Source organism: Cloeon dipterum, chromosome 3 (assembly GCF_949628265.1).
Source record: "Cloeon dipterum chromosome 3, ieCloDipt1.1, whole genome shotgun sequence".
Lineage (NCBI taxonomy): Eukaryota > Metazoa > Arthropoda > Insecta > Ephemeroptera > Baetidae > Cloeon > Cloeon dipterum.
This window is the reverse complement of record NC_088788.1, coordinates 7,144,341-7,428,017: the sequence shown is the minus strand read 5'-3', so window position 1 is coordinate 7,428,017 and position 283,677 is coordinate 7,144,341. Positions and strand designations below refer to the sequence as shown.

General features: G+C 38.8%; 14 protein-coding genes and 10 long non-coding RNA genes across 37 annotated transcripts; 14 read left to right on the top strand and 10 right to left on the bottom strand.

The window, feature by feature from the left end:
• Positions 1-36,438: 36,438 nt before the first annotated feature.
• On the bottom strand, positions 36,439-37,100 carry LOC135940155 (uncharacterized). The gene is made up of 3 exons (XR_010574825.1): positions 37,004-37,100; positions 36,879-36,936; positions 36,439-36,825 (listed from the first exon to the last, which is right to left on the bottom strand). It is a non-coding gene; the product is annotated as an uncharacterized LOC135940155 (long non-coding RNA).
• A 3,515-nt stretch (positions 37,101-40,615) lies between these two features.
• LOC135940985 (uncharacterized) lies at positions 40,616-41,080 on the top strand. The gene is made up of 2 exons (XR_010574939.1): positions 40,616-40,889; positions 41,011-41,080. It is a non-coding gene; the product is annotated as an uncharacterized LOC135940985 (long non-coding RNA).
• A 4,094-nt stretch (positions 41,081-45,174) lies between these two features.
• On the bottom strand, positions 45,175-48,346 carry LOC135939532 (uncharacterized). 2 transcript variants are annotated; one of them, XM_065483993.1, is made up of 7 exons: positions 48,204-48,346; positions 47,329-47,408; positions 47,180-47,261; positions 47,044-47,110; positions 46,774-46,982; positions 46,291-46,387; positions 45,175-45,864 (listed from the first exon to the last, which is right to left on the bottom strand). In XM_065483993.1, exons 1-7 carry the CDS (start codon positions 48,204-48,206, stop codon positions 45,407-45,409), a joined length of 996 nt encoding a protein of 331 aa, XP_065340065.1. In that variant the 5' UTR covers positions 48,207-48,346; the 3' UTR covers positions 45,175-45,406. The 2 variants fall into 2 exon arrangements, with proteins under 2 accessions (XP_065340065.1, XP_065340066.1); XM_065483994.1 differs by lacking the exon at positions 48,204-48,346 and adding an exon at positions 48,016-48,130.
• Positions 48,347-48,583: 237 nt separating this feature from the next.
• LOC135938535 (uncharacterized) lies at positions 48,584-49,818 on the top strand. Its single transcript, XR_010574665.1, has 3 exons — positions 48,584-48,730; positions 49,200-49,335; positions 49,413-49,818. It is a non-coding gene; the product is annotated as an uncharacterized LOC135938535 (long non-coding RNA).
• A 3,844-nt stretch (positions 49,819-53,662) lies between these two features.
• LOC135941188 (protein argonaute-2-like) lies at positions 53,663-58,131 on the top strand. Its single transcript, XM_065486519.1, has 9 exons — positions 53,663-53,786; positions 53,881-54,145; positions 54,275-54,403; positions 54,463-54,672; positions 54,728-54,836; positions 55,922-56,139; positions 56,206-56,387; positions 56,446-56,523; positions 58,022-58,131. The coding sequence occupies exons 1-9, from the start codon at positions 53,735-53,737 to the stop codon at positions 58,129-58,131; spliced, it is 1,353 nt and encodes a 450-aa protein (XP_065342591.1). The 5' UTR covers positions 53,663-53,734.
• Positions 58,132-58,748: 617 nt separating this feature from the next.
• LOC135939455 (protein argonaute-2-like) lies at positions 58,749-63,614 on the top strand. 2 transcript variants are annotated; one of them, XM_065483859.1, is made up of 9 exons: positions 58,749-59,008; positions 59,061-59,236; positions 59,883-60,069; positions 60,131-60,215; positions 60,599-60,793; positions 60,857-60,957; positions 61,266-61,374; positions 61,433-61,656; positions 63,442-63,614. In XM_065483859.1, exons 1-9 carry the CDS (start codon positions 58,812-58,814, stop codon positions 63,482-63,484), a joined length of 1,317 nt encoding a protein of 438 aa, XP_065339931.1. In that variant the 5' UTR covers positions 58,749-58,811; the 3' UTR covers positions 63,485-63,614. The 2 variants fall into 2 exon arrangements, with proteins under 2 accessions (XP_065339931.1, XP_065339929.1); XM_065483857.1 differs by lacking the exon at positions 63,442-63,614 and adding an exon at positions 61,789-62,085.
• LOC135939454 (protein argonaute-1-like) lies at positions 63,499-70,120 on the top strand. Its single transcript, XM_065483856.1, has 20 exons — positions 63,499-63,635; positions 64,216-64,295; positions 64,367-64,694; positions 64,816-65,139; positions 65,201-65,309; positions 65,430-65,632; positions 65,689-65,855; positions 66,174-66,269; positions 66,334-66,421; positions 66,484-66,598; positions 66,651-66,779; positions 66,949-67,220; positions 67,273-67,460; positions 67,526-67,718; positions 67,775-67,859; positions 68,374-68,568; positions 68,624-68,727; positions 69,046-69,190; positions 69,497-69,708; positions 69,767-70,120. The coding sequence occupies exons 2-20, from the start codon at positions 64,238-64,240 to the stop codon at positions 69,873-69,875; spliced, it is 3,120 nt and encodes a 1,039-aa protein (XP_065339928.1). The 5' UTR covers positions 63,499-63,635; positions 64,216-64,237; the 3' UTR covers positions 69,876-70,120.
• A 13,818-nt stretch (positions 70,121-83,938) lies between these two features.
• On the top strand, positions 83,939-87,409 carry LOC135940646 (uncharacterized). The gene is made up of 3 exons (XR_010574908.1): positions 83,939-84,160; positions 84,342-86,241; positions 86,398-87,409. It is a non-coding gene; the product is annotated as an uncharacterized LOC135940646 (long non-coding RNA).
• A 950-nt stretch (positions 87,410-88,359) lies between these two features.
• LOC135940645 (chymotrypsin-1-like) lies at positions 88,360-91,392 on the bottom strand. The gene is made up of 6 exons (XM_065485615.1): positions 91,270-91,392; positions 89,802-89,955; positions 89,583-89,730; positions 89,418-89,531; positions 88,594-88,740; positions 88,360-88,536 (listed from the first exon to the last, which is right to left on the bottom strand). Exons 1-6 carry the CDS (start codon positions 91,334-91,336, stop codon positions 88,375-88,377), a joined length of 792 nt encoding a protein of 263 aa, XP_065341687.1. The 5' UTR covers positions 91,337-91,392; the 3' UTR covers positions 88,360-88,374.
• A 23,297-nt stretch (positions 91,393-114,689) lies between these two features.
• LOC135939042 (uncharacterized) lies at positions 114,690-115,769 on the bottom strand. The gene is made up of 2 exons (XR_010574709.1): positions 115,557-115,769; positions 114,690-115,309 (listed from the first exon to the last, which is right to left on the bottom strand). It is a non-coding gene; the product is annotated as an uncharacterized LOC135939042 (long non-coding RNA).
• Positions 115,770-116,369: 600 nt separating this feature from the next.
• Positions 116,370-125,264, top strand: LOC135940863 (uncharacterized). The gene is made up of 6 exons (XR_010574924.1): positions 116,370-116,513; positions 116,964-117,099; positions 117,529-117,611; positions 118,547-118,834; positions 123,549-123,659; positions 123,825-125,264. It is a non-coding gene; the product is annotated as an uncharacterized LOC135940863 (long non-coding RNA).
• Positions 125,265-125,862: 598 nt separating this feature from the next.
• Positions 125,863-159,268, bottom strand: LOC135939092 (serine/threonine-protein phosphatase 4 regulatory subunit 1-like). 2 transcript variants are annotated; one of them, XM_065483274.1, is made up of 13 exons: positions 158,917-159,268; positions 158,799-158,843; positions 147,579-147,723; positions 136,052-136,158; positions 133,528-133,682; positions 133,051-133,194; positions 131,660-131,830; positions 131,492-131,598; positions 130,182-130,725; positions 129,565-129,670; positions 127,162-127,796; positions 126,732-127,008; positions 125,863-126,482 (listed from the first exon to the last, which is right to left on the bottom strand). In XM_065483274.1, exons 1-13 carry the CDS (start codon positions 158,921-158,923, stop codon positions 126,295-126,297), a joined length of 2,631 nt encoding a protein of 876 aa, XP_065339346.1. In that variant the 5' UTR covers positions 158,924-159,268; the 3' UTR covers positions 125,863-126,294. The 2 variants fall into 2 exon arrangements, with proteins under 2 accessions (XP_065339346.1, XP_065339347.1); XM_065483275.1 differs by lacking the exons at positions 147,579-147,723; positions 158,799-158,843; positions 158,917-159,268 and adding an exon at positions 137,582-137,708.
• A 5,129-nt stretch (positions 159,269-164,397) lies between these two features.
• Positions 164,398-171,784, bottom strand: LOC135939698 (RING finger and SPRY domain-containing protein 1-like). 4 transcript variants are annotated; one of them, XM_065484207.1, is made up of 13 exons: positions 171,684-171,784; positions 171,180-171,469; positions 170,906-171,071; positions 169,579-169,764; positions 169,449-169,527; positions 169,253-169,393; positions 167,565-167,680; positions 167,359-167,502; positions 167,065-167,297; positions 166,304-166,459; positions 166,052-166,156; positions 164,961-165,104; positions 164,398-164,895 (listed from the first exon to the last, which is right to left on the bottom strand). In XM_065484207.1, exons 2-12 carry the CDS (start codon positions 171,443-171,445, stop codon positions 164,984-164,986), a joined length of 1,713 nt encoding a protein of 570 aa, XP_065340279.1. In that variant the 5' UTR covers positions 171,446-171,469; positions 171,684-171,784; the 3' UTR covers positions 164,398-164,895; positions 164,961-164,983. The 4 variants fall into 4 exon arrangements, with proteins under 4 accessions (XP_065340279.1, XP_065340282.1, XP_065340281.1 ...); XM_065484210.1 differs by having other exon boundaries at positions 169,449-169,515; XM_065484209.1 differs by having other exon boundaries at positions 171,572-171,690.
• A 508-nt stretch (positions 171,785-172,292) lies between these two features.
• Ptp61F (Protein tyrosine phosphatase 61F) lies at positions 172,293-202,253 on the bottom strand. 2 transcript variants are annotated; one of them, XM_065483328.1, is made up of 9 exons: positions 202,114-202,251; positions 179,153-179,481; positions 178,868-179,050; positions 178,655-178,789; positions 177,495-177,622; positions 177,216-177,441; positions 176,369-176,630; positions 176,061-176,193; positions 172,293-172,564 (listed from the first exon to the last, which is right to left on the bottom strand). In XM_065483328.1, the coding sequence occupies exons 2-9, from the start codon at positions 179,258-179,260 to the stop codon at positions 172,486-172,488; spliced, it is 1,254 nt and encodes a 417-aa protein (XP_065339400.1). In that variant the 5' UTR covers positions 179,261-179,481; positions 202,114-202,251; the 3' UTR covers positions 172,293-172,485. The 2 variants fall into 2 exon arrangements, with proteins under 2 accessions (XP_065339400.1, XP_065339401.1); XM_065483329.1 differs by lacking the exon at positions 172,293-172,564 and adding an exon at positions 172,607-174,578 and having other exon boundaries at positions 176,057-176,193; positions 202,114-202,253.
• Positions 179,477-181,984, top strand: LOC135939126 (uncharacterized). The gene is made up of 4 exons (XM_065483330.1): positions 179,477-180,062; positions 180,596-180,939; positions 180,995-181,109; positions 181,699-181,984. Exons 1-4 carry the CDS (start codon positions 180,060-180,062, stop codon positions 181,780-181,782), a joined length of 546 nt encoding a protein of 181 aa, XP_065339402.1. The 5' UTR covers positions 179,477-180,059; the 3' UTR covers positions 181,783-181,984.
• LOC135940901 (uncharacterized) lies at positions 182,268-187,496 on the bottom strand. The gene is made up of 4 exons (XR_010574927.1): positions 186,218-187,496; positions 185,471-185,546; positions 184,912-184,991; positions 182,268-182,969 (listed from the first exon to the last, which is right to left on the bottom strand). It is a non-coding gene; the product is annotated as an uncharacterized LOC135940901 (long non-coding RNA).
• LOC135941556 (uncharacterized) lies at positions 189,574-190,779 on the top strand. The gene is made up of 6 exons (XM_065487175.1): positions 189,574-189,699; positions 189,815-190,057; positions 190,199-190,344; positions 190,403-190,484; positions 190,542-190,596; positions 190,652-190,779. Exons 1-6 carry the CDS (start codon positions 189,697-189,699, stop codon positions 190,702-190,704), a joined length of 582 nt encoding a protein of 193 aa, XP_065343247.1. The 5' UTR covers positions 189,574-189,696; the 3' UTR covers positions 190,705-190,779.
• Positions 191,587-193,771, top strand: LOC135940586 (uncharacterized). Its single transcript, XR_010574898.1, has 3 exons — positions 191,587-191,839; positions 192,555-192,640; positions 193,436-193,771. It is a non-coding gene; the product is annotated as an uncharacterized LOC135940586 (long non-coding RNA).
• Positions 200,711-201,964, top strand: LOC135940589 (uncharacterized). Its single transcript, XR_010574899.1, has 4 exons — positions 200,711-200,964; positions 201,054-201,143; positions 201,207-201,273; positions 201,332-201,964. It is a non-coding gene; the product is annotated as an uncharacterized LOC135940589 (long non-coding RNA).
• Positions 202,254-202,454: 201 nt separating the features above from the next.
• Positions 202,455-204,261, top strand: LOC135939127 (uncharacterized). 2 transcript variants are annotated; one of them, XR_010574718.1, is made up of 3 exons: positions 202,455-202,709; positions 203,064-203,579; positions 204,029-204,261. It is a non-coding gene; the product is annotated as an uncharacterized LOC135939127 (long non-coding RNA). The 2 variants fall into 2 exon arrangements; XR_010574717.1 differs by having other exon boundaries at positions 202,457-202,709; positions 203,064-203,554.
• A 587-nt stretch (positions 204,262-204,848) lies between these two features.
• Positions 204,849-207,320, top strand: LOC135941277 (transmembrane protein 70 homolog, mitochondrial). Its single transcript, XM_065486644.1, has 3 exons — positions 204,849-205,063; positions 205,133-205,486; positions 207,102-207,320. The coding sequence occupies exons 1-3, from the start codon at positions 204,920-204,922 to the stop codon at positions 207,288-207,290; spliced, it is 687 nt and encodes a 228-aa protein (XP_065342716.1). The 5' UTR covers positions 204,849-204,919; the 3' UTR covers positions 207,291-207,320.
• On the bottom strand, positions 207,305-271,495 carry LOC135941273 (ankyrin repeat domain-containing protein 11). Of its 5 annotated transcripts, none has more exons than XM_065486636.1 (12): positions 271,318-271,495; positions 263,865-264,047; positions 232,238-232,380; positions 228,319-228,499; positions 214,076-214,327; positions 213,665-213,770; positions 211,954-212,261; positions 210,857-211,308; positions 209,196-209,522; positions 208,769-208,975; positions 208,253-208,504; positions 207,305-207,932 (listed from the first exon to the last, which is right to left on the bottom strand). In XM_065486636.1, exons 1-12 carry the CDS (start codon positions 271,454-271,456, stop codon positions 207,753-207,755), a joined length of 2,730 nt encoding a protein of 909 aa, XP_065342708.1. In that variant the 5' UTR covers positions 271,457-271,495; the 3' UTR covers positions 207,305-207,752. The 5 variants fall into 5 exon arrangements, with proteins under 5 accessions (XP_065342708.1, XP_065342707.1, XP_065342709.1 ...); XM_065486635.1 differs by having other exon boundaries at positions 209,196-209,537; positions 271,318-271,493; XM_065486637.1 differs by lacking the exons at positions 263,865-264,047; positions 271,318-271,495 and adding an exon at positions 262,964-263,051 and having other exon boundaries at positions 209,196-209,537.
• Positions 271,496-271,962: 467 nt separating this feature from the next.
• On the top strand, positions 271,963-274,724 carry ND-30 (NADH:ubiquinone oxidoreductase core subunit S3). The gene is made up of 5 exons (XM_065486643.1): positions 271,963-272,112; positions 272,255-272,332; positions 272,394-272,641; positions 272,858-273,103; positions 274,505-274,724. Exons 1-5 carry the CDS (start codon positions 272,043-272,045, stop codon positions 274,658-274,660), a joined length of 798 nt encoding a protein of 265 aa, XP_065342715.1. The 5' UTR covers positions 271,963-272,042; the 3' UTR covers positions 274,661-274,724.
• Positions 274,725-274,781: 57 nt separating this feature from the next.
• Positions 274,782-278,553, bottom strand: LOC135941275 (uncharacterized). Of its 2 annotated transcripts, none has more exons than XM_065486641.1 (8): positions 278,392-278,553; positions 278,132-278,313; positions 277,829-278,066; positions 276,964-277,226; positions 276,762-276,907; positions 275,204-275,400; positions 275,090-275,150; positions 274,782-275,037 (listed from the first exon to the last, which is right to left on the bottom strand). In XM_065486641.1, exons 1-8 carry the CDS (start codon positions 278,409-278,411, stop codon positions 274,909-274,911), a joined length of 1,236 nt encoding a protein of 411 aa, XP_065342713.1. In that variant the 5' UTR covers positions 278,412-278,553; the 3' UTR covers positions 274,782-274,908. The 2 variants fall into 2 exon arrangements, with proteins under 2 accessions (XP_065342713.1, XP_065342714.1); XM_065486642.1 differs by having other exon boundaries at positions 274,782-275,034.
• Between the last annotated feature and the right edge of the window lie 5,124 nt (positions 278,554-283,677).

Sequence of the window (283,677 nt, the reverse complement as noted above, 5' to 3'; positions counted from 1 at the left end):
TAGCACGCATGTTGATTCGTGTCCAGGAAACTAGTTGCAATAAAGCTGCACTTGCACTTCACCTCCGACTCGTCTCGGCTTCCAAAGCTCAATAACCTTTTTCCTATTTTCATCCCTTATTTATGCTTTTTCTCCTCCTACCCACGCCACCACGCTAAAAACGCTTCCTTTCACAATCGACAATATGTTTTTACCCTGAAGAGGGTACATGTGTGCATCCCGCTTTGTCTTTTGCTGAAGTAAAAATAACGAATTCCCCAGATGCTTGGTTTTTACAATTTGTTGACAATAAATTTGAACGCCCAAGACGCTTGGTCCTGTCGACAATAGATTTAAAGTCGCCTGCCACCCTCGAAGTCACGCGCATAATTTCTTTTATCTCTCGCCTGTTGTGCTGCGCTGGACTTGCTCCACATGTGGCTCGATTCCTCCTCGTTCTCACGCCGCTCTGTAGGGCTCGCAAACACATTTTTGACTTGACCTTTGCTGTTCACCTAAGTAATTTCCCAGCAATATTAGAATTAGAAGTAGTCTCTCTGATCTCGCAGCATAATTTTATTCAACATAAAGTTAACAGCCAGTACTCAATATTCCCCTTTCATCTGTATTTCCTAAATTAAAACTAGATATATACGATGAGTGCAGATTAATCTTGCTTTAAAGACGATTCTTTTCTCTACAGGTGAAAAACTGTGCCGCGGAAAACGAAGAGTGCCGAAGCTGAAATAAATTGTATGTACAATGGTTAAAATCTCAACTGCTGAAATACAAAAATGAAAATCATGAATTGTTTTGCCAGGAGAAAATGTTAATGCACAGCAAGAGAAAATTATTGACAAAACCACTTCATTTTTGAAAAATTTCACTGAATCCTGATTTGATTTCTGCTCAAAATGTCTAATCGAAAAAAAAACATGAAATTCAAATTATTAAATTAGATTTTTATTCACACGCTCATTTGAAACACATTTTATGATGAAATGCAGGCATTTAAAGTAAAAATAATTTACTATCACAAGACGTTTTAATTAATTGCTCCAATAACAGATCAAACTAAATTTATTGTTAAGCTCATATAATGATATCATTTTCCGACCTGGAATGACTACACTGACGTCCTGACGCGCTCGCTCTCTCTTGTTTGTCGTCGCGGCGTCGCAGCGGCTGCTCCTCACGTTCGTCCGTCTCTTTTATTTAATTATTGCTATTTCTCATAAATTCCCTCAGCGGCCAGAAGGGCCCAAACAAGATCTATTATACAAAGGTTTGCCACAACCAGTTGATAAATCCCGGAGCCAATCTTAATTATTCAACGTCGAGAGCCACGCGAGGCCGCAAGCCGAGAATAATCAGGATTATGCCGCGGCAATGTTACTTTAAATAATTCAATTGGTTTAAAGTGCCAAAAATTGTTACTCCTCAGCGAGCCTTTAATATTCAGATTACTTTATCTTTGATTTAGTTACATATCACGAAAGAGGACAAAAATAGTGAAACAACGTGTATTTAGAAATTGAGTTGGGTTTGGTTTATTTTGCTCGAAGTGACTCTAACAGAGAAAAAGACTTTCCGTCGCGAAATTGGCCGTAAATTACGTTGAGAAGATTAAAGAAAAAAAGGAAAGCCATATTTAAGCATAAAATAGTGGTTCTTCGTTAGCGGCCAGCGGCCACACGTTGAGGCAGATCGGGCAGAGGATTATAATTCCTAATAATCAGCCGGTATGGGTTCGCCGCGGTCAAACTCTTTCTTTTTCTTTTGATCCTCTTCGATCATTTCATTCTGGTAATTTATTAAACGACGAATCCGATTTGACAGGTTCTCGTAATCCCTGAATGTCCAGCGGAAGGCGTTAACAGGGACGTTTAATCGGGGATCCGAAATCATCAAAGCTCTATATTTCTCAACTGTAACGTCCCGAGCCAATTTATGAAGAACTGTCAGCAGGAATTCATCGAGGGTCTGCGAATCCTCAGGAGGAGCGAAGGTCGGTTTCTCCGTGACGCGGGGGACTTGCCACATTACTGACGCACTCTCCTGAGCGACAGGATAGGCCATGCACTGAAATCAAACACGATCAACAATTAGTTTTTCAGGTTTTGAAAATTAAAAAGGCTAATTTATAAAGTTGTTTACTTGACTTCGCGGACAATTATATATAATTTTCTCTGTGAAAAAAGGTTTAGATCCATTTTAAATCTTCTAAAAGTCGTCTTTTACTGTCAAAACAATTTTCACGTGGATTTGAAGGTTCGAAATTTGATATTGATTTTATTGAATTTTAAGTTTTTAGTAGTCTTTAAGTATTTTTTTTTTATTGATAAAACCCGCTATGCTCAAAGAAATAGGCCTCTTTTGTTTATTACGATTTTTTAGATTAATTAAAAATAAATATTGGTTTCCGTTATTTCGTACGATTCGCTGCTCAAGGAAATTACAAATATTTTAAAATCTTGATAAAAACGTTAGGATTTTCGCTAAATTTTGTCTTAAATCGGCTCGAAAGCAAAATATAATTATGAAATCTTTTTAATACCTGGGCAAGGCCGATGAGGAGGAGGATGGCGATCGTAGCGCGCATGTTGATTCGTGTCCAGAAAATTAGTTGCAATATAGCTGCACTTGCACTTCACCTCCGACTCGTCTCGGCTCCCAAAGCTCTATTCCCTTTTTCCGATTTTCATCCCTTATTTATGCTTTTTCTCTTCCTACCCACGCCACCACGCCAAAAACGATTCCTTTTACAATCTACAATATGTTTTTGGCCCTGAAGAGAACACGTGTGCCTCCCGCTTTCTCAATTCCTCAAGCAAAAATTACGAACACCTAAAAGACGATTGGTTTTTACAATTTGTTGACAATAAATTTGAACATCGAAGACGCTCGGTCCTCACAATTTGTCGACCATAGATTTAAAGTCGCCTGCCACCCTAAATGTCACGCGCACAATTTCATTTATCTTTCGCTTATTGTGCTGCGCTGGACTTGCTCCACATGCGGCTCGATCTCACGCCGCTCTTTAGTGCTCGCAAACACATTTTTGACTTGACCTTTGCTGCGTACATTTCTTTCCCTAAGTAATTTCCTTGCCATATTAGAATTAGAAGTGGTCTCTCATAATTTTACTCAACATAAAGTTAACAGCTATAGTACTCAATATTCCCCTTTTATTTGTATTTCCTAAATTAAAACTAGATGTGTGATGAGTGCAGACTAATCTTACTTAAAAGACGATTCTTTTCTCCACAGGTGAAAAACTGTGCAGCGGAAAACGAAGAGTGCCGAAGCTGAAATGAATGAAATATTTATTAAACACCAAAAGGTGTACAACAGACATAATATACAGAGTAATTAAATCACATATCAATGCTCGTTTTTGCTTTGGCGGCTTGGCACAACGTCAGATTGTTCTTAACACATTAAAAAAAAATGGTAAAAGTTAATTTGTTTAATATCACAGAATTTGCACTCGCAGTCCTCACTCGCGCAGGAGTGATAGGTCAATTTATTACAGATCAAATAGTGAAAACCGTGACAAGCGTGTCTCGTGAACATATGTCTGTTAATAAACATGGCTCCCTTCCAATTTCGAAGCTGAAATAAATTATATATACGATGGTTAAAATCTCAACTGCTGAAATACAAAAATGGAAATCATAAATATTTTGTTTTGCCAGGAGAAAAAGTTAATGCATAATTCGAACAGTGCTTTGAAATCAAAAGAAAATTATTGACAAATTATTAATTCTTGAATAATTTAACTGTATCGTGATTTTATTTCTGCTCAAAACGACTATTCTGAAAATAAAACATGAAATTCAAAATAACATTAAATTTTTATTCACGCGCTCCTTTGAAACATATTCTTAAATGAAATGCAAGCAATAAATGGAAAAATAATGTGACTTTCATAATACATTATTCTTAATTAATTTCTCCAATAATAGATCAAACTAAAATTTATATTTAAACTTATATAATAATGTCATGTTGCGAATTTCTGCAACACAGCGAAACCAGAAAATATTATTAGTGCCTTCCAAGCCCTTAAAGTGGAATGTACAGTGATTTTTTATTTAAAAAAATGAAATTTCATGTAAATTTAATCCTAAACCGCCCTTTTTTCCATGCCTTTCAGACCTAATTGTGGCATAAAATCCAATTTTTCAAATTATACTAGTTTCGCCCTCTTTTTTGAGCAAAGGAAATTAATTGATTTCGGATAGAGGAAAATTATGAAAAAGTGTGCAGTACAAATAAATTTTTTATTTATTTTATTTTTTATTCATTGTTTACCATGTATGAAAATTTCAAATTTTTCTAATAATGAAAACGGAATTAAAATGATAATTGAGTGAAGTTAATAGGTTCCGCGCCGGTACCTTCTGTAATACAATCAGAAGCGACCGCGTGAACGCCCCCCTCTGTTTGCCGGCAGCGGCGGCAGCGCTGGCCTATCAGATTGTTTTTGCCAATTTTCTACGAAATTTTCAGTGCTTGACTATGTTTTCTCACATGATTTGGAATCCTCTCATCGAAATCTATCTGACAGCCAGAGTCTTTTTTGGGGGAAATGCGGAATTCCAGTGAAAATCACGATTGCACAATTTCTTTTAGAATTCTCCTTTTAAAACAATGCTAAGTTTGAGGCCGATTTTCTCGAAAATTTACAGTGCTGCATGTGCATTTTTTAACTGTAAATGATCGTCAGGACCTAATCTGTGTATGTGCGTTAAAGGATTTTGCGGGGAAATTCACTATCATTCCTCTTTAACTTACAGCTCGCAGTCCTGGAACGGCTCGCTGCTGCGGCGGCATCTCTCTTGTTCGTCGTCGCGGCGGCGCTCCTCACGTTCGTCCGTCTCTCTTATTTAATTATTGCTATTTGTCATAAATTCCCTCAGCGACCAGAAGGGACAAACAAGATCTATTGTAAAAAGGTTTGCCACAACTTATTGATGAATCCCGGAGCCAATCTTAATTATTCAATAGCCAGGATATGCGCCACGGTAATATTACTTTTAATAATTTAATTTGTTTTAAGTGCCAAAAAAGGTGTAATGTCTCTTTAATGTACCTTTAAAAATTAAAAAGTATCCTCTGGTGTCCTGGACTAATCCTGCTAAATCTGCTTTAATTAATTCTTCAATTATTAATCGGTGTTTGTCTCGATCAGTCAAGAACACCAGGGGATACCTTTTAATTTTTACAGGTACTTAATTAATTACCTTGCTAAAAATAGACATTCAGTGAGCCTTTAATATTCAGAGTACTTTATCTTTGACTTAATTATATATGTTGCTGGTCATGAAGGAGGACAAAAATAGTGAAACAACGTGTATTATGAGCTTTAGAAATTGAGTTGGGTTTGGTTTATTTTTTATCGAAGTGACTCTAACAGAGAAAAAGACTTTCGATCTCGAAATTGGCCGTAAATTACGTTAAGTCGATTAAGGAAAAAAGGAAAGCCAATTTTATACATAAAACAGTGGTTTTTCGATTAGCGGTCGACGGCCGCGCGTTGGGGCAGACCGGGCAGAGGAGTGTCATGCTGCCATATCATCATCCATTTTCCTTTTTTCATCTTCGATCTTCATTTTCATGTGAGCATACAAACGAACAATCCGATTTGACAGCCTCGCGTAATCATTGGATGTCCAGCGGAAGGCGTTAACAGGGACATCTAATTTGTGATTCGTAAACCTCCAACCTCTTTCGTCCTCCATTGAAACTTGCCGAATCCATTCAAGAAGAGCTTTCAGCAGGAATTCATCGGGGGTCGGCGAAACCTCAGCAGGAGCGTCGATCACTGCCCCATCAGTCGGTTTCTCCGTGACGCGGGGGACGAGTGGCAACATTACTGACGCACTCTCCTGAGCGACAGGATGGGCCATGCACTGAAATCAAACACGATCAACAATTAGTTTTTCAGGTTTTGAAAATTAAAAAGGCTAATTTATAAATTTGTTTACTTGACTTCGTGGACAATTATATAATTTTCTCTGTGAAAAAGGTTTAGATCCATTTTAACTCTTCTAAAAGTCGTCTTTTACTGTCAAAACCATTTTCATGTGGATTTTATAGTTCAAAATTTGATATTGATTTTATTGAATTTTAAGTGTTTAGTAGTTTAAGCGCTTTAAGTATTTTTTTTAAAGTCAGCAGCTCATTGATAAAAACCGCTATGCTCAAAGAAATAGGCCTCTTTTGTTTATTACGATTTTTTAGATTAATTAAAAATAAATAACGCAAAAATATTGGTTTCCGTTATTTTGTACAATTTGCTGCTCACGGAAATAACAAATATTTTAAAAATATTGATAAAAACGTTAGGATTTTCGCTAATTTTTCGCTTAAATCGGCTCGAAAGCAAAATATATGAAATCTTTTTAATACCTGGGCAAGGCCGATGAGGAGGAGGATGGCGATCGTAGCGCGCATGTTGATTCGTGTCCAGGAAACTAGTTGCAATAAAGCTGCACTTGCACTTCACCTCCGACTCGTCTCGGCTCCCAAAGCTCTATTCCCTTTTTCCTATTTTCATCCCTTATTTATACTTTTCTTCTCCTACACGCCACCACGCCAAAAAAACGATTCCTTTTACAATCTACAATATGTTTTTGCCCTGAAGAGTACACGTGTTCCACGCTTTCTCAATTCCTCAAGCAAAAATTACAAACACATAAAAGACGCTTGTTTTTTTTTCAATTTGTTGACAATAAATTTGAACACTCAAGACGCTTGGTCCCCACAATTTGTCGACAATAGATTTAAAGTCGCCTGCCACCCTAAATGTCACGCGCACAATTTCATTAATCTCTCGCCTCCTGCGGCTCGATTTCTCCTCGTATTTTCACGCCGCTCTGTAGGGCTCGCAAACACATATTCGACTTGACTTTTTCTTCGCACAATTGTTCACCTGAGTAATTTTCCTTGCAATACTAAAATCAGAAGTGTCTCTTTGCATTTTGCCTTTTAATTAGTTTTCAATAGTGTACCTTTTTCAAAAAATGATAATTAGCAAGTGAAAATATTTATGTTGATTTATGTGTAGCTATTTTTTAACCCCATCTATCGTATTTAAATAAACATTATTGTTTTTGTGACCACTTTTGAATTCCTCAGTTCACCAATCCACGCTCTACATCTTTTTTTTTTGCTCTCTTTATCCCTGTCCTCTCGGAGCGGGAAGGGCGCGCACTGCACTAGCACGAATGCTGAAACCCGGATCCCAATAACACTGCGAACGGATAACATGGGCGCACCAGGCCGCACAGGGACCCAGCCCACTCAAGGGCCACTTGCCTCCGCACCGAGGACTGCATTGAAACGCTAGACATTCGTCCCGTGAAGCCAAATCGCGTATGCTGGAAAGGTGCAAAGCAGCAAGTAGCGAGTCGCCTCCCAGCCCGTTGAGCAATTTGAGCATTTTGAACCACTAAACTAACCCCTTTTTGCCATTTCTGACATTGGGTAGCCAGTATTAGATCTCCCAACTGCTCAAATACCTCCCATTGCTTTGACACTCCTGAGAGTGCCTTAACAATGCGAGCCAACGGGCTCGCAGTCTTGCTAATAAACTATTTTTGCTTCCTCTGTGACAAAAGTAATTAGAATAAATGGTTTCTCGTCAGATTTTATTTTGAAGAGGCAAAGTGAATAATAAAAAAGTTATTGTTTTCATTTTCGTCTGCTCTTTTTAAAGTTTTAGGGAAATGGACTAAATTTTGTGAGAGAAATCTAAACAGAAACAATTAAAACAATTTAAAATAATGCTCCTCAAATTTTTTTATTTCTTACTATTGCTGCAAAATTACAATTATTTGGCTATAAATTGTAAATGCATGCAGCTATACATTTTATGAAATCACATCGGAAAATTAATCGAGACGGAGAATTAAAGCAGTGTTTTTCTGAATGATTTCTGATCTCGCAGCAAAAAGATAAATCTAGTACTCAAAATCCGCCTTCTAGCTTTATTTCCTAGATTAAAACTAGATGTGACGAGTGCAGACTAATCTTGCTTTAAAGAATATTTTCTCCATCTCCACAGGTGATAAACCGAGCCGATAACGAAGAGTGCCAAAGCTGAAATAAATTGCGATGGTTATTATCTCAGCTGTTGAAAAACAGATTCAAACAAAAGTACGTTTGTGTTGACATGATAAGAAAAATATTTCCTGTTTTTTAAATACCAAACAAACTATTGCACGGCTGCAAGAGATAAGTACATTTTTAGCTTTAGAAAAGTGAGATACTGACCAATATTGAGGTGCATATGCTCCTTTGAGGTAAGATCTGGGACATCAAAATGACATTCAGTAAAGGAGCAGATGTGGCAGATACGCAAAAAGACCAAGACGGACGCATTGAGAGCGGTGGCAAATCGCACCACGTACATGCCCGACAACAAGGGCAGCGCCGAAAGCAACATTTTCAAAATGCTTGAATCAGGATCTGTGCGGTGGCAAAAAAAAACCCATTAAAGCCATTTCTCTTTATTAATCAAAATTTTTACCAACGCTAGTCCAGTGAACGATGGAACACACTGTCGTGAATATCATTTTCATCAAGTTTGGTCCATGGATGAGAGACCTGCTTTGCTGAATTATTAAGTCTCAGCAAATTATTGCAAAAAAATTTACCTGTCATTTGTTTCTGCGGCTGGGTTTCCCGTCATCTTGCTGGCTTCTCTGCGGACCACCACACGCACATACACGTGTGTTGTATATATAAGGAATGTTTAATTTATGAGAAATATTATTCACTGATATTGATGTTTGTCCTGATAAGGTTTGAAATATTAATATTATTTTCAAGTCCTTCGGGCTCACGAACAATAACAAAAAATAAATTCTGTTATTAATAAAGATACAAAAAGTTTCAAAACATGTTTAGTTTTAAGGTATAGTTTGGTGACTGCAAATTAGTTTTACCCTGGTTGGCTCGCATTGTTAAGGCACTCTCAGGAGTGTCAAAGCAATGGGAGGTATTTGAGCAGTTCGGAGATCTAATACTGGCTACCCAATGTCAGAGATGGCAAAAGTGGTTAGTTTAGTGACTCGAATTGCTCAAATTGCTCAACGGGCTGGTTTGCACCTTTCCAGCATGCGTGGTTTGGCTTCACGGGACGAATGTCTAGCGTTTCAATGCAGTCCTCGGTGCGGAGGCAAGTGGCCCTTGAGTGGGCTGGTTCCCTGTGCGGCCTGGTGCGCCCATGTTATCCGTTCGCGGTGTTATTGGGACCCGGGTTTCAGCATTCGTGCTAGTGTAGTGCGCGCCCTTCCCGCTCCGAGAGGACAGGGATAAAAAGAGCAAAAAAAAGTCTTCGCTTCTCGCTTGAGATTTATTTTGCAATATCCAGCTTTAAAAGTTCCACAAACAGAATAAACAACTCTAAATTTCTTCATGCTTTAATTACACTTAGAATTAAGATATTTTCCTAAAATTTCCAATGCGTTTTTCATAAACATTGTTGTGATACTATTTTGACTCAAAAAGATCCATTAAACGCAAAATAAATTCATCTGCATAAATATCATCATCTTGATATCTTTCATGCACCATAAAAGGATCTGTCAATTTTTTTTTTAATGCGGTGTAACAGCCCCAAAGGTTCTTCTTGTATTTAGAAGAGTAAAATTTGATATTGGTAAGTTTAGGAAGAAAAGCACTTGAACTCTTCACAAGATCGAAAAGTAAATCCCTCAGCTCAACATCATCCTCAGCTCCCTCTCCTACTGGATGGTACGTGTGTAATTTCAAAGTGTGCAGCTGGGCCAGGATTTCATTATTTTGAATCATCGAGATCACCGTTCTAATGCCAGCCTTATCGAACTCCCAACAATCTATCGAAAGGATCTCTAACTTCGGTGCTACTAAGATGCTTGATAAGTCCATTTGTCTGTCACTCTCACTTTATCATTCAATTATTAAAAAATATTTTTCGTGCGTTTAAAATAGGTTTACCTTAAATCATAGGTACCCTCACGACACTTCCATTCCAATTCCTTCAGCTCAGCAAAACATTCAATTTTCTTCGGCTTGATGTTAACAATATTCAGCAATGCAATCTTCTCCAGGTTGGGACACTGTTTTAAAATAGAATTCAAATCTACAAAATTGTCGATGCATAATGTCTCTTCGGAAAGAACAAGAGTTCGAAGATTTCCGCCATATGTTTGCCACCACATCTGTTGATCTTCCAAATAGTGACTCGTCATATTGATGAGGTGCAGACAATTGATTTTAGAAAATCTGTACAGTGAATCCCTTGAACAAAATTTGAAATAGAAGTCAACCTTAAACATTAGAAAACATTAATTTTCAATTATTCTAATTTTTTCAATAGAGTTACCATGAGAACAGTAATGTTTGGAAACATATCATGAAGAGTGTCCGTGTCATAATCTGAATAATCGACGCACACATACAAATGTCGCAGATTTGAAGTTTCAGTGAATCTGAGCGAGGATTCATTTTCAAATGGTCTGGTAAATATACAGTGCAAGTCTCGTAGGGTGACATTGCAGTAAAGCTGCACAACCTCAATTTTCGGGAGATTTTGAATGCACAAAACCCTCAACCAAAAGTGATTGTCGTAATAGTTGTCTTGTGATTCAAAGATAAATTCCTTCACGTTGAACAAGCTGCTTTTAATTTCTTCTGCTGAAGGATGAATATCCGTATCTTCGAGTCTGACGTTGAGAAATTGCAGGTTCGGTAGATTTTTACACAGGTTCAAAATTTCGTCCACCTCAAATGAGTACAACTCGACGAAAAGCCGGTTTAAATTGAGCATTTTTCTCATCATTTCCAGCATTCTCGGGGTGCAACGCTTTCGTTCAATTTTAGTTTTGATCGCATGGTTTCTCTGGATAGTCAGCTCATTGATGTTTGGAGCCAGTGTTGTGGCGCTATTAAGCAATTCTTCGCAGTAAGGGAGTGTCTAGAATAATAAATAATTTTTATTTTCATTTGCTTTTGAAGAGAAAAATATTATCAAACCTTTTCGAATGAATCGTTCACATATCTATCAGGACAAAAGGATAAAATTCCATTCAGTTCGATGGAACGTGTTCTTGAACTAAGTAAAATTGGGAAGACCTCCATCATTATTTTAAATTTTTCCTCTTCCCTAAATTCCGCGTTACATTTTCCTCTCATCATCTCTTGCAGCAACTTTTCCCTCAAAACACGAGCTATGAATTATTCATTTACATGTAGAAAATATATCATTCATAACAGCTCACGCAATTTTTGCAGATTTTCCCTCTTATCTGGAAATTCAACGTAGTACATCAGATTTCCAATTATGTCTCGAACAGCCAGATTCTCCAACGATAAGCTATTTTTCCCTAGTTTCATCATTTGAAGCTTTCTTTTGGTCAAACGCAAAACCTCTTCATCATCCATCATCAATGAAAACTAGAGCTGAAAAAAGCAGGATTACAAATTTGATATGATATATGGGCTCAAAGCCAGCCGCATTTGGACAGTGGGTCAGTTTTCATCTGATTGTGAGAATGCGTTTCAAAGTATTTTAAAATAACTGTATTTTCCCCCGTTTTTCTGGCTCGTATTATAAACTTTTTTTAATAGAGAGTGCATCCGGCCCGGAGAACCAAAATCAGTTCATTCAGCGGGGGCCAGATGTGCGAAAAAATTGATTTGCACTGCGATGATCCAAGATGGCGTCTGAATGTGTGAAACAAATAGCACTCTTTTGATTCCTGTACGAGTGTCAAGAGATTGTTTTACGATCCAAAATCCAATATTGTTTTACGGTCTTGTTCTTGAAATACACTCATTAAAAGCAGGAAATCAAAAATATTGCAAGCAAATTTTTTTATTTTAAGTAGCATTACTTTTAGGCCACAACCACCCTTAAAATACCGTCCCTAAGAACGAAACCCTTTCCACCATTTTTACTTTGGGCACGATTGCCGCTAGTCAAGGTTGCCTGCTGTCACTCAAAATTATCCTAAGTGAAAACAGTTCTAATTTTTATATCAATATCAAATTAAAATAAGAAATGTTTTTGTGACATTAAGAGTAAATTAAAAATATTTTACCTTCTTGGTGGAGAACGAGCCTTTCGGTAGCAGAACAATGTCAAAAGTAAACTTGCAGGGCCGTCCTTCTACTTTTTTTTCTTGTTTTCTCGCTTTTCCCACAAATTCTTCTATAATTAGTGTGTGTTGTTGGTTTGAGCAGGAAAACTGGAATGAAAATATCTTTCCAATCCGAGGCGTTTATATGCAGTACCAGTTAACGAGCCTCTCTCTTATTAAAAAAAAATAATATGTCTTTAATTTCAACATTAACTGAGGTTTAAAATAAATAGCTTAATCAGTATATTTTCACTTGCTACATAATATACTAATTTGAAAATGGGTACATTATTAAAAACAAAGGATTATCTGAACTCAAATTATGAGGAAAAATACAAAGAGTCACTATAATACTATTAATTTGACTATATAAAGCTAAATAATCTGTCTTTTGAGTTACGATTATTAATTTAGATTAAAAAGTATTTTATAGCAGATCGGCAGCGCAACAAGGCATCCCCACATTGACAACAACAAAAATAACTGTGAGGGTTCGCCGCCGCTGCCAGCTGATCCGCGGGTCGGCGCCCCACTGGCTCCGCCGCTTACAATTAGTAGTGGTTCTAATTTACGCTTTAACCTTAATATTGCTAATCTGTTTCATTAAAAAGCGAAGCCCTATGTGGGGAAATACAGTTCAATATAAACAAACACGTTATAAAGCAAAACTAAACTTTATTGTCCATCTGCACATCACGGGCACACGGGCGTTGGCTGGACTTCAGTGTTGGAGAAAAAGGCAACCCCAGAAACCGCGAGATTCACGTGAGACTTATTTTTCCTTTTATCGAATGCATTTGATTATAGAATGTGTTTTGACTGAGCGGGGGGTAAACATCCGATATTAATTTGAACTTTGACATTTTGAGACAGTAACACGGTTAAATTCTCAAAAATTAAACGGTTATTTTGTCAATGGTTTGTTTCCAAAGCGCTCTTCAAATTATGAATTAAACAAAAGCCCTTAGCGCTTGCAGGTGGTTGTGAACAATAAACAGTCGGCGGAGTGGCAAAAGAGGCCGCAGCGTCGGCCTTGGGACTGATCTCAATTCAATTGAATTATTAGAAATTTAAAACCGTTTCGCAGTTGTTGAATAGTGCGCGTTGAGTGCGTTAAAATTGTCGGCGGCTTTGGAAAAATCGTGTTAAGCGGCCCCGGAAGAAATCTCACAGCTTCACACCTTGACGCGGCCCGTGCCGAGCCGGCGCTTGGACAGCGACGCCGCCTCGCACTCGAGGAAGCAGAATCCGCGGTTCTTCTTTTCGTCCAGCGACTTCTAGATGATCACTTTAATTGTCAGCCTCGGTGTGTGTTTTGTTCGGGGCGTCTCAGTTCCTTTGTCCCGCCGGTAGTGGATTTCTTGTCGACAAGCAACAATCACACAAATCCATGACTATAAATAGTTTTGGCTTTGATAGCGTTTGAAATTGCTAAGAATAGCTCGGCATTTAACATAACAGATTTTCATATTGTTAATCTCAGCTCCGCGGTTATTCACTTTACAATATTTTGCTGATGCGCCCGTTGTGCCAGCCGGTGCTGAACTTGAACGCGTGCGGTCCGATTACTCAGCACTAGTGCGTTCTTCGGGAGCAAATTTTTCTCCCTGGGAGTCCCGGTCCCGAAAAAATGTTTCCTCTGTTACCGGAATTTCCTGGTGCCCTTACCAAATATTTTTCCCGGGAATTCCCGCTCCCGACTCTTATTTCCCGATCCTTCCCGCTCCCGATTTCCCGCCAAAAATTTTAAAATCGAAAGTAGACACCAGCAATGTGCGTTGATAATTTTTAATTCTTAGCTCGCATATTTACAAATACAAACTTACTATGATCTTTTATTTTTCCGTGTTGAAGTTATAAATTATACTTTTCTTTGATAAAAAATCCACGGAGGCAATTTTTACTGGTCAACGTTAAATACTAAGTTTTAAATAAAATTCAATTTTCTGTAGATGCAGAAATTAGTAAAACTAAACCTAAAAAACTGCATTTTATTTAGATCAAGAACTTTTCTCCCGACTATTTTAAGTGGCGTGAATCATCAATGAAAGAAAATTCTGTATTCTGTAACATTTTTAGTTGTAGTGAATGACAAAAATGAAATATTACAGCTTGAACTCCGCAAATTGAAATTAGGACAGTTCATAAAGTTATCAAACCGTGAAAAATATCTAATATACAAAACATTCCTAGCAATTTTTTAATCATTCTAGGAAAATTAAAAGCGAGTTGTGAATGTGAATTTTGACTAGGTTCCCGGGAATTCCCGCTCCCGGCAAAACTTTCCCGCTCCCGTCCCGACCGTGGCTCCCGCCTAAAAATTTGGGTCCTGGCGCCGGGAATTCCCGGGAGATTCCGGGAGTCCTGAGACATTCCCGTCCCGGCGAACGCACTACTCAGCACTGCTGCTTGTGACATTAACCCATATTATATAGTTTTAAAACTCGACAAATTCCTTTTATGATGTACTCACATCAGCCTTGTGCATTTAATAAACATGTGAATCCCTTCTTGTATCAATACAGGATCAGCTTAATTTATTGTGTGTTAAATATTTTGATGGTGACTTTGGTGATCAGAGATGTGTGTTTTGACACTTTTGACCCTACTTATATAATACCCATCGACAGGGGGGGGGGCGGAGTTAAGGGACGGGGGCGGGGAGGGTGGCCGAGGGGATTTCGGGCCCGTGAGGTTTTTTGCCGCCGCATCATAGTGGCCCGGGGAGCCCCTTCGAAGCAGGTGGACTCCCTATGCTCCTGTGTAAATAAATCGCCAAAACGGGGCCGATCGGGCCGAAATCCGGATGGTCGACCGAGGGTCACTTCCAAATGCGTAAACAATGGAGAATCCCGAGATTCGTCCCATAGGCGAATTTAAAAAAAATAAAACCAAAAGAGGCATTTTGGAGGGTCTTTCTTGGGCAGCGGGGGGTGCGAGGGGGATGGGTGGTTTAAAATGGCGCCATCGCACGCAGAATTTAACCCCGAGTTCAGCCAACTCCGGTTTTGGCCCGCAGGTCCCATAGGGGCCGAGATATAAAATTCGAAAGGCCGAAAAACGTGGTTTGGACAATAATTATTTTTTGAGGAGCCCGCCGCGACCTCTCATTCGAAATAGGCTGCAATTAGCTTCATTTTGATATGTCGGTTCGCCATCCTGCTCGAACGGCGCCGGAGGTGGAAGGGCCGAAAGGGTTAAAAACAGGCAAAAGTCGAAGCTCCCATAAGGTTAACACGGCCGCAGACATGGAAAGCTAAAAATCTAAAAACCCCATCAAAAATCAATTTTGCCCATCCTAAGACCTCCCAGCGAGTTTTAGGCCTGTGCAACCTCCTCAGGGTCAAAGGTACAAAACGCGATTTTTCGGTACTCGCGGCCCCCCCGCGGAGGCCCTATGGGCGCTTCAACCTGGCGTGCCCAAACGACCTCCCCCAGGGTCCCCCGAAGTGATATTTTTTTTTTGCTCTTTTTATCCTTGGTCGTCCGAGGACCGGGAAGGGCGCGCACTGCACTAGCACGAATGCTGAAACCCGGGTCCCAATAACACCGCGAACGGATAACATGGGCGCACCAGGCCGCCCAGGGACCCAGCCCACTCAAGGGCCACTTGCCTCCGCACTGAAGACTGCATTGAAACTGCCGACATTCGTCCCGTGAAGCCAAATCACGCATGCTGGAAAGGTGCAAACCAGCAAGTAGCGAGTCGGCGCCGGTGCGCCTCCCAGCCCGTCGAGCAATTTGAGCAATTCGAGTCACTAAACTAACCACTTTTTGCCATCTCTGACATTGGGTAGCCAGTATTAGATCTCCGAACTGCTAAATAACTCCCATTGCTTTGACACTCCTGAGAGTGCCTTAACAATGCGAGCCAACGGGCTGGTTATTATTTAACAATATGGCAGTTAATTTTCTTGACTAAATTATGTTTCTTATTTAATTTTGTGTTTTTAATTTTAAGAAAAATATCTAAGCGTTCTTCTCATTTAGGGTTTTTTAAAGAAAATTCTAGGAACATTTAAAAAAATATTTTGAATTAATCTCAGAATGATCCATAGAATAATCTGGGCATAATCTATTAACTATATTCAAATTTCCCCTTTGGGATTATTCTAGGGATATTCTTGTAGATTAATCTCTAGATTGATTTTAGAACATTTTAAGGTTAATCTGAATTAATTCCAGAAATTAATTTTTTGGATTAATCTTAAATAGATCCAAAGAACAATCTGAGGATGTTTCCTGTAGATTAATCTCTAGATTGATCTTAAACTCTCTTAGGTTAATCTTGATTAATTCAGGATTAATCCTGGAACATTTTTTTGGATTAATTTTTTCAGTCAAATTTAGATTAATCTAGGATTAATCAGGATATTCCTGGGTTTTATTTTTTTATGCGGGGTGGAGGTGTTTTTACGCCACAATTTATTCTTTGTAATCCCTGATTGTAGAGTTTTCCGTGGCTCACTTAAAAAAGTATTCGACAGACACTTTGCCGCAATTGTTCTAGTGACGCTCTCGAAATCAATTCTCGTCAGAGAACCGTGACAAGACTTGGAGCTAATGGTCACCAAATCTTGGAAGGCGGGTCAAAACCGGGAGTAATAGTGTGGGACAGGACAGGAGCGGGAGCATTTTTGCTATCCCGCTGAACGCTCTATTCCAAAACAAAAAGCTTCGAGAGCGTATAGAAACGTGCCAATCTGCAGAAACGCGCCCTGGATCTCGATGCTTTTGAATGTCATTCGTATCATCGACAGAAGTTTAATTTTACCTTAGTATTACAAAACAAATGCGTTTGTTTAACAATTCCTGAATAGATTAGAGCTCTGCTGCATTGCAGACTATACGCGTTGTCTTGATTGAAGCACGCAGAGTCCTCGTATAAAGTTCGTTCTTCAGAGCTGGGATCTGGAAAGGTTGGTTAAAAAGCTTCGATGTAATGAGGATTTAAATTACGAGAGTGAAGTCAAATAACATTTTTTCGTTTGTTTAAGCTCGAAGATTTGAGTTAAAGCCCTTAGTGTTGGAGCCGCCGGTGGTTTCTTTCAATTTTAAGACAATTGTATTACTTCAAACCTGCTGATCAAATATGCAAGGGCTACCAGCTCTGATGTTTTTCTCCATGATTACGATTGGTGAGTGTGCAATAAATAAAAACAATAATTTGTGTTACAACCAAAATTCCAGATTCAAGTGTGGACAATAAAATTAATCTCTTAGCAGAAATGGCTAATAAATACAACTCTTACTAATGTTGATTAATTAAATTAAATTTTCTAACGTGGTTAACGATTTTAATTAGCAAACTCTGGTCTAGGGCCTTTGTTGGGTGCAGTTGGATCTCAGCGTGCCCCTCTCAAAATCAATCAAGGTAATTAAATTTATTTTAGCAAATGGATTCCTGAAATTTTTTAACCGATATAATAGCGTACCGTGTTACAATCAATTGTAAGTTGAAGCAATCACGATATTGTGTAAATTAATTAAATTATTTTTATTTTTTGAAATTCTTTCCTGTCTTTTCCCACTCTTATCGCTCTAAACGAGAAAAACCGGCGAAGGTGAACTGCTGCTTTTTGCTTTTTCCCATGAAATCCAGCTCGCTCATTCACGATTTTATACGGGTTTCCGTTCTCCGCCGACTTTGAAAAAGGAAGAGTGGGAACGAATTTTATTCAAAAATAAAAAAATAAAGATTTACACAATTGTACGTGCTAGCCAATTTTGTCAGTGCTTTTCAACATTAACAATTGATTGTACCAACCGAAAACACGCCAATTAATATGATTTAATTTGAGCAATAACCGATATCAATTTTAAAGTCCAAACCGCATGGTTTGGTTCAGTAAACCTAACCAACCCGGAAAATCAATTGAACCTTCTATTTAAGCTTGCCATTTTTTAATAGACTCTGATTTTGTGCATAGTAAACTCTGATGAATTTTTCGTATTTTAGACCCCCCGAATACTTGCCAAATCTCCCCGGAAAGAATGAGTGATGGGCCTGAACCTCTATATTTTACAACAAACGGTGACATGTATCAGACTGGTTCAGATTTTGAGGAAATCATGGCTATTTGCCCTGGAAACAACATAACATCCCCGATATTTATGGGTGAAAGCGAAATACTCAAATGCGAACCAGGGAACCAGTTGTTATTCAAGGGGACAGAAACAGCCTTTAATCATACGGAATTAAAATGCAAAAAAAAAACAGAAAGCAAGATGATAAATATCCAAAAAACATGCAATGGACAGGTATTTACTTTCGCTGTTTAACCTGATAATATTTTGCTTGATGATATCATTTTTGTGTTGCAGGACAGTGCGACCTATTCAATTGGATTCAACGCAAATACAGATTTCATACCGTTATATGAAGTCTGCATTAATACACTTACAAAAGAAACGCTTTTTACAAAACACAGATTATTTTCTTGTGCACATTTAAATCGTGCCCAAAGACGGAAGATGAAATTCGCTGGCGGTAGTTTCTATGGATATGACATAAAGGAAATGTAAGAAATACAGCTAAAAACTTGGAAAAAAAATAAGGAAAAATCTCTTGTTAACAGGTACACCCTCTGGAATAGCGCAACAAAAACTTATAACATGGATAAAGGACACCTAACACCGAACGGAGACTTCAACTTCAAGGCACATCAAGAGGCAACTTTCTTCTTTCAAAACGCTCCGCCGCAATTAAAATCTTTAAACAATGGACCGTGGAACGAAGTTGAGAATAATATTAGACGCGGTATGAGAAACGTCTTTTCAATGAAAAGAGCCAAAATGGCAAACATGTTTTATTTTTGTTTTTCCAGTTGCGCCTTTAAATACTCAAAAACGTTCGATGTATATACAGGAACGCACGCAGTTCAAACCAACATGGTCAACGGACAAGAAACGTATCTTTTCTCAAACACTACATTCCATTCTATAAGAATTCCAGAATTTTTCTGGAAAATTGTGTTAGACATTCCAGCGTCCGAGGGTATTGCTTTCATAGGAGTGAATACGCGCAATGCAAATGATCATGTAAAAATTTGTGATAGTAAATGTAACAATGCTCCTTGGCTGCAAAAAAGCGTGGTCACTAGACGTGACAACCGGATTTATTGCTGCACAGTAAAGGAACTTTTGGATGCTGTGCGTACCACTCCTCCAGATTTGCATGTAACTAACCTGCTTAACCCTCGAAACCCTTAACGCTATCAGAATTGTAGCGGTAGTGAGCGTGGGGTCAGTAGACGACCCCATTTTGGTTTTTTGCACGTAGCAGCGTAAATATTTGGATTTTTTTATGAAGAGGTTTTAATCTTAAATTTTATTAAGAGGTAGCTAAATATTTTAATCTTTCAACTCCAAATGACCCCTGCGCAACTCCCAAAATAGGGTTAATGCCATAGTTGATTACAAGTCAACATAATCTCACGCATTTTTAGGGTATGGGGTTCAAAATTTTAGTTTCATGTTGCACTCTTTACTTGTTCTATAATATCCAAAAGCAACATTCAACCCCATTACACCCTTTTCTACCCCCAAGATATAAGTTGTTTCCAATTCTATCAATTCTAATTATGTATGGTTTAGAATTATATTTTTAACTCTGATCATAGCCATGCCTAGCATATTTATATACCTTGATATTCGTTTCTTTAAATATACCTATCATTTTATGGAAATAATATATATTTTAATAGAGAAATTAAGACAAATTATCGTTTCAATTTTAGAGACAGTAAAATGTAACTTTTTATTGAAAAAAATTACTAACATACTAGCTGCGATTTTAATTAAATTATACTTGCATAACATATCGATTATATATAAAAAGTAAAATTATCAAACATCTTCTAAGTTATTGGAACGCTTTCTTTTACAATCTACAATATATGTTTTTGGCCCTGAAGAGTACACGTGTGCCTCCCGCTGTCTCATTTCCTCAAGTAAAAATTACGAACACCCAAAAGACGCTTGGTTTTTACAATTTGTCGACAATAGATTCAAAGTCGCCTGCCACCCTCGATGTCACGCGCACAATTTCATTTATCTCTCGCCTGTTGCGCTGCGCTGGACTTGCACCTCGTATTCTCACGCCGCTCTGTATAGGGCTCGCAAACACATATTCGACTTGACTTTTTCTGCGCGCATTTGTTCACCTAAGTAATTTCCTTGCAATACTCAAATCAAAAGTGTCTCTTTGCATTTTGCCTTTTAATTAGTTTTCAATAGTGTACCTTTTTCAAAAAATGATAATTAGCAAGTGAAAATATTTATGTTGATTTATGTGTAGCTATTTTTTAACCCCATCTATCGTTTTTAAATAAACATTATTGTTTTTGTGACCACTTTTGAATTTCTCAGTTCACCAATCCACACTCTACATCTTGCTAATAAACTATTTTTGCTTATTCTGGGACAAAAGTAATTAGAATAAATGGTTTCTCGTCAGATTTTATTTTGAAGATGCAAAGTGAATGATAAAAATTTATTGTTTTCATTTTCGTCTGCTCTTTTTAAAGTTTTAGGGAAATTGACTAAATTTTGTGAGAGAAATCCAAACAGAAACAATTAAAACAATTTAAAATAATGCTCCTCAAATTTTTTTATTTCTTACTATTGCTGCAAAATTACAATTATTTGGCTATAAATTGTAAATGCATGCAGCTATACATTTTACGAAAATTAATTGAGACGGAGAATTAAAGCAGTGTTTTTCTGAATGATCTCTGATCTCGCAGCAAAAAGATTAATCTTATTCATCATAAAATAACAGCTAGTACTCAAAATCCGCTTTCTATTTTTATTTCCTAGATTAAAACTAGATATGACGGGTGCAGACTAATCTTGCTTTAAAGAAGATTTTCTCCATCTCCACAGGTGATAAACCGAGCCGATAACGAAGAGTGCCGAAGCTGAAATAAATTGCGATGGTTATTATCTCAGCTGTTGAAAAACAAATTCAAACAAAAGTGCGTTTGTGTTGACATGATAAGAAAAATATTTCCTGTTTTTTAAATACCAAACAAACTATTGCACGGCTGCAAGAGATAAGTACATTTTTAGCTTTGTAGAAAAGTGAGATACTGACCAATATTGAGGTGCATATGCTCCTTTGAGGTAAGATCTGGGACATCAAAATGACATTCAGTAACGGAGCAGATGTGGCAGATGCGCAAAAAGACTAAGACGGACGCATTGAGAGCGGTGGCAAATCGCACCACGTACATGCCCGACAACAAGGGCAGCGCCGAAAGCAACATTTTCAAAATGCTTGAATCAGGATCTGTGCGGTGGCAAAAAAAAACCATTAAAGCAATTTCTCTTTATTAATCAAAATTTTTACCAACGCTAGTCCAGTGAACGATGGAACACACTGTCGTGAATATCATTTTCATCAAGTTTGGTCCATGGATTAGAGACCTGCTTTGCTGAATTATTAAGTCTCAGCAAATTATTGCAAAAAAATTTACCTGTCATTTGTTTCTGCGGCTGGGTTTCCCGTCATCTTGCTGGCTTCTCTGCGCGGACCACCACACGCACATACACGTGTGTTGTATTTTATAATAGGAATATTTAATTTATGAGAAATATTATTCACTGATATTGATGTTTGTCCTGATAAGGTTTGAAATATTAATATTATTTTCAAGTCCTTCGGGCTCACGAACAATAACAAAAAATAAAATATAAATATAAATAAATTCTGTTATTAATAAAGATACAAAAAGTTTCCAAACATGTTTAGTTTAAAGGTATGGTTTGGTGACTGCAAATTAGTTTTACCCTGGTTGGCTCGCATTGCTAAAGCATTTCTCAGGATTGTTAAAGCAATGGGAGGTATTTGAGCAGTTCGGAGATCTAATACTGGCTACCCAATGTCAGAGATGGCAAAAGTGGTTAGTTTAGAGACTCGAAATGCTCAAATTGCTCAACGGGCTGGGAGGCAACTCGCTACTTGCTGCTTTGCACCTTTCCAGCATGCGTGATTTGGCTTCACGGGACGAATGTCTTGCGTTTCAATGCAGTCCTCGGTGCGGAGGCAAAAGTGGCCCTTGAGTGGGCTGGTTCCCTGTGCGGCATGGTGCGCCCATGTTATCCGTTCGCGGTAATATTGGCACCAGGGTTTCAGCATTCGTGCTAGTGCAGTGCGCGCCCTTCCCGCTCCGAGAGGACAGGGATAAAAAGAGCAAAAAAAAGGTCTTCGCTTCTCGCTTGAGATTTATTTTGCAATATCCAGCTTTAAAAGTTCCACAAACAGAATAAACAACTCTAAATTTCTTCATGCTTTCATTACACTTAGAATTAAGATATTTTCCTAAAATTTCCAATGCGTTTTTCATAAATATTGTTGTGATACTATTTTGACTCAAAAAGATCCATTAAACGCAAAATAAATTCATCTGCATAAATATCATCATCTTGATATCTTTCATGCACCATAAAAGGATCTGTCAATTTGTGTTTTAATGCGGTGTAACAGCCCCAAAGGTTCTTTTTGTATTTAGACGAGTAAAATTTGACATTGGTAAGTTTAGGAAGAAAAGCACTTGAACTCTTCACAAGATCGAAAAGTAAATCCCTCAGCTCAACATCATCCTCAGCTCCCTCTCCTACTGGATGGTACGTGTGTAATTTCAAAGTGTGCAGCTGGGCCAGGATTTCATTTTTTTGAATCATCGAGATCACCTTTCTAATGCCAGCCTTATCGAACTCCCAACAATCTATCGAAAGGATCTCTAACTTCGGCGCTACTAAGATGCTTGATAAGTCCATTTGTCTGTCACTCTCACTTTATCATTCAATTATTAAAAAATATTTTTCGTGCGTTTAAAATAGGTTTACCTTAAATCATTGGTACCCTCACGACACTTCCATTCCAATTCCTTCAGCTCAGCAAAACATTCAATTTTCTTCGGCTTGATGTTAACAATATCCAGCAATGCAATCTTCTCCAGGTTGGGACACTGTTTTAAAATAGAATTCAAATCTACAAAATTATCGATGCATAATTCATCTTGGGAAAGAACAAGAGTTCGAAGATTTCCGCCATATGTTTGCCAATACATCTGTTGATCTTCCAAATAGTGACTCGTCATATTGATGAGGTGCAGACAATTCATTTTAGAAAATCTGTACAGTGAATCCGTTGAAAAGCATTTGAAATAGAAGTCAACCTTAACCATTAGAAAACATTAATTTTCAATTATTCTAATTTTTTCAATAGAGTTACCATGAGAACAGTAATGTTTGGAAACATATCATGAAGAGTGTCCGTGTCATAATCTGAATAATCGACGCACACATACAAATGTCGCAGATTTGAAGTTTCAGTGAATCTGAGCGAGGATTCATTTCCAAATGGTCTGGTTAATATACATTTCGAGTCTCGTAGGGTGACATTGCAGTAAAGCTGCACAACCTCAATTTTCGGGAGATTTTGAATGCACAAAACCCTCAACCAATAGTGATTGTCGTAATAGTTGTCTTGTGATTCAAAGATAAATTCCTTCACGTTGAACAAGCTGCTTTTAATTTCTTCTGCTGAAGGATGAATATCCGTATCTTCGAGTCTGACGTTGAGAAATTGCAGGTTCGGTAGATTTTTACACAGGTTCAAAATTTCGTCCACCTCAAATGAGTACAACTCGACGAAAAGCCGGTTTAAATTGAGCATTTTTTTCATCATTTCCAGCATTCTCGGGGTGCAACGCTTTCGTTCAATTTTATTTTTGATCGCATGGTTTCTCTGGATAGTCAGCTCATTGATGTTTGGAGCCAGTGTTGTGGCGCTATTAAGCAATTCTTCGCAGTAAGGGAGTGTCTAGAATAATAAATAAATTTTATTTTCATTTGCTTTTGAAGAGAAAAATATTATCAAACCTTATTGAATGAATCGTTCACATATCTATCAGGACAAAAGGATAAAATTCCATTCAGTTCGATGGAACGTGTTCTTGAACTAAGTAAAATTGGGAAGACCTCCATCATTATTTTAAATTTTTCCTCTTCCCTAAATTCCGCGTTACATTTTCCTCTCATCATCTCTTGCAGCAACTTTTCCCTCAAAACACGAGCTATGAATTATTCATTTACATGTAGAAAATATATCATTCATAACAGCTCACGCAATTTTTGCAGATTTTCCCTCTTATCTGGAAATTCAACGTAGTACATCAGATTTCCAATTATGTCTCGAACAGCCAGATTCTCCAACGATAAGCTATTTTTCCCTAGTTTCATCATTTGAAGCTTTCTTTTGGTCAAACGCAAAACCTCTTCATCATCCATCATCAATGAAAACTAGAGCTGAAAAAAGCAGGATTACAAATTTGATATGATATATGGGCTCAAAGCCAGCCGCATTTGGACAGTGGGTCAGTTTTCATCTGATTGTGAGAATGCGTTTCAAAGTATTTTAAAATAACTGTATTTTCCCCCGTTTTTCTGGCTCGTATTATAAACTTTTTTTAATAGAGAGTGCATCCGGCCCGGAGAACCAAAATCAGTTCATTCAGCGGGGGCCAGATGTGCGAAAAAATTGATTTGCACTGCGATGATCCAAGATTACGTCTGAATGTGTGAAACAAATAGCACTCTTTGGATTCCTGTACGAGTGTCAAGAGATTGTTTTACGATCCAAAATCCAATATTGTTTTTCGGTCTTGTTCTTGAAATACATTCATTTAAAAGCCCACAAGAGGTCAAGGTCAGCCGCTGCCCTTTTGGCATAATCAACGCTCTCGATCTAAATTAGCACCAAATTAAAGACGATTTTTCGTTCTTTCCAAAAATGTTACTCTGGTCGAAATCTTCACGAGTTTTATCAGAAAAAGAATTAATTCTTTGCAGCGGCTGATAAGCTCTGTGTGCTCGCTTCTCGAAGCTGCTGCGTGTCTATTGAGAGCCGTGTTATTCGCATTATTGTCCATTGCAATAAGTGTGTGACGCGCGGTCAATCTTTTTCGCAGATAGCAATAACCATATTTGGCAAAATAAAGACATAGCCGCATATGCTATTATTTTAGTGCAAATATATTTTTTTAATCTGGCCGTGCAGGCATATTTTCTGTAAAAAAATATATATACCAAGTAAATACTTCAGAGAATAAAAAAACATTATGAAGTAATCTAGGCATTGACCGTTTCTCACTCGTATATTCACCGAAACAGCCTGAAAATCTATAATTTAATATCATTTATATTTAAAAAAGAAATATACAAAATAAGTATTTCCACAAAATATCAAAATCATTTTTATTTCTAACGTAAGCGCAATGACCCTTAGTGACAATTGTTGTATATTTTTTAATATAGCTTCGTTTTCTTATCAATTTCTTCCATATTAAAAGTTTAACGTCATTATAAAAGAACGATGAAATCCCTCGAGTCCGGGAAAGCGTCTATTTATTAAAGGACGCCGCTGTCACTCTTATGGTTTTTCACCCTCCTAACTTTACAGCTGTGGAGCCAACGCGGCATGAAACTTGCTCCCTTTTTAACCAATACTATAGATACCCGTTTTAATTGTGTTTTGTTTCTAGGCTGCGAAGGAAAATTCTGACCTGCGAGCGACTGTTCGACTGTTTTAATTGTGAAGCAGCGCGCTTTCTATTGATGCACAGCCTAAATATGTGCACGGGCTAAACACCCTCGGAGGGTGCTGCGTTGCAGGCTCTTGGACCAGTTGAAGCGATAGCGCTTCAGCTCTAACAAATCGCGATGCATCGTTGTTAACTATCAGAATTTAACTAACTAAGAGGTGACTCGATTGTCATATTAATATCTTGATATTAACACTCATTTTAAATATATTCGATGCGAATTTAGCAGGAAATCAAGGAAATTGTTAGCCATTTTTTTATTTTTTAAGTAGCATTATACTTTTAGGCCACAACCACCCTCATAATACCGTCCCTAAGAACGAAACCCTGAGAATACAATCATCCCCTTCCCACCATTTTTACTTTGGGCGCGATTGCCGCTAGTCACAGTTGCCTGCTGTCACTCAAAATTATCCTAAGCGAAAATAGTTCTAATTTTTATATCAATATCAAATTAAAATAAGAAATGTTTTTGTGACATTAAGAGTAAATTAAAAATATTTTACCTTCTTGGTGGAGAACGAGCCTTTCGGTAGTAGAACAATGTCAAAAGTAAACTTGCAGGGCCGTGCCTTCTACTTTTTTTTCTTGTTTTCTCGCTTTTCCCACAAATTCTTCTATAATTAGTGTGTGTTGTAGGCTCGAGTAGAAAAACTGGAATGAAAATATCTTTCCAATCCGAGGCGTTTATATGCAGTGCCAGTTAACGAGCCTCTCTCTTATTAAAAAAATTATAATATGTATTTAATTTCTATATTAACTGAGGTTTAAAATAAATAGCTTAATCAGTATATTTTCGCTTGCTACATAAATATACTAATTTGAAAAGGGTACATTATTAAAAACAGAATGATTATCTGAACTCAAATTATGAGGAAAAATACAAAGAGTCACTACAATACTATTAATTTGACTATATAAAGCTAAATACTCTGTCTTTTGAGTTACGATTATTAATTTAGATTCAAAAGTATTTTATAGCAGCTCGGCAGAGCAACAATGCATCCCCACATTGACAACAACAAAAATAACTGTGAGGGTTCGCCGCCGCCGGCCGTTGATCCGCAGGTCGGCGCCCCTCTGGCTCCGCCGCTTACAATTAGTAGTGGTTCTGATTTACGCTTTAACCTTAATATTGCTAATCTGTTTCATTAAAAAGCGAAGCCCTATCTGGGGAAATACAGTTCAATATAAACAAACGTTATAAAGCGAAACTAAACTTTATTGTCCATCTGCACATCACGGGCACACGGGCGTTGGCTGGACTTCAGTGTTGGAGAAAAAGGCAACCCCAGAAACCGCGAGATTCAAGCGAGACTTATTTTTCATTTTATCGAATGCATTTGATTATAGAATGTGTTTTGACTGAGCGCGAGAGTAAACATCCGATATTAATTTGAACTTTGACATTTTGAGACAGTAAAACAGTTAAATTCTCAAAAATTAAACGGTTATTTTGTCAATGGTTTGTTTCCAAAGCGCTCTTCAAATTATGAATTAAACAAAAGCCCTTAGCGTTTGCAGGTGGTTGTGAACAATAAACAGTCAGCGGAGTGGCAAAAGAGGCCGCAGCGTCGGCCTTGGGACTGATCTCAATCCAATCGAATTATTAGAAAATTAAAACCGTGTCGCGGTTGTTGCATAGTGCGCCTTGAGTGCGTTAAAATTGTCGGCGGCGTTGGAAAAATCGTGTTAAGCGGCCCCGGAAGAAATCTCACAGCTTCACACCTTGACGCGGCCCGTGCCGAGCCGGCGCTTGGACAGCGACGCCGCCTCGCACTCGAGGAAGCAGAATCCGCGGTTCTTCTTTTCGTGCAGCGACTTCTAGATGATCACTTTAATTGTCAGCCCCGGTGCGTGTTTTGTTCGGGGCGTCTCAGTTCTTTTGTCCAGCCGGTAGTGGATTTCTTGTCGACAAGCAACAATCACACAAATCCATGACTATAAATAGCAAAGAATTTTCGTGAAAACCACAAAAACACTATTGTCATTTTTATCTATGTGGTTTAGATTTATTTTCTATACTTAATTGTCTAAGGTATGGGCAAGCTCAATTTCGAGAGAGAAAAAAATCAAATCCTGTGATTATCTTCTGTTAGGTGTAATATCTGTGCGATATCGCGACTCATTAAAAACAATAACAAAACTTCTAGAGCGTATAGAAACGTGCCAATCTGCATGCACGCGACCAGGATCTCGACGCTTTTGAAAGTCAATCGGTTCACCGACAGAAGTGTAATTTCATGCCAACTTTGCAAAACAATTCCTGGACAGTTTTTATGTTACGCACGCAATATAAAACAGCTTACTGCATTGCAGATAATATATTATGCTTAAGTAAGTCTTGTTTGGAGCACCGACAAGCACATATAGTCATTGAAAGCGTTCGTTCTTCAGAGCAGGGATCTGCAGGGGTTGAGGTTGGTTAAAATCCCGCATAAAAAATATCTAGGATTATATCGACTTCGCCCAGGATTAATCTAAAAAATTAATAATATTTGAATTTTTGTTACGCGTTTTCTTAATCCTGGATTATTTCTGTAGATTGTTTTAAGTTAATCTCCTCAGAATATTCCAAGATTAATCTGCCGGGGTTTGTTTCTAACAACTTTAAGGAATGATTCTAGAACATTCTCAGAATGTTCTTTGGTTTGATCTAGGATTAATATTTAGCGTAACGAATCTTAAATTAAAATTATTCTTTTAGGATAATTTTAGAACGTTCTTTGATTATTCTTATGTTAATTTCAGGTCAACATTAAGTGTGACAAAAATATCCCTGAATTGTTCTTTAAATTAACCCCAGATTGTTCCCAATTTTATTATTGCGTTTTATTTGGGAATTATTTAAATAATTATGAACTGTATTGAAATTTTAAACATTCGCAACATGTGCAAAATTTTCTTAGTTTTCAATCGTATTCCACAATAGAGTTTCGATGGAATTTGGGGCTTTAAATTAAGAGTGTGAAGTTGAATAACATTTTTTTTGTTTAATCACGACGATTTGTGTTAAAGCCCTTAGTGTTGGAGCCGCCAGTGGTTACTTTCGATTTTAAGGCACTAGTTCTGCCGCGATTTCTGACTCAATCCACAGCTGCTGTGAAATCAGCCCTTAAAATTATATCATTTGGGTTTCAACACATCGAAAGAAATCATTTTAATTAAGGGCTGAATGCAGAGATAGCAGGATTGAGTCTCAAATCGCAGTGGAAGTGCCTTTACCGCTGACGGCTTCGAACACCAAGCAAGGGCTTTCGCAAGTGGTCAACTTAATCTGCACTTCAGACGAATGAAGTGCACACTCTAGGCTGGTTGTTTAATTAGGGATTATCTATTAATAAATAGCGTACACACTTGTCAGATTTTTCATTTAATCTCTATTTAATGATTATTTTATTTTCTCTCAGAGTCCCGGACAGCGTTTTCGGGAAAATGGACATCCGCAACGCAGCTTGTTCACTACTCAAATCCAGGATGCTCATTCTGATGGCTATTGCGATGATTCCGCATGGTGAGAGTGGAATAAATAAAAAATTTATATATAATCGTATGAATTACACCCAAAATTCCAGATTCCAGTGCGGGCTGTAAAATCATCGGATTAAAATGGTCATCTCTTGAGGCCATTATTTCTTAATTCAGAAGGCGAAACTGTGTGTTTTGTATAAATTGTTTCTTCTTAATTTGATCTACGCAGACTTCATATATAAAGGTATGAAAATTGCGCTGTTTGTTTGGAATCCAATAGCATAGACCGGCATGTCCTGCAACAAAAAAAAATAAGGTTTGTCGGAATTACAAGCCTCATGAGCAAAAAAATTATTGATATTTTTTCTCTCGGTTGCATATTAAATAGTTGTACCGACACCACGCTACAAGTAGCAGTCCCTGGTAGATGTGAAATTAGTGATAAATTTATTGTACTTTTCCTTTAAATTACGTCATGATTTTAATTTTATTCAACTATGGCGCCTTATTTGTTAAAATATGCATTCAATTAATAGTTACTTTTGGTTTAAAAAGAATCATAAGACAATATAATGTTTTTCTTTATTAAAATTTTCGAAATTTTCACTGCGACACTCGACTGCTTAAATTTAAGTCCAAATATGCGCATTATTACACCCGCGCGGTCTGCACATCTTTTGGGCTGGCGTCTCCTTTCCGCAGAGCCTCGTTTCGCTGCACTTGACCCATTTATTATTTTTCCTCTCCTCATTCGGAGGTCGTCGTTCTCCGGCTTGCTGCGCCAACAAATGGACACGTTCACCGATTAAATGACAAATAATTTTATTATGGCGCTCTTTAATGATTTTTATCCAATAATTTTCTTACAGGAAATATCTATTTTCATAGAGCTGGAGTCGCGAAAATTAAAAATTAATTCATCATTAAACCAGCAAAGGATAGGTCCAATTATTGTATCATTTAAATTTACTTCCTCGAGTAAAAATTAATTAATTAATTTGTTGGCTTCATTAACAAGGAATACACGGCAGAAGGTTAACTTTGCTCGAAGGAACACATTTTTCAGCGTGCGAGAAAATGAAAATGTTAGGTTTTTTCCTCTCTTGTAAGAAATTAGAAACTTATATTCAGGAGCAAAGTGTCACTTTAATTAGTAAAAATTCTTTTAGTGATATTTTGTTCGCGTTACTTCTGAAGTTTTAAGCTTGTGGGCATTTAAAGGTCGGTAATTAACAACATTTTAATTCAAAAACGAACAGTTTTTAATTATTCATTTCTTCCAGCTCGAGTTGGCAATTTATTTTTTATTATTATTCATATTAATTAATCTGATACAGTATTTTAAAAAGCGTCATCAAACTCAAATGCATTAATACGATTTAGATTTACAAATGCTTTAGAATATACCGGGGAATTTTAAAAACATTAATTATCAGGGGAAACAGCGTTAGTTAAGAATACCTGTCCATTTTCTTCTTTGCAAGTGCTTGTTGTTTCTTTGAACATGTTTGATATTTTTTACTGCATTTCAAGCTTCCAAATTCATAAGCTTCTTCTTTTGTTTTTGTATCTTGAACTGGTTATTTGGGCCGCATTTCATCGGTGGGCTACCATGGATATGTCGTTGTTTTATAATCCACTTGTTTTGCCCAAGACAAGCAACCTTAAAGGCCGTAAAATCTGAACCAGCCTTAAGCAGTTCATCATTCGTTGTCAAAAAAAAAACAAGATACACTCTATCGGTTAAAAATTTCAGGAATCGAAATTCTTAAATGAATTTAATTACCATCATCGTTATTATATCGGGGCGCGGTGAGGTCCAACAGCGTACAACAATGGCCCTCGACCAAAGTTTGCTAATTACATCATTAATAATAATAATAATTGGCATTTTCAATTGAAATACCTTGTGGAACCATGAGTAGGGTTTACTTAAAGTGGAATGATACTGGGCAAAAATTGAAAATTATTTAAATTGTTGGATGCCTTAAACAATTGACCGATAAACAATTTGTTCAATAATTTGCAATAATAAAAAAATGACCGTTCCTTCAATAAAAATTCAAATTTTGCCGATTTTCGTTGCTTGAACATATTTTCTTGGCATATTCCGACTCCTCTCGTTGAGATCTGTTCAACGGTGTATGCCACTTATTGGGGAAACTCTTGGTTTTGAAATTAAATCGTATTTCAAGTAAGGAGACAGCCATTAACCATTTGAAAAGCACGCTAACTTTCCAGGCAATTTTCTCAAAAAATTACAGCGCTCCTTACGTCAATTTATGCTTTAACTGAATCCTAAGGGACGAGTTTATGCATTGGCAACAAGCATTTTCCAGGCTTTTCCAGTATCATTCCTCTTTAATTATTGTGAAATGAGCAATATTATTGAAAATAAAGTGTTTGGAATTTTTCACTGGTACCATAAGATTCACATCTATATACCATATAGTTATAAGAGTTGTCATTCATTTTTTATTTTGCTATATAACGGATTCAATTTAGTGTCCGCTCTTGAATCTGGAATTTTGGTTGTAAAACGATTATTGCTTTTATTTACTGCTCTTTGATCAAGCGTCATCATCGCAATAATCAGCACAGCGGGCAGCCCGTGCATTGTGGTTCGTCAAGTTTTAATTAATAAATAACCTTTTTTGCTAATAAAATTGCCTGCTAGACCATCTACATGGCGGATTTCCATTTTTCCGCAATGTAGATGGTTCACCTAGCAGGCAATTGAGAGTATTTGCATAAAAGCTAATTATTTATAAATTAAAACTTGACGAACCACGATGCAATGGCTGCTCATTCTGCTGAATCTTGCGAAGCTAACGCTTGGTGAAAGAGACATAAATAAAAACATTTTATCGTATTAATTACACCCAAAATTCCAGATTCCTGCTAATGATTTTAACTAGCAAACTTTGGTCGAGGGCCATTGTTGGATGCTGTTGTAACGCTTCGCGCCCCTATATTATATACATTGATGACGATGATGGTAGTTAAATTCATTTTAGAATTTTGATTCCTGAAAATTTGAAGCGATAGAGTACCGTGTTTTTTTGACAACTGACAATCAACTGCTGATGACTGACACAGATTTTACGGCCTTTAAGGATGCTTTTGTCTTGGGCAAAACCATAACTGGATAATTTAACAACGACATACCCACGGTATCCCAACCAAGAAATGTGGTGAAAATAATACGTTCAAGATGGAAAATGAAGATCAAGTTTATGAATTTGAAATGTTGAAATGCAGTCGAAACGTATTAAGCATAGTTCAAACAAACAACGAGGACTGTGAAAACGAAAATGGACAGGTATTTTTATACTCTCGATGTTTTCCCTTGATAATTAATTTAATATAATTAATTTTATCACTTAATTTAACATCTATCAGGCGTGGTATTACTCTATTTTAAATACAACCGCGAGAAAAACATGTCGATCGATTTCTTGCTTATGAGGTTCATAAAACGACGAAACTTTATTTGTGTTGCGTTGTAGGACTTGCCATTTTATGAAATTAGGTTCCAATGTAACAGCATACCTTTATATATCATGAAGTCTGCTCTGATCGTGATTAAGGAGGCACAATCTATCAAACACAAAGTATGACCTTCTGTATTAGGAAATTGTCGCAAGAAACGGACATTTAAATTCCGTGCCTGCGAAGAATATCATTACTAAAAGCGTAAGAGTTACAGCTAAACACTTTTGAAAAGAAAAATAATTGGAAAAATCACTTACTTGTTAACAGGTCTAAAGTAAAAAGGACTGTACTGGATATCCTACATACTGGACGCATCAAAGGGCAACTTACTGGCTTCCAAACATCGCACCACAACACAGAATTTTGAACAATGGAGCGTGGCGCATTATTGAAAACAATATCAGACGGTAAGACAAACGTCTTTTCGATGAAAAGAGCCAATAAAACAAAAACATGTTGTTTTTGTTCTTCCAGGGTGGTGGCGGCTGACGCAGCCCCGAAGGAAATGAAGGGATGGATGCCGTGCGTGCCGTTCCTCAAGACCTTCAAGTAACTGACCTACTTACACAATGAAATCTCTCAATTTATGTTTGTGGTCAAAATTATTTGTTTATTTTTTCAAATACGACCCCACTAGCGCCTTGATGCGTGCATGATTTTACAATTCATCTCTGTGATGTGCAAAAATAAAACCAATTAACCAAGTAAAATTCATATGACGAATTTTACCGAAACTCTTAAAAAATTTACCGCTTTTCAATGATATGCTTTTTTGCAAGCTAAATTTCACTACTTCAATAAACACTGCAGGATTTTAATAGGAATAAAGTTTAAAGAGGAATGATACTGCAAAAGCTTGGAAAATGCTTGTTGCCAATGCATAAATTCGTCCCTTAGGATTCAATTAAAGCCTAAATTGGCCAAAGAAGCACTGTATTTTTTTTAAAAAAATTGGCTGGAAAGTTACCGTGCTTTTCAAATGGCAATGGCTGTCTCCTTACTTGAAATCCGATTTAATTTCAAAACCAAGAGTTTCCCCAATAAGTGGCAAACACCGTCGGACAGATCTCGACCAGAGGAATCGGAATATGCCAAGAAAATATGTTCAAGCACTGTAAATTTTGGATAAATTTGGCAAAATTTGAATTTTTACTGTAGGAAGGACCTTTTTTATTATTGCAAATTGTTGAACAAATTGTTTATCGATCCATTGTTTATGGCATCCAACAATTCAAATAATTTTCAATTTTTGCCCTGTATCATTCCACTTTAATTAGCACTGCTTATTGTCTTGAAGTCAACTGCTCTAGGGAAGAGAATAGCATCGAAACTGGAAAGTTGGTGTTCGCCGTTTAATTAATTTGGTTAGCATGCAAATTTTGGAGACGATTTTCTCAAAAATTTTAACAGCAACCTGCAAAAGGTTCTCAACTCATTGGAGAAGCACAATCTTACAGGACTAAATTAGAGGCGAACCATCAAATGATGTTAATTAAATAAAGTACGAAGTTGCACACGCGAAACAGTTTCCCTTTTTCAAATCATGATGTGAATTGTGTCCCCATAGTCTGCAATTCAATCGCTGGCACTGCATAATAATTGTCTTGTGTAGTGAACTGCCCTTTATTAGAAGTTATAGCGTACGTTTGACGTGATTGTTGATATTATTTTGTTTGCCGTAATAATTACAAAATCATTATTGTTGTTCCTGATATTGTTAATGAATATTGAAAATTGTAACAGACGTTAATAATTAACGGATCCAAAGAATTTGGGTCCTGTTGATTAATTAAACTAGTCTGTCTAAAAAGAATAATTATTATTTGGTCAACCCTTCCCCTGCGACCAAAAAGTCAATTCCATCAAAACTGTAGAACAGTTGGTTTCGATGTCACAAGTTGCGCCACTCGCATGACAATCTTGCTGTGCCGGTTGCATATTTGAGCTCAATGCAGCCGTTTCTCGGCATAATATATAGGAAGTTGATTTTGTTGTTAGAATGAATAAAATCTAATATCGAATACATAGAATATGCATGGGCTTCCCCATCTTCCCGTGTAAAAATATGGCCAAATCCGTTAACTTCGCACTATCCTGAGCCAATTGAGATGCTCAAAATGTCTAATCTAAAAATAAAACAAAAAATTCAAATTAATATTATAGACGTTTTTAGCCTCACCTTCAGTCAAACCCTATTATTTAAAAATCAAATGCATGCGAGAAAAAGGCAAGGAAGATGGCGATCGTAGCGTGCATGTTGGTTCGTGTCCGGGAAACTCGTTTGTGATTTTAATAGAAAAATGTTTCACATTGTTGGCACGGCAGAAGTGAATTTTCAATGAGGACAATATCGTGAGAAAAATGGTCAAGTGAAAAGTTCGCAACTGGCTCTGCTTTTCAACGCCGCGGGTTGCCTACTTTCGTTTTATTCCAGTTTTCCTATTCGAACCAAAACTGTGCACTTTATAGAAGAATTTATTCTACTCTGAGAAAAGCGAGAAAACAAGAAAAATAGAGAGTACAGCCCTGCAAGTTTCGTGGTCAATGTGCCGATGAGGAATCTCAAAGAATTGGCCGATGCGTGGAAATGTCCTCGCGGATCCAAGAAGAACGACGTCTATACAGAAGCTCATGCATCTCCACGTTGCAGTTTTCTGGCATCTTTATTCTGGCCACTTAACTGGACTCTAAATTTGACGGGAAACCGTGAATTAATGTTTATTATAATAAATGGTTTTTCAGTTACAAAATTACAGTCAAAGTCATCAAATTAAAAAACATGAAGTTAAAAAAATGACCAGCAACTTCGGTTCTTAATTTAATTCCTGACGAATGAATAACTTTAGTTAATTTTAGTTAACAGCGACATTTTTTTAGAAAAACAGGGAACAGAGTCACGTTAAAAGTATAATTATTGCTTAAATAACACACAAGCACTGATAGAAAACGTAAAAATATCATAAATTTGTCTCTTCATACTAAATATCTATCTTTCACTATTTTAAATGAATGAAATTTGGACTGCAATTTAATTTTGTTAGTAAAATATTTTAGTTTGCACATATATGACTGTTATGAATTGATTTCCAAAACATTCTATACTATTATGATAGCTCACACCCTTAATTTAAACATAACCACGTAGGCTTTATATATATTCTTGTATAATGAAATAAAATAATTCTAAAAAATGCAGCCTGCGATGTTTTTGTGCTTCGCCAGTTGCATAATTAACACTATTGCAGGCGCTCTTCATTCAAAGGAAGGACTATAAAATAATGTATAAATAAAATTGTAAATGTTAACATTTTATTGGTTTTTAATATTTAAAGAATAAAAACGCATAAATAAGGGCTAAAAGCGAGTTGGCCATTTCAACTGGTTAATAAGCTTAAAAAATTGATTCCGCTTTAAAAATACAAATATTTTTTTTCCTTGGCCTTCTTCTCTGTCAAGAATTTATGCAAGATAATCAGCCGATCGGTCAGCTTCAAGTGTTCTTTGATAATCCAGTTGCATTCAGAATCTGGTGCGTCAAGGTCGTATCCTGATTCAATCCAATAATCATATCATTTCCTAAATCCCGGAGAGTGCGGCGCAGATGCTCGTCGGGGCTCTCCATAACCTCAACTCGCGCCTCGGTTGCCGTTTCCTCGGATGCCTCATCATCAGGGAAGCTGACGTCGGGATTGGATTTGATGTGCATTTGGAAATTTCTCCAAAAAAATACTTCTGGCGCAGCACTAAAATTCCGGACAAATAATTTTTTTTTTAGTCGTGTGTTTGCACGTTAAATGGAGCTGCTTTTTAAAATTAAAATGATAATTATTTATCATTCATTGGACTCAGAGGCCATTTAGTTGATTTGCAACCAAAAATATTTATTAAATATTACGAAATCCTGAAACCTGTATATAAATTATATTTAATTTAAGTTTGAAAAAACTCTTCGAGAGTTACCGATTAAAATTGAATTTAACAGCATATTTATGTTTGATTTGTCTGTTTTTCCAGTCTGTATTGTGCGTGATTACAATTTTTATGGGTCGTAGATTGTTTCCTCAAATTCCCTCTTGTTCATTGCTCGCATCGGGCTTTCGTTATCGAATCCTCTCGCTTGCCTGGCTGCTCCCTTTCTGCAAACGTCATAAAATTAGATCAAGGCGAAATATTTTTGAATAAAAATTACTTGGCATCATGAACAAGTCGACTGACCAAGTTATTCAGCAACTCAGATTTAACCGCCGCTATTAACAGAAATTAAAGTCTACTGTATTTTCAAAACGAATTCCGAATTTTAAAACAGCAGTGTACCTTTATCAACTTTATCTTGGGCCAAAACGGCAGTCATCAGCACGGTGCAAAGAATAAGACAGAGGATCGTTTTCGCCATTGTTGCTCTTTCGCAGACTATGTGGATTGAGTAATTAAATGAAGGACTGACAGGCTTTATATTATGTACCCCCACCTCTCCCTAGATGTATGATTAAAATGCAACAACAGATTAACTCATGTTGTGACAAACTCAATTTCCTCTCTCTCTCTCTCTGTGCGGTTTCTGATTTGTATTTTATCGATAGCAAAAATATGTATAAAATTAACCAACACAACAGAAGATATTTTCAAGAATCTGAACTGAGATCCAGAAATTGAAAGTGTTGGGAGAGTGTGTTTCTTAGTACATTTGTACCGCCCTTTCTTTCTAAAATCAGTGAAAACGTTGAATAAAAATATTTCGCGATTGATTGGCCTGACTGGAAACTATAACGGATATTATTTTTTAAATATTATCACCCTAGTAATAATGAATAAATTATTTCCAATTATAATTTTCTGTTCTATTCTAAAACAACAACAATATGTCTTGCAGAATTAAACTTCGATATGTAAGGAATGAGTTTTGGATGGTATCGCTTGTCATTATCATCAGATAAAACAAAAAGAGCATAATCCATTAGTGATAATTTATCTCAGCATTCATTCTTCCATTAAGTGCACCAGCCTGAGAATAGGTCCGGTAAAAATTTTCTCGAAGGTTAGATTATTATTTTCAATTTTTTTTTCCGTCATATTATTTCTTGTCCCTTTTCGTCAGGATTCATTTTTGAATACGCTGTTGAAGCAAGAAAAATGCAAATTTCGTTTATTGAGTTGCTTTTTCTTGTTATGACATTACAATTATACACTCTGTAAAGATGTGCCTAAATTAGAAAAGATATTTTCACATTTATTATGTTATTAAATATATTCAAAGCTCAAAATTCAAGATTTATTTGGCACGGTGAGTATACAGATACGATTGCTTCAACTATAATGTACAAAACGATGAAAAAATGCACAGGCATGATTGATTTCACACCTTTAAGATGGCTTTAGGTGCAAATGTCTGGCGTTTCAATCAAAGACCTCGTGCGAGGTGGCGAAAATATGGCCACATTGGGCCAAAGCTCCACTTGTTCCATGATTTCCGCACGGTGGTGTTATTGGGCCCTTCAATGTGCTGAGCGGAGGTTAAAAAATAACCACAAAAATCAATCAAAATCTGAATTGATTAATTTTACTTTTGAAATAACAGGATAAAAACAGGCAAAAACCGCAAAAACAGTTAAACCACTCTATCAAAATTTAAATTTAAAACACTGGGATATCAATTGACCTTTGAGTGAAATTTATAATGGAGCAAAACAAAAAGAAGTGATAAAAAATTATGGGACACATTAGCGAATTGACTGGTCAACATGGCCAATTCCAGCGAGAAAAAACACGTATGCACTTTGGAACTGTAAACAGAGTATATTTTTGTTTTCATTTGTAAGATCAAGGGAGCAAAGTATTTTACGATTAAATTCACGGGATGTTTTTCAATTAAAAATGAACCAGATAAGATCGTGGTATTTGATTTGCTCGGCAGGAAGCTCTCTCTCAGAGAGATATAAAAATGGTGAAGCGCGCAAGCTTCAAGCACACATCTGAAACATGGCCAAGGAACTAGCAATGCATTTCCTTCTCTTGCTGACCTTTGCCTTGGTCTTCCCAAAATACCGAGTTGCAATAGGTTTCATTTTTAACTTTTAAGGGATAAACGCGCCTTTCCTTGGCCTTACATTCCTCAACCAGGTTGGGAATCAATGAAAAAAACCTACATAAAAACCGCTGGATAAAGCAGGAACTATGAGATGAAGAGCTATAAGCTGACAAGATAACCCAACGTTTTGAACAAGTAGTATATTAATAATGCATTTTTGTGGAGTCAGCAAATAAATAAATAAATTGTTTTATCAATAAAATCACAAATTGTTTATTTTTGTAACACGAATCCTTGGGAATAGTTAAGCTATTTCAATTTAACCGAAGTAAAAACTGTGTTAAAAATTATGACACACACAACCAGAGGTCTCGGCCGCGAGATTTAAGGCGGCGGCTGGCGGGACAGGATTAGCCGAATTGGTTTGCCGGCGGCGGCGGCTGGTTTTAATTCTATATGAATTCAAATGAGAAATACTGATTGACTGATCGATTGTCTCTGGTTTTGAAAAGTCTTCGTCCAAAACACATTATGGGTTTGAAATATCAAGATTACATATTGTACTTAATTATTACAAATCTATATGGGGACTTTTTATATATTTGATTTGAATTCATTAATCTAATTTTGATACCATGAGGAAGATATTATTTCACCCTCGCTGCTTAACACTTTATACTTTATTTTATTCTTCCAACACATTAACCACGTGCCGAATGGAAGCAGTACGTTGATTGATAACCGTCAGTTCAAGGTTTTTAAATCTAAAGCAGCCACAAAATTAAGCTGCTGTTGAGACCTCTCTAATATAATAACACACAAGACGCATTTAAAGTTTTTAGATATTTTTTCAAGTAAAGAAAACATCCAGCCAGATTGAGCAATTTATCAAATATTTACAATCTAAAATATTCTAACAGCTATGCATGGATTTTAGAACTAACTTTGGGTGAGAAAAATTCTAAATTCACGGCATTTTTCATTCCGTTAGACGTCACGAGAGCCACCAGCAGTCGGAACAACTCGTTCAGACGCTAAAAGAACCCCAGAAAGCAAGAGGAAAATGGAGACAAAATGCTTTTTACTCATTTTAAATTTCATCGCATTGTCTTTGGCCTCTTCAATTCCACCAATGAATCTCAAAAATCATCTGGTTGATAAATCTTTTGATGGGGAACACGGCCACATGACGTTGACATCTGAGATGCAATGTACAGTCATTAGAAACCAAGCCGAGGCGGAAAGAATGTGGGTCGACATGGACAGTCAGGAAAACGTGAAAATCAGAGATGTGTTAGGAAGAAAAAAGGTAAAAAAATTGTGATTATTAGTAACGAAATAAAATTTTAAATTGTTTTATATATAGTTAACAGTTGGCTTGTCCTTCGCTTTTGATTTATTCGGCCACGAGATTAGGGAAGTGGCGCTGGCCAATTCCGGTGAAATCTCCTATCCAACTCTCCTCGACCAGGTTTGGGTGATAACCCCCTTGACGATAACCGAAACCACTAACAGACCGGGCTGGATCAAATATTTTGACAATGGTAATAATGAATTATTTGCGGTGCTGGAAATAATTTTTATGTGAGTAATTTTTAGGCTCCTCATTGACAGTCCAATGGAGTTTCGAGAAACGCAATTTTCGACGTGAAAAACATACAGACTGGGACAAAGAGCTGATTTTCCAAGCCACAATTCACTCGAGCGGAAGGATCGATTTTATCTACAAGAAAATCCCTCTAGGCAATCTGCGGAGCTTCCAAGCCAAATTTCCCTTTGTCAAGGACAACTTAGGCGTAAAATACTATTTTACAATTCCAAGTGAGTTTAAAAAAAATCAACTTGAACTGCTGGTAAATAAAATGGGCAAAATAATTTCAGACAATAACAGGCCATCTCAATATATTCTGGGGTCTCAAATCAGAGTCAATGAAACAGAAATCACGGAAGACACGGTGGTCATATTTGAGCCTCTGCCGTCATGCACGAATTTCCGTACCTGCAGCAGCTGCGTCAACGGCAGAAAGGAGACTTTGCTTCCCTGCAGCTGGTGCTCGGAGATCGGGGGTTGCTCAAGTAAAGCAGATTTTCTTAAAACGCTTTGGAACTACAGAGATTGCGACCTTCAGGAGGTTTCTGATGCACCCCTCTGTCAAGATTATAAAACGGTTCCAGGTAAAACACTTCGATTGCAATTTGTTTTAAAATTTTTTATTGACATGATTTAATTTCAAAACTCAAAGAGGAAAAAATTAAAATATTTAAACTCATAAACTTTTATACTAAAATAATATAGACCAAGCCCTTCCAGAGCATTCGGACACTAAACAAGAGGGGTCGGAGGATTATTCAACCCAAACATGGATCTTAGGCGCACTCGAAATAATCTCCGTTTCGCTCATTTTTTCGATCGTCTTCTACATTTTGAACAGCAGATTTGGGTTTTTGGCAGCGCTACGAAAACGTTTTGAACAAAACGACCTTCAGGTTCAGCTGAATTTGACGGAAGAAATTTCCTTACAAGAAGAGTAAACGGACACACACCATATAGATAAATTTTTCCGGATGCAAAAAAGCGACGCATTATTTATTTCTAAAGCGATTAGTAATGGTCAAAAACAGTCTTGAATGTCCTCGACACTATCATGACTGTATATTGTATTAATATTGTGTATGGTAAAATTTGATTTTAATGTTGATCTGACCATATAGGTGCGGTATATATAAAAGAAATGAATTTTAATAAAATGAAAAAAAGTACCAATTAGGAATGATCTCCTGCAAGGATTAAACAATGCCGGAATGTTGACGAGTATATTTAAAACTGCCGAGTTGGCTGCGCTCGCTCGACTATTGTTGAGCAGCGGCAGCCTCGTCAGTAAAATAAATTAACTTTAAAAGAGTACATTACGATTGAATTTTTTTTTCTTCTTTAAAAAAATCTTATTAAAAATCTCCCACATAAACTAATTTTTTTTTGTTTTGGATCGCAAAGAAAAACTTAAGTAGAGGGCATGAATTAGATTTAAACCAAAAATATAAAATATGTTAAAAGTTTCCAATTTTCGAAATAATTCCTATTTAAAGAATAAGAGGAATTTATATTGATTTTCCACATAATGATAATATCGTGAAATGTGGATGGTTGAAAAAACGAACCGGTTCATTGACAATTTTGAGAATTCTGTACCAAGACCTAGAAAGGGCTTGTCGAATATTCCCCAAGAAACCCACTTTTGAAATACCCACAAGACTGCAATAACGTTCACTTATTTGTAACTATCTGTTTTTCCTTGCTACGGAAAACATTTTAAAAGTGTAAATAAAGAGCACGTGATTTTCATTATAGGGACAGTGATAACAAATTGATAATAAAAGCTTTTCATTCTTATATCACATTTTTTATGGGGTTCACGCTGTCAGCAATACGGTGAGCATTTTATAACTTAGTTAAAAAACCTAATCAATTCCAAGCAAATTATACTGTCATTTTTATAACTTTGATTCAATATTTTTGTGAACTGTTTGATTTTGTCCGCAGTTTAAAGCTTCTCAGCGGTTGTCTACGTTTGAGGTAATTACTGACAAATCAGATAGTTAATAATTTATTATATACCATCACCTCTGTTCATTTCAGAGCATTTCTTCCATATTCTTAATGTGCAACTGACGTGTGGATCAGACGAAATAAAAATGGAATGTAATAACGGCGTGGAGTGGCAGACACATCGCTTTTTACACCGTGAAAATGTAATTAACGGCTTAAAAATTTTCTGCGGCATCTTTGTTGCTGACATTTACGTATTCTTCATGCAAACCTGTATGTATAAACCCATTTATATATTAATTCCTATGATTTATTGAATTTTTGACAATTCTAACGCAGTTCCTCATCTTAATTTTGTGAAGACACTCATCCTGGCGCTGATTTTCCCATCAATGATCCTTTTGTTTGACGTTTTGGTCTCCGTAGGCGCACATGTCACCATCGCCGTGTACATCTTGCATCAAGCTGTCACCACGCCTGGCTACAGTTACCGCTTCCCGACACTCGACGCATCCGACCTGGTCGTAATTGTGGCAGGTAAGATCAAGAAATCCACTTACAATAATTAGAATATTATATTTGGGGCTCTTAAATCTATACAATGGAATTGATCTTGAATTTCAGAAAAAGAATTAGTTTTATTTCTTGCGGTTGACTCGTTTCGTTATCGTGACTGAAAAAATACTAAAAAATTGTTTCAGAACTTAAATAATTGAAAACTCCCGCCGAAAACGTTAAGCGTTTGGTCAGATTTTTCTGACAATGAGATATTTTAAAATTAAATATCAATTTAGTATTATTTTGGCATAGGGTGTTTTACTAAAATAAAATCTTTGGTAATTCCAGTTTCCTTTGCCTACATCTTGGGACTATATCTGCATCTGGGGCGAAGGAAGAATGAAAATGATCCTAATTATTATATTCCCAGCAGCAGCAGAGTAAATAATCTAGAATACATTCGTGCAACCAGTGTCTAATTTTATTAGTGATTTAGTATAAAATCGATTATGTTTAATAATAAAACTTGCAAAATTATTATTGTGAGAAGAGGAAGAAAATTCAGCTTCAAAAGTCATGTGAATTTTCAAACCTATTTCTTTTGGAAAGTTTGTAAACAAACTAAAAATTAGATTTAAGAATCACCTATGTCTACAAATAATGTCGAAAATTTAATAATTTAGTCGCTCAGGTGCGCAAAGGTGGAACACCCGCAAAGCGAATATTCAGCTACAGTTTTCATCCCGCTTCAAGCGGTGTATGCGAGAGCACCGAGAACGTTTCTCGGGATGTATCAAATTATGAACGCCTTTTTAATAAATATGCCTTGAGTTTTATAAATTACCCATTCAATACAAATATATAAAAAAACTAAAAATATTTTGCACAAATTTCATTATTTTTAATACAAAGAGATATTACTTCTAATAGTTTTTGTGAGGGTAATTAAAATGTTTTTTTCTAACGTTGTTAGCTAATAGCTATGCTGAAATTTCAGCCACTCAAATCATCTTGTCCCGCCTTTCCTCCCTTCACAGACCACCCTGATTGGCTACGAGCTTAAGGGATGGATGCTCGGGCAAGAGGGGAGAGACGTACGTGTTGTGCGTGCGGGGTAAACTGGCGGATCGTTACTGCGTCCCCGCTGTCTCACTTGATATAAGACGAGGCCTGCATTTTGAAAAAAAGGGAAATAATCCATCCACAAACAACACAACATAAAATCAGGCGGATCGAAAGCTGACTAAATAAATTAAAGCTCCAAGTAAGCCATGCTGTACGTTAAATAACGCGTCCTACGTCATCATTGAGGCGGTTCCCATATTAACAGCCGACAAAGAGAGATCAAACCACGAAGGACCCCTTATAAACGCGGAGCAGCCACTCGCATAACAATTTTTTCTTTCCCATCAGGAGAGAAGAGCTTATAAGAGTGTATTTCTATACCTGCTCCCTCCAATAGCAGCAGTCTTTGTCCGCAAGGGTGCACAGTGGAGGAAGGGAGGGTTTTGGCCGCACACCTGCCTTTTAAGCGTGCATTATGTCACAATAGTCCGTCATTCTGCTGGGGCAGAAAATACCTCACTAAATTAGAAATAATATTTGAGAAAAATTAAATAATTATTGTGTTTGCTATTATTCCTGTAGAGACCAAGATATAAGCGTTTTAGCCTGAAGCGTTTTAGGTAGGCAAAAATAAAACGCAACAAATTTACCGAGGACTTTTACCACAACTCTCAAATGCACAGCAGATGAAAAATTAATAGAAAAAAAACCTACAAACCTCCGTCACCAGTCACCATTCAAACTGCTCTTGCAGTGTCGACCACGCGCCATCAATTTTTTCCCTTTCCTGCTTGCTTTTCCTGCCAAGCGCGCACGTGTATTTCCAGTTCCACAAAGGACTTAAATAAATAATATCCGCCCCGGCTGCAAAGATGTATTTTCTTGTTTGAAATGTGGATTCAAATTTCTTTTATATTTCACTGTGTTTTCATCCGTCGCAACTGCGCTTTTTAAAGTTGCTACTTGTCACAAAAACGAGGTTTAGCGTTTGAATGAGATCTGGAAAATCCACACTGACTTAGGTTTTGCAGGGTAAATCGGTAAAAACGATTAAAAGTTAATAATTTTTTACAATGCATAACAAATTGCAGTAATCAGATAGCGAATTTTATGCTTTTTAGTCAGCATTGAAAAAAATGCAAAAAAGAAGGTTGTCTTAAGACCAAAAGTCTCTCCTATAATGCGGCAGGAACATAATAAATTTCTGTGATGATCAATCGGTATTGCAGGAGATCGTTAAATGATACGAATATAATCCTATTTTAGCCTTAAGACCAAATTAAATGTACGAAGGTGCGTGTAATTGTGTTCCTCATGGTTTGACTGCTCAAACAACTAATAAATTAAATATTTTATAATTATAATACTTTTATTTCAGGCTCAAAGATATAAATCAATCAAATTGACCAGCCATCATTGACTTGACGAGCTTCGTGTTCAAATTCTTATGTAGAAAATCCATTCAAAACTAAAAAAGGGTGACAGTATAATGGACTTTTGCACAAGGCAGACTTCAATATAATCCCATGTAGAAAAAACTTGGTAAGAAAACAACAAACCTCGATAAGCGAGTGTTTCTTCATCAAACTTTAGCCGCCGCGTCTGCCTTTTCGTTGAATGAATCCCAAGCTCGGCCAGCACATGCTTTGGCATGCGATGACAAGTTCGAGCAGAGCCAGGCATCGCAGTATTCGCATTTCTTCATCTGGTGCAGCTGCCTGCGAGCTGCAGTGATCTGGGCAGGAATAATGTAGCCTGTGAAGCTGTCCAGGGCCTCATGGTTGTTGTGTTCCTCCGTGCCCTGCAAGGTGAGGTACCTCCAGGCTTTGTACCTGAAGCCGCTGATCTCCATCTGGTATGCCCTCTGCACGTCGCTCTCCATCAGATGCTTCTCCAGCATGTGCTCGCGCATGGTGGACGTCAGCTCCTCGCAAAAGAGACAGAAATCCTTGCGCGGCTCCCTGCCCAGGTCTTCCTTGCAGAGGAACTTCAGTGGGCCTTTGTAGTCATAGACCGATACTGGCTTACTCTTCTTGGGCCCTGAAAACACAATTTTATTAATTAATTAGCAACTTGAACCCACCAATAAGTTTCCAGATCAAGGTTGCAAAATCCTGCATTTATAAAAAATGGATTGTAGTGGTTAAAAATTCAGTATTCAAAAAATGGCGGCTTTTTAAAATTGTTTGGATCAAGACAGTTTAAATTAGGGAATGAACAAAATAAAATTTTTCAAGACTTACTGTAAATTAAATCTTTTCCACTTTGAATATTTAAATTTTAAGACTAAAAAGTGAACGGAAAAAGTGGAATATTTAATTTGCACAGTTTAGCCTTCATCAAATTAATCTCTGAACACTTTTAATACATTAATTTATCCTTTTGAACCGTTGGAGCTGAAATGCAGAACATCAATAGTTGCTTTTATATCAAGCCAATAATATTGCACTAACAATATAGGATTACCTTGGGCAGATTTCTCTTTAGGTTTTGGTGCAGAAGGTGAAGGCGACACCATGTAGAGAGCTTCCACCGAGTCATCAGAATTCAATGAGCATGCATCCTAAACAAGGATAAATTTAAATCAAATAGTAATAAGAAAAATGTTGACAAGAATAGCGTAAGGACTAGCACTAATCACCAAGCCATTCCAGCAGACGATAATAATTTACTAATAAGAAAAGAAATTTAATCAAAAAAGGAATTGCCCGTACTACCAGTAACCAACCAAGAACTTGAAAAAATTATAATTAGTTTTAATGTTAACCGATAATTTTAAACTTGAAGCTACCATAAATAAACTCGTCTAATCTTTACTGAAAATACATTCCAGAAATAAGATACAAAAGTTTAACGCTGACCTCCTCAATTTTCGATTAAGACGGCGTCGCACACTTCTTGATTCAGTCGAAAACGCAGAAATAGTGTACGGACGTAACTAGAATTTACCTCAAACTCATTTGGCTGAGTTTCAAACCCTTCCATTCTTGGCTCAGTTTTAACAACTGTCTGGTGGGCGGCGAGTGACACCCTTGATCTGCTGGCAACTGGCGAAGGAGACTCTGAGTGGGTGCAACGACAACACCGGCAGTGGCTGCCACGACGGCGATTGGCTGGTCTTGATTGACGAACCTCTCTCTCGCCTGGTCTGTCCGATACTTCAATGCAAACATAGGAAATTTTAAAATAATGAGCCGTTTTTAAGATGGGAATATTTACTCTGGCGTTTGTGATGGCCGTGCTGGCACGAGTGCCCACGTTTGCTTTCCTTCAGCTCGTGGTGACGCTGGAAATGTTTAAATTATTCATCCCTTTTATTTTCTATAATTTTTTAATTGCTATTCCGATTTTTTACCTTGAGTTTGCGAGAGAGTGCTTCTGTCTCTGAATTAGTGCTTTCTTCCTGACTGCTGCTGCTCCACGAATCCAAATAGTGTCTGCGGATCAATTTAATAGTATAGCGTCATTTCTTTAATGCAGGTTTGTTTTAAAATTAATTATTACCTTTTTCTTTGGTACTGCTTGACCCCATTTGGCAGCTTCTTTTTAGACTTCTCTTGCTTCTTGTGATTCATTTCTCGACCCTGTGGACATCAATATAATTATTCTGACTAGTGAGGACGTAAAAATTAAAAATGAAGAGGCCTAATGAATGTCAACTAATCAACTCTCAATAACGCGCAGTCAGGCAGTCGCTCATAATAATACATATGTATACATATTAGATTTTATTAAAAATGGAATTTCCTTAACTGAGAGACCAACCAAATTAGATGAGTTTTTAATCTATCGCAAAAATGAGTCTTCAAAATAAACTTTGCATTTAAATGTTGTCTCCAATATTTTCGGAGATCACCAAAACTGATTTAATTGAGTAATATTAATCTGTGATAATTGCGTGACAAAGATAATAATATGAATGTACAGATATTAACAAACATCCATGTACGATTCATAATGTATCTATGCAAACATTTTTTGCAGCGACTACCTTTTGAATGATGATTCATATTAATAATACATAGAAAAGCAGGCAAATTCATAAAAATCCTGGTTTTATTATATCTTGGGATCAGGGGTCGACGGTAACAGAAGGCATTAAATTTATCTCTAGTTTAATACATACATACGCGCATGAACAAAGAAAGTACAGACATACATATTATAATATTATGTATTTGTAAAATTTACCATATTTCATGCAATCCTGATGTCTGTAGTCTCCGTTCACCGCTTTTTAAAGCGTGCGCAGCATTAAAATATTGCGAGCGATTTAAGGGTTATCTAAATAAGACAAAATAACCTAATTCAACATCAATCTAACATGCTGACACTGAGACAGACAGCTTCTAGATTATAATAAAGTGCAATTCTTTTACCATCGAAAGCAATGCAGATGCAGAAGCACAGAAGCAGGGCAGAAGTCAAAAGGCAGACGGTCCAGGGACGGCGAAGGCAGATGAGAAGACTGCAGGCGTCAAGGCCAAGCAATGTACAATGTACAAGCAAGTTTGTGTTTGAAGCTGTTTGAAGCAATGCGGCCGTGCTTCGTGCTATATACGTGAACCAGACGTGAACGTGAACTGACGTGTGACGTGTAGGAGAAGAGTCCTGTGCCAATAAAATGGGTGAGGTGAGTGTGATTGAACGTTGCCTGCCTCGTCAAGAATCAGTTATGTATGTATTTGTAACACAACATTATGTTATTCACTGTTGCCATATTTGATTGCATTTTTCTTGTTGTTTTAGTTCTGCTCCAGTTCCAACATCAATCCACATTCCTGGTGGTGGTCATTTTGGGGCCACGATTAACTCATTCTGGAGCTACAATCATCCCACGTGGCCCCATGATGTTTCTTGGTACTTAAGACAGTTCGATCTGTTGCCACGCTACTCAGAAATTGTGGTGAGTACATAAATTCTCAAATCAGGGGAATTATGTTTTTTTTGTTAAATTTGCTTGCATATGGGTGGTTTGACTGTGTGTTTCACAAGCACGCAGTTTCATTTTAAGTAAAATTTGGCCACACTGATTGTGAGTAACCTAGCAGATGTAGGGTGTGTTATTCATTTTTATTTAAAAATATAGTGGCTCTCGTTGAGTACATAACATTCACTGCAAATTTGGTTGCTCAATGCTCAAAGTGATCTCAAGTGAAGAATTGAGGCGTGCCACGTACCAAATTGACGGAATAAAAATTCACAAATATGAGATGACATGTGTGTGGGAGGGTTGAAAAATGTTCCAAAACAAAATTTCCTTTTGGGGATTTCTTTTTATTGAAGGATGAATAGCATAAATTTATAGTTACATTGAATGAAATTCATCTAAAAAAGTGAATAGTTTGATAAACTGACGCTTTTGACCCTTTCAGATTCCCTAATGCGGCGCAGGCTTATGAAAATTTAGGAGCAGTTCTCACAGAAAAGCTGACGTAGCTGGTCTTCTGGTCTAGAGCGGTGTGTGCTCCTGGCGTGACTGGTGTGATTTGGAAAATTGCTGCTTAATGGGTCAAGTTCTTGATTATAATCTCTCATTTCTGATTGACTGCTTGAAAACTCATATTAAAATCCATATACTCCAACAGCGAGGTGCATTGTGCATTGTATCGTCCGTTGGTGGTTGAGCGAATCCAACTTAAAAGTGAAGAGAGTTTTGACACCTGACCACGTACAACTGACCATAGAGAGGAGGCATGATCAGTTAGCAGGCGCCTGGTAATCAAGCACTAATCTTATCAGAGGCTACCGGACACTTTTGGTTCTCACTGTACTGTGATGACCAAACGTTAGCTCTCATTGTCAGTTCAAGACGGAAGCGAGCATGAATTTCCTCATCTCAGTAAGTTCGAGAAGCGGCAGATCGCTTTTGATAATCAGTTGTGTTGACCAAACTACACTTCCCTTTTAAGTACTCACAGACTCTGAGTAAGAGGACAAGGAATTTAAATAGGACAAGCACGAGTCGTTTTAATGAACATTTTTATTCTTGTGTGGCCGGTATAAAAGTTGCCTCGTTTACGTACACTCACAGAAAATTTTTTCACTATGAGTATCAAAATGCGGCTCTTAAATTGATAATGCAACTTTGAGTCTCACAGTGAGTATCAAAGGCGTCCGGACGCTTCTCGTACTCACTGTGATGACCAAACACTAGTTCTCATTTGATAATGAAGCGAGCGAGCATTTTGGTCCTCACAGTGAGACTGAAAAGCGGCCGACCGCTTTTGATACTCACTGTGATGACCAAATCGCTCGCTCGCTTTTCAGTCTCAATCTGAGAGCGAGCGCACATCTCTTTTATGTACTCACAGACCCTGCAGATCATGGTTTCAGTCATTTTTAATCATTTTATAATTCATTTGGATAAGATCTCATAAATTTACACACTCGGCGGCTTCCATGTTTGATTTGATTGACATTCTCGAGAGTAGTGTCAAGGACGAGGAACTGCTTGTCCTAAGAAATGTGCTTGTCCTAAGTTCCTCGTCCTTGACACTACAAAGAAAAAAATTTGTATCACCATTTTGATAATTGCTTTTATAACTTCAACAGAAATCATTGGTAGCCCTGAAAAGGGCTGGTTTTGTGCTTGACTTTCTCCTCTTAGCAAAGCAGGATGACCGTAGGGTGTTCAGAGTCCAAACAAAGATGGCAGCTACACACGAAAATTTTCTCGGCGGCCTTCTTCCTCTTCATATTATTCTCTCGCGCTCTTTTGGCAGCGAGAGAGACAACCATAGTCAACCAGCGTGTAGGCCTTCGACGCTTCTTCGTCAAAAATGCTGACCGCTGCACCGATAGGACGAGAGTTGTTGCTGAAGATTTGGCCATTTTAATTCTGGGCGAAGTACGCGTGTTCATATACTGAACTGCTGAAGTGCTTGGAGTTTGGGAAAGTAATTCGTAACCTTTGGCGCTGCAGTCGTTTATGTTACGTTTCAAATCCTCCTTGCGGGAAGCAAAAATATGGTCGCCTCATTGTGACCCTGCGAGGTCATGGGATGGTAGTCACAGAGGTTAAAAAATGTTAATATTAATTTTAAATATAGGAATTGAGAAATAATTTGAATTAATGATTGGAAAATTAGTCTTGACTTCCAGAATGTGTGGATTTACTCTCCTTAGAGCGTGCGGAAGCAAGCTAAGAAGTTCAGCATCCACTGGCAGGTAGCAGGTCGATAGCTTTTTCAGCCAATCAGATGGCGTCTTGGAGTTTGTTGCCTGTTACGCCCACGTGCAGAGGGAGGCGAAGAGGGGCGTGTGTCAGAGTTTTTCGTGGGCGTAACAGGCAACAAACTCCAAGTCGCCATCTGATTGGCTGAAAAAGCTTTCGACCTGCTACCTGCCAGTGGATGCTGAACTTCTTAGCTGGCTCATTTACGCGCCATTTGAGTGAGCAGGGGCTCGTTGGCGCTGCAGATGCTGTTGATGCTTATACGTTGGAAGGCATGCGCAGAAGGTATTTCTTTTAAAAACAGCAAAATGGTTTGGAATAAATAATTATTGTTTTTAAATTTCGACCATTGTTGTAATAATATGTTGACTAAAAATTGGTACCTCCATGCTTTTTCATTAATAATTCGTCCTGGCCCCAGCAAAATCGCGCAACTTTCAACAACCAAACGCGAATTTAATTGTTGCAAGAAAAGGTCAACAATCAATTTGACAATGAAAATCTGGGTGTTTGTTGAACGTTGCGCAATTTTACCGGGACCAGGACGAATTGATGCTTTTCCCCGGCCTCTGACATGTCAATTTTTTTCTGCTAAAATTTTTCATTTGGCATGAAACCCTTCGAAAATGAGCTGGTCAATGTAATATTTAGAATATATAGTATGATCTCGCGTGTTGCAATGTAATACGTAATGCAGGCAACTATACGGATCAATAATTATTTTGGTCCGTGAACAATAAGATCAACTTTTGCCAAGTCATCTGTATAATATTATTCAAATATCTACAAAAATACTAACAATATATTTTACAAAATCAAACAAATTTTTGTATCAGTTTCGAAGGGTAGTTAAATAAAATATATATGCATCTCTTGATTAAACTATTTTTTTACCTTGCAGTAAAGGCCATGATAAATTCAAGCTCCAACCATAATTGCTCTGAAAATTGCGGAAATGAAAATAATTTAAGGCTAATCTGATTTTTCAGAGATTTTAGAGTTGGTTGTGGCAATAATAATTGCCAAAATGGTGTTGTGGGTCTAGTACATGCATGTTACAGGGAATCGGCTCTTTTGTTGTTAAGGGTACATATAATGCGATTGCCAGAGGAGAGTTAGCCTAACAAAAACTCCGACCACTCTACCCCAATAAACACGGCACAAAGGTGTAATGGTGGCCTGCCTGCTTACATGCAGTTGCTTCCAGATGAGATTATTACTGGTATTTTCATCTTAATTAATAAATAATAAACCCTGTATTTTAAGCATTGGTAACTTTCACCAGTTGCATAAAACCTAAGTGTTCGAAGCCGCCAACAGATAGCGCATCCGTAGACTATCGATTTTAAGGCACTTCCGCTGCGATTTCAGACTCAATCTAGCTACTGTGCATTCTTCAATTAATTTGCTAATTTTTGACTTGCTGAAAACCAAAATCGGTTCAGCCAATCGCCGAAGAATCGTGAAAAACTATTTTTTGAAATAAAAAAATCTTTTTGAACGTTTCTACGGCGAATGGCTGAACCGATTTTGGTTTTCAACACATCAAAGATTAGCAAATTAATTAAAAAAAAGCAAAATAGCTAGATTGAGTGTAAAATCGCAGCGGAAATGCCTTAAAACCGCTTCAAACAAAATTTTTAAGAAAGTCTGTGGTTGCGCCATCTTTTGGCGGCTTCAATAACTAAGGGTTTATGCAACTGGTCAATTTATTACTAATTTTTTCTGACACATTCTTCTGCCCTGAACAATAAATAATTATATATGAGGAGACTGGTAATTTCCTCAGGATGTTATATTAGATAAAATCCATAAAATCAAGTAGTTTCCCCTTAAACCATGAAACAGATCATCCAATTGAGTGACACTTCTTACCTGATTCCGCATAAGATTTGTTCACAGCTCATTGGTTCTGCCTACCCTTCCCTGACTAGCCTTTCGAGTTCAAATTTTCCCCTCTGCATCTCGGAACTTCATTAGCTTATCTTTCACTTGAGGATTAATAGGCGAGCAGCTAAATTGTAAGTTGACTGAAGCCGTCCTCTCATCTATTAGCAGTTTACTCTTGAACAGTAAGTCAGAATTATAAAATCTTTGCTTCATTTAGGAACTAGATGTTTGGGAAACTATCTTAACCTCTAGGTGCATTGATAATGATCCTATTATTGTAATTTGCAATGTATTGTTAGTTTAAAAAAATCCATGCAGACGGGAATGATATAATATATAGTCTTATATCTGGAAATCTTTTAAAATTATTTTGAGCTGATTGTGAGAGAGCTATTTATAAGATGAAATTGTTTTTTATATATTTAAACATGAAAATCAAGTAATTTAAACTGAAATCACATACTTGGAAATCAGCTAATGTATGATTGGAATTCAAAGCGTGGTGGGAAGTTCGGTGAATGCTGGATTGGAATTTTTACATTTGGTCTCAGAACGCACAACTGCTGTGTAAATTTATTTACAAGCCCTATACTCGATTATCTGACATTTTCTTTCATCTGCGGCCTACATTTTTGAAATGTATTGGATGATTTTTCTCTAGAGTTGCAATTTGCTCGCAAAGAACGCAAATTTTTTTAGATATTTGAAATGCCGAAGCCCTTAAATATTTCCTTCGTTTGGGATCGTAAATACTTGCCATGCCATTCCATTCCATCACTAATTCTTCCAGCTCAAACATTTTCATGTTTCTCTCCTTGTTTAGAAGATTGGTGAAACTTCGCGATGGTGAAGAAAAAGAAGCTTCTCAAGGTTAAAACCAAGAAGGAAGAAAGTGGTATAGTATTATTATGCAAAACATATGCTTAAATTTTCACATTAGAAAAAAATTCTTTCATGTCTATTAATCTGATTATTTTTTCTTTAAACAGGTACGGCTTCCTCTGCAAGCAATCAGGGCAGTGAATCCGACCTTGCCGGTGCGGTGGGAGGTATGAGAATTGGTGACAATCAAGGCGAGGCTTCCTCCTCATCGGCCTTGTCCCCTGAACAAGCGCTAGGTGGTACCCGTCGCTTGAGTGCTGCCTCTAGTAGATCAAGCCTCATGAGTCCGACGTCAGCCACCAGTGACGATTCGTCGTCAAGAAGCAGCGCCCAATCAGTGCTGAGTCCGGCCTCCACTTCCAGCGCTTACAGGTTGATGCCATATCATGAGAATTAATTCATGTGCTGGTCTTGAATATTGATAACTTAATATTTACCAACGTCGACCCTCTTAGGCAGCAAATTTATTATAAATCAATAAATTCATCATATCACTTTCAGCCATGCTGGACTTAGAGGAGTAGCAGGTTCAGTTGGTGCTGGAAGTGAGTCTGACGGTGCATGGGGGCCTGTGAATTCTCCTCTAGAAGGCGCTATCAGTCCCGATGTCTCTCAAAAAACCGCCAAAATGTATAAATCCTCTTAGGTGTTTGAATGAATGTTATGCGAGACGGTCCTTTTGCTTGCAGAATTGCCAAGGAAAATTTTTTGTTTAGAAGAAGGATATTCAATGAGACGAAGGAAAAGCAGGAAACAACTGATCCAGATTATGTGGCGTACGTGAACCACTTCGAAATCACCATAAATCCAAAGGTCAAAATCTACATGTATGATGTCAGGATGAATATTTTTCGTGATGACCGTACAGAAGGCAAAGAATGCCCCAGCAAATTCCGCAGGTTTGATTTACGATCTCGCTCTAATTTCATATTTTATATATTCTGCTAATCATAGGGATGCTTTAAAGGAATTTCTTATACAGCAGTCTATTACAAAGTTTCCTGCGTATGACGGCAGCCATATGTTGTACTGCAGCGCGAAATTGTCAGAGAATAAGACGGAGGTAAGAAAAACTCTTGACATGCATGTAAAAAACTATTAGTTTAAAAAGCAATGCACACTACTTCTGTTTATACTAATGCCCAGCTTGCAATATTTTCAATTTTTGCATCCTACTGGGTTCATATGGCTCTAAAATGCATTCTTTTCTAAAATGTTTACGCAATCTACAATTTTGTTGGAAAACATTAAAATAAATTTTAAAATAATATTCTTCTGCCATATAATTAAGACGATATCTTTCAAGTATCACGATATCTGTTGGTGCAAATACCTCCCATGACGACACAAGCCATTTTTTGCTGCTCAAATAATTCTCGCAGATTTTACTTGAAGAAGAAGTAGTAAAAGCAAAATAAGTCCCCAATTCTTGCAACTTCTGGTTGTTGGCGATGTTTCAAAATTTGCCTGAAATTTGGAGCTAATTTTGGGATATCTCACCTCCGTTAATTATTTCATCATTTAGATAATTTTGCTCTTGGTTGGAATTTTTATTTGATCTTTTCACTCTCAGAGGAAAACACAAACATTGTTCAAATTTGTGTGTCTCTAACCTAACCCGCAACTCAATTATTTAGTTGAAATTATCAGAAAATACCAAAAAATGCCACTTAGATTTTTGCAATGGTAAAATGTTGCCCCAAGTGTGCTGAATTAAATGGCGAAGAGAAATTGATGCTAGTAATTCAGCTTCTAAGCTTTTAAATGATGCGCTAGATTGAAATCATGGTCATGTTCTTATTTTTCATGATCATGAAAGTCTTCAAATTTATTGAGCCTAAAAGTATGCATGATTTAGCGGAAGGCACCCTGAGATGCGTTGTAAAGATTCGTTGGTGACTTCAAAAATATTGAAATAAATATTTTGCAGAAATGAGAGCAGATTAAAGATAATTTTCAAGCAGATTCATTTTCACCTGATGAAACAGCTAATTCTAGACACCAGGAATAAAATTAAAATATCATAATTATCTGGCGCTAAATTTGGCAAAGAAAGTTTATGAAAAAAAACTGGGTGGTATATCTTATGAGAAAACACAACCCGATAAACTCTGCCAGCCTGCTAGTAATTTCTGATTTTATTTTTAGTTAAGTGATGTTGTCCACGTTGAAGAGATTTTGCCTGGAAACTTAACCAAGACCATAGGAATCAAAGTCGTGGTGAAAGAATGCCAGAAGCCTTCAAGTGTGCAAATTGGTGATATCATTGAGTACGCCAAAATTCCATCAATATTCAATGGCAAGACTTATCCTCAAAAACCTATTCAAGCGCTTGAAGTGATTCTTCTCAGCGCTGGACTGGAGAGGTTATTCTACCTGCTCACATTTGACAAAGGTGTTTTACTGCATGGTTCTCTTTATTGTGCCAACAGAGACAATACGTTCAAAGTCGGGCGAAGCATTTTCAAGGTTCCTGCTGACAGACCCGAACCACAAGGTCTTACAGGTGGGGCCGAGCACTGGTCAGGCCTTTTCCAAACTATTGCTGTTGGTGAAATGCCCTACAATAGCATTAAATCAAAATGTCAGCCCCAATTCTTCCTGTGCTTGGATGGTAAACCTGCTTACAATTAGCCGTGACTAACACCTCGTAAATTATTCCTCTCTTATAGCTGCTCACTGTGCTTTCCGGAAGCCGCAACCAGTGACCGAATTGAAAAAGATTACTGCACTCCAAGACTTCTTGAGAGGTAGATATGTGAAATGGGTTGAATTAAGGTGGTCAGCATTATTTTAACGGCATAATAATATGAAATTTATGCCATTCTTAGCCATTTCATCCAACCTTAAACTTGGAAACTAACTGTCTTAAAAGGCTATTCAAATATTGCACTTAAAGTTTCCTTTTGAGTTAACTGCTGCAATTTTTCTCATAAAATATTCAATGAGATTTTTATAAAAAAAAAAAATAGTTGCTTGTGGCCACTGTGAATTGTTAATAGAATAAGAGGCAACCTGGATATTGATTTTTTATAATCACCTAGTCGCTCTGAGTTTAAACGTTATAAAATTAACTTAAAGGATTTTATCAAATGTATGACTTTATTTATTCATTACAACTGAGAATGAAAAAGTCTTAAGAAAAACTTGCGTGTTGGATTTGTTGAACTTTGACTGAGATGTGGTATGTGGTAAAATAATAGCCAATGCACTATGTGAGATTGCTTATTTTTAGCCTCAGAAAAACTTTCATTTTTATTGAAATGTAGTAAGTAAGTTGGCTCGCATTGTCAAGGCACTCAGGAGTGTCAAAGTAATGGGAGGTATTTGAGCAGTTCAGAGATCTAATACTGGCTACCCAATGTCAGAGATGGCAAAAAGTGGTTAGTTTAGGGACTCGAAATGCTCAAATTGCTCGACGGGCTGGTTTGCACCTTTCCAGCATGCGTATTGCGCGATTTGGCTTCACGTGACGAATATCTAGCGTTTCAATGCAGTCCTCGGTGCGGAGGCAAGTGGCCCTTGAGTGGGCTGGGTCCCTGTGCGGCCTGGTGCGCCCATGTTGTCCGTTCGCGGTGTTATTGGCCCCCGGGAGTTTCAGCATTCGTGCTAGTGCAGTGCGCGCCCTTCCCAGTCCTCGGACAGGGATAAAAAGAGCAAAAAAAAAATAAATCTCTTGAATATATTTAATACTTGAAACTCTCTTTCAGAACTTAAGTATAGTATAGGTGGGAGTTTAGGTCAGGAAATCGGATTTTGAAAAAGGTTTCTAGATTGTGTGATATGTTTTGTTCGTTTTGTATTTTTACTCTCCACTTGACCCTATATGGACAAGGCGAATTTGCACGGTATTAGATATTTATTCTGGCTTCAGATTTTCTTAGCTGATATTTTGGTTTTATTTATAAATATTTATACCAAAAAGGTAACCGTAAAAACTATAACATAATAATCGGGGTTTATTCCAAGAATTTGTTTATTTTGCGTCCTACACACTAAACAGATCATGTTTGATGTAAAAACCGAAATGATCAAGCTTGCAAAATTTGAATAATCTTTTGTCTAATGAAATTAATTCAGATTTAAATTAGTGTCCTTAAAAATAATAACGCGAGAAATGGTCATTTTACCCTGCACAGCAAGTCCATATATATATATGAAAATTGTTGTTACAAAAACCATGATCAGTGAATATTGCATATCGGGACACGCTACAAGTTTGAGTTTAATTAATAAGAAAAATTTCAGGTGCGAAGATTCAGTATGAAGTGCGTACCCCAAACGTGTCGCTAACCAGGCTATTGAATGCGACTGGGCTTGGTAGAGCTCCTAACAAAACCGAGTGCGTTTTCACTTGAAATATCTTATATATTATTAATTAATTTTTAAATTTTCCCAGATCATTTAAATTTGAAGTAAACCAACAGACTCATGAAGGAAACGTGGCAGAATACTTCGATAAAAAATATTCAATCAGGCTGTACAAAGATGAAGAGCCCTGTGTGAAATCTGATAAAGGTCTGTTGCCAATGAAAGTAAGTTTTTTTGTGTTTTTTGTTGTTGTTGTTGTAGGAACTTAAATAAATTTAATTTCAGTTTTGTACCATTGCGGCGCGAAGATATCAAACAGTGCCGATTCGAAATCTCAATAGATCTCAAATCAGCAAATTGTGTTCAGAAGCTGCTGCTAGTCCAGAGGTTAGGAAGCGCTACATTGAGGAAAATGTGAGTTTTCTTAGTTAAATTCTAAATTAATCACGACGACATACATATTCAAAGTTTATTCCACGGGGAATTTGATTTTCAAAGGTCCGCAATTTTTAAATTTTCATTGAAGCATATATTCCATTTAAATTTATTGGTTAATCTCTTGTGGATACTTACACCTGTGTAGTAAATAACTTGAATTGACATGAACTAGATTCAACATTTCAAAACTAAAAAGCGCTTTCTCTTCTATGTGTTGAAGATGGCCGAACTTAACCTGACGAGCCAATCTAATTGCCTTAAAGAGTTTGGCATCAGCGTCAACAAATCAATGGCTACGGTGTTTGGCAAAAAGGTTGATACTCCTATCCTCAAGTACGAAGAAATATGTATCACAGGAGGAGGCTCGTGGACTATCAATAGTAGTGTTAAGTTGCTAATGGCGGGAGAGCTGGACACCGCAAAACCTAAGTGGTTGTTACTTGCTCTTGATCCACGAGGAAAACCACTAGAAGGAAAATTGTTACGGTATAATCTAAATAGTTACTCTGTATATCAATCATACAATTCTTTTGTTAAGCGATGTGATTGAAAACATCGAACAATATGGGAATAACCTTAACATGAATATCCCAACGATTGATATGGAACAAAAATCAATGGATGAGCTGGCATCAGTTACAAAGAAAGAAATGATATTCTATCAGTTGGTCTTTGTTATCATGCCTGACAAGTTTACACCAGAAGACCCTTACCGTACGTTCATAATCACTATGCCCATTAGTTCTGTCTGTGTTGCAAGCTAGGTAAAGTTTAATATCTTGAAACGTATTTACATTACTTTGAACCCTAATTTTGCTCAGCTTAATATCATATTATGTTCGCCTCGAACGTGTACACTTTGATGTGACGTTAGCAATCTGTAGAAATTTTTTGATCATAATATATATATAGCTTTTTATTTTGGTTACAGAGAGAGGGAACTTTAAAATAAAATTGCGGGATGACATTTTGTTCAGATTCCTATTGATTAGAGACAGATTATCAGTTGACAGTGAACTTTTATACATACTGATATTTTCAGAGTTTATTGCTTAATAATTTTATATATGTTAATAAGATATTGGAATAAACTCAAAATTGATTTACACAACTTTTACCATTACATATATAATTACACCAGTTTTGCTTTTTAACAATTTTATTTAAAATATTTTTAAAATCATTCTGTGAATTAAAATTAATTTAAAAAATTGCTTCTGCCACTTCAAATTTTTAAATTCTCATTATATTTAACCTAATTGAGGAATTAAAGCCATTATCACCACTCCTAGTAAGTTATTTAGTATAAGTTCCTCGCTGACAACCAGAGCTGTCATATAATTTATATTTTTTTGTTCAGCGGAAATCAAGCAGATTTTTGAGCTAAATCTCAACATCTTGACTCAGTGCTTGAAGCGGTCAACATTGGAAACTACCTTGGATGTGAACAGAGAAAAATATATACAAAAAAAGGATCAATATTTCACTAATCTCCTCTTGAAGATCAACGCTAAGCTGAACGGAAAGAACCATGCTTTAAATAAACCGTAAAGAATTATCTTTTACATACATTATTGTTGATAAATAAACCCTACCCCATTCCAATAGACTCTGCGACAAGAAAGTCATGGTTATGGGCGCTGACGTGACTCATCCAGCACCAGGCTCAACAAATTCTCCTTCCATTGCTGCTGTAAGTTAGATGTATTTTCTCAAAATTTAATTCCGCAAGGTCGCTTTAATCTGACTTCTATGGAATAATATTAAATAATGCTTTAGTATTCACATGGATGAAGCCATGGGCGTTAATTTATCATAATTGGTAAATATATGCAAATTCCATTTTTCATTTAAACAATAGTGAGTTAATTCTTCTAAAGAACACTGCGAATATTATCTGCATCAGGTCATGCTACACAAATACAATAAATGTTCAGGCTGGAGTTTATTAATTACCATTGTGGCTGCACCTGTCACAATACAGGATCAAAAACAAAATTTTCTATGCTCGAATTTGTATCTAAAAGCGTCATGTGAAGTAACCATTAAGGACTGCGTGCATTTCTTCCTCTTCAGGTGACGGCCAGTCACGAAAATGACCTGTTCAACTACAATATGCAGTGGCGTGTGCAGTCGCCCAAGCAGGAAATAATCCAAGAAATGGAGAAAATGACGCAGGCACACCTTGAATACTACCACAAAAAGAATAAATCTTATCCAGAACGCATTATCTTCTACAGAGACGGTGTCGGCGATGGCCAGTTGGCTGCTGTAATAAATATTTTTAAGTCTTTCCCAGCTAGTGCATTCAATATTCAATTTCTTTGCTTTTAGGTCATGAACAAAGAATTGTTGGCCATACAGAAAGCGTGCAGCAATATCTCTACGGAGATTCAAATCACCTACCTTGTCGTGCAAAAGAGGAACCATACGAGGCAAGTTTTTAGTTTAATGTTTTTTTAAGTTGAAAACATGCAGCCTAAGTGGCCGCATAGGTGCTCAGGCCCTATCTTTCCGCCTCCACGCACCTAGGCCTTTTATTGAAACACCAGATATTAGTCCTTAAAAAGCCGCTAGAAAAGTGTTAAAACCCAAACCGTTGAGCTTTTTGTGAATTTAGAATCACCGAAATATCTACATTTGCCGCATCTTTGGCATTTGAGTAGTCATTATATTAGATCATTTTTACTGTAGAAATTTACACCAATCTAATCCCTGATTAATTGCTTTGAATTTCTTGCAGGTTCTTTTCTGAAAAAAATGGCAACGTGATACCAGGCTTCATGGTCAACTCGAAGATCACGCACCCATGGCACAGAGACTTTTACCTCGTGAGCCAACTATGCCCAAGAGTATGATTCTGTTTATTTTTGGCATTTGGAAATTGATTTGAATAAAAACTCCTTTTAGGGCACAGCCAGGCCTGCCCGTTATCGCTTGCTACACGACGACGCCAGTATGACCGACAATGATGTGCAGAATATGACCTACGCCTTGTGCATGTTGTACAGCAAGTGCGCCAAAAGCATTTCGTACCCTACCCCGACCTACTACGCTCATCTGGCCGCCGCCAGGGCTAAGGTTTACTTCTTCGCTATCATGCAAGACATGCCTACTGTGGACTTCACCGGCCTGTAAGTTTTCCTATTCAGGATTTCATTCGCTAACCTCCCAGTTTTTTCACCACCGGTTTTTGCCACTCAATTGATCAACTTTTGACGTGCTCTCTGTTCTCTGTTTATGCACAATTTTTTGCTTTGCTGTAGGACTGATGAGGAGATCACGATTAAATGGGAGGAAGTGAGCAAGTCAGTATTAGAAAAAGTCGACACCATGAAGGCACTCACCGATAAATACCCAATGTACTTTATCTGATTTGAGCTGCACAGTCCGTTCCTTGAGCCACTGCCTGTAGCCGCCTTCAAGGATTTTGGGATTCGGCTTAAAATCTGATTAAAAATGATATTGTTTTTTTTTCTTTGTTCATTATGATGTATCATCTAATTATTTCATTTTTGTTATGCTTTGGGAAAATCACCCTAAAATAAAACTGGATTATCATGCGAAAATGAAGGTTTTTTAATCAGAATTAAAATCGGAGTAAATCAAAATAATCTACCATAATTAAAGTTGGTAATTCAAGACGAGATCGACAGTTTTTGCTTTCGATTTTAATTTGGGCATGAAAGGTGACGCTAAATTCTCTTATTAATTTGGCTCCAAAACCTGCTAAACCACATTCATTTCTTTCGAACATAATCGTCTGACAATCCGGACAATCCCAACCCTGCCCAACATGATTTTCCAACAGTCAACTTCCTTTTCAAATAAAATTCCCACAAATTAATTAATTAATCGAATTACTTGATCAAATAAGCCTGAAATCGTTTTCTTTACGTCTTCAGTCGAGCTAATTTTCTCAGCGTTTACATTTGAGTTGATGTTGCTGACACGTACGCCTTGCTCAACAGAGGAAACTGTGCCGTAGAACGGCCTTTTCGTGCGGGTTGCATAACTGTCCACATTTAAACGTCGGTATTTAGGCCAAATTGCGTGGATTCACTAAATTTTAATCGATTCTCAGGTGTTAATTTAAATTTCCATAAAACAATTCCGTCGGAAATTTGGTACTAACTTTATTTTAGAATTTTGTTAACTGTTGCAACTGGCGCCAAACGGAACGAACGTAATGTATGTTAAAGCACTTATCAAACCTTCTTTTCCTCTGAACGCAGGAAAATTGTTTGAATTCCAGGAATATTTATCAAAGGTCCCCGGCGTATTTGGTTGAACGCTCAACTTATTAGTCGTGGTAAAATTTTCATCGAATTAACTATGTAGATTGCATAGCACAATTAAAGAATATTAAATTAAAATCTTGTATCTGATGGTTTTCAATAGTATGGCTCAACACAAAAACAAACGACTGCTTGCACAAATGAACAAAATCTATGCGCTGTATTGAAATTCTGGACATTTCCTCAAATGTTAATTTTCTTTATTTCGGCCTGCTTGGTCGTGCTTCTACACTGTTCATGAAACAAGAACATAAACTAGTACATAGGGTGAAATAGGAAAATTAGCTTCGAGTAATGGTCCTGAATAAAACGTGAAGAAACGGTTTTTTTTCAGTAACAGAAGTTTTCACAAACAAAGAAACTGTAGAAAAAAATTTGTTTGGAATTAAAATTGCCTGGTGATTGGCTGGACTAATATTAATTTTTAGAAATAATTTTATTGCTTTACATTGACTGTATTTACTCCAAAACAAAGTCTTAAAATCTCAATGCCGTGGCGGCTTTAAACTTTGAACACTGGGGGCTCGCACAAAAGTATTTTTCTTGGATTTAAATGCACTTTAAAGACAAGACTCTGGACAGAATTCTCACATTCTAACCATTCATTATTGCTATTTCCAGAAGCAACCGTCGCGACAAAAGGGCACCATCCACAGGTTTCTGATGCCGCACCTCTTGCCTCTCTCCCCCTGAAGTGTTCCCCACCCTATACAAACTTCACCTAAAGAGCTTATTTCCTCGCAGCTTTAGGTTCGGTTCAGAAGCAGTAAAGCAGCGCAGACTGTCCCAGCCAATTTCTCTACTCGGAGCAAACAGTAAGTAAATTGGAAAATATTTTCAGAAATTCTAATGGTTTTTTTTACAAACCAAGGCCTGAAACGCGGTTTTACCTCAAATTGATTTCATTTTCCTCATCATTCGGAATGAAGTAGAATCTGCCGAACACAACTTTAAAATTAATTAAATTGACGGGTTTTATGTATGGAAAAATTACAGTTTTCACCACCCCTACTTTTGTAAGGGGTTCTTATGAGAACTGGTGAAACGTGTAACCTGGCAGACATTAACTTTTCCATGCTGTACAAATTAAAAATTAAAACATAATGTCTCATTGGAATTTATGGAATTTAGTGGCTCAAATATTTGAATTATATTGTTCCTAACCACCACTATATGCGGGGAATCCGATGAATTTTCTCGGAATCTGTATTTTTCTGTCGCATGAGGAAAATAACTAGCAACTGGACAAATTTCTGTCATTCCTCAGCCCCGCTCAGACATTTTGCTGTTAAGGAATTCAAATTCCCCAAATGCTTCTACAAAATTAAGACACCGTTGGACAATAACATTTCCCTCTTGCCATTCCATTAAATTCTCAAATTCTTTTCTCTCCAGAATCTTTGCGAATGAGACAACAATGCCGCCGAAGAAACATAAAGGTTCGGGGAAAGATGGGAAAGACAGGAGAGACAGAGGTAAGGAAAAAAATCCGATGGTGGGTTCACCCGTACAGATCAGAAACTGAGAGAAAATATTTCCTTTTTAGATTCGAATCGTCCGCGGAATCGTCAGAGCAACCAGTCCAGCAATGTAGCCAGCGGCATGCAAAACCTGCAGATCAGTGCTCAAAACAGGGGTGCCTCGACGCCGAGCAGGATGCCCCCAGGCATGTTGAGCCCTGGGTCTTCTGCGCCGTCGAGCAGCGCGTGGGGCCCCGAGGCGAGCGACGCCTCCAGCAGGTCCAGCGTGGCGAGTCCAAGGACGCCTTCGTCGGTCACCAGCAACAGCTCATCACAATCAGCAGCCAGAAGCAGCGCCCGGTCGGTGCAGAGTCCGGAGTCCACCTCCAGCGCCGTCTCGTCCAACGCCGAAAGGTCTTTTTTTCGCTCCAGGATTTAAATTTAACTGTGCATCCGAAATTAATGGAACATTGGCGGAAATAATTTTTAAAAAAATTCTTTCAAGTAATCCCTTAAATAAATTTGACATGTGCAGATCAGATAAGAATGAGCCGAATTTGTATGAAGACTTCGCCAGGCGAATTCGAGACACGCAGGCTGCAGGACTTGGAACTCAGAAGGAGAATCCTCCTGACGACGGCTTCGTGACGATAAAACCCAAGAAAGAGCAAAAACAAGCCAAGCCTGCTGTAGAACCGGAAATACCTTGTGAAGCTCTCACTAACCACTTCAAAGTTGAAACCACCCTTCATAAAATGGCTGATATGGAGATAATTCAGTATGATGTTGATATGAAAATGAAAGTATTAAACAAAAAAAATGAAGAGAAGTGGGTGAACGTCCCAAGAATGTTTAAGAAGTACTTATTTATACTAGGATTTTTATTTTAAAATACAAATGCTTTAATTACTGATTTGCAGAGATGTCATGCGAACATTTTGTGAGTCACATTGGCCAAAACGATATCCTGCGTACGACGGCAACAAAATATTGTACGGCAACCAGCGCCTGTTGTTTAAGGAATCATTGGTAGATCTGATTAAACTAATTCAATAGTCGATTGACTGCTGCGTTTCGGCTTAAGCAACTATTTTTCAAAGCTGTGTACAACCTCTTTAAATGCAAATTATCTTTCTATCCTGTTTTCAGTTTTCTGAAACACTTCGTGTTGAAGGACTAGAACATGTGAGCTCTTTATTTAAAGTCATGGTGAAGGTGACCGAAAATCAGGAGCTGTTGAAGACTGAAAAAATATTGAAATACATCAAACTTGACGAGGGTGTCGTTGCTAGATCTCCCCGAACGGTTATGCAGGCACTCGACGTGATTCTTCGCCAGCCTGGAATGGATTGGTTGGAACTTAAATAGTTAGGATCTATTCCTCACTGAGACTCATGAATATTTTCAGTTTCGGTAGGACGGCTGGCCGATGCTTCTTTAACGCTGAGGCAGATGAAATTCCTTTTCGGAATAATATATTTCAAATCATTGATATTTGCACAGGCTGGTTCCAGGCTGGTTCTCTAGGAGAACCTAAGATAAATTTTGAGTTTCCTCTATACCTCAATGTTGATGGTAAGCGGTTTTAATTCACTGGCATTAAGCCCTTTTAGAGTTCAAAGCCACCAACAGACAGCCCCACAACATATGCTTGCTCTTATTGAAGCACTATCCTGTTACTGCACATGAATATGTTTATAACACGGCTATATAGGCTAGTAATTATTCAAAAACGTTAAAGCAAACTAATGCGGTTCGCTGAACCAATCTTTTATTTAAGCATATCAAAAGAAATCATTGGCGACGGAACACTAAGGGGCTACGTTTCTTTTTTTTTAATTTGCAATTTTGGCAATCAATTTAAAAATTGAATCCAAAATCTAATGCTTCCAGTGTCTCTAAAGGCCTTTCCAAAAGCAGATCTACCTGTGACTAAGACCATGAAAGAATTATCACCTAAGCCTGACCTTTTGAGAAACTTTTTCAGAGGTAAATTCTTATGGCTACACACTGTTCATTGTGTGAACACCTATCTAAAATCTCGTGTCTCCAGGTCTCCAGGTCATTTACAAATCACCCATTGCCGAAAATGAGATATATACCCAAATCACCGCACTTGCCGAAACACCAGACAAGCAAGAGTTAGTTTGCATTGCTACATTTTTGAAATATTAGAATGAAATATTTTTTTGTTTTGTCACAGGTTCATATATGAAAATAAGGAAATTTCTGTGCTAAACTATTTCAAGCGTAACAAAATTTCGATCAATGTCGATAATAAGTGCCTGAAATCTGGGAGCAGATACTATCCCATGGAGGTTACGAAACAACTCTAGATTCAAATAAAAAATTAATTATTTTTTGCTGCAGTATTGCACTTTGGCGCCAGCTAAATACCAACTGCCCCTGAGGAACGTTGATAAAACAGTAACAGATGTCATGGTCCGGATATCTAAACAGATGACACCAAAAATGCGCAAAGGAACAGTTGAATCTTTTGTGAGTTGGAAATCGTAAATACATTGTGTTATCAGTGTTCCATGCACTGTAAACATTTAATTTCATAGATAAAGAAGCCATAATGATGGAAATAGGAAATTGACTAATTAACCAGTTACAGACAGCTGTTTGTTATTTAAATTGCTAATGATGGTTTTCTTATTAACAGTTCAAACTTTTGGAAAGGAAATCAAATAGTGATGATCGCCTGAAACAGGAGTTTGGCTTGAAAGTCGATAAGAACATGACCAAAGTGAATGGAACGCTCCTAAAAGAACCCACTTTGTGTTACGGCAAGGAAGCTTCTTTAAAACCTCAAAATGGTGGAGTGTGGTTTATTTCCCCTAATAGCCAATACTTCAAATTCATGTCACCCATCAAAAAAATCACTCTGAGGATTATCGCCATCAATCTGACCAAAACTAAAAAATTAGATCTGAAGTAAACATAATTAAACTATTTTCCCAATGCTATATTGACTATATTTTTTCAGTTTAGTGAAAGAGAAGCTGTCTGATTTAGGCAAAAAGCTTGGCATCGACAATTTGTGTATACAAAGTGGGACTAACTATGAATATAAAAATATACCAGCTCTGGAACAATGGTTAGGAAATGCGGCTGGTAGTACTGATAAGCGCGATTTGGATTTAGTAATCATACCTGACAATAATTCAATCTATAGTAAAAGTTTTCAAATTATTTAACCAATGCATATTTAAGAATATATGTTATATTGTATATTTTAGAGCTTGTGAAGCAGACATTTGAGAAAAAATGTCTCTTGACTCAGTGCATGAAGGAAGGTAACGCTGTTCCTAAAAAACAATATACGGCAGAAGAAGATAGGAAAGAAACATTTAGAATAAAAACCATTTACGAAAATATTCTCATGAAGATCAATGCGAAACTGGGTGGACAAAATTATTCTCTAAAGTACAAGTAAATTATTTAAACTGGCCTTTAATTTCCACAATAATTTTATCATTAATGTCTAGCGTTTCCAAAGAGGACACCATGATCATGGGGGCTGACGTCACTCACCCACCTCCAGGATCGCAGCAAGAACCTTCAGTCGCAGCTGTAAGATATTTTGACTAATTTTCTCAAACAAATCGAGGACCGATTTAATTTTGGACTAATTTTAACTTGACGGTTAATTATTTGTAGATGGTCTTACTTGTAAAATTTCTAGATATTTCACAAGCAAATTATTTAAGATGTTTTTCCAGGTAGCTAAAGAGTGTGATTGAAGTTTTTCTGAATAACGTCATTGGTAATATTCTTAGAACAAAACATTTTATTGAATTTATATTATTTAGACTTCTAAAATTGGTTATTTTGACTAGATGTTGCTTGGAAAAATTGGAAATGTTTTATTCTTATCCCATGAAGTAGATGGAAAGCAGTGAAAATTCAGTTAGCCTTGAACCTTTTGGCCTATTTAAGTGGTTATAGTTGATTTTGCGTGTGCTTCAAATGACTTTAATAGAGCTCATTTGGTGATCCCGTAACGATTAGAAGCTTAGAAAAAACAATATAGCCCTATAATCTATTTGAAACCTGAAATTACCTGTATCAAATTTTCTGTTTTTAGGTGACAGCAAGCTTCGACCAGAACATGACCAAATATAGCATGCAGTGGCGTGTGCAGCAGCCCAAGCAGGAGATCATTTCGAATTTGAAGGAAATCACGGAGATTCTGGTCAAAAAATATCAAGCTAATGCTAAAAAGCTGCCGAAGCACATCATCTTCTACAGGGACGGCGTCAGCGACTCCCAGTTCGCCGATGTAAATATTGCTCAGTTGAAAACTCGTGCAGGGGAAACTCAAGTTGCTTTTTTAGGTTCTGAGGAAAGAACTGAGTGCCATAAAAGATGGATGCATGAAAGCTGGTGTAAATGAGCCACTCATCACGTTCATTGTTGTGCAGAAGAGACACCACACCAGGTCTTTATCTAAAATTGAAAAGAAAAAAATGTTTTTCAAACTTTATACGTTACTACTAGAGCATCCAGTCAATCTGACATCTTTTCCTCCAAATTGAAATTTTGAGACATTAACATGGAACGACAAGCAAACCGGGATCCCCAGAAATTTGATATCATATGTTGTGGTTTTTCCCTAAAAATAAAATAGAACTTTTTCCTGGGACCCTGTCAACTTTGGGAAATCGTTTTCTCTGGACATAAATTAAGCTTGATGGAAGCTCTAGTTGAAACGCGCACTTTTGGTTATGCTACTTTTAACTGCCCTGAAATTTTCCAGGTTTTTTGTGGAAACTAAATACACAGTTAGAGGAGGAGTAGAAACAGAAGTAAATAATGTGAAACCTGGCTTCGTCGTCGACTCCACGATCACCCACCCTTGGCAGAGGGACTTCTTTCTCGTCAGCCACGCACCCGTGGGCAAAGTAAGGCTTAATTGAGACATATTTTCTTTAACCTCTGCCCATGGTCCAAATTAACACGCTGGAAAAGGCCAAGTGGCAGTGTTATAATTTTACTTTTTCGAGGGAGGTGGGTTGATGAAGTATAGAATTTTAGGGGTGGAAAGTTAACACCCCTAAACCCTTCAGCTGATCAGGGGTGGTCGAGATGAGTCCAAGATTTAGCAATTCTGATTGTTAGAATTCTAGATTCGGAGTAGCCAAAATAGTTCAATTTTAAAAACGAAGTATTTTTTCGAGTTTGAAAAACATATTTTTTTGCTACCACAGACGGTAGTACGGCCGACAAGGTACAGAATCCTCCATGATGATTGTAATATGACGGACAAAGAAATTGAGAAGTTGACCTACTACTTGTGCCACCTCTGCATCAGGTGCACACGTAGCATCTCGTACCCTGCGCCGACCTACTACGCTCACCTCGCCGCGGCCAGAGCCAAACACTACTGCAAGGGCTCCAACTCCCCCGTTAAGAGAAACCTGTTAGTCCTCTCTACATATCCTTTCATTAGATGCTATTTTTATGATTGTTTCTTGCAGCTCTGAAAAGGACCTTGAGAGAGAATTGGAAAGAAAGATCTATGAATTCAATGCAAGCAGGAACAGCTACGTGGATATATCAACTAGATACCCTATGTACTTTGTCTAAAGGTCGCACACTTCTTTTGTTGCATGGGGTTTAACTTTTGTTATTAAATTTGCTGAAACGGGCAGATTCGTTCATTTCTTTATTTTTCTTTTGATTTTGAGAAGCTTTTTTGGGAATGTACGAGTTTCGACACATAAAATTAGATTCCAAAATCTGAATCCTAAGGCATTCAAACTATTTTTTTTAATTTGAGTTTTTGAGATCAATGGGAACAAGCTGTTACTCATTATATGAAATAAACTGGTCGTTAGTTAAAGAAGATATGTGTTTTTGTCCTGCTCTTATTCCCATCGCAACCACGCTGACATATAAATATCCTCAAACATAATTCTATAACAATTAATGAATTACTTTTAATGCATTTAGGTTTGAGGGGATAACTTATCAGAAATTTACAAAAAATATATCTTTTAAGCTGAGGAAAATTACAAATAAGAACTAGAGCACATTGAAGTCGCGAATTTTTATTCCTACAAAGCATTTTTATAATTAAGTTTTATTTTTGTGTTTGTTATAATAAGTCAAGTTTTATTTATACAGTAAATTATGAGCGTTTAACTTTATTTATTAATGGCAAAACTGGTCTATTTCGAGTTCTTTGGTGCAACAAACCGCACGAAACTGGTAAAAACACTGTTCTGCTTGTTTGGGAAACTCCCCAAGGAGATTTTAAGCCCTGCCATTAAATGGAATAACAAAAGACAGTAAATTTTAACTCTTTTCCACACCACAATTTTTTTATTTTAATAAATATACCTGTTGAAATTATGCATCAGAGAAGAAAAATCGCCCTATGCGGTAATAAAAGGATGCGAACGCCTGCAAAATTAGAAAGTTTGCAACTCCGCACAGCACAAAAGCTGTGCGGAACAGCTTAATAAACTTCATTCAGCAGTCGAGATTTCACTTTTAAAAAAAACCTCAGTTAACGCAAGAAAACAAAACGCTATTTTGAATTATATAAAGACCATTATGGGAAATCCCAGATAATTAACAAATAATTTTATTAGAGATTATGCAATGATGTGAGGCAAATAATGATTTTATCATAAGAGTTAAATTTGAAATAAAACACTTAAAGGGTTATATGGTGGTCAGCGTTAATTCAATTATTTTTTTATTTTTTGTTATTTCAAGAATCTTCATCTCTACATATGTAGTTGTCAGTTAGGCAGATGGGCATTTGAAAACCAGGCAGGCGCTATAACATTTGGGCCTTAATTGAAAGGGGACAGCCGCGGTCCCGTATTTACACTTTACGTCCGTGAACCAGCACACGAACGTCTCAAGCGAGTTAAAAAGGTCACCAAAGGACAAGTTTCGCAACCCTCTGAGGGACAATACTCGTATCTTAGTTCTAGACTTTTATCGATGTTTCCCGGATATAGAGTTTTGATCCTCGTCTCGCCTAGCGGGCCAATTGTATACGACTTGTTACTTTTGTGCACATGATGCCAATGCTGTTCGACATTTTCGCATCGCAATTGGCACAACAGACAATACTCGCTTCCCTTTCCCTGATCAATCGACTTCGCGTCAGGCAATTCAATGCAGTTGTGATTACGTTTGTCCACGCGATGATTGTAAAATATGCCTTTGCAAGTTGGGCATTGCGACACCTCGTTGCCATCCTCAACATCAACAGGCGCACAAATGTGTGTAGGCTCATCGCAGCTCTGGAATATGCTGTATGCATATAGTGCGCTAGTGGAATGACTGCCCTTTTTATGGTTGTAAGTTTGGGGGACACGTCTTTCGCACAAAACACAAAATCCTGGATCCTTTTTTTCTGTGTAATTTGTTTGAGTTAGGTACGGATCGATCCTTTTTTTCTCTCTCGCTACGCTCGGCATCTTAAGTTTGTCAGAATCAGATGGTAAGGCAGGTGGCACAGCAGGGGAGTGGGTAAAACCAGGGTAGAGGCCTGCAGCTGAAAATGTTCACAATTGACCAGTTGCATAAACCCTCAGTGTTCGAAGCCGACAACAGATGGCGCCACCGTAGACTTTCGATTTTAAGGCACTTCCGCTGCGATTTCAGACTCAATCTAGCTACTGTGCATTCTTTAATTAATTTGCTAATTTTTGACGTGCTGAAAACCAAAATCGGTTCAGCCAATCGCCGTAGAATCGTGAAAAACTATTTTTTGAAATAAAAAAATCTTTTCCAACGTTTCTACGGCGAATGGCTGAACCGATTTTGGTTTTCAGCACGTCAAAAATTAGCAAATTAATTGAAGAATGCACGGTAGCTAGATTGAGTCTGAAATCGCAGCGAAAATGCCTTAACACCGCTTAAAACAAATTTTTTAAGAAAGTCTGTGGTTGCGCCATCTGTTGGCGGCACCGTGTACTTTGGAAATAAATTTAATTTTAAGGTTCTTCCGCTGCGAATTTAGACTAAATCCTACCATAGTGCATTCTTCACTTAATATGTTCTCTTTTGACGTGCTGAAAACAAAGATCGGTTTAAGCCAATCGCCGTAAAACGTTGGAAAAGATTTTATATTTCAAAAAATAGATTTTCACGACTCTATGGTTATTGTATTAACTGATTTTGGTTTTCAGCACGTCAAAAGAAAGCATATTAAGTGAAGAATGCACAGAGGCTGGATTGAGCTTCGAAACGCAGCGGAAAAGTGCCTTAAAATTAAATTTATTACGAAAGTGTACGATGGCGCCATCTGTTGGCGGCTTTGAGCACTGAGGGTTTATACAACTGGTGAATATCGGTTAGAAATTCAATTTTTATCATTTTGTTAAGATGTAAGAAACGCACCTCCTGGATAAATTCCTCCTTGCTGTCCCATTTGTGATTCACGTCCAGGGCACGGGGCGCTTAAAACGTTACTGCCAATTTGGAGCGTCGGATTTCCCATTTGCTGCTGGTATAAACCAGCTGCTCCCTGATGAAAAATTCCCATTCTCTGGTGTGGCGGAAGAAGGGGATTAATAATCTGCTGATGCAAAGCGTTTTGTAGATATTGAAGGTTTTCCAAACTGAATTCTGGTCGAATCCCAGGCCAAAATCTAGCCGGCGGAAGGGCCAGGCCACATCTGGTTGGCCGATGTGCGAAGTATTCCGTGCCTTGATTTGGAGGGAAAGTGCCCATCATATAATTTGGGCCGGAAATCGGCCGTTGAAGACTATCTTGAAGAATACTTTGGGGTGCGTTGCTGCTGTATAAGGGCACGGCGGGGTTTAGGGATGGGTCGACGGCGGAAATAAAACCATGATGACTATGCAGTCCAAGCATTGGGTTGGGTTGAACAAGAAAGTTTCCAGCGCCAGGAGCGATTTGCGGTATTATCTGATGGCTGGCGGAGGGCATCGCGTTTTCAGATTGGTTCGATGGGAGATCGTTCAAGTTATCTCTTTGATGATCATCTACGCGTGCTTGGTCCGTCGTAACCAAATTCGGTTGGCCATCTGAAAATTCACATTAAAAAATAATTACATAACATTCTCCTCCTAGGCATATATATTTTTTATTTATAATCTTACGTATATCAGTTTCTTCGTTTTGTGTGGAAAATGGAGAACTAGATGGTTTGTTTTCTTCCATCTTTATTTCGCAGCTCAGAATTCCTCTGAAGTCACGCAAGCAAAATGTCGGTATATTCTCTGAAATATTTAAAATATTGCAATTGAGTAAAATTGGAGGAAAGAGAGAAAGACGCACAATGTGTTGCAAGGTGTTTTTGAATTCATGACATTTCTGTTGGCCTTGCTTTCTAGTGTCAAATATTTTATTTAATATAAAGTTAAGAAAACTAAACTAAATGTCATTAAAAACGTGTAAATTTTCTAAAAAAAAAATTCTATAATAATTACCTGCAGCTGACTACCTTCTTTCCAATGCTCTGCTATATTTGACTGGCTGCGTAGAAGCAATGTGATAAAATGACCGCTTTTGTCCCACCGTTCTCTGCATTGCAAACATTCTGGAAATTTCCTGGGATCTAAGTAATAAATAAAAATTGTTCTGGTGCATTTTTAAAATTCCATTCTTTGAAATGAATATATTAGCCGGTTATTTGGAATTATAATCCTCTGCCCGATCTGCCTCAACGCGCGGCCGCTAACGAAGAACCACTGTTTTATTTATAAATATGGCTTTCCTTTTTTTCCTTAAACTTCTCAACGTAATTTACGGCCAATTTCGCGACGGAAAGTCTTTTTCTCTGTTAGAGTCACTTCGAGCAAAATAAACCAAACCCAACTCAATTCCTAAATACACGTTGTTTCACTATTTTTGTCCTCCTTCATGATATATAACTAAATCAAAGATAAAGTAATCTAAATATTAAAGGCTCGCTGACAAAGAGGAATGGCCTTTTTCGGCACTGTAAACAAATCAAATTATTAAAAGAAATATTACCGCGGCGCATAATAATCCTGGTTATTGAATAATTAAGATTGGCTCCGGGATTTATCAACTGGTTGTGGCAAACCTTTTTACAATAGATCTAGTTTGGGCCCTTCTGGCCGCTGAGGGAATTTATGAGAAATAGCAATAATTAAATAAGAGAAACGGACGAACGTGAGGAGCGCCGCCGCGACGATGAACAAGAGAGCTGCCGCCGCAGCAGCGAGCCGTTCCAGGACTGCGAGCTGTAAGTTAAAGAGGAATGATAGTGAATTTTCCCGCAAAATCCTTTAACACACACACAGATTAGGTCCTGAGGATCATTTACAGTTAAAAAATGCACATTCAGCGCTGTAAATTTTCGAGAAAATCGGCCTCAAACTTAGCATTGTTTTAAAAGGAGAATTCTAAAAGAAATTGTGCAATCGTGATTTTCACTGGAATTCCGCATTTCCCCCCAAAAAGACTTTGGCTGTCAGATAGATCTCGATGAGAGGATTCCAAATCATGTGAGAAAACATAGTCTAGCAGTGAAAATTTCGGAGAAAATTGGCAAAAACAACCTGACTGGTCAGCGCACTGCGCTGCTGGCCAACAGAGGGGGGCGTTTCACGCCGTCGCTTCTGGTTGCATTACAGAAGGTGGCCGGCGCGCTACTCAATTATCATTTTAATTCCGTTTTCATTATCAGAAAAATTTGAAATTTTCATACATGGTAAACAATGAATAAAAAATAAAATAAATAAAAAATTTATTTGTACTGCACACTTTTTCATAATTTTCCTCTCTCCGAAATCAATTAATTTCCTTTGCTCAAAAAAGAGGGCGAAACTAGTTTAATTAGAAAAATTGGATTTTGGGCCACTTTAGGTCTGAAAGGCATGGAAGGGCGGTTTTGCATGAAATTTCATTTTTTAATAAAAAATCACTAACATTCCATTTTAAGGGCTTGGAAGGCACTAATAATATTTTCTGGTTTCGCTGTGTTGCAGAAATTCGCAACATGACATCATTATGTAAGTTTAAATATAAATTTTAGTTTGATCTATTATTGGAGAAATTAATTAAGAATAATGTATTGTGATTGTCACATTATTTTTCCATTTATTGCTTGCATTTCATTTTAGAATATGTTTCAAAGGAGTGCGTGAATAAAAATTTAATATTATTTTGAATTTCATGTTTTATTTTTAGATTAGACATTTTGAGCAGATATCAAATCAGGATTCAGTAAAATTTTTCAAAAATGAAGTGGTTTTGTCAATAATTTTCTCTTGCTGTGCATTAACATTTTCTCCTGGCAAAACAATTCATCATTTTCATTTTTGTATTTCAGCAGTTGAGATTTTAACCATCGCACATACAATTTATTTCAGCTTCGGCACTCTTCGTTTTCCGCGGCAGTTTTTCACCTGTGGAGAAAAGAATCGTCTTTAAAGCAAGATTAGTCTGCACTCATCAAACAACTAGTTTTAATTTAGGAAATACAGATGAAAGGGGAATATTGAGTACTAAAGCTGTTAACTTTATGTTGAGTAAAATTATGAGAGACCACTTCTAATTCTAATATGGCAAGGAAATTACTTAGGGAAAGAAATGTACGCAGCAAAGGTCAAGTCAAAAATGTGTTTGCGAGCACTAAAGAGCGGCGTGAAAACGAGGATCAATCGAGCCGCATGTGGAGCAAGTCCAGCGCCGCACAACAGGCGAGAGATAAATGAAATTGTGCACGTGACATCGAGGGTGGCAGGCGACTTTAAATCTATTGTCGACAAATTGTGAGGACCAAGCGTCTTGGATGTTCAAATTTACTGTCAACCAATTGTAAAAACCAAGCGTCTTTTGGGTGTTCGTAATTTTTGCTTGAAGAAATGAGAAAGCGGGAGGCACACGTGTTCTCTTCAGGGCCAAAAACATATTGTAGATTGTAAAAGGAGGCTTTTATGACGTAGTGGCGTGGGTAGGAAGAGAAAAAGCATAAATAAGGGATGAAAATAGGAAAAAGGTTATTAAGCTTTGGAAGCCGAGACGAGTCGAAGGTGAAGTGCAAGTGCAGCTTTATTGCAACTAGATTCCTGGACACGAATCAACATGCGCGCTACGATCGCCATCCTACTCCTCATCGGCCTTGCCCAGGTATTAAAAAGATTTCATTTATTTTGCCTTCGAGCCAATTTAAGCGAAAATTTAGCGAAAATCCTAACGTTTTTATCAAGATTTTTAAAATATTTGTAATTTCCTTGAGCAGCGAATTGTACGAAATAACGGAAACCAATATTTTTGCGTTATTTATTTTTAATTAATCTAAAAAATTGTAATAAACAAAACAGGCCTATTTCTTTGAGCATAGCAGGTTTTATCAATAAGCTGCTGACTTTAAAAAAAATACTTAAAGCGCTTAAACTACTAAACACTTAAAATTCAATAAAATCAATATCAAATTTTGAACTATAAAATCCACGTGAAAATGGTTTTGACAGTAAAAGATGACTTTTAGAAGAGTTAAAATGGATCTAAACCTTTTTTCACAAAGAAAATTAAATAATTGCCCCTGAAGTCAAGTAAACAAATTTATAAATTAGCCTATTTCATTTTCAAAACCTGAAAAACTAATTGTTGATCGTGTTTGATTTCAGTGCATGGCCCATCCTTTCGCTCAGGAGAGGAGGTTTGACGAGTATCCCGGCGTCCCCCGCGTCACGGAGAAACCGACTGATGGGGCAGTGACCGACGCTCCTTCTGTAAATTCGCTGACCACGGATGAATTCCTGCTGAGATCTCTTCATTATTTGGCTCGGGACGTTTCAACCGAGGAATTAAGAGCTTTGATGATTTCGGATCCCGATTTAAACGCCCCTCTTAACGCATTCCGCTGGACATCCAGGGATTACGCGAATCTGTCAAAAAGTATTGAACGTTTAATATATTACCAGTATAGAATGATCGAAGAGGCGGAATACAAGACAAAGAAAGAGTTGGACCGCGAACACAGTCGGGCTGAATATTAGGAATTATAATCCTCTGCCCGATCTGCCTCAACGCGCGACCGCTAACGAAGAACCACTGTTTTATGTTTAAATATGGCTTTGCTTTTTTTCCTTAATCTTCTCAACGTAAGTAACGGCCAATTTCGCGACGGAAAGTCTTTTTCTCTGTTAGAGTCACTTCGAGCAAAATAAACCAAACCCAAAACTCAATTCCTAAATACACGTTGTTTCACTATTTTTGTCCTCCTTCGTGATATGTAATTAAATCAAAGATAAAGTAATCTGAATATTAAAGGCTCGCTGAGGAGTAACAATTTTTGGCACTTTAAACCAGTTGAATTATTTAAAGTAACATTGCCGCGGCATAATCCTGATTATTCTCGGCTTGCGGCCTCGCGTGGCTCTCGACTTTGAATAGTTAAGATTGGCTCCGGGATTTATCAACTGGTTGTGGGAAACCTTTGTATATTAGATCCTGTTTGGGCCCTTCTGGGCTGAGGGAATTTATGAGAAGTAGCAAAAATTAAATAAAAGAGACGGACGAACGTGAGGAGCAGCCGCTGCGACGCCGCAACGACAAACAAGAGAGAGCGAGCTCTGCTTAAAGCGCGTCAGGACGTCAGTGTAGTCATTCCAGGTCGGAAAATGATATCATTATATAAGCTTAACAATAAATTTAGTTTGATCTGTTATTGGAGAAATTAATTAAAACGTCTTGTGATAGTAAAGTTATTTTTCCTTTTAATGCTTGCATTTCATCTTAAAATTAGTTTCAAATGAGCGTGTGAATAAAGATTTAATATTAATTTGAATTTTTTTTGCTCTTTTTATTCCTGTCCGCGGGGACCGGGAAGGGCGCGCACTGCACTAGCACGAATGCTGAAACCCGGGTCCCAATAACACCGCGAACGGATAACATGGGCGCACCAGGCCACACATTTCAGGGACCCAGCCCACTCAAGGACCTCTTGCCTCCGCACCGAGGACTGCATTTAAACGCTAGACATTTGTCCCATGAAGCCAAATCACGCATGCTGGAAAGATGCAAACCAGCAAGTAGCGAGTCGGCGCCGGTGCGCTTCCCAGCCCGTTGAGCAATTTGAGCAATTCGAGTCACTAAACAAACCACTTTTTGCCATCTCTGACATTGGATAGCCAGTATTAGATCTCCGAACTGCTCAAATACCTCTCATTGCTTTGACACTCCTGAGAGTGCCTTAACAATGCGAGCCAACGGGCTGTTTAATTTTTATTTTGCGATTAAACAATTTGAGCAGAAATCAAATCAGGATTCAGTAAAATTTTTCAAAAATGAAGTGGTTTTGTCAATAATTTTCTCTTGCTGTGCATTCACATTTTCTCATGGCAAAAAATTCATCATTTTCATTTTTGTATTTCAGCAGTTAGATTTTAACAACCGTATATACAATTTATTTCAGCTTCGGCACTCTTCGTTTTCCGCGGCACAGTTTTTCACCTGTGGAGAAAAGAATCGTCTTTAAAGCAAGATTAGTCAGCACTGATCAAACATCTAGTTTTAATTTAGGAAATACAGATGAAAGGGGAATATTGAGTACTGGCTGTTAACTTTATGTTGAATAAAATTAATATTTATGCTGCGAGATCAGAGAGACCAATTCTAATTCTGATATTGCTAGGAAATTATTTAGGTGAAGAAATGTACGCAGCAAAGGTCAAGTCGAAAATGTGTTTGCGAGCACTACAGAGCGAGCGGCGTGAGAACGAGGAGGAATCGAGCCACATGTGGAGCAAGTCCAGCGCAGCACAACAGGCGAGAGATAAATGAAATTGTGCACGTGACATCGAGGGTGGCAGGCGACTTTAAATTTATTGTCAACAAATTATAAAAACGTCTTTTGGGTGTTCGTAATTTTTGTTTGAGGAAATGAGAAAGCGGGAGGCACACGTGTACCCCCTTCAGGGCAAAAACATATTGTAGATTGTAAAAGGAATCGTTTATGACGTGGCGGTGTGTAGGAGAAGAAAAGTATAAATAAGGGATGAAAATAGGAAAAAGGTTATTGAGCTTTGGGAGCCGAGACGAGTCGGAGGTGAAGTGCAAGTGCAGCTTTATTGCAACTAGTTTCCTGGACACGAATCAACATGCGCGCTACGATCGCCATCCTCCCCCTCATCAGCCTTGCCCAGGTATTAAAAAGATTTTAAATATTTTGCTTTCGAGCCGATTTAAGCGAAAATTTAGCGAAAATCCTAACGTTTTTATCAATATTTTTAAAATATTTGTTATTTCCGTGAGCAGCAAATTGTACAAAATAACGGAAACCAATATTTTTGCGTTATTTATTTTTAATTAATCTAAAAAATCGTAATAAACAAAACAGGCCTACTTCTTTGAGCATAGCAGGTTTTATCAATAAGCTGCTGACTTTAAAAAAAATACTTAAAGCGCTTAAACTACTAAAAACTTAAAATTCAATAAAATCAATATCAAATTTTGAACTAAAATCCATGTGAAAATGGTTTTGACAGTAAAAGACGACTTTTCGAAGATTTAAAATGGATCTAAACCTTTTTTCACAAAGAAAATTAAATTATTGTCCACAAAGTCAAATAAATAACTTTTATAAATTAGCCTATTTAATTTTCAAAACCTGAAAAACTAACTGTTGATCGTGTTTGATTTCAGTGCATTGTCTATCCTGTCGCTCAGGAGAGTGCGTCAGCAATGTGGCAAGTCCCCCGCGTCACGGAGAAACCGACCTTCGCTCCTCCTGAGGATTCGCCGACCCCCCATGAATTCCTGATTAGAGCTCTTCATAAATTGGCTCGGGAAGTTGCAGCTGAGGAAATGAGAGCTTTGATGATTTCGGCTCCCGATTTAAACGTCCCTCTTAACGCCTTCCGCTGGACATTCAGGGATTACGCGAAGCTGTCAAATCGGATTCATCGTTTAATAAATTACCAGCATAGAATGACCGAAGAGGAATACAAGACAAAGAAAGAGTTGGACCGCGAACACAGTCGGGCTGAATATTAGGAATTATAATCCTCTGCCCGATCTGCCTCAACGCGCGGCCGCTCGCCGCTAACGAAGAACTACTGTTTTATTTATAAACATGGCTTTCCTTTTTTTTCCTTAAACTTCTCAACGTAAGTAACGGCCAATTTCTCGACGGAAAGTCTTTTTCTCTGTTAGAGTCACTTCGAGCAAAATAAACCAAACCCAAAACTCAATTTCTAAATACACGTTGTTTCACTAATTTTGTCCTCCTTCATGATATGTAATTAAATCAAAGATAACGTAATCTGAATATTAAAGGCTCGCTGAGGAGTAACCATTTTTGGCACTTTAAACCAGTTGAATTATTTAAAGTAACATTGCCGCGGCATAATCCTGATTATTCTCGGCTTGCGGCCTCGCGTGGCTCTCGACGTTGAATAAGTAAGATTGGCTCCGGGATTTATCAACTGGTTGTGGGAAAGCTTTGTATAATAGATCTTGTTTGGGCCCTTCTGGCCGCTGAGGGAATTTATGAGAAGTAGCAAAAATTAAATAAGAGAGACGGACGAACGTGAGGAACAGCCGCCGCCGCGACGACGAACAAAGAGAGAGCGAGCTCTGCTTAAAGCGCGTCAGGACGTCAGTGTAGTCATTCCAGGTCGGAAAATGATATCATTATATGAGCTTAAAAATAAATTTAGTTTGATCTGTTATTGGAGAAATTAATTAAAACGTCTTGTGATAGTAAAGTTATTTTTCCTTTTAATGCTTGCATTTCATCTTAAAATTAGTTTCAAATGAGCGTTTGAATAAAATTATAATTTAATAATTTGAATTTCATGTTTTATTTTTAGATTAGATACATTTTGAGCAGATATCAAATCAGGATTCAGTAAAATTTTTCAAAAATGAAGTGGTTTTGTCAATAATTTTCTCTTGCTGTGCATTAACATTTTCTCCTGGTAAAACAATTCATGATTTTCATTTGTTGAGCAGTTGAGATTTTAACCACCGTATATACAATTTATTTCAGCTTCGGCACCCTTTGTTTTCCGCGGCACAGTTTTTTACCTGTGGAGAAAAGAATCGTCTTTAAAGCAAGATTAGTCTGCACTCATCAAACAACTAGTTTTAATTTAGGAAATACAGATGAAAGGGGAATATTGAGTACTGGCTGTTATTTTATGTTGAATAAAATTAATATTTATGCTGCGAGATCAGAGAGACCAGTTTTAATTCTAATATTGCTGGGAAATTACTTAGGTGAAGAAATGTACGCAGCAAAGGTCAAGTCGAAAATGTGTTTGCGAGCACTACAGAGCGGCGTGAGAACGAGGAGGAATCGAGCCACATGTGGAGCAAGTCCAGCGCAGCACAATAAACGAAAGATAAAAGAAATTGTGCGCGTGACTTCGAGGGTGGCAGGCGACTTTAAATCTATTGTCGACAAATTGTAAAGACCAAGCATTTTGGGTGTTCAAATTTATTGTCAACCAATTGTAAAAACCAAGCGTCTTGGGAATTCGTTATTTTTACTTCGGCGAAAGACAAAGCGGGATGCACACATGTGCCCTCTTCAGGGTAAAAACATATTGTTGATTGTAAAAGGAAGCGTTTTTAGCGTGGTGGCGTGGGTAGGAGGAGAAAAAGCATAAATAAGGGATGAAAATAGGAAAAAGGTTATTGAGCTTTGGAAGCCGAGACGAGTCGGAGGTGAAGTGCAAGTGCAGCTTTATTGCAACTAGTTTCCTACAAACGATTCAACATGCGCGCTACGATCGCCATCTTCCTCCTCACCAGCCTTTCCCAGGTATTTAAAATAATTTAATTATATCTTTTTTTGGTCAATGGTATTGTAAATGATGTTTAACAAAATGTATTTTTAATTCTTTTAAAAAATTATAATAAACAAAACACAGGCCTACTTCTTTGAGCATAACGGGTTTTAACAATGAGCTGCTGACTTTAAAAAATGCGCCTAAACTAATAAAAACTGAATAAAATCAATATCAAATTTTGAGCCTTAAAATCGATGCGAAAAACATTTTCGACAGTAAAAGACGACTTTTATAAAAGAGTTAAAATGGATCTAAACCTTTTTTCACAAAGAAAATTAAATAGTTGTCCACGAAGTCAAGTAAATAACTTTTATAAATTAGCCTATTTTTTCAAAACTTGAAAAAAAAACATTAGAATACAACTAATTATTGATTGTGTTTGATTTCAGTGCATGGCCAAACCTGTCGCTCAGGAAAGTGCGTTAGACATGATTCCCGCCATCCCCCGCGTCACGGAGAAACCGCCTGAAGGGGCAGTGACGCCGACCGACGGCCCTGCTGAGGATAATATGCAGACCCCCGATACCTTCCTGCTGGACGCTCTTCTTCATTGGAATCAGGAAGTTTTCTATCAGGGAATTACTGGTTGGCTGAAAACGAATAAAAAAATGGACGTCCCTCTTAACGCCTATCGCTGGACGTTTAGGGAATACAATAAGCTCAACGAACGGATTCTTAGTTTATGTGAGATCCTGAATGAAATCATCGCCAAGAATAAAAATGGAAGTACTGAGTTTATCCCCTACGGGCCTCCGGGTGAAGATGAACCGTATTGACAATTCTCTGCCCTAACGCGTGACCGCCGGCCGCTACCAAAGAGCCGCTGTTTTATGTATAAAATTGGCTTTTCTCCTTTTATCCTTTATCATCCGGCGAGCACTGTTAAACTGCCTTTGTGTCTTCCACGTCCCAAAATGTATTTTTCCACCCCCATGAGCATCATCACTCCTGCGCGTCTTCTGCCTGCCAGTCACAGGAAGAATTTTCCTTTTAATTTCAAAGTCTCGCCTTCGCTAACTAATTTACGGCCAATTTCGCGATCGAAAGCCTTTTTCTCTATGTTAGAGTCGCTTCGAGCATAATAAACCAAAACCAACTCAGTTTCTAAAGCTCAACACACGCTGTTTCACTATTTTGTCCTCCTTATTTATTCTCACCATACAAAAATGTACATGTCAAAAAAAAAATAATAAATAAACTTCTTCTTGACCAGCAACATATATAATTAAATCAAAGATAAAGTAATCTGAATATTAAAGGCTCACTGAGGAATAGCCTTTTTTGGCGCTTAAAACAAATTAAATTATTAAAAGGAATATTACCACGGCGCATATCCTGGTTATTGAATAATTAAGATTGGCTCCTGGATTCATCAATAAGTTGTGGCAAACCTTTTTACATTAGATCTTGTTTGTCCCTTCTGGCCGCTGAGGGAATTTATGACATATAGCAATAATTAAATAAAAGAGAAGGACGGACGTGAGGGGCAGCCGCCGCGACGACCGACGAACAAGAGAGATGCCGCCGCAGCAGCGAGCTCTGCTTTTAGCCGCTCCAGGTCTGCGAGCAGAAAGTTAAGGGGTCGGAATATTAAGGCACTAATAGTATTCCGAGGTGGTAATTTCATTTCAAATATAAATAGCTATTACCCAAATTCGTACGCACATAGAACAAAAGCATTTTAATAATAAGCAATTTTAAAATTTCTCGCGTATTTTAATTCAAATTTTGTACAGCAAAAAAATTATTTCTAAAACTAAAACTAACTAACACACAAAACTATATACAATCAATGATGATTCATCAAATGTTATCAAGATTGTTATCACAAAATTGAGACGAACTCAAATTAAGCGACAGGATATCTGCGACAAACGCACGTTGGCTACGCTCCCAGGCAGTCACAAAGATTATTCAACTTCTAGAGAAATTGTAGCAGTGATGAGTTTAAATAATCATAAGCATTGTTTTAGCAGCTCAGAGAAAAAAATTATTGCGGGGAGACCAAAACAATGCGTTCTCAATTTTTGTTGATATTTAGCCTCTTGGTTAAAACTAACTTCGCCTTATTCATCGAGTTTCATTAGCGGCACTTCGCACCCTACATCGTAAGTATTATTTTTTCCTTTCTGGTTTTTTTCCGATAATGTATTTTACTTCAACCTCATGTGTGATATATATGTCGGCCAAGCTTTTTCTAAACTTTAAACGCCATAGAGTTCACATATATTACATGCATATATCATGGCAAACATCCCTGTCAACATAATATTTGTTTTCTGATTGAAGGTCAAAATCGAGGATTCATTCATGGAAGTATGAATTCGGACATTCCTAGTCGAAAAAGTCATCGTATGTAAGTATATATAAAGGCATAAATTAAAACGATGAATTTTTTCCATATTAATTTTGCCGGAAATAGCGTTTAGCCTATACGTCCTTTATAAACTGTTGCTCTACTAAGACTTGAAATCTGTAAGTATATGTTTTCGGGTTTTAAAAGACTGCGGTTCATTTTTTAATTATACCACCTTCAGTTGGAATTATGTGTAAGGGCCGCTATATTATATACTTTTTTCTGTTGTATTTATGAAACTTTCTTATTGCTAAAGTATATTTATTTCTATATATTAAACTAGATTTCAATTCCAATATTCACATTCAACAAAAGATACAGATTTTGTTACTAAATTTTTTATCTTATTTTCTTCAATTTTCAGCAATTCTAAAAATACTCTGAAACAAAGAAAGATACGCACACACAGGTTCACATTTTGTATTGAAGAAAAAACTTGGACTCTTGTGGAAAATTAAATCTCTCTTTAAACAACCTCATGACAGCGAACAACTCGCGAGAATTCCGAGTACCAAAAATGTGCCTTGCTGTTGATCTATTCAACTTGAGTAACTTTTGCATTTTGGAATGAAATAACGCAGTTGCTGAGCATATAGTAATCATTCCTTGCGAAAATGAGGGCACTTTTTTATTGATCGAGATTAATTGCGCACGTATGACAATGCCAAGTCTTATCTTAACTTTAAAATACAAAGGAATCATTGATGAAAGTAAACGCCAATCAAATAATATGCATATGTTCCATTGTCCACTCTCTCTGCGATATTTTGTGCGTCACACAGTTCGTACTTTCTGAATGTACAAGTATGTGTATACTCTAGATAATATCAAAAATGGGGGCTCATATTGGAGGAAGTCAAGTATTATTATCTGTGTTAATCTATTCAACTTGAGTATTCGGAATGAAATGACGCAAGTTGCTAATTGTAAGCATATATATAACGTTGAGCTGACCTTGCGAAAAAATAAGAGCATATTTTTTGTTGGGAAAAGAAATGATCGAGATTAACCGGGTACGCGTATACGCTTTAAATTTATTGCTATAAAGATAAGCAATGTGATAAAAGAAAACGTCATCAAACAATATGAAAACAATGTTCGATTTTCCTCTCTGTGCTGATAGTTTGTGGCACGCACAGTTCGTACTTTTTTAATATAAGTTTATATATAATCTATAGATGTATCTACTGGCTTGATATAATTTCGATAATTTCAAATGTCAAATAACCAGCCCGTTATTGGCACGCATTGTAAGGAGTGTTAAAGCTAGCAATGGGAAGATATTTGAGCATTTCTGGGATCTATTACTAGCTATTTAATGTCAGAGAGAGAGAGAGAGAGAGAGAGAGAGAGAGAGAGAGAGAGAGAGAGAGAGAGCGTCGGATAAGGCATCATCCTGGCCTTATCAGGCTTCTCTGCTGTGGCACCAAAAAATGAGGTCATATATTGCCTCAGGTTACGCAAAAACATCACGTTTTTCGGCTCTTGCAATTAAAGCTTCAATTAATTCTATAGTGTATATTTTTCGTCTCTTTCCGTTTTTTTTTTCAAATTTCCATTATTATCTAGGCAGTAAAAGCATTAGAAAATTTCCTAAATCCATTTAAGGAATGTTTTCATAATAATTAGGTTTTTAATCAATGTTTGCTCTGGTTTGCTTTCTACCTTTCAGCTCCTTACGTCGGTAAGAGATGATGAGGACGCACGAGAATGATAAATGATGTCCAAATCAACCCTGCGCTGGCAGCACAACAACATGCAGTGCGATCTTGAATTCACCTTTATATAAGCAGACAGAAAAGCAGAAAACTTTTATATGTCCCGTCTATATAGGTGAGTATTAATTAATTTTAATTCTATGCTCCCTTTCCATTCCAATCAATTCGACAATGAAAGATTGGGGTGTTTGTTAAACGATGCGCATTTTTACCACGACCTATGGACGTTATAAGTTTGATCAATTTAACAATAAATTATAACGCATTTCAGTTTGCAAAAATGAAGAACAAAGTTGCGATCATCAGGACTACCACCAGCCCGTTCGAAGAAAAGCCATCCACTATTAATAAAATAGTACTCTTACCAACGTCAGCAAGACCATTCAACCCTGATGCTGAAGAACCAAATCAATAGACGTTTTTTTTCATCAAAATTTTATTGATCACTATGCGGGCATTCTAAAACAAATTTATTGATATATGTAATTTATTTGATATAATTTGATATAAGTATATGTGAATCAATATTTGAGAAGTTAACAGAGCGCATATAGACGTGTTTTTGGCCGTAATCACTAGCAAGATTAATAAACCAAAAAAACTAGATTTTTTTTGCCGATTTAGGTCCCATCGGCTCCGAACATATTTGGGTTTGATTGGTGCGAAAAAATCGGCAAAAAATTTAGTTTTTTTTGGTTTATTAATCTTGCTAGCGATTTTTGCTGTAGGCCAAAAACACGTCTTCATGAAATTCACCTAGACCACCTTGACAATCAGGTTATTAAAGTGGAATGATACTGGGCAACAATTGAAAACTATTTAAATTGTTGGATGCCTTAAACAATTGACCGATAAACAATTTGTTCAAAAATTTGCAATAATAAAAAAATGACATTCCTACAATAAAAATTCAAATTTTGCCAATTTTCTCCAAAATTTACAGTGCTCGAACATATTTTCTTTTTTCTTGGCATATTTCGATTCCTCTCGTCGAGATTTACGGTGTATGCCACTTATTGGGGAAACTCTTGGTTTTGAAATTAAATCGGATTTCAAGTAAGGAAACAGCCATTGCCATTTGAAAAGCACGCTAACTTTCCAGCCAATTTTCTCAAAAATTTACAGCGCTCCTTAGGTCAATTTAGGCTTTAACTGAATCCTAAGGGATGAGTTTATGCATTGGCAACAAGCATTTTCCAGGCTTTTCCAGTATCATTCCTCTTTAAAAGAAGTGTTAGAAAAATGACTTTTGTATTTTCGTGAATAAACAGGATGAAAGTCAATTTTCGTGTCGTTTCAATTCCTGCAATTTCTAAATTAGTATAATACATATTATTTTACACATTTTGTGCGTCAACGCACAATAAGTACTATTTATTTTGTAATATTTCATGTTTTGGAGCTCTCATTGTAATAGATATAATTGTAATGGTTTCATGGTTTGTCTCAATTTTCACTGCCTTCGGCCTCAGTATCATGCACACACATACACATTGGAACAAGTGGAACGTTCACGCAGAACAGAACCTTATAGAATAGAATATTTTTTATTGAACACCAATGGCGTACAACTATATGAGGCTGCTTTGGTTAATGATGTGGGGTTCATGGTTCGAGCCAAGTGAAATGGAAAAAGCTTCATGTCCTTTGTACTAGCGTGTTTCATCCATAACAAAGACCGAAAAGATTACATAATAAATAACCACAATATTGGAGATAAAATTTCACAGGAAAGTCATTATAATGCGAGTGGAAAATAACAATTATTATCACAGTTAATAAACAATGCCTACCCTGGAATTGCCTACGATGCATAATTATATATTTTTACATTTCATCGAATAACTCATTGTCACCTGAACAAAAATGGTGAATTTTACAAGGCAGATAAGAAATTAGAGGCAATCTGCTTTCCATATCTGCTCAACCGGTTGCATACTGCTAGCTAACAAGAGCTGAACAAACCATTTCTCTTTTATTGACAACGAGGATGAAGCCTGGTTTTAATTATATTCAACATGAAAACAACCTCGACTGATTGCATTTTTCAAACATTCTAGAAAAGTTTAGTTTTTTTAAATAAAATTTATTTATGATATGAGACAAGGGCTAAATAATTTTTCTAAATGAAAAATACATTATAAAAAAAGTTGAACAAACTTCCTTGATATTCAATGCATATAGATTTAAAAATAAATCCAAAACAAATTTTACAATTTAAAGATTAAAAATTATTTTCGTTTCCACTTTATTTATTGCTATATATATTTATTTGGGATTGAATCCACTTGATGTAAGGCGAGACTTGAGTGAACACGCCTGGAAAGGGAGGAACGGCGCACGGCTTTCGAGACCAAGACACGATGCCAACCAGCTGTCCATCAACGACCAACGGACCGCCAGAATCCCCCTGAAAAATTATATATTCTTAAAAGAGCAACGCGCAGAATCAATCCGCAATAATTACGCTGCACTGTCCTCTTCCCCCGCCAGGCACGCCGGCGCAAATGTTGTTCGGGTAGACCATGTTGGAGCCGTGAATGTCGAAACACTCCTCGTCCGAGTACACCAACAGCTCGGCCTCCTGCAGCCGCCGCATTACCGACCCTCCAGACTGATGTCATAGGGTTGGAATTAAGGGATGATAAAAAGATAGTAAAGGTTTTTTACGGAATATTTGATAAATAACCGCCTTATTCTACAACATTGGTTTTTTAATAGCTTGTAAAAAAACTAAAACCCACTAAAAATTAGTAAAATGTTCAGAAATTAAGATGTAAGCTTTATAAGTATAAGAAAGAAGTAAAAATAACATATATTGAGCTTGAATTGCATAAAAAGGATAATTTTAACTCGTTGTTTTTTATTTTGCAAAAATATATATTTATATTTCAATCAATAATTGAATTAATCAAAGTTGAGTAATGGCGTGTTCTCAGGTGTCACTTTTTTACTACAATTAGAACTTTTTTAATGTTGCAAATATAGAGAGATTAAGAAATTTAAATAAAAAAGTGTAATTTTAAATTAAACCTATTGCAAATTATAGAATAGCCTAATCGAGACGTTTATATCTGTTTTGTAGTCAGCTCGAAATTTATTAATTTTTCCTCTGAGCTTTTCAGTAATTTTTATCGTTTTAGAGTTTAGAAAAAAAAATATAAAATAGCTTATCTGTTTGGAAAAAACATTTTTTGCTTTTTTATCAGAAAAAAAGAACGGAAAATTGTGCTAAGCATCAAATTAAAGATTTTTTATGATTTAATGTACATTTTTTGGTTGAATTTTTACCTTATCATATCCCCAGCCAACCACGGTGGCCGGCTCAGCCGCCATGGTTTGTTGGTAGGGAACCGGCAAGGAAATTGAGTCAATCAAATCGCCGAATTCAAAGGATGGACTAATCTGTTAGAAAAATATATAAAAGATTTTCTAGTTTTTTTTTCATCGGCGTACTTTCAAAAGTGCAATATCATGGCGGATGTACATGGAAGAGTAGTTTTCGTGCACGATGACCTCGGTGACCTGGTGAACTTTGCCCTCCTTCGCCTCGTCATAAACATCCAGGGTGCCAGCCAGGACACTCAGCGACTGTGCCGTCCGACTGGCAAGAAATTTAAAAATTAAGCCTCGAGTTATATTTTATACTGGTTTGTCTGTTAAAATTAAATATACTCGTCGACGCAGTGAGCGGCTGTGAGGACAAGGTTGTGGCCGATGATGCTGCCCCCGCACGTGTGCGAGTTTCTATATCGCAGAGACACTTGTGCCGGATATTTCCCTGCAGGGACGTCAGTTCCGTTAACCACTCGCACTTGGCCGCTGGAATCTAAAAGAATTTAAAATGTCACCTCTAAAATAAATATTTAAAGGGGCCGAAAAAATGAAGCAGCTGCCGTTTAAGTGTTTAACAAATTGAAGAATCAAAACAAATACAGCAATAATGAGGAAATCGCGGAAATTCTTAAATATTATTGTTATGTAGGTGCTCTATTTTTAACCAGCCGGTTAGTTGGGTCACATTTTAAGGTATTCTTCGCAGTGCCAACGCAATTGGAAGCATTATTTCGGGGATCTAATACTGTCAAGAGGTGGCAAAAGGTGGTTAAAGTGGAATGTTAGTGATTTTTTTATTTAAAAAAGTGATATTTCATGTAAAATTAACCCTAATCGACCTATTTTTTCCAAGTCCTTCAGTGCCCCAAAATCCAATTTTTCAAATTTTACTGGTTACGCCCTTTTTTAGCAAAGGAAATTAATTACTTTCTGGATGAGAAAAATTATGAAAATCTAATAGTGCGAGAAGATCAAAAATAGCACTTTTGAGTCTTGAAAGATGTTTATTATTTGTTCAAAAATTGCAAATTTTTGAAAAGGGTTTGTGTTTTGCCTAGTTAAAATTCACCATTTGATAGTAGCGTCAAAAACTGCCTAAATTCAGAAAGCTGATTAAATTTACAGTTTTTCCCTCTCAGCAAAATTTTCGCAAAAAAAAAATCGTCTGAAAATTTCAGCTGGCTGTTAGAGTACCTTAAAAACTTTTTGGGAAAAATCAAAATACCCAAAATTGAGTTAATTTATTCAAATTTATTCAAGAATCATCTCAGAAAAAAACATATTTAATAATTTCTATGATTTTCAGAGTCAATCTCGGACCTTAATGGCTATCAGAGACTGCGTTTTTGCCAATTTTCTCCGAAATTTTCAGGGCTACACTATGTTTTCTCACATGATTTGGAATCCTCTCATCGAGATCTATCTGACCGCCAGAGTCTTTTTTGGGGGAAATGCGGAATTTCAGTGAAAATCGCGATTGCAAAATTCCTTTGAGAATTCTCCATTTAATGCTAAGTTTGAAGCCGATTTTCTCGCAAATTTACAGTGCTTCCTATTAATTTTTTTAACTGTACATGATCCTTAGGACCTAATCTGTGTGTGTATGAAAGGATTTGGAGGGGAAATTCACAATCATTCCTCTTTAATTTATGTCTCGAACTGCTCAAATTTCTCAACGGGCTGGTAGGATGCTACACTACTACTTGCTAGTTCTCGCACCGTATCAGCGGCTTTATGTCTGGAATTTCATTTAAAAACCTCTGCTTGGGAAGGCAAAAAGAGGTTCAAAATAAATAAAAATACTGACCTGCCGACGTAGAAATTTGACAGGTGGCCACTTGCAGACTAAAACCAAGCACGAAAAGAGACCACATCGCTGCACAACCGTCGAGGGAAAACAAATTTAGCAGCGCGAAAGCAAACGTTTTTATCTTCCAGGCTAATGCACTTAAATAATTAATTCTTTATTTCAAGACAATTAGCTTTGCTAATTGTTGCGCACGCGGTTAGTTAGTTATCAAAGGAGGTCGTTCATTTTCATTGTGCTGCATGCGTTGAATACATATGTAGTTGATAAGATAATCGCACAACAACGAAAGCGGAAAACAACGAACGGAGGTTAGCAACAAAAAGAAATATTTCATGTCGAATAATTGAAATGCCGGAAAATTTTCTCCAAGTTAACGTCTTTTAATTGCGCTCTAATAGTCTCGGCTTCTATAAATATGTTTTAATTTCTACAATAAACTGATTATTTACTGAAGAAACTAATTTTTTTAAAGTCTCAGCCAGCCGCGCCAGCCGCTGGTGAAAATGGATCAAAAATTAAAGAGTGCAGGAGAAAAAAAATATCTTTTGCTCTATCAATAAACTTCACGTTTAAAATATTGCCACCTGCTGGAAGAATGGCCAGCCACCGGGCAAAAAAACTCGGCTAAAAGCCAGTCCACCAGCCGCGGCTGAGACCTCTAATGCATATTTAAGTCGCTATAAATTTCTATGCCCAAAGAAATATTGGATTAACAAATCTGCATTTTAGTATGAAGAGAAGAGGACATGAATAAATAAGACATTTATTCCACATCATTTTTATTTTTGGTATTAATGAACAACAATTAGAAAAATTGCTGAATATCTAAAATAATTTTCAAGAATTGACGGGAGGCATTGATCTCATTACAAGCATTCCTTGCTACGTTCCGATTTCCGAATTCCGTGTATCGGTGAGGTTGTCTGATACGTCTACGTGAGGGAGGCAGAATAGCATATTGCCTGGTTGCAAAACCTCCCATAATCCTCTCGAGTTAAGCAGTCGTTAGTTAGACTCTCAGGTCATTTCAAATCAAAATGGGAAGAAACCGCAGCCGCGCCAAAAAAGCCAACATGGCTACTTCTCTTCTTTCCGAGAGTGTAGAAATAGGACAAGGAATTTTTGGGTAAATTCACCTTTATCCCTCTTTTTAATTGAACTATAATTATATATCTGTCATTTTAGTAAAGTTTACAAAGCTCAAGAAATGTACGGGAAGTTTGTAGTCCTGAAAAGAGTGCCAATGAAGAATCACAAAGTAAGACATTTTTTACATCCTTGACATATTTAAGAGTCATGGAAGCAAATGATATAAATAGAGGCATTATTTAATGTGTTTCCAAAATTTATTGCAGTTTTTAAACGTCAACCAACAAGAGCTGGAAAATATCCACAAACTCATGAAGCATGAAAATATTGTGGACCTGATCGCTATGCACAACTTGCCGCGTTAGTATATTTGTGTAGCATTTAGTTGAATTGAATTAAATAATATTTTGGCTATTTTTCGTAGCTTCTAACTCCAATCCGTTCATCTACTTGGTTATGGAGTATTGTGACCATAGCCTTTTTTCTATGCTCCATTATTTCGAGCTTATAGAGGATATCAAGTGTGTGGTGCAGCAGATTTTCAGGGGGCTGCAATTTATTCATGAAAAAAATGTAACTGTGGAAATTAATTGTTTAAATTCCGGTACATTAAAGAGCCTTGAAAAACTGTAGATTGTCCACGGAGACCTGAAGACTAGGAGCGTCTTGATTACAAATACAGGATTGATCAAATTGGGAGACGTCGGTTTGGCGAGAGCATTGTCTGTTTCAGCTCAAGAGAATAAGAAGTATTGATATTAATTATATCATTATCCGTGTGCATTAAATTGTTTTGATTGGCAGGTGGCATTACTGTGCACCAGAAATCCTGCTCGGAGATGAAAGTCACGGTCCAAAAATTGATCTATGGGCAGCGGGATGTATTATGGCCGAAATGTGGATCAAATGCGCTATTTTACAGGTATGCGGTGTTGATTGTTAATTTTTGGATGAATTTGAAGCGTATGAAGCCTATACAGGAAAAATCCTTAATAGCGTTTGAGCCGTCAGCAAATGGCACCACCGTTTGATTTCAAATTTTCCGCAGCGATTTTCTGAAATCCTGCTTCTGCTGAGCTTAAACTATTTGACTTCCTAAAAATCGAAAGGGTCAGTCAATTGCGGTAAAAATGTTTAAAGACCATCTTTCACGAAGTTTCTGATCACACCAATCGATTCTTGAGGTTCGAATTAGGTTAAGTGGACATTTTTTCCGACCAAAAAGTGCAGCATGACGTGCTAAGCACCAGTAGAACGTTTTTCCCGCCAAAAATATGAACAAATATGCGAGAAGTGCGCATGCGTCAGAGCTGGCTGGATCTGACAAAAAAGTCATTCGTACAGGTGGTCTCTCTGCGATTGCTCACACGAGCTTTGACGCATGCGCAGTGTTCTCGCATATACGCTCACATTATTTTGGCGGGAAAAAAAGTTCGCTGGACTTTTCGGTCGGAAAACCCATCCACTTTACCAAATTCGACCCTCAAGAATCGATTGGTGTGCTCAGAAACTTTGTCAAAGACGGTCGTTTAGCTGTCAAATAAAATCTTACGCCACAATCTGAAATAACATAGTGTTACACGAAAAATTGTAATATTTTCAATAAATTCCGTCATCATATTACTAGGGCAAAAGTAAGGAAGAGCAACTAGTTCGCATCATCACGCTGTGTGGTTCTATCACCCCAGAAGTTTGGCCTACCGTTGAGACTCTGACAGGGTTCAACCAGCTGCAGCAGCTCCGCGACAAGAAGCAGCGCAGGGTCGTCGAACGTTTGAGCCGGTTTGTCGAGGACTACTACGCGTGCGACTTGATGGACAAATTGCTGACTCTCGATCCAGAGCAGCGAATAGACAGCAATGCTGCTCTTCAGCATTATTTCTTCGAGAAAAAGCCGACTGCATCAGTTAACGTGTCGGATGTTGTGGTTAAATATCAGTTTGAGAGCAGCGGGGAGTCTCTCAGCCATAAGGATACTAGCGATCCGGGAAATAAGACAAGTACATCAACGTCTGATCAGGGGAAGTTACTGCCTAAAAACAAGAAAGCCAAGAATAAGAAGTAGATGATATATTTGATTTTAGAATGACGCCAGATTATAGATAGATAGTTTTAAAATGTTAATTCATATAAAGACGACTTATTATTTGGACTGCTCATTCCCAACGACCAAATTTGGTCTGAAGAGGTCTATTTCGACCATTTGGATCCACGACAACTCCGCCGCGTCAGCTCATCGCCGATTTACCACGCTCTCACGAGAGACGCTATAGCCACCATGAAATCGGAGATCAAATTTGGTCGTTGGGGATAAGCAGACCAAATATAATAGGTAGTCTTCATGAATTAACAATATATTCACCATCTCAACCCGGGTATTCTCTATATTTGTGAAAATAGAGAAAATAAAATCAAATGCATATATCAAATCCTATTATTATGTTTCATTAATAAATTCGAATCATTTTATCTCATATATGGCCCCGCATCTTTACAAGTAAATTTTTAGTATCATTTCCCATTTAACATGCAAAAATGTTATTAAAATTTCTTGACTTTTTAAAGGCCCACACTTTGACGAAAATTTTGAGCACACGAATCGACTCCTGAGGGTCGAATTAGGTTAATTTGATATTTTTCCGACCAAAAAGTTCAGCGTGACGTGCGTAGCATTCGTGGAACTTTTTTTGCCGCCAAATAATATGAACCATTTGTGCGCGAACTACGCATGCGTCAAATCTGGTGGTGCGGCCGGCCAGCCGACGCACATCATTTTCTCTCGCCGCTCGCCTGCTGATAAGATGCGAAGCACATTTATTTCCCCCTCTCCATCTGCGTCCGCTGGCCGGCCGCCCCACCAGGTCTGACGCATGCGTAGTTCGCGCACAAAAGGTTCATATTATTTGGCGGCAAAAAAAGTTCCGTGAGTGCTACGCACACGTCACGCTGAAGTTTTTGGTCAGAAAAATATCAAATTTACCTAATTCGACCCTCAGGAATCTATTCGTGTACTCAAAATTTTCGTCAAAGTGGGCCTTTAAAAGAGGTTTTATCTTGTGTATTTTTCAAACAAGGCACGCCTTTCGTTGTGAGTGAAGTGACACCTGAGGGGGGTGCGGGGGTAGTGAGAGTGCCGAGGGGAAAACTCCCAATCCCAACCAGTCATCAGAGTGCAGGCAAGCGGCCCGTTAGGAAAATTAACTGAGAGATGTTTGCTGCTGCAGCTGCGATCCAAATGGAGGAGGGTGACGAAGTTACAACAATTATTCCTCATTTTGAGTCCACCAATTATGAATTGCATTCTTTAATCGCAGCTGGATCATTTGCGTGAGTTTGGCAATATTTTAAAACGCAATTGATTAATTCGTGTTTCATATTTTAGTGAGGTTCACAAGGCCAGAGACAAACAAACGAATTTTTTCGTGGCTATGAAAAAGGAAGTCGCACAGGTAACAAGAGATAGAGTATGAGGAGGAATTCATTCTTTAAATGCTTTACATACCCTGAATTTTTTAAATATATATCTGTCATGCATAAAGGTCTCTCAGCCGCCAAATTTAAAGACCGTCTTTGACGAAATTTCTGAGCAAACCTGATCGATCCTTGAGGGTCGAATTAGGAAAAGTGGACAATATTTTATTTTTCACCGGTGTGGCTGACTATACTTTAAACGTGAAGTTTGAGAGTGAATCTTTTCCTGGTGCACTTTTTAATTTTTTCCCTGACGCAGTTTACAAAGCCAGGTTCACAGCTGCTGGCGGCAGTGGCGGCTGTTTACATGACCCACAATTTAATTTGCTAGAGCAAAAAATAGAATGCATTTTCTCCTAAATTATTTTTCGGTTTAAATGTTGAGCGCGAGGACTTTTAAGTGTATTTGTTACAGGGTCAACATACAATCACTAATGAGTGTGAAATTTTGAAAAAAATGAGGCATGAAAATGTGGTGAAACTAATCGCGGTGTGCAGCGACCGTCATACAGGTAGAGTGCTTTTTGTTGGAAATCCTAAAATGTTGATAAATGAATTTTCCTGCAGGAAATCAAAGATCAGGCAACATTAATTTGATTCTCGAGTTGTGCGATTACGAACTTAAAAAACTTTTGAGAATTAAAGATTTTGAGATTAAGCCGGCGGAGATAAAACATGCGCTGCACCAGATATTCACAGCTCTGCATTATGTTCATTCCAAGAAGGTAGACTACTACTATTAATTTTTGTAAATATCGAGCGAGATGGTTGATTTTTTTCCTAGGTAATCCACAGAGACATCAAGCCCAATAATTTTCTGGTTAACAGAAATGGCATTCTGAAACTGGCCGACTTTGGTTTGGCGACGACAGTTTTCATTGCGACAGAACCAAGGTAAAAAAGGTCCCCGTAATTTCGGAAGATACTATAATAGCAAGATTTAAACAGGCCTTCAAGCAATTATTTGAATGAAATGTACCGTCCGCCTGAGCTTTTTCTCGGAGATCGATTTTACGGTGCTGCAATAGACATGTGGGCAGCAGGATGTGTTATGCCACAATTTTGGACTCGGAAGCAACTTTTTAAAGTAAGTTCACTGAATCAGGTTATTTAGACAGAGACTTTAATTTAGAGCAAAATTGTGGTTGAGAGGATGAAAAATATTTGTTGCGTTATTTGCTTTCACGGAATAATTTGGCAAAATTTTAGAACGCTATAATTTTCCCATCTCCTCGCGGTTTAATTAAAAAAAATAAGATCCCCACCCCTTTCATTCCAAGCTTAAAGACCGTCTTTGACGAAGTTTCTAAACACACCAATCGATTCTTGAAAGTGAATATTTTTGCCGACCGAAAAGTCCAGCGCGACATGATTGTGAACCCTTTTTTCTCGTCTAAACAATGTGAGCGTGTATGCGAGAACTGCGCATGCGTCAGAGCTGGTTTGAGCACTTGCAGAGAGACCGCCTGTACCATCCAGCCAGCTCTGACGCATGCGCGCAGTTCTCGCAAATATACGCTCACATTCAGAAACTTCGTCAAAGACGGGTTTGAATAAATATTTGGACTCTTCTCTACTTTAAAAATAATTAATCATCAATTAAAATCAATTCATTCAAATTTATGTGTAGAAAGAAGGTGAAGACCCATCCTTAGGCTTCTTCAAGGATCGTCTATATGCCATCTGCAGGTTGTGCGGTTTGATCACGCCACAAGTGTGGCCCGGTGTCGAGAATTTGGATTTGTACCACAAATTAATACCCGATCTTGGTCTTCCCCGTAGCCAGAAACGCGCAGTCAGGGGGATATTCACAAATGTCCTAGAAGATGAACACGCGACCGATCTTCTCGACAGGCTGCTGACACTCGATCCAAGGCAGCGAGCCAACAGTATAGAAGCTCTGAACCATGCCTATTTTCGCTCTAAACCTTATCCAACTCACTTGATGCTCGCTTTTCAACGCATTAATTATACTTTGAATATTGAATATAAACCACTAATGTTAATTTAGTGAACTGATTTGAAATTGAAAAATTAATTTCTTTGCGTGCAGCAAAATAATTGATTAAAAATATAGTTAAATGCAATGTCAACGTCAGTGTATTCTCATCTTATGAATAAACGGGTTAAAAACTGGGGATAGCGGCCATAAAAATTTAACTTCTGTCACTCAAACTGAACAAACTAAATCTCTCAAACAAATAAAGATGTCGCACTCAAACGTAGTGGATTTTTTGTTATTTTTCCTCCAAAATGTGATGAAGAGCATCTCTAGTTGGTCACTGTTTAAAAAAGGCTAGATTGTGTGCCTTTTTTGTCAACTTATTTCTCTGCACTTGTAGACCAGAGTGCGCAGTAGTAAATTCTCAGCTGTTAAAACAATAATTGTGATATAGTTGTCAGCCGCCTGTAAAAGAATTGCTTTCGACACCTTGATGTAAAATAAAGTAAATTTTAATATTGTTTTTCATCCGGGGACACTTCTTGCTGAAGGATTATTTTAGAGATTAACCAAAAACCTTGATTTTTATTTAAATTTCAGATTTTTACTTTGTGAAAATCGTTGCGCATGCAAATTTTAATTAGACCAAACGATGGTTATGTCAAATTTACACCAAAGGAAATTTTTAAAGGTCCGTGGTGTGTCTTTACAATTAGAAAAATTCATATTGGAGCAAAAAAAACTATCTTTTGCTCTGAAAAATGATTAATTTTCTTTATTTTATTAGAGCTCAAATTTCCTACCTTAAATTAAATTAATAAGAAATCGCATACTATCGTACATCCAATTTGAAAATCATGATTGCACGGAAATGGCTTTAAATTTTTACATTAAAAAACGATTCTCACTTCCCGCAGCATATCATTATGGATTTTTTTATTTAAAAGCTCTATAAATAATGCTGGCTATAACGTTTTAACACTCCTCGGCCTAATCTGCCAGCCGATAATTTTGCAGGGGCGTGAAAAAAATTGTACAGGAGTGGCTGCGGCACATATGCAACGGATTCGGTTACTTCTCCTGAGTAGTCCTAAACTGTCATGCATCAAAAAGAAAGGGACAAAAGCATCAAAGAAAGTTCCGTACGTCCTTCTATATTCATTGAATGGAAATTATATTCATTGCGCAGTAAAAAGCACCTAAATTCCTTTTAGTCTTCAAATTTAAATTAGAAAAAATCATCTCTGATACAAGATTTTCGTTATTTATTTAATAAAACTAATTAGATTCCAACTCAAAATTAATTTTGCATTGGAGATAATATCCTTAATTGTTTTACGAGCAAGACTTTTAGGCTGAGTATGTGGCGTGAAATTATTCATGCAACCCTTTTGATGGAGTTATTTCCTCCCCTTTCCCCCCTGAGCGGTCATCACACTTAACGCCATGCAGGGTCCTGTAAGATATTTTTTTATTCGTTCTGGACGAACAAGAAAAGTTTCAATATATTTATGCCGACCTGGTGGCTCTTCAATATTCGCATTGAAACGGTTCCTCTCCGCGGTCGCGGCCTTTAAATCGGCTGGCGCCTCCATTGAGGTAGGTCAGGCCTAAAAGTGTTAAACATTTTTTAACATATTAACTCGCGCCCCCCCATTTATTTCGAGTAACCCCTGCTGCAAGTGTCACAACGAATACAAAAACAAAGAGATTAAGATGAAGATTTACATTATTTCAACGCTCTTATGGTTTCAAATAGACCGTCACTGCATTCTCTCACAAATCAGTTATTTAACCAGCTCAGTTCCCGGCCGCCAAAAAGTCAACGGATTAACCCTCCGCCAGGTGGAGTGATGTGAAGGTGTTTTCCTAACCAGGTGTCTCACTCGTGAGGTGAATAAAACGTCGCATGCAACGTCTTACTGATCGGATAATCTATAGAAGGACTCTAGATTTCTATCGCCGCTATGCACCATCAGGTAAAATAGGACGTGTGTATTTGATTATTCAGTAATTATTTTCTGGCGCGTCTTAGAAATGGAGTAATGAGCACAAATCAAGTAGTTTTGAGTCAAAACAAACAAACAAAAATGGAATATATTCGGATTTTTATCCAATTTTTTATGTGTTTTATATTTTACATCACGTAACTTGATCGTAAAATAATTTTCAGCAGAAGAATGTTCTCTTATTTTTTTTAACTAAATATATAGTCATGAAACATTGATAGAATAATTGAATGAAAATCTTGCTCCCAAGTTTTTTTATGTTAATCATTTTTAAGTTTAATGGGAGGAAATAAATTTCACGGCACTTATTTGCAATTAAAATCCTCTTGATTGAGTGGCAGTAAAGAGTATTCAACAATGTACAAGAAATTTGTATTTTACGAGCAGTTTTTCACTCTTGAAATAGTTCGATTAAGAATGGGTGGAATTTTTGCTTAGTTGAATTTTTTAAGAGGTATTTCTATCACAAAAGGAGATGCGAGTTGCGGGTGGGTCTCCAATTTCGTTGCTAGTTTTTCTTTACGAGTGTTGGCGGACGCTTCCTACAATCGCTAATTCAAAAATTTCTGCAGCTAAAACTGAATTTTGTTTTGGAGGAAATAAAAGTACTGCAGATGAGAAATGCGGGACCAAAATGAACAGTTATTAAAAAAAAACCTCGGCGAAAAATTTAAAAATGTAACTCAAATAGATTATTGTTTAATTTCGTCAAAATCAAAAATAATATAGAGCGTTTGTAAATATACTAAATTATCAGATAAAATCCAAATTTGCCTGTCGTAAAATTACTTTATTTCTTTGATTTGATTCAGCACCTACATTACCACGATACGATGAAGCAGTTGCAGCATTATCGCGGACTGGACGTGTGTCTGCACGGCTTCGAGTGCGAGGAGATGGACTGCGAAGTGCCCAAGTGCCGCTTCATAAAATCGGTTATTCAGAACCACGCCAACTGCTCGGGCCGAGAAAAAAGTGGCGCGTGCAAAGATTGCGACACGATGACTGAATTAGTCAGGCAGCACAGCAAACGCTGCGACCTGAACGACTGTACAGTCCCTTACTGCCTACAGTTCCGGATAATGAGAGCTGGACAGCAGCCACAAAATCCACACAAGACGCCATGTATGATTTTTTAAAATAAGCTACACATGTTTTTGGATTAAAAGCAAAAGAAAAATGTTAAATCATCCTGAATCGCTATTATTTGTAAATAGTTCGTACTGTTTTAAGACACAAACCGGCCGTTCATTTACTACACTTTCTGCTAACTGCAATTTCAATTTAAATCAGCGGGTTCCAGATGTACGATAAAATTGGTTCGCACTGCGCAGATCCAAGATGGCGTCTGAATGTGGGAAACAAAAAGCCCTCTTTGGATTGCCGTACGAGTATCAAAAATTTGTTTTAACGATCCGAAGACTCAATTAGTGCAAGGAATGCAAATTATGTCACAATATTGACCAAAACTTGCTTCTTTTCGCGCATTTTCACACCATACTTCACGAAAGCCATATCCGCGCGTCGCACGAATTTGGACCCCGCTGAATCTTGCTTCGTTTGCAAATATTTTGTTCCAAGAGCTGAAAACGATTATAAATTCAGCCAATTGAGGTAGAAATATTAAAAAAAAAATCCAAGGTAAGAAACTGTTGCTGTCGTTTTAGCTCGCCGAGAATGAAGCAGGGTTGAACTTGAAATCAGTGCAGTTGTGCTAAATACCCTAAATACATAAAATACTTTCCCTAACCAAAATGACAAATTATTTTCAGCGATGATGCACCAGGCAGCGATTATTGAGAAGCAACAAAACCTGTGGCGGCTGCTGGACGAGCTCGCCGATAAAGCAACTGAAGTAGACCAATTGTAAGCAGGTTTAATTTAAAAATGAATACAATAATATAGGATCATCATGATATTCGAAACTGATTGTATAGGTTACAGTGCCAGGTTGTAATGCCTTATTTCCATCCAGTCTGGGAAGTATTGCCAAGGCTCGTACACCGAGCCAGGAGCATACAATTTCCTGCACCTTTAAATAATGTAGCTAACCCAGTGCAGGTAAATATATTCTGTATTATTTATTTGTTAACGAGAAGATCTAGGTGTAATTTTAATGGCGTGTCTTGATTTTATTTCAAATACTTGTGCTATTAAGAGGGAAGGGAAAATTCAAGTTTGAAGCCAAGTTTATAACCCGCGAAATAAAAGACTGAACAATAATTGTGATTGAGTTGAAGTATCATCCTGAAATTTTCGTCTTCCTAACCTTCTTTTTCATCCTATCATGACTTTTAAATTAACAAAAATGTCGTAGGTCAAAGGACAAGGCGACCTTTTTATAAATTTCGATTTTTAAGTATATTATCTCCCTTAATTTTTTTCAGTTCAGGGCCAAAATATAGCCTGTGAAATTTTGCACAAGCATTAAAAAGAATTTTAAAACCAGTTTAAATTGAAAATTGACCAGTTGTATAAACCCTTAAGTGTTCAAAGCCGCCACCGTATACTTTTGTTATAAATTTAGTTTTAAGGCACTTCCGCTGTGATTTCAGACTCAATCCTGCTACTATGCATTCTTCACTTAATTTATTTTCTTTTGACGTGCTGAAAACCAAAATCAGTCCAGCCATTCGCCGTTGAAACGCTGGAAAAGATTTTTTAATTCAAAAAATAGTGTTTCACGATTCTACTGCGATTGGCTTAACTGATTTTGGTTTTCAGCACGCCAAAAGAAAGCACATTAAGTGAAGAATGCACAGTAGCTAGATTGAGTCTGAAATCGCAGCGGAAGTACCATAAAACTAAATTTATTGAGAAAGTAAACGGTGGCGCCATCTATTGGCAGCTTCAAACACTAAGGGTTTATTATATGTACAACTGGTCAATTGCCTTAAATAAAATCTTTCGCGACCAATATCTTCTAATTAATCGTAGTTTTAACCAAAATGAACCATTTAAAATCAAATTAAACCTTCAGTTTAGTTAAAACACTAAAAATGGTAGACTAATTTCAATCATCCAGTTTGGTAAATTAAATTATTAATTTTCTTTGAAGTGTTTTTCTGGTTTCAGACGAAATTTAATTTAATTCTTTTTTTAAATTCAATTTTTGAAGGCTAGTTTTATGAACTTCAACCAAGCTGGCAGATTTGCGCCTGGACTACCTGCAGTCCCCGCAATGCCAAGCAGCAGCAGAAAGCGCCGCAAACAAGAGCGAAACAACATTCAGCAATTATGCAGGCAGATGCCGAATTTCCCAAATTTCACGCAAAGTAGTGCTCGCCAGATCAATTTCGCCACGCACACGCATTCCGCAAGTAATAATCCAGCACCAAATGGGAGGATATTGAATGAGGAATTTCCGAATTTGAAGAGAATGACGATCCAGGATAATCCAGCCCAAGAATCGTAAACCTTGTTTTGAAAGAAAAGCTTCTGTTGATCTCATAAAAATGGTGAAAATAAATTTTGGTAGATTTCAATTAGAAAATCTATGCGGTTTTTTATTTGATAAAGCCGTTTTGTAAGGAAGGAGGGAAGATGAAATAATTTTACGAGTATCAGTCTCGCTGCATTTGTTTAGGGGATCACCAATGGCTTTTGAACTCTGATCACATGAAATAATTTTAGAATGACAATACAAAATTAGACTTCCGAGACTTTCTGTGCATGAAAAACATATTTTTTATTTTAAAATTTAGCTAAGTGCGCGTACGTTAAAAATAGTGGTTTACATTCTGTTTTTTTTTCAGTTTCAACCATGGAGATTTTTAGCTTGTAAATCGCGAGTTTGAAAGCAAATAAATTTGTATACATACACTGCAAAAAATTAAAGTGGAATGATACTGGGCAACAATTGAAAATAATTTGAATTGTTGGATGCCATAAACAATTGATCGATAAACAATTTGTTCAACAATTTGCAATAAGAAAAAAGACCTTCCTACAGTAAAATTCAAATTTTGCCAATTTTCTCCAAAATTTACTGTGATTGAACATATTTTCTTGGCATATTCCGATTCCTCTCGTCGAGATCTGTCCAACGGTGTATGCCACTTATTGGGGAAACTCTTGCTTTTGAAATTAAATCGGATTTCAAGTAAGGAGACAGCCATTACCATTTGAAAAGCGTGCTAACTTTCCAGCCAATTTTCTCGAATTTAATCGAAAGTTTTCTACATGTGTCTGAAATAATGTGTTTAAAAACATTCAAATCTGTCTAAATCGCACTGAAAACTCAGTCTAATTTTTACAGCTTCATTTTATGTACCCAATATTTATTTTCTTTATTTAACGTGTGACTATAGAGAGCATGAAAGGCAAAAACTGTGAAAGTTCAGACAATTTATTACCGTCGAAGAGTTAAAAATGTAATTATAAATCTAATAAAAGCACATTTTTATTAATTTTGTATTTTACCCATTAGTGTGTTAGTGCGTTGTGCTGTACCGCAAGACGTTCTGTGGCTGTGTTCGTGGTAGCGTGCGCCACTTGTGGAGAAACTATTAACTATAACGAGGAAGTCACGCGAATGTTTACCGCGGGAATAATCCTGCAGAGCAGTTCTGCGCTGGTATAATCAGGGTTCGCCAATTTAGCAATGCGCAAAAATGCACCACTGGTTTTTTGCGCAAAAAACCGGCTGGAAAAAACCACCAGTTTTGGGTTTTTCCGCATATTTCCGAATTTATCCCAAAAATAGTCCATTTTTGCTCCAAATCAGTCTGAAATTTCATAAAATTACGTTGAGAGTTAAAATTTTCTGTCTCTTGAAGGAACCCGTGGCTCTAATACTGATTTTGGGGATTTTGAAAAATCCCTATTTTTGGTCATCCATCATGAGATTTTTTTATTTTCCATAAGAATGCATGTGTTTTGGAAAAATGTGCAAAATTGCAGAAACCCCCCCCCCCCCAAAAAAACAGTTTTTTGCAATGCAGTGGGTTTTTCCGGAAAAATGCGGGTTTTTGCGAACCCTGGGTATAATAATAATTATAAGAAAAAGACGCAACAGAACGCAAACAGGAGAAAAAAAACATATATTTTTATCAATATGCGGCACAGTTTGAGACACATGGGAAATTATAATTTCATGTTTATTTCAATTCGTCGCTGATATCAAATTACGAAGCTCTGCGAGGGACCAAAATAAATTATTTTCCTAGCGATTGGTTATTTAAAGACCTCCAGATATTTTAGATTCGGTTGAGCGAGGCGATTGGACTTATATCTTTTAAAAACGAATAATAGGAATATTGGAATTACCTTCCCACAAGTGCGCATTATGTAGAAAGTTTTTATTCTTTTATATTTGTAACAAAAACACGTTGGGATTAAAATTCTTGCCCAACGATTTCACACGCTTTCAAAAAAGCTGAATTAACCCTGCTTACCAGCTTAATGTGTTGTACGCCTATTTCAAAACGATTTTGTGCTTTTGTCATCTTCGAGAGAACGATTACACCCGCGCCGCGAAGGCGAATAGGCAGGCCTAAAGGCCGTTCATCCCTGAAAAGTCAGAAAATAAGGTGCTGACAGTATACAGCATTGACAAACATGTTGTTGTTTGGGCAGCACAATTATTTTGCTCAATGCCCTCACTCCTCACAAACATGATTAATGTCGTGTCTCTCTTTTCAATGAAAGACCGCAGATTTTTCTCAATCCAACGTGTTGCTTTATTGAGTTTTGAAATTTATCTTTTGTTTAATCTTCTATTCAATGAAATACAATATCTCCTTTCGTCCATGAACTCAACTATTATATAATTGTGGAACTTTTCTCGAATCCATTCAGGTGCACGCTCTGCAGGGTGGCATTCCATCGGCTACAAAAGAGTTTGAACAACACCATCGACATCGACACATTCACCTGAGAACAGAGAGCAGAGCGACGCAAAGGGGGTGACAGAGAACGTAGCAATTCTACCATTCTAAATTTGAAACTCAACATGCAGACTTCAGACAGAAAACACGATGGTATGGATTCTGCTTGCAAGAAGGTATTTGATGTGTTTTTATTTTAAAGCAAAATTGTCTGTTTGAGACAGATTTTAGTATAGGATTTTCTTGCGTACTCAAACTTTTACTATTTTTCATTTCGCTAGATGAATCTACATCAACCAAAACTGACATTTTCAATTGTAAAACCAAGGGTTGCATTTGCTTACTGCTGGTTATTAACAAGTTTTACTGCTTAATTTTGTGGAAGAAATGAATTTACACCTTTTTTTCCCTATGAAAATCTAAAATATGCGGTCGGAGTGGTCAAAATCTTCTCTAATGTGCAATTATTTTCTTTTAAATTGCTGTTATTTGCTACCTCAATTTTTTCAATTTGTGATTTTTTTAATTTAGGCAGAATTTAACGCTACTATGAGCTGGTGAATTTTAATTAAGCCAAACATAGACCCCTTTTTAAAATCTGCAATTTTTGAAAAAATAAAAAAACTCAAGACTCAAAAGTACTATTTTTTATTTTCTCGCTATTAAATTTGCTTAAATTTTCTCACCCCGGAAGCAATTAATTTCCTTTCCTAAAAAAAGAGGGCGTAAAACCAGTAAAATTCGAAAAATTAGATTTTGGGGCATGGACAAAATAGGCTTGAATCTTGATATATTTTGTTTTTCTGAAATCAAGAAATTTGAAGTTTTGTTTTTGCCCGCTGAAGGAGTTCCGTCCTCGGATCAACGTGCGGGACGTGTCGTTGGTGCACTACTTTCTCACCTTGTGCAACGAAGGCGGTTGCGGCCACCCTCACTGCTGCAGCCAGCTGAATGCCACTCTGCGCGAGCACAACGGCACAGACTGCGCCCGCGGATCCAACTGCTTCTATTGCAAGGCGGTGATGCTCTTGATCCAGGACCACTCCAGAGGCTGCACCCTTTTCGCCTGTCCTGTGCCGCGCTGCGTGGAGAGTGGCGAAAGGTCGACGTTCGAACGATTGTTCCTCGCAGTCTTGACTGATTATCATAAGAGAGGAATCATCATCCAAGGTGAGTTTTACAGGCCATAATAAAATAAAAAAATGGCAATTATTAATATATATTAGGTACGAAAGAATTGCATTTATTTGCTTAATATTTTCCGTTTCAAACCTAAATTAAAAAGTACGCCTTTTTTAAAGTATATTTTAACTTAAAACTGTTTAAAATTGAAATAATTCCTTTATTTTATTTATTTTGGACAAATCTGGAAACTATAAATTATTTTAAAATATTTTTTTCCAGCTGACGAGGATCATGTTGCGTGAAACCCTGAGCAGAAATTAAATATTTAAATTTAAGTTGAAGCCCAACTGCCGACGATGAGGAGACCCCTGTGGTACAGTTTTAAGGTTTAAATTTAATAAATTATTTGAAGCTAATCTCAAGCAAAAGTTCGCTGAACTGTCAAGACTGGAATAAATCGCGGGTCGATCAAAACCACAATTAAAGACTGATTTAACGGCTAAGCAATAAATTAATGAAGCTCAAACTGATGATGAGAATTTTCATTTACTGCACATATAAACACAAGCAAGCTAATCTTAATATTTCAAAACCATAAATTGGTAATAAGGCATTCTCGGTGAAGCCAACTGATAATAATTAAGCTTCAGGTATCGTAATTTTGCGGCTGTCAGAGTTGGTTAATTTAAGTGAATCAAAATGCTAAAATATATACATAGCTGGGAACTCGCCACTTGTTTGCTGGTTTTCGCACCTTTACAACAGTTTCAGGGACAAATTTCTGGCGTGTTTCAGAAAAAGACCTCGTTGTGGGGAAGAGAAAGATGATCACATTGGGCGCAAATTCCTCTCTGCGGTCACTCGCGGGCTCCTTGCCCTGGCCCACGGGATGTGCCGAGCAGATGAGGTTCGAGATGAAATTAATTAAAAACAATTGTTTTAACTAAACAATTAATCATCTCGTTTGATAGACCTGCTTTGAAAATAGGGATGGTTTAAAAAATCATATAATTAAATTTTTGAAACAATTTAAAGGAATGATACTGGAAAAGCCTGGAAAATGCTTGTTGCCAATGCATAAACTCATCCCTTAGGATTCAGTTAAAGCCTAAATTGACCTAGGAAGCCATGTAATTTTTTGAGAAAATTGGCTGGAAAGTTAGCGTGCTTTTCAAATGGAAATAGCTGTCTCCTTACTTGAAATCCGATTTAATTTCAAAACCAAGAGTTTCCCCAATAAGTGGTATACACCGTTGGACAGATCTCGACGAGAGGAATCGAAATATGCCACGAAAATATGTTCAAGCACAGTGAATTTTGAAGAAAAATGGCAAAATTTGAATTTTTATTGTAGGAAGGTCATTTTTTACTATTGCAAATTGTTGAACAAATTGTTTATCGGTCAATTGTTTAAGGCATCCAACAATTTAAATAATTTTCAATTGTTGCCCAGTATCAAAAAATGAATTAAGCACCAATTTTTTTCTATTGGTTGCATTTTGCATTTTTAAATTTTATTTCTTCGTTAGATTAATTTAACAATAATTCAATTGCTAAAACTATTATCAATTAATTTGCGCAGGTGAAGTATTTAATATTGATCTTTTCTATCATTGAAAATTTAAATTCCGAACGTTGCGTTACTCTAAATTCCCTAAATTCTGAGTTTTGTTGTTTTTAGCATGACACGGTTACATAGTGCAGATCTATCACAAAGAGTCATCACGTTTGTGCCGCGGAAAAATTCCGATCTCCAACTTGTCCCTTAAATGTAGCAAAATTCCGAATGTACTTGTAGGAAAGTAGCAATACACTCGATTCTAACCACAGTCACGTGATCAGCGACAGCGTGACGTCAGCTTCAATCCAAATAAAGTGAGAATTTTATTTAAAAGACCAGACTTTTTTCCGCGGCATGAACTAATCTGTCATTCGGGGTGAAATTTAAAGTGAGATAATAATGTGGAACGGTGGTGCGGAAGCCTCTATCAGGCTGGGGGAAAATATAGTATCCTCTCCCGATCTACACTAACGCCGTACAGCTGGCAACACCGCGAGTTGGGCCACAACAGACCAACAGTTGAACAGTTGTGACGCTCTTTAGTGCAGCCACTGCAACAGCATCCTCTGCCAGTGCCTACTGCCCACTTTCCGTAAAGGGAGAGCAGTGGATTTCATCCACACCATTAAAAACTGGCACGTTGCGACTGTTAAGTCCTCACTTCGCAGATTATTTTTAAGGAAAGCAGCATGATTTAAACGTAAGTTTATTTCTTAATTGTTTATCGGATTATTACAGAGGGATTATAATATTTGAATTAAATCGAAATCCATGCACAAACCGTAATATATTTTATATTAAAAAAGCTCCTATTTACATTGTGGCTTGGGGCACTTTTGCAATATTAAATTTAAGGGCCTTAAGGGGGGTTCACCGGGGGGCAGCTGACTGTGAGAAGCCATTTCGGCACTGAAGGCTGTATGCATAAATTTAAAATCTGGGTAATCAAGGTTGCTGGTTCTAATAATGGAAAATAATAACAACGCTTTTTCGGCTTTACATCCCTCACCCCAAAAAAGGGTTTCTCTTCGCCACCATACTTTAGGAATGTAAAATTGGTAAAATCAAACATAATGGAATAAAAAACGGAAACGTTGGAATGAAACTAAATAAATTTTCCTTAATTGACTATGTAATGTATACGCATGGAGCAAAAAATTCAAGATCAATGATATACATAAGCCTTTTTATTTTTTTAATTTACCATTAAAAAAATAATGCGCAAAAATGTACCACTGGTTTTTGCGCTAAAAACCGGCTGGAAAAACCCACTAGTATTGGGTTTTTTTTCCGCATTTTTCCGAATTTAACCCGTAAATAGTCAATTTTTGCTCCTAAAGAGTCTGAAATTATGGAAAAATTACGTTGATAGTTAAAATTGTCAGTTTCTTGGTGTAACCAGTGGTTCTAATACTGATTTTGGTGAGTTTGAAAAACCCTGATTCTCTTCCGCATCAAACGTGAACAATTTTTTGCTGTTAAGATCACCATGAGTCAAAATTTATATTTCTAGCATTGTTTTGGAGGTCACTCAAAGTTTGGAAAAATTTAAACAGCAATTTTAAGACGAAATCTCAAGGTGGAGATATTTTCCAAGATAAGAAAGCAGAATGACAGTTTGATTTTATTATTCTATTATGATTTTTTTTAATTTCCTGACTAAATTGTCTTTGAAATATGCATTCCTATTAATTTAACATCTTTTAAAACAAATTTTAAAAGCTTAGTTGAAAATCTCTAAAACATAAAATCATATGTGAAACTGGGAGCCAATTTTTTTTTTTTTGTTTTTAAGAAAACGTTAGAATTATTGCCGAGTCCATTAGTTACGTAAGTTTGGATCAAGTGCTTTAACTGGACGGCTACCTAATTAATGAACATTACTTGATAATTAATTTTAACAATTTCAGCTCCTCCCATCCAATGCCTGACGGCCCCGCTGGACCGCAATGGCCAGTTTCGTGGAAGAAAATGAGAAAGGGATGAAGAAAAAAGTGCTTGAGATGACGGCTTGACTCTGCAACTCGCCCACACAACCATGCTCTTCTCCAGCGTGAACATCGCCCAGGATCCGTCTTGTGGAGTTATTATTGCTGCTTTGTGTTTCGTGCCGAGTGTCTTTGTGTGTTTGTGGTTCGGATCACAAAAAATCGGATGAGCTTCGAGCCTGCTCAGTCCTTCGACAACGTTTCCTCTGCTGTGACTGGTGAGTGTGGCGATTTTCTTGACTGATTTTTTGCTGAAATGACTCGATTTTTAATTCGTACAATCGCGCTTGTTCAATTTATCGAAAAAAAAAACATTTCCCACGGTGTGCGATGGGGATCACTTGTCTTAAATAGTGTAAGAAAAGGAGTTAAAAGAAGATGCTCTCCTGTTAAGTACCTGAAGGAAGCTCCCCTACAGCGTTCCCTCAAACTTCAGTCGGTGGTGCGCAGAAACGATATCCGCGTCAAAAACGATATCCAATATCTGATATTGATATGATATTCTAAATATCTGCGATGATATTGATATTTTACACCAAAATATCAAGATATATCAGATATTTTTCCGAAATATCAGCTGATATTTTCTGATATTCAAAATATCAACGATGATATTGATATGATTATTTAAAATATCATATCAAAATTGATATATCAAAGTTGATATACCGAACCCTAGTGCGTAGGGTAGTTTGCGAGGTTGTCTCAGCGAGAGTGGCTGACAGAATAATTATTCTTGACCTCCTCAAACAAATACTTGTTGCTTGCTCTCTGCGCGCTGCAGGTTGACGTGCTTTCAGTCGGAGCGTACTGATTTATCAGGTATTATTATTTATTTTTCTTGACCCTTATTTTCCACCGCGACCCTCGCCGAGAATAGCGTGATTAAGAACTCTACGGTCGAGCGAGCGACCGGCGTTGGGTGCAAGTGCGAGATGAGTGAAAACGCCGGCGTTTAATTTTTCTTTGCCAAAAATTTGAAACCGCCAATCCTACCCCTTTTGGGGGACGCGACGGATGAGTCTTTAAATGAAAAATTTTAAACACCGCTCGGACGGACACACAGCCACAGGCATGGGGGGGGAAAAAGGTGGCTGCTGCAGTTTATGCGCTCGAGATTGATTTTTCTTACCTGCACATTCAAGAGGTTCAATATGTTGGGTGGTTTGGGGTGGGATGCGTTCCTAATCCCCCCGGCCTGCTCTGGATCACGGTGTGCCGGAAAAAAAATCTTTGCAACGCTGTACTTGATTGTGAGAGGAACACAATCTAGTTGTCTTTTTTTCTTATTAAATTTACGCTATTTATTTGATCTTGAGGCAAATATATGCCGAGCCGCTTCAATCAGATCGCCCCAGGGATTTTAAAAGAGCCTCGATGAAAAGGGTTTAAAGTGTTTCAAATTTACGAGAAAATCTGATTCGATAGTGTACACTGTACTGCCTTCCCTCTGACAGTCATGATTTATTTTTTTACATTGTGGCGCCGTCTCGCCATCTAATATCTTGCGGAGGGAGAACATTTTGTTTGATTGCTGTCGTGCGACCCTAAAGGTGCAGTGGAGAGAAGGCTAGTCGCACACCCTTTTGTTCTGCCACCTGCTTGCGATACAGGTTAAAATACAAATAGCTATTTGGACGGTAGGGGCGAGACGGCGCCACACTGCTTCCCTCCAAAGCATCACTTTTTACCGATCTCTTCATTAAGGAAGGAATGTATTAAGGTTGTAATTGTTTGATATTTTCCCTGCTTAATTCCAAAATTTGCCTCTCTACAGCCTCATTATTTGAAATTCAGGAAATTATTCCATGCATTACAATAATTTGGAAACTGGCGATCGGGACGAAATTTAATTGCGAAATAGTTTATGACTAGAGTTTGAGGTGGAAAAGAGTGGCATCCTCAAATTTTAAATTTTCCCTTGTTTGAGAAAATTGCTAGTTATATTGGTTCCAGTTGGGATTGGAATGGAAAAAGGCACGCTTTTCATTGCCAAGATATTTTTTACGGACTTGAAAGATTCCCTGTACTTAAAAAAAGCATCATTTGAAGAAGTGACCAAATTTTCTGCTGTTCTCTCTGTGGCCAATTGATTTATCACAATAAAAAATATTGTATTATTTGTTGCAGGAGATGGAGGCTCTGACTGAAACCATCAAGCTGACGATAACGATGATCGTCTGGAGGCTCCGGGAGGGCATTTTTGGATTTCTTATTTTGCCTGTCAGAGTGGTAAGAGCCTTTAGATTTTAACGATTAAATTAAAATAATCGATTAAAACTGCACAACAGTGAACAAATGTTCGTCAGTGTCAAATTTCTGCAACCTACTCATTAGGGAACTTACTTAATTGCGTTTTGTTGGTTTCAGCTCCGTCCCTTACGCTGTGAAACTTTCGGCGGCAACAGAGAATGCCAAAGAATAAAAGGGAACAAAGTAGCGCGTTCGCCCAGCACAACAACAACTTTCATCCCTTAGACGACTGACCTTCATTAATGTGATTTAGAGGGCTGCCAGCAATCTGGCATGTGGCCCTAAAATCAGTGTACAAAAATTTCGATTAAGCCGGTTTTTATCCGGCTAAAGTGGCAATAATTGGCTTAAATTAAGCTTCCTTAAACTGGAAGATGTAAATTAACAAGAAAATGTTTTCGCATCAAATATCATGATTTTAAATGAAAACTTATATTTTAAATCATAAATATCATGATATTTAAGCCAAATTAAAATTGTACTACGCATTTATTATTCATTTGAGCTCGTTTTGTGCCTTAAAATTCAACTAATTTAAAAAATGCCAATGTTAGCCTCGCAAAAATTGCTTTGGTTTCATCCGGTTTTAACCGCCCTGGCAAAACCCAGCTCGTCAAAATTGTGAACACTGCCTACAATTAATTTCTAATTGACCAGTTGCATAAACCCTTAGTTATTGAAGCCGCCAACAGATAGCGCAATCACAGACTTTCTTAAAAATTTTGTTTTAAGCGGATTTAAGGCATTTCCGCTGCGATTTCAGACTTAAATTAGCTATTTTGCATTCTTCAATTAATTTGCTTTTTTTGACGTGCTGAAAACAAAAATCGGTTCAGCCATTTTTGCCGTAGAAACGTTGGAAAATATTTTTGTATTTCAAAAAAATAGTTTTTCATGATTCTACGGTGATTGGCTGAACCTATTTTGGTTTTCAGCACGTCAAAAAATAGCAAATTAATTGAAGAATGCACAGTAGCTAGATTGAGTCTGAAATCGCAGCGGAAGTGCCTTAAAATCGAAAGTCTACGGTGGCGCCATCTGTTGGCGGCTTCGAACACTTACGGTTTATGCAACTGGTGAATTAGGGGGGATTTAAATTTTTGACTTGTATACTTGTATGTGGCTGTAACCTACTATTCATCTTGTAACTAATATTTGGATACTCGTATGACTTGTGATACTTATTCTTGTTTAACTAATACAGTCATGATACTCGTATCCAAATGCTCGTTGCAATGTGTTACCTTTTATAAATTTTTTAAATAAATATCCCTCTAATGAAGTCTCGTGACCATTATTTTCACAAGTTACCATTTTGGCGCCTACAGCACCTAATTTTGGATTTTATTACTTTCAAGTTGACTATCGGGTGTATGTTTTAACAAATAAAATTGTCAACTATTCAGTCAAACCAAATTCCATACTTAAAAGCTCTTATTTTTAATTAAATTAAATCTAAAAGACATGTCAAATTCATTGACATATCTCTCGTCTTTGCCATAAAACAATCGGACCAGCCCACTGGAGGGAGAAAGCAAGCGACGATGGACTTCTGTCGCCATCGAGAGAGACGAAAAAGGTTACCATCCTCCCGGACGCAGCTGACACTTGAGGAAGAGGCTGGCGTGAATCCTGGTGTAGTAAGGAGAATAAAGCTTTACCTTGTAACTTATTGTTAGTTGGCGCAGGCACGCCAGCTTAAGTTTTGCACCTCTTAATTCTTCGATGCAATATGTATGTAGCAGTTTTTGATCAATTTATTTTACATTTTGCAACAGTAAAAAAGAACTTTGCAACAGTCAAAATTGTTATTTTTGCAATTTTCTCCAAAATTTCCAGCAATTAACCACATATTCTTGGCGGATTTTCATTCCTCTTGTCGAGAAAATAAATAAATCTTTAAGGGAAACTCCTTGTTACGAATTAAAATCAGATTTCACTAAAGGAGAGTCCTCACTGTATGAAAATAATGCTAACTCTTCAGTCACTTTTATAAAAACTTGGCTTCAATTGAATCCTAGACGTGAGTTCACGCTTTTGCAAACCTCTTTAATTGTTAGGATTTTTATTTTTTCTGGAATCCCTACAGTAGTATTATTCCATTCCATAATATTAGTTTTGACCTGGTAAGAGAAAAATAACAGACCGGTGTTTAAGTAGTTATGAATTCTTTTATTGCAAATCCACAGCCCGAGTGAACCACACAATGCTTGCTTTCTCGGAGAATTGAGTAAAAACGCTGCAAAATGGTCCACCGACGTGTCTTCTCCTTCTCTCAGTACAAAAAGCACGTTAATCAATATTCGCATTGGCGCCGGGGCCGGACGACGCCGAGAGTAGCACCATGACAATTTAATTCATTCAACTCGCGATTAGTAAAAAAATGCGTCGTTGCGCTGTGGAGCTAGGGGACAGGCAACACGATGATTTTAATTAATTCTTCAGTCTGTCTCGCAGTGAGACCAGCTCACAAACAATAATATTCGCGAGCGGCAGTCGTGTCACAGCCAACTAACTGCACCTTCCGTCCTTTTTTAAATTCTTTGTTGCAGCAACAGAGTGAACACAAATCCAAATGCAGGCTCAGCTCGAAAAGGCCATGTGGTCCATCGTCGAGTCCTCGCTCAGAGGCGTCTCGTTCGACAGTTCGTAAGAGCTCTCGTGCATGCCGCCGGAAAAATAGCGCACATCGCGGTCCCGGTCCAGCTGTAAATCGTGTACAACTCCTTCAATCATGTAGTAACCTGGACCGCCGCTGGGAGAGAAGTACGCTGGAAAAATTGAAGAGAAAAAATTAATTTCTGGCACAATTTTAAATATTTGATGGTTTAAAAGAGAGCTATTAAGGTCTGAAATTTTTAATTAATGTCAATTTCTCCTTTTAATAATTAAAACCCCTTGAATGAGGTTGGTTCAGTCCATTTTTAAAAGTGAATATTATTTAAAAATACTGTTAAATATAACAGAAGCATTTCAGCCTAGATTTAATAAATAAAAAATTAAAAACAAAATTCTTACGATGTGCGAGGACGTCCTGGTTAACAGACTGTGCGACGGCGAGGCGAACGTTAGGCACAGGCAGGGTCCTTTGCCAGGTGTTCTAGCATGGGCAAAATGCGACTGGCGAAGGTCTCAGGGCTAACCGGCGGATTGGGCAGCCGGATCAGGTGACCGCAGAGCAGCGAAAAGCTCTGGCGGCGCATCCACCGCTCCGTCACCACGTAGAGCTCGTTCTAACTTCACAATCATCTTTCGTTTGATAGACCTTATTGTTAGAGAAAGGATATAATTATGTTTTTTAAAAAAAATCCGGATATCATAAAATTTTTGAAATAACAAAAATTAATTAAGAAGATGAACGCACGAATTTTTTTTGGCTGGTCCTATTTTTCAATTTCATTTCTTTATTAGTTTCATTCCATTCAACAATAATTCAACTGTAAAAATATCAATAATTAATGTTCGCAGTTCGCAGGTGTGTACTTTAGAGTGCTTTGCGCGGGTCGCGGGTTTGAGGGTTGAACCCGCAAAACCCGCACCAAACCCGCGGGCGCGGGTCCAGATTTTGCAAATCCAATATGGCGGATTGCGGGTGCGGGTTGGCGTAGTGCGGTTTGGTGCGGGTACGGGTTGAAATTTTGAAAAAAGATATGGGTTCGGTTTGGGTGCGGTACGAAATAAGCGGGTTCGGTGCGGGTTTGGGTTGAAAATTTGTTCCCGCGCAAAGCAAAGTTTGGCCGGCCGTGCAGTGTTGCCACGTTTAATTTGTAACACAACTTTCGACTTCCATTTCCATTCTGGCGATAGCGATTGCTTCACTCACAATCAGTCGCGTCGCCGAGTCGCCATCACTAATGCGTCACAACCAGTCACTACCAACGTTGATCTCTTGCCAGTTGGCAGATGAACATCGTCTTTTCGGGGGTTAGATATGGACCCGTTGAGCTACTAACCCACGGGATGTGCTGAGGAGAGGTGCAAAAATCACATTCTTTAATTCTGATCGATTGATGAAAGTGGATTCAACATTTGGTAGCCCCTCGCATTATGGCTTGGGCGAGTGTCATCAGTAGGCCAATTTTTTCTTTAAGTAGGCAGCCGAATCATTCCAGTGGACATTTCGGCAGTGCTTAACGCTCGTCTAGGGGAGATTTGTTAAAATTATTGCTTTTAGAAGAGCGTTTGGGGGCCTTTCCGGGTGATAGAGGGGGAAAAGGTAGTTGCTGCAACTGTAGGTCATTATTTATATTAACCCAAAAACCACTTAAGTTGCTGTTCCAGATAATGGGAACGGAAACGTTGGCAGAAACTAATTAAATTTTCGTTTATTATTATGCATGGAGTAAAAATGCTAGATCATTAATGAAGCTGCATACATTTATCGGCTTAATTCGCTAATATACATTTTTACAATTTGGGTTGCAGGTTTGAAGTCTCGACTCAAGATTCAGCCAGGTTCAGAGGGCCCCATACATTGTTTCGACATTCAAAATGAGAGTCATACAAGTGAAACGGAATTATTATGAGGCGTCAACAACCACACCCTACACTAGGAAACATAGTGAGAACTCTGATAACTTCAGAATTGATTTCTCATTATTTTATATATTTATTTGAGTACATACCATGCTTAAATTTGCAATGCCAGTGCGAGGATAAGTTTTCCTTGTTGCTTTTAGCTGAGGTTAAAATTGTTTGTGTACAGAAGAGGTGTGTGTCAGCCAGCAAAACCACGTTGATAATTAAGTATTTTTTTTAACATTTCCCTGAAATTCGTGCTATTTGTAGGTTGTAGGGTTTCACTCTTGGCCAATCAATCGTTATGCATCCAAATTTCTTATTTTACTAAAATGGAAAAAACTGATCCTGTTGGAATTTTTTCTTAACTTAAATCGTAGTTTAAATTTTTATCCGTCTCGCCTCAATAGAAAAGAATAAATTATGTTAGCATTTTTTAATCTGTTCTAATAATGTGCTTTATCCTCTTCAGATCAGATCATCTCTGCGTTAACAGGGACAACAATGCCAGCCCGAGCCCAAGCCCTGACCAAGTTTCTGAATATGCAGAATAAGGTGAATATTGACAAAATTATGAAAAAATTTGGGCTATAGGCTTTTTATTTCTAATATTCTCTCTCATGGGACTATCAAGCATACGCACTAATCTTATCTATGGAGGCTCATATGAAGACTTCTTATTTCTTTATCGCTAAGTAATGGTACTTACTAGGGCTGCCAAACTTAGGTTTTCAACCGGATAAATCTGGGTTTGGGGATTGTCTCCAGTTCTATATTTGAAAATTTAATACGGGTGGTATAGGGAGGGACCAGTCCCAAAATTTAACCTGGACTTTTAGGAGTGGTGGGAGAAATCACTGGTTTTTAACTTTGGCTAAACTGGCATCCCTAATTTGGACATGAGATACAAGGAGCTCATCCAATCTTATCAGGCAATCCCTCATCTTGGAGGGTGGGGGATAATTGATAAGAAAAGCATGCAGTGTTCGATTGCACCATATTTTGTCTAACAGAATCAAAAACTCGTGCGGCGCAGCGCTGCTGGCCGAGACATCTACTCTGACAGTATTCGCTTCCGCATCAAACATGAACACTTTTGTGTTGTTAACATGATGATGTTTTGGAGTTCAGGAGGTCACTCCAAGTTAGGAATATTCAAATAGAAATTTTAAGATTAAATCTCAAGATGGAATGATATACTTTCCATGACAAGGAAGCAGAATTACAATTTAATTATGAAAATTATTGTTTTAATTTCCTGACTGTATACTATCTTCGAAATTTACATCTCATTCCACCTTGAGATGAATTTCTATTAATATTATATCTTTTTATGACGTATAAAAAAATTTTAATACTAAAATAATATAATTAAAGAACTTAAAAAAATTATGAGAGCTATGCATGGCAAATCTATGATCTCCAAAACCTAAAATAAATTATGAAACTGCCATTCAACATTTTTTTATAATAAACTTTAACAATTTCAGCTCCTCACATCCAATGCCTGACGGCCCTGGTGGACAGCAATGGCCAGTTTTGTGAAACAATCTGCAGAAAATGAGAAAGGACGAAGACAAGAGTGCCTCAGGTGGCCAGCAGTGACGGCTTCAACTCTGCAACTCAGCCCCGCAACCATGCTCTTCTCCAGAGTGAACACCGTCCAGGGAGCCGTCTTGTGGCATTCTTCTTGCTGTTGTGTGTGTTTGGGATCAATAAGAATCAGATGAACTTCGTGCCTGCTCTGCTCTTCTAAAACGTAACTTCTGCTTTGACAGGTTAGTGTTGTGTTTCTTATGCTGAAATGGCTCATTTTAATCCGTGCAGCCGTGTTTGTCCAATTTGTTGAAAATTGTATTACGCGTTGTTAATTATTAGGATTGGGACTATTTGAAAGTAGCCACATAGTTAGGAAAGGAGTAGGGCTGCCACTCTCCGGGTTTCGACCAGATATCTCCGGGTTTGGAACTGAAAATTTAACACGGGAGTGTAGGGATCTCCGGGTTTTCGGGTCCAAAATTTAACATGGGCTCTTGGGAAATCTCCGGGTTTTAGCTTTGGAAGTCTGGCCCCCCTAGAAAGGAGTTAAGAGAAGCTGCTGTGATTGTGATTAGCCGCCAAAGTATATTCGCTGTGGCAGCGACCAATTCCAGTATCTATTCGGAATGTAGCAAAATTTGCGTGTTGGAAAAATCGCTCATATATTCATGCTAAAATCGAAAATCAACCTTTTTGTTGGTTAGGGACACTGGAAAAATGCGCTGCCACACCTTATACTTGAACTGAAGACACTCCCTTTCATATTAGTCGACTACTGTGCTGCCCTCTTCGAGTCCTACCGGTACTGAGGTCTCTGTTTGCAAAAAACACTGTCATTCCATTGGCTCGTACTCACGTCAGATTTGACTGCGACCAGCCCCTGCTCACTCATATGGTTAAATGCGCCAGCTAAGAAGTTCAGCATCCACTGGTAGGTGGCAGGTCGATAGCTTTTTCAGCCAATCAGATGGCGTCTTGGAGTTTGTTGCCTGTTACGCCCACGTGCAGAGGGAGGCGAAGAGTGGCGTGTGTCAGAGTTTTTCGTGGGCGTAACAGGCAACAAACTCCAAGACGCCATCTGATTGGCTGAAAAAGCTATCGACCTGCCACCTGCCAGTGGATGCTGAATAGACCCGTTGCGTTCGTAAAAAGGCCCTATTTTTATGATACCATGCAAAAGTTACGGATAATTGAGGCTTAATTAACCCCCGTGCCACTCGGCCCCTGGGACCCCAAGGAACCCTTCGCGAATATGAATTTTTGAGCTGACGTAACAAACCACGCATGCGTCAAGTCATGTTTTGTAGCAAAGCAGCGCGACGACCAATCAGATTCGCCAGCTCTCTAGGCCCCCTAGCGAGCAACACTAGAGAGCGGTTTTCTTTGCCCACGACGACCACGCCCACATTAGAGTGTAAGGAAAGGAGAGTAGATACTAGCAGGCGACAAAGGCATCAGAGCTGATACTCTACTACTCCTTAACTTACGCTAGAGTAGTCGTCGTGGGCTAAGAACTCCTCTCTCCAGAGTGTCTATTTCTTAGCTGCTGCGCATTTACGCTCCATATGAGTGAGCAGGGGCTGGTCGCAGTCAAATCTGACGTGAGTACGAGCCAATGGAATGACAGTGTTTTCTGCAAACAGAGACCTCAGTACCGGTAGGACTCGAAGAGGGCAGCTCAGTGGTCGCAGTAAAATCCGACTTTTCAAGAGACTATCCGACTTTTCTTATATTCAAGGTACATTTTATTTTTCTTGAACCTTTGCACAGCACAACATCCCGTGTGCAATGAGCTTACCTGGTCCCTGTAACATCACTCCATATACAGGGTGTACAAGAAATGAACGACCACTGATCCCGGGGCTCTATTTTGAGAACCCGGAGTCCGATCGGAAAAATTCCAACGGCGGCATAAACTTTGGCTGTGGAGGAAGAGACCAATAATTGGTGTCTACCCTCCCAGGTCGATTGTTGCGCCGGTACAATGCAAAATGCTCAGGCGAAAAAGGTGTCTTATGGAAAACTCAGGTTAAATTTTTCCGAGACACGAACCTTCGTTTTTCTATCGTGCAAACAGGTTTTCTAGGGTAAAATTTCCCGGGGATTCCGAATCCAGCGTTATTTTTTCGATTTGCAATGTTAAATTTTTCAGGAAAGCGAAATTTTGAATTTCAGGTCACCAAAAATTACGGCTTTCCCAAATTTTCTCACAAAATGTGAAGCACAACATCGATTCTGGCTGAAATTTTCCGGCGAAGCCATTGTTGATGTGAAACAATCGAAAAAATTATGATTTTTCATGAAAATCGGTGAAAATGTCTAGCTTCGGCAACACGTGTCGGGAAGCTCAGCTCGAAAGGAGAGTTAGGGGACAAATCTTGTCGAATAAAGTCGCAATTCGGTATGCTGCTAGAAAATGGCAAGTTGGTCCGGAAAAATTTTAGTTTTTGAAAATCAGACCAAAATTGTCCACTTTCATAAGGGGTCCGTGTTTGGCCTTGCAGCTCAACACCTATGGGTCTGAGAGTAAAAATAAGCACAGATTCTGAAAGCTGATAAAATTTGCAATCTTCTTTGTATGGAGCAAAAATTTCTTTCGCCTTCGACTTTCCCGGAACATTCCTTTGAAAATTCACTAAACTTCTTGGGAAAAGGAAAAATATCGAGAAAAAATTTTCAAGATAGCCAAAACCTAGCTGGGGTCTTTATTAACTTCTCGTAAAAAAATAAAAACATTCGTGCAAGCCGTTTTCATGCTGCGCGTGATTTCCCAAGTGTCCAACTTGAAAAAACCGAAAAAATCGAAAGTGTCCAAAAATGGTTAAATTGCACATTTTTGGACTCCACACGAAGTGCTGATTCCAAAAATGTTTGGTTTTTGAAAATCCGAGCATTATTAGAAAAGTTATGGAACTTTGAAACATTTAAGAAATTTTTGAAAATTTCAACTTTTTAAAAATGGTGTAACTTTTTGAAAAATTATCGGATTCTAAAAAACCAAACATTTTTGGAATCAGCATTTCATGACGAGTCCAAAAATGTGTAATTTGGCCATTTTTGGAAAATTTCATTTTTTTTTAATTTTTCAAGTTGGACACTTGGGAAAACGCGTGCTACAAGAAAACGGCTTGCACGAATGTTTTTATTTTTTTACGAGAAGTTAATAAAGACCCCAGCTAGGTTTTGGCTATCTTGAAAATTTTTTCTCGATATTTTTCCTTTTCCAAAGAAGTTTAGTGAATTTTCAAAGGAATGTTCCGGGAAAGTCGAAGGCGAAAGAAATTTTTGCTCCATACAAAGAAGATTGCAAATTTTATCAGCTTTCAGAATCTGTGCTTATTTTTACTCTCAGACCCATAGGTGTTGAGCTGCAAGGCCAAACACGGACCCCTTATGAAAGTGGACAATTTTGGTCTGATTTTCAAAAACTAAAATTTTTCCGGACCAACTTGCCATTTTCTAGCAGCATACCGAATTGCGACTTTATTCGACAAGATTTGTCCCCTAACTCTCCTTTCGAGCTGAGCTTCCCGACACGTGTTGCCGGAGCTAGACATTTTCACCGATTTTCATGAAAAATCATAATTTTTTCGATTGTTTCACATCAACAATGGCTTCGCCGGAAAATTTCAGCCAGAATCGATGTTGTGCTTCACATTTTGTGAGAAAATTTGGGAAAGCCGTAATTTTTGGTGACCTGAAATTCAAAATTTCGCTTTCCTGAAAAATTTAACATTGCAAATCGAAAAAATAACGCTGGATTCGGAATCCCCGGGAAATTTTACCCTAGAAAACCTGTTTGCACGATAGAAAAACGAAGGTTCGTGTCTCGGAAAAATTTAACCTGAGTTTTCCATAAGACACCTTTTTCGCCTGAGCATTTTGCATTGTACCGGCGCAACAATCGACCTGGGAGGGTAGACACCAATTATTGGTCTCTTCCTCCACAGCCAAAGTTTATGCCGCCGTTGGAATTTTTCCGATCGGACTCCGGGTTCTCAAAATAGAGCCCCGGGATCAGTGGTCGTTCATTTCTTGTACACCCTGTATTATCCCTGTGTGGATATGGAAAAATTACGGTTCCACCAAATAGTTCTTCCCATTATAAGAGATTACAGATATACAGATAGCAAAATTTTGCAAATTTTGCAATATATATATATATATATAATTTTTGGGGCTTGAAAATTAGACTGTTTAATCTTAACAGCAGTTAAAGAGGAATGATACTGCAAAAGCCTGTAAAATGCTTGTTGCCAATGCATAAATAATTCATCCCTTTAGGATTCAGTTAAAGCCTAAATTGATCTAATAAGCACTGCAATTTTGTGAAAAAATTGGCTGGAAAGTTACCTTGCTTTTCAAATGGTGTTGGCTGTCTCCTTACTTGAAATCCGATTTAATTTCAAAACCAAGAGTTTGCCCAATAAGTGGCATACACCGTTGAACAGATCTCGACGAGAGGAATCGGAATATGCCAAGAAAATATGTTCAAGCACTGTAAATTTTGGAGAAAATTGGCAAAATTTGAATTTTTACTGTCGGAAGGTAATTTTTTTATTATTGCAAATTGTTGAACAAATTTTTAATCGATCAATTTTTAATGGCATCTAACAATTCAAATAATTTTCAATTGTTGCCCAGTATCATTCCACTTTAATTACTTACATGACGAGAGTTTGAGTTTTTGGAAAAGTGGCAAAAATCGAAATCCTAAATTTGTTATTTTCTTCCTAATTTGAGGAACTTGAAGGATATTCCAGTCTTTAAAGTGATAATTTAGCGGGGGGAAAGGTTCGCCTTTATTTATCATGATACTGTTAAGAGACTTGAAATATTCTCTGTTCTTGAATAAAAATACATATTAGGAAGAAAGAGGCTATATTTTCCGTTTTCTGTGCGGCTCCGCATGAGATAATTGATTTTTTAAAATGAATTATGTATTTTTTGCAGGAGATGGAGAATCTATATGGAACCTTTGTGTATGTAAAGAACACCATTACGAGGACCCTCCAGAGCGCCTGGCACGGCACTTGTCGCTTTCTCACTCATCCAGTGAGATACGTAAGAGCCTTTTAATTTTCTCTATTTTGATGGTTCAATTAAAATCATGGATTGAAACTGTACAACAGTGAAAAAAGTTTCATTTAATGTAATTCGGTAAAGATCTTCTGCGTATTGGCAAACATATTCTTCAGAAAACTTAATTTATTGTGTTTTTGGTTTTAGTTTCTTCCATCAAATGCACACCCATTTGTTGGCGTCCAAGGAGGGCCCAATTGGAAAAAAGTGGTCAAACTTCCCGGCACCACCATTCCCTTCACCCCTACGAGGGCTGACGCTGATGTTGCCTTTCACATTGCTTAGTGGCCATCGCTCAGGGCGAATACCATTTGGTGCCATGAGCCAGGCTCATTCCAAAATTTCTTAAACTATAATGTTATTTCAGCAAAGAAAATAATTACAATTTTTAGAGGTGTTTTCAAATTTTGACTGGTATACAATATAAATTGGCTGTTCTACTTCTAATCAAATGTTAAGCTTTTTAAATTTTACAACATTTTGAATAATAAAAAACCTCTACATTAGTCTTATTGTCTTTATTTGCACAAGTCAACACTTAATAAGCACCTGCGGCACTCAAATTTGGAATTTTATTACTTTTGAGTGGGCCCTGAAGTCTGAAGTCAACGTTTTTGCAAATAATACTAGCAATAATTTCAAACCATTCAGTTAAACAAAATTCATACTTACAGCTCTGATGATTGGAACTTAGAGGTTGATTTACCATCGGCAAACAGACATCTAAAGAAAATTCTACAAAAAACCATCAATCGAGACTCAATAGTTATAGGATACAAATCCATTGGTACATCTTTTCTCTATCATCGTTGAGACGACTGGACCAGCCTACTGGACAATCCGCTCAAGCGTTCCAATGTGGAACTGCTGCCCTCAGTGAGCGGCCGGGGTCCGGCACATCATATGTCAACGGATGCCGAGATGCAGCAGCTCCAAATAAATCAGCAACGTTATACATGTTGGATCGCCCCAGTGGGTACCTTTCAATTGTCTTCTTTGGCGCAGGTCACACCAGCAGAAGTGTTGTACCTTTTACAATCAGCGGAGCGGCATCATTACGGATGGAAGTTGCCAACTGCAATGACCGAAGGATACTACTGCAGAACTACTCGTCAAATGCAAACAATAAGGCAAAATTGCGCTTCACTCAACAACCAAATGCGAATTTCCTTCTTGCAAGAGAAGGCCAAAATCAATTAAATTTTTAAATTAAAACTTGTGTATTTGTTGAGCGATGCGCAATTTTGCCACTACCACGACTGAAATAGCTGTAGTATCCAAGACGATTATCGTATCCTGTGTCTTAATCCTCAGGCTGTCAACTCAGTAGTTGCAACAATTCCCATCATTTAAAGTGAATACAGGGTGACAGTTAAAAATTATTTTTTGAATTGTTGGATGCGATAGCATTACTGTTGATTGATAAACAGTTTTACAATAATAAAAAAGGACGTTGCTACAGTAAAAATTCAAAATTTTCTATGTATTTTTCTCCAATATTTTCAGTGCTCGGTGTAGAGATCTTCCAAAAGCGTATGAAAACTATCTCTTCTGGAATAAAATAGGATTTCAAATAAAGTATTCAGTCCTTGCCAATTGAAAAGCATGCAAACCTGTCAGCCACTTTTCTCAAAAATACTTATTAGGTTAATATTTTGGCTTCAACTGAATCCTTAAGCAAGACTGGGAATCTTCTAGGGATTTTACCTAAATTGCAAAGCAGTGGGATTTTTTTGCGGTTTAATTGCACTCAAAAACTCTAAATTGACCATTTTGTCCATTAAAACAATGATAAACGTTGTCTGAAAAATCTAGGGTTCACATCATTTATGTAGTACTCATAATTAATTTTATAGAAAAAATATTTGAAACAAATATTGCCAAAATTTTGCCTTAACAAGTTGACAAGAGCAATAAAGGCAAATATCAATAGCTGCAAAATTTGTTTGCTGAAACCCGGGAGAAACTATAGCCGCAATAAAACCAGATTATGCAAGAGACAGATTTATTCCCATGCCCAGCCCTGGCCCTATGTGATAAATTTATGCATTGGCAACAAAGATTTTCCAGTCTTTTGCAGTATCAATTCTCTTTAATTGTGTTGCGATTGCAATTCTAAATGATGGAATTCCTAAATCCATATATGTTTGTTAATTCCTGGTAAGAGAAAAATAACAGACCGGTGTTTAAGTAGTTATGAATTCTTTTATTGCAAATCCACAGCCCGAGTGAACCACACAATGCTTGCTTTCTCGGAGAATTGAGTAAAAACGCTGCAAAATGGTCCACCGACGTGTCTTCTCCTTCTCTCAGTACAAAAAGCACGTTAATCAATATTCGCATTGGCGCCGGGGCCGGACGACGCCGAGAGTAGCACCATGACAATTTAATTCATTCAACTCGCGATTAGTAAAAAAATGCGTCGTTGCGCTGTGGAGCTAGGGGACAGGCAACACGATGATTTTAATTAATTCTTCAGTCTGTCTCGCAGTGAGACCAGCTCACAAACAATAATATTCGCGAGCGGCAGTCGTGTCACAGCCAACTAACTGCACCTTCCGTCCTTTTTTAAATTCTTTGTTGCAGCAACAGAGTGAACACAAATCCAAATGCAGGCTCAGCTCGAAAAGGCCATGTGGTCCATCGTCGAGTCCTCGCTCAGAGGCGTCTCGTTCGACAGTTCGTAAGAGCTCTCGTGCATGCCGCCAGAGAAATAGCGCACATCGCGGTCCCGGTCCAGCTGTAAATCGTGTACAACTCCTTCAATCATGTAGTAACCTGGACCGCCGCTGGGAGAGAAGTACGCTGGAAAAATTGAAGAGAAAAAAAATTAATTTCTGGCACAATTTTAAATATTTGATGATTTAAAAGAGAGCTATTAAGGTCTGAAATTTTTAATTAATGTCAATTTCTTCTTTTAATAATTAAAATCCCTTTAATGAGGTTGGTTCTGTCCATTTTTAAAAGTGAAAAATTATTTAAAATACCGGAAAATATGACAGAAGCATTTCAGCCTAGATTTAATAAATAAAAATTTAAAAACAAAATTCTTACGATGTGCGAGGACGTCCTGGTTAACAGACTGTGCGACGGCGAGACGTACGTTGGGCACAGGGTCCTTTGCCAGGTGTTCTAGCATGGGCAAAATGCGAGTGGCGAAGGTCTCAGGGCTAACCGGCGGATTGGGCAGCCGGATCAGGTGACCGCAGAGCAGAGAAAAGCTCTGGCGGCGCATCCACCGCTCTGTCACCACGTAGAGCTCGTGGTAGCGTGCCAGCAGACGGTCCAGCAGCTCGTGCTCTTCGCCCAACTTTGACGTCACCTTTGCCACCTGAGGAGGAATGGATAAATAAATTTTTTTGCTTGAACTAACCATTTAATTATTTAAATTTATTAATTTTTAAAAACAAAAAAATAATTTGTTTTGAACAGAATATTGATGTACACATTTTTTAAATGATTTATTTAATTTTTTAAAGCTAACCAGTGGCAATGCGGCTTCTCGGACGGCAGCGACGCGGTCGTCGAGCAGCGCTAGTGCGATGGGGGCAACGTGGGCCCTGGCATGTTCCGGAGTGCAGAGGTCGAGCACGCCGATGAGCTGGGTGGCGAGCTCCTCGCGGTACCGCCAGTTGGTGTGGTGGTCCATCTGCAGGAGGCGCGACAGCTCAGGCAGGAAGCGTTCGCACTCGTCGCGGCGCAGCATTTTGAGGAAGGAGGTGAGGTGCTTGAGGATGCCGATGCGCACCTCGTCCAGGTCCTTGACGAACTCGAGGAAGATGGGCATGAGGTCGGTGGAGGCGAGCTCCTCGCCCAGGATGCCGGCCACCTCGTGGATGCTCGAGGCCATCGTGCGGCGCACCTTCCACTGCATGTCCGACGCCAGACACTGGTACGTCTTGCGCAAGATGGGCCAGTTGTCGCGGCCCAGCGTCAGCACCACCGCCGGCAGGCTGAACGCGCAGTGGTGCGAGATTTCGTTGTCCACCGAACGCGCCAGCGGCGTCGCCATGTACACAAAGTGGTTGATCAGCATCGGCGGCACCACGTCCTGCTTGAAGCCCTCGCAGTTCGACAGCCACTCCGACGAGTCGCTGTCCAGACACTTTTCGTGCAGACCTAAACACAGATAGGAAAAAACGGTTAATATTTTAAATTGTATGGTTAATATTTTCAGGGTTGCATTTGCTTACCACCTGGTTTTTACCAATTTATTGCGCAAGAATAGCAAGAAATTAATTTATTCCATTTTTCTTCTGTGAAAATCTATAATTTGCGGTTGGAGTGCTCAAAATTTCCTCCACTGTGCAGATATTTTCTTTTAAAAAGCCATTTTGCTGCCTAAATTTCTCCAAAAGTTTATCTCTGACAATTTTTCAAGTCAAGGTTATTTGCTAATAATTAGTAAATTAATGAAAAATAAGGTGAAAACATTTCCTGCAAGAAACTGGTAAAAATTGAAAAAAAATATTTTACCATTACACTGCATTTTTTAAAATAAAAAATGCGGGTTTTTTGCAACCCTGAATATTTTAAAAGAAAAGAGAGTGAATGAACACGCAGGTTAAGAGAGTCACCAGGAATTTTCCATTTAAAAGCACTTCTGCTTCAAAACATTTTTGATGAAACCATAGAAAAATTTTTATTTATTAAATAAAAATTTTTGAAATCCCCTTCAGATTAAAAATTTGAGGAAAACTTGATTTACTATGTATCAATTTTTTAAATTACAGATAAGATTTTAGAAGAAATGCTTCATCTAGCGTGATTAATTTTTTTAATGATTTTAGGAAATTATTTTCAATAGAGCAAAACAAAATTATGAACTGTTGTGACATTTCAATAAAATTGAATATTTCATTTCGTATCCAAACAAAAAAATGGATGTTGAATATAATTAAAACCAGGCTTCATCCTCGTTGTCAAATTAAAGAGAAATTCGTCTTCTTTATTTCTCGACCAGTTTCGACGTCACCAAGTACGTCCTAATCATGAGTTACAATTACAATCAAATAACAAACAATACAATAATGTCACATCTAAAATCATATAAATTCCATACAATTCAACATGAAAACAACCTCGAGTGGTCGCACTTTTCAAATATTAAAAAAATGGATGTTGATCTCTGCTTGCAGTTAAATTAAAAAAATGGGTTGCAAAAAATACACATTTAAAAAAAATAGTGCAGTGTTTATTTTCTCAATTTATACCAGTTTCTTGCAGGCCATGTTTGCACCTGTTTTCAATAATTTTCTAATTATAAGCCTTGACTGAAAATTTATCAGAAAAACCTTTTGAGAAAATTAAGTCAGCAAATAGCAATTTTAAAGAAAAAAAAGCTGCGCAGTAGAGGACATTTTGACAACTCTGACTGCACAATTTAGAATTTCACAGGAAGAGGAAAAAATTCAGTGGTAAAAGAGTCGAGTGGTAAAACAAATATGCAACTCAGAAAAAATAATAAAAACTTGATTTATCTTTAAAGATTTGATATTAAAAAAAATGGAATTGGTATAATTATTGGTTAATCAGCTCAAAATAAAGCAATAGCTAAAAAGTAGACACAAATAATTGACAAGTTTTACAAAAGCGGCAAGATTTCAGTGTCCAGTTCTCAGAAAACCAGTCTCAAAACTCCAGGAAAACGAACAAAATTACAAAATTTGAATCATTTTGAATGTTTTAATAAAGTCGAAATGTTTTTAAACAAAATCCCTATGAAAGCTTTTAAGATGTTGTGTCCCTAATGGAATAAAAAGTCCACCTTTTGATAATAAAAGGCCATTTCAAAATAAGAGACTAGGGAAAACAAAGTTGCTCAATTGGAATGCATTAGCTACAAGGGGCGGTGTTGAAAATCGTGATTTATTGCTTTGTTCCTCACCTGAATCGACGCTTGGGACTGGTGGTAGAGCAATGTTTGGCGCTTGATTCTCCAAGCGATCCGGCATTAGAGATGCCAGTGGGGACAATGGCGGCGTTATATCACTCTGCAATCGAGGAAAAGGAGAACTTAGTGTTAAAATGGCACAAAGACCAAATATTTGGAAAATAAAGAGCTGGTAGAAACAGTGTTCCTAGTTTTATCCAGCCGGTTTAATCCATGGTGGTTTAAACCAGGTTTAAACCACCCTATTTTAGCCGGCTTTATTCTGACTTTTTTATTTTTTTGTTGTCAAAAATCCAAAAGTTAGTTTAAAGAATATTTTTTTGCTAAAAAAAAGCAGCCAAATAAAGCCGGATAAAACCACCTCGTTTTAGAAAAAGCCGGTTTTTTTGGAACACTGTTTAGAAATGATGAAAAAATCGCACTTTTCTATTAAAATATTGCAAAGTAGCCAAAAAACTAGTGAACAAATTTGAAATAATCTTGATTTCTTACAAAAATTTATAATAAATATTTCATTTACTCTCCAAGATCCCTAGATGGGCTATTATTTTTATCGCTATCTGTATCTGATCATTTTTTTTATTCATTAATATTTTCTCGGGCAGACGTACATTATAAAAAGCAGGCTCGTTGGGAGCCTTTGGCGGCTCGGTGGTGGGCAGCGGGGGCGCTGGCTCGTCTACCAGCTCCAATTCCGGGAGCGGCGTGCGCCAGTATTGGAACGTGTTGAAGCTTTCCTCTGCCACGACCAGCTGCTGCACCTGCGAGGTGATCGAGTCGACGAGCCTCGAGGCGGTCTCCTCGGCCTCCCTGCGCTTCTGCTCTTCAGCATCCTCGTGTTCCTCGGTGTGGTGTTCGAGGATCTCATCGCCAGCATCGCGTTCTTCGTCCTCGTCCTCATCGTCGTCGTCGTCACCGCCGCCGACGAGATTCAGGGTCTCATTTCTCGGCGCGTAGTGCATCATCGACTTGCAGTTGGCCTCGGCCCTGAGGGCCAGCACCACGCCTTCAGTGTCCAGCAGCACCTGGTGGTCGCTGGCGTGCTGCTGCTGCGTGAAGCTCGCGATGAAAGAGCCCAGCGACTGGAACGCCGCCACCTGCACCCACCGCGACTCGTCGCGCAGAAGGTGGTGGAATGTCGCAGCCAACGTCGACCTGAGGACACATCAAATTACTCAGTACAATGCGCAAGAGTTCTTTATCATAAAATTTTAAGAATAATTAGTTCCTTAGATTAATTTTCCTGACATAGAAATATAAAAAATATATATTTCTTCCATTTTTTAATGAAAAACTGCTGCAAAAATTAATAGTGTCGAAACAATTAATTTGTTTTGAGGCCATTGACCTTTATTAAATTTAAAATTAAAGAAAATAAATGATAATTCTTCAACCACATTGCTCATTAAGTATTTTACAGGCTGCTTACGGAGTAAAAACCTAATAATATACGAACCTAGCCCACCTGAAACGATTTTTAAAAAAATTGGTTTGAAAGCGTTTCACATGGTTGGTTAATCCTTAAAGAATTTAATTTAATCAGCAAATTACTAATTTTTCCTCTTAATTTTTTATACTATTTGAAGCCATTTAATTAAATTCGTACAAAAAACCTAACATATTGAGATTCCTTATTTTTTGTTTAATAATATAAATTAATTTTGTCAGAAAAATTTCAGTTTATTAATTTATTCGAAATTTAGAACATATTAATCTTTATTTATTTTATTAAATATGAGCAACGGTTTAGTTAAAAAATATATATCATTTATTTCATTTCATTTTTTATTATTTTTTTATTTTGTAAGTAACATAACGCCGCCATCTCCTTTATTAACAAATCATAATATCCTAACTCACTATCAGGTTTTATTTCATCACAGTAAAATATTTGGTTTCCAATTTGGTATTTATTGCTGACCTGCGTTTGGCGAGGCTGACTGCGTGCGAGACCGAGGTGAAGACCTCTGCGCAAGCCTTGCGCACGGCCCACTCGCTGTCTTGGCACAGCCGCAGGAAGCTGACCAGCTGCACAAAAAATACAGTGTAAATATATGAGATCGCGCTCGTAAGTCCGTGGCGGGCTTACGAGCATTTCTTCAGTCTTGGAGGGCCCGAACACGGCTGCGAACTCGCCAAAGTTGGTGGCGCACACTTTTCGCACGTATAATTGAGCGTTGTCGCACATGTCGCAGAACGGCTGCAGAAAGTGCTGCACGGTTGAGTCGCGGCCTATCACAGATGCCATCTTTGTCATTAACTGCAACACAAAAGGACAGAATCGCGGGCGTTAAAATCTTTTTCTTTCATTGCGTCGATTGGCTTAATTTAATTATATCAGACACAATACATGTAAAACGATAAACAAAATAAACATACAGCCGAAAAATCGATTTTAATTTTGAACTCCACAATTTGGCAGAGGAGGCGCGAATAACAGCGTCTTCGCGCTCATTAAAGCTGGCTGTGATAGGTCGGAAGTCGCCAGTCGTCAGCCACTTTAATGAGCACCAAAACGCCTGAAAATCAATTCCACTGCAATTTTTCTATTTTTATCAAAAATTGTGATGCGCTCGAGAGGGACGAATGTGTGGTCTGGACATTGCTCTTCAAAGCTGGCTGTGATATGAGTTCATTACATGTCACATCCACTTTGAAGAGTAGCGTTTACAGACCCATAGCTTTGTTGGCGAGCTCACGAAATTCCTTCTTCTCGGCAAGGTAGGCAGGCAGGCTGTTGCAAGGGTGAAACGTACTTGCAACTCGTCAAATATGGCTGTGATATGATTCGCACAGAACACACCCCAGCCAATTTGACGCGTTGCAAACGTTCTATCGGTCGGTCGGTCGGACGGTCACTCACGATGGCAAGTTGGCTCTTCTCTCGGCGAATTACGCCGGGCAAAGCTCATCAAAGTGGCTGTGATATGAGGGGAAAACACACATAAGTCACAGCCATTTTGACGGCTTTGCCACGGCCGTTGCTCTTCATCACTCCTAGAGGTGCTCGATGACGAAGTTCAAGACAAATTGCAGAGGTAAATTTTTTATTCGATAATTTAAGGAAAATTGGCTAATTTGATCAGGTTGAAATTTTAATAAAAATATTTATTTTATTTAAAAGACAAAATTTTTTTAAATGCAATTTTCAAAAATAAAAAACAAGCAAAAAATCTTTATTAATTTTTTGTAGACAGTGATGCAGTTTCTGGCCTTCGTGCTCATCAAAGCTGGCTGTGATAGGTTGAAAACGCTACGACAGGCCGACTTTGATAAGCAGGACCACACAGAAAATCGCTCCGCAGCCGCTGGTTCAGGCACAACCCGCATGAAAGACAAGATAGTGAGACGATGGCACAACTCACATCTCACTACCCATGTCTTTCACGCCGACGGCGCCACTTTCGCTGCAATTCTCCTCCGCTTTGCCGATCTGTTTTGATTTGGAAAGCGAGCAGAGATTTTAAAATAGAAACTCACCCCTATAGCACTAGTTTCCAGTTCTGAGTCGCCTCTGGAACACCAGCCGACGACCAGCGGCACCAACTTGTCCTCCACCACCGCCGAGGGAAGGAGACCCTGCTCGAGAAGGGCTAGCAACGCACTCTGCGCTGTTTTGTGTATCTGAAGGGAGAAAGAGACAAAAAAAAACAACATTGAATTTATTTGTGTTTTTAAATAGTTATTTCAAGTCGTAAACAGAACAGTTTTGGGTGTAGAAAAAATGTTTGTTTTTAAAATTTGTTATTATTCAAGAGTACTATTCCGATTGACAGAAACAACTTTTGTTTTCCCCCCAGCACGTAAAAATGATATCTTTAAAATAAAAATATTTAAAAAAATGTTGCGTAAATTTGAACCTGGGCCAAGAAAACGTAAACTTTAAAGGGTTACGAACGTCACTTCGAGATGAAAACTTTTATTTTACAATTTTCGTACAAATTTTGGAAGACTAACCATTTTGTTGGTGTCGATGAGGAGGTTGCTGACGATGGGCAGGATGTGCGACGAGATGAGGGAGTCCAGGGTGCGGCCGTCGGGCTCGTGGGCCGCGTGACACGCGAGCGCCAGGTGCGGAATCTGGTCGGCCACATCGCATCTGATGTCCTCAACTGCAAGTGGAAAAACAAATCGGCGTTAACTCGTGCGATTCGGGCCGATGGTGGGCCCTGCCGCCGCCACCGCCGCGAAAGCCGCCGCCGCCGCACGGTGGGCGTGGCGCCCCCCTCGACAAGCAGAAGCAGCAGTCGTTGCCGCTCTCTCGCTAGGTGTACGCGTTCATTGATACACACACACACACACCGCGGCCACACTCACTCACACTCGCGCGCGCCGAGAGGAGCAGCGGCGGCGGCGGCGGCCGTGCCGTGACGAGGGGGCGCCGTGGCACGACCACGATCAATACGCGGGCCCAGCCAGCCTGCCTGCCAGCCAGCGAAAGTATCTCTCTCTCTCACTTCGCTCGCGTCGTCGTCGACGGAGCAGCGCGCGCGCCATCCGACGCACAGGGAGAGTACGCCGTGGCCGGTGACGTCACCGCGCGCGAGCGAGGGGCAAGCAGCGGCGAGGGGTGATTGCAGATTAAAAACAAGAAAGAAGGACAAACACTCACTCTCTCGCTCTCTCTCTCACACACACACATACACTCACTCGCACGCATTTTACTACACCCCATTGAAAAGCAGCTCTTTGCCACTGAGACCGAGCGAGAGCAGAAGCAGCGCGAGTGAAAAAGCAAAAAGGCAAAGGCTGGCTGGCTTGGCTTGCTTCTTTTCCGGCCAAGGGGATTCCGGGAAGCCCGTGCGAGAGGTGAGCGCCCGATTCCGAGAAGCGCGGCCCAAAAGGAAGCGGGCTAATTACTCTGCTACCACCGGCACATGATGCGAAAAATGAAATAAAAGCGCCGTAGATTTAAGTAATTGTTCTGAACAGTGACGGAAGTTGCATCACGAAGCAATAAAATAGGGATTTTAAATGGTGGAAAAATTTTGTAAGAAAAAATTGGTTAACAAGATATTTCTTAAGGTACTTGACAAGTAAAAAAATTACTTTATTGCCCTTGTAATTTTTATATGGCCGATACAAACAATTTACAACCACTTAACTTTGAAGGCAACATAATATTTTGTAAGAAAAATAAAAGATTACTTGCCGCTCAAATATTTGATCAAGATTTCGTGAGCATTATTCGTGAGTAAAAGTTTTCCAACTGACACATATTTGACAATAAGACTGAATATCGACAAACACTTAGGAATTTTTTCGAAAAAAAAAAAATAAATAAAAATGCGCCAAGCAAAAGCATTTTTACCACGAATTCGTTAAAATATTTCCGAGCCGATTTTAGGGTTAACAGAAGGAAAATAGATTAAAGCTCACGAGATCGACGAAGAACTTAGAATTTCGAGCAGCTAAAAATTTCGTTCTAAGTTCCGAATTTATTAAGTTTGAATCAGCTCTGGGATTTTTTCAAAGCGGATAAATTAAGATTCGTTTCACGAATATTTTTCGTGGGAAAAAGTTTTCAGAGTGGCACATATATTTGTCAATGAGACTAAATTCCAACGATCACTTAGAAATTTTCTCGAAAAAAAAAGGAAAATTTAGAAATACGCCAACCAAAAAGAATTCCCTAAATACTTTCGAGCCGATTTAAGGATTAAAACATATATACTGAAGGGAAATAGATATAAGCTCGCGAGGTCGACGAAGAACTTAGAATTTCGAACAGCTAAAAATTGCGTTCTAAGTTCCGAATTTTTAAGTTTGAATCAGATCTGGGATCTTTTCAAAGCAAATAAATCAAGATTTATTTCATGAAAATTTTACGTGAGAAAAAGACACATATTTGTCAATGAGACTAAATTCCGACAAACTCTTAGGAATTTTTTCGAAAAAAATAAAATAAAATAGAAATGCGCCAAGCAAAAGCATTTTTACCACGAATTCGTTAAAATATTTCCGAGCCGATTTTAGGGTTAACAGAAGGAAAATAGATTAAAGCTCGCGAGATCGACGAAGAACTTAGAATTTCGAGCAGCTAAAAATTTCCTTCTAAGTTCCGAATTTATTAAGTTTGAATCAGCTCTGGAATTTTTAAAGCGAATAAATCAAGATTCAGTTCATGAATAATATAGATTTTCAGCTTTAGTGGGTCTTAAACAGCGAATTGAGGGACTTAAAAAAAATTCCGAGGTAGAGACGGTATCGGTAAGGCTCGGCGGCGTGCGATCGTTGTTTCTGCACAATCGATACGGTAACCATGGCGCTCGATGGCCGGCCGAAATCGCGTTTCAAGGAAGCAAGAGGCAGCATCCGAGGGAAAGAAAATCAGGGGCCGGAATCGCGCCAATTAATGCCGACTGTCGAAAATAGCAGGCGGCGGCGGCGGCGGCACAGCACGTGGGCCAGAAAAACACGTGGCCTAGGACTGGCGGCGTCGAGAGGAGGAAAAAAATGGTTCTATTTCTAGTGTACTCACCGACATCTTGCGAGAGCTGCGTTGCGACTGCGAGGATGCGTTCGGCCTCGTCTCTGGCGGCGCCGATCGCCCTGAGCGAACTCTGCAGCGTCCGTACCACGGCTTGCCTGAAAGCAAAAAGAGAAGATCGCAATGAAAAATCTGTTCCAGCACGTGCTTTTCCGGGGGAGGAGTTGCGTCCAAACTGGTTCCGCCTCTCCGCTAAACTGCATGAGTACTAACAAGTATTCCAGCAACGCCGAACGCGAGGCTGGAATTCAAAGCGAAAAATTTTCTATGTACCTAATGCTTCAGTCCATGCTGAAGAATTCTAAGTCCGCGGAATTCGGAGCGAAAAATTTTATAAGTACCTAATGCTTCAGTCCATGCTGAAAAATTCTAAGTCCGCGGGATTCGGAGCGAAAAATTTTATAAGTACCTAATGCTTCAGTCCATGCTGAAGAATTCTAAGTCCGCGGGATACGGAGCGAAAAATTGTAGAAGTACCTAATGCTTCAGTCCATGCTGAAGAATTCTAAGTCCGCATAATTCGGAGCGAAAAATTTTCTAAGTACCCAAAGCTTCCACCCCTGCTGAAAAATTCTAAGTCCGCGGGATTCGGAGTGAAAAATTTTCTAAGTACCTAATGCTTCAGTCCATGCTGAAGAATTCTGCAGTCCGCAGCCCAGTCAGCGAGGCAGGATGAGTGAGATCAGGTCCATTTGACCAGAAGAAGACAGCCATAGGAATGAGGCAAAATCTCTACTGTCGGGGGTTTTTATGCACCTTACCCCCATTACCCCCGATGCACATCCCACCAAAAGCTGGCCATGACCTACCCTCCTATTGGTCAATCCAGGAAACAAAGGCTTGCCGACACGGGTGTGGGGGTGCATCACGCCCCCTAGAAAAAATTGACAGAGAGGCTAGATTCGAAGAGCTCCTTGCGCTTCCATCTACTTGCGATGAAATTGCCGCATTTTCGGGACCTATGCTAATAGGCTGACGTCAGCGCGCGTCACTACACCACGCACGGGGCCGATTGAAAGAAAAAGAGCAGCCGCCGCGGCCGGCGTCGTCGTCGGCGCCGCGGCGGCCACCACCGCGAGAATAAAGAACAAATAAATAGCTCGGAAAATTTGGCGGGAAAAGGGGTCTATTTCAGGCCCTCGGCGGCCAATTTGGCGAGTGTCGCGCGGGCGGGCGGGCTCCACTGGACACAGCAGTGAGGCAGGTAAGTGGTGGGGTGGTGGGGGGCAATCAACGACGCGGGTGGGGGGCAATCACCACGAGTGCACTGCGTAGTAAGACAACGTGAACATGCCACCAGGAAGAACCTTCGACCACGCCAAAGGTGCACCAGAAACAATAACATGATGCAAGGCGAAAGAAAATCAAATCCGGTCAAGCACGACACTTGACAAAAAAAAATATAATGCGTTAAACTGAAAATTCGGGAAGGAATTTAAATTAAAGCCCACTTCTGCTGTGACCGATTTCCGATGTGAATGCCCCCAAATATTATTTGTCAAGAAATTCCAACAGCTTCACCTGTCAATCATCTCGCATCGGGTGCAACAGGCTCTGCAGTCGTGATGAGCGTGCCTCTCGGAAAACAAAAGCACGCGGAAAATTAGCACAATCCGCGGGAACCTGTTGCGGAGGTTGGCTGCCGGCGATGCACTTAAAAAGTGCAAAATTCGGAGCCGGTCAAACGAGGCTTGAGCAAGTGGCGGGGCGGCCGTGAGCCAGGAATTTTTGGGATAATGGCGGGAAAAGCATTTAAAATTCTTGTGTCGACATAGAGCAGCAGCGACGGCGTCTCTATCATAGACCGGGAAATGGTGGGGGGCGGCGCAGCATTATTTTTTCTGCTTGGCGTGTGCATCCTGACCATACCCACTAAAAACGATGCACCCGAATAAAAATGTCGAATTTTCAGGCGAAATAAAAGAGAAATCCACCGCCCACGGAGCCGAACTCGTAGAAGGAATGAAAAAAAAACGCGGCACCGACTTCCGGTCCTCATTGTGAGACACATGGTGCTGCGGCATATCGAGTAACGCCGACGATGTGTAAAATTCTCGCAGGGTGGCGGACGGGCGGAATTCGGCGAATTTTAGACGGCAGTGCATTGTCAAGAATTTACCTCAAAATCAAGCGGCATCATGCAGCAAGGATGAAGGTTCCCGCCAAACGTTGGGCAACCACGCGGTCGGCCGGCGAAAGAGTCGGGGCAGCGCACTCTTCGGCGAGTCGCGTTCGGCGGCTTCGGCGGGGCGAACCGGCACGGCGCGGGCCGCGTCCAGTCCCGTGGGAACGGCCGATCGGGCCGCCGGTGACGACGATGGCGCTTCTCCGTGCATCGCAAGCGGCTTCGACTCGGGCAATAATGGAGATTCTGCCGCTTCCCCGTCGTGCATCTTGGGGCCCGTGCCCCCACCCCGTAGCCCTCCCCCTCCTCCCGAGGGACAGCAGCAGAAGCGTCACATCCGGTCGGGCGGTGAGAAAAACCGGTACGGCCGGCGAAAACAACCGCGCGCTTGTTATAGGAGTGGGGAGCAGTGAACCGGTGCTGCCGCCAGTGTCACCGGTTGGCGGCGGGAGAAAACCGGGCACCCGTGGCGCCACCGTACACGCAGCGAGCATTCCGGCTGCTCGGTACGGCACAGCCCCCGTGCCGGTGCCATTCTGCACGGCGTGGAATAATGAAGGAGGCTTCCGAGGGGTGGGGCTGCCAGGCAGGGCCCAACACAAACCTGACCGACACCACGCAGCTTTCGGTGTCGGCCGCGCTGCCAAATTTTTTTCCTTCTTTTTCTTGCTCCCTTGCTAGCGCGCTCTTTCTTTCCAAAGGCACAAGGAGAGAAGAAAATATGGTCGTTATTTTTCGGACTGCTTCCATCCGCGTGCTCTCCCTCGGCCGCTTGCTCGGCCAGGCCACAGCCACACAAGAGAGCATGAATGGAATTTTTATTGACGAGAGAGTGAGAGAGACGCACTCTCGTACATCCACATCCAGCCAGGCTAAAAATAAAGTCGATCTCTCTTTCTCTATCTCTCTCCCTGCTGCACACGCGGAAGCGTAATTAAAAGCGAAATCAACCCTTGTAATAAAATGCGGCGGCAACACGACTACTATGAATATTTCGTGTTATTGGTCGCCGTGTGTGCTAGCGATGCAGGTGCAGAGAGCGAGCGAGCAAGCTACGCGGCAGCTGGACGCAAGGAAGCCTCTGACACGCGCCCCGAAGAGCCTCCGCGGCAAGCAGCACCTGGCGATCGAAGCAAAGGACGGCACAGGAAACGCCACATTGCACTGCACTCGCGCATTGTTGTGTTGACCACCACTAATTAAACTCAAGTAGTGCGGACAACTGTTTCATAAAGAGAAAAAGCGCCAAAATTGAGCGCAAATTCTAAATAATCTAAAATTTCGTCAAGGACTGGAGAAATTAAAATTTTATTTAATAATATTTAGGGGTGAACTTTTACTATTTTTACTTCCAGAGGAAATGAAATAAAATTCACTAGTATGTCGCGGAGAATATTCGTTAAATTTCGATCTGGAGCAACAATCGTGACGTGCTCCCCTCCGTACTACGCAGTTTCTCCCAATTTTCCACGGGGAAGCGCAGGCGTCGGGGGTGCGATGCACGCTCACGCTCTCTCCTCGTCAGCGCGATATGAGATTCCACGAGTCGGGGGCGGCGCGGCGGACGATATTAAAAAATCCGCCGGCCGTTTGCATGCACACTAATCGCCAGCGTTGGGCTTAATCAAAAAAAGCAGTCAAGTGGCAGGCTGGCGGCTGCGGCGGTGGCGGCAGGGAAAAGAGCGCACAAGACGTCCTGCCAGCCACGCCCAGCGCGCGGGTGGACCGAAATAGACCGGCGAAAAGAGTCCACTCGGGGGGCACAAGGGTGCTCCGAGTCGAACGACGACTTTTCCCGCCGCGCCGGCCACAAAATTGCGTGACGAGCGTGACCTCTGACCGGCCATGAGTCATGAACCAAGCAAGCCTCCTGACCACCGCAAAAGGCGAAAAACGCGATGAGGCGGAAAATTGGGCTGCTCTGACTCAACGGGGAAACAAGAGAAAATTAGATCAGTGAATAATAAAAGGTTCCGATTTCGTTTAAAATGAGTCACCTGTCTTTCCTGATAGGCAATTCCGTTGCTTTGTATAGAAGATTGATAAAGAAGCGGAATTCAGAATATTCTCTGCAGGATGCAGTGAAAATTTCGTGTCGAATTCGCGATGTGAAATATTTACAACAGAATCCACGCATTGTTGAACGAGAAATTTATTCAGACACAATAAAATATCCTCTAAAAATGCTGCTCTTATAATTAGTATTTCTAACAATTATTTATCCATTTTCAGGCCTGTAAAAGTCAGGGTTTATATTTTTTTTTAAATTATTATGTAGTTTGAATTTTTTAAATTTCCTTATAGCTTGGATCGATTTTTCTACATTCAGTAGCGAGTTTTCTTATGAAATTCACCATTTGAATGTGTCGAAATTTTCATCAATATTACGCAAGTAGTTTCAAAACCATTTACTCGCTTTTGAATGCATAAAAATCGATCCAAGCTATTGAGAATTTTTCTTCATTCAATAGCGAGTAAATGGTTTTGAAACTACTTGCGTAATATTGATGAAAATTTCGACATATTCATATGGTAAATTTAAGAAAAAAATTATTAAGTAAATTGAAAATAATATTTCGCCGATTTAAAAAGTTTCCAGCTTATTGGAGACAGAAAATTAATTTCAAAACATGGTTTAAGCGAAAAAATTATACACTGTCAAGCGAAAAAAATCATTTAATAATTTTTTAACACAAAAATACAATTATTTTGCAGGATAATAAATTTCCTTGTGATTTTTTAACCTTCTTAGGTTTGAATTTAGCGTTAAAAAATAGATCCAGCAAATTAGGGCCACGGAGCATAAAATTCCCGCTGGAAAAGTTAATCCCTGCATCGGCATGTGAGGCACGCGCAATTCCAACAATGCAAGAACGTGCGGCGCGACAACAATGCCGACTTACGCTCGCTCGCTCGCTCTAGCTCCCTCGCTGGCTGGCAGGCAGGCAGAGCGGAGCCAGGCAGGCGTGCTGAGCACGCTGCATGTGCGAAATGATCCGCGAAACGAGAGACAGCATGCATAAGACGAGCCAGCGAGAGAGAGCGAGAGAGAGAGAGAAGACGAGACGAGCTGCAGACGGGCCTGACGTCACGAGAGGTGTTTATGGTGCTCATTACACTGACTGTTCGCCGCCGCGACTGCCTCCGTGTGCCACCCCTCGCCACTCTAATTTTGATTCACGTGTGTCGTGTGCGAGCATCGGCCCAATGGGTCCTCGAGACACTTTTATTTTCGACTCGCGGCACCACGCTACACAAAACAACCGATTAACGATGACAAAGAGCGCGCCAATTCGTCTTAGAATGGATGGATAATAAAATAATTCATGAAAAAGCAGAGGGAAAGAATGAATGCAGGGGTGGCCAGGGAAAAGATATTAGGCTAATTATCATGAAATATTTAATTACCAAGTTTCTCGTTTTAGAGAAGAATAGTTCTTGATTAAGAAAAAAAAGTAAAATGATGTTTGTTTTTGTCCTGTTAATATACACTTTAATATTAATTCAGAATTAAAAGTTGGAAGCATTAAATCCTTCAGATTTTTTATTAATTTTCTGTACCACAAGATTAAAAAAATTATAAATATAAATGTAAGTCTCAGAGGTTTTTTTCTAGAATTATTTAAAGAGGAATGATACTGCAAAAGCCTGGAAAATGGTTGTTGCCAATGCATAAACTCGTCCCTTAGGATTCAGTTAAAGCCTAAATTGACCTAGGAAGCACTGTAATTTTGCGAGAAAATTGGCTGGAAAGTTAGCGTGCTTTTCAAATGGTAATGGCTGTCTCCTTACTTGAAATCCGATTTAATTTCAAAACCAAGAGTTTCCCCAATAAGTGGCATACACCGTTGAACAGATCTCGACGAGAGGAATCGGAATATGCCAAGAAAATGTTTTCGAGCACTGTAAATTTTGGAGAAAATTGGCAAAATTTGAATTTTCATTGTAGGAAGGTCATTTTTTTATTATTGCAAATTTTTGAACAAATTGTTTATCGGTCAATTGTTTATGGCATCCAACAATTTAAATAATTTTCAATTGTTGCCCAGTATCATTCCACTTTAACAATTTCAACCTTAAATCTCGCGGCTGTGAATTCTACATTGTTGTCATTTATCAATACACTCAACAAATTTATATTTCGTGTGCTTACACCGCGAGCAACAATGTTTGGCAATTGTTAAGAGTATAGGAAATAGAAATCCGTGCGTGTATCGGCAGGATCAATCGCGCACACAACAAAGAAACATAGGCTTTTGTCAATTCCCGACCGTTCCCATTCAGAAGCCCCCTCCTGAACTGCACACCTCTTCACGCTAAAATCCCTATGTATTAGTTAGAAAACCATGCGTTAGAAAACATTTTACAAACAAAACATAGTTTCAATTAAACTCGTGCTGGAGTAAACAATGCAATATGATGCTTATTTTTGTCCTGTTAATATACACTTTAATATTAATTCAGAATTAAATCTAAGAAGCAACAAGTCCTTCAGATTTTTTTAGCAATTTTCTGTACCATTAGCTTAAAAGTTTTTAAAAATACAAATGTCCGTCTTGGAGATTTTTTTCTGGAATTATTTAACAATTACGACCTTAAATCTCGCGGCTGGGAATTCTACACTGTTGCCATTTATCAATACACTCAACAAATTTATATTTCGTGTGTTTACACCTGGTTTACACCAAGCAGTTTATGTTTGTCAGTTGTTAAGAGCAGGAAATTGAAAGCCAGGTGCGTACAACATTCCAGCAAAATGGAATGATCGACCACACGCATAGTTGCATACCAACGAAAAATAAGCTTTTGTCAATCCCCAAGGACATATTTCCATTCCGAAAAACGCATCCTCTCAAATCCCTGCTTTGTTAGCAAAGTACATATCTCTCGAAAGAATTTTACAAACAGATTCAATTTAACACATGCTGGAGCCAACAAAGCAAAATGACGTTTATTTTTGCCGTGTTAAGATATACTTGAATATTAATTAAGAATTAAAACAAAGAAATATGCAGTGTACTCGAGTTTAGAAAAAAGGGAAGAGGGAGGCAAACCGACAATTTAGTAGTGAGAAATGAGGCCGTCGATTTCGTCACCGAATTTACCTACTTAGGCGTAACGTTTCAGTCCTCCGGAATCTCGTTTTATAAACACATTAAGAAAAAAGTTACAAGCATCAATTCTAGCCACGTCCAAATTAAACTCTCTCCCCAGGTCATTAGTCAACACAGCCCTTAAAATTTTTAATCTAGCAATAGCTCCGATCGCGAGCTACGGAGTAGAAGCGATTTGGCCATTTTTAAATCTCAAAGACTTTAATAAATTAGAATAATAAACTTCCAGAGAGATTCGGGGTGACCAGCAGTTAGACGAATACGAAAAGCAGTTAAAGATTTTTGTTTAGGCTAACCAATTTTATACTTGTGATGAATATCTCAATTTCAAAGCACCAAATGTAGCAAAACACGAACACTCGCTTGCGACACAAACATAACGAAATGTTTCTTCTATTTACTGTTATTAATATTTTGTTGTTTGAGACTTATTATTTGTAAATGCGCGGACGGAAATGGAGAAGCTTCGATTTTTGTACCGATGTGAAATACAAATAAAGGAAATTAAATTAAAATCATCCAAATCAAGATTCCTAAAAAGAGCTCTTTCCGGATCCAAAAGAATTGCAAACGAGATTTTCACTGCCGGAGAATGATTCGTTTAGAAAGTTCATGGCCAACCAGGATTTTAAGGCCTCCGAAATCGACCCGGGGTTTTCGTCACCCCCGCCATGGTCAACCAAAATTGGAAGGGAGCTATCTTTATTAACAGACACATGCTCACGAGACACGCTTGCCACGGTTTTCACCATTTCATCTGTAAAAAATTGAACTATCACTCTTGAGCGAGTGAGGACTGCGAGTGCAAATTCTGTGATAATAAACATTGATATGTGATTTAATTACTCTGTATATTGTATCTGTTGTACACCTTTTGGTGTCTAATAAATATTTAATTCAATCAATTAAAACTAAGAAGCAAAAAATCCTTCAGATTTTTTAGTAATTTACAGTAACATTAGCTTAAAAAATTTTAAAAATATAAATGTACGTCTTCGAGATTTTTTCTGGAATTATTTAACAATTACGACCTTATATCTCGCGGCAGGGAATTCTAAACTGTTGTCCTTAATCAATACACTCAACAAATTTAATATATTTTGTGTGTTTACACCCAGCAGTTAATTTAAAATTTAACAATGTTTGGCAGTTGCCAAGAGCAGAAAATTGAAAGCTATAGCATATATGTGCGCATTCCAGCATCCTGGAATGATCAATCACACGCATGCCAAAGAAAAATAGCCTTTTGTCAATTCCTAACAATAGGATAGTTCCCATTCGGAATCCTTTGAACTGCACACCTATTCACGCTTAAAATTCCCCATATACCTTCCCCTTTTTTTAAAAGTATCCATAGGAAAAAATTGTACAAATACAAACATATTCAATTAAACCCTTCCTGGAGCCACTTAAGCAAAATGATTTGTATTTCTGTCCTATAAAGATACAATTTAATATAAATTTAGCATTAAAACTACTTTTCCCCGAATCATTAGCTAAAAAAATAATTATGTGCGTCTTTTACAATTTTTTGTAATTTCATTTAAATTTGAACGGCCTCAAGTAAAAGGTTTTAAAACCCAATTTTCACCAGAGCTCTTTCTTAAAGAGGAATTATACTGGAAAAGCCTGGAAAATTATTGTTGCCAATGCATAAACTCGTCCCTTAGGATTCAGTTAAAGCCTAAATTGACCTAAGGAGCGCTGTAATTTTTTGAGAAAATTGGCTGGAAAGTTAGCGTGCTTTTCAAATGGTAATGGCTGTCTCCTTACTTGAAATCCGATTTAATTTCAAAAGCAAGAGTTTCCCCAATAAGTGGCATACACCGTTGGACAGATCTCGACGAGAGGAATCGGAATATGCGAAGAAAATATGTTCGAGCACTGTAAATTTTGGAGAAAATTGGCAAAATTTGAATTTTTATTGTAGGAAGGTCATTTTTTTATTATTGCAAATTGTTGAACAAATTGTTTATCGGTCAATTGTTTAAGGCATCCAACAATTTAAATAATTTTCAATTGTTGCCCAGTATCATTCCACTTTAAGAAAATGACTAATTTTTCCTTTAACTATATTTTATATTAGATTTCAAAATATTGATCATTTTTCGACTAAGCATTGTGAATCGGTTCAACTAACAGGTAAAATTGGTTCATTAACCTTCAGCTTGCTTGATAAAGAGCAATACCCACGCACAGCACATGGGTAGAAAATGTGCTGTGCTGCTGTGTTGTGTGGTACTAAAGTAAATCTCGTCGGTCTATGTTGGAGATGGGGAGAGAAAAAATACCTATGTCATTTTGTGTTGGCCTTGTCGGGCCATTCTTTGATACGTGCTCTGTTGCCTTTACAATACAGCCGCTACGCTACAGCCATTCAATCAGCCAGCAAACGCGCATTTTCGGTGAAAAATGATAATTTTGTCAATAATGCAGCAGCTTTAGCCATTCCATAATTATACACGCACCTTTGGACCACCTTGGTTTCAAAAGAAATACCTGCTAGGCTGTTTCATCTCTGCGTGTGTCCATCCCTGCGTGAAAAAGGGACCTTCCTACGGTAAAATTCAAATTTTGCCAATTTTCTCCAAAATTTACAGTGCTGGAACATATTTTCTTGCCATATTTAGATTCCTCTCGTCGAGATCTGTCCAACGGTATGCCACTTATTGGGGAAACTCTTTGTTTTGAAATTAAATCGGATTTCAAGTAAGGAGACAGCCATTACCATTTGGAAAGCACAGCAACTTTCCAGCTAATTTTCTCGAAAAATTACAGTGCTTCCTAGGTCAATTTAGGCTTTAACTGAACCCATCTCTAATACTGCAGCAGTGACTGTTGGTTTTTAGGTAAAGCAACGCTGAACCGAAACATCTGCCGCACGTACCAGAGCGTGTGATACATAAAATTTATTTTACAAATATTTTTCGACTAGTTAGATGTTTTGCTTGTGGAAGAAGCCATTTTAAAATCAGTAGAATTAAATTCACCCACACGATTGTTCTATTATAATCAAATTTTAATATAATAATTTTTTATATCAAAACAAAAACACCAATGAGTTTGCCTAAGAATCGATTCTTTAAATTAAACCCTGTGTGAACGGCTCTAATTATTTTCGAATCTCCTCCATCTCTGTCCCTAACACAATAATTTCCTGGGCACGCAGAAGACGACACTGCCGACAGTGCCGACTGACGGAGGATAAAAGGCAATCGAGCGAGGGGGCGAGAAACACATTTCCTCTCGCGCAGCCTAATTTTCAAAACAGCGAGATAGTTGGTTTTGTTCGGTGCAGCGCGAAATGAGCACTATACTTCTTGGCGGTTGCAGTGCAATGGCAAATAATTATTCTCAAACTGGCGACGGAGACCAGCGGGAGAAAAGCGAAATAAAAAAGAGAGAATTTCGGCGCAGGAAATAAAGGGGAGTGTGTGTGTGTACGTCGCTCCATTTCACCATCTGCCCTTGGACAATGGCTGCGAATATAATAATGGCTCCGTGCCGGCAGCTGCAGCCTCTCTCGCTGCTGCATGTGTTTCTGAAAAACGGCACACATGCGAGAACGCGCGGCAGTTGTAATTAGCAATCGCCAGACTGACGGCGCGGCGCGCACAGCGGCCCTTCAAAATTATTCGAGACAACACAGGTCACAGGTGGGCCGCCTTCAGAGGACTCCGATCGTCGGATTAATTCAACACCTCTGTTTTTATTGGTTTAACACCTCCTTCTCTCTCCTCTGGTTTAAAGGGAGAAATAGGAAGAAGATTATATGTATATAAAACGGTGTTATTCGGAGATAATTGATTCATGAGATGCGTCAGACAATCGAATGTGACGTCAGCCGTGACGTCACACACAGTTACAAACAGGACGATTATGGAAAGTTTGAGGATGTCAACAGATGGCGTCACTGTTTAATTTAATATATTAAGGCATTTTCAATGCGACTCTTCATACAATCTTGTTGCTCTGCATTTTAGAAGCAGAGATATTTATTTTAACATAGTTTAAACCGAAATTAATTCAGCCAGATACTGAAGAATAGGCAACAAAAATTCGTTTTGTCCTTGAAAAAATTTTTAGCGTTCACAGGAACACAATTTTGATTTTCCCCTGATCAAAATAATATTTTTTACCCTAGAGACGCAAAATCATAGCTAAAATTCGTAATTAAACAGTGGCGTCATCTGTTTGCGGCTTTCCTTTTTAAAAACGCAGCTTCAGTTTCACGAGGCGGAACCCGAACAGAAATGAAAACTGAAAATTTTCGACTCACCTATGGTAGGGGTTGTCGGAGTGCTGATGCGTCTCGAGCATGTCGAGCCTGGCGCCCTGGCAGATGTCGTCGAGGACGGACGAGGGGTCGTCGCAGAGTTCATCCTCGGCGTCGCCACTCATGCCCTCCGAGCCACTCCCCAGTCCTGTTCGAAAAGACAAGATAGCACAGAGTTAGTAATGGGCGCGGAAAATCGTGCCAAAAGGCAGATGAATGAAAATTTCGTGAAAAGTGTGGGATCGATTGCGGAGCACGGAGCACGAAGCACAGACGGCGGCAAACGCGATTTTCCGTCTCCGCGAAACTGGAAATAACGTCACGGCCAATGTCGGGGTAACTGGCGACTTTTCCGGCTCGCCGCACGCCCATTTTGTTCCCTAATCGCGTGGGGAACGGACGCAACAAGGCCTACGACAATGGTTAAACAGCGGGAAATCGTATTAGGGTGGAGAGAATGACGAGTTGCTGTGGTTTTTGGGATCAAATGGTTAGACTGTTGACCACAATATTTTTTAATAATAAAATCGACTGATAAGTTTATGTTGTTTAAAACGTTTAGCACAGTTTTTCTGAATAAAAAATCGTAATATATTTCCCTTCCTTAAAAGCCAGACGTTTTAGGACCGATTGCAATCAGAGCATCGTCATTAACCGCGAAAATATGTAGAAAATTGGCAACAAAGCGTCCGTCTCCCAACTTGAAAGTCGTGATTTATTTCGCAATAGGGAGCAGAATTCGCACATCGTTGGATAGATCTCGACGAGAGATGTCATAATCAAACAACAAAATTTGACCAGGAAATATAACAAGTCGCACTGTGGGTGGGCATCCCACGGGACGGGGGAGGATTGTACTCTTCCCCGGAACTGCCACTCAAAGATTTAAAATATCTTTATTGGATGATGGATCACTTTTTTTTCTTACAGACTTTAGAGCTTTGACCGCAGGTCGTAGGTGGTCCAGTGTGAACATTGTAAAAATAAATAATGTGAACAGTCATGTACAGAGGTGAATAGACGTGATGGTGTGTAGGGGATTCTGAGAAGATATAATATGTCCTTTGGGGTGCTCTTTCGGAAGCCACCATAATACTATTTTTCTGTGGGAAAAATGATGAATAAAATGGGCTTGCACGGATTTCTAAAACCACCACAAACATCGTTAAATTAGCGGCGGTGCATTTCAAACACTGGAATGCCAAATACTTCCTCAGTGCAATCACGCGAAGTTTCTTTTTTTTTTAATTGAATTGTTATACATAGGGCAACAGTTATAAATAATTCGAGTTTTCTGCTAAAATGAGGAGTTGACCAGACAAATTTTTAATCAAACGGAGGGACTTATAACTATTTAAATTAAAATTTTACCCGATTATTTTTATTAATCTTGTCCACTATAAATTGGCAAAACGTGCATTTTACTAGGTGCTTGGTCTGTTCTGACTGCAAATTGCAGATTAAAGTGGAATGATGATACTGGGCAACAATTGAAAATTATTTAAATTGTTGGATACCATAAACAATTGATCGATTAACAATTTGTTCAACAATTTACGATAATAAAAAGGACCTTCTTTCAATAAAAATTCAAATTTTGCCGATTTTCGTTGCTTGAACATATTTTCTTGGCATATTCCGATTCCTCTCGTCGAGATCTTTCCAATTGTGTATGCCACTTATTGGGGCCACCTTATTTGACGCGTGACAAATTGAATTATAGAGATGCATTTTAGTTTATTGACAAATATTTTGTGTTCCACAGTGTTTTTGTCGATGCTTACATCGCACTGCCTGCGATGCATTTGTTCACAAACAATGGTTTGATTGTGTGCTTGTGCGTAGGTCACACACCTTTCCTGGCATCGTTGTTTGCGCTGGGATCGGTGGGGACAATATTAATTCTTTTATTCTGTCCAGTAAGAAGTGCGTATATAATATGCTGTCTTTTTGACGCCAACGAAAAAGTGATTCAGACTAAAATACTATTTTAGAGCTGATTTTATTTTTCATCTTCAACCCATCTGCTAAATTTCACAAACAAATCAATTACTTGTTGTAGTCACCAAGACAAAATTCATACAAAGTGTTCAGATTTTTTGACCTGCTATGCTCTACTTTGTCTGTGCGGAATAAGCGTGTGAAAAATACAACTTTACTGGCAAAGATACTCTTGGGCCGATGAAAAATTATACTTAATGGCTATATTGCTACAGATTTTTAATTTGAATGGAAAAATTTATTACCTAATAGTTAAATTTTCCTGCGAAACATTAAAAATGAGAAAAAATTAGCTCGAATTCGTATTGTGATTTTGACGGTTCATCCGCAGTTGTTCTGTCAAATATTTCTAAATAATCCTCAAGCAAAATTGCCTATACAACAGCTAATTTGCATATTTTGCGTAACTTTCCCAGATTTCCGGTGCTTTTATTCAGAATTTCGCTGCCCACAGGATGTTTATACGCATTTTTCATATTATCTGCACGTTGGGCGAGGCGCCGGCGGCGCTTGGCGGCGCCATTAGCGCGAGCGAGTGAGCTCCGCAGTGCATGGATGGCATGAAAGGCGCGCGGCCGAGGCTGATCAATACGACGTACTCTCACACTCCATGCACTGAACTGACTCGCACACACTCACTCTCTCGCGCGGCCAAGAGTCAGTTCGGATGAGGACCACGCCCCACCCGCCCGCGCCTCCATCAATGGTCCAAATCAACAGATTTGTGCGCTCCGCGTGCCCCATTCCGCGGCCGACGACGACGGCCTCGCAAGGACGCCGCTCGCTCGCTCTCTCTCTCTCTCTCTCTCTCTCTCTGTCTCTCGCGCCACTTAATTATCGCGGCACAAAGATTTGTCGCCGCCGCCTCCGCTTTATTGCCGCCGCGACCCGTTATTGCATTCTCTACTGTGCTTTCCGCCAAAAGCGTGCTTGTGATTAAACTGTGTAGCTTTATTGTTAATTTAGTTGGCTGTAGATCTCAGCAATATTGCGAAATTGTTGTTCGCGAAAATTGAGGCTAAATTTGTGATTTTAATGGAGGAAAATTGAAGCACTAAACTTGTTTCTTAAATGGTTAACAGGAATGGAAGCAGTTTTTTTATATTTGAGTTAACTAGACCCAAAGGGTTTAATTAATTAAATTTTAATATAATTTTGAAACAGCGAAATTTGTTGATTCAGGAACGACCAAATCAGGACCAAGAAGCGATAGTTTGATTGTCTAAAAAAATATGATATATATAAAAAATGACAGGCTTGTCGATATTTGCTCGCTTTAATTCGTTTCCTCCGCTCGCGATCTATACAACAGTTCGCCTATTATGAGGGAAGTTTGGGAAGTTTCCCTTCTGAAGAAATAAATAATGAAAAAGCAAGACTGTGTGCTTCATTAGCATGAAAACTTTGTAGCATATTTTTTTTCGTAAATTTATCCGGTACTCTGGCCAAATTTTAGCTCGTTCCTGATAGCAGTTATAAAGTAATAATTGTGGAAAGGCAAAAAAGAATTTCAGGATTTTCAAGAAAGATCTGCTTTTGAATAATTTTATAGTCAGTTTCCCGGCCACTATTTCACAAGTGTTTGGTTTGTAGACAAAAATTTGTGCGAATTGGTAGATTTCTGGACAGAAAACACCGGTCTAGTATATGAAAAACATTGAAAAAATATTTGACAAAATAAAAAGGGTTCATTTGATAATCCTAAAAAGATAAATTAGATTTAAAACATTTTTTGCAATAAGTTTTGACACATCGCACCATTTCCTTAATATTCTTTGACGCATTTCTCAAATTGGACTATTTACCGGGGGCATAATTTACCCTTTAATATTTAACGAGGTCCAAATTTTCCTAATTATTATTTTAATTTTGTAATATACCTATGCTATATTAGCAAGTATAAAATAAATTTCGCTATAAATAGTGCAATAAAATAGGTAATTAAATCGAAGGAAAACCAATAATAAATGAACTCAATACTTGTGCAATGATAATTCTCCTTGGGTGACCAGGGATATATAAAACACCAGCTTTGGCAGCTAAGGTTTTATGTGGGTTTCCTTGTGTCCGAGCCAAGCCAAATGGGCAGAACCACTTTTCCTGTCCCACAGAGGAAAGGTACATTCAAGTGAAGCAGACAATCATTGTTTTCAACAATAAGCAACCACAAGAAAACTGCACTGAGAACAAGAGGTCACCAGCAGCACAGGTGATCAGAGCACTGTTTACAAAAGCAATGTCTTGTCAAACAGGTCGAGCACTCTCGCCCTTGTCATAAATCTATATTTTGTTATTATTCTATAAGCACACAAATGTGCATGTCGAATTTGCTTATCCTGTTCGTACACAATAATAGTTTTCTTAGAAAAAACACATCTGGACATCATACAGAGAGGGACCGCTTCTCATGGTCCTTTTTATGCTCAAGATAAATCAATTTCTTTTAGCTGTCAAAGCTGGTGGTGTTTTATATATCCCTGGTCACCCAAGGAGAATTATCATTGCACAAGTATTGAGTTCATTTATTATTGGTTTTCCTTCGATTTAATTACCTATTTTATTGCACTATTTATAGCGAAATTTATTTTATACTTGCTAATATAGCATAGGTATATTACAATTTTCCAGTTAAAATTTATTTCTGCAAAATACACCACGTCAGCTTTCAAAAACCAGGTTCAAAATCCTTAAATTTAAGTTTTTCAGCTATTTCGCGAGTTTGCAGTGCTTTAAAATCATCGTCCTCCATATTCTATACGGCTTTGAGGCGGGTCCAGCGGCCGGCAGTGTGAGAGAGAGTCGAACCGAGTACCCCGCTCCAATCGCAGATCGGCCGGCTGCTGGGGGCGTTGCGATCGCTCAACTGCCGCCGCTCTGCAGCCTCCGCCGCTCTGCCGCCTCCGGGTCGGAGGCCGCACATTCCTTGGAATTTTCCTACTCCCCTAGGGGCGAAGCGGCAACATCACTTGAGCAAAAGAGCGGAAGGCGCGCGCGAGAGAGATCGTCGGTTTGTACCCTCGGCGGCTGAAAAGCCGCCCCCCTAACCCCGACTGTGACAATAGGGTAAAACAAGGTCATGTCAGGTAGAACCTACGCAGCGGGGTTTCTTTGTACCGTGGAGAGCAAATGTCCTCAAAAGAGACCTTTTTTCGGATCAACAGGTTGCTCCCGCGGTTGGTTCGCAATTTCGACATGCAGCAGATCTTACTACAGCGATGCACATTTCAAGATGGCGGAATCGGTGCGGTTTGAAACTGAGTTTTCAGTCGTTTGCGTGTTTAATGAGGGTTCACTATTTTTTTTTTTAAAACATTTGAACTCTGGATCTCCTCTATTAAATTGGAGTGAGGGGATTGTTCTGAAGCCTAAATAAATAGAAAAATAAGTTGCTACCAGTTTTCATGTCCGTAAACTGCCTCCCTACAGGAAAATGTCGATTTTCTCGGGTAAAAACTTTAAAAATAACACACCAACGCACAGATTGACAGGAGAGGTCCACATTTGTTAAAAAAAAACGAAGCTAACACAAGTAAATTTCTGAGAGAATCGCCTACGAAACGAAAAAAAGTGCTGTGGACGAACTAAAAGCTGCGATTTAATCTGGTAAAGGAAGAATTTCGCATCTGTTTAAAAATGATTTTAAAATTGCTTCAAAAACACTAGAAAACAATAGCAGCCTGTTGGCTCGCATCTCGCATTGTTAAGGCATTCTCAGGAGTGTCAAAGCATTGGGAGGTATTTTTTGAGCAGTTCCGAGATCTAATACTGGCCACCCAATGTCAGAGATGGCAAAAAGTGGTTAGTTTAGTGACTCGAAATGCTCAAATATAGCTCAACGGGCTTGGGAGGCGCAGCGGCGCCGACTCGCTACTACTTGCTGGTTTGCACCTTTCCTGCACGCGTGATTTTGCTTCACGGGACGAATTTTAAAAACAAAATTGCGGAGGCAAATGGCCCTTGAGTGGGCTGGGTCCCTGAAATGTGCGCCCATGTTATCCGTTCGCGGTGTTATTGGGACTCGCCAGGGTGTCAGCATTCGTGCTAGTGCAGTGCACGCTCTTCCCGCTCCTCGGGCAGGGATATAAAGAGCAAAAAAAAAATCAAGAAAAAAATTTAAAATGTCACTTAATCTCAGTTTTGTTTCACATAAATCAAAATCTGTAAAAGCTCAACTCTAGCCAACGACATGAGAAAATTAAGCAACATGCAGAGGCGACGCGTATCAATTTTCGTTTGTTCCTTCCATCCTCTCGAAATTAAGTCGGTAGTCTTTTATTTAGTAATCGGATCTCGTCCTGACTCGTGCAGGGAGGGAGACGCTTTATTGCCGACCCTGAACGCTGAGCATCCCTTGTTTATCCCTGGGGGGTGTGCTCCGCTTTCTCTCCGCCTGACTCCGCCGTAATGCAGGTCAGAGACCTTCGCTGCATTATCTTTTTTTCCCTCCATGCGAGCTCTACACGAAAAATACGGAGTGTTGAGTGTGACGCGGCTTTTCCATCCAAGGCGACGCGTCTGCTCATTTCTTAATCAGCTAATTAGGCTAATTAATTAAGTGAATTGCGTTCGAACTGCTCTGTTAACTCCGCTCGTAAACTTTCCACTCGAGCGAGCGAGCGAACGAACGAACGAGCCAAGGTGCTGCACACACGCGGAATTAACGTAGGTAATCGGCTCGATTGAAATTTAAAATCAAAATGGCGGACCCGCAGAGCTGCTCTTTAATCTCAAACCGTGCGTTGAAATTTTATTCGGTTGCCCTTTGAGAGAGGATAGTTTAATGGTTGTTTGTTTAAAAAATCAGCAAGACGACAAAAATTGTTGTTGGAGAAGGTTTAGTTTCAAAATTAAGTTTATTATGGGCTGACAGGGCAACTCTGCCCCAAATCAGCACACATCCATAAAGTAATGAGACAATTATTTATAGAAACAACATTTTATCAACTTATCCTCGGACGGTGAGGATTTACCTCTCTGCTTTAAATCTGATTTTATTTCACGACAAAGGGGTTCTCCGAAAAGCAGTACGCTGTGCAATAAATCATGAAAAGCAATCGAGGTTCACCAAGAAAATCGACCGGATTTCGGGAACCTAAAGCAGAATAAAGCTTAATTTTAAAACTGCGAAGGTAAATATCACAGCGGTAGGTAGAGACAGGCATTATGTAGCAAAAATAAATGAGAAAAACGACACAAAAGTGTTTTTAGGGTCGAAAAATGGAAGGCGACAAGACAAGTCTTTTGTAACACAAGAGCGGAGATTTTAACAAAGAGAAAAAATGACGCATTCGTTTATCAACGCCCAGCGCCTTTTTGAAGAATCTGGATTTAGCACTTTTCTAATTTATTGAAATCATTTAAATTTAAATATGACCATATAGCTTCAATACCGTAGGATGCAACAGGCGAGATTGCTAAATTAAATAACTTTGTGGCCGTATCAATAGAATTCTTTACACAGATTTTTTATTTTTAATGTTGTGAAAATAGAGGCCTGAACCCTTCAATCAATAAGTTGACTAAAACAAGTGCCAGTTGTACGCCTTTGGCGTTTAAAAAATATTCTATTCTATTAATTTTCCTAATAGATGACCAGAAAAACCTTTTTCGCAGCTGCTCCTCGGAATTTTTTAATGAAATGAAGCAACACATTTATTTTCAAGCTCTTGAATGGACAACTTAAGAGTATTCCCAAAGAATTTCCATTTTTTCAACTGACCTGTCAACCCAGGCAGGGAAAAATGATACTAGAGTTTCTGGGTGGGAAAATAAATGGAAACCAGCATATTGGGAGTAGTAGGGAATATAGAGCGCAGCAAGATGTCTCCTCTACACAAAATATTTGTCCTTGAGCTGTTGAGGGATCCTCTGAGGGAGCCTCTGGTTTTGTAAAAAAAAATAAGAAGGAGCAGCAACGTGCGTTTTTCCCACTGACCATGGAAAAAATACATTAGAGTTTATGGGTGGGAAAATACTTGGAAACCAGCAACATCATATTGGGGGAGTAGGGAATTTAGCAAGGAACAAGGGAATGAATTAACAAAGACTGCAGTAGTCGCTGCAAGACCAACAAGCATTGTGTGTGTGTGCGCGCATTCTGTAGCCAGATCATCCAGAATCTATCCTTGACAGGTGTAACCTCCTTTAAAGGATATCGTAACATGTGCTCCAAGGCTTTATTATGTTTGAACGTGGGTCAGCGGGGATGCGAGTGAGGAAAAAAGGCTTAGTAAAACGTGGGATGACGTGCGGAACTTGGAAAGGAAAAATAATGTCGTTGGGATAGGTTAATGGGCAGATGATAATACTATTTTTCTGTGAGCTGAGCTGAGGGGTGAAAAGGGATGGACGGCGGAGCGCGGATGTCTCCAACCAACAAAAATCGTTGAATTAGCTGCGGTGCATTCCAAACACTGGAATGTCCAATTTTTCCTCAGTGCTCAATTGCTCAAAAAAACATAATATTTTGTTAAATAGCTAACTGAGCCATCCATTCGTCCTGAATTGGCTGGACTTGTAAAGTTTTTCCAATAAATATGATGTTGAAAAAAATTGGGTTTAACTGATTCCTAAAGGATAATTTTAAGCATTGGCAACAGTTGCAACACTCTTTAAAATAGTTTAAGAGACCATTCAAGGCATTCTATTGATGTTTCAATTTTTTTCGGTGCAGGGGGAAAAATATTTATATGTCAAATGATGAGGGCACACTTTAAAGAAGCGAAAAACATAAAAATTTAGGCGTAAATTGCAGGAACCTTGTCTTAAAATTCGTTTAAATAGTTAAAGACCGAAAATTAACAGGGTTGCATTTGCTCACCACCAGTTTTTTCAGCACTTATTTTTAACGGTTTTTACCACTCAAATTTCTCCAATTTCTTGCGCAAGAAATGAATTTATTCCCTATTTTCCTCGTGAAAATCTATAATTTGCGGTCAGAGTGCTCAAAATTTCCTCCACTGTGCACATCTTTGCCATTAAATAGCCATTTTGCTGCCTCAATATCTCCAAAAATATTTTTCTCTAACAATTTTTCAGTTTGAGGTTGTGTGCTAATAATTGGTAAATTATTTAAAAATAAGGTGAAAACATTGCCTGCAAGAAACTGGGAAAAATTGAACAAAAAAACGCATTTTACCACTGGACTGCATTTTTTTAAATGCGGGCTTTTGCAACCCGGAATTAAATTCCTTTAAAAAGGTTATTTTGAGCAAAACTGCTGCATTAAGAAAAATTGTAATAGCTTTAACATAAAACTGCGCTGCTTTAATAGTGTCATTGTTCACATTTAACTGACTTTGCTGAGTGTTCAAGATTATGCAATAAAAAAATTGACTTAAATCGAAATATAAAAAAAATCATCTAAGTGATAAAGACTTGAAAAATAAAAAAAAATCAAATCCTCTTCGGAACTTGGCAGATTTAAATTACAGAGGGAAAAAACTGATGATTTCTGAGCCACTGTGCTGTGGCTGAATTTTAGAGCAGTGAAAAGAGTGACAAGCGTTTATTTATAAAAAGATTTCATCATCCCACACGCAAGTCCTTTATAGCAGCGGGGACCAGATTCTCGCGACGCGCAGATATGGCGTCAGGTGGAGTATGGCGCGAAAAAACGGTCACGTGAAAATGCGCGAAAAGAAGCAAGTTTTGGTTAATATTGTGACGTATAATTTGCATTACTTGTTCTAATTAACCAGTTGCATAAACCCTTAGTTATTGAAGCCGCCAACAGATCGCGCAACCACAGACTTTCTTAAAAATTTTGTTTTGAGCGGATTTAAGGCATTTCCGCTGCGATTTCAGTCTCAATCTAGCTGTTTTGCTTTTTTTAATTAATTTGCTTTTTTTTACGTGCTGAAAACCAAAATCGGTTCAGCCATTCGCCGTAGAAACGTTGGAAAATATTTTTTTTCAAAAAATAGTTTTTCACGATTCTACGGCGATTGGCTGAACCGATTTTGGTTTACAGCACGTCAAAAAATAGCAAATTAATTGAAGAATGCACAGTAGCTAGATTTAGTCTGAAATCGCAGCGGAAGTGCCTTAAAATCGAAAGTCTACGGTGGCGCCATCTGTTGGCGGCTTCGAACACTTAGGGTTTATGCAACTGGTGAATTGTGTGTTTTGGATCGTAAAAACAGACGCTTGACACTCGAACGGCAATACAAAAAGGTTTTTGCTTCCCACATTCTGACGCCATCTTGCATCTGCGCAGTGCGAACCAATTCTATCGCACTTCTGGCCCTTGCTGCTTTTTAGGCAGTTCAATAAGGGTAATTTGGTAAGATTAGATCTTTCCAGATTCTAAAAAATCCTTTTAATCCATGATTAAATAGTGGAATTTTCAATTTTTCCTAAGTAAACTGATATCTCTAAAATTTCAATAGTTTTAAAAGTTATTCACCGATGACTCCACTGGGCACTTCCGGGAGTTAAAAATCCCGATCCAAACCTCTGAGTCATAAAATCAATTTTAAAACTATTTCTTCAGAATAAAAACGTTACTCATTCTCATCAGATGTGACTGAGCTTGTTGTGCTGAATGGAGCTCTCGATTATCTACGCAATGCGGAAAATGCTACAAAATGCGTCATTTCTCTCTTATCTGCGGCAAAAAAAACTGGTTTGCTAGCTCATTGTCAAAGAGAGCACATGCACTTGCACCTTTATCAATAAACCAATGGTTAACCTTATCACTTTCTCCGTCCGACAAATTGAATCGTAATACTTTAATTCGCGGCGGCATTGGTGTTGCACAAGGGGCATGGCCAAGCTTTAATAATTTTGGAGGATCTCGGAGCAAGGTCAGTGCGCTTCAGAACCACTTCCGCAACAAACATTGCACCCAACGGCACTTTCATTTCGGATTTTAGCTTAAATTGGCCCTTTTCGGGAGCCGGGCGGCCGGGGAGAGGGCCAGGCCGAACTGGGGCGGCGGCCGAATCGCCAATCGACCGCCGACGGACCAAAATAATGCGCAGAAGCGGCGCTGGGTCCGCAGTAGTTGTGGGTGCAGCGCGACCGGACGTCGCGTTCGATTCGAATGCATCGCGAACGTGTGTACGAATCACATGGTCTGCACATCGTCGGGGGGACAACAACAACGAACGCATTTTGGCAATACATAATAAAAAGTCTGAACGCCAGAGGACGGGGGCGACGGGGGCCGTGTTTGGGCAGCGGCCAGCCCGGCCGCCCGAGTCCCAGCGCGAAACTCACCCTCGTCCGAATTGGCCGTGTCTTCGCCATACTGAGAGAACAGATCTGAAAGCAGAATCGGCCGAATTGCAGCGATTAGCGCGTCGGTAAAGGGCGTCTCGGGACCAAACACACTCACCAGCCATGTTGGAAGAAACAAACAGCGCACTCCAAGTGCCCGTACTGTTGTCGATCCGTCACACCATTGGTCGACGCGCCGTGTCAAGCGCGCGCTGATTGGCTGAACGAGCGACTCGACTCGCAGCTTGCACCAGCCGCGCCGATCGCAATTGACTTTTTCACCAGTGTTCGCCGCGCCGAATCCGACCTTTTGCCGTCCTTTTACGTCCGCCGTGCCCTGCCGAGCCGCCTTTCTCTCGTCGCCGGCCGAATTTTTGTCTGAAATCGTCGGAAAAGTCGTTTCTACGACGCGGCCGACGCAATCTTGACGTAATTCGCAATCGGCGAAAAGCGGGAAACATTGACGGATGAGCAGATGGCAGCACCGTCTATCTGGGCCTGGTTGCTACCGATTTTAGTCACATTACCCGCGTAAAAATATAGTGACAGCTCCAGCTCTGCTAATTAATCTTCGTTATTTATGCAAATACAAGACACAAGAGTGTGATTAATGCAAATAAAGGATGACGGGTTGTAGCAATAATTTTATTACGACTTAATTAATCTGTTATTATTTGTCTAGTGCGTGCAGCTTGGTTAACCGCAATAAATGAACTAATTAAACCAAAGTAGGAAATATTAATTTTTTATCAAATTTTCTTATAATTTGTTTAATAATATATGAATTTTAATATGTTATCAACTTTTAGAAATTAAAATTATCATGATCTGTCACATTAAATATAAATCGTTTCAGGAAAAGTAGTTAGCCTTTTGAACCACAAATTATAAATTAATAATTTAGATAATTATATATATATATTATTATGATGCTGGGCTACTTGTAAATTTATTTATTTAGATAATCCTTTATGTAATATTTCTACAGCAGAAACTTATAATAATTAACGCTTTCTTTAATTGTAAGTAGTAGTAGTTTCAGAATGTTTATAATTTTAATTTTTGGTCTTAAATTAAATTTTAAGGACTTGACAATTTTTTAGAGGCTTTGAGGTTTTTAATTTTTTTGTAATTAGCTTTTTTTCATGTTTTTCCTCTTAAACATGATTAAATTTTGATCGTCAGTCAGTATAATTTCATCAGAAATCACAAACGACGAAAATTTTGACAAAGAAACAAATTCGACAAACTATATTTAATATAGAATTGGTTTGACTGTTTTTTATTTTCCTTTTTTATTTATTATTATTAATGGTTTATTAAACGCAAAATATGCGTGCAACACTCTACATCTGAAGGTTAATCAATTTTTACACATTTTCGCTGCTTCTCTCAAAGTAAGTTTTCTTGCTGTACACTTTTGGATATGATATTTTTCACAAGTCTCGCCACAGAACTTACATCTACAATCATAATTAGGCTCATAGTGAAACGTTGCATTATTACAGAAAATATAGTGATATCCATGACAAGCAAATCTTGCAAAAATATGTCTATCAGGAAAATCAGGGCCACGCCAGTTGTCATTAATCATAGTTTCAGTCTCAAAAAACTCAGAACAAATTAACAGTCTATTTGTTTTGTTTTCTTTACAGAACTTTATATACACATCAGTCTCTGGTAGATTAAATCTAACCTTTAAGTCAGTTACATATAAATTGGAGTCTTTCGCAATCAATTCATAAACATAACGAGATCTATTATACTTAGAAATTCCTTTTTTATTTAGCACGACTTTATTTTTTGCTCCTGGACAGAATTTTAAAATAATGGTGTGCTCAAATATCAAGGAAAAATAAAAATTGAATTTCAAAAAAATAGGAAAGGAACCAAGTTCGACAAATTTTAATTTTATATCATAATTGTTTCATTCCATTTCATGCAATTTATTGCCTGACCAGTTTATTAAATATTTAAGTTTGCAAAAACTGAATGTCAAATATTTTGAAGTGTCTTTAGGCGGGTTTTTATTATATTAATTCCCTGGAATATATCTAAGATGCATGAAAAATTAAGTAAAAAATTATCCAATAAATTTTATTTGACAAATTTTTTTCTAGACGGGGGGTTTTCTTTAAAAATAATACAAAAAGTGTTTCAATTTTCATTAATTTATTTACTGAGATTAGATATTTAACATTTAACCACAGGATAATTGTTTCCTCTCATTCTTGATTCACGAGAGACGAACAAACTGAAAGTAAAAAATTATTTATAAATTGTACTAAAAGACAATTAATTACTTTAACAAAATTTTAATATTACCAGAGGTATTTCCTGGTCAGAATTTTCAATAATAGATTCGCGCCTTAATTTTATGAATATGTTTGTTAGAATTTTAACTTATATATAATCTTATAAATTTCCCAAAATTCTTCACTTTGGAAAATATGAAAAGGAATTTGGCTTTAGCGTTGATTTCAAAATGTGAAATTAAATAGCAATCGAGATTCACCAAGAAAAATCGACCAGATGTGAACTTAAAGCAGAATAAAGCTTAATTTTAAAACTACGAAGGTAAACATTATCACAGCGGTAGGTAGAGACAGGCATTATGTAGCAAAAATAAATGAGAAAAACGACACAAAAGTGTTTTTAGGGTCGAAAAATGGAAGGCGACAAGACAAGTCTTTTGTAACACAAGAGCGGAGATTTTAACAAAGAGAAAAAAGGACGCATTCGTGTATTAACGAGCAGCGCCTTTTTGAAGAATCTGGATTTAGCACTTTTCTAATTGATTGAAATCATTTAAATCTCAATGTGACCAAATAGCTTCAATACCGTAGGATGCAACAGGCGAGATTGCTAAATTAAATAACTTTGTGGCCGTATCAATAGAGGTCTTACACAGATTTTTTATTTTTAATGTTGCGAAAATAGAGGCCTGAACCCTTCAATCAATAAGTTGACTAAAACAAGTGCCAGATGCTTGAAAAGTTACGCCTAGATAGTTGACTGAAGGGGAAAATTTTAAGTTATTTTCAGATTCCCATGATTTTTTAATTTTAATATATCTACCGAGACATTTATTTTTAAATTTTATAATCTGACATTTATCTCAATTTAAATATAGAGACATTTTGCCTGACTAGGTTTTAATATCGAATGCTGATCTGTATAATATGTACCATATTCTTGATTGTCCTCTAAAACCTTTGAATTTAACCAAAGCAGCCTCGTATAAATGCTGGAAATAGTTCAAAAAATATTCTATTCTATTAATTTTCCTAATAGATGACCAGAAAAACCTTTTTCGCAGCTGCTCCTCGGAATTTTTTAATGAAATGAAGCAACACATTTATTTTCAAGCTCCTGAATGGACAACTTAAGTTAAGAGTATTCCCAAAGAATTTCCGTTTTTCCAACTGACCTGTCAACCCAGGCAGGGAAAAATGACACTGAGTTTCCGCGTGGGAAAATACATGGAAACCAGCATATTGGGAGCAGTAGGGAATATAGAGCGCAGCAAGATGTCTCCTCTACACAAAATATTTGTCCTTGAGCTGTTGAGGGATCCTCTGAAGGAACCTCTGGCTTTTTAAAAGAAGAAGGAGCAGCAACGTGCTTTTTTCCTACTGACCAGGGAAAAAATACATTAGAGTTTCTGGGTGGGAAAATACTTGGAAACCAGCAACATCATATTGGGGGAGTAGGGAATACAGAGCGCAGATTTCTCCTGAACACAAAATATTTTGTCCTACATGTGGGGCGTCCAGTTTTGTAAAGGAAAGAAGAGGTAGCAGCAACCTGCCTGTTGTCGAGTCTCAGGCCGCATCTAGTAAAAAGGGACCAGAAAATGAACAAAGACCAAGTCGCATTGTGTGTGAGTTGGCATTCTGTAGCCAGGTCATCCTGATCTTTCCCTCAAAGGATCTAACCCTCAAAGGTGTAACATAAGTGAATGGATCGCAACATGTGCTTTTCCAGGGTTTTATATGTTTGTACGTGGGTCGGCGGTGCTGCGAATGTGGAAAAAAAAGCTTTATGAAACATGGGGGACGTGCGGAACGTGGAAAGGAAAAATATAATGTCGTTGGGATATTTATGTTCATGGGCAGATGATAATACTATTTTTCTATGAGCTGAGCATTTGGGAGTGAAAAGGGATTGCACGGAGCGAGGATTTCTCCAACCGCCAAAAATCGTTAAATTAGCTGCGGTGCATTCCAAACACTGGAATGTCCAATTTTTCCTCAGTGCATCACGCCAAATTTCTATTTATTCAATATTCAAGTGAATTGTTATAGAGCAACAGTTATAAATAATAATTCGAGTTTTTTGCTAAAATGAGGAGTTGACCAGAAAAATTTTTAATCAAACAGAGGGACTTATAAATATTAAAATTTTCCCAGTTTACTCCGAAATTGAGAACGCTTGACCATATTTACGAGACAGATTTGCGTAACACTATCTGATGGAGTTCTTTGATGGGAAATAAAAATAAGATTTTAAGTACGGTACGGTAGCCCTAACTACCAGAAAGGCGAATGTTTTCTAAAAAAACAAAAATATCATAGCAATTTTGGCATAAACTAAATCCTTAGGGATAATTTTAAGCAATGGCAACAGTAGCAATTAACTCTCTTTAAAATGGTTTAAGAGGCCATTTTAGGCATATTTTATTGATATTTCAATTTTTTTTGTTGGAGGGAGAAAAAATATTTGTCAAATGATGAGGGCACACTTTATACTGTAGAAGCGAAAAACATAACAATTTAGGCGTAAATCGCAGGCATCTCGTCTTAAAATTCGTTTAAAGACCGAAAATTAATAACAGGGTTGCATTTGCTCACCGCACCAGGTTTTTTCACCACTTATTTTCAACGGTTTTTACCACTCAAATGTCACCGATTTCTTGCTCAAGAGATGCAAGAAATTAACTTTGGAAATTATGAAAAGGAATTTTGCTTTAGCGTTGATTTGAAAATGTGAAATGAAATAATATTATTATTTCAATATTTAATATAATCGCGCCTTAATTTGATGAATATTTTTGTTAGAATTTTAATTTATAAACTTCTGAATTTCCCAAAATCCTTTACGTTTGAAAAACTGAAAAGGAATACAAATTACAAAATAATATTGAATGGGGTCGATTTTTTACAATAAATTTTATCTTGACGTTTTCCCCCAGACAGAATTTTAAAATATTTCAGCTCTGCTTGAATGAAGTAAAAATTTAAGTGGATTTGTAGTTAACTGTTTTACAAGTAGTGATGAAAATTTTCAGAAAAATTCAATTATTTTTTTCAATGATGAAGTATGAGTTTGTGTGTATCGCTAAATCGCTATATATATGGAACTGAGTTGCACGATGAAATAAGAGAAATAATTATGAAAGTAAAATTATTTTAAAGGTCAATTCAATGCTTTTAATAATTTTTCCCTTTAAATTGCAATTATTTTCTCCTCTTAACTTGGCCCCAAGGCTAATAATTTTCAACATATAATGAAGTTCTTCTAATTCTCTTATTTATTTCTGGTCGACAGGCCTAATTTTCAGGATCGATGATGTGATTTTAGAAGAAAAACAAGTCTATTTACTGAAAAGTATTTTATTCAATTAAAACTGGCGGTCATTATAAATTAGAGTATGCATTATTGTATTGAATAGGAAATGAAATACTCATAGCCGTGGTTGATCCTTGGTATCAATTAACAGAGAAATATCGTGTTGGAAAGCAGCAATAGCAAAATCCAAACACGCGGTGTCGTAGCCTCCAAAACAAATTTTTGCCAACAAATGTGGAATTTTACTGCCCTTCCGAAACCAAGCCCGCGCAATTTTGGGCCAAAACTGACTGCATGGAATCTCAGACTAGAACTATGAACGACGTTGCGTCAAATCTCGAACGACCCAATGCCAAACGAACTCTCCGCGTGGTTGTTGCAACCTCTCGTCAAATAATTTACAAATAACTCTCTTTCTCTTGTGCTATGTCTATCCTCAACTTAACAATTAAATGCTTCATCACAGTTTCCACGATTCATAGATGACACTAAATTAGCATAAGATTATTATTCTTGAGTGGCAGACCTGCAAATCAAAAAAGGTTAACAATTACAAGGGTTGTTTTATGATAATTCGAGAATAATCCAAACCTGAAGCGCCTCAGGGGTGAGGGTCACGTCTCTCCCGCCCGTTTGTCAGCCTCTCGTTCAGACTCGCATGGCTGCTTCTCTTTAATTGTTGCTCTGCACATAGGACACTCGGCCAGCTGTTTGGCACAGTTACCACAAAAGCCTCTGCAAATACAAAAGATAAAGAATATTAAATTATAAAATAGCAACAGAAAAACAGGGTACAAAAAATACCGAATTTTTTAAAAATAATTTCAACCAAGCCGGTTTTAACCGGTTTTTAGCCAGCTAAAGTAGCAAAAATGAAGGAAAAAAATAAAATAATTCAAGAAAAAACACATCTCAGCAAAATTTTGAAAATTCAATATTTATATTATGAAATTCAACATCAAAAATAAAATCTTAACATGTGTGTTCAGTAGGTAACACCCTATTTTAGTCACAAATTGCCCGGTTGTATAAACCTTTAGTGTTTGAAGCCGCCAATAGATGGCGCAACCGTAGACTTTCGATTTTAAGGCACTTCCGCTGCGATTTCAGACTCAATATCCTGCTATTGTGCATTCTTCAATTAATATGCTTTCTTTTGACGTGCTCAAAACCAAAATCGGTTAAGCTAATCGCCGTAGAATCATGAAACGCAATTTTTAGAAATACAAATCTTTTCCAACGTTTCTACGGCAAAAATGGCTGAACCGATTGTGGTTTTCAGCACGTCAAAAGAAAGCATATTAAGTGAAGAATGCACAATAGCAGGATTGAGTCTGAAATCACAGCGGAAGTGCCTTAAAACTTGATTTTTAAGAAAGTCTATGGTTGCGCCATCTGTTGGCGGCTTCGAAAGGTTTAGACAACTGGTCATTTTGAACCAAATTAAAAAAAGACAATTTATGCTGGCAAAATTGCCTGGTTCAAACCGGTTTTAAACACCCTGGCTAACCTGGAACACTGCCCAAAAAGGAAATAAAAAGCTTTTCATGACTGTTAAATAGCCATATCATTAAAAAAGCCTACCTTTTTTACCATAAAATTAGTTTTAAACAAAACCATAAAAAAATCATCAGTTTCCTATGTCCTAGAAGGATTTTTATAGTTATTTTCCTCATTCTGACCTGTGTCCGCAAGGAGTGAGCTGAACAGAGGCGTAATCATCGAAGCACAAGGTACAAGAGTCATCACGCACGCTCAGTTTGCGGAGCTGTTCTAAGCGTATGTGTCTGCAACAGTATATAGACGCAATAATCAACCTTGCCACTCTAAAGATTATCACATTGAGGGTTACAATAAAGCGTCTAATCAGGCCGTTGACACCCTTTTTTATCTCGAGTGCTTGAACAGTAATAAATAGCGAGAGTGACACTGACCTAGGTAAAATCTTTTTATCCTCAGCGTCCAAGTGGGCGTGATCGTTGAAACTCTTAAACTTCCTGTCCACCGGTGGGTACTTGAACGCACTGCTGCCAAAGTTGAACTTGCACTGCTGGAATGACATGAAGCTCGCAGCAGCGAAAAATCCAGACCTGCCAAGTGCAAAATGAAGAAAAAATTAATACCTGGATATAACTTCACAAGACAACCGTTTTTTTTAATAATACAAGACAAAGAAAAATAATTTCAGACTTTTATCAAAATAAACGGTATAGAAATGTTTCCTTTAAGTTTTTGGGTATTAAATTTAGAAAATATTGTGTAGAATTTAAGATGTGCGTAAGATCGAAATGTTTGGCGTTGAAACGGCTGAAACCAGAGGTCAAGAGGGGGGCGTAACTGAGGGAATACAATATGGCGGCGCAGACACAGCAGGCAAGAGTGCACTGCTCGCCGCTCAAAGGGAAAGTGGTGCGCCGCCACATTGTATTCCCTAGGTTACGCCCCCTCTTCGGCTGTTTCCACACCAAACATTTCAGATTCACTCACATAAAAAATCAGCCAAAAAATATTTTATTTTTTAGCACAAATAACCCAATCAAAGGAAACATCCCTTCTGTCCTTTCTACCAAAATAATATTCAAAATATTTGCAATACAACCAAGTTTTTAAAATTATTTTGGGAAGAAATCTAATTTAGAGTTAAAAACAGCCAGAAAAAATTGTTTGGCTCTTCTTGAATGAGTTTAACTGAGACCTGGCTGACTTGAAGACGTTGTTGTTGGATGTGACATGCGTGCTGGAGCCGAGGGGCTGTCCATTGACATAGAAACAGATCTCGGGCTTTTCGAGATCAAGCAGGCAGCCGAGGATGTCGCCAGGCCGCCAGCACTGCCTCGACTGCGCCTCGCACCGCGCATTGTGCCAGAAAAGTTGCCGGCAGCCGTCGTACGCCAACGAGAACTCATCGTCGCCAATGCCGTAACCCTCCTGGAAATTTTAGAATTTATTTTATTTTTTGTGTGAGGGATTTTTAGGCTTTTAGTCTTACGTGGTTTAGGAAGGTGCTGTCCCTGGTGGCCCAGCCGATTTGCATGACTCCTGGCGTAACGATTTCCGCCTCATAATACCAAATGCCTTCGTCCACTTGGAAAGTGCAGCGAACACTTTCAAACGAGAAGGCATCACATCGAGCCTAAAGGATATTTATTTATTTTGTTAAATATATCCAAACAAAAATACGGAGAAAAAACATACCTCTAGCCCATTAGGGGAAATTTTCAAATACTCGCTGACATCTTTAGTATTGAGCATAACGTTGATGTTGGACAGGTCGACACAGTTGAACGAAAATGGCCGACCCTCCACCAAAACTGTGGAAAAAGTAATGATCATTAATTGTTAATTCTGCTGTTTAAGTAAAATTGCAGCAGTTTGATCACAGAATTAGAGAAGGGCACGTCAAATCAAGTGCAGTTAAAATCTGGCGGTTAGAAACCAAGTATTGGCGGTGACAGAATATTTTGCTCTTAAATAATTCGTGTTTTTTAAATTTCATAGTGTAAATTATAAAAGAAACAAAAGAGAGTGCAAAATTTTACAGATGATCACATGAGCTTTGAGACTGTCTTTCTGGATATATAAACTCTGGTGATTACGGTACAAAAGACAAAAAAATAGCCCCTGAAACCTTAGACCTCAAATTTGATTCTGTTTCTAGAGAACTCTTCAGTCATTCCTACATGGAAATTTTAAATTAGACTACAAAGAGATGTGATTTCCCCCTTGTCTCGGTGAATACTACTGAATTTCAGTTAATTTCCCAAAGACAAAAACGTCAATGCTTAGAGTGTCCTTATTAGTGCACGAATTTCTAGGATTGTATGACCAGTGTTTTAAATGGATTAAATTTAATTGATGACAGGTAAAAACCTCGTTAGCTTAAGCTCAAAGAGTGTTGCGTAACATACACACAAAATTAACAAAGCTATTGTGTGAAAGTAGAATGGTCGTGATTATTGTATTTAAAAAATGAAATTTCAAATTGAGCTAACCCCAACTGACCAATATTTTTCATATATTTCTGACCAAAAGTTCCTCAAAATTCAATTTACGAATTTTACCGGTTCCACCCTCTAATTTTAGCAAAGGAAATTTTTTTCTACAGAGCAAATTTTTCTTAAATTTACTATTTTTGCAAGAAATTTATCTGTAAAATTTCAACTGGCCGTTAAAGAAACGTTAATTTCTTTTGGGAATAAATCAAAATGCCCAAAATTAAGTTAAATTTTTTGAGAATCGTATAATTTTTTTATAATTTTAACATTTTTTTTAATTTTTATAGGTAAAATTGGACCGTTATGGCTATCAGAGACTCAGAATAACACAATAAACTTGTTATTGATTAACAAGGTCAAAATTTTAAATATTTCTGGTAATGAGAACTAATTCAAAGTGAAATTAACCACCTAATGTAACAAAGCAAGAAGCGACAGCGAGGAGGGCATGTCACGCCCTCTGTTGGCCAGCAGCGCTAGACGATGACCAGTTTTTGCCAGTTTTTTCCAAAATATCCAGCGCTAGACCACATTATTTCATACAATTTAGAATTCTCTAATTGAGACAGTGTGAGTCTTTCTGTGGGCAAATGCGGAAATTCAGTGAAAATCACGATTGTAAAATTCCTCTGAGAATTCCCATTTTAAAACAATGCTAACTTTGAGATCGATTTTCTAAAAAATTTACACCACTACCTAAGTATTTTTTTAACTGTTCATAATCCTTAGGACCTAATGCGTTCGTTTGTTATAGGATTATGCAGGGTAATTCACTGTCATTCCACTTTAAATTGTGAAACAAATCAGTCTCAATAGAAAATTGCCAATCAATAATGAGGTCAAGTCGTGTTTAGCATTAGAGTGTTGTGTTAGTAATTTAAAACTCACACAAATTGTCGAGGCACCATTGGGCACAGAAGCCGACCTGGCGTTTTACGTAGTCAGGGTTGCCGATCCACTGCTCCAGACCCAGCAGCGGGTTCGTCTCGTATTCTTTCAAATACCGCTGAATTGTCATTTTATTTTCAGCTGCGAAAACGTGAAACAATTTAAAAGGAAACATAAATTAAATTCAATCACTCACTGGTCTGGGCAAACTTCTCGAGGGCGACCAGCGAGAAGAGGATGACCGACGGGTTCATGTCCTCTTTCTGGAAGGCGAGCTAAGGGTGGTCAAATCGACATTGGACAGGAATGGAGAAAAACGGTCTCACCAGGTTTGTGATCAGGTAGTCGAGCGTGCCTTTGGTCAGGATGGCGATGCTGTTCGGCCCGGCCATCTTCTCCGCGATGCAGCCCAGCACCACGCAGATGTTGCGCTGCTGCATCGGAAAACGCCGGCCCTCCTCCGACCGCTCCGCCGACAGGTTGAACAGCAAGGCCAGCCTCAACACCGATTCCTAGGGATAGACTTAAAATTAATTCGAGTTAAAATATGGTTATGTAATTAATGCATAGCTGGGAAGGAATATTAATAATTAGTTTGTGATTTTAGTTGGTCGGTTTTACCGTTAATTGATCATTTAACAGGTTCTGAGGGATTAAATTTTGACCAAATTAAATTTAAATTGGATGATGTTTTTTTAAATACATTTTCTGGCTATAAATATATTTTATTTCTATTTTTAACGCAATTCACTGACCACTTTTAGTTATTAACGCGTCAACTGAAATATTATAGCATGAAAAGTGCACAGTGCGATATTAAAATGTTAAACAAATGGTGTCGCCATCTTTTGCTGGCTCCAAACAATAAGGACTGTCCAAATTAGTGAATTGGGGCAGAAACTATTCATTAAGGCCAAAATATTTGATAATGCTTAGAGGAAATTAATTTAAAATATTTTATTTACTGGCACAACGTTTCCTCAAATTTCTAGATTAGTAGGTCATGACTGTGTAACAGAAACGCAACTAAAAATAAAAAAATCAATATTTTGTTTAGTAAATCAATGTGTTATTGACATTACAATAGGTTCAAAGGTTCTGACAACCCAATTATGGTTTGCAGAACGATTAATTAAATATTTTAACTTGTAAATTCCTCGTTAAATGGATTAAATCAGAAATCGGGTCTCGCAGATGCAAAGACGAAACCCCCTGAATTACCGTCAGCTTTAATTTAATGGCAACTCGTAAAAATTGTAAGGAAAAAATTAATTTGGAGCAGAGTTTCAAGAGGGACTTGGATGTACAGTATTTCGTTTTTTTTTTAATTTTTCTCGCTAGATTGTGCCAAAAATTTAATTATTATTGAATCCTGGCCCCTCCAATCAACAATTTTCAAGATAGGAGCCGTAATCTGCTACAAAAGCGTATAATTTAGAATTTAAAACTGTATCACCGACGTTTCTCACTCTCACACGATTAGATAAAGTGACTTTCTATCAAAATTGTATACACAATAATTATTATTTATTTTAAACAGGTTAAAATTTGGAAAAAGCATTAATATTTGAGACACCCCCGCAATTCAGTTGGCAGCTTCAAACTCCATTTAAAACCCTTGTTTAAACGCCCTTAAACAATAAACGCACGCACCCTTGTCGGTAGGGGGCAGTCGTCGAGCAGCAAGGTGATGACGGCAGGGCCGAGGGGGTCCTCCAGGGGGATGACCCTGACCATGGAGGTGACCAGGGCGAGCCAGCCTTCCTCCTTGTCGGCGATCACATGCAGCTTAATCATCGAGGCGGGTGGCTCTTGCTCGCTGCGTAACAGAAAAGCATGTTTACACTGAGGAAATCACGTTCCAAACATAAACGCGCGCGTTAAGAACTACTAATCTGCCTTAAGCCAAACACAAACAATTCCATACTTCTCGACCAGGGTGCGAATGACGGAGAGCGTTTCCAGGACTAGATGGTCGATGGTGAGCGGGCAAGGGACGGCCGCGGTCCTGGCCGTCCTCGTGGGCAGCGGCAGCTCGTGGTCGATGATCAGCCGTCCGGAGATGGACGAGACGGGCCGCCTGCTGTCGCACGGATCGGCCTGATCGTCCACGGACTGCTGCTGCTGCTGCTGCTCGTCCGACCAGCGGCGCCGCCGCCGCCGCTTTTTCTCCTTGCACAGGCACGAGCCCATCCTCTATCCGTCCATCGCCGCGACCTGCGAATCGTCAACACAACAATGAGTCACCGCGCTCCTTCTCTCGGTCTCGGGGCTTGCGGACAAGGGGCGACAACGGGCGGCGTCCGACCCGACACGCACTCGACGACGACAAAATCGATTAGAATCCGATCGGTTGCAGGTGGCAGGCACCAGGCAGGCTGTCCGAACCAACGAACGAACAAACCAAGCAACTTCGAAGTGCTGAGCTCACCTCGCCTCCTCTCTTTCGACGTTCGGTTTCCTTCGTTCTCGCTGTGATGTACTGGTGAACGAAACGATCACAGTCAGGGAGACTATCAGCGGCGGAATGGGTGTAAGAACGGCGGCCATCTTGGGATGTTATGGTCTTTTGAGAGGAGTAGGACAAGGGCGTGGCGCTGCAGTCGCACCATGGCGGCTCTGCCGGTCTTGTTTTATTTACAAGCGGGATTACTGCCAACAATGATGACGCAGTGATGCCAACTGAAAATCCATGATTGACACCCACTAGCGAATTTCAAGATAGCGAATCGATAGTATAATTTACAACGTGATAGATTGTAATCAAGCAGAATTGCGTAAAAACGAGCCTCGTCGTTTCACAACAAGATCAAATGACTTTGAATAACTTTTCAAATTACGCATAATTTGATGTAATAAGAGCAACAAGGGAGTCAAGTGACTCTAGGGAGTGGAAGGAATTTAATTTAACCTTCAAATAGAAGCGGCTTTGGTATCGCTCTGTAAATATTGAAACGCATTAGATATTTAAAACATAATCTCGGATTATATATCTCATTACGCCTTATCGATTGGAAATGTTTAGAGTGAAACACAAAAATTTGTCTCGTTAAAAGGATTTATTGTTCGAAAAACAGTGGAAGATAATGTTTTTGTAAAAATGGTTTCGACGCAATGACGCCGAAAAGAAAAAATGAGATGAAAAGCAACAATCATCATTGTATGTAGATGAAACAAACAATTTAAAAGCTGCCAAAAATAACAGAAATTTTAAGTAAAAAGACTTTTAGCGGCTACGCTTTCAGTTCATCCTCGACAGGATTGGAGTCTGCTGCTGCTGCTTTCTCTTCCTCTTCCGTTTTCCTCCGTTTTCTGCAATGAGATTTCAACAATTTCCAAATAAAAAAATGCGTGTGTCAATAATTATACATTTTTCTTTATTTTGAGTCGTTTTCATGTCTTATAAGTAATTATTACAGCAGCGTCAATGTACTGGGGTCAATTAGGCAGCTTGCCTGATTATTATTTTTTTTTTAACTGTTTCGATAACACAAAACAGTTTGTATAATTAATATATATTGGGGCGCGGCTCGCACTCCTTCGCCTGTTGAACTAAAATGTAATAATTCCAGAATTGCCTTCGTTCTTGGTAAAATAACCTTATTTGGATTGGAATTAAATAAAAGAATAGATATATACAGGGGATTAATTTGGTTTCGTGGTCTTCACGTGGTTATATTTCTATACATAAGAGATTAAAACAACTCCTGGCTTGCTTCCGTGCTTTTGCTTGGGACACGAGTGGAAGGAATGTGTGTTGCCGATTAAATCGAGATTAGACTACACCGAAAAATGCATCGTCAAAGGAATCGCACGTAAAATATATAGCTTTTCTTTGGGCTGTTTGGTTAGTTAGTGTTAGTTGCTGCTTAAGTACAAAAGTGTGAAATTCAGATTTTTTTGTTTGTTTCATTGGCTGCCTACTCGCAGAATGGTCACAGTCTTAATGAATTCAAAGTTGGTGGAGGCGGCCACGACTCTGCAACCCGCTTTTCAGGCCCGAAATTTCGGGTGCGTAATTTTCTCAAGGCAACGAAACAAAATTTTGCTACGTTAATTAGGCAAAAATAAATATAAATAAACTGCTGAAGCGGAATTGTCAGGATTTTTTTTTTAAATTAAATTGAATTTTATTTACGCACCCTTAATTTTTGTATCATTATAAATGTCAGGAGAGTCGTGGCGGTGAAGATATGACAGGCGTTGAAAAATATTTGAGTGTGACATTGCTTAACAACCCTTCTCGAACTGACAGCAATCTTCTTTCTCTCGCGCGTGGGGTTAAGCTCTCAGTTTCGTCAAGTCTTCTTTTATTTATATTTTAGTGCAAATGTGTGTCTGTCGTTATAGTGAGTTAGTTTATTGGTACCTTCATTGCTAGCACGATTGGCCTGACAACAACAGCATCACTGCCCCACACTTTGTACTTTCAACTGCTCCTTGCTCGAGGGCTGAATTCACATTCGGCGGAAATGATTGTACTCTTAAAGTGGCGTTTTGTTTACTCATTTTATGGCACTCCACTTCAAAAGGGAACTCGCATCACTGGCATTTGGGTTAGAGCACGGGAATGGTGCAGCGGAGACGGATACACATGGCACCAAAATGAAGACCGATTTTAAATAAACTTGCTTCACTTTCTGTTTGAGGAACAACTCATTTCTTACTGGTTAAAAATGGAATGCAAAATTAAAATTTTTAAATCTAGATTTTGCCTCAGTTACAAAAATTGTAAAATAAACATTTCCTGTCAAAATTACAATTTAAAATAATAAAAAAAATGCACTACTATTTACATTTACTATTTTTAAATTAACAAATATTTCAAAAAATAATTTTAACGAGTTTAGGAATAATTTTCATTTAAATCCGTTTCCCTGGCCACTCTCGTTCTCCAAAAATAAGAATAAAAATTTAATTTCCCCGCTGGGTCAGCCCTGGATCGGAGACAACGTGGGCCTAAACGGGTCGGTCGGGGGCAGGGAGAAGTGCTTTGACAAAAAGGTGCAGTGAGGCGTGTGATGCTGCTGCTGGCCATCCTCGAGAGTTAGTGTTTTTTTTCATTTCTTTTCGTGAGTGTGTGTGTGTTCGATAAACGTGTGAAATAATGAATGAATATATGCGAGGGGCTCTACTGGGCGGCCGACATTTTGTAGTAGAGGAATGCGATGCCCCCCAAGAGCAGGGCCCCCACCCCGAGCCGCAAGGGCTGCAAGAAGGACTTCTTCATCTCCTGCCACGACTCCGCCTCCTGCTGTTTGCGCTTAATTTCCCTGACTTGCTCGGCCAATCGCTCCTGCCTTCGGCGACGACGAAGTGCACTCGTCTCGCTGCAAAAACAAGAGTGGCGTCGCAATCAGTTAAATCGAATTTTGGATCTTTCTAGGATTTCTAGAGACGTGCAGCAAACGGATGCAAAGAGCAAGAGTGGACGGGCTCGGGCTCGGAAATTTGACCACCCACGCTCGGCATTCCTCTTTCTCCCACACGCACCAATTTCTTGCTGCTTCCACATTTTCTTGCCTCTAGAAAAACGCTTCTCGAGTTCTGATCGCTTTACTGGCGTCGAGTTTCACCGCAAGGATTTCAAATGATTTTGCCGCGATTTTAATGATAATTTTAGTAGGAAAAGTAATTTTTAAAATCATGAAATATTAAATAAATAAGGTTACCATTATTTTAAATTTTGCATCAGGTTGTTCAAGGCTCAATTAAATTTTTAAAGGTGTAAAATTAGTAAAAATGCAATGCAATAAAAGTTAAAATTCAGTTAATTTGCTTAATAATTTCCATTACGAGTAAAATATTTAGTTGTTTCTTTTAATTCCTCACGTCAAAATAAAAATAAAGTTTTATCAAGAACTTAAATATTGTACTTTTACTAGGAAGAAATTCCTAAACATGAAATTATAAAAATTATTGCAAAAATTGCATCCTTTTTCTCTGACTAGTAATAAAAATTCAGAATTAATTGCTTTTTCGACATTTTTGCCGAGCAAAAATTGCAACTAATTCATGGAAAAATGTTCAACAACTCGATTATGGATTTTTTTGAAAATAATTTACATTTGGTTGAATCCATGATTAAGATCAAAAAATAGATATCTTTTAAAGCGAAAAAAAGCAATTTACGCAGGTTACTTTGGGTTAAATGCTAGTTCTCAGAGCTAAAAATGGCGTTGTTTGAGTTTTCAGGGCAGTTAAAAACGCTTGAGAGTGAAAATTTTACATTTCGCATCGCAACTTTCTGGATTTTGCTACAATAATTCAAACTATTTATTAGTCATTTGAATTCTCGGACCTATTTGAGATAAAAAAAAGTTATTAGGGGCCTAAAAATTTCCAGAGCAAAGTTGCAGGCAAAGTCAACAAAGCCAGCTTTGTTGTCTAAACCAAGACACCACAATAAAAAAACGAAATAAATTAATAATTTAACACAGAACAACAAGAGTTTATGAGTCATAAAAAGTTGTAAGATTTTGTTGATAGAGAATAACAAACATTTACCAAAGAAAAAAAATAAATAATAGTTTAATTCCATATATTTATTAAAAATAAAATTTTCAACAAATAACGACTTAATAATAATTCAACAATTAACTGACTTAATTTGTGCACGAAGCATAACCTGCATTGAAACAGTCTTAAAATATTCAGTCAACTTTTGTTAAAAATAAATCGCATACGCCGAGGGGAAGCCTTAAGGCTAGAGTTAATTTTGTTGAGCAAGAAATTGGTACCGTCATTTCTACTTCTGAGATTTTTCCAGAGAGAAAGAGGCTTTTTAGAAACCACAGCAACCACTTGCCTGTCTGGTTCGCCTTCCAATGAGTCATCTTGGTTGACGTGGTTCGAGTTATTCTGCGGCTCACAAGGCAACGGCCTGTCTGGCGGCAGTTCTGGAAGAATTTCAGGTCGTGACGGCGCCTCCTCACTGGACACTGCAACAAAAAATATAAACATAAGACAGTTACAAAAAATAAAATAGCATGAGCGTTTAAAAAATAATTTTTAACAGCAAGAAAATACCAACATTAAATACGGTTTACTTTTAAAACAGTAACGATGAATAATTTGAACAGGATTTGTAAGGAAATTAAGAAAACTAATTATTACCATGGTTGTTGTGCCTGAGGGACTCTCCCCTCGGAGGCGGCTTGGGGGGTGGCGAGTCCTCCTCCTCGTCGGGAACGATTTCGGAGCGGAAAATCTCAAGCTCAGTCACGGCCGGGTCGCGGTTCAGCATCTTTTTCGCGCCCTCCAAAATGGCCAGGTACGAGAAGCGCAGCTGCTCCGACGTCTGGATCAGGCCCATCCTGTGCTTCCGCATCTCCATCAGCACTTCCCGCACATTCACATGCTTCTTACCTTGCTCCATCTAGACATAGTTTGCAAAAGCAGAAATGAGGCTAACTGTTAGCAAAGTGTTAACAATGTATCAAAATAAAAATATTCACATTTTTTGAACAGTTAATTAAATATTTGGTATTCTTTAAGTTTTTGACGCTGCCAACAGATGGCGCCTCCATATTCCTATGATTTTAAAGGTACTCTAGACTACAGACTGAGATTTCTTTACTAATTGTTTTCTTTTGACGTGCTGAAAACCAAAATCGGTTGAGCCAATCGCGGCAGAATCATGAAAAACTAATTTTTGGAATAAACAAATATTTTCCAACGTTTCTACGGCAAATGGCTGGACTGAATTTTGTTTTCAGCACATCTTAATAATTAATTCTAGAGGCAGAATCCACAGCAGCAGGATTGAGACTTTAAAATCTAAAGAAATCACTGGAACCATCTATTGGCCGCTTAGCACACTAAGGTCTTCACAACTTGTTCATTATTTTCAGATATTCAAATATGGTAAATTTAACCTTCAAGATTTTGCAATGAACTCAGAAGTTAAAAGCCAATTTGTTCCAAAATTATACAAAAACTATTCTATTAATTGAAAATTTACCATCAGGAGGCACAAATCAACAAGGCAAAAGGTGCCGGATCTGCCAATGCCCGCCGAGCAGTGCACGACTGGCGGGCCGACGTTCTCGTCGAGGGCGCCACTTTGTCTGACTACCATCAGAAAGTGGAGGAAGGCCATCGGGCTCTGCGGCACGCCAAAGTCGGGCCAGGTCGTGTAATGGAAATGGTGCACGTCGCGACTCTCGCCCGAGTCTACGTCGGTTAATCTGATGAATTTGAATTAAAAATTGACTCAAGATTGGCAAACGGATCAATATACCTTAAAATCCGAGTCGTGTAATAGTCCATTGGCGTCTCTGATACTAGTACCACCTTAAGATTAACGTCACTGAAAACCGTCTCATTGTTGCCATCATATCCCGTCGGCCAGTACTGGTGGCATTTGATCTGTGGGAAATTGTTAGTAATCAAGATATGCATTTTAGATTTTGTGGATTAAGGTGGAAAGGAATTTATTGCAGCCGTGAAGACCAATTGTTTAGAAATTCCTAGAATTCTCTGCGGCATGAATTTTGGTTTTGAAATACTGGTTAGGAATAAAAAAAAAACAAATCATCCAGTAATGTCTGTTCAATTGCAATCGTTTAAATGGATTTCAAAAGACCTCATTTTCCTAATGAGCTAGTTTTTACTTTTGACCCACTATCCAGCTTTATTCAAGATAAAGGGAATTTATTCTCTTTCAGCTGCCAAGCTTTGAAATATTCCTGTTATTTTACCAGGGTACAACAAGGAAAAAATTCTAGGAATTTTTCTAGACAATGAAAATGATTTCTAAATTTTTTACATCTTTACAAGAAAACCTGTTGTGTAAGTGACACAACAGTTGTTGTACCTTTCTGAACCCAAAAAAATCCTTTAAAATCGAGTCATTTATTTCCCACGAAAAAACTCCAGCTTTAGTTTTACAAACATTTTGAAGATTAAGAGACTCCCAATAAATGGAAATTATGAGCTAAATTTCCCTTTAAAAGAAATAAAATACTTGATTTTCATAAGAGAGACACAGTGATGAGCTGAGATTCCCAGAAATTTAAGAAGCAACCTGGGAAAACTTGTTCACTTACTCAATATTGTTATGCCACTTTGACTAATGAGTTCATTTATTTAAGTGAATAATTAATTAGCATGTTCCCTTCACAGAACAGAAGAGCCAGGTGCTTTGGCTCTTGATGCATTAAATTAACATTTTATAACAAAATTCAAGCGCACGGTTGGCATCTGAATTAACTGTCTCCACTGCATCTCTCACAACCAGGGAGAGGAAAAAGAGGAATTCTCAGCGTCATCTTGTCAACCCCGCAAGAGGAATTAGAAAAATTCCAGCAATTTTCCTTCTAATTCCATCACAAAAAAATCTGGCCCCTTTTCACCTGTATTCAATTTAAATAAAAATTTGAGTGAAATCAATTAGAGTACCTGATTTTTTTCAACCACTCTGTTGAGCATGACAACCGCCTTGCACTCCTGCTCCCAGATCATGAGCCAAAAGTGGTCGGTGGTGTGCGGCAGGGGCCCCTGCGCCAAGATGTACTTCCGCTGGGCGTTGGGCATCTGTGGTACGTAATTGAATACAAAATTAGTACATCACGCCAAAGGTGGTCTATGTAAATTGAGTTTCTCATTTCTCACCCGCACGAAGCTGGCGTTGATGTAGTCGGAACGCTTCTTGTTCGGCCCGGAGGTGTCCTTGCGCAACACCACGCGGCTGTGGTCGTACGGGTTGACATCGCGGTAGCGGTTCAGATTCTTGTTTTCCGCTTTCTTGGACTCCTCCGCCGGGAAATCGAAGCTGTTGCTTTCGATGCGGATTTGCTGCAAAACAACAAGCAAACACTCTCGGTTACTATCGCCGCGCGTTCTGATAAGGCAGGCGTCCGACGGCGGTCGGTCACGCGGACGCGTTGTTTTACCTACCTGGTAGCAAGGGGTCCAGCTTTTGGCCGAGTCGATCAGTTCGAACTGCTGCTCGACGCCTCGGATCTGGTCCGCCGCCGTCGCGGCCGCCGCGTCTTCATCCATCATCGTGTCCGCGGTCTCGCCACCATTAAGGGCACCGCAGAGGCGCGCAGCACACGTCTTGCCAATGGTCGCTGTCGGGGAAAAAAGGCCGACTCCTTCCTTCCTCGCGGCGGCAGCGGCGGACACAACGCACGAACAATGAACGAAGGAAATTCTCCGATTATTCCCTGCTGAGACCGACGGGAGCGACGCGTGCTGCCACCTGCCGCCACACCTCTGCTGCGCTGCGAAAAAGCAATCGTACCAACATGAGAAATGGCGCGAATTCGGGATTTTAGCGATTCCCTCCACCCCCCCTTCAGAATTAATAGGCTTAAGTAGTGAAAATAAATTTCTGTAACGGTTTCGTTGCACTTACAAGGGGATTATCATGACATTTCTAGGTTAAGCAACCACAATGAATTATTAGGGAATATGATTAAGCTCAATTGGAGATATAAAAACCTAAAATTCTATAATTATGCGAATTATTTTTGGGCGACACGCGGCATGGTGAAGTAGTTGATTTTATTTTGATTTTCTGTATTTTTAATTTATTTTAAACAGTTAGTTATTTTTATTTTGGTATATTGAGTGACATGAGAAGCTCTGACAATGTTGGCAGCAATAAATAATAAACAGAGAGGGATTCATGAGCAGTTTTAAGGTTCACACGTGCGATGTCCTTGCTAATGTGCTATCAGAAAAATTCCCTTTTAGACCGGTTTGTTTACGGATTTGAGGTTTGTCCATTCATAAGAAAAAATTAACGCCCTTTTCCAAACCCTGCCAAATCAGGATTTTCAACCAATCTTCTTCAATCATGGTAAATATATTAAATTTATCCAAGTCGCAAGGAAATTCTTTAGTTTATCAAAGGTGTATATTTCGAGTGAGAAAATGAGAAACCGATCGGAGTTCATTTTTTACTTTCCAGTAAATTCCCTGTTTTTTAGACTTTTACCAGGAAAATAACTAAAAGCACGTTAATGGTTTAAAATAATTTATCTAAATTTTCGTACCTGTAATTATTTCTCGATTTATTTATTTATTTCAATCGGCTGATTTTAAAATTTCCATTTTAAATAGTCATTTTTGGAAACATCAAATAATCAGGAAAACAATTTCGATTGACATACAAATGTTAGGAATTTTTATAAGCTTTAAGAATCCGTGGAATTTATTGATTTTATGAATATTTTTGCCCTCGACTAAGCGCTAAATTGTCAACGAGAAAAATTCCATCCTCGAAGCCAAGGCAAAAAATAATTAAAAAATATCCTAAGAATTTTCCTGCTTGCGTTTTAACATATTTTACGACGCGTCCACATTTTAAACATTTTTTCTCTTTGATTTCAGGCTCCAACCAATGTGAAATATTGTATGTTTTGTCGCCCCATCGAAAGAAATGAACAAAAACAAAATTTGATGGAACTAAATCCTGTTGAGGACTGCGTCAAATACGACACAGAAACAGAAGAACTTGATAAAGTGAGGAATGGGTTGAGAGAAAAGACTGGAAAGATCCTGGAGATGAGGAGTCGCATGCAGAAAGAACTTATGCTGAAAATGATAGATCGCGTGCTGGACGCCTCAAAATCTTTAAATCTTCCGGAAGACTACGCTGCTCTGAGCCTTAGCAGTGAACCTAAGGAAACGCCGGAAAATACTAGCCCCAAGGCCAGCGATATTTTAAAGATTTTGTGAGTTTTTAACAATTTTTAATAAATCACATTTATTAAATATCTTAAACTACAGGGAAAAATCGGAATTTCTCTCCAAAGTTGCTGGCCCGTCTGCATATGTTGTTCAAGAAGAATGCAAAGAACTCATCAGGGAAATAGCAGCAGCTATTAATATCTTGGAGTGCATGGTAATTTTTTTTACAATTCAATTCTTAAAGGGAAGTGACTAAAATTTGTCTAAATTTGTTATATCAAAAACGATTTTTAAAAAAGACTCCCTGAAGAGAAAAATCAATCAAAGGGGCAATATCTTACCTTCCAAATAATTTTAGATATATTTTTCTAGTTTGCTACTGAGGCCAGTTATGTCTAAAAAATATTTAAAACTTGATAATTACTCTTCGAGAGAGTGAAATTGCCAAATTTTTAATATTTTATACATTAATCTATTTTACTCACTGATAATATAAAATTGTATTAATTTCACAAGTACAAAAATTGATTTGTCTCGTTATGAAAAGTCTCTAAAATAAATTTCTTCCCAATTCGAAAAAAAATACGAATTTTCATATTAAATGTAGAAATTTGCTACGGCTAGACTGAAAAACCAACTTTGATGTTTGATTAAAAAATTTATATCGGTCATTTTGTTCATTCACGCATCACATATATTATAATTAATTGCGATGTAAAAAATTCATGTTAAATTTAAAAAAAAAATCCAGGAGATCGAGAGAGTGAAAAAATCCAAAATAAAACCTAAATTGCTATTTACAGTACAAATTCACTGAGCGGGTGAACGACGAAGGTGGCAAAGCAGTTGCTGGACCTATCAACTCTAATGATATGCATGAAGATTGAGGATTTAAAATAATAGTCGCTTAGATATTTAGTATTCGTTTTCACTTCCAGATTTATAGTTTTCCATGAAAGACGTTCCAATGTATTGATTAAAAATGCCTCAACGGACGCATCAGCGTGTGCTGCTGAAAAAATTTGATAAGAAATAAGTGTATGATACCTAAAACTGAAAATAAATTTGATGCTAAGTGTACAAATGTACCATAAAGATTGTGTTTTCCTTCAAATTTGTGCTAAATTAGAACGAAAATCCCATTTTACAATTTATTATTGAACCGCGCCAATGGTCCGAGCTTGAAGCAGTAGCGATTTCAGTTGCTAGATGGCGCAATTAGAATATTCGCCACCTTTTTCGACCTACCTCACGTGGGATTCAGTTGACAGGTGAATTTAATAATGGCGGGATCGCACTTAGAAAAGATGGAAAATTTCGAAGAGATCGGACGCGAAGAGCAATTAATGCGGCTAGAGCAGCTTAAGGCCCGCCAAGAAAAAAGATAGCGAAAAGATATCCGAAAGATATCCGTTTCGGATAGTCGGATATCCGTAATGGATATCCGAAGGATATGCTTTCGGATATACGGACGCCTGTACATTTGGATATCCTTCGGTATAACTGTCCTAAATTTGTCGGATTTTGGATAGTCTAATTTTTGGGCCACACTGGCATGAAATTGAATACCCATCTAAAACAGATCTAAAAAAAATTAAGAAGTGACGAAAAGATATCCGCTAACGGATACAATTCGGATATCCGTAATGGATATCCGGCGGATATCTTTTGGATATACCGAGACCTGTACACCAGGATATCCTTCTCGGTATGACTGTCCATAAACTGTCCAATTTTGGACAGGCGATATTTCTGGGCAAATTTGTAAAATTTTGGGAAAAATATGGTTTACTGTAAATTAAAATTTTTTATAGTTTTTATTTTAATTTTATTTGAGTAAAAACTTACATATTGGCTTTTACAAGAATGTTGAATTTGATGGTGGTCAATGGAATGGCGGTCGTTATCAGGGTCGTGGCCTTCATTGGGACGGAAATAGTCGTCATCCAAAGAGGGAAGGTGATGCAAATGAGGTGGAGGATTGACCAGGCAGCAGATGACTCGATAATTCCCAATTTTAGAGAGAACTTCCTCGTCCGAGTCACTCAGAATGTTCTGGAGCTATTTGGCACACCTGAAACAAAATTTGAGCGTTATCAGTAATAGTTAAGCTGTTTTGGGGAACAGCATTAAATGGGTCCTGTTTATAGGATATTTGGTAGTAAATAAAATTAAATTTAAAGTAAGCAGTTCAAAATCAAAATACACATTTCATTTTTATTTAAGTTTGAGTGTTTTTTGGGAGACTTTAGATTTTGAAAAATATTGCAAGCATTAATTTTAAAAATTGAAGAAAAACATTTTATCTTGACAGATTCTACAATAAATATTTTGCTTGTCAATGTAGAAATCTAATGAGCAAACTTAATTCAAAAATTAGATTCAAAACGTTGCATTCTTTAACTTTAAAAATGTCATGTACACCCTACTTTGAATATTTAATGAACAATTTTCTAGGCAATTCTTGCTTACAATATAAAAAAACTTTGGATATACCATGGCCCCTTGTATGTGTTTGTGAAAGATTAAAAAATATAAGTTGACAAAGAAAAGCTACAAAATTAAGAATGTTATAATTTTCTTCTTCTCTCATCTTCGATTTATATTATTTAAAGCCTGATATGAGGGTTCCCTCAATGGCGGCGCACTTCTATCGTATTCATTCCACTTTTTCTTATTTTTGTCTGCTTCTTGCGCAACTCCTCGGTCTTTACGGTGTCAGCTGCCTTGGGCTCCTGAGCAGCCTCCTTGCCCTTCTCTTCGCTCTCATCCTTGGCGGGGTTGACAGCCTCCTCTTCCACCTTTGCCTTTGGCTCAGGCTTGGTGACGGCGACGACGAAAGCTGCATAGTGGGCTCTTCCACAGGCTTAAACAGTGCGTCTGGCCTGACAGGAGCGACCTCAGGCGCGGCAGCGTCCTCTTCCTCCTCTTCCTTCTTTTCCTCGAGTTTGGGCTCGGCATGTGGCTCTGACGCCTCTTTGTTGACGGGGGCAGATGTCAACTCTATGACCTCAGCCTTCTTGGATTCCACCCCAATTGTCTCCTCAGCCTTCTCTTCCGCGTTTTCGGCGGTGGCAGTGACTGCGACGAGGGTCGCGGGCTGCACGGTCACCCCTGCCAGCCTCCTTGGTCTCCTCAGGCCTTTTCTCGGCGTCATCGTCCTGCATGGGGGCCTCCTCAAGTCCTTCTTGACCTCTCCAGCGGCGGCCACCGTCTACTGGGTTGCCTCCTGCTCTTCCTTAGCGACAGCCTTTTGTCCTTGCGTGAGGAGCTTATGGAGCAGAAGCTGAACCTTTCCTTTTAAGGCTTATTTAAGGGGCTGGACGAGGAGGCCTTCCTCCTAGGTGCTCCTCCACGGGAACGGCCTCTCCACCCTCTTGGCATTGACCACTGGAGCTGCACCCTTCTCTACATCACCATTGTCTTTCAGTTATCCTGGACGTGTCTGTTGTGGGGCGTGGTGCTATTCAGCGCTTGGTTCTCTTTGTTGTCCACGATCTTCTCGACCAGCTCAGTGCTATCGATGGCCATCTCACCCTTCTTTGGTTTGGACGTGATGTCTACGGAAAGTTTGCTCTGTCCCATATCCCATACCCATGGTTAGTGCTGCTGCTTCTCGCTTTCGCGAATCTCTAATAACTATCTGTCTGCCGACCACTCTTGCTTCTTAATTTGCCACTCAGTGGTTGTCTGTTTGTGCTTTTATTGGCAAAGGTCAAGTTTAAACTACCCTGGATTAAACTGATTGGCTAAAATTGGAACACTCCTAAATGGGCAGCATTTAATTTTCTTAATTCCAATATAATTGTAATAATTTTCAAATTCTTATTGGTCAGCAACAGCAAGTATTATAATGAATACTAAAAAATCTCAACTTAGTTTGTCAAGAAAAGCAACGCGCATTATTAAACAATAATTAGTGAACAATCCTTTTCAATGCAGTCAACTCTCACAAAATTTAATGTTCCAAATAAATAAAATTACCATAATTAAGAGTTCCAAATAAATAAAATTACCATAATTAAGAGGCTGCATAGTCCATTTCAACATTCCAGAGGCCAAACACTCATCAAAATCCACTAAAGCAGCCACATTCCTGCAAAAAATAATGATCCTTAGAAAAATTCCACCTCTTGAAACGAGAAAACATTAACTACAAAGTACACTACATGCGTATACATTTTAAAAAAAATATGAAAGTCAAATAAAACCGATAAAAATATGAGGAATTAGGCATTAATACATAAATTAACTCTAATGAGCAAAAATAATGTACAAGTAATTTTAGAGAGGAGATGCAACAGCAACGAATGATATTTATTAGAAAATTCCATCACCCTTTAAAATACCTGAAAAAGTTTATTAAAAACACAGAAATTGATTTTGGAAAACTCTCCGACCAACGACCATCTGACTGATAGACTAGCGACTAGCCTGCTATCGACTCAATGGAAAGTTTACAAAAATGTGGACAATTTTTTCTACTCCTATTTTTAAAAAAATATTTTATTAAGTTCATAAGATTATGGAATTAACGGGTTTAGAAATTAATTATGTAGCTTGTTTTATTTTTACCTGATATTTCTCTTCTTGTAAGACTTTCCCGAGGAAGACTCACTCGCTGTTTTTTCGTATCAAACTCCTAGGAGAACTGAAAGAAAAAACGGAAAAAACGAGCAATCAGCAACAGTTAGGCAACAGAAAACAAAGAAGGACTACGGGTAAAACTTAAAACGACCAAAGAAATAATTATAATTATGTCTAGTTAAGACAGCAAAAATGATTTTAAGTTAAAGGCGAAGCAGGGTGATAGTAAGGTGTACTGTGATTGTTTTCATAAATACATAAACGACTAAAATAATAATGCAAAAATAGATTAACTGTTATTAGATAAATCACATGCATAAATTTACTTATTTGCTATGTATGTATGTACTTTTTAAATTTATTGAGACTTTGCGGAGCAATATGATACATAACTTGCATTAATTATATGTATATATATTACATAAATACATGGGGGGAGTTAGGCGGACGCAAAATCGGCTGCAAAGGGCTCTACGCAAGTACAAACATATTACAATATTACGCACGCGCGGCACGCATTATTATTCATACATATGTACATAATAATTCATTTAAAAATATTGCCATAAGCAATATCATTCAAATTTCCATGTGTTAATTATTATGTAGTGTACATAATTGCTTAGTATTACAACAGAATTGTCTTAAGAAAAGGCAGAAAAGCTATGCGAATGCACAATAAAACACTATGCATGTAATATTACACGATTATTAATGAAATTAATACACACTTACATGTCCGATGGGTAGAAATGTACTCCAGAGACACTCCATAAATTTGCATCGAGTCAACTCCATTTTAAATTCGATGAACGCGAACCGGCACCACACAAAACACTATTCAATTACGAAGTCTGTTGTCCAATGGATGCAGAATGCGAGCGAATGCATACGCACTCTGCTGCTGCGAGTGCCTTAGTCGTCTGCGCTGGTGCGCTGTTGCCATTTCACACTGTGCGCTTGTGGATTGGAATGAAGTGAAGCCAGCCTGCGCGCGAAGCTGGCAACTCTGATTGAGCGGGCGTGTATGCGTTGTGTGCGGTTTGGTGCGGTTGCAGAACGAAAAATAATGCATCTCATCCGCACGCGTTTCATGCGGAGCATGACTTTGAATTAAACGCGCTTTTGCGGCATGTAGCTCTGAATGAGTCGCGTGCGCTAATCTTAAAGTTCTCCTTACTTTTTTCTTCTCATTTCATACGAGTAGAAATATTATTTAAAATTATAGGAAACACGATAGTTGAGATTATTATATAAAATATATTAGCAAGAGGACAAAAAGGCAATCTTCGTCAATTCAAAATGAAATTATGTAAATAATATAATTATATTTTCTTAGATTTTTAAAAAAAATATTTAATTATTTAAAATGCATGCGAAAGCCGTGTACTTGAAATTTTATTTTTCATTTCAAATTCTTAATTTTAAAAAGTTTGTACTTTTGCTGAAAAAAATAAGGGAATAACGTGTCATAATTTTTTTTATAAAATTTTTCTAAGTTCATCGTCCGCTATTGGATATCCGATGGATATCCATCAGATAACCAATTTGAGATACAAATATTTTTGATTAAAAATACTAAAAATGACGAAATAAAGCATTTTTAATTTTGTGCAAAATGTTATCCAAAATTAGTCACAATTTGGACTTGTCCGCCATTGGATATCCGATTGATATCCATCAGATATCCAATTTGGGATACAAATATTTTTGGTTAAAAATACCAAATGACGGAAAAAGAGCATTTTTAATGTTGTGCAAAATGCTATCCAAAAATGGTCAAAATTTGGATGACGAGAATCCGTCACTTGTCTTTCGAGGATATCCAAAAGATATGCAAAATCCTATCCGAATTGGATAAACGCGTTTTAAAGGGTGATCCGACAATTTGTCAGCATTGGGGGTTGAAGGGAGTTAAAATGTAGGTCATCAGGAAACCTAAATCAACTCTAACTCAAACTTTGAAATTTTGGACAGTTATCCGCGGATATCCGATTTCTTGGCGGGGGGTGTAGTGACTCTGCTGCGAGAACTACACCTGCTTGATGACGGTCCTTTTTGCGCCCAACAAGTTTTGCAGAACTCATAGATGTCTTTTTTTCGCAGGTGTTGCTGTTGATACTGACGATAGCGATTGCGACTTTCGCGAGCCCGCAGCGCAAATGAGAGATTTTGAAAAGGAAGAAGAGGAAGAAAAGGATGCCCGTGATTGTTCCGGCGAGGCACAGCAGTCTTCAACAATTGAGTTAGTTTTTGATGATGGATAATTTCTAACCAGAAAAATTAAATTTATTCAAATTCAGAGACGAATTGCCTGATCCTGATGCCATCAGACATGCGGGTTGAAAATCATTCCCGCAAGAAAAGCTAAAGGGTAAATTAAAATAATTAAATATAATATTAGGTATTATTTTAAAATTTTACTCTACAGGACATGGTTCCCTCCAGTTTACTGGTTGAAATCAGTAAAAAATTAAATCTCCAATGCATGCATCGCTCAGCAGCCGTATGGGCTAGGAAAGACACGAAGCCGAACGAAGAAAAATACACACACTGTACAGATTTTAATATACATTTTAGGTGATGGTAAGGAATTCTTTTTGGTCGCGGGGTAATAGTTGTACGGTTGGTTTATAATTAAATAAAGATTTTTTGGTAAGGATATGTTCTCTTTAGTCGCGGGTTAAATTATACGGTTGGCTAAAATAATTAAATAAAGAATTTTAATGAAAGAACCGTTGTTTTTAATTGAAAAATTGGCTTTTCCTCATCATGTTGGCGCCAAATTCTTCGAATATAGGATTGATAATGAATTTCCCCGCAAAATCCTCTAACACAAACATAGATTAGGTCCTAAAGATCATGTATAGTTAAAAAATCAATAGCCAGCACTGTCAAATTTCGAGAAATCGGCCTCCAATTTAGCATTGTTTTATTATGGAGAGTTCTTAAAGGAATTGTCCAATCGCAATTTTTACTGAAATTCCGCATTTCCCTAAAAAAGACACTAGCTGTGAGATAGATCTCGATGAGAGGATTCCAAATCATGTGAGAAAACATAGTCTAGCACTGAAAATTTCGGAGAAAATTGGCAAAAACAATCTGATATATAAGGCCAGCGCTGCCGGCAAACAGAGGGGGGCGTTCACGTCACGCTGTCGCTTCTGGTTGTAATACAGAAGGTGGCCGGCGCGCAACTCAAGTATAATTTTAATTACGTTTTCATAATCAGAAAAATTTGAAATCTTCGCTCATGGTAAACAATGAATCTGTCCTTGAAAATCAATAAAAATTTCTTTGTATTTAACGCAGTCTCTATGATAGCCATAAGGGTCTTAGTTTGCCTCTGAAAATTATAGAAATCATTAAAATTTAAATAATATTTTTTCTGAGATAATTCTTGAATAAATGAACTTAATTTTGGCTATTTTTATTTTTCCCAAAATTTTTTTAAAGGTTCTTTACCGGCCAACTAAAATTTTCAGACGAATTGTTTTTCGAAAATTGTAAATTTTAGAAAATTTTGCGAGTTGGGAAAAAACTGGAAATTTAATCAGCTTTCTGAATTTAGGCAGTTTTTGACGCTACTATCAAATGGTGAATTTTAATTAGGTCAAACACAGACCCCTTTTGAAAATCTGCAATTTTTGAAAAAATAAAAAATAAATTTCCAGACCCGAAAGTACCACTTTTTATCTTCTTTTTCTTTATTTTCGTAATTTTTCTCACCCCGGAAGCATTCAATTTCCTTTGCTAAATAAGAGGGTGTAAGAAGTAAAATTTGAAAAATTTAGGGAACCCTTGGTCAGAAGGACATGGAAAAAATAGGTCGGTTTGGGTTAACTTTACATAAAATTTCGTTTTTTTAATAAAAAAATTCACTTACATTATACTTTCATTAAATGTTAAATAAACAGCATCAAAGGTAAAAAATGCATTATTTGTTTCAATAAACGTATACAAGGGGCGGGAAGAACTGGAAAGAACGACGCGCGAATTTTTTGTGATTGCAGCAATAGATGGCGCTGGGATGAAAAAATGCTGCCCTGCCTGGCCTGCCTCAAGCAGGAATCCATTGGTGCGTTCGCTTCTCAAACAAACACACGCGTGTCACGCGTTTCACAGCTCTCAAGCGTAAACGAAGACTGTCAAAATTTTGGCCACAGAAGAACGGTCTTTTCGGAACGCCAATCAAGCTGAAAAAGCTTCGAAACATGGTGAGAACAAATAATATATTTCCGGAGATACGAAATAGATGCGAGAAATGTTGCCACGCCATGTCTGTCCTCGCAAAACTTGGATCTAAATATTTAATATTTGTCGTTATTCCAGTCTTCAGAGAAAAAACCACTCCCACCGAGAAATGAAGACTTCTTCATCGAATGGAGCAGCTTGGACGAGCACCCTGTGTGTGACAAAAACGGGTACATGTGCCAGGCGTGCAAAGAACAAGAGCAGTATGAGGAACTTAAACAACTCGAAAAGCAGCTGATGGAAGAAGAGGATTTCGAGGAGATTACTAAGGAATTTTCTTCTATGAACGTTCATCAGAAAAATTTGAAATCTTCGCTCATGGTAAACAATGAAACTGTCCTTGAAAATCAATAAAAATTTCTTTGTATTCAACGCAGTCTCTATGATAGCCATAAGGGTCTCTGAGTTAGCCTCTGAAAATTATAGAAATTATTAAAATTTAAATAATATTTTTTCTGATAGAAGCAGCTGATGGAAGAAGAGGATTGCGAGGAGATTACTAAGGAATTTTCTTCTATGAACGTTCATGCTCAAAAGGAAGCGGAGGCACCAGATAATGCTTCTCAGGAAGGAATAAGGAACAGGAACCTGAAAACTTTGGGCTACAGGTAAATATTTGCCGCTTAATTTCGTCCTGAATTATTAATTAAAATGGAACTATTTCAGAGATAGATCTCCTACAGGTAGAACTAAACAGGCAATCGTGAAACACAAGAAAATACTAAAAAGCAAACGCTATTCTGCAAAGGTACAGTCAAATACAAAAAATTGTAAACAAATTAGTTTACTCGAGAAATGATTTCAGGCGGGAGGTTTATTTAAGAACTTAAAAAGGACAAGACATGATTCTGCCATTACTCGTAAGTTTAAACTTTAAATTTAAAAATTGTACTCGAGCCAATTCTCTACTTCCAGTCAATGAGGAAATTTTCACGAAAGCTTGGTACAAAGCGAAGAATCTTATCTGACGCTGTCGACAAAATGGATCTTCACTAGCCTCCAATAGAGATGAGATTATGAATTGGAACTCAAATAAAATATTAAATCCCAATCAAGACTGAATTAATTCACAAAGTGCATTGCCTATTAAAATGTTTTTTACTATTTTCCGCAAATTCCAAGAAAAAAATGGCCATCAAAGCCTGCGGTTTCGAATAGTTGATATGCAACAATTGATGAAATTCAATTAGCAAATTTGTGCTACATATAATTAAAAGACAATGAATTTCCCTGCCAAATCCACACATACAGATGAGGTCCAAAAGGAACATTTACAGTTAAAAAAAATACAAAGTTAATTAACATACACTGTAAATTTTCGAGGAAATTGACCAGTTGCACAGGTCATAATGGTTATTAGTGCGAAATTATAGCTTCTCTTTTTCTTCGTGAAAGCATTGAATGCCGAAAGAGTAATTTTTGAGCTTGGGAGTAAACTACTAAACTGACAATGAGCAAAGCAGATGAGGCAGCTCGCTTGGCCATCTAGCGACTACCTCTCAAAAGAGCGATCGCGAGGGCATAGACTAGAGCTCTGCACGGGTGGACTTTTTTTTCATCCGCACCCACCCACGGAATTCTAAATTTGAACCCGCACCCGCGGTGAGGTTCGTTCCGAAAACCCGCACCCGCGGGTTTTTAAACCGCAAACTTCATGTTATAAAATTTTCAATCCACCTCATTCAGAGCAACACGCCGCAAGAGCGTGTTTAATTCAAAGTCATGCACCGCGCATGAAACGCGTGCGGGTGAGATACAATATTTTTTTTCTCTATGCAATCACACACAACGCATTCACACCCGCTCAGTCAGAGTTGCCAGCTTCGCGCGCAGGCTGGATTCACTACTTCATTCCATTCCAATCCACAAGCGCACAGTGTGAATTGGCAACAGCGCACGGCCACGGCACTCGCACTACTCGCAGCAGCAGAGTGCGTTTCACGCATTCTGTATCCATCGGACAACAGAAGAGTCGCAAGAAATCTAATAAATTTTTGTGCGCTGCCGGTTCGCGTTCGCACTCATCGGATTTTACTGTAAAGTTGGTTCGATGCAAATTTATGGAGTGTCTGCAGTACATTTTTCCCCTTCGGACATGTAGATGTAAGTGAGTATTAATTACATACATTAATAATCGTGTATGTACATATGTACATAGATACAATATAGTATTTTATTGTGCATTCGCATAGCTTTTCTTATTGTTAGACAATTATGTATGTTGTAATACTATGCATTTACATAAAATCCATGCATAGACATACATATATGGCAGACTCACCATTTTCGCCCAACTCACACTTCTCGCTAGGATAGGGATTAACATTGAATCTTCCCATCAGAGCGAGAAGTGTGAGTGAGCGGAAAGTGTGAGTCTCCCATACATGCACTTAAATACATATATTTATGTTAACTTAACTTGCAAAAATTATATGATGTATTGCTTCGCAAAGCATCAATGAATTTAAAAAGTCCCTAGCAAATGAGTAAATTTATGTATGTGATGTATCTAATAACAGTTATCTATTTTTGCATAATTATTTTATTCGTTTATGTATGTATGAAAAATCAAATCGTCCTTGTCCCGGCAAAATTGCGCAACGCTCAACAAACTTTCAAATTTTCATTGTCGAATGGATTGTTGACCTTTTCTTTCAACAAGGAAATTCGCGTTTGGTTGTTTAAAGTTACGCAATTTTGCCGGGACCAGGACGAAATCATTTTTGCTATCTTAACTTGACTATTAATTCTTTGGTCGTTCTAAATGTAGTTCTTTTCTTTTGCCAAACTGTTGCTGATTGCTCGTTTATTCTTTCAGTTCTCCTATGAGTTTGATACGAAATACTTGCAAGGGAAGTTTCGCGCGTTAATCTTCCTCGGGAAAGTCTAACAAGAGAAAATCAGGTAAAAATAAATCAAGCTACATAATTAATTTAAAACCTCGTTTAATCCTTTATATTTTGAACTTATTCGGATTTTTTTAAAATAGAAAAAAATGTACAAATTTTTGTAAACTTTCCAAACTTTCACCTCTGGGGGCGGATCACGGCAACGCAACCTTGAGAAAAAAATGGCAACGCTAGGCATAAGGCCAGCATTGTCCAGCGTTTCAAGGTCGAGCTAAAATTCCATGCCGTAATCCACCTAGGGACTGGGTCAGAGAGCTGCCACTCTTTGGGCCGAACTCGTTCCCGCTAAGAGCTTCCCGACCCAACCGTTGGTGTCGCGTCGGTCGCTTTAAAACAGGTCTTATGGCCGCCATATATGGTGTTTTGTGGGCGTAACTTTGTGACGTCTTAAAGTCACGCCCCCCAAAACACCGCACTGGACTGGGTAGTATCATAGTGATTTCGCGTCAATCTAACTGACATCACGAATTCAGCCTCCAGAATATTTGATCTGTTTTAAGCCACAGTGCAAGCAAACCAACAAGAAATGGTAAAGTTAAATTAATTAAGAATTTAACTCCGTAGTTTATTGGGATCTAAACTTAGACAGCAGACGGCTGATTACGGCAAGGAATTTAAGCTCGACCTATAGACACACACTCTGCTATGCTTGTCTTATACCCAGCGATGCCATTTTCTGTCAAGGTCGAGCTAAAATTCCGTGCCTCGAATCCGCCCCAGTGCGTATTTTTATCGGACCTCAAATATATTATTATTTCCAATGTACACGCTTATTCTAATTTTTTTGCAGAGTTTGGACATTACTCGAGAGAAAAACGCAAAAGCTGAAGTTGGTCAAGATGGAGATCTACTACTTCGAGAGTACGTGAGCGAAAAGCATCCTTTTGCAGCGCAAAATATAGAATATCGCAAGCTAAGTGATGCGGAGGTCAACAACATTCAAGTGAAATTCAAAATCCAGCAATTGAGGGATGTTTTAACCATGATGCAACAATTGAATATTCCCATTTAAAATTTCTGAAGTTCATTTTAAACCGTGCTTATATATAGTGGAAAAAAACTATCAGCTACTGAAATTTGTATTTTGAACATCATTTGAAATTACAAAAAATAAAACTAGCTATTCGATAACATAAGTATTCTCATCTTTTTTCACAGTAAACACGTTTTATTCGCTTTCTCTAATTAATTGTAACTAGTTGAAAATATATAGCCTATCCATCATCTGCACCACAGTTTCATAGTCGAAGTGGACACTAGGAACTTGCTAAAAATTCAATTCCTGAGGTTCCTGAGGTGCAAATTACCAAAAATTAGAGAAAACATTAGCGACACACACGCCGTTTTAGAGGATGACGCTCAGAATCAACCAGCCACGATGCCTGAGAGGCCAGGGAGTTTGAGCGGATGCGCTGGCATCGAGAATTTTTTTTAAATTGCTATCAAGGTTATTGTACCAAAAAATAAAACTAATTTTTTTTTCAATTTTTTAATACCATTAAACCTAATATATTCAAAGCCTAAGTGGCCTAATTCGGCCGCCGAATATTTGCCACGCCCCCAGTAGACATCACGCCCCCTCAGTGAAGAAGCGGATCTACAAAATATGTCGAAATTGTCGTTCACATTGTGCAGGGTCCTGTGAGACAGACGACGCCGACTTGGTGTCAGCGACCTGTGCCCCTGTACCTGAACGAATTGATACCCCCTGCGTATGAATCGACCTTTGACACCTAGAGCAGCGGCTAGTGGGTGCGTTTTTATGCATTTATTTAGATCTCGCTTTGTGCGAACACGTTTTCGAGCTGCGCATTTCAATTTTCAATATCAATTCCATAATTTATATTTTGAATCTTAAATTCGTGCATAACCGTTGAAATCTGGCGTTCCAAGCAGGATCATGACCATTTTTCCTGTATGATACTGAAATCTTGCAGGTTAAGTCGAAGAAAAAACGTAAAAGGTCTTGGCTTGTAACTTTGAAAGTTTTGTTTACATACATATTATTATGTACACATGCTCACCTATGTCCAAAAACATTTGAGCAAAGTAGAATTATGAGTCGATATTGATTTTACATAAAATTTACATGATTTTCATCACGCTTGCTGCAGTGTTTGACATGGCGGACCGGACACACACCCTGCTGAGCTCCGATCTGGGCCGCCGTGGCGTGGCAACCAAAGGGCGACTACCCAGTGTCGGCAGTGTCCTCCACGGCCGGCTGCGAGCTGTACCTGGTACGACTAGAGCCTGAGAGCATTGGTTGCTGCTACCAAGGAAAGCGGCCGCGCATCTGCTGTTGTGGTCGACGTGCAGCCGAAGCCTTGTGGCCGCCTCCTTCTCCTACACCTGTGGGCCAAGGCCGCTTAGACGGCCGAGAGGTGCACAGTTGCGCGAGGTTCCTTTCAGCCCTGACGGCTGCCTGATGCTGTTTTCCACGCGGCCTGAATTGTCGACACATAGATTCTTGTCGAGCGAGTCCATTTGACCGCCTTTTGGCCTGGTATATGGCCGCCGCCTTTCATTATTTCAATGTAATTTTGAGTTCAAATCATATCCTCGTCCATGAAAAAGACCAGGCGGGTAAAATAATATTATTTTTTATTCCAGGTTTCCTCGTCAAATAAACTGCATTGCAACACATATTCAACCAAAGTGGGAGACGGCAAGGTTGAGAAAATCTACCAAGGTGGCTTGGTGTCCCACGTTCGGCGAATCAAATATTTCACCCTGTGCACCAGGCGTGGCCGTTCAGCCGGTCATTTGGACCAAATTCTTAGCGAAAGTTGGCGCCGGCATGGCTAACTCGATGCTCACTTTTGTCAGCTTTTTCATCATCGTTACGCCACTTTTGGTTCACTACGTCACGAAGAAATACGTCGCCGAGATGTACTACAACCCGGACACGCAGACGTATACGGCGATTACCTTCAGCTTTTTCAACGGCAGGGTTGAGGTACCTGACATATAATTCAATTTCAACGATTTTCGTTCATTTAATTCACTGAACAAGCGCGGGGGGGAGGTGGGACGAATTACATTCAAGGAAGTGCCAAAATGAGCAGTGGCGTCAGAAAAATCAATCAATCTCAGGGTGGGTTACCCTGAAAAAGGTCGTCAGGGTAGGGCAAGTGGTGGGGCTTGGCGAGATCTTTTTCTTAAGATTTTGTAACTTAAAATCCATCAACCCGTCAAATTTTAACAGAAAAAACTCCATTTTTGCGTGTGCGTTTTGCAATTTTGCACCTAGGGAAGCGGAAAAATATCAAATTTATTTTTTGTAAGGCCGTGAGGAATCTTAAAATGTGTATCCAGACCCGGACTTGACTTGTAAACTGCGATGGAACAGTTTGAAACCCATTTGGGGTGCACGTTTGGAAAAAAAGCCATGTTATTGATATGGACAAGGTCCAGAGGTCACGTTTTTTGAACTTCAAAACCAAGATTGTCGTAGGATTTTGATCCGATCGGCTCGTAATTGGTCTCAAAATGTTCCCCGATAAAATCTACGTGGGTTTTGCTTTCGGCGTGTTGAAATGTTTCCCCAATCGCGAGATATAGCGACCGGAAGAAAATATTGGTCGAAAAACTTGCAAAAAAACGCTAAATTCAACTTTTAAAGAAAAACTGGTCTTTATCTTTTCTTTAAAATCGCAAAAAATGTTCGTCATTCGATACCTTTTCAAGGTTGATAGGCGTCATTATCTGGGAAAAATCGGGTTCAGGCGAAAGAATCTTTGAATAATTTGATTTTTCAAAAAAATCGGATCTTTAAAAATTTGCAGTATTTCGAAAAACGGTCTGATTTTGGAAAATGGAACCTTGAGGGACGTGCCCCACCAAGGGGCATCGACTGGTGCTGGAATCATCGGCCTTCAGCCCACAGGGCCCCTGCTGGGCCCCAAAAACCAATATTTTGTAATGTCCAAATCACATTTTTTAGCCTTTAAAAATTAATAACTCAGCTCCTATGGGTCGCAGAGTGGAAAATAAATTTTACAGAAAGTACTTCAAACAGGAGACGCATAATATGGCTTCTTTCAAATTTTTTAGCTATTTTTCCCGGATGAAGAAGACCTCGAAGAAATCAGCGAAATCTGGGGAACCAGCTAAAATTCTGGAACGAATTCCAACCAAAATAGAGTAAGAAAACATTATTCTTTGATAAAGTTTCGGGATTAAGGAGTCGGTTGTTCTGATTTGCAGCTGAGACACCCTTTTCAGATGTCCTTTGCCATCACTTCCTTCGAATTCAAATGAAAGAAGAATCGTCGTGAGTTTTAATTTCAGAAATAATCATCCTGAACATATATACTTGGATTTTAAAACAGGCCTTCCTCGGAATCCAGTCCAACGAGGCCTTCAAATCAAGAAAGTCCAAAAATGAAGAGGTCTTCCACTGAAGACGGTCCCGTCACTTCCGACAGAGCAAAGCAGATCTTCAAAATCATAGGCAGTAGAACTATTGAGGAAGGTTTTGAGTCTCAGAAGTTAAAATTCTGATTGCTACTGCAAAAACTTTAAAAAATTCCGAAGAAAAGGCAAAACATAAAGCATAAATATAGGTCAAAGTTAATTTTACTGAACGTCTCCAGACAGGAGAAACGTTGCTGCAATCAAATTTGCTATTTGCTGGTAGCCCTCGAGCTGCTCAACAGTCTGTAAAGTTATTTATTTTTAAGAAAAGACTACACTGGTTCTCGGCAGACTTCTTAGACCTGATAATTGATGCACAGTTGCAATTTCTTTTGTGCTTTGGCGGGGAATATTGTGTAAAAATGTCGATCACATTAAGGGCTACTATTACTGTGTCTGACTATATCTCGGGTTAAATCTCGGGCCTGAATTGTCGATACATCGATTCTTGTCGAGCGAGTCCATGTGACTATGCCTTTTGGCCTGGTATATGGGACTGTCCTGGCCGCTTTCCATCACTGCAGTGCTGCGGTTCATGTTTACAACACCAGAACTTGATCCCCAGCTCAAATAGACCTTAGTAAGTTGCTCATAATTCAAAATAGGTAAAAAATTAATTTATGTAGCGCAGAGACCATTATAGCTTTTAAATAAATTTAATTTGAAGAGGAATGATAGTTAATTTCTCTGCAACATCCTGTAACACGCATACGGATTAGGTCCTAAGGATCACGTACAGTTAAAAATATATACATGGCTAGTGCAACTGTTAATTTATGGGAAATCAAAAACTTAAAAAAAATGCGGAGAAAAGGTATAACATAGCATAAATATAGGCCAAAATTAATTTTACTGAACGTCTCCAGACAGGAGAAACGTTGCTGCATTCAAATTTGCTATTTGCTGGTAGCCCTCGAGCTGCTCAACAGTCTGTAAAGTCATTTATTTTTAAGAAAAAACTACACTGGTTCTTGACAGACTTCTTAGACCTGATAATTGATGCACAGTAGCAATAATTTCATTTGTGCTTTGGCGGGGAATATTGTGTAAAAATGTCGATCACATTAAGGGCTACTGTGTCTGAAAAAATCTCGGGTTAAATCTCGGGCCTGAATTGTCGATACATCGATTCTTGTCGAGCGAGTCCATGTGACTGCCTTTGGCCTGGGATTATGGGACTGTCCTGGCCGCTTTCCATCACTGCAGTGCTGTGGGTCATGTTTACAACACCAGAAAATAGACCAGCTCAAATAGACCTTAGTAAGTTGCTCATAATTCAAAATAGGAGGTAGTATTCCGTGATTCACAATTATTGGGGTTATTGGCAAAAACCATTGAAGTCCTGAGCAGCCGATGAATAGCGCCGAATGTAGGGAACTTCAAAGTGTTCGGAAAAAGACGGCAGTTTTAAAACAATTTCGACCAAGCCGGTTATAACCGGTTTTAAGCCGGCTAAATTGGCTAAAATTAGGTTTCCTTGAGTATGCAATGTAAGAAGAAAATGGTTTCACCCGTAAAATCATGATTTTGAATCTTTTTATTCAAAAATATTTCATGAAAATATCGTGATTTTGTTCGCATTAAAATTTTTCTATTCCCGTAATTATTTATTGAGCTCGTTTTATGCCTAAAAATTAAACCAATTTAAAAAATGCCAATTTTAGCCTGGCAAAAATTGCTCGGTTTCATCCGGTTTTAACCGCCCCGGCAAAAACCGGCTGGTCAAAATTGCGAACTTGAACTGCGATTTTAAGACAACCCTGAGAATGTTACACCTGAAAATATTTATTTTATTTGTTTTGGTTTGCTGCTAGGAATAATTAGCCCCCGCGACCGCTGTTTAAAGACATGAACGCTAGATGGCCAAGAGAGCTAAATCATGTAGTTGCCTGGTTTATCGCCGTCAGGTCGCAGCGCTGCTTCACTCGCAAAGCTAAAAACACCCTTATTTCAGCATTCAGAATCAATCCAGTTCACGAAAAAAAAGAGAGGCTAATATCGCACTTAGAGCCAGCATTTTGTATTTACAGATTTCATATTTAATTAAACAGAAGTATGGCCAGAACAAGACCAATAAAGATGAAGCCACTCACAAACAACTGTTGGGCATTCCGTCCGATACGGGTAAGAAATGATGCCAAAGATGGTTGCCAATTAAACCCCCCTTTGGCATTTTGCCTTCAGATCTTGATGAAATTCGGGGGAGATCTTGCCCCAGAGGACCTTTTAGATGAACTCTACAATATTAGGAACTCCTAGAATTTCCCACTGAATTTCATCATGATCAGACGAAAATGTCCCGAAGGGGGTGTGCCATGTATAACCTTCCATTTTAAAAATTGTATTCCATTTATTATTAGATTAAGAAGCCGACCCAGCTGCTGTCCTTTGATGAAATTGCGGGCATAAAGAGCCGAATATTTTTACGTTCCTGCATTTACAACAAATTAAGAGAACACATGGAAAAGTGCAGGGATAAAAGTTGCAGGGTAGTACCATGCAGAAGAAGGATTGATGGCAATTATCGTCATAAGGATATCATGCAGGCTCTCCTCTTGAGAACTAGAATGAAGAATGTGGAGGAATTAGACGAAACAGATGAATCGTCACTAGATATCGAGCACCTCAAGAGAATGGCCGAAACAGTCGACTTGATAGAGCGAAAAACACGAAAAAAGGGAAAAAAGAGTAAAAAATCTAGAAAATGTATATGCTTTGAGTTGAAGTTATTGTTTGAAATATTAATTTCAGTCTGTTTTGCAGCTCGAAAATCCTTCTCAGAAATGTTGCTAAGCCGACAATGCCTACTGAGAATTAAAATGGAAGAGGATGAGTCTTTAAAAGCAAATAATGCCCTGCTACTGAGCTGATTTTTTAACTATTCCGCGATTCAAACTGATAAAAATAGGCAGTGAAAGCCACTTCAAGGAATGCTCACAATTCAGAAATAGCAGAGCAATTCACCAGGTACATAAAGCCTAAGTGTTCGAAGCCACCAACAGATGGCACCACCGTAGACTTTCGCTTTTAAGGCACTTCCACTGCGATTTCAGACTCAATCTAGCTACTGTGCATTCTTCAATTAATTTGCTATTTTTTGACGTGCTGAAAACCAAAATCGGTTCAGCCAATCGCCGTAGAATCGTGAAAAACTATTTTTTGAAATAAAAAAATCTTTTCCAACGTTTCTACGGCGAATGGCTGCACCAATTTTGGTTATCAGCACGTCAAAATAAAGCAAATTAATTGAAGAATGCAAAATAGCAGGATTAAGTCTGAAATCGCAGCGGAAATGCATTAAAACCGCTGAAAACAAATTTTTTTAAGAAAGTCTGTGGCTGCGCCATCTGTTGGCGGCTTCGAACACTAAAAGGACTCAATGAAAATGGTGGATTGAAAATTTTATAACATGAAGTTTGCGGTTTAAAAACCCGCAGGTGCGGGTTTTCGGAACGAACCTCACACTGTGGGTGCGGGTTCAAATTTAGAATTCCGTGGGTGGGTGCGGGTGAAAAAAAATCCCCGTGCAGAGCTCTGGTGTATGCGCCCTCGCGACAGCTCTTTACAATTAGAGAGGTGGTCGCTAGGTGGCCAAGCGAGCTGGCTCATCTGCTTTGCTCAATTGCTCATTCAGTTTAGTAGTTCACTCCCCAAGCTCAAAATTCTTCGGCATTCAATGCATTCACGAAGAAAAAGAGAAGCTAATTTCGCACTAAGAACCATTATGACCTGTGCAAGTAAACACAGCTCGTGCAATCACCTCCGCATTTTATCTCAAAAAGACAAACCAAATGCGTCACTTCCTTGCCCTCTCTAGGCCCAAATAGAGAGAGCTAAAAAGGCGGTTTGACCTCCAAGGAATGAGCATGGCTGGGCCTTCAAACGACGGATATGCGTACGGTAAAAACCCTAAAAATACATAAAATCTTAATTTACAGAAAGTACTTCACGCAGGAGACGCATAATATGGCTTCTTTCAAATTTTTTAGCTATTTTTCCCGGATGAAGAAGACCTCAAAGAAATCAGCGAAACCTGGGGAACCAGCTAAAATTCTGGAACGAATTCCAACCAAAATAGAGTAAGAACACATTATCCTTTTATAAAGTTTCGAGATTAAGGAGTCGGTTGTTCTGATTTGCAGCTGAGACACCCTTTTCAGATGTCTTTTGCCATCACTTCCTTCGAATTCAAATGAAAGAGGAATCGTCGTGAGTTTTAATTTCAGAAATAATCATCCTAAAATTATATATTTGGATTTTAAAACAGGTCTTTCTCGGAATCCAGTCCAACGAGGCCTTCAAATCAAGAAAGTCCAAAAATGAAGAGGTCTTCCACTGAAGACGGTCCCGTCACTTCCGACAGAGCAAAGCAGATCTTCAAAATCATAGGCAGTAGAACTATTGAGGAAGGTTTTAAGCCTCAGAAGTTAAAATTTTGATTACTGCAAAAACTTTAAAAAATTCCGAAGAAAAGGCAAAACATAAAGCATTAATATAGGCTAAAATTAATTTTACTGAACGTCTCCAGACAGGAGAAACGTTGCTGCAATCAAATTTGCTATTTGCTGGTAGCCCTCGAGCTGCTCAACAGTCTGTAAAGTCATTTATTTTTAAGAAAAAACTACACTGGTTCTTGAAAGACTTCTTAGACCTGATAATTGATGCACAGTAGCAATAATTTCATTTGTGCTTTGGCGGGGAATATTGTGTAAAAATGTCGTACACATTAAGGGCTACTGAAACTGACAGTATATCTCGGGTTAAATCTTTATCAATTTGCAACACGGTTCTCAATAAAACATTTTTCTATTTAGATAAAGCTTTAAAAAGTAGAATGTCAGTGATATGAATTTTTGTACAATATACTATTAAAAAAATAATATTAATTTTTTGGGCGTATAAAAAATTTTTGAATTTTACTCAACTAAAATATATTCACCCCGTAATTGTCGATAGCGATGCCAAAATAAGACGCGCATTAACGTAAGACAATAATATGTTGCATGCGCTGCATGTGTATGTATAGATTGCATAAGTATATATGCCTACCTTAATTCGCCGCAAGATTCAGCCCAAAATAAGGCATTGAGTCTTTCCATCATCTGCACCACAGTTTCATAGTCGAAGTGGACACTAGGAACTTGCTAAAAATTCAATTCCTGAGGTTCCTGAGGTGCAAATTACCAAAAATTAGAGGAAACATTAGCGACACGCACGCTGTTCTAAAGGATGACGCTCAGAAGCAGCACACACAAGCGACCAGTCACGGGCTGACGGTGCCTGATTGTGAGAGCCCAGAGAGTTACAGCGGAAGCGTTGGCATCGAGAATTTTTTTAAGGTTATTGTACCAAAAAATAAAACTAATTTTTTTTTCAATTTTTTAAAACCATTAAACCTAACATATTCAAAGCCGAAGTGGCCTAATTCGGCCGCCGAATATTTGCCACGCCCCCAGTAGACATCACGCCCCCTTAGTGAAGAAGCGAGTCTAGAAAAATGTCGAAATTGCCGTTCACAATTATGCAGGGTCCTGTGAGACAGACGACGGCCGACTTGGTGTCAGCGACCTGTGCCCCTGTACCTGAACGAATTGATGCCCCCTGCGTATGAATCGACCTTTGAAACCTAGAGCAGCGGCTAGTGGGTGCGTTTTTATGCAATTATTTAGATCTCGCTTTGTGCGAACACGTTTTCGAGCTGCGCATTTCAATAGCAATTCCATATTTTATGTTTTGAATCTTAAATTCGTGCAGAACCGTTGAAATCTGGCGTTCCAAGCAGGCTCATGACCATTTTTCCTGTATGATACTGAAATCTTGCAGGTTAAGTCGAAGAAAAAACGTAAAAGGTCTTGGCTTGTAACTTTGAAAGTTTGTTTACATACATATTATTATGTACACATGCTCACCTATGTCCAAAAACATTTGAGCAAAGTAGAATTATGAGTCGATATTGATTTTACATAAAATTTATATGATTTTCATCACGTTTGCTGCAGTGTTTGACATGGCGGACCGGACACACACTCTGCTGAGCTCCGATCTGGGCCGCCGTGGCGTGGCAACCAAAGGGCGACTACCTAGTGTCGGCAGTGTCCTCCGCGGCCGGCTGCGAGCTGTACCTGGTACGACTAGAGCCTGAGAGCATTGGTTGCTGCTACCAAGGAAAGCGGCCGCGCATCTGCTGTTGTGGTCGACGTGCAGCCAATGCCTTGTGGCCGCCTCCTTCTCCCTCCACCTGTGGGCCGTGGCCACTTATTGTTAGACGGCCGAGAGGTGCACAGTTGTGCGAGGTTCCTTTCACCCCTGACGGCTGCCTGATGCTGATTTCCACGCGGCCTGAATTGTCGACACATAGATTCTTGTCGAGGGAGCCCATTTGACCGCCTTTTGGCCTGGGATGGGACTGTCCTGGCCGCTTTCCATCACTGCAGTGCTGCGGTACATGTTAACAACACCAGAACTTGATCCCCAGCTCAAATAGACCTTAGTAAGTTGCTCATAATTCAAAATAGGTAAAAAATTAATTTATGTAGCGCAGAGATCATTATAGATTTTCCATAAATTTATTTTAAAGAGGAATGATAGTTAATTTCTCTGCAAAATCTAGTAACACGCATACGGATTAGGTCCTAAGGATCACGTACAGTTAAAAATATATACATGGCTACTGCTACTGTTAATTTATGAGAAATCTTACGAAAATCCGCAATTTTTATAGCTTTCAAGGACTCAAAAGTCATTTTTTTATTTTCTCACTATTAAATTTTCATAATTGTTCTCACCCTGGAAGCAATTGATTTCCTTTGCGGAAATATTCGAAAAATTAAATTTTGTGGCATTTTTTGTCAAGAGAAAATGTAAAAATTGGTCGATTATGGTTAACTTATCGTATATAATACCATTTAAAATAAAAAAATGAAATCACTCCACTGTAATTCCCTGCTAACAATTTTTGTTTCAGTTATGCAATTGACGGCAAGGAATCATCTATCAACTTCTTCTCAGGCGCCAAGGCAGGGCACCTCCTTGTTGGTAATCATCATATTGCTCTTCAGGCAGAGTCCAATCCTTCCAATTCGACTCAGAAGAAGTCCTCAGCAAAGCCAACAGCCGCAGACTCTGAGAGAGACTGAATTGTGATGTTTTTTTACATATCACATTCTCAGTAAAATAAAGATTAATTGTGAAACTGTACACAGATGGAATTTTTATTTGATCTGAAAGAGATCTGGGTTCGCTTGGGATGACAGGGTTTTAGTATAGCGGATTCCAAGACAGGAAATGATGGAATCAGGTAACAGGAATTCCTGTTCTTTCCAGGAACTCCCGAAAATGTGTTAGTATGCAGCTATAGAGCAGAGTGAGTTATTATACGACGTTTCCAACAAAAATTAAATTTATAGTTTTCCAGAAAACAGGGTGATAGTGCGGAAAAACCCGAAAAAGTACTTTATTGCTGTGTAGTATATGTAGTGGGTTAACTAACCAGCCAAAAGATTTAAGGGGGTGCTTACCCCCATCACCTTTTAGACTGTAAAAATTTTAAAAATGCTTCCACTGGGCATAAAATGTTTAAAACTATCCAAATCCTTTATTACCAGCCCATCCGTTTTTTAAAACTAAAAAAGAATTTTTGAAATGAAATATAAGTGAATCAAAAAACAATTTTTTCCGGGGATTTGAAGTATAGCATATTATTATATCTTAGTGGTGGAAGCTTTTTAGAGGAGGTCGAGACTGGTGGAGACGAGTCCAACAGAGAGTGCACGTGGAAGTGATATGCCACGCCCCCTTTTGTTGCTTACCTCACTCCGTGTCTCCGCCGGATAAATTCGCAGTAAATCGGAGCGAAATGTCGCTATCTTTGAGGATTTGCGCCATTTTCAGGAATAGTAGGCCCTTATTGAAGACTCAAACTGCAACGCTGCATAATTTTCCGCGGGGTTTAGCGAAAAATTCTTGTTTCTTCTGCACCAGTTTAAGACAACCAAGTATCGTGAGTTCAAATCATATCCTCGTCCATGAAAAAGACCAGGCGGGTAAAATAATATTATATTATTTCCAGGTTTCCTCGTCAAATAAACTGCATTGCAACACATTTTCAACCAAAGTGGGAGACGGCAAGGATGAGAAAATCTACCAGGGTGGCCTGGTGCCCCACGTTCGGCGAATCAAATATTTCACCCTGTCCACCAGCGTGCTCGGCGTGGCCGTTCAGCCTGTCATTTGGACCAAATTCTTAGCGAAAGTTGGCGCCGGCATGGCTTACTCGATGCTCACTTTTGTCAGCTTTTTCACCATCGTTACGCCACTTTTGATTCACTACGTCACGAAGAAATACGTCGCCGAGATGTACTACAACCCGGACACGCAGACGTATACGGCGATTACCTTCAGCTTTTTCAACGGCAGGGTTGAGGTAAATGAAATATAATACAATTTCAACGATTTTAGTTTATTTAAAATAATATACTGAACAAGCGCGGGGGGTGGGACGAATTATACAATCAAGGAAGTGCCAAAAGGAGCAGTGCATGGCGTCCGAAAAATCAATCGATCTCAGGGCGGGTTACCCTGAAAAAGGTCGTCAGGGTAGGGCAAGTCGTGGGGCTTGGCGAGATCTTTCTCTTAAGATTTTGTAACTTAAAATCCATCAACCCGTCAAATTTTAACAGAAAAAACTCCATTTTTGCGTGTGCGTTTTGCAATTTTGCACCTAGGGAAGCGGAAAAATATCAAATTTAATTTTTGTAAGGCCGTGAGGAAGCTTAAAATGTGTATCCAGACCGGAACTTGACTTGTAAACGGCGATGGAACAGTTTGAAACCCATTTGGGGTGCACGTTTGGATAAAAAACCATGTTATTGATATGGACAATGTCCAGAGGTCACGTTTTTTGAACTTCAAAACCAAGATTGTCGTAGGATTTTGATCCGATCGGCTCGTAATTGGTCTCAAAATGTTCCCCGATGAAATCTTCGTCGGTTTAGCTCTCGGCGTGTTGAAATGTTTCCCCAATCGCGAGATATAGCGACCAGAAGAAAATATTGGTCGAAAAACTTGTAAAAAACGCTAAATTCCACTTTTAAAGTAAAACTGGTCTTTATCTTTTCTTTAAAATCGCACAAAATGTTCTTCATTCATTACCTATTCAAGGTTGATAGGCGTCATTATCTGGGAAAAATCGGGTTCAGGCGAAAGAATCTTTGAATAATTTGATTTTTCAAAAAAATCGGATCTTTAAAAATTCGCAGTATTTCGAAAAACGGTCTGATTTTGGAAAATGGCACATTGGGGGACGTGCCCCACCGAGGGGCATCGACTGGTGCTGGAATCATCGGCCTTCAGCCCACAGGGCCCCTGCTGGGCCCTGAAAACCACTATTTTGTAATGTCCAAATCACGTTTTTCGGCCTTTAAAAATAAATAACTCAGCTCCTACGGGTCGCAGAGTGGAAAACAAATTTTCATTGGACTTGTGGTAAAATTCTGCGTCGAAATGATCGTGAAGCGGCCTCGGTGCGCCTCCTTTGGCCCAAAACCCCCAAATTATAGTAAAGAAAGCCCTCTTTCTGATTTTTTTTAAATTCAATAATGGGTCGGAGGGCGATTTTGACTTCATAACGCTCTATTTGGCACCGAAAGTCAACGATGGGCCAGATTTGGCGCTGAAATGCCGGTTTTTGGCGGTATTTAACACGGAAGCGGTTTAGTCGCGTGGCCCGTGTAAAGGGAAAAAGCGGCTTGGCTTCTACTTTACTTTGGGGCTGGCAGCTGACACTGTAAGCGGCTTTCCTCAACTCAAAAACTATCGCTAAGGCACGCGTAGTAAATTTAAATATTCGTTTTTTGGAAGCAGTGGAAAATTTCTAGTCCAATTTATCTAGAATATTTATAAATTATCTATTTTTAACATGTTGTAATGTGCGTTCATTAGATAAATATCAAAATTTAAATCTTTGAAAGACAAGATTTGACTTAAAAATTATTTGATTTATTTAAAAAGAATAAATTATGAAAAAATTTGTCTTTCAGACCAAATTCAAGCAGGAGGACGTCTTCATGCCGGATATGCTGGGCATTTTCGAGAGCTTCAGAGTGAACAACAAGCCTCTTCTGGTGGACTCGAGCCAGTTCCGAGAACCCAAGGACTACGGCAAGCTGATGGGCTTTGACAAGCCGATCGATTTTACTTATTACGAGGACAAGGAGAAGCAGAAATAAGAATGCAATAAATGTATAGGTTGAAATTAGTATGATTCCATTTACTTTTCATACATGAGAAGTTTACAATATTTGCAGTCAGAAAAAAATCATTTGGCACCAGCTGTGGCGGTGGCCAAACTAAGTATCACAAGTGGTGAATTCTGAGACAGTTTTTTTAACAGACTCGAATGCCTTTCTCAACTCGATGGAAAATTAAATTAAATCCAAATACGAGTGTCGTTCTCCGTACCCAACAGACGAAAATTGAAACCAATTACTTAAGATCACGCTGAGTTGTTCGCGACTATTAGCTCCGAAAAATCGAAGCAAAACAATACTTAATTTTCTTTTGAACAAAAACAGACGAGTTGAGTCGAATTCTTTCTTTCCTCTCTTCATTTCACGAGCTGGCCGACCAAAGGAGCTAGACTGGACGGCTCTCCATTACTCATTTAAAATTTTTCATTTCCACGGCCACATTCAGGCTGGCAGCAGGTCAAAGTCGTCCGAGACATGCACCAGGGGCACGTGGCTGCTGTCGATCACCGGCTGCGATTTAGATTCGCACAGCGAGTGCTCGTTCATCTTCCACTCCCAGTCCATCTTCTGGATTGCCTGCAGAGCGTCGGCTTCCTTGTGGTGTCGAAGCAGCATGTTCTCCTGGGAATTTAATAAACAAATTCATTAATAATTTGTAATTTTTTGACCCCAAAAATTATTTTTAAAGGAAAAAATAATTTTTAAGGCTTATAACTATTTTCTTTTTATTAAAAATCATTATCTTGCAAAATGATTGAATATTTAATAAGAATAGTAATTAATTTTGCTCATAAAGTCAAATAAATTTCGATTTTTCAGTTTAAAATATGAAAATATGAAGAAAATTAAATTTAATATAAAAAAATTCACCTCTTAAATTCTTTGATATTCTTCAGTATTTTAATCAAAATGAAACAATTAATATAAATTCAAATATTCACCTTGATTTTCTCCCACTTGTCGTCGACGTCCTGGAGCCAGCTGAGGAAGAGCCTGCCGTTGTACCTGGACCTGGCGTTGCGGTCCTTCTCCTCCTGCTCGGGCGTGATCACGTTGTAAACCTCCTCGTCTTTCAGGATCGTGCAGACCGAGAAGGGCAGCGACTGGTTGGCTAGCGCCCTCGCTGCCCGTCCGTGGACCCGCAGAATCTCCTGCTCCACCGACAGCACCAGTTTTTCCTTCTCTATCACATGCTGAAAAATTACAAAAAATTAAAAATCTAGACCACGATACAAAAAAAAAAATTAAAATCAAAATGTTATTTTGTTTACTGCCAATGAAATTTAAAATTTTTTGTGCCACGAATTTGGAACTCGGAAGGTTATAAAACATACCAAGCTGTGTAAAGTGGCATTTGCTGTCACCTGTCTTTGAGAACGAATCGAACTTTTCGTAGCCCAACGCGTTTTTACCAGGTTTAAGACCAAAATACGAATGTAAATAAAATAGATTTTCACCTGCAAACACAGTCTGTATCGGGCCTTCTCCTGCTCGACGAACAGTTCTTTCATGGGCGTGGCCAAATTGGGCGGCGGCGGCTGCATTCGGACCCTAGTTGTCGCCTTTCCCGCCAGCACGTACGTGCATTTGTTCATCAAGTAGTCCTTGAAACCCTGAGGAGGCTTCGGCTGCACAGGGAACAATCCTTTTCTTCTCCTGTCAATCTAAAGAAAACAAAAAACAAAAAATTATTAATTAGTCATTTTTGAGCATTTTTAATTTATAAATCGCAATTTACAGAGCCTTAAAATTTTTATTATTCGAATTGGAAGACACTCCCAAGCAAAAGACAACAGGAATTTTCTGGCTGATAAATATTTTGAACCGTTTTTAAACCAAAAAAATCCCACTCTTTGTCAAGAAATATTTAAAAGTTTTACAAACCTGTTTCCGAATGTTGAGGAACATCTCGTAGCAGTTGGTGGCGGGTGCAGACTCGCCCGGGTGGGGGTCGCTGTGACTATTGGAGGGCTCGGGCACGCTCTCCACGGAAGACTCTTTGCTCGCCTTGATTTTCCTCTTGCGCGGATGCACCTCGACGGCGGCGGCCCCCTCGGCGCTGGGGCCCGCCTCGCTTTTGTCGTCCGACTTGGACGGACTCGGGCTGTTCGCCATCGAGTCCAGTCCGCCCGCCGACGACGAGCAGCCCGCGCCGCCTCCGCCGCCCCCGGAGTGGCTGTTCGACGAGCGATGCGAACTCCGCAGCACTCGCTGAGATCGCTCCTCCTGAAACAGGAGAGTTAAATTAGATTATATTTTGTTAAATAATTTGGAGATGTTTGCTGTATTCTCCTAAATAATTTTAAGATCTTCAATGAACCAATAAAACTATTTTTCAACTCATAGAACGATTTTTAAGTCACAAAATATATGTTTATATTTTTTGTTCTTGCTTAAAAAGCTCAATTTCTTGTATTTTGAAGGATAAAAACTAAGGCAGCGCCAAAAAGGTTATTATTTTTTAATAATTTTAGAATGTAAATTACACGTTAATAATACAAAAAATAATCATAAACACAGTTATTGTGAAATAAGTTTTAAGTAACAATATTTTAGAGTTAAAAATCATACTTTTTCAGCTGAAACTATAAAAAAGCCAGAGAAACTGATAATTTTTGCTGGTAAATCCTGTTTTAACCAGTAATTGGCATGTCAAAATTCGGAACTCTGATTTTTTTCATGAGAAAATTGGATGGAAATTCAAAATTAGATGAGTAATGTAAAAAAAACTGGTCGATTTTTTGGTAAAAGTGCTGAGGAGTTTCCAAAACTTGCAAGTCAGTGGTATTTTACGGGTTTTACCAGTTTTTTTTCTGTTTATTGCACTTAATAAAAAAGATCTTCAACTTTACTGTCAAATCTAGGAGAAAATAGCAGCAAAAAACCTTCAAAAAACTGATTTATTCCTGTGCCCAGCCCTAAAAACCAGTCGCAGTGTTCCGAAAACACAGACTTTTTAAAAATAGTGTCGACCAAGCCGGTTAAAACCGTTTTCTAGCTGTCTAAATTGAAAAAATGGCTTAAAATAGGGAAACAAAAAAAAAATATTTCTAGAATTACAGTGAATTTGAAACTTTTAAGACTATTCAACATTTCGGAACATTGAAAAGTTGGTTAAATATTGCATCGATATTTTTTTAATATGATTTATAGCAGTAAATTCAGGAAAATGTGCCGTAGCTCAGGAACTCAGAAGTTTTATGGACAAACCCCGTGCTTAACTAAGGCATTTTTCAATATCCCTGAACGTGCATAGAGCAAACCACAAAGGTCAGACCTATCGATATTCAGGGTCAAAAATAATAAGATTAAAAATTAAAAATATTTCAAAAATTATTCAACCCCCAAGGAAATTAAAATAAAAAGTTAAATTTTAAAATTAAAATAGTTACAACAAAACCCGTGCATTTTATTTTTATTTCCCTGAACGTGCTTAGAACAGACGTAAAAAGTCGGAGCTCTCATATATGTTCAGGTAAATTTATTTATTTAATGTCTTTTATATTCTCCCAGTAGAAATTATTTCGCCTCAAAAATTCTATTACCTGCAGCGTGGCCGCGTCCTTCTTGTCCTCCTTGGTAGCAGTCGCGGTGGCCGCAGGGGCGGTTTCGAGCTTGTCAGGAGCCGCGTTGGAGGCGGCCGCCGTGTCCGAGTCGTTGCTGCTCGAGGTGGTGACGACGTAGGGCAGGGCCTGGTGTCGGCCGTTGCCGTTCTTGCCGTTGCGCGTGCCCTGCTCCTGCTCGCCGCCGCTCTGCTGGGGAATCACGATCTTGAGCGGCGGCACCTTGGGGCCGGACAGCTCCCGCTTGGTGTCGTCGCCGTCGCTCTCGCTGTCGCCGGTCTTGGACTTGGGACTGTTGCCTCCGGAGGCGGGACTCTTGCGGTCGGACGGACGCTCTACTTGTTTGCTGTTCTGGCCGCTGGAGGCCGCCTGCTGCCCTTTGGCCGCTGCGGCCGCCTTCTTCGGAACGCCCGCGGACCGGCCGGGGCCTTTACCTAGAAATTTTGTTATTTAAATTGTGATTCTTTCTTAATGGGCTTGATTTTGAAGGATTAAATTATTTTCCGAGCTTAAAATCGTTGCAGGATCTTCACTTAATGAGATTTGTTTTATTAAAAATGTAAAATTACTGTCAAAATTAACATAAAATTCACCAAAAAACCATATTTATCTATGTTTTCCTCATTTTTTCCTCTCAAAGAAAACATTAATTTGTATTTTTATTTTTTTTCTTGATTAAATTTTATACTTTATAAAAATTTAACTTCTAAAAATGAAGCCTAATTTTTAAAAAATCAAAAAATCTCTAAAGTATTTAAAAAACATTAAAATAAAACTGATTATTTTTTAAAATATAATTTTTTGAACTATCGTTCTGGTTTTCCCCACAGCTGATTATAAAAAAACGTTCAGCAGAATTTAAAACTCTTATCTAACACTGTCTTATTTAATTTAAATGCCAAATAACAAAATAAGGAAACTCCAAAAGGTGTTTCTTCTTTTAAATTATAAAATTACCTTAAATTATTTAATTTCTGTACAAGGAAAAAAATTGGCAAAAATCCAGCTGATTATTTAAGATAATTTAGCGCCTTTTCACACAAAAAAATCGACCAAAAAATGAGTAATTTTATTTATACCTGATGTGTTGTTGTCCTCCTTGCGGCGTTTGCGTCTGCTCTCGTCGTCGTCGGCGCCGTCGAGCAGGTCAGAGGCGCTCCTCTTCGGTGCCGCCTCCTTTTCAGCCGTGCCGCCGCCGTTTCCGTCCAGCTCCTTACGCGGGCTGGACGGCTGCTGCTGCGGCTGCTGCGACGGCGGCGGCGCATTGGCCGAGATGTTCTCGCTGTCCTTGTCCACGGCATCCAACGGACTGTTCGGCGCGCCGTCCTTGCTGCTCTTGAACTCGTAGATGTCCTCCGCCTTCTGGTCCATTATGCTGAATTGCAGCCTGAAAAGAGAAATAATGTGCTTAGTCAGAGGCGTGATTGGGGAAAGGGAAAATAGGGCCACGGAACGGAGCCAAAAGGGACACGGCTGACGCGATCGCCATTCTTTTGAAATCAGGGGAAATTAATTGGCACTAATAAGCGTGAACACAGTAATTTTTATTTAACAAAAATAAAGCTTTCGGAATCTTTGAAGTAAATGAGATCACAGCGATTCACACTCTGCTGGTTCGAAACTAACGCTGGATTTAAGACGAATTTTTACACAAAAAGCAAGTAGTGCGAATAAAAAACCTTGGGTGTTACATAATATTTATTTTTAAACCTGAACGTGAAAATGAAAGCTCTAATGGGGTCATTTATAGTTCAAAATTAATTCTGGATTTAAGAAAATGTCTATTTTTAAACCTTATTTTTAAATTTCCACCAGTTTTGAAATTAATATCACAATTTTAATTGCACCAGTGATTTATATTAACTCAATAAAAGCGATTATAGCATTTTGGGGTTGAGAAATTTCTATTACACTTCGAAATATCGCTTTGAAGGCGCTTGAAAAATAGAGCGTGGTAAAAAATTGAGTGAGAATCATAAAAAAGAAGCTTTCATTCAACAAGCAATTAAAAAGAGGTTGAATATTTGTGCTAAAATTAATTGGTATAGAAGCTAAACATTGCTGATCTTTTTTTAAAAAAGGAAAATAAAAAATGAGCTGGAAATAGTAATAAAAAAATTCTAAAAAAAATCGGCTAAATATAAGGTGCTAAAAATGTATATGTTAAATTTAATTGTGCTTGGTGATGGAAATTTTAGAAAATTCAATAAACATAATAGCTAATTATTTTAAAAATCAAGTAATTGCGAGATTTGAAAATGTGCCGTAGCTCAGGAACTCAGAAGTTTTATGGGCAAACCCCGTGCTTAACTAAGGCATTTTTTACTTTCCCTGAACGTGCATAGAGCAAACCACAAAGGTCAGACCTATCGATATTCAGGGTAACAATAATTTCAATTATTGCCGAAATTATTCCTTACACAAGAGAATTTCTCAATAAATTGACGGTGAAATAGTTTAAAAAGGAAATTCGTAAGATTTACTATTCATTTTTCTTGGGAAATTGTTTGTAACGTAAAAATATACTTCAATTTAAATCGGGTGAAGGTCCCGGAAGGATCAGAAAAATCCGGAAATGAAAATTGCAAAATTTGACCATAATCAAATTAGGTTCGAATAAAGGGGCTGCAGGTCCTTCCCCCATTCGCAAAAAATACGGTGCAAATAATTCCATCCTTGAATTAGCAAAATTAATGAAGAAAATAGAGATAATAAGTGGTCATAAGAGATGATGGGGGGTCAATGACTGGCGTCCGTCTGGCCTTGGTGTTAGGCGTTCCGCGGACGCACCTGGTTTCGTAGCTGGCCGCGTCCTTGGTCTGCAGGGAGCGCTTATCATCCCTGGACTTGACCTGGTGGAGGCGCAGGGTCACTCTGGGCGAGCCGCTCTTGTCAACTGCAACACGAGAAGCGAATTGTCACTCACTTAAATCCTTTCTCCGTTCCTGTGTGAGAGAGCAAGAGAGCCATTTTCTGCGGCTCCACGTCGGCGGCGGCTCCGCGGGGGGCCCGGGGGCCGTGTGCGGGGGCCGCCTCCTCCGTCGGGGGCCGCGGGCGGCGGTGCCGGACCTTAAAACGTCGACACACACACGCGGCGACTTCCGCTCGGCTCGCCGCACTGCCCGACCCGAACCGAAAACCAGCAGCTTTGCTCACTCTCACTTTGCCGTTCGTTTCGTTTCGCCTTTCGCCTCGACTTGCCTTTGTTCTGCGACGGTGTCCGCCGCATCTCACAGGCGGCGCCACCGGCGGCGGCCGAGCGCGGCACCGTTTGATTGTAGGAAGCGCGACGCGAGGTCGGCTGGTGATGACGGGTGGCGACACTCGTGGTTGCTGTCTCCGCTGCCCCCGGCGCCGCAATCGAAACGCAGCCAAATGGCCTCGCCGCCTCCTCCTCCTCCTCTTCTTCTTCCGCTTCGGGGCCGCTCTCCGCGGAGGCGGCAGCGGTCTCACCTGAAATCAGGAACCAAAAAAACACCCCAATTGTTAATTTTAATTTTTAAATTTCGCAAAATAAAAAAACTGGACTCTGATTTTCTTCTAATTTAAAGTGGAATGATACAGGGCAACGACTGAAAATTATTTAAATTGTTGGATGCCATAAACAATTTGTTCAACAATTTGTAATAGTAAAAAAGGACCACGTGCTACAATAAAAATTCAAATTTTGTCAATTTTCTCCAAAATGTACAGTGCTTGAACATATTTTCTTAGCATATTCCGATTCCTCTCGTCGAGATCTTTCCAACGGTGTGTGCCACTTACTGGGGAAACTCTTGGTTTTGAAATAAAATCGGATTTCAAGTAAGGAGACAGCCATTACCATTTGAAAAGCACGCTAACTTTCCAGCCAATTTTCTAAAAAAAATACACTGCTTCTTAGATCAATCCTAGGGGACGAGTTAATGCATTGGCAACAAGCATTTTCAGGCTTTTGCAATATCATTAAAAAATATTTCCAAATTCCAAAGATTGAAGTGTCCTTGTAGCGTCAAAATTGCGCAACATTCAACAACAAAACCAGAAGTGAAATATTCCATCTGCTTGATTAGGAGGAATTTAAAAATTACGCATTGAGAAAAATTACAGAATCAATGCAAGTCCGCAAACCTGGAAATCGAAATAACCGCCAGACGCCTAGCACAACACGTGGACTCACACTCAGACCACAGACTTGAATGGGGATATTTTCTAAGGGGACAAACAAGGCTCATTTCAACCCCCCTACCGATTGATTCTGTTTTTCCCTCTCTTCTGGAGCATTTCAATAGCGAGCTGCTACATGCGAGAAGAATTGAAGGAATGTATAAATGAGAGTTTTCCCCGGCCGGGTTGCTGAAAATAGTCAGTTTGTACCATGAAACAGCGAAAAACAACCCTGTATGCGCAATATGTGCTTCCTGGCCTTTTTCTCACCACAATAGCGAATTTGAGATGTTTAGCATTTTTATAAGACGAAAAAGGTGAAACATAAATTTATTTGTTGATCATTTTGGTTGTACGGAACAATTTTTTTTAGATTATTTTTAGCTCGATTTTAAGTCTATTTAATAAAATATTTTTGTTCGGCTGTGTAGACAAACCCTAAAGAATTCAGGGATTTTTCAAACCCTGAATATAATTTCATAAATCAATTCACCAGTTGCATAAACCCTAAGTGTTCGAAGTCGCCAACAGATGGCGCCACCGTAGACTTTCGATTTTAAGGCACTTCCGCTGCGATTTCAGACTCAATCTAGCTACTGTACATTCTTCAATTAATTTGCTAATTTTTGACGTGCTGAAAACCAAAATCGGTTCAGCCAATCGCCGTAGAATCGTGAAAAACTATTTTTTGAAATAAAAAAATCTTTTCCAACGTTTCTACGGCGAATGGCTGAACCGATTTTGGTTTTCAGCTCGTCAAAAAAAGCAAATTAATTAAAAAAAGCAAAATAGCAGGATTGAGTGTGAAATCGCAGCGGAAATGCCTTAAAACCGCTTTAATCAAAATTTTTAAGAAAGTCTGTGGTTGCGCCATCAGTTGGCGGCTTCAATAACTAAGGGTTTATGCAACTGGTCAATTAGAACAAGTAATGCAAATTATACGTCACAATATTAACCAAAACTTGCTTCTTTTCGCGCATTTTCACGTGACCGTTTTTTCGCGCCTTACTCCACCGGACGCCATATCTGCGCGTCGCGAGAATCTGGTCCCCGCTGCTATAAAGGACTTGCGTGTGGGATGATGAAATCTTTTTATAAATAAACGCTTGTCACACTCTTTTCACTGCTCTAAAATTCAGCCACAGCACAGTGGCTCAGAAATTATCAGATTTAAATTTTCAAACAGCAAAATTTAGTACAATTTCTGTCCAATTTTATTCATAAACTAGGTTTTCATGAAGATAATTTCGCCTTAAACTGCGCAAATTTATAATAGGTTGCAAAATATTCGCAAATAATTTAATAAGTCTGCATTTCAAAATTATCCTGTAATTTTCCTTGAGCCTTGACGGGAAAATCGTATGAAAATGTGGGTTTATTACGATTTGATAAAAATTGAGGTGATTCGACTCAAATGTATAATTATTTAGAAAACATGAATATTACAAGTAACGCTGCTGACAAGATTTCGTAACTCGTTTCTCCTTTGTTTGTTGGGCTCATTAATAAGTTTAATCGAGAACTCTCTGCAGCTAACCCTGACTGTTCTGCAGGGCCAAAACAGCTGCAAAATAAACTGATCTCTGCTTCAAATTTCACTCACAGCCACACCATTATTTCCTCGTTCTCGAATGTTAATAAACGATTATTTTTCATTTTCAGGGTCGAATGATATTTTTTCTTTTGGCTCTGACCACGTAGGCCAATCTAATTTTATTTTAAAGAGTCGACAACTAATAAAATAAATAACCATCTCAATAAATCTGGGTTAATGTAAAATAACCGGTCAATCTTATCTTTTAACTGTAAAATATATGTTTTCCACACTGAAGACTCGGCCAGTTCTTCATTTATTCAGTGCCAACCAACCAACCAACCAACCAACCAACCAACCAACCAACCAACCAACCAACCAACGAGTTTGAAAACACGACCGACACCTTCCGGTTGAAAGAGCTTACATTTCGGTGTCATCGTACCGGAATTTCCAAACGCAGCAAACTCTAAATTTTTGCGCCTGGTCGGGTGAAATTGTTGACTGAGCCAAGGTCACCGCTGGCACTGCTGCGTCGACTTGTTTGTGGATGCAAATCTATTTACGAAAGCGAGTATGTGCCGAGTTTCTCCACGCAAATTAAGCAAGGCTCGTGAAAGATGTAAATATAGCTGCGTGTAATTGTAAGAAGGAGAAGTGCGGGATGCGTGCATTCTCGCGGGTGCATCGCCCTGCCTTAAAGGAGGGTGCATGTAACATGCCGCCCTGAATCATGAATCACGCAGGGCGAAAAATAGCGGCCTGATGGAGGAGGAGTGGGAGCGAGCACCAGTTGCTGATAAATTATTGCCGCCGACAACGTATATTAATCACCCGACGCGAGATGTTTAATCAATAGGCCAACAAGTTTAAAGGAGGTCAGTGACACCACGGCAGCTCAGGATTTTTGTGCTATATTGTTGCAGGCACTATATAACAGATTATCCGCAGCGTTTGTTTATATTTTCACATGTGGCGGACTGGTGAATGGGAGGATTAAAGTTATTGAATAGGGCTCAGAGGTCGTTCTAATACTATTTTGTTCCCTAAAAAGGTACCTGGATTTCACCTGCCGTAAAATATGGTTGTTCACATGTGCAAAGCAAACACCATCTGCTTCAAGATTTATTTCCTCAAGAGCCAAGCGTTTATCAGATAAGCCGAAACTTTGTAAGAAAATCCGATATCAACTAATATGCTTGGTCCAAAATAAATAGATTTTAAGCACAGAGAGATTGCTACTAAATTCAATTGGCTCTTATCGCGGAAAAATCAACATGGGACCACTCCTTTAACAGGCCAAAATTGTTAAAAGAGTGTTATGGATTTTCTTGCGTGATTTTTACAAGCAAATGGAAAATTTTGTTCTACAACTAGGGAATTTAAACATATTAGACAAAATTTTCTTATCAGTTTAGGTATAACATACCACAACGTTCCGCGTCGCCAACGGGTATCAAAGTGAAATATATTTGTAATTTATTTATCTTGACATAAAAAACTGGCTATGAAAAGACCCAACCTGTTTATAATAAGCCAAAAACAGATGGTCTGAATGTGTAAACCTTTCTAAATAAAATCTACAATGAATTATTCTTTCTCCAAAATTTCTACAGCTTGAATTAACCATTTTATTTATTTATAAGGATGGTTAATTCACTAGAAAATTTGCAAATCGTTCATTTTCTGTTTTGGAGTTTCACTGTCTGGAACAGCCAAAACTACGCAGTGGCACGGTTTTAAAAGTTCCGTTTATGGAAACCGTAATATTTTTACTTTTTATGAGAAAAGTAGATTTCAATTCCGATTTCACCAATTATCTTAAAAAAATTTAAAGCACTTCCCCTATTTTTCATGACATGTTGCAATTCTCTTTGACGAAATCTATCCAAAAGAGTTTTCCAGATGTTAGGAACAACTCCCAGTCACGAAATTTAACATTATTCTGCTCGAAAGACATTTGAAAAAGGCACATAAACAAAACATTTACAGAGCTATCCGAGTAATTTTTGGATTTAACTGAATGAAAGAGTTTTCAGGGATGATTTTATTAGGAACAACGGGCTGAAGGACAAAAATGCTGCCCTGACCAAAAATTTCGCCCCCTGATAAAAATAGAGCCATGAGGAAAGTAGGGACCAGGAACAGGAAACAACTTTCCGTGCGCCTGAACCAACAATAAACCCACCTCATCCTGTTCTCTACTGTCCTCGACTCTAAAAACCCAAATTTCCGACCCTAAACACCGAAACGAAGACGGGGTTGGAAAAGTGCAGTCACGTGCGTGCAGCGCGGCACTCACTCAGATAATATAGACAAACAACGTCAACAAAGAAAGGGCACACTCGCACACACACACACACGTCTCATCAGCGAGCGAGTGAGTGTGTGTGAGTGTTGTGTGTGTTTGGTTCGTTGGAAGCTCACCCTTCGGAGTGACTCCGCCCACTGGGTGCACGCTGGCACCGGTAGTGTGAGAGAGAGAGAGAGAGAGAGAGTCTGGTCTGGTCGGCCGCTGCTGGTGTCTGCCTGATATACCACCACGACACGACACACACACTCTCCGCTTGCAGGCTATTCAGCCGACCGGCATCGAATGTTGCCAGCGCGGCTCGCCAGCGCCATAGCCCGTCGCCCGAGCCGAAAAACACGCTCGCAAGGCGCCGGTCCGGCTGGGCGGCGCCACCGAGGGCCAAGCACCAATCCGGACGGGCCCTGGCGCCGGTCTGATTGGTCTCCAGGACGGGCCACGCCCCCATGCGCGCTGCATGGCCGCGATGGCACTGCGCACGCGCAGCTCACGCGACCCGGCGGCCGCGGGATCGAAGCCTGGCGCTCTGGCATTGTACTGGCGACCGGTGAGAAAGAAGGTCGCGGGGGATGAATGACTCCGGGCCGACCTGTAGCTTTTTGCTCAATAAATGTGGTCCGCCCTGAGTGTAAGTTAAAGAGAGAAGGCCTGTCTCACGTGAGATCATGTCGCTTTTGGAGAAGTTGTCCATGGCAATGGTGAGACTGTGTTTGAAACTATGTTTTTTTCGGAAATTTCACCACCTTGGAGAGGAGATCGCAAATTTTAATAAATGAGACTGGACGTTCTTGAGATATGAAGCAAAATTTGTGTTGGGAGGTTCTAGACCAGAATTTCAGCGGTTTTTAGACCCCAGAATCAATTTCGAATTGTAGTAAAACCTAATTGAATCCAAATCCAATGTACAAATGACCAAATTTTAGCTCCATTTTTGGGGAATTTCCTTTTCCCTTCAAAATCTGGGAGTTTGAGATTAATTTCCTCTGAATAAAACCTGTTATAACCCGTCGGTCCACTCGTTTGGGGAATGAATGATTTTTTATTTTTTTTTTGGTGAGTGCTGCGGCAATTTCGAGCGTCTCTATATCCAATTTAAAACATGAGCCGATTTGAATTGCTAATCTGATGCAGTTTTGCCCCGCTGGAAGAAATGATAATTCATCACACGCTGAATACATGCATAAAAGAATTCAAAGAGCTGGTGTGTCGGCTGCATGCACATGAAATTTATTGGGCAATACCATCGATCGCTGCATTATACACATTATTTCGCTCAAGAGCCACTCTGAAATTGAATCGGCGGCACTCGAACCGCCTCTATTGTTTCTCCTCTGACGAGAGGAAAAGGAAAAATACAAGCCAACTTTGCTCTCAGACTAATTCGCGGAACGTAATTAAACTTTTGCGCCGAGAAGCATCAAGAGCCAACTCATCAATGATGAAAACGTGTTTTCTTTTTGTTGCATTATCACATTTCCCGAGTTGGAAATCAATCTAATTCGAGCTATAAAGAGAGATAACGTAATCACGCCACGTTAATTAAAATTCAAACTCCGCTCAGCGAGTCAAGGGGCTCTGAAGGTCAATTTTTGTTTGTGCTATTTTTCTAAGAGAGAATTTTTTAATCTGAGAGAACATTTTCCAGCCGTGAGCTTCACTTCGAGGGCGAGTTAGTAATTGTTACGTGGGCCACAAGCAAAGGTTGCTGCTCGGGTGCGCCAACATTTCATATTCGTAATGGGACATTATTTGTCACAGCAGCAGCAGCAGCAGCAGCACTGGCGCAATAATAATGGATATGGAAGCTGCGCAGTGCTCGAAATACGGAGCATCAAAGCAGCGGCTGTAGCGTCTCCTTTCTGTGCATGCAGTGCTCTCCGCGCCATATCAGAGAGCGCCAAGTATGTAATCGTGAAATTCAAAAGGAAATTTCTCCTCCGCGCCAAAAGCAGGAAGCGAAAGGAGAAAGAAAGAAAGAGCAATTCGTGAAACGCTTTTCTCGTTCTGAAAGCGACACGTGCACGTCTGTAAAAAGGACTGAGAAATAATTATTCCTGCAGAGCCGTGTGAATTTTTCTATTTTTGAACCGACCATTCAATTGGAATTGTGTTTATTTGCATATATCTTCGATAATACAACGTTGTAACTACATCTATTGCTGTTTGAACGTTCGAACATTTGCAAACATGTCCAAACAAGTACATACATAGATCACATAGTATTAAATATGAGTTTTGAGTTTTGAAATTCATTCATATTATGAAATTTGTTCCGGTACAAAAATGATTTGAGCTTTCTTTCGAACTCTTCTTGCTGTTCCAAATTACGAATCGCTACCCGAATTCGATTATACAAGTTTAGCATATACAACGGAAAATTGAAGAATTTTTCCCTGTTGCCAGTTTCGAAAATAAAGCAGTCTTTTTTTATTCATAAGGAAAAATCGAGATATGTCACCGCCGTGTTAGCAAAAAATTAATGCCGCTCCGCTAAAAGTCTAATTTTTTATATTCGAGTCCCGAAAACCGAGTGTGAAGTAATTAATCGTCCGGCTCCCGAAATAAACCAGCAGGAAAAACGTTGACAGTGAATTTTCGACGCGCCACATGCGGTTTGCTTATCTTGGCAATTTTAACATGCTGGAATTTCCTCACAAACACAGCAGTATTTTTGTTATCAGCGGTTTGGCGCAAATAAAGAGCTGTTTTCAAACAATAACTGGTGTTTTTGCGAGTAAACAAAAAAAGGGTCAAACCGTGTGTTCTTGCCGAGAGAGCGAGACAAAAAATAGAACTTAGTGGACTGAGTCATTATCGGCCGAGAGGAATTGTTTGCTGTCAACAATGCTGCTGAAAGAGATGTCATATATTGGATTTCCTGGGACCGAGAGGACAAAGCTTGAGAATTACTTAGCGAGTTGTTTGTTTTTGCGTCAATGAGGTCTCCTCTCTACACTCCGCGTCAACAATGCACATGCAGCAGCATTTGAATTAATTGAAAAAGAATCAAGTCGAATCGAGGAAATCACGATCTTGCACGGCTTGTCTGCATGTTTTTTGTTTTGCTTAATTCCGATTCCTCTCGTTACGATAAATATCCAACGGTGTGTGAATTCTCAGATAAGGTTCCCCACTGGCGCTTATCAAAAGGGAGTTTCGGAGCTGATTTTCTCAGAAATTTAAATGGAAACCTAGATTCCCAGTTTATTTTTTTAAAAATTAATTTATCATAATTTACAGATCCTTCAGTTTGACCATTTTTGATCACATTTCCTCGTTCGGCTATTTTTTCCCGGCAGTTCCAATCACAAAACTAGTTTTCCCTCGAATTCTGGTGGCAAAAAACCGCAATTTCCAGTCTGTTGTTTTTCCATCAAGGCTGGATGCAAACAAAAAGAGGCCCGAAAGGCTCAGCTGCACGCAGCAGTGCGGCGGTCGGTCTGAAAACGAATCATCGGCTGCGGGGCTGGCGGCCGACGTGAGTGAGCGAGCGATCAGCTTTAAGGCGGCCACCGCCGCGTATTATTATTGTCCCGGGCGCGAAACAAGCGCGGATAAAAAGACACGACGAATGAATAATTAGGTCTGCCTGCACATCGAGGCCTTGGAATGCATCAATCCATCGTGTCACGAGCGAAATAGAGTAGGCAAGTCGTGCAGTCATTGAATACTGCATCTGACCAGGGGGATGACGCACCCACACCCCCAGACATTTATCCAGAAGCGCACAAAGAAATTCCTTGGGCCATTGAAAGACAAGCTGCGCTTTTGTGCTGTCCTCGCATCTCCCGACCAGGCAGCAGATGGTTTCGATTCAAAACTCACAAATCGCCTGTGTATTTCTGAGAAGTGACAATATTGTCTATTCAGTCCATGCAATTCTGAAATACCTCCGTAGCTGGTTGCGTAATTCAAAGCTACACTGGGCAGCTTGATAATACCCTGGCCCTTGAACAACAATTTTTTTGTAATGTACCAATAAACTAGTTACATCCAGAATTGATTTGGAGTAGGTCCTGTATTTCACGGAGGCCTATTTATAACATGAGGTTTTCTCTAAATTTAAGGTCGAATTTGGAATTAGACCGGGATAAAAGCGTGGATCGCAGGGCAACAATTGAAAATTGTTTGAAGCAATTAGCCGTTGATCAATAAACAATTTGTTCTACAATTTGCAACAGTAAAAAAGGACCTTGCTAAAGTAAAAATTTCAAATTTCCTCCTAAATTTACAGTGCTTGTAGATCACATTTTTGGCAGATTTCGATTCCTCTCGTCAAGATCTGTTCAACAGCGCATGAAACCTTTTAGAGAATCTCTTTGTTCTTGTAAAATAGGATTTCAAATAAGGAGACAGCCCTCATCATTTGAAAAGCATGCTACTGGTACTGCAAAAACCTGGAAAATGCTTGTTGCTAATGCATAAAATCGTCCCTTAGGATTCAGTTAAAGCCTAAATTGACCTAAGAAGCAAAATAATTTAAAAAAATAAAAATTGGCAGGAAAGTTACCGTGCTTTTCAAATGGTGATGGCTGTCTCCTTACTTGAAATCCGATTTAATTTCAAAACCATGAGTTTCCCCAAAAAGTGGCATACCGTTGGACAGATCTCGACGAGAGGAATCGGAATAGGCCAAGAAAATATGTTCCAGCACTGTACATTTGGGAGAAAATTGGCAAAATTTGAATTTTTTTGTAGGTAGGTCCTTTTTTATGATTGCAAATTGTTAATCGATCAATTTAATTATGGCATCCAGCAACTCACTTAATTTTCAATTGTTGCCCTGTATTATTCCACTTTAAATAGTGTTTGTAGTCTACTCAGTGCATTCTTGGCGCAAGAATATTATACGTTTGACGAGTTGAAAACCGAAATTGGTTCGCCCAATCGCAGCAGAAACCTAAAAATAAATAGTTACTCTCGTTTCTACTGCGATTAGCTGCACCGATTTTGGTTTTCAGCACGTCAAGTCAAATCTTTCACCGCAGCAAGATTTAATCTGAAATCCTACTGCAAGAAACGGGAAATCGTATGTAATGAACACTAACGACTTTTCTAACTGGTTAATTAACCGATTTTCTTGAAAATGTTCCCGTACTATTCTCATCACTGTAACTTGTGAGGGAAATTTCTCCTCCGAGCAGAATTTGAAGCAGACCTTATACATAAAAAAGAAGTGTAGCAGTACTTTTTAAATCGCCACTGCAGAGTTTTTAACTGTTTATTCCATCAAGGGTAAAACTGAAGCTTCTTTCTGAAGCATTCTCCTTGGGGCAGTTTGAATGGCGTGACGTCTATTTATGCGTGCGTCGGTTGATTCGCATTCGCGCCGTCCGCGCTCATAGGAAACTCGCAATTTGCCACTGCCGCCGAGAGCCGAGCCGGTCGGTCGTCGTGTGCGTGTCTCTCGCTACTCCGGCAATGGGCGGCAACAAAGTGATCGACCTGCTGCCAGACCCAGTGACTCAATCGAAAAAGAAGACACGTGTTTGCTCTGCGAAAGCCGCGTCACGTCGAATTTCGCGACGAGCTGAAACAGTTGGGCGAAAATCGCGGGGTTGTAAGTGACACCCTGGCTGTTTTGACGGAATAATGCACCCGACAGATGCTCCCCTGCCGCAGCCTATTGTAAATAATAACATCCTGTTGCCGCACAAGGACGTTTTCCATGGCAGGAATAGAGCAATAACAACTACAAATCTATGGAGAGGACGATCTATTTTAGTTTCAGTTACGCAAAAGGTAGTTTTTAAGTTGAGATTGGGACCTTGAACGAAGTTAAGGACTAATGAGCTTGGATTATTTTGAAAGCAAACTGATATTTAAGCAGATAAATTCAGGGGGAAATTTATTTTCCTGTAATAGAATTGTTGAAAAATCCAGGAAAGTCGTTTTATTTCGCAAGAATGGCAATTTTTCGTCACAAGCCAGTTATTTTGGGCGTAGTCTGGCTAGAAGATTCGAAATCAGCCACAAAAACATGACCAAGAAGGTCGGTTTCCGAGAAAATCGTGATGGTCTGATTTTTTAACAGTCATTTGGTCCTGCACTCGGCAGTAATTTATTAAAATTTGTTATTCTTGTCCGCAGAAATTCAAATAAGCATTTTAAATATGTTCTCTTAGATCCGATTGGCTGTTGGCTCCCCACTCCTTGACTTTAAAACGGGTGGGGAGCCAATCAGAGGGCTTTCCTGTTGGAAAATTGGCTTAATCTGATTTTGTAATTTTCCTAGGTCTTGTTTAATTTCTGTTATAGCATAATGGGCGGTATATCCTAAGTTAAAAAAGACCTTTTCGTGAGACATGAATCAACACCGTCTTCGATCGCAAGAAAAATGGCTCTGGCGCACATTAGCCTACTTCTCACGAAATATTTTATCCTTCTTTGTTCCGGGCAGCGACACACAATCGCGATTTTCCATCGCTGGCGTGAGTTGCATCACGCCGCGCAGCTGGGATGCAGCTTGTTATTTCGTCACCCGTCATTTCGGCCGGCTGTTTTATTTACTGAATTTCCCGGGCCGACGCGAATTTCCCTCAGGTATCGCTCGCTCACTCGCAATAAATAATGGAAATATTTTCCGTTCCAACGGCAGAGGCGGCGGCACCGGCGAGACGCGCTATCCAGATCGGAATTTTCGATTTGCATGCCGACACGCAGATTCCTCGGTAAGAAGAGAGAGAAAGAGAAAAAAGACGAATATTGTTGCAATAATTGCGGCCGGATTCCTGGCCAGATTAGCAACAATGAGATTGGAATCGGGCGGCAGATAAGTCGCTTCTGCGACGGATTGAATGGAGTTTTAACACATACGCAGTTTTTCTCATTCGCTCTCAGTCGCGCGGTGATGAAATCAGCTCGGCCGTGCCAGCCAGAATACATTATTTTCTCTCTCTCTCTGCTCGGCTTGGCTGTGCAGCGACAAGAAAAGCAGCGAGTTGGCAATCATCCGCGCTGAATGCCAGAGAGAAGAGAAGGGAATCTGCTTATCGCAATATTTTGTTTGCGACGCACTGCTCCACTCAATTGCCCAAAAGCGTACTTTGAACTGGCAGAGTTCGAACAAAAACACGTGTACATTTATCTTTATATCCAGTTGTGTAAAAAAATTAAATAAAAATAACCCAAAATAAACGAAATAAATTGCAGAGTTTATAGTTGCAATTTCGCTGGGGGTGTGGTTTCTAGCAAATTTTCCGCATTTTGTAGATAATCATCATGAAATCGGCTTAACGATGGAAAATAATTGAAAATTTAGTGCACTAATCGGATAAAACTGGCTCTAAAATTCAAGATTGAAGGCTAAACATCACAAGTGTCTCATAAAATCAGTTCAGCGGCATAAAATAATTGATTTAAGACAGAATTTCCTGCTCTTACGATTTAATTGAATTGAGCTACCCAAGAAAATGCGATATACATATACTTCAATTATTTATCGTCGCTACTGCGAGGTATTGAGTTTACTGCAGTGCAACAATTTATTTCTTTCAGTGCGTCATCCCGGCGGTGGTCGTCATTGCTGTGATTAGCTTGATCTATTTTCCGTTACCGAGCTGCGTATGCAAATGCGACCGGATCACCTCAATCTGGAAGAAATCCCCGTTTAATTGCTCAATTTCGGCCGGGCTCTTTCCGTTCGGCAACCAGACTTGCGGCGCAACACAAAAAAATCAATTAGCTCTCATTCCGATTGGCAACAGCGGTGGGGCCTCGCTCAGCGAAACAGCTCCAATAACGGCTTTGAGCACGCCGGAATGAATGTGTCTCGTCTGGTCTTAAAATTGAGCTCGTTTTTTGTCGGTGTTTGAAATTTGGAGCAGATAAGAGTCGTGTTTCGACCGGAATAACGCTGATTTAATTTCATTTGAAAAATAAAATTCATGGTTTTAATTAAAATAAAAAATAATGCCTTTATAATTGTTGTAACAGCACAAATGATGTAAATTGAAAAATGAGAACCATTCCAGTCCTTTTATTCAGAGAAAATTAATTTCCAACGTTTAAAATCCAACACGAGCAAAAAAAAGTTATTTTTTTATCTCTGAATCGAGAGGTTGATGAGAATTTCACGTCACAAAAAACGTTTTTATACTGCTCTGATAAGATAATTAAAATAGCAGGGTCCGCGAATAGAACAAACACGTGCTCTTTTGTGCTGAAACGACGGTAATTGCTGTCGCGGTTAGCAGGGGCATTTGCATTTGGTTCGGCTGCAAAATTGTTTATTAATTACGTGAAGCACGAGACGCGAGGGGAAAGTAATTAGGCGGTGCTAATGGCAGGAAACGCGACGCGATGAGTTGCTAAATCCACACGTTTCGGATTTTATTTTATCCAAACGAGCATGAAGCAGGCGCTTGGAAATATTTTTATGTGCGAGAGCGAGAGAAGATGCTAATGGAAGTGACTTGACCCTGAAAAGGCTTAATCCTTGGATGAAGGTCAAGAACCCCAATCTTAAGTTGGAATGTGCGGTCATCTTCACCATTTTCAGTCGAGAAACTACTAGCTAGCAATAACAAATAATTTAAAAGTAATTGAAAGACAGGGCCAAATCGGGCAGTTATTTCTCTAGCAAGCCGTTAGACGTGTCGTTTAATAAGTAAAATACGTAAAACCAGGCTGTCCAAGAAGAAGTGCGAGCTGGTTTTTAAGAAGGATTTTTTTCTTATGACGTAATCTTTTTTTAAAATTGAACAAATCAGCATTTTCTTTGGCAACAAAATTTAATTTGAAGGTGGATTGAGGAAAATATAAAATAAATTTGTTTTTTATCTCGAAGTTTAAAAAGTCGTTTTCAATTTCTAGAAATTACGAAAAAAATGTGCCGTAGCTCAGGAACTCAGAAGTTTTATGGACAAACCCCGTGCTTAACTACGGCTATTTTCACTTTCCCTGAACGTGCATAGAGCATACCACAAAGGTCAGACCTATCGATATTCAGGGTGAGTTAAAAAATAATTTCAGACGCAGGAAATTGAATAAAAATTGAACAATTAATCTGGCGGAGGTTAATGAACGTAAAGGTCAAATTTCAACATTGTTCTGCTGCTAACCTTGCAGCAAATTACCCTTTTTGTTACCCTTTTTTAACCCTCTTCAATTTTTTCCGGACCATAAAAACAATTTCCCAAACAAACAGCTTTTCGAAAATTCTCCTTAGCCTTGAACTGTAAAAAAGACAAGAAATTCCTTTTGACAAAAAGGTTGAGTTTCAATGAAGAAGCCCTATGCTGCAGGCGGGAATGAAAATAATATAAAACTGCCGTTAAGAGCAAGCAGCCGTGCGCGCATTGTCTTTTTCCGCCAGCAGGGAATCGTTCGCTAGCTATTCGGCGCGCGCTTTGTGTTTCTGACCCAAATTTTTTCGGGCGGAAAAAAAGAGTGCGAGTGAGTGAGAGACACACACACACACACACACACACACACACACACGTGTTAACTGACCTTCGGAAGGCGTCTGCTGGTGGGTGGAGGCGGGCCGCGGCGTCGTGGGCGGCTGCAGCGAGTGCTCGATGAAGAGGTAGGCCAACTCGGCGACCTGCGGACCGTTGATGTCTCTAGGCGCGACGCCGTGCGTGTTCGTCAGGTGCGGGTCGGCGCCGTGCTGCAGCAGCAGCTCCACCAACTGTGTGTCATCAACAGGAGCCGCAATTAGCACCGAGATTACGCCGTGCATTTCCCTGTCTGCCTGCCTGCCTGGCTGCCCCACGGCCCAACGCGCAATTAAATGTGTGTCGGCGCGAGTGCTCGACCAGAAATCGCTATATAACTGCATTTTTCTTGTTCTAACCTGATCAATGAATGGCTATTTTCTTTGTATTGGTGGCTTGAAATAAAATTATTACCGAGGGGTAATTTAATTTAATTTTTCAAATTTCAAAGAAGAGGTTTGGACAAAACATCTCAATCATAATAAAAAATTAAGGCCTAAAATATTTGGGCGTATGCAATTTTTTAAAAAGGGCCTCTCGAGGTTTCATGGTACTAGAAAATTTAATTTTTGTTCCAAAAGAAGCCCAATTAGACAGCCTTCAACTTGGAAATTCAAATAATACATTTGTAATTTTTCAAATTTGAGTTATTTTTATTTTTTGTTTACCTCAAAAGACTAATTTTTTGGGGTTTGAGATAAAATGTTGCCTTAAAACATGCCTGGAGAATTTCAGGATGGCGAAACTCATAATTTTTCAGATAAATACAGATAAAATTTTATTTGAGTTGCTAAATAGTGAGAAAAATACCATCAGAACAGGTTAGAAAGCCAACCCTGGCGTCAGGGTAGCCCTCAAGCGATCGATATAATTAAATTAACATGTGTGTGGCCACATTACCGATGCCGGCGGGCTCTGTATTGGTTCGATTTGCAAGATCTGCACACAGTTGGTGAAGAGCTTTCAGAAAATGACAATTTGACCCTTTGGAAATCACCAGGGCGATCAGGTTTCTCGAGATATTCACATTTTTTAACGCCGAAAGGTTCCAAAACCGGACACTTTACTAAAATTGCTAATTGGAGGCAGCAGAAAACTTCATACAAATTTTTAAAAAAGGAAAAATTGTCAACATCTTTGGAAAACATTTAAAAAATAATATTTATTTTTGACATGGAGCAACTTAAAATGTATTTTGAGAAATAACAAGCTTGTTACGAATAAAACCACTTTTCAAAGCTGGAGTTTTAAATCCAGCGCTTCAGGCGACCACTAAAAAGCAGCCTAAAAGAGGAAGGGGATTTTAAATTCCCATAACTGAGGACAGAAATGAATTTTTCCATTTTCAGTATCCACGAAAGCAGAATGACTGGCGGTCAAAAATGCATTTAACGTTTTTTTTTATTATTCAATAAAATCCGCAGTCTAATTTTAAGGCTCCTCTTCGTCGTTTTTTACAAAAAATATCCCCTTCTTTCTTGAAGAAAATGTTTGTAAACCAATAGCATAAACTTCCTCTGCTCTGAATAATAAAATTCTCTCCTTCATAAACAGCAGGAAACTTTAGAAAAATATTTTTGCACGCAGCGTGTTCTTTGAGTTGAAAAATCATGTAAATGTCGAACGACGACAGAGAGCGCACACACTACAAAGTTGTGCAAAACGATCGCTATCGCAAATTGAGCAAACAGGCTGGGAATGTGAGCTGCTGAACGAGCTTCGGAAGGTGGGGAAGGAAAAAGTGCACGTATGTATTCATTGAACTGCATTCAGAGTTGTTGTCGTATATATCGCGCGCGGGTATGGTGCCGCCGCCGAGCGCGCGCTTTGAATCAAATCTGGAGCGAGATAGCCTTGCGATTGACGCATATATGCATGCATACATTTTATTCAGAGGCGCGTGTGTTCAGTGTACGAGGGGCTGGCTGCTGCCGGCCGGCGTGAAAAGTGCACCTGTACAAAAGAAAAAGAGAGCAGCTGCACTAACTCGCTCGTTTCGTGCAGGTGAGGGAGTCTCTCCTCTCACGCGGGCAATGCTCACTTTACTGCCTCCTTTTTATTTTTACTATTCGTCAGATGGAAAATCTGACACCGATTGGCACGCTGTTTTGCTCCGGCGCCGAGCCGAGAAACATATAATAAGGAGAGAAGAAAGCACAAACAAATTGGAGTGGAGTTTACCTACGCCCGCCGCCTTTTGACGAGAGCAGCGGCTACGGCGGCGGCTTCTGCTCCGCGCTGCCGCCGCCGGCGCAATCATTTCGGCGTGTGCTTGCGAAAACGATTCCTTTTTTTTACTGTTTAGCACTTTGCTCAAACGCGCCTCTTGCAAAAAATAGCACCACCAGCAAGCTGGGCATTCTTCCGAAACACGCACCCGTGCCGTCGACCCGATGGAAAATTAATTAACGTGCGGCAAACAATCAGGATAAATAAGGAAAAAACCAAAACTCGTTAAAATCGAGGCCTTTGTAAACACGAAAAATTGCTCGTTGAAATTTTCGTAACTGTTTTGGGAGCGTAATTAGTCTAAACAAGGAAAGTTCCGTCGATATCCCTGGATATCCGAAAAAAAACGCGTTCAAATGAGATATATTTTGCCTATGCCAGGATGGTATAATTCAGTTTGTAGGGAATTTAATTAATTCAAAAACAAAATTTTTTTCTTTGGCGTTTAGCGATAATTACAGAGCTCTGAAGGAAGTTAGGAAAGTGATTGAAAGTTTATATTGAACCCAGTTGGTCATTAATTTTGATGAAGTATTTTTTATTGGATCGATATGAAACTTTTCTTCTGAAATGTCCAATATTAACCAAAAACATTTCAGCAGTTGCAATACATTTTTGGCGAAAATGTCAAAATGTGGAATATTATTTTTCTTTTGAATGGCTTAAATTGCAAAATCGGTTACACTAAGCGTAAAAATATAATCAAAATCGACATCCTGAGGTTCGATTACACATAAATAGACACGAAGCTCGCTTTTCAGAGACAATATCAAACGTTTTCCTCGAAAAGTCACCCCGCGGTGAAATTAGCTTGTAATTTAGAGATGGAAACGGTCAAATTTGGTTTCATTTGACAAAGTTAGAAGTTTAGAAGACTTAAAACCGAGCAAAATAATGGTTTTCGTGAAAACAAAATGTTGTTTTTTGAGACATCAAGTCGAAACCTCTTCCTTGCCTCGGCAATTTCGATCACAGCCCTTTGTCAAAACTGAAAATGCAATTTCACAAACTTGTTTTCTTCATTTACGTCACACTACTTTCCGTCTAAATAAGTTGATTATGCGTCGTCTAGCGCGTTTGTTTGCACTAATGAAGCAGACAAGCGCGACATGATATTGATTTTGAGCGCAGCGACGCGAGTGTAAACAAGTGTGATCTCTCAATAAGGACTAGCTAGGCAGCCGGCAAATTCAGCGAGTATATAAACGGCGCGAGGCTTACTTTAATTTTTCGCTCGCTCGCGAAATAACACGTCCGCGTTGCTACACAGAGAGCAGAGAGCAGACAGAGCATCTTTCGAGAGGTGCTAGCTGATACGCCGCTCGCGCAAACACGAGGGTTAAAAGGGTAATCTCCGACGTGAATATTCGCTCTCTCTCTATACTCGTGTGTGAGTGTGAGTATCCTCCTCGTCGCAAGAGAGAGAGAGAGAGGCTAATTCGCACGAAACGAAACGGCGACCCCCGCCATGCACCTCCGCATTTTAGCGTGAAAACATGCGAACTAACACGTGTTGTTTTTTAATTAAACAGAATAAAATAGAATACACATTGGAATCCAAAAGCAGACTGTCTTAAAGGTCAAAGGCCCCTGAATTGAAAGATTGACGCCACAGGGGATTAAATTTTTTACATATCCGCAATAATTTTTCTAAAATAAACATTTTCAACCAAAAGTATCGATCTAAAAAAATAAATTCGAACCTTGATGTGTCCGTTCCTGGTTGCGTCGTGCAGGGGAGTTTCGTCGTCGAGGCCGCGGGCGTTGATGTCCGCATTGGCGTTGATCAGGCACCTGGCCACCTCCAAATGTCCGTGGTTGCAGGCCTCGTGCAGCGGCGTCCAACCTGCCAACAAAAATAACAAAAGCGTTGAGCGACATGGCCAAGAACAACAAGTAAACTGGCTTTGCAAAGCACCAAAGATTGAAAGAACAAGTGATAAAAGTACTGAGTAGACACGAAATTGAATTGTTTACTATAGGACACATTTTCAGATATACAAAGTTCTGTGGTGATATTTCTTTCCCTTCAGAAACTGTTCCTGATGTCCCTCCTCTGCTAAAACGCCATTTTGTATCGCCAGAACATTTTTGGACAACTTAATCAAAGAAGCTCCATACAATCCAACATGGCGTCGTTTGTAAAGCTGACGCCATGTTGGAAAATATTTATATACGTAGTTGAAAACAACAGCAATGAATGCTCTATAACACAAAAAATGCTTTGATGAATTACAGATCCGTTTCTACTGAGGCATTTTCAAAGCACGAAGCGTGGTCAATTTTCTGGACTTTCCTCATACGCGGCTATTTACGTCGCTCGTTTAATTGAAAAGCCATTTCATCGACAGAGCCCTGCTGCTTTTGTGTTTGTGGAATATCGGAAAATGCTCTATCTGGGCTGCGAGTTAAATCGTCATCAGCGACATTCCGTTCGAGAGGATGATTAATTGGGCATATTGCATTTCATCTTTTTCCACGAACTGAAAGAGTCTATTTATGAAACGTTGCTGCATTAGTAATTCGTGGAATGAAACACTGTATTAATGTGATTTCATTTAAAAAAAACCTTCATCCTTTTCTAAATAAAATCACATCATCCCGTAGAGAGTATAAGTACAAGCGAGAGAAAATGTGTCCGTAGTCGGGGCCACTCCACGCACGCACGTCACCGACAAAAAGTTGAATAATTATTCGACGAGATGCAAAGAACGACCCTGTACACGGCAGACGCAATAATTTTGCTTCGCATGAATCGAACATCGTGCATTTCGAAAGCGCGGCCGAGAGTCAATTGTTTTGTTTTGCTGCCGCCCGACTGTATCTCATCTACATCCGAGATTCAAATCGTCGAAACTTTGACCCGCGCCGTGATAAGCAACTGCGCGTTTATTCTCTGTCGCACGTCAGCCTGAGAGTCAAGGAAAACAGTGTTATCTGCCCGACTGTTTCATAACTTAACCCAAAGTTTATTATTTACTGTTCAAATTCTGAAATTGACAGTTTAAAAAGCAATTTTCATTGATTTACCTTTAAAGCTTGACTTCATTTGGAATGATTTGATGATATTAATTTAAAGGGGGCTTTTTACTTGCCATCTTTGCTCAAAACGTTGACGCATGAAAAACATTGATTTTCCTGGGGGCCTTTTGAAGTTTGCAGTGAATCACGAATGGCAAATAACAATTTTTTCACTAGAGCCAGAAGCATTTCTAATTAGCAGGGACGGTATCATCTCCTCTTCAATTATAATTAATGAGTTGAATCGCAGTTTCGCAATAATATAATTACCATCATTGTTGCAGCTCTCGCGCACAGACAAAGTCTCAAGGTCGTTAAAATTCCCGAATAAAATTCTTCCATTGTTTCTGTTTTGAGGATTGCAAAAGAACTGCAGCTGTTTGTGCGAAATTGGACCGCGTCCAGAATCGATTGCAGCCGTTTTCCGATAATTATCGCTCGCTTTCCCGCTCGCAACCAACGAGACCAATTAGTCCGCATTGCTACGGCGGCAAAATTTTACGGCATTTTATGGATTTTGGTGCCGGCACGGATCTCGTTCGACATGCAATGACTCAATTTCGCGTGAGTACAATCGGGGTAACTCTTTTTTACGATAAATTCCGTCATGCATGTAACCACCGGACAATTTTAAGAGAGCTTTTCTAGTTCCGGGAAGTTAATAACGATACAGACGGACAGGTCAAAAGGCTCATAGGGATTGATGAATGAGAGAAGAAACTTTTCATTAGGATCATATCTGAGGGACGGCTTCTCGGAATCCGGAGCTGGCCCCGCTGTATTTCGAAAAGCGAGTGAGTGACTCGGGTTTCTTCAGGCCGGCCAGCAGCTTTTTGTGTGGAGCAGAAAGACGAGTTTGTCTTATGCCTGTTTGTTTATCTCTGCTTCCATCCCGAAGCGAACCTAGCCGGCCTGCCGGCCGGCATGCTGCACCATGGCAACCGACGAGAGAGCAACGCCGCGTGTTTGTCTTCCAGATGCAGGCAGGCAGACTTTCGCAAAAATCGAACGCAATAATTCACCAGACGACGCTTAATTGGGATTCTTTTTATGTTGCTCAGGAAGTTTTGCAGGAAATGGCAATTTTTTGATGCACAAAGTTTCGCCATCAAACAGCCGAGCCGGTCGTTTCTTCATCTCTGGTTAACTGCACTTTCTTGCATCTCTAGTTACAAATGTCTGTTCTAGAAGTAATAGAGTCATGCACAAGTGAAAAAATAAACTAAAATGAAGTTAACTCTCAAGACGCTTAACTTGGATTGGAATGACACAGTGCAACAATTGAAAATTATTTGAATTGTTGGATGCCACAAACAATTGATCGATAAACAATTCGTTCAACAATTTGTAATTGTAAAAAATGACCACGTGCTACAATAAAAATTCAAATTTTGCCAATTTTCTATAAAATGTACAGTGCTTGAACATATTTTCTCGGCATATTCCGATATTCCGATTCCTCTCGTCGAAATCTGTCCAACGGTGTATGCCACTTATTGGGGAAACTCTTGGGTTTAAAATTAAATCGGATTTCAAGTAAGAAGACAGCCATTACCATTTGAAAAGCACGGCAACTTTCCAGCCAAAATCCTAAAGGATGAGTTTATGCATTGGCAACAAGCATTTTCCAGGCTTTTGAAGTATCATTCCTCTTTTATTGTTGCAAAAGTTGCTGGATTGATACAGGGGAACAATTGAAGACTATTTTTAAGAAACCTTTAAGCCCCGGTGAGTCCTTATTGTTTGTCACACATATTTCATTTTAAGCTAAAAAAAGTTGAGGTCTCTACTTTAAATCTTATTTTGTTTCGCAACAAAGAGTGTCCCCAAAAGTGTCATACAGGAAGATATCTCTAAATCTGTCAAGAAAATACAGTCCACGCCGTAAATTTCACAAATACAAGGTCCCCTGTTGTTAACTGGACATTGTAGAGACTAAAATATGATCAAAAAATGCTTGTTGCAACCATCAACTCTCGCAATTTTCAATTGTTACACTTTTGACAATAGTTTCGACAACAATGTAATTTTAATAGTTAAGCTTCAAGAGAAAAAAGCAGCCAAAAAAGATTTACAACACCCTATAACCTAAAATGCAACTTTCTCTTGAAGCAAAAGGGATAATTTTCTTTAAAGCGAAGGGTAACTCGAAGGATTCGCAGCCCGAGGCCTTTAGGAACGCGACACAAAAGGCCTAACAGTTTTTTATTCAGTCTGGCGCTGGAATACAGGAACTGGAAACGATCCTAATTTTCTCCGGTCCATTATGTTTGAACCACTTGTGTGACACGGCTTTTGTCCCACTTAACTTGAAAGAGCCTGTTTACGTTTTCCACGGGCAGCAAATAATTTGTTTGTGCCGCGCGCGTTTTCCCAGCAGCCAGCAGACAAAATACGGTATCGTCTGCCGCGCGCGTCGCCGCAGCCAGCAGCGAGTGGGGTGCCGCTTTTTATTGTGCGAGTCTCCTTCGCTATTGTTGAATGCAAATTTGACCCGCATTGAACCCCCGATATTTCTGGCACCATTGCAGGATAGGAGGCTTTCGCGGGCCGGCGTGGTTGCCACGTCGCCGCTCTCGCACTCTCGCGCTATCGATTCCACACACTCGCAACTCATATTATATTATATCAGACAGCCAGCCAGCATTGCTTGCACTTTTTTGCTGCTTCTCTCTGCTCTTGTGCGTGCGATTGAAGCTTTCAAAGTTTATAAACGAACGAGGCTCGAAAACAGTCCTTGTTTTCGCCTAATGCGCAGTTAGTGTGTCGCTTTATGACGCCCTGCTGCTTTACATTTTAATTACGCCCCCTGGATCTGCTTCGGAAATAACTTGTACCAGCAGAGGGAATTCGGAGAAATTCTAAATTTAGGAAAGAGAAGCAAGTTAAAGTGGAATGATACTGATAATTATTTGAATTGTTGAATGCCACAAACAATTGATCGATAAACAATTTGTTCAACAATTAGCAATAATAAAAAAGGATCTTCCTACAGTTCAATTCAAATTTTGCCAATTTTCTCCAAAATGTACAGTGCTTGAACATATTTTCTTGGCATATTCCGATTCCTCTCGTCGAGATCTGTCCAACGGTGTATGCCACTTATTGGGGAAACTCTTGGTTTCGAAATTAAATTGGATTTCAAGTAAGGAGACAGCAATTACCATTTGAACAGCACGGTAACTTTCCAGCCAATTTTCTCAAAAAATTACATGGCCTCTTAAGTCAATTAAAGGCTTTAACTGAATCCTAAGGGGCGAGGTTATGCATTGGCAACAAGCATTTTCCAGGCTTTTCTTATTTAAAAGTTTGATCAACGGAAAAATACTTGCCAACAATCGAAAATTATTTGAACTGCAGCAGCAGTCGATTGTTTTAGCAGTGATTGCTTGTAGCCTCCGACAAAGGGTTGAATAATTAAAACTTTTACATCAATTATAGAGCGATTTTTGCAAATGACAAAAATGCCAAGGCGAACTCAAATCAAAAGAGAACTTTGCTTGACGAAAGATAAAATTTTTGCAATAATATAAAGAGCTTGTTGGCATATTTTAATTTCTCTCGTCGAGATTTATTCAACAAATATGCCACTTTCCGGAAAACTCTTTGTTTTGAAATGAAATGTTTCTGGTAGTTTAATTTTGGCTTGTACTCACTCCCAAGAACATGTTTAAAAATCCGCAACAAGGTTTTTTGGGGTTTTGCGGCAGCATTCCTATTTCAGGATTCTGTAATAAAAGGGGTGAGGAGCCAACAGCAAATCTTTAGTATTTTTCCAGGTTTTTAATTTAAACTTTTATGTTATAGGAAAGAAAAATCAATAAATTTAAGGGAACAATTAGCTGAAAACTGAGTAACAATCAAAATATGGCCAATAACCAATAGAAACTCTAAAGTTAGATCATGTTTTAGGGGATGATTTTTTTCGTATCTGTCCTAAAATGAGTAGCTTGATATGAAAATTTCGCTCTTCGTTTAAATTGAAATTAATCCTCTGACACATTCCAAAGAGGCTAATTTACATCAAAAACAGGAATTTGCTAGAGCAGAAATTCCTCTAAAATGGCCGGAAACCCCCAAATTTAAATTATTTTGCGCAAATCAATTAAAAATCCATCCAGAAATTCCACATTCCTCGTGGGCCAGATCCGAATTTCCGAAACAAAGCGAGAAACTATTCAGTTGGAATGCAATAAACGGTGTGGCAGCTAATTAAGTTGTTTGTCCGAGGTGAGACGCAGATGCGGCGGCCGTGTTTTGATGCGTGCAAGTATTTTAAGAAGTTACGTCAAACAATGTACGTTTAAAAATAACACACGTCCGCCCGATTCGAATCCACCCCACGCGCGCACAAACACCTCTGGCCGCGAACTTCGAGTCGCGCAGACGACGCGCATTATTTCGACCTTAATTATCGTGTCTGGTGCGCGCGCGAAATGGAATTAGCGGCGAACAAGCGGTGGAATAATTGCAATCCGTATACACAAACACACACGCGTTTTAATTAGCGATCATTGTGCGGCAGGTCTGTGTTTTTGCACGCTGCACTCTAATTCAGCAAAATAGGCGCAAATTAATTCAAATTGTGCCAGAGCTGTGTCGAATTGAAAATAACTCGGAATTGCACGTCATGTAGGAACAAGGATTATTAATTCTGTTCATTTATACACATTAATGGCTGGGTTGAAAAGGGGTGGATGTTGGCAAAAGCACTGAACAGTATTTTTTTTAATAACCGGACATTTTGCAGCAGTTGTGGAGTAATTAAAAACGGGAATTCTACTTTTCCAAGTTTGGAGAGCCTGGAAAACGTTTTAAATTTGCTGGAATTAGTTAATTTCATTTTTTTTTAAATTTAAGTAAAAATATGTTTCCACCACTTTCTATTTTTTTAGTTTCAGACGTAAACTCTTAATTTATAAATTTTTCGTGTTCTTTTTACGGCAAATTAGAGTGGCGTGTAAAATTCTTTTCTTATTGTTATTTTACCAGGAAATCCCGTATGTACAAAATTGCAAACACAAATTAACAGAGTGCATATTTGCTTCAATGAAACGATTCATTCAAAATCCCTAGAAAACAATAAAATTATTCAACGCCAAGCTTGATGTTTAAATTCCAGCATTTTGCATCGATTTTTATAACTTTGGTTTATATATAAGCGTGCACGCAACCGCCAAAGGAAAAAGCTGCATTTTTGGCGGTGTTGGCGGAGGAATTTGCTGCCATATCAGCACTCAGCCACCGCTTTTGTGTTCTTAAACTTGCTAGGGTGCGGTATTTTCTCCTGAAAGACACCCTGGGTGCGCCTAATTTTGGTGCTCGCTCGTAAAATGCGCCAATATCCTGAATAATTCAATTTTTATTGCCGACACTAAAATTTTCTTGTTGATTTAGCAGCGCCCGCGATTTGATAAACTCCCCGTCTTCGCCGCATTTCTGCTGCGTCGGTGCAAAAAGAAAAAAACTTTTTTCCTTGCCCGAATTTTCTTTCTTTTTTCTTTCTTTCTTTCTTTCTGCGGCTGGTTGCATTGTTACCCAGATGGCGCAATTCGGGCGAATCTGCCAAATCATCAAAACAGAGGAAACAGTAACGCGTTTCCCTCTTCTGCATTTCAATTCTGACGATTTACAGCGGTGACTCATCAGAAAAGCCACTAGAGTACGCGCGCGGTGTGTGCTTTTAATTAAGGCTGGAATGTCATGCAATTAATGCCCTAATGAAAGGTCGGTTGCAGGTTTCAAGCACGAATTAATAATATTTTCCAGTTCTCATGAAAGGCGCGTACGTCAGCGTTTCGCTTCCATTATTTGTAAATCATCATATATTTATTACAGGAAAAGCTTCCAAATTTGGCCCAAGGCTGCACGAAACGACGAAACGCACCTCTTATCCGATTCAACTCTCATTTTTAACAATTATCATTTTTGTTTCTTTTGGCGTGCAGTCTGCGTTGATTTTACAACCGAGTGACTGAAAGTTGCTGTGTGTGGGGGATTTGCTGCTCATCTAAGTACAGCAGGCGGGCGCGCACAACCGTCCTTCTCTGTTCTCTCGTGCAAACACGAACGCGGCGGAGACTTTATCTTGATCCATTGCGACGCAGCCCAACAATTTCGAATCCACGTGGTTTTTTTAGTCGAATTTGGATGAATTTTCGCTGGGGAATAGGTGACCCACATCGTGCCAGGCGGCGACGGCCGACGTGTATGCTCTTGAGTGCACACTGTCGCGTCTAATGCCGTTTACATGTTTAATTAATTCGATTATCTCAGAGACAATTACTCTTTGTAGGACGAAAGTGCTCTCTGGGTGTGTTTGTTGGGCGGATGAACGGAGTGAGAAAGGCTCTTATTTTGTATAATTCCTCTACTGTGGAAAATTTCAGGTTTTACATTAAAAAAAAAAAATACGAAAAGTTGTTAAAAAATTAAATAATTTAATGAATTGATAAGCAGTTCGTCATAATTTTTCAGTTCTATTTAATTTAAACTTAAAAATAAAAATTAATTGCGAAAAGATTTTACGAAAGAAGAGCCAATTTTACAGATCGTGCATAAGACATGGGAACAGAAAATTCAGGCATAGCATTCTAAACTAAATTCAAATTAGGACATTTTCTAGAAATTTTAAAAATCATGTAATCGAAATTTTCAATAGTTTGAGGAATTCCAGTCATTAACAAAAGCACATCATCGCTTTATAAAAGTTTATTCCCCTCTTGAAAAGGTTCACAGCGATACATATTTCCTTCCATCCCCTGCGGAATAAATAGTTGATCTCCCGACTTTTCACGATGATGATTCCCCGCGTGTTTGCGGCGGAAAAACGGTATATAAAAAGCAGCGAACTGAGGGTCGTGCTAATTGCACTCGGCTTTCGTGTGCACGCATTGGTATAGGAAAGTGAAAATGAAATTCCGACTGGCAAAGGAGCAGAGAGACGGTCGTCGTGGCTTGCTCGCTTGTTCGGTCGGGTCGGTTCGTTCCGTCGGTCGGGGTCTGCTGCTGGCTGGGTTGCTTGCTTGTTGGTTCATCCCAACCCCCCATCCATTATTTCCTGCGGCTCGCAGCTGGCCAGGTAGAACTCGCACACAAAGAACAAGAACCCAAAAAAGGTCCCCTCAGGCCGCCGACGGGAAAAATACCAGAATTTATTGTTGCTCGTCGAGATTTCATCGCGCTGCAGCAGCATTGAAAGTAAATCTGTATCGCGAGGCAAGTGCCAGTCAGATGTAAGAACGTTCCTTTCAATTATTTGCCTCAGATTTTAAAATTCCATATCAATTAAAGCGGCAAAATAGTAAAACGGAAGACGCATTATTAATGTTTTCGCTGAAATGGGGGTTAAGGGAGGTTAACACATTTTGATAATAACGAGATTATTCAACTATTTTAAAGAGGCTTATCACAGAATTCATCACATTGTGAGACCAATTTTCCCTTGATGATTCACATTTTTGGGTTATACAAAGACCTTTTCAGCAGTTCCCCTCATCGTTCAAAGCAACATAGATTTATCAGAACCTTTCAACCCACTACACAATTTAAGTCGCGGTTATTTGCTTACAATCCGGTTTTACTACTCAATTTTTTCCAATTTCTTGAGCAAGAAATAAAGTTTTCCATTTTTCCCTTTCGAAAATTTAAAATTTGCGGTCGGAATCGTCATAAATATTCCTTCACTGTGCAGATTTTTACTTTAACATTGCCATTTGCTGCCTTAATTTCTTCAAAAAAATTTTCATGTCGAGGTCATGAGCTAATAATTAGAAAATTATTTAGGTGCAGAGATTGCCTGCAAGAAACTGGCAAAAAATATTTTTATTAATGCGTTATATTGCAACCCTGATTTTAGTGCTTCTCGGCAACTCTAATTATGTAGAAATATAATAAATAAAATAAAATTCGTTTTGAGTGTCGAATAAACAGTTTGTAGTGAAATATTTGTGCAATTATCCAAACACTTTAGACGAACCCGGCGAATCGCAAGAAGAGTGATTGCCAAAATGATGAATCACCTTCGCAAACACATCGCTTTTCGGCTCAGGTGCACGAGGCTGGCGAGAATTCTCTCGAAGCACACGTTATCTCCTCCGCTTCTTTTCACGGCGGAGGAAGTGGCATTCCTCAGCAGCGGACGGACGGATGATAGATTGTTGTGTGCAGAAAATGCCAATATTAAAAAAATTTCGACGCGAAACGCGGAAAAAGAGCCGAATGACGAGGCGGAGCGGAGTCACCTTGGCCCCTGCGGTGCCAGTCCTGACCTAAGACTTGCCGCTATCCTTTTTTATTTTTATTTTATTTGCCTGCAGAACGAGCGACGTCGTCATCGGATTGTATGGCGCAAATTCCATTCTTCCAGATCCGCCCGCGGGGAGCCACGCGGATTAATTGTTACTCTCAGAGAAATTGGATTGCTGCCTGCCTTGATGTGGGTTTGAGCGAGAGATTTTGCTTCGTCGCTGGAGAATGAGAAATACGTAACGCAGGTAACAGGGTCTCAAGTTCTTATCAGCTACGTGTGATAATGGTCTTGTTGTGATCCTCTGATAATTTTTCTGTGTGCCTTTCGAGTTGACTTAGTCAGTTGCGAAATTTATCTTTGAGATCTGCTGCACTTCAGGTTTCACAACATGATTGTCACTTTAAAGATAATTTTAGCATCTTGGAATTATTAATATCCTTATGTCATAGTTTACATAAGTGTATATGACACAAAAAGTTGTATTTTTATCAGTTTTATGTAGCCATTGGTTCGAATACGAGTTTAGAAATTTCATTTGATGAAAAACTTTTATGTAACACTTACGTAACAAGTTGAATTTTTTTTATTTAAATACATTTAACATCCTGCAACACAGGATTTTTTATGATTGGAATTTTTACGATCCACAAATAAAAATATTGAAGTTTTTAAACCTGAAGGGAAGGGTTTAGAGGCAATTTATTATCTAAATATTCGATATTTCCCAACTGCCTGTCAATTTTCCCTGAAATTCACCTTTAAATCCGGGATTATTGATGATTGACACGCTTTCATAAAAATGGTGATATGTCATTAGTCGCCGTCTCGGGATAAAGGTTGTGCAGTGCCAAAAACCGCCGATCAATTTGAATTTGGGCAGGACAAACGCGATCATTACACGCGGGCGCGCGCGAAATAAAAACGAAAGAGCGACGCGACTGATGAATATTCATCACCTGCCGGTCTCTCTGTGTTTTCCAGTATGCTGATCACGGCCGCCTCCAGACTTTTTCTATTTTTAAATAATCCACTCTATACACACACCCAGCCAGACCAGGTATTATGCAGAGCAGGGCAATTTCGGCCCTTTGCCATGCAAACGAAATTCGCAGCGACATTCGATGAAATTTAATTACCCTCTGGGGTTAAAAGGCTTGCCAGGCACGCCATTTTCAAACTAAAGGATTGTTCAGAAATCATGAAAATAAAACATGGCGTCCGTTTAGAGTAATGAATTTCACCCTTGAGGTCATTCCAACAATATGACGGGCCCTTGGAGACCCTTTTGGCCGAGGGAGTGACAACAATGGCGACAAAAAGCACCAGCGTTTTTTTTTGTCTGCATTTTAGGCTGGCCGCCAGCCATTCTTGGCGCATAATCTTCATGTACGCACATCGAGCGGATTTGTGCGGGCGAATTTAGGGCCCGGCCGGCCTGGCCGGCCGGCCAGCGAGTGGAAGTGCACGCGGCCAGGCCAGGTCCTTCGTGAGCGGCGGCGGGTGAGGCCCTGCCTGCCGCCATTGGACTCGGCCTCGTTGCCAGCCAGTCAGCCAACACCACACCCTTGTAAGCTGCCTCCGCGGCTCGCGCGTAACCCTGGGGAGGAGGGGCCCGTGCACACCCGCCCGGCACCCGACCAAAGCCACGTACACACCGTGCACGCACTCCAAGAAATTTCTGCAATTACGCAAATTAACCCCTGCATTGAATTTGCTGTGTCGCGTTTTGCACGGATTGTTTGTAATCTGGCTTATCACCATTCGTTTTGTCCGAATTGAATCATAAAAGAGGCAGCAATAAAAAGCATTTAAATAAAATTTCATTGAAAAACAGCTGTTCCCCCCACCACAGTTCTTGAATAAAAGAGAGGGGAGCCAATCACAGACTTAGATTAGCATTTTAAAGTGGATTGTTGCAGGGCAACAATTTAAAAATCAACTTGTTATAAGATTGTACAATTTGCAATAGTTAAAAAATAAATTTGCCTCATTAAAAATTCAAATTTTCCAAATTTTCTCCAAAATTTACAGCGTTTGACCACATTTTCTTGGCAGATATCGATTCCTCTCGTCGAGATCTGTCCAACAGCGTATGAAACCTTTCAGGGAAACTTATTTGTTTTGAAATAAAGTCAGATTTCAAGTAAGGAGACAGTCCTCACAATTTGAAAAGCATGCTAACGTAGCAACCAGTTTTCTCAAAGATTAACAGTGCTCCTTAGGGAAATTTTAGCCTCAACTGAATCCCAAGGCATGAGTTCATGCATTGGCATCAAGGATTTTCCAGGCTTTTGCAGTACCGATCCTATTTTTATTGAATTTGTTGAAACAAACACGCACTCTTCGAATTTATCCGTTACAACAGATGACGCAACCGTTCATTTACAATTTTCAGATATTTTTTTGGTTCTGATTCAGTTATTGCGCATTTTTAGCGTAAAAAAGATTTAATTTGACGAGCTGAAACTAAAATCGGTTGAGCCAATTGCGCTAGAGTCGACAGTAAGGACGTTTCATGTCATGAAAAACTCTTTTATCAAGGTGATTTTCACTTTAGTCACTCTTCAACTCCCTGAGAATCCAAAGAATTTGTGAAAAACATTCATCTAAATATTTTATCATTAAATCTTGAATACAAAATAGTGAAGAATTTATGCACCTTTAAATTTTTCCCCACAAGTCATTTAAAACAGTTTAACAGTTTTCCTTGAAGATTAAATTCACGAGTTGAAGACATTAAGTAATGATGCCTCCAGCTTCACACTGTGTGCATATTCCGAGAAGGAAAACGAGCGCTGATAAAATTAAAAGGCGAATTAGTGAGGCATGCCAGGCAGTGTCATGCGATTGCAATATACGTGTATATTAATCGCGTTGTGAGCGAGTGAGAGAGACGATAGCGATCGGGCCGGCACTCGGTCACATGACGCACCGTGTGAAATGAATGACGCTGACGTCACCGTGAGCGGGATTATAGTATATGTATTATGTTCCAATTCTTCCTCGCCGCACATCGTGCTCCTCGGCCGCACTATACGATCATTTCAACAATAATTCCTTCTAGGAATCTCGACCTTGCTCCGCGCGCCGAAAATGGTTTTGCATTTTGCATAGCTGCAAAAAATAATAACAATAATAAGCCGTGCCGAGTGTACAATGTTGGCAGAAGAGAAATGACCTTGGCAGCGACTCACAAACCCTCACGTACACTCTTTTCGCCCGATGCAGTCAACCAGGCAGCCAGCAAAAACCTCAATTACACGTCAGCCTTTCAATTCCGCCCTTCTGTTCGTTTTCCATTGGCGCTGCCACGAGATATTTAATTTTATCGGACAGACAGCAGATATGATAATAAAATGCGCGTCAAAATCAGGAAAAAGTAAATTTAAATGAATTATTAAGTGTCAGTAAAGATAGCAGCAGGCCGGAAACCCATTTACAAAAGTTTCACTTCAAAAAGGAAGACGAGTGTGTTTTTACGTCTGATTGTGATTTAATATTTGAGGATATACGGGCAGTTTTTCTTATGATTGTTGGTTGCGACGCATCATTACTTCGTGCTGAAGGCCAAGAAGATTTTTTTTTCTAATTCAAGAGCAAAAAATAAAATGAATTTTATTTTCCAAATTTTTAAAGAGGATTGAAACTGCAAAATCCCGGTAACTCCTTGATGCCATTGCCGTTTGAATTTAGAACCAAAAATTGTCAAAAGCCGTTGAAAAGGAATCGAAACGCCATAAATTTGAGAAAAATGGGGCAAAGTTTGAATTTGAATTGATCAACTTTACTGCTCAACGGATCCAAAAAATTCAATTGTTGGCCTCGATCAATCCACTTTAAATTTCTGATCATAGTTTTTTTTCCTAACAGGATGTCGAATAGTATCACGGAATGCTTTTACTGGCAATACCCTACATCATGTAAGAAGCTCTAGGTGATCCCTTGACCTTCACATCTCCAAAACAGCTTTTAAAAGTCTAATAAATCCGAAAATTAGCACATAAATCCACATTATGTCACGTTAAATTTGAATAGACGTGAAAAACACCTTTGAAATCTCCTCAACAGACAGACTGACGTCAATCGGCTCGTTTGGCCAGAAAGTTGGACAGCCAAACGCCAAATTGGTCAATTCCAAGTTGGATAGACGCGCGTCTTCGCAACCACGACTCGAGTTCATTGTTTATCAGAATTTCACTTTCTCGCAAAGTCGGCGAGGAGATCGCCGCTGCTGATTGCCGGCCGAGCAGCATCTCCGCCGCTCTCAAACTAAAGCAGATAGATTATTATAAGCATTGTGTGTGTGTGTTTGAGTGCGAGCGGCGCCGAGCCAGCCAAAGCAGCAGCAGCAGCATCAGCAGAGAGCCACCGCCGGTGCCGTGCTCAGCCACCGACCGACTCGCCGCGTGTGTTGTATTTTTCCCGAGACTTAAAGATTTCACGACGCAGGCGGCGGCGGCGGCGGTATAGAGCTAATAGCAGCCAGCGCACATCAACCAACTCTCTCGGGCCGCGTGCGCCGATCGATACGAAATTTCATCAAGAACTTGCTTCTCTGTGCCGACTTTTTTTTGCTCGCCACTCTTGAAGGATATCATAGAGGCATTTGTTTGTCTTCAAGCGAATTAAATTACTTTCCTGCCGGAATTGGCCTTTGAAACCGTTTCCTCTGCAGAATTTTCGGGGAATTATTAGGAATTTTAATTTTTAAAAAATAAAAAAAATCAAGAAAGGATAAGAAAACTTAAAAAAAACCTTGAAAATCCTTTTACACCAAAAATTACAAAATTAAATTTATTTTGAACGTGGTTGCAGGGTTAGCAAACTTTTTAAATGGCCAGAACACACTCCCTATACTTGAAATCTTGATTTAATTTTATTTAAACCTCACATATTTGTGACCTAGGCCTTTGACCTGCGAACTTATTGCTAGGCCTAAGATAATGTGGAATATTTTATGCCATAATTTTCTAAATTCCTCGATCGGAATGAAAAATTTTGAATTTATGAAGTAGCTAACCTTGGGGCAATTTTTGGACATTTTCAGGCAGCGGGGTCCAGATTTGTGCGACGCGCAGATATGGCGTCTGGTGGAGTAAACGGTGTCACGTGAAAATGCGCGAAAAGAACCAAGTTTTGGTCAATATTGTGAAATAATTTGCATTAATTGTACTAATTATGTCTTTTGGATCTTAAAAACAAACTCTTGACACTCATACGGCAATCCATAGAGAGCTTTTTGTTTCCCACATTCAGACGCCATCTTGGATCTGCGCAGTGGTAACCAATTCTATCGCACATCTGGACCCCGCTGTTTTCAGATAATTCATTGGTGGGTTTAGAATAAACCCAAACCGATTTTGTCAAAATCTAAAGATCCATCCATGCGAAGAGGGGCCCACATATTATAGTTCAGGCATTGAGGTAAAAAAAATCAACCAAAATTTCCACATCCGAGTTGGTTCTGAATTCCCTCGCTCTCTCTCTCGCAACCGCCGGTGCTGAAACTGGTTTGAAATTTCGTTCGGGCTCGGTTCAGCCTGTCAGAAGCACGCGATAATCGCATTCGGCGCAGTTCAAATAGACGGCGGCGCAGATCGAAGATTTAATACATAATGAAAGCAGCGCGGCTGCTCTTTCAAAGCGCACCCTTAAAAATGAATGGCGCATGCAGACACACTCACTTAGTTGTTGTGTGTGTACTAGCAGCAATACAGCGGCGCAAAAAGTTGCCATTCATGAGAGGAGCAGCTGCATCATCAATATATAAAATCGAGCCACTTTCTTTCCGTCCGACGAAGGCGAAGACGGCGGCGGCTGCTCAAAAGAGGACCATGTTGTCGTCTTCGTCACGTGTGCATCGCCATTGAAATTTGCAAGGCACATTTCTTTTCCGCCTTTTCAGTCCGCCGAGGAAGGGACGTGCGACACCAGACGACACTGCTCGACCTTAATGGCGCGTTTTCTGCTTTGCTTTCGACTTTGCAGTCGCTCCACGCTCGCTTGCAACGAGCAAACAAGCGAAAATTACACTCCTCGGATGTCTCATTCCGCTCTTCAAAACACTCTTGATGGGGAATTTGGGATTTCAGCTCTGCTCTTTGTGTTACGTGACTAAATAGTTGGACCTTGGATCCAGCCTAATGCGCAGTTGGAAAATTTCCTGGGGTTTGAATCAATATTTGGGGAAGAATGATCATTTAGTACAAAAAAACGTGCTACGCTTGGGAAATCATTTTTAATTTATGGAGATGTGAAATTCAGACGTTATTCATGGGGAAATTACAAGTTTTTTTCGAGTTGTTGTGCTTTGTTTGATCATTTAAAAGGTTTCATTTACTTGATTTCTTTGAATAATTTATTTAAGAACTCCAGAAACCATTGTTTAACGATTTCTACAGGTTTTGAAGAGTAACAGCAGTTCCCATTTGAAATTTTACGGGTTTTTAACTTTTGAAACACTTGAATTAGGATCTAATTAAGCTTTGAAGTCAGCTTAAAACCAGGTATTTTTTAATAAAAGGTCGGAGGAAAAGTTCTTTCGAAATTTTAATTATAAAAAATTGCAAAAAGTTAGCTAAAAAATACAATTTTTTGGATTTGAAACGATTAAAGGGGTCAACAGAATACGCAATAAAATCAAATTTTTACTGGTGCAAAATATTTTTATCTGGAAAATATGAAAATCGAACAAAAAATCTTGGGCCCATGGATAAAGAATAAATATATTAATGATTTATTCAAAGTTATAGACGACTTATGACTGTTTCTAGGTTGTTTTAGTAGATTGAGACTGTTTAAAATGATTTATAGTTTGGTTAAAATCAATTTAAATTAACGATCAGAGTTCTCTTGATGGTCCCATGTAGATTGATAGAGTAGAAAAAGCCATGGTAATAAAATTAAAATCCAAAGAAAAAAAATCGTATATTTTATTTTAATAAGAAATAAATAAACATTTTGCTTTTGATAATTTGTTCTTATACAATATGAAATTAGAAAAGCATGTTCACTTTGCAGCCCCTTTTTCCAAAAACTTACAGCGCATTCTACGTTAATTTTGGATTAAAGATAATAAAAACAGGGATTTTCCGGGACCAATCCGCTTTTAGGCGAAAAGAGGCACACCTCTGGACAGATTTTCCTTGTTTCTGCTGCGTTCCAACTGCACCATCATCCTTTTCTTGGCCGTCCTTCAAAAGGTTACTTTGTTGCCGGTCTCAATTTGTCATTAGCCTCGTGTCGCGCGGTCTTCAAAGGAATATCAATTCAGCCTCATTGTTGCGCGATTACGTTTTTATTCAATTCCCCCAGTGTAGAGCGCATACATTACTGGCCTGCGATGGCGATGTGCGTGCAGAGCAATTGCAGCGAGTGCAATTGTCGGTCACGAAAGCGAGAACAATGGAGCGGCGGCGGCGGCCGTCGGTGCAGCGCTCGGAACGCGGGCCGCGCCAGCCAGCCAGCCAGCCAAAGCCAGAGAGCCAGATGCAGCTCAGCCGGTCGTCCGGCGCATAGTAAAAATAGAGGCCCCGGCAGCACAAAGTGCCACCGTGTGCCTATATTTATGTGGGTCTTGTGCAGCTGCCAGTTTCGACTGTTATCAGATCGCGCGCGCACTCATTGGATGCACACCGCACGCTGCTGCGCTAATGCTTTCGCTGGCTGCTCGACACGCGGGCGTGTGTGTCGCAAATGCCACCAGCCTTCAAAGAAAGCCCTTGGGGCCTTAATGTCACGGCCCGAAATTAGCCGTTTTCCTTCATTCTTAGAGGTTTTAACAGTTTGGTTTGAATTATACGTGATGAAAATTTACGGGGTTAAAAAAACTCGGAAATTAAAAGAAAAAATTTAATGCAGTGTTTTAAAAGCGTTTTTTTCAATTTTAACCAGATTTTTGCAGGCAATGTTTGTTTGCACCTCAGTTTACAATAATTTTCTTATGACCTCGACTTGAAAAATTGTCACAGAAATTAAGCCTGAAATTGGCAATTCAAAAGAAAAAATTATGTACAGGAAAGAAAATTTTGATCACTCCAACCGCAAATTTTGGATTTTCACTGGGGAAGTATTCATTTCTTGAATATCTTGCGCAAGAAATTGGTAAAAATTGAGTCGTAAAAACCAGTGGTGAAAAAACCGGGTAATAAGCAAATGCAATCCTGAAAAAAATGCTGTGCTGTTTTTTTCGTTTATAGGTTATTTTAATCATTTGTTTCCCAACAGTTTAAAAGTATATCTTTTCACTTATACAGTCGTAAATTTAAGATTTCTTCTGTTAGAAAACTTCAGAACCAATATTTCTTGCATCAGAAATATAACAAAAGGTTGCCACAAGTGGTGAAAAAACGTCGTGAGGTACAAAACGTAACCTAAAAAATGATAATTATTTGTAAAAAGAGCTTTGGTTTTTCAAAATAACCAGGCAGTTTTTTATATTGACATCTGGATTTTAAAAAGTTGTTTCAGTTTGTCAAATCTCAAACCGTTGTGGGATTTATACTACGGGACCCATTTGAAAATCAATTTTTAGGCTTGATATTTCAAAGGTAGACATTTTTCAAACTATTCTGGCATAAATTAGAACATAATATAAAATTAGAGGTACTTTATATCTTTTTTTCAGTCAATCGAGGTCAAAATTGAAAAAAATAGAGTTTATTCAGTCTGAAAATCAAGCTCTTTTTTATATGGTAATATTTTTTTTCAAAATTTCGAGTAGCTTGCAATTAGACCCAAATTAAATTGAAAATAGTTTGATTCAACTCCTCGAGGTCATGATCGGAGGTTGGGACCCATCCCCTGGATTGGGGTTTGGAATTTTCGCGTTAAATTAACTTGATCATATACCAGGCCGTTCTTGATGTCGTTTAATAATTTGTTTTTCGCCACGAAAAAATCGACTATGAACTCACTTTCATCGAAGCTCAATACACTAGCTCAAAAATCCAGTAAATACGTTCCGAAAAAGGAAAAAAGCCCTTAAATATTAAACTTTAAACGGGAAAATTGCTACTGACTTTTTATGAATTGCTCTAAAAAGGTTTTTCAGCTTATCACAGCTCCATTTTTGGCGTGTTGAAGCAAAAATCCACTAGCGGGATTTGCAGCAGACAGAAAATCCAACTGAGGATTGCGTCAAAAACACAAAAAAACACCAATTTGAAAAAGGGAAAGTTCCAGAGTGAAAATGCACCAAATTAACGCTTCAATCGTGACCGTTCCCCGGCTTTGAGTCACAAATTTTCCAATTCCCATGGCGCACACCTAAATAATTACTGCGAGCGCAGCTGCGTCGCCTTTTTAGCAGTCAGTCGTCACACGACACGTCGAATTAACGCCTTTTCCTTTCGCTGAGTCACCGCTATAGCTAGCTCTCTCGCGCGTCCCGCAGGAATTCCAGCCAGCCGGCGAAGAACGAACAAAATAAATACACTTACTTGGCTACACAGTTATGGCAAGATATCAAGGCCACGCCGGCGCTTCGCAAAAAACAATGGTGCATGTATTGTATTCAGCGAACGAACGAACGAACGAACGAACGGGCGGGCGAGCGGGCGGCCGGACGGGCGCAGAAAGAAGGAAAATTATTATTCGGCCGGAAAGTAGGCTGCATGAGTGCTGGCTGTGTCTTTGCCATTCTTTGTGTTTCTTACTTGCATGAAATGTACGTGTGATTTCGTGTATTTGCTCATGAATGTGGCCCGCGTACTGCCTGCCGTATGTACACACTCACTCACACACACACTGCGGCGCATTTTCAATGTACAGGACCTTGGACGCGAAAATACAGCCAGCACGTGCAAATGGCGCTAGCCGGCAAAAAACAAGCCAGGATTAGATAACAGATTAAAGAGGATAGATAAATATGCTGACTGCGGCTGGTTCAGCAGAATTCTTAATGTCTTCTGTGTTCTTGAGAAGCAAGTGTGTGTTTAGAATCGGAATTTATCCGTTTCGTCCCGGATTTTAAATTTAAAAGCAACCTAACTAAATTGAAAACTGCTAATTTGGAGAGAAGTTTTAAAATGTTTAGTGAGGGATGAGTGGTTACGACTGGGGTACGACGTTTTTCTATTAAAATTTAATCAAGGGGTTGACAAGGGGTGGGGGGTTGTACACCTCTTGAACCCTTTGGTTCATGAGAAGAGGTCTAGATGAGTCTAATGGTTTTTACTTGTTGAGGTTCTGATGGTTGCAACCCAAGATTTGGCAATGTGAACATTTGCAAAATCAAAAATTCATAAATTTCTGAATAAAAATATTGTTTTCTAAAAAAATGTGTTTTTCACGTTTTTCAGTATCCAACGTGGAATAAAAAAATGGAAAACCGTTTGAAAATATCACACAAGGTCTCACGTACCTTATGAAAACTTTATAAGAGCTTTTCAAATAATTAAAAAAATGGCAAATGTGATAAAAAGTCTGAAAAACATCCAAAACTTTCAGAGAATGACTCACAATGACCTTTGACCTTGCCGGTTGACCCTTAATTTGGTGTTTGTTCGATCGGGCTAGTCGAGAATAATTTAATGCACACCTTAATACGAGCAGATGAGACATTGTGTTCTCAAAATCTTCCAAAAATCCCAAAAAAACTCGCCAAAATTTAAATTTGGTCAAATTTTCACAGGTTATGGTTGTGTGGACTGATATTTGGTGATAATTTTCTAGATTTTGGTCGAAATGAGCCAGAATTATCCAAAGATTTGTCATTTTTTGCTAGTTATCTTTTAATCTACTTATTGGGAGCATTAAATTACATCCTGAATAATTTTACCTTCTTTAAACCAATTTCTGAAAACGTTATTTTATATTTTTGAATTTTTTTTAGAGCAAATAATATTATTGGTATATTTTTTAACTTCTGGTGCTTCTAGTTTTCGTGCAAGATCGTGACGGAAAAATAGAAATGATGAAAAAATCCTGTTGTACATCAGGAAAATCGTCCTGAAGTGTTTAAATTACTCTAAAACTGCAAACTCGAACGCTCAAGATCGTAATTAGGACCCTCAAGGGCGAAAAAATGTCACAGCACGCTGAATTTCGAGTTTGAAGGGTGCTTGAGGGCTAATTATCGAAAAGCACGCGCTGATTTTGTGCGATAGGCTCGAGTTTCCGGCGAGAGGGGTCCAGAGAGAAAATTTTCCAACTACAGCTCGATTCACTGCTCAAATGCAATTTGCCGAGCCTATTTCCTCATTGCGGAGGGTGTGCATAAGGAAATTTCGGCCAAGTTGCAAAACTGCAACGGCGGCGGGGCGTTCGTTCGTTCGTCCTTTCCATCCTCGTCGGGGGTGAGTTGGTTCAAACTCGGCGGGGGGAGCAAGCGAGAATGAGAAATTCGATAAGCTGACGTCACCCGAGCGCGCGAGCGAGCGAGCGAGCAGCGGCTGTGTATGAGCCTCTGGTTCGATACCCGATATTTCTCGGGAAAATAATTGGACACAAGAAACGAACTGCTGTGCAGCAGCTTCAATGGAAACGGATCGGCGGAAAAGAAAGCGAGGTGTGAAACCAGCGTTTTTTTGCAGCAGCCTCGTCTTTTAATTAGCCGGAGGAAGTCACGACGACCGCACCACAATGCTGTCTGGCTGGGGCTTGTGTTTCAGAAAGTAAAATGAAAAATGGTGAAATGATATATATATCATCGTCATCAACGGAGCAGCTCAAGGGTCGAATTTTTATAGATCAGATGAATTAAATAAAGGCTGCTGCTAAAAGAAAAGGTTTTTTTATTCGAAATATTATTTTTGCCTCCGAAAATAATTAATACAAATCAATTTAAGGAGATATTCGCTTGATGTGCTATTTTTATTGTTCGGATCAGTCCCTGAATTTTAATGCTTGGCAGAGGAAAATTAAAATAGCTCAAGACAAAATTTCCAACCAAACTTGCTTCCAGATCATTCCAAAAAATTACTTTATTTAGTTTTTTAGGACAAAATGAGTAAGGAAAATGTTAAGCTTTTATCATTTCATCCATTGATTTGTTCAATTAAACCAAATATCATTTCCAAAGCTGTTTTTTGTAATCGATTTCAGTTTTTAGTTATAAGAACAAATTTTTCAAAGAATGGAACCTTTTTTCTTTTCTTTTCTTTGTATCAAACCAGACAGGTGATTTAACTTGGCTTGTTTATCACGGAATTTTTGATAATGGTTGTTTCCCAACTGAAATTACACCATTTATCTGTGAGTCACGCGAATGAACACGATTGGATTCGATAACTCGACTGTTTTGCACTAAATGAGTCATAATTACATATGATTCGATTATCAGCAAACGAATCTAAGCTGGGAGATTAAAATCTCGTGAATTTCATGTTAAAAGGCACTTAACAATTTTGTGAATAAAAAAAATCTATTTGGCCCTGATAAAGATCAGAGTTTATAGGAATTTGGAAAAGCAGGAAGAGAGAGAGAGAGACGGTGTGAAAATGGCACGCATTGAACATTTTGCAAACGGTGTGCGTCAACTCCATTCCCTGCGAGCATCCATCCGTGGCCCAGAACCCAGAACTCAAGAACGCGATGATGCTGGCTGTTTTTCACTCAAACCGGTTCGCCTCGCATAACTAATTACTCGCGATAACAGTATTATACGTACACGTATGCGCACATACGGACGCGAGCAACAACAACAATGCAATCATCTTACGCTGAATTTTCTTTGCACACACATACACTCGGCCTCGTTTTTCTTCTTGTCAGCACACGGCTGCCATTAATTTATTTACCATATACATGCAAAAAATCCTATTAACATTTACTTGAAAGGAGCTAAACTGTCTCCTCATTGAAAATCATGCAGGATTTATTTCGCCAGAAAGGAAATTTCCTTCAAAATAAGCACATCATTGAAGAGAGGAATTAAAATCCTGCTTTCACTATTAAACTTGTACATTCCAAATGTTATTAATTTTTGTTTTAATCTAAACGAAGGAAATAAATAATTTTTCCCTTTACATCCGAAATAAATTATTGTCTGCTAGAATTGAAATTTTTGATCCGCACAATGAATGTACGTGGGCTCGAACCTCGTACGTTGATTATTTCCAGGCAAATAATTACACTGCGAGGCGTGCAATGAGCTTCCTCCGCCGAATGCGGAGAGATAATGGAAATTTTCATTAAGTTGCAACTCGCTCTGCGCAGTAATTGCCTCATCTATTATTCTCCAATCGAGCCGGATTTATCAGGACGAATATAATATCTCCAACGAGAGAACGAACCATCGAATGAACGAGCTCATTGAAACGAAATAATGAAGAGAGAGGATTTTTATAAATGTATAGGAAGAGAATTATTGGGTTTGTTGCTGCGGAAAATTGAAAGTCCTGTTGCCAGTTGTGCTGTGGGATTTTTCTTTTATTGACTGTCATAAAAGGAAGATTATAATTAATTAATTAATGCGGGAAATTCGTTGAAAATTAATTTATGATGTAAATTTATTATTTACAGACTAATTCATAATTCTAAGATGGAAGGACTAATTGTAAACAAATTTTGAACGGTTCCGGCGTTCCAATCTCTTTGAAGAATTGTCGCTTTTTAGGGAAACCCTTTTGCTGTGAAATAAACAGCCCTCACTATTTGAAAATCTAGAGTTTCAAACAAACAAAATCTAGACATTTTCACGGCCAGACCATGTTTTCGTGGCAGATTTAAATGTTTTCCCCCAAAAATGCTTCTAAAACGAAAAAATAAATCACAACTGCTTCTAAAAATGTAAAAATAACACCACTAAAATTGCAAATTTCAGTTTTGGAGGAAAATCCAGAAAAAAAGTCCCTGAATTTCACCCCTTTATGGTTTTAAGTTTTTATCCATTCAGCCTGCCCTTTAAAAATCAACAAACAAAACTCTGGTCATTTCATTTTCCTGCCTGAGAAATGAAGTAATATGCTCGGAATGCCTTTTATTGCGCGGACAGGTTGCACGGAACACACACACACCCAGCAAAAGGAGGTACATAAAATCACGAGGCACGACTGATTGATGCGTGCTGGAGGGCGATTAGCAAGCAGTCCGCGCGGCTCGATTCCGCGGAATCAATGGCGAGACTTTGTGCATAACGTACGCCAGGCGAGGCAAAAGGAAAGGAAGGCAGATGGCTAATAATAATGACGTGACACCACAAACAGCAAGCGGCAGCGCGGCGGCGGGCTCGGGTAAAAATAAAAAGCTGCACCGCCTGGCTCATGGCGTCTGCTGCAGTTTCTTTCGTGCATAAGCAAAAGCAAGGTCAATGATAAAATCTCGACACACAATAGCAAGGAAGGAAGCCACTCTAGGCTAAACGGCTTCATTAAAACGCATTTCACGTTTGCTTTAACTCCAATTTCGGGCCTATGCTCTGCTCCCCTTTGTCTTTCCGAGAGGCTGAACAAACTTGGGATTAATTAGGCAACTTTTGCGCTAGTGCTCGTTCATGTAGACAAAGAAGAAAGCGCTTTATTGCGTGGGTTTGGATATTTTGCTTGAAAGTTTTCCTTCGAATTGCTCTATTTCGTAGCTTTTTAAAAATTTAAAATAATTTTCAGGTTTTTGAACCGTTGAATTCGTACATGACAAGAGTTTAGCGAAAAGATTTCGATTTGACGATTTCAGCATTTTGAAAATAGACCAAAAATTTAAATATAAATTTTATAAATTCAGTTTTTGCTCAATTTAGAAGAAATTCCCTATATTTTGTCTGTGGCCTTGTAGTAATTTTATGAATTTTATTTATAAAAAATCAGTCGAATAATAAAATGAAGTGAATTAAATTTAGTAGCTTTTCTAACTCATTTTAACAAAATAATCCCATTTTCCCTTTCAACCAGCTGGAAAATGAATAATCTGTCATCATACAGCGGCCATAATAATTCCCTCCCAGGGCCGCATTTTTATTTTTTGTTCTGTTGATGCACCACTGGGCTACTTTCCGTCTTTTAAAACACGGCGCAGAGACCAGAGAGGAAGAGGCGCAACGGCGGAAAAGAAAACACGACGTGCATGTTGTGCACCAGAGGCGTGCACAACGAATTTTCTCCTGCATAGCGGAACCAGCCGTTGCAGCAGCTTATCAGGGGCGCGATGATAATGACGGACGAGCAGAAACAACAACTGAAAATTTTCACTTGCCTGCTCGCATGGAAAAAGACTCCCATGCACATCTGACTCTTTTGTTCCGGCGCTGGAGAATCGTTTGTTTCGAAACAGCTCGTGGAAAATAATTCTTCTTTGAGAGGAGGGAGTGAATGCTGTGGGAGTTTGGTTCATCTGGGAAACTTGCGACTGGAGAACTCAACCAGGCACTCGGGAAAATTATTTTTTGTTACAATTGCTTTCAAATTAAATTGAAACTGGTTCTAAAATTGCTGTGAAACTTTCCTTGACACTAACAGAAATCGAAATCAGACACTAAAATGTTTGTAATAAGAATTTTCACTTATTTTAACCATTTTTTGTTAAATAAAATTATCAAAGTAGGTTTTCACAGGACAACAATTAGAGTAATTTTGTAAAATTGGTTCCAGCAAGCGGTAAGTGGAATGTAATGTTCGTGTAATTTAGCAAAATTTATTTTTACAATGAGCTTTAATTAAATTAGGACGGAGTAAGAATTAAATTTCAGAGATTTGAAATTTTGAACAGGTTTTCAATAATATTTTCGATTTATTTCTATTCTTCTCGTGCGAATTTAGTGGAAAATTTCCCAAAATAAATCGTAATTTTTACAATAGGAAGACAGAACTCGCCAATAGAGTTTTATGAAAACTTTACAGCCAATTTTACCAGAATTTTAACAGCACTCGTGACACGACCCCAATTATAAGAGAATATTTTAGCAAAATTTTCAGAATTCTGCAGTACAGATTAAATTTAAATCAATATTTGCCTCACATGCTATTTTAGTATCGCAGACAATTACGAAACAAGCCGAGAATCCTCTCATCTCCAACATTTTCCACCTTTCTTAGTGGCAGAGGAAAATTAGAAGAGAAAAGGTATTAATTTAAATTTTCTCCGGCGCACTGAACGCAACTCCCACAAGTAATTTTGGCACGTGGAGATTCTCGGAATCGATTCCCGAGGAGGAGGAAAACTCTGCGTGCCAAGAGCGAAACGAATAAGTCGTCGCCTGCTCGCCTGGCGAAAGAGTGAAGAGAAAAAAGAAATTTCGTCCAACAGCCGCTTTAATTCGATTATTCATCAGCCGCATACTCTTTCGTTTTTTTTTCGAGAGTGTGCAATTACAAAAAAGGCAATTACGCTTGCGCTAGATTGCGAATTTGGCATGCAAACGAACGCCGAGGGACCGGACGGGCGCGGCTGCACCATTTTTGCCTGCAACCGCGGCGCATGCGGCAATAAAGATTTCATTACGGCGTAAAGACGGCATTAATTTTGAATCAGGGCCCATTACGCTGGCTGGCAACGAGAAGAGCCTAACTTTGACGGACATCTTTGCCCTTTTAATTTGGCCGCTATTCACCGTCAGAGTAGAATCAATGAGCTGCGCCATTTTGCCCGTCGTCGCAGTCGTTAGCGAGCTTCTCGTTTGGTTTGTTTGGTTTTTAAACTCTTCATTTCGCTGACGGCCTCGAGTCGAGTTCAATCCTTCATTAGCGCGTGAACAGTGTTTATTTATAGACTGAGAATCTTATGAGATCAGATCAGACGCATTTCTGCTGCACTTTCGTAACATAAATTGAGTGAGATTAGAGAAATTTGTTTTTTAACCTAATTAAAAAATTAGTTTATTATTTCAGAAATTTTTCGTTTCTTGGCATTATTTGGACATGTTTTTGAGGGGTTTTTGGCTAAAATCAAAATTTCCTGAGAGTTGAGAGAGGGAGTTTAGGTCTGTTGCAAGTTTTTGAGAATTTAAAAAACCCAAAAATAAGATTTTGATCTGGAAAAATCGACTGAAACTATTGTTCAAATTCAGATATCAACTTAAAGCTTTCACAGACCAGCCTAACGTTTGATTCCGTACAACCTTTACATTTACAAAAAAAAGTTATCGGTCTAAGGCCAAGGTTTTTCGACCTTTTTACGAAAATTTTTCAGAATGGCTGCCCTCCCGATATTTCTGAGTTGCTGGACCAAAATGTAGCCCGTGAAATTATTCACAAGCACACCAAGTTTCATGGGTGCCCTCGCAGTAGTTGCTGAAATTCCGGTTTGATGCTTTAAATCTGGCTTCGGCCTTATTCCTGGAAATACGCCTAATGTCGGTGAGTTTTATTTCTTTGTGTTTGACTAACACCAACATGAAACCTTTTAGGGTCAGGTAGAACCTGCAGAGCCTTACTCTGACATGACCCTGAAGCTCAAAATATTAAAATAAACTAGGTGTCATTTTATAAGGCAATTTCAGCTTATTATTATTTCATATTTTATTCTATATTTATATCTGGGACAAAACATTATCAGCCAGTCCGTGAAATATTTTTGTCTCGTTATGTAGTATCAATTTTTCGGACATGAGCATGTGTTCGATGACAAGATGGAAATAGCCCAGTGCAAATTGAAGTGAACCTTTTACCTTTTCACTAAGTGCCGATAGTAATAATTTGTATTCATTGGTCGGAGCGGCGATATTGACACGCAGGTGTGTTTGCATAAGGCTCACGTGGAACACGAGCATACACGGCCCCGAATTAATCGAATCGCTCCGATTTATTTATAAACCCGGCGCTTTATGTAACCTGACTTCTTTTGTCGTGATTCCTGGAACGTCCCAAAAGGAAAAGAGCCACTGATACGACTGCTTCGTGGAAATTTTAAATGAGTATTCGAGTTAATTAGCGAAATGCTTTGAAAAAGAGATTTTTTCTTTCAAAAGAGCTTTCTTTTTTAAGATTGAAAAAACCTTTATACTTAAATACGGATCTAGTTCATATTACATTAATTACCTTTGCGAAAAATTTAAAATTTTAGTCCTCTCTCAAAGCCAGAGAGAGAATATATATTTTTATTCTGCTTCATTCCCACTGCGAATCAGCAATTTTGATTTTATTCACTTTGCAGCCTGGAAGTGAAATTTCCATTTTCCGAGTCAGCATTCGGTTTTGATGTGTTGCCTCGTGCAAGTGGAGTTACATAAGCGCAGCAGCGGCAGCGGCTTCAGCAGCACTGACGTCGTCGATTCGCGTCGCGCACATGACAACAGCGAGCGAACGAGCAATAGTTCAAGCCGCCGCTCGGATGGATACACGACGACGAAATGGATCAAATGCGCGTTACTTTTGCCAGACCAAATCTAACCGGCAAGCCAAATTAGATTTCTCGTCGTCGTGTCGCGAGCGCGTGTGTGTGTATTGATCTGCCAACGGGTGCCGCGCTGCTGCTGCTGGAGCCAGCGTTTTTGCGCCGCGTCCGACCGACCGTCCGCCCAACCCGGCCGTTTGCAAATATTTGGAATGCTGAATCAACTTGTGTGCCGAGTGGGCCGCTTTAAATTATGTTCGCCGAGTAAATGGAATGAAAAATATGCGCGTATGTGCTTTTGGACCAAAATATGTTTGTCCGGGATTAAAATTTGGCACACAGGAAAGAAGAGTCCAGATCAGTTAGCAGTTATGAAATTATTAGATTGAAATATATATATACAACTGGGGATTATGATTAATTCAAAATATTCAGGGAAATGATAAAATTAGGCTTGGTTGTAAATTTTCGAGAACTGTCTGCCAAATAAAGGTCATTAATCCACTAAAACTCAAAGAGGTGTCTAAATTATTCACGAATTTGGTGGCAATTTTCTAGAAACTACACAAAATTATTAGAGGCCTTGTTTATGATTACTAAAATTCCCTTGAAATGGAAGGAAATGCTGAAAATTCAATTTTAAATATTTATCAGGGTTTGGAAAAAACTAAAATTTAACAAAGGCCTATCTATTATTTTTTAATTCTGTTCACAGAAGCTGTAGGACTAATTAAAAATATGATTCTTGATTTTAAACCGATGAGAAATCTGGAAAAAGGTTCGAATTTAGATGTAAATATTAATTTTTTCCTTGTAATGATGAGGTTAAAGATATTTTAAGCCTTTTTCAAGCTTGCAGTTTATATTCTTGAGAATATTTGAAAGTTTACGAAACGTTTTTGCTTGGAAAATTTTAACAAACTCATTAAGATAAACCGAACGGACAAAAACTGAACTCTTTTTCTTCGAGGCTTCACTGAAATTTAAATAATTTCGTTCCCAATTTTCTTGTAATTTAACAATCTGAGATAATGTTTAGCACCTCCATATTTATTTTAACAACTATATTTACGAAAATTACACTGCTACGGCAAAAACGCATGTCGTCCGCAGAACTGCCGTCGATGGGAAATCGTTAAAACGGTGAAAAAATGAATGCCGAATTTATATCGGAGGGATAATAAAAGCGGGGCATAAAAGCGCCATCTTGCCGCTCAATGAAGGGCGTAAAATTCTACGGGTACAGTCGAATCGCTTGCTTGTGAATTATACAAAAAATAAAATGTTCAAATTCCGGCCGCAGGGCCGCGGAGGTTTCTTTTCTCTCCAGCTGTAAATAACTAGAGGAAAACAGCTCTGAATAATATTTTCAACTTTGCACGGGACGGGACACACGTCGGTGACGTCATGCGAAACCTGTTGTTGCACACTGCCAGAGGAGAGAAGGAGGAATTGATTTATCGGCAGGCAGCTCAGAAAGAAAGAAAATAGAGAGAAGGAATATTTCGGCCGGACCAGACGAGAAATTATTAATACGCAGCGGGCAAGAAGTAAGTGCAAGAAATAATTTACTCGGGAGCCCCGACATGCACAGGAAGTCTCTACTTGACTAATAAACGAGAGACACAAGGCAGCTGTTGTGCCATCATCAAAAGGAGTTGCGTTTCGTACCATGTAAACCATTTTTTATTCACTCGGCTTGGCAACAACGCGCGGCTGCTGCTTTTCGGAGCCGAATGAAACACGATTTGGTCCAGCGAATGCGGGCGCTTGCTCCTAATAGCTCTCGAGCCGCGGCGGAAAGTGAAACTGGATCGTTAGTCGCGGCCAATACACGGCTTCGGAAAATCCCTTTTTCATTTTTGAATTTGGTTGGCAACTGCCGTGCAGACAGACAGGGATATACAGGGATACAGGGGGATTTTAATGTTGCTGCTGCGTGGGAAGGATGGGGTTCTAACGGGGGAGGAAATTTTCGTCTCGGTTTAGGATGCTCCAAATTCAGTATTTTTTATCTTCGAACATCAACAGTTGAAAAAAGGCCCACAAAACTAAGTAAGCTCAGGACAAAATATTGTTAGTTAAGGGACAAAGTGCCATTAAATTATGCCTTGTTAAGCTGATAATTCAAAGTTGGGAATTTTAGTCAGTGGAAATCTATTTTCTATGCTTTGTGGATGGCAATATGTTTTAATTTCGGATTAAAAAAAAGAATCTTCAGCGTTATAAGTCAACAAAATCGCTAAATTTAAGCTTATAGTCTTTGAAATCTTGTTTTTATTCTGAAGCTGTAAATATTTTTGATCTGAAACCATTGAAATCAATGTTCAACCTAATTTTTTGAGAAAATCGAAACAATCTCGTTATTTAATTTAATTTTAGCAGACTTCGAAACAATAAAATGAAGTTCAAGTTCAATTTCCATAACCAATCGCCTGTAAAAACCAGCAAAATTGGTAAAAAAAATCAACTTTGCAACACAAAACGTTCCCAACATAATAAAGCAGAAGTTCAACAACCGAATAACAAGTTTCAGCAGTGCGCGATAAATTTAAAAGATAATTTTTAAGGTCTATGGGAGACCTTAACAATGAGTGTAGCCTGCAATTCTTTTTCCATAGAAATATCGCTATGTATAGGACTAAGTAAACACATTTTTCCATTGGAACATAAATAAATGGAGCAAAAAAATAGAGCCCCCGCGGAGAAGAGGGATGCTCGCGGGTCGACTGGAAAACTGCTCAGCAGCCAGCAGCGGACGGGAGAGTTCAATTTTCTCATCTGTGGATGCGGCACGGCATCGGGGAGGATGGTGATGATGATGAGGGGAAAATGTAAGCATTGAATGAGACCCAGGGAGCAGTGAGAGGGAAAAAAATAGTGCGCATTACACGGTCTCGGTGGCAGATGCGAGAAAGTCTGTGCGAGTAGCAAAAATAGAGGCAAGACCTACTTCTTTGCACCAAACTCGAGTGTGTTCGTTGTCGGGGTTGTTGAGCCGACTCGAGCGAAAATAGTCGCGTCATCCTCCTGCATACCTGCTGTTGTTCGCTATTGCAAAACTGCGCACTTCGAAGCCGCGGACGTTACGTGTTGTACGGGAAAAAAAATTGAACTTAATCCTTTTTCGGCAGGCGAGAGTCACGAAACCCACGAACGCCGTTGCGTCGACAATACCAGCATTGTTGAGAGGGAAATAATATTCTTTAAATATCAAACGTTTGATTGTGAGATTAAAGAAAGGGAAAAGGTTGGGCAACAATGAAATTCCAACTATTCCGTCGGTGTAGAAAATGACGGTGTTTTTTTACGTTGGTTTTTCAGGTCTCCTCGAAAAAAGGTTTTGTTAAATTACAGAAAAAGCTGTATAATTATGCTGATTGGCTTATCTAATTGAAAAAACAGCTGTTTCCCCCACCAGTTCTTGAATTAGAGGGACGGGATCCAATCACAGCTAGCCCTAGGTTTACATTTTTGCGATTTTGTAAAAACAAAATGAACTTTTAGAATTTTCCTGCCTTTTTTGACAGTGCAGAAAAAATTAAATTTCTAGTTGGAAAGTCCTTAAAGGTCGAAACTATTAACAGATGGCACCACTTTTTGATTTGATTTGCCGACAACTAAAATTGGGATAGCCAATTGCGGTTAAAATAGGATCAGTCTCGAAAAAATAAATGTTTCCTTACTTGGCTGAACCAAGCTGAACTGATTTCAGTTTTCAACAAATATAATTTAATATAAAACATTTTTGGTCGATTTTTAAAAGCCCTTCTAACTTTTTTATGATCTCTCCAAAATTTAATTTTTATATTCGGTCATTAAAAAAATAAATAAATAAAATTGCGTGTACTCACCGGCGAAATCTGCGACGTTTGGATCTGCGTTTCGGGAGAGCAGACGTTTCGTTTGCTGGATGTCGCCTTTGATGGCGGCCAAGTGGAGCGGCGTCTCGCCCCTTTCGTTCCTCATACGCGCCCTTCCGCCCCCGCTCGGGGACAGCAAGGGTGGCGGACTCGTGCAAGGGTTGCTGCTGTTTGCTGGGGACAGCGAAAGGGAGTTTTAGCCGAGTATTTTCGTTTCGGGCGGCGTGGGTTTGTTTTTATTGGTTTAGGATGGGTTCAAAGTCAGCTGAATCATGATCTTTTTACACGTCTTGGCCAGCCGAGAATTTCCTCATAATAATACTTCACGACATGACACACAACGATGTATTATATGAGCGAGCCAAGCCCACCTGACCTTGCTCCGTCTTATACACACGAATACTTTTCTCTCTCTCTCTCTCTCTCTCGCTCTCTCGGGCTAGTGAACGCTCTGCCTGCGCTGCGTGGCTCGAGCTGCTGCTTCTCCGACCATTTCGAGCCGAGTTGAGCATTTGAACTTTAAGCCAGACGAAGAGGAACGTAAAAATGGCAAGAAAGGGTTAATATGAAGAGAAAAATTAGGAGAGGTTGTTAAATCAGGTTTTTTATATTGAATTAAACCTTTATTTTTATTTGCTAATGAGACTCCTAGTAAAAAATAATTAATTATGATAGCTTGTAACTTCTAACAATGATTTTTTTTTATGAATTTGGAATTAAAAGGTTAATAAAGCTTAAATTTGATTGGAAAGTGTAAATTTTAACTAAATTATTTTGTAAATGCTGGAAAAAAGGATCAAACTATGAGTTCTGTAAATTATTTTACGAAAAATTTAATATCCCCTTCATAAGCAACACTTTTTAGGACAGATCAAGATACAAGTATTCGAAATTAGCACAAAAATATGGTCAAGCCGCAAAATTGGCAAAAATTGTAATTTAAAAGCCTTATTATAATTTAAAAAATGTTTCAAATTTGGTACTTTCCATTTCAAATAATTTAGAACCCTTGAAAGCCGATACAATTCACGGGAAAATCTGTAGAATCCAACATTAAGCAGGATTTTTCTCTCTTTATTATGATTTTTATTTATCAAAATCCTTTCCAAACATATTTATTTCCCCTAATTACCCTCTTGTTTGTTTGTGACTATCAAGGGCAATTACGGCACAATTAAGAAATCATCACAAGTGTTTACAAGTTGAATTTCGAAACGATATTCCCCTCCAGCTGGTGATTCAGCAATCAAGAAGAGGTAGCATATAAAATTTCAAAACTCATATTCTAATGGGGAACATAAATAATTCCCTTTTATCAGCATCTTGTTTTCTTCTCTGAACGGCGGAGAAAATTATTACAACTTCTTTCCTCCTCTCGAAATTCAATATGCGCAGAAACTGGAGCCGTGGCGCGAGTGGAAAAATCGTCGGAGCAAAAATAGCGCACCGGGAAATTCAAATCGCCATTTGAAATTGAACCGGCAACAATAATGCGATTCAAAAAAGCAAGCCAGACGAAAAAGCAGGCTGGCCGCCGCCGCGTGTTTTGTTTAATCGGCGACGACTACTTTTTGCGGTCGCCTGCCTGTTCGCTCGTCCTTTTCTCGATAATTTCTGTGCCGTTCGTTTCGTCGGTCGGTCGGTCTGCGAGCAAGCCAACCATGAACCCAGCATGTACGCCGACCGAGAACAACAACCAACGAACGCCGACCGTCCGTCTCGTCCGTCGCACCGTGCCCACAAATTGTTCAATGCGCCACTGACGCCGACAATTTTTCCAAAATAAAAATAAAAAAAAGAATCCCTGGGGAAAAAAGCGAGGCATCAAAATTGCTCGTAACAAATACTGCTTACACTAAAATCGATTTAGGGTTTTAGAGGGCCCGGAAAGGAACCTTTATTTTTCTTTTAAAGGATTTTTTTATCAATTTATTTTTGTATTGCTTTAATACGGGGTAGAAACCAAGAAAGTTGCTCTTTTAAATTAATTTGTTAAGCAATATTTTGAAGATGAAGCAGAAATTAAGATTTTTGTCTCAAATATTTGCAGCGCTTAATAAAAATTCTAGAATAGCGACAGTACGCAGACTTTGAAATCGTTTGAAAAACATTTCCTCAAGATAAAAAAGGTAACCAGAGTTTGAAACGGTTTCTAATGTCCCTACAATTATTTTATGAATCAAAAATTGCGAAAATTTAGGTCATTTTTATTTACTGCTTAATATTTCAAACTAAGAAGTTTCCTTGTTACCATTAATGGTGTCAATGTTAATACTACTTTCCAAATTAAGCCATTATGTAGCCCGAAAATTGCGAGAAATGATTTCATTTCAAGTTAAGAGCACAATTTCTGTAGGAATTATTTTTACAGTTTCAAACACCGGTTTCATTTCCGATTTTCTCGAGAATGTTCCACGCTAGACCCGGTTTTAGAGCTTAGTTTCAACTCTCCTGGTTGCGATTTGGCCAAAAATAACTGGTTTTCGAAGTAATGTATTAAGAAAGCACGATTTTGCAGGAGGAATTCGAGAAATTTAGTCGTTCTCTCATCATCAGTGCCAATTTTGCTTTTCCTTTCGGTCTGTGAGGTGAGCAATCGAATCCAGACTCTCTTTGCACCGACTGCAGTAAATTTTTAATTAAAAGTGACGCAACGGCTCAATTAAAATGCCGGCCGCTCTGCAAAGTACACATTAGAGCGTCTGCCGAGAAAACAGGAGATTAAACGCTCGCTCATAATTGCTATTTATTAAAAGTTGAGACAGTTGGTATAAAGAGAGCGAGCCAGAAATGGTTAATTTCGCAGACGCAGCAGCTAGCAGAGGGAAGGAAATTAAAAATTCCAGGGAAAAAATTGCGAATGTGTTTGCGTGAAACAAAGTTTGAGTTTTCGGTTGCAAGGCGCGGCGCGGGTTTGGGCGGAGGCCGGGCGAGCAGGCCTGGGACGCCATGAACAGTGAAACGAGAAGTTTTTACAGAAATCAATACAGCAATGCCCCCTCCATCATTCGAAACCCCCGCGCCGCGTTCCCCCTGGCCCGCACGAGGAGCGACGACGACGCGCGGTGGTTAAAGCCGCACTGCCACTCCGACGCGGCTTTGATGAGGCCAAGACACATAGAAATATAAACAGCGTTCGCCTATAAATGAATCCTCGCGCCTCCGCCGCCGCATCGACTTTAAAGGCCAAAAATGCGACTCCTTTAAGAGAATTCGTCGTGGACAACAACTAATTGCGTGCTCTTGACGGTTAAATTGGAAAATTCGGACTGGAAATGTTTTAAAGGGAGAGGAAATTTCAGGAATTGCCAGATTTAACTCGAAAAAATATCCACGATGGCTTGCCTGGTAATTTGATTTTTTTTGTCCTTCCAAATCTGTGTATGAGGGATAATTTACAAATTACTGATTAAAGTTACGAAAATTCTACAATTAGCATGAAACTTTGGGACTTCTTTAAGGGGATTTGTACAGGACATTAATCGTTTACGTCATCTCAGTTATTAAAAAAGATCCTGTCGATTGGAAAATGATTTAGAAATGCCAAATTTCCTTTTTTCTCAATAATGTCCACATTTTGGCCTTCAGAAGGAATGATTTAAATTACTTAAATCAAGATTTCAAGGGAGATTTGACAATCGGGTGGACAATTGACCAAAAGAAACTGTCTTGTGTTTTTTTTTATTGAAATATTTGACGTTTTTAAAGCGTTTTTTTTAATTCAACACAAATCTAGCCTCAGCAGGACTAGGAATGTTGAGAAAAGTTTATTTTTGGCTGAAATTTTGTTAGTAATTTCACGCTACAATACAAATAAATAAGTTCTATCACCGAATGTTGAAGCAATTTATTTTGTGGTCAATTTTTAACTGTTGTTTTTCCTCTTCAGACCGACCACAAGCACAAATAATGTATTTTGGATCGATGCAAAAATCTTTTCTCGGAAGTTACAAATTCACACTTGCAATAATTATAACTTTAACTGGAACCGTTTTCAGTTTCAGCCAATCAACAACTTTAATTAGTGTGGAATTTAATTAAATCGAAACCAACTTTCGATTCTAAAGAGGATTGTTACAGCGAAATCCCCGCTTAATCCTTTTGGTCACTGCATTAAAAATCCCTACGGATTCAGTTCAAAGCCAAATTTGACACTATTAAAATTTTGAGAAAAGTATCTGCTTCAAAGTTAGCACGCTTCTCAAAATGTGAGGACTGCCTCCTGTGTCCCTTCTTGAAATTCAGTTTAACTTCACAATTTTGGAGAAAATTATCATTGAAGCAATGTCCTCTTTTGATGATTTCACTTTTTTAAAAAGCACTATTCTAACAATTTTCAGTTTTCGCCATATTTCAAACCACATTCTACAAAACAAACAGTTTTAACAGAAAACCCGAATGAATTAAACTACAAACTCTGATTTCTCTTTTGAAGCGTGTAAGCAAACAACGAAGGCATCGATTTGGGATGTGAAAAATGATCACAATTCTCAAACAAAGACTACATTTTTTTTTATTAAAATTCAGCAGTATATACGCCTCCTCTTGGAAGTATTCGCCAGCGGCTCGAAAATTATGCTCTGCCGACTGGAAATTCCAGTTTTCTTTTCAGCGCGGGGCAAAAAGACAATGATTTCGCTTTCGTTTGCGCGCGAATTATTGCGACCTCGTAACTCTCGAGCCGTTTCCCTGCTGCCGCTGCTGCTTTATGGCCGCTGCAAAAAGATATATATACGTATTTGTACAAATGTTTCCGTCGCTGCACACTCGAGTTTAATGCCGCAGCCGATGAAACGACCCGCTGCGTGCCTCCCAAATTGCCAGTCTTCCTCCATGATTTCCACGACTCGCGGCGCGTCTCGAATTTTGCTTCCTGCTCCCGAACGCCAGCAGACAGTAAAAAAACACGAAAATCTCGTTTAAACCCGAGAATTTTGAGAAAATAAAAATAGAATCAAGATTAGAAACTTCAGGAAGGAGGTTTCAGTTTTTTAAATATTGTAATAACCATAAAATTTAAGATTCTGGCAGTAAAAAGGGGCAAAGTTTTAATTTACGACTTGATGAGTCAACTTAATGGCTCGGCGAGTGATGTTTTTAATCATTTACTCAGGTAGAAGTTGCTAAATTGTAATTTTTGGCTTTTGTCGGTGGAAAAGAATTCAAGCCATTTTTGTTTTAATTATATCGATTAGTCTGTGTGCCCCTCCCAAGTTTTGTTGGTTTAAAATTAACTTAATAATTGCTTCCGGGTAATTGTGAGAGCGAAAATAATGAAGATTTTGAAAAATTAAGTAATTCAAGTAATTTGAGCACAGTTTCTCAACTGAAATAAATTCCTGAAGACTTTTTAAACGTTTTAATGGTTTCAAAACCTTTTTAATTCGATATTTCACGCAAAAAGAATGATTTTAGAATTGAAGTGGCTCTGAAAATATTGCTAAATTTAATTTAAAGAAGAAAGATAAATTTGATATTTACTTCACAATCACACCCAAAACATTTTCCAGAATAAAGTAAAAAACGGAATTCTCTCCACTACGACTACGAGGGAATAAAACGCAATGCCAAAAATTCAATTCCGTACACGCGCTGGTGAATTTATTCGCAATTCAGCGAGTGCGTATTTTATGTGCTCGCGGTGGCAGTGTTCACTCACGTCCAGCACTCACTCAGCGGTTTTATTTTATTCAAGCAGCTCGGGAAATGCAGCTAGAGTGGAGAATTTTTATGTCCACCGACGTTTTGAAGGATTATTATAAGCAAGCAAGCAAAGCGAGTTTCATTTAAAGCCACCGAGCGAGCCAGGCAAGCTCAATTGGAGAATGAATTCGTTCGAAGTTGAGTTGCAGCGGCGGCGGCGGCGACGACGACGTATCACGGTTTAAAGAGGAAATGCTCAAAGCCAGACGTTGAGCCGGCCTGGCGATAACGCCACCGCCGCTTTTCTCTACAATCTGGATTTTTCTGGCTTTATCTTCATCTCCCAACCAACGAGATTAAAAAAAAAAAACAGCGTGGGATTTTAAATAATTATTATGTTGTACAGCTTTCAGTGATGCATGAAGGGAGAATTTATATTTTAATTTGAAAATTGCGCTAGAAGATGGTTAGAATATCTCAATTTTGGAGAAAAGTCGTCAGGTTTTGACTCGTAGAATGTGACTGGTTAATTTAACGTAACCGGTTTGGAGAATTTCGAGCCATTAGAGAAATTCTGTAATAAAAATCTTAATTAAAATTAATTTGTAGTTTTTCGACGAGGAAAAAAATGCCTGAAAATCCACCAGCTGGGTTGAATTTAATTATCTAGCTCTTTTTTTAGCGTTTAAATACCCTAAATATAGAAGAAAATTTTCAAGACCTGAACATATTCGTATTTTTTTACATACCGAGCTAAATTTCTAATGATTTAAAGACTTTTTACTAAAAAATAATTATTGTTAACCATGAAATCTGAATTTCAGATGTAAAATCTAATGTTTGGGTGTAAATTCTTATCTCGATTTCAATAAAAATTTCAGTTTTTGTAAATTTTGCAAGACACATTTTAATCAAAATTCTTCAGATTTATTAGATTTTTAACCTATTTCAAAACATTCCAAGAAAGTTTGAGCATTCAGAATCAATTCAAGTTTTACTGATTTAAAACTAACAATTTCTCAGCAAATTTCAGCATTTCTGTCCGTAATTAGAGCAAGGCAATCGTGTTGCAGACCCAAATTCCTGAGATTTAGGACGAAATTTCTTCATCTGGGGTGTTACTATGGAACCTCCGAGTCTCATGAAAATAATTCTCATCAATTTTCCACTTAGTTGCACTCTCCGTCGCCATCGGACGGCCAGCAGGATAAAAGGCCAGGAAATTTTCCCGACCGCTAATTCAGTCGACTAATAAGGAAACCGAATGGCCGGGAGGTAGGCTCTGCTGCTGCTGCTTTTTCAATGCATTTATGTTTTTTCCTCGACCATCTCCAGCCCCAGTCAAGGACGCTGGAAATAAATTCTCTGCCTGCCTGCTCTCTGCTCTTATCTCCCCTTTCCATTTTCGAGGAGCGAGCGTGCGGGGGCCTCCCTGTCCCTATCCCTCCCAGCATTCTTTCTTTCATTCTCGCTCGGCCCGGCCAGGTCAGCACGGTGGCGACATCTCTCCGGCGCGCCGCAACTGACGCCGCAATTTGTTTCAATTGCGACACAATCCCTCTATTTACCTCATTCGCCGGCAAAACAGTGCTGTTTTAACCCAAAACATGTGATTTACAATGTAACAATCGGATTCGAGCAGAAAAGATCAAATTCGAGCTGATTTTGAGGGGAAATAACCCGTCCGGACGCCCCGAAAACAAACCCACGCCATCGAAATGGATTTTTAGGATTATAAATCGCTAGTTTACATCGGATTTTCGGCTAATAGCTCGGTGGAGATTTCAGATCTGATGCTTACCTGCGTCGCTGGCGCACATCTGCATAACGAGGGCCATCTGCTGCCTCTCGGACATGGGCAGGCTCTTCCTGGCGCTGCTCGGGCTGCGTCCCGTCGACACTGCACATTTCTGAACCGGGCCTGGCATCGGGCCCCGCATATCTGGCCTCCACCAGCTTCGGCTGCAACCATTGGGACCGCGATTAGGGCCTGATCAGCCGCGATTTGTCGTGGAAACATAAAAAAACACGGCACTTCTTCGAACTTGACGACGGCTGCAACACGTGCTCTTGGCTCTTTTCCCATCCAAAGGTCAACGACCCCGGGGGTGTCCGGCCGCCGGGGGTCCGGAAAATTTCGGGGAGGCGGCCGGAGGCCCCTGAGGACGTGACAATCGGGTGGAGGCCTACGTGCGAGACGCGAGGACAAAGTTCACCGCGTTGGCCATGCACACGAGAACAGATTTTTACGGCCGATTCGGGCCGAATGGCTGCTTTTCGCGCCGAATCTTCGCTGACACCACTTACCGCAAATTCGTAGCACTTCCGAGAAAACGCGATAGACTAGAAAACACTTAGATCCGCAAAAATTGGGCAAATTAGCAGGAGTTCGACACGAACTCGACGTTTCCCACCATATTTCGTAATTGGCGCGATACTGACTGTGCCACAACCATGGACGGTGCTGCTCTCTGGCCTCTCTGATTCGTGTCTAACTCTGATCAGGCACAGGCAGTACGGTAAAAAATGGCCTCCGTGCTGAGACAGGTGCTGAATTTTGCACCGAGAGTGCTGCTTAGGCCGCTGGTGCCGAAATGTAAGGCTCTTTTAGACCCTCAGTCTTGTAGGGAATTAAATTCTTTCAAAATCAGGCCAAAAATTTCGATCCTCTTGCCACAGAGGACGTCGGAATTCATGATTGGTCTATGGTCTTTGAATCAAAACATCAAATTTTTCAGCTCCGGCTACAGCGGCCCTTGCGACCCAGCAGTTCAGACTGAAGACCACGGATGCTGCTCCGGCTCCAGAAACTAGACGTAAATGAATATGAATTATTATGTATAAATCAAGACTTAAAAAAATGATTATTTTCTTCAGCGACTGTCAGGAAGCCCGACACAGCTGCGAGGACCCAGCTGATCGACTTCGGAAAGTATGTGGCCGAGTGTCTGCCCAAGTTCGTGCAGAAGGTGCAGTTCACGGCCGGAGATGAGCTCGAAGTGCTGGTCGTGCCAGAGGGCGTTGTCCCTGTGCTGCAGTTCCTCAAGGACCACCACAGTGCGCAGTTTGTCAACCTCGTCGACATTGCTGGGGTCGACGTTCCAAGCCGGCAGTACCGCTTCGAGGTATGTCACCTGGAAGATACTTAGGATTGACTAAATTTACAGAGAAAAAATTTATATTTGAAAATGGAGAGTTATTTTTACTCTTAAATTTTTAATTGAAATTTAGTCTGGCAAAATAGACTTGAAAAGCTTGGCTTAAAAACTCACTGAAAAGAATAAATTCCACGTCTACAATTCCATATCTACGAATTAATCTGAGAATTTTTATTGACATAGATCGTGTACAACCTGCTTTCCTTGCGGTACAACTCTCGCATCAGGGTGAAGACCTACACTGATGAGCTAACTCCGATCGACTCGGCCAATGATGTATTCAAGGCTGCCAACTGGTACGAGAGGGAGATCTGGGACATGTACGGCGTGTTCTTTGCCAACCACCCCGACCTGAGACGCATCCTCACTGACTATGGTTTCGAAGGCCACCCCTTCCGCAAGGATTTCCCCCTCAGTGGCTTTGTCGAGGTTAGTTTTACGTTTTAAACCATTTTTATTCAATGATTGCTACATCTTCGTGTATGACTTTTCACTATTCTAATAGTTTTGTGAAAATAGTTGAATTATGAGAATCTTTGAAACTATTTATTAAGCGCAAACAAAGAGTAAAAATAATTTACGTTTAATTTATTATCGTTAATAGGACAAAAATGCTTAGTTGGTAATTTTTTGGTATAAATTCCTTTAAAAGAACTCACTGGTCAACCCTAATCCTAATCAACTTTAAAAAGTAGAAAGTAATACTTACTAACCAAGAAATATCTACTTAATTTTGAAAACAATTATGGAAATTAAAGGACTTGATTTGGCGTGCAAATGATTCTTCAATCACGTTGGTAATGTTTTGGTCATCGGTCGCGCTGCGTGTACCGTGGACAAGCGCCAAAGCAGGTTTAAAAAGCAACATTTTAAATGGCAGCTGGCTGCGTTACCCTGCGCAAGTGATGGGTAAGCGCCAGCCGATTCTCCTCTGTGAGGAGCGCATGCGGATGGCAAGCAGCAGGGAAAATTTCCAACGCGTGCCATCCCTTGAACAGTATAACGTTGCAGAGCACCGCTCTGAAGGGCTGGCCAGTGGCGGCGCGCGTGTGCTTTCAGGGTTGCATTTGATTACCACTTGTTTTTACCGCTTTTAATACTTAATTTTTACCAATATTTGCACAAGAAATGAATTGATTCCATTTTTCCCACGTGAAAATCTAAAATTTGCGGTCTGAGTGGTGAAAATTTCCTCTGCAGTGCAGATTTTTTCTTTTAAATTGCCATTTTGCTGCCTCAATTTCTCCTAAAATTTATTTCTAGAAAATTTTCAAGTCGAGGTCATGAGCAAATAATTATTTAAAACTGAGGTGCAAATTATGCCTGCAAGAAACTGGTAAAAATTGAAAAGTGTTTCCACTGCGCTCTGCACTGCATTTGGATTTTGTGCAACTCTTGTGTGCCCTTGTGCGTCATAGCGCCGAAACGCACAACGCAGCCCATGAAGTTTTCCATGTTATCCGTTCGCGGTGTTATTGAGACCCGGGTTTCCGCATTCGTGCTAATGGCAGTGCGCGCCCTTCCCGCTCCAAGGACAGGGATAAAAAAGTGGTGCCTTCCACAAGGTTGAACCCCCGCTTGGTGCGTTTCTGTGGTACACGCAGCACGACCGACGACTCAGATATCACTGACGTGTTGTGTTAATGTCAACAGGAATCTTAATTTGCACACTAAAATCAAAAGTCAAGTCCTAAAAAAATATATATTTAATCATTTAACTCAAATAAAGCCTAGGTTCAGCAAAATTTAATTTAATTTTATAGCCTCTGCTTTAGTGGAATAAATTATTCACGAATCTATGAGTAAAATAAATACAATTTTGCGTTTCAGGTGCGGTATGACGATGAAAAGAAGAGAGTCGTGTGCGAGCCCCTTGAGCTTGCCCAGGAATTCCGAAAGTTCGAGCTCTCCAGCCCTTGGGAGCAGTTCCCCAACTTCAGGGGGCCCCCAGCTTCTGAGGAGATCCCAACCCAGGAGAAGAAGTGAATTGGTGTGCAGAGTTAGTTGCGAAGAATGTGTAAAGAACTGTTATAAACCTACGTTTAGAAAAGACTTGCGTCTTAATTTCTGTTGCAGCCCCTGATTAGTTAAATCACAGAAGTTTTTTTTACAATTTTAATTTTTTTAAAAATAATACATACCTTTTTACACAGGAATACCTGATTTGGTAGAAATTATATATAATGAAGGAAATTGGTTCACAATCGATGCACTTTAAGCAGTTTTTATACAAATTAGTTCACTTTTTCGTCGTCTTCTGAGTCGTGCTTCCGACCATTTCCATTTGAAGTCCCATTGCCATTAATTGAAGTCAGGGTCACCCGCTTTTTGTCCTTCTCTGGCGTCGGGGGTGCGTTTGGCTGCTTTTCATCATTCATTAGCCACGACAAGGCTTTAAAATCAAAACTTATTCACCTTTCTTTTGATGGAAAGTGAGCTGGAGGGAGCTGCTGAAGGTCCGTTCGAACTAGGTGCACTAAAGCATACAATTAAAATAAATTCGGATAAATCTATATGGCTAGTAATTACCCAAAGCCGATTGTCTCGGATTCAATTACGCGTGAAGGCGCGGATGGCCGCGAACTCTCCTCAATTGACTCGTCAGCGATGATTTCGTTGACGTCTTCTATGATTCTGGTTGGAATGGGAGTGCCGCTCTCGTCCTGCGGCAGCGAGTACGAACTGCACAGCGCCAGCAGCCTTGATTCAATTTTGTTCCTCATCTCCTATAGTTAAGAAAAATATTGTAATACATATAGGAATTATGAAAGCAATGTTAATCCAGTACTACTTACCAGCGTCTAAAATGCAGTTGAAAATGTATGGTTTTAAAAATGAATGGTAAATAACCATCTTTTTTAAGGATTTGAGTTGAATTTCGTTTATTTCTTTCATTTCACTGGGTCAACCCCTATTTTGAACAGGGTTGCATTATTTGCTTACCACCCGGTTTCTTCCCCAACGGTTTTAACCACTCAATTGTTACCAATTTCTAGCGCAAGAATTGCAAGAAATGAATTTGTTCCATTTTTTCCTGTGAAAATCTAAAATTTGTGGTCAGAGTGGTCAAAATTTCCTTCACGGTGCAAATATTTTCTTTTAAATTGCCATATTGCTGCCTCAATTTCTCCAAAAATTTATCTCTGAAACTTTTTGAAGTCGAGGCTATAAGTTAATAATTAGAAAAAATTGAAAAATAAGGTGAAAACATTTGCCGCAAGAAACTGGTAAAAATTGAAAAAACCGTACTTTACCACTGCACTGCATTTTTTTATAAATGCGGGTTGTTTGCAACCCTGATTTTGAAGGATTAGCTGGTGTACGAAGACAGCAAAAGAGGGAGATACGTTTGAAACATCACAAAGAACGCCAAGTACTAACAAAGTTGATTTAACTAGAAAATATCACCCCTGAGGTGCAGGGAGTCTCAACCCCCCAACCATGACCATCAACAAATTAAAATCCTTCGTTTATTAATCAATTTTGAGTCAAAGCCGCTCCAAATCTGCACGAAAATTGCTCTCTTAAAAAATCTTGATTTTCAGGGTGCAACAAATAACGTCTCAAAATAGAGAACAAACCGTGTCACCAATTATTGATAATGTTATTTCCACGTGTGTGGGTTAAATTTTGGTTATTTTAGATTTTCTTAACTTTATGTACTCGGGTCTGCCAGATTTTTTTAACTTTTAAATTTAATGACCTTTTTTTAACCTGCGAAATTATGAACCACGGGCAAGATGTTTAAGATTAAATTTTTGATATGCCTCAATCCAGGTAAATCTATTATTTTCTGAAAAATTAACGCAAACAGAGGAGCCCCCTTTCAATATCGTAATTTTGTGAATTTTGGTCCAATTCTTAAGGGTGTGACAGAACAACTAGGGCAGCATCTCAAAATCTGAGGTCCCATGCCAACACGGTGTCAATGTCAACAATGTTTAATTCAAAACCAAGATTTTTAATTTAAAAAATCAAACTTCTTGAACATTTAAAAGGGCACAATAAGATGTTGTCTTACCAGTGGTTTAAAAAAATAGTCTAAAAATATATCCTAGACCTTTTAAAGGTAGGAAAACGGACTCACTTGTGAACTGAGACCCAGCAGATCATCCGCTTTCTTGGCTGACTTCTGAGCCTTGATTTCAACCTTCTCTGCTTCGTGCATTGCTTTCACATCTTCTTCTACCTGCTGAAACACTTTCTGCACCTTTTGCCCTTCAGGCTGTTGAACTGCAAACAAAAATGAAATTATTAGAAATTATATTTAGTATTTTTAACAACTGTACCTTCGGACATGGAGTCCTCCAGTCTGCCGTAAATTATGTTGAGATTCTCAGCGAACTTGACATCCTCCTTGAACCTGAGCAGATAGGCCGCCTTCATTGTCAGGATCTTAATGGGCCAGACCTTGATGTAGGGAAAGTTTCCTAGCTCCTCAACGATTTTGTCCAGGTACTCGAGGCACTGGGAGTCGTTGTTCAGGAATAAAATCTCCGCTTGCAGCTGCATGGCGTGCAATTCCTCCAGTTTGTTTGATTGATCTGGAAACCTAAGATCGAAACATAATAATTTATTATGACAAAGTGTGAGAATAAATAATAAATTTAACTACTGCAAATTTTAAAATCCAAAAAGCCAAATTTTGTTCTTAGTTTTTTTTATTTTTAGAATGACAATTTTTTCATATTCTCATTATGATTAATTATTTTTAATATTTTCAATTCCACAGTTGGGATCCTTAGATGTGTTTGAAAATAGTATAACGATATAATGAGCTCCAATTATACGTTTTATAGCCAATTTGCAACAATATAAATTATAGGTCATAAATAAATAACTTAATTATATTTTAGATAGTTTTTCATTCATTACTTCAAGCGACAAATTGGTTTGAAATTAATATTTCACTAAATTTCCATACATTAAGAATTTAGAGGCACAAAAAACCTCTCAAAAATTGTTCTTGGCAGAAATAGATAAGATTTTATTATTTAGAGCAAATCTTTTTAATTTAACCATGTTACTGTAGCTCAACTGTAGCTCGGATGTGTTTAAATCACAAAAAGAGTGCTCATTTGATACGGCTGTGTCAATTAGACGCAGGGAAATATTATTCAATACATAATAATCATTAATTCCCAACCCAAATACCTTTCGTAGATGCTCTTGGCCAGCAGAAGGACCTGCCATGCAATCATGAGGGACTTGGCAGGCTCCTCCAGTTCATCGTCGTCTTCCTCCTCCTCAACATCGTCGACGGCCCCTGTATTTGAACTCGAACTCGGTTCCGCGGAGGTGCTCGGCCCAGTAGCCGCGCTCCCCGAAGGCCCTGCAGCCTCAGGTTCTGCATCAGCCAGTGCCCGCTCAACAGGCTTCTCCTCAGGGTTTTCTATTAAAAGAAAAATCAATATAAATTTTCCTGGAAATATCCTTTGTTATTATATCAAACATTACCTTCCTTGGTGGCGATCTGTCTGAGGATGCAGAAGGCGTAGAGAATCTGCACCGGCGCCATGACCAGGTCAACTTCTGTCGGGGTGTCACGCACCTCGTTCAGCAAGGCCGATAGGTCGTTCGCCGCCTGGCTCCATTCCTGCTTCACGAACGCGAGACGGGCGCTCTTCAGCAGCTCTTGGCTGAGGAAACAGAAAAATATTGCCAATGTCAGAAGTCAAAAGACCCGGCGGGAAATTCAGAGGGAAATTTTCGCTTACCACACGCGATTCAGACCCATTATTGCCCACTGGAGATTGACAGATCACGCCAGGCAACGAGTTCCGTTTCAAACTCTTCAGAACAATTCAAAATTCGCGAGAAAACTATGGAATTGAGAAAGTAAACATCAACTTAGTTCGCCATATTTTGGCGGCAAGGCGGGCGGCCAGACGAGAGTTCAGTCGAGAATGGGTGATTGCCTGATTGGGTGGGTAGTGGTTAAGACAAACTGAGCCATCTAGTGACAGCTGACGGTAATATTATATCAAGTGAGCGCTGCATTTTGCCGCGCGCGGGAATGGTATAAAGTTCTGCTCTGCGTGCAAGTGTCAATGATATTAAGATTGCTGAGGCCGAAGACGGTGAAAATTGAGAAAACTTAGACAAACTGTTACATTAATTATTTATACTGCAAAGAGAGCTCCAAAACAAATAACTATTTTTTTATTGTGTTTGATCAACTCTAGCTCTTTGGGTACAAAATCGCTACAATTACAAAAAATATATAGCACATAGAGCGTTTGCGTTGACACAAAATGTGTAAAATAAACTAATTGCAGGAATTGAGACGACACGAAAATTGATTTTAGTCAGACATTTTTATTCATGAAAATACAAAAGTCGTTTTTTTAGCACTTCTTTTTTATCAAGGTGCTCAAGATGAATTTCATGTTATATTAAGCTCTGATAAAACTTCTAAAATTTTGAATCACATATTTTTATCAAAATAAACTACAATAAAATTGTTTTAAAATGCTCATAGAGGATGAGCAATCAAATTTGGATGAAAAAGTAACAAAAAAGTTTTTATCACTGTCCGCCTTCTATTGGTCCTTGAGAGACATCCACATCATCATCAGGGTTGAATGGTTTTGCTGACGGTGGTAGGCGTATAATCTTCGCATTAGAAGACATCTTGCTGGGCCCCTCTCCGATCAGGCTGGTGGCATTCGCGACTTTTGCATTCATTTTCGCAAACTGAAATGCGTTAAATGTAAAATTAATAATAATAAATAATATTGTTTATGATAATTTTGAGGTCCCAACCAGCCGCGCTGCGCCGTGCGAGGCAGCAAAATTTTGGTCATGTGGGCAGCCGCCGTGAATGTGGCTAAACTGCGCCAGCCGCCAGAGAAAAATTCAAATAAAAACTAAAACTAACAATAAGTAGACTACCATTTACAGTAAAGGTTTAACTTCGAATCCGCTTAGAAACGTAAAGGAAACAGTTTTATTTATACGTTGGTTGGATGATATGAGACTCACTCATCAATAATACATATTTTATGATTGGAAATTTCAATTTCATATCATTCATGCCGCCGAAAAAATGTGTACCAGTACCTAACTAATAACCAATCTCCTCGCTCAGCTGAGTCACGTGACGTGCAGGGTGAGGTTGAGGTAGCGATCACTGTGACGCGGTGACGCAGCTCTACATCCGAAGATAACTCCACCAATCTGATAACTCCTTCCGCGCGAAACACTTAAAAGTGGTGGACTTTTTGTTGTGTCACAAACAATATTATTCTTGATATTAAAATATTAAGAAACTGCAACGGAAAAATATTTTTATAGGCTGCGGGCTTTTCCGAATGGGGCCTGTGTGCCCATGTTATTGGGATACCGAGTTTTCGCGAGTTGTTTCGCCCATATCGAAAGAGGTGAACCGATCAAAAAACATTATATCATAAAGGTTGAACTCGCCAAGAAGCGTGTAAGAGGCTTTTTTGCACTCTCTCGGAATTTAATACATTTAATACCTTAACAACCTAAAGAGAAGCGAGGATTCTGAATCTGGCCTTGTTTTTTTCCGTTTCAGCATAACGTAAAATTCAATTCATATTCAAAATTCACTTGCTTTAGTTTTATGGCAAACGGTAGAAAAAGCACTAGGAATTTAAAAAAAATATCAAAACCCGCTTAAGAGCACACTTTCTCAGCTTTCCAAACATTAATTTATAAATTTGCCTAACAAGTGCTAGTGGAAAATTCAACGCGACGTATTAAAAATTCGAGTGTCCCGCATAGCGGAGGGTGTGCATTTGTGCAACCCGCTTGGATAAAACGTGACCTTGATCCCCGCTCAGGCATTCTAACTTCTAACAGGGTGGAAAACCCCAATCGAAAATTCAGGTAAAAATGTGATTGAAGTAAATTATTGTAATTGAAAATAGAGCATAAAATTAAAATTAATGCTCACCTAAGATGGGACACTTGGGCAGAGAATGCAGAATAGACAGCAAAAGGTATAGACGACAACAAATTGCCAAGATTTTCCAGCTTGCACGGTTCTAGTTTTAGAGTGCAGTCCGCATCCAACTAATGACTATAAAAGACCGCACCACTCAATAATATAAAAAATATTAATTATGGTTATTGGCCACCAGAGAGGCTAGCCGCTAGTGCAAGAGGCAGGAGGGGAAAATCGACGACGATAAGAGAACCAACTGGAAATTAGCATGTCTCGTCAGTGAATTTCTCCAGGCGCGCTCTCTAATATTGAAAATAAATTCTTTTGTGCAGGCAGGCCCGGCGGACTATATAGCGCAAAATGATTTCGGCGGCCCACCCGACAACCGCGGCCCACTCACCCCCTCCCCTCCAAAAAATCCGACTATTTTTATTGGGAAAATTTACTTTGAACTGATGATTCCATAGGAAAATTGCTCATTTAGAACCGAATTAATGATATGTGTGTTACGATTTTGCTTGTTAATGCTTTCAAAATAACCCAAATGAAATAGGAGGATGTCATAAATATCTATATGTTGTTTCGTAAATTATTTTATTAAATTTTCATCTGCTGCCCCCGCCGCACACTTACCCCGAGTTTTTATATTTAGAGAGCTGTAATTTTGAGATGCCGCGTTGTTGAGCAAATTTTGAGACTGCATCTATCCCTGTTCATATCATCTGCAAAATGCTTGGTTTAGACTACTTCTGAGAGTTCTGCGACAACTTTTGGCCCAGTATAGCTCCTTTTATAGTTTCAAATGAAACGAATTACTTTAATTATAATTATTTATTTACTGTGCCAGTGTTCTTTATTTCTACTCAAAAATTGAAAAAATTCTAACGCTATATACTTTTAAAATGATTTTAATTCTCAATTAAATTATTTCCTTATTAAAATTGTGGAGATAGAAAAAATATGGTGTTATTTTCCCAACACCCGCACGTTTAAGAATGATTTCACTTTAACTTAAAAAGTTATCATTAATTGTTCAAGTTTAAAGTACAAGAAAAGCAATATAAGAGCCTTTTATGTGTAGATCGAGGAGCCCAAAATGGAAAAAAATCTTTTGGATTCAATCGTCTTTTAATTAACGTCCAAGTCAGTCGTGGTACAAGACTGTAATACAAATAATTCACAATCACAAATATTCTACATTAAATAATTAAATATTTGCAACAAAAATAAATTTTATCACAATTTCTTACCCCGATCGAATGCGGGTCTCTTACACTTATGATGTTGTTCTACAATATTTTTCCTCGCACGGAATTTCCTTTTTGGAGTGAGCCTTTCACGTGGCCGTCGTCGTGCGAGGTGGAAGGGTTAGGGTTAGTGTTAGGTAACGCGCTTATCACACATCTGAAAAGCACGTGTACTACTCCGGTTTCATAAATTAAATCTCCCACTATTTTCTGTTTTTTTTTCTGCAGTTTTGCGCATTTTCCCGAAAAACAGGCATATTTAGGAAGATTAAAAATCCCCATTATGGGTGACATAAAAAAGGGATTTTACAAAATCAGTGTCTGGTTTTCACATAATAAGACCAAAAATTACAACTCTGATCGTAATTTTCTAAAATTTCTGGCTTTTCTTGGTGCGAAGTAAGACTTTTTTGGGTTGAAGTTAACCACCAGTTTGGGGTTTGTCCAGCTGGTTTTTTGCGCAAAAAACCAGTGGTGCATTTTAGCGCATTACAAAATTAGCAAACCCTGGTGTTTCCCATACATCTTATACGACAAACATTGTTCCTTTACAAAAAGGATAACAGACAAAATATTAGTTTTCAATTTCGCGATCGATCACATTGAAGAATACCTCAAGTTGTCCATAAAAAGTCTGTCTGGATAAAAAGGTCTTGCAGACGTAGGTAGAAAGGCAATCTTGTTAATAGTGCGATGCTGCTGATACTCATTGGGCTCTTCCTCAATTGGCCGCGCCGAAGTGTTGACAAGTACGGCTTTAGACATTTCTGCAACACATGAAAACAACACATTCCAATAACTGAAGGTGGCACCGACCGCAGTCTTTGGAAATCCAAAACTTATGGATATTTGTCCCTAAAGCCGCCTGGTAAGGTGCGAAAACCGACAAGTGGTGACGAGTCCTCCTAGCCCGTTGATTATTTATTAACAGAGCATTTCAATTATTTCGAACCACCTTTTGACATCTCAGCTCAAATTTCATTCAAATAGCTGCCCAATATTCCAACGCATGTATAGAGCATAAACATGTTAAAGTCATTTTAATTTCCTCGCCGTGTTTTATTTCAAATTTTAAAAGCATTTCAAGTTCAATTTGACACAAATTAACTGTCATCAATTATATGATGGTTTCACGAATCTTATCAGCAGAAAGACCTTTACAATTTCTTAATCTTATTTTGTATTGTCAGTTGCCATGATGCACCATTTCGGTTTGATAAGGTGTGTTTATAAAGGCAGGCGACATAATAGTCAATTCATTAACTTTCGCATTCGAGGCTACATCGGTAAGTATATTGTTACATATTGCTAATCTAACTTTTGTACTTTTCCCGCACGGAAACATTTTATTATATATTTTTTCCTTTTTGGGGTTTTCCAATTAAAATGTACTGTGCTACTGTGTGTTAACATGACAATTAAGAGCCTCACAGAATGCTGTCATAGTGTCATAACCGCATATGTATGTTTTGGTTAAAGATCAAAATCGAGAATACATTCCTGGAAGGAAAGATTTTGGCATTCCTCGTGGAAAGGTTGTTGCTTTTATTTATGCCTATATATACCAGTTTCGGCATTATTTTTTCATGAAATATGCTGGATACAGCCAAAATGAGTTGTCGATAAATAAAAACGAATAATTTTTCAACAGAAATATCCGAATTTTACTTCCATATAATATATTTTTTTTCGGAAACAGACAGTTTGTCTACGTCCTAAACTGTAGCTCTAGACCACTCATTCTGAAAGTTTTGGATTTTAAAAAACTGCGGTCGGTGCGACCATCAGTTGGAATGCGTAGGGCTACTTTGTAATATCAGTTAATCTGTCCTATTGTAACGACA

Bases quoted from the DNA above. Each gene is read 5' to 3' on its own strand.
- LOC135941188 (XM_065486519.1), top strand. From the start codon at position 53,735: ATGGTGAAGAAAAAGAAGCTTCTCAAGGTTAAAACCAAGAAGGAAGAA. The intron at 54,146-54,274 runs GTTGATGCCATA...TATCACTTTCAG, and splicing joins TCCACTTCCAGCGCTTACAG to CCATGCTGGACTTAGAGGAG. The intron at 56,140-56,205 runs GTTATTCTACCT...TTGTGCCAACAG, and splicing joins CTCAGCGCTGGACTGGAGAG to AGACAATACGTTCAAAGTCG.
- LOC135941277 (XM_065486644.1), top strand. From the start codon at position 204,920: ATGTCGCTATCTTTGAGGATTTGCGCCATTTTCAGGAATAGTAGGCCC. The intron at 205,064-205,132 runs GTGAGTTCAAAT...TATTATTTCCAG, and splicing joins GTTTAAGACAACCAAGTATC to GTTTCCTCGTCAAATAAACT. The intron at 205,487-207,101 runs GTAAATGAAATA...TTTGTCTTTCAG, and splicing joins TTTTCAACGGCAGGGTTGAG to ACCAAATTCAAGCAGGAGGA.
- LOC135939532 (XM_065483993.1), bottom strand. The intron at 46,983-47,043 runs GTAAATATTCCC...TTTGCATTGAAG, and splicing joins CGGCCATCACAAACGCCAGA to TATCGGACAGACCAGGCGAG. The intron at 46,388-46,773 runs GTAAATTCTAGT...ATCCTTGTTTAG, and splicing joins CTCAGCCAAATGAGTTTGAG to GATGCATGCTCATTGAATTC.
- LOC135939454 (XM_065483856.1), top strand. From the start codon at position 64,238: ATGCCGCCGAAGAAACATAAAGGTTCGGGGAAAGATGGGAAAGACAGG. The intron at 64,695-64,815 runs GTCTTTTTTTCG...TGACATGTGCAG, and splicing joins GTCTCGTCCAACGCCGAAAG to ATCAGATAAGAATGAGCCGA. The intron at 65,633-65,688 runs GTTGGAACTTAA...GAATATTTTCAG, and splicing joins CGCCAGCCTGGAATGGATTG to TTTCGGTAGGACGGCTGGCC.
- LOC135939455 (XM_065483857.1), top strand. From the start codon at position 58,812: ATGGCTACGGTGTTTGGCAAAAAGGTTGATACTCCTATCCTCAAGTAC. The intron at 60,958-61,265 runs GCAAGTTTTTAG...AATTTCTTGCAG, and splicing joins CAAAAGAGGAACCATACGAG to GTTCTTTTCTGAAAAAAATG. The intron at 61,375-61,432 runs GTATGATTCTGT...AACTCCTTTTAG, and splicing joins TGAGCCAACTATGCCCAAGA to GGCACAGCCAGGCCTGCCCG.
- LOC135939126 (XM_065483330.1), top strand. The intron at 180,940-180,994 runs GTGAGTTTTTAA...CTTAAACTACAG, and splicing joins AGCGATATTTTAAAGATTTT to GGAAAAATCGGAATTTCTCT. The intron at 181,110-181,698 runs GTAATTTTTTTT...TGCTATTTACAG, and splicing joins TTAATATCTTGGAGTGCATG to TACAAATTCACTGAGCGGGT.
- Ptp61F (XM_065483329.1), bottom strand. From the start codon at position 179,260: ATGATGGATGAAGACGCGGCGGCCGCGACGGCGGCGGACCAGATCCGA. The intron at 179,051-179,152 runs GTAGGTAAAACA...GTTGTTTTGCAG, and splicing joins GCTGGACCCCTTGCTACCAG to CAAATCCGCATCGAAAGCAA. The intron at 178,790-178,867 runs GTGAGAAATGAG...TACGTACCACAG, and splicing joins TCAACGCCAGCTTCGTGCGG to ATGCCCAACGCCCAGCGGAA.
- LOC135940645 (XM_065485615.1), bottom strand. From the start codon at position 91,336: ATGTGGTCTCTTTTCGTGCTTGGTTTTAGTCTGCAAGTGGCCACCTGT. The intron at 89,731-89,801 runs GTATATTTAATT...ATTTCTTGCCAG, and splicing joins GCCGCTCACTGCGTCGACGA to TCGGACGGCACAGTCGCTGA. The intron at 88,537-88,593 runs GTAATTATTGCG...ATAATTTTTCAG, and splicing joins GGGGAAGAGGACAGTGCAGC to GGGGATTCTGGCGGTCCGTT.
- ND-30 (XM_065486643.1), top strand. From the start codon at position 272,043: ATGGCCTCCGTGCTGAGACAGGTGCTGAATTTTGCACCGAGAGTGCTG. The intron at 272,642-272,857 runs GTATGTCACCTG...TTATTGACATAG, and splicing joins GCCGGCAGTACCGCTTCGAG to ATCGTGTACAACCTGCTTTC. The intron at 273,104-274,504 runs GTTAGTTTTACG...TTTGCGTTTCAG, and splicing joins CCCTCAGTGGCTTTGTCGAG to GTGCGGTATGACGATGAAAA.
- LOC135941556 (XM_065487175.1), top strand. The intron at 190,345-190,402 runs GTAAATATTTGC...GAACTATTTCAG, and splicing joins CTGAAAACTTTGGGCTACAG to AGATAGATCTCCTACAGGTA. The intron at 190,597-190,651 runs GTAAGTTTAAAC...CTCTACTTCCAG, and splicing joins ACATGATTCTGCCATTACTC to TCAATGAGGAAATTTTCACG.
- LOC135941275 (XM_065486641.1), bottom strand. From the start codon at position 278,411: ATGGGTCTGAATCGCGTGTG. The intron at 275,151-275,203 runs GTAATTACTAGC...TGTATGCTTTAG, and splicing joins TCCGAGACAATCGGCTTTGG to TGCACCTAGTTCGAACGGAC. The intron at 275,038-275,089 runs GTGAATAAGTTT...AATGATGAAAAG, and splicing joins CACTTTCCATCAAAAGAAAG to CAGCCAAACGCACCCCCGAC.
- LOC135941273 (XM_065486635.1), bottom strand. From the start codon at position 271,456: ATGCGGGGCCCGATGCCAGGCCCGGTTCAGAAATGTGCAGTGTCGACG. The intron at 228,500-232,237 runs GTTCGAATTTAT...GATGACACACAG, and splicing joins CCAGGAACGGACACATCAAG to TTGGTGGAGCTGCTGCTGCA. The intron at 209,538-210,856 runs GTAATAGAATTT...CTCCTGTTTCAG, and splicing joins AGGACGCGGCCACGCTGCAG to GAGGAGCGATCTCAGCGAGT.
- LOC135939092 (XM_065483274.1), bottom strand. The intron at 130,726-131,491 runs GTCAGCAATAAA...ATGTGTCCTCAG, and splicing joins GTCAGCCTCGCCAAACGCAG to GTCGACGTTGGCTGCGACAT. The intron at 126,483-126,731 runs GTAAGAATTTTG...CAATTTTTCCAG, and splicing joins CCAGGACGTCCTCGCACATC to CGTACTTCTCTCCCAGCGGC.
- LOC135939698 (XM_065484207.1), bottom strand. From the start codon at position 171,445: ATGGGCTCGTGCCTGTGCAAGGAGAAAAAGCGGCGGCGGCGGCGCCGC. The intron at 169,394-169,448 runs GTGAGTGATTGA...ACGTTTTCGCAG, and splicing joins CGAGAAGTTTGCCCAGACCA to CTGAAAATAAAATGACAATT. The intron at 167,298-167,358 runs GTAAGACTAAAA...TAAAATTTCCAG, and splicing joins ACAGCACCTTCCTAAACCAC to GAGGGTTACGGCATTGGCGA.